The 220,194-nt window shown below is 54.3% G+C and overlaps 4 protein-coding genes across 8 annotated transcripts; all 4 read left to right on the top strand.

Annotated features, from left to right (window-relative positions):
• Positions 1-32,648: 32,648 nt before the first annotated feature.
• On the top strand, positions 32,649-34,790 carry C1QA (complement C1q A chain). Of its 2 annotated transcripts, XM_039564041.1 has the most exons (4): positions 32,656-32,760; positions 33,297-33,318; positions 33,531-33,701; positions 33,817-34,790. In XM_039564041.1, exons 1-4 carry the CDS (start codon positions 32,671-32,673, stop codon positions 34,383-34,385), a joined length of 852 nt encoding a protein of 283 aa, XP_039419975.1. In that variant the 5' UTR covers positions 32,656-32,670; the 3' UTR covers positions 34,386-34,790. The 2 variants fall into 2 exon arrangements, with proteins under 2 accessions (XP_039419974.1, XP_039419975.1); XM_039564040.1 differs by lacking the exon at positions 33,297-33,318 and having other exon boundaries at positions 32,649-32,781.
• Positions 34,791-35,884: 1,094 nt separating this feature from the next.
• Positions 35,885-38,037, top strand: C1QC (complement C1q C chain). The gene is made up of 3 exons (XM_010412468.4): positions 35,885-35,991; positions 36,657-36,846; positions 37,064-38,037. The coding sequence occupies exons 2-3, from the start codon at positions 36,666-36,668 to the stop codon at positions 37,618-37,620; spliced, it is 738 nt and encodes a 245-aa protein (XP_010410770.3). The 5' UTR covers positions 35,885-35,991; positions 36,657-36,665; the 3' UTR covers positions 37,621-38,037.
• A 940-nt stretch (positions 38,038-38,977) lies between these two features.
• Positions 38,978-41,403, top strand: C1QB (complement C1q B chain). Its single transcript, XM_039564042.1, has 3 exons — positions 38,978-39,086; positions 40,236-40,395; positions 40,697-41,403. The coding sequence occupies exons 2-3, from the start codon at positions 40,236-40,238 to the stop codon at positions 41,263-41,265; spliced, it is 729 nt and encodes a 242-aa protein (XP_039419976.1). The 5' UTR covers positions 38,978-39,086; the 3' UTR covers positions 41,266-41,403.
• Positions 41,404-66,752: 25,349 nt separating this feature from the next.
• On the top strand, positions 66,753-195,151 carry EPHB2 (EPH receptor B2). 4 transcript variants are annotated; one of them, XM_039563977.1, is made up of 16 exons: positions 66,753-66,921; positions 105,422-105,486; positions 109,651-110,335; positions 149,915-150,070; positions 150,870-151,205; positions 169,917-170,041; positions 177,605-177,767; positions 178,355-178,463; positions 178,621-178,685; positions 181,199-181,321; positions 181,679-181,926; positions 182,528-182,743; positions 185,314-185,463; positions 189,403-189,596; positions 190,425-190,580; positions 193,860-195,151. In XM_039563977.1, the coding sequence occupies exons 1-16, from the start codon at positions 66,837-66,839 to the stop codon at positions 193,966-193,968; spliced, it is 2,985 nt and encodes a 994-aa protein (XP_039419911.1). In that variant the 5' UTR covers positions 66,753-66,836; the 3' UTR covers positions 193,969-195,151. The 4 variants fall into 4 exon arrangements, with proteins under 4 accessions (XP_039419911.1, XP_039419908.1, XP_039419907.1 ...); XM_039563974.1 differs by having other exon boundaries at positions 178,621-178,733; XM_039563973.1 differs by having other exon boundaries at positions 178,618-178,733.
• The last annotated feature ends 25,043 nt before the right edge of the window (positions 195,152-220,194 follow it).

Raw genomic sequence — 220,194 nt, 5'->3', positions numbered from 1 at the left:
GAGAGCTCACCACAGGCATGGGAATGTCCCCATGTCCCGTCAGCTCCAGGCAGGGCCCCTCGCTTTGATACTGTAATTTAGCAACACGAAAACAGTTGCATTCTGAAATTAAACATACAAGGAGCTCTCCTTAAGCTGGGAGAATTATTTCCACATCATTTCAGATTTTCTGCTCTATTAATTTCCCTCTAGTCTGTCATTTTCTTCATTTGTCCCACAGCTCCTGGGGTTCAGCAGAGCCAGCACTAGGCATGATGCTTAGTCCCTTCTCCTCAGGCTAAATCATGGTGGCTGGCTGGGCTCTCTGGTTCCCTGGAAGCTCAGCTAAGTCCAGGATTTGCAGGCCAGTGCTGCCTTGGGATAATGGATGGTCCTCTAGCTCAGCATCAGCTCCAGTCCTTCAAAAGGCACAGGGCCATGGCACTGCCTCAGTGCCTCCCTGCCCCAGGAACCCCCAGCAGTGTGTCCCCTCACAGCGGCTTTGCTTCAGGCTGGAGGGTGCTGAGAGAGCCTGGACTGGGATGTTTGGCCTTCCCACAGGGATGCCGGCACTACTGAGAGCTGCTGCCACCTTTTGTCCTCCCTAATACTCGGTCTGGTGGCACAGAGAGCTGCTGGTGGCAGGGAGCAATTGTGTTCATAGGATCATGGAATTGTTAATGTTGGAAAAGCCCTCTAAGATCATCGACTGCAACCATTCCCCAGCACTGCCATGTTCTCCACTAAACCATATCCCCCAGTGCCACATCCACATGGTTTTTGAACTCTTCCAGAGATTGTGACACCACCACTGCCCTGGGCAGCCTGTGCCAATATCTGACCAACCTTTCAGTGAAGAAATTTTCCCAATATCCTGCCTAAACCTCCCCTGGTGCAACTTGAGGCTGTTTCCCCTTGTCCTGTCACTTGTCACCTGGATGTTCTTGGAATCCTGCATGTTCAGCTGGGCACAGGGCAGAGCACCCTGAAAACAAACTCCTTTGCCTCAGCCTGTCCCAGCTCTGGTCCCAGGGCAGCTCAGGAGCACAGCTCCACGTTTCACCTCTCTCCTCAGCCTTGGAGCTCACATACAACCATTGAACATCACATGTTTGCTTGACAGTGAAAGCCCTTAAAAACGGGAATCAGTCTGGAAGAGTTCGAGTTCAGCTCTTGCATTGCATCCAAGCTCCAGCCCCTGGTCTGATTTGCAAGATCTCCTTGACAATCAAAAGGTATCCTGTTTTCTCACCTCTGCCAGCACTCTGGCCTGGGATGGCAGCCTGCAACTGCCCAGGGCTGGCCCTGTCACCATCACTGTCTGCTCTGGCCATGTCCCAGCTACTTTCAAGGGCTTCTCTGGGGAGTGAGGAGGTCCCAGCTGCTCTGCAAAGGGCCATAGCACTGAGGTTTGGGGACCGAAAAAGTTCTGGAGGCATTGCAATCAGGGTGGTGCTGCAGGGATGTGTGTGTGGTGTCCCGCTGGCATGCAGCCCCAAATCCTCCTTTTGGGGCACCACTCAGGAAACACAAGGTAGGAAAGGTCCTGTGCTGCAGCAGGAGGGGTTTGCTGTCCTGTGTCCCTGACCTGGGTGTTGCAGGGAGCTCGTCAGTCATAGCCCATCTTCTTCCTGCAGGTGTTTATTTATCCAGCTACTGATTAGCCTGGAGGGGCTGAGCACTGAGGGGGTTTCCGGCTGTGTTTGGGTGCCGCTCTCTGCTCACACCCTACAGAGACCCTTTCATAGTGACCCCACAGAGTCAGAGACAATGGAAGTGCCCCACACATTGACATTTTCATCCTTCTGCCCCACTTCCAAGCTGCTCTGCCCAGGTGATCCCAAATGATAACTTCTGCTCTTCAGCAGCAATGTGCCTTTTACAGCCACTGCAGCACTGACACTGCGCTGCCTTTCCATCAACATCCAGCCCCTGAGGGACGGGCGCTGGCACGACTGGGCTTGGCTGCTTCAGCCTGCTAACGCTGTTGAATAGAAAGTAAAGGAATGTATTTCTGCTCATCTTCTTGTGAGATCAGAGAGTGACCAGTTTCAGCTCTTTTAATTTCAATGAGAGGCTGAATAATCCCACACCTGCCCTGCAGCCTCCGTGTTATTAGTGAATGGTGGGCACGGAGAGCCCTTGGCCTTCCATGGGGTGATACCTGTGTCAGAGCTGAGGGTGGTCATGGGGGATGTTCAGCACATGTAAACCTTCTTCAAAGTTGTTTCCAGGTGCTGCCCTGGAGCTGGACTCTTCCAAGTGTTGCTCAGAAGAATGTTTTTGGAGATCTCCCCTGAGTGCCCACACTCCCTGGGCACCCAGAGGAGAGCAGTGAGGCAGAGGCAGGACAGATGCCTATCCTCAAGTGGCTCTTGCCTCCTTGTCAAAGGGACATGACTCCAGAAGGTTGTTCCTGTAACCTGTCCTCAGACTGGGCCCAGGGCTGGAGTAGGGCTCCCACTGAGCACCCCCTGTGACTCACACTCTTAGGAGACATACCGAATTTCATATGCTGGTATGTGGAATAACAATTCCCACTCCCCAAGGTGTTTTCTGGGCACCGGGCAGCAGGGCTGTCACTACTCTTTGCCCCTCCACCCCATCTGGTGTGTCCTGTCAATGCAGGTGTTACACCTGGAGCTAAAGCTGGTGACAGCCAGACAGAGTGGCTGGAGCAGAGCTGGCGAGCAGGTGACCTGTGCTCCTGCTCAGCAGCAGCCTGCTCCTCACCTGCCCCAGGGGCTCAGTGGGGCTGGGGGTCTTTGATCCCAATACCAGGTGTTGCAAGTCCTACCTGCTGCCTGGGGCTGGGTGCCCAGCCCTGTTCCCTCTGTGTCCTTGCTCATTCCTGCCATCTCAGAGCTGCCCACGCTGGCTCCTGGCTCTAGTGCTCGGATCCTTCCTGCCCTCATGGTTTGAAGCGACTCTTGCAGACCTCTTGTTTCAGGATTAGGGCGGGGGCAGCCTGGGTTCTGCCCGGTGCTGCAGGTGAGCACTGGGTGCTCTTCAGCAGCAGGGGCTGCATTAATTCCCCTCCTCCCCAGCCTTTTTGCGTTTGCTTCCCTGTGGTGGTCCCTCATTAGCATCCCACTGCTGTCCTCCAGCTGCTCTCCCTGTTTACACCATTTCCAAGACCATGGTAGGACTTTATGAATCATTTATCTTAAGCAGCAATTATTGTACAAACAAGTCATAAATACTGTGTCGATCAGCCAGCTCTGAACACCCGAGACAAAGAGAGAGGCATAAACATCGCAGGAGATGGACTGAGAGAGGAATTGTCCCAATTACAGGAGCCCCCTCATCCTCTCCCCACTCCCACAAGCAATTTCAGGGATGCCTGGGATACCTGGGCTGAGAAGGATTCCAAGGATTTTAACCAAGGGCAGAAGGCAGGGACAGTCTGGATGGAATAGGGCAGCAATAAATAGGCAAAGTGTCCATCCCAGATCTTAGGAATTAGGATATTAGGTATTAGGATACACATGAGGATATTAGGACTAGATATTGGGAAGAAATTGTTCCCTGTGAGGGTGGGGAGGCCCTGGCACAGGGTGCCCAGAGCAGCTGTGGCTGCCCCTGGATCCCTGGCAGTGTCCAAGGCCAGGCTGGATGGGGCTTGGAGCAGCCTGGGACAGCAGAAGGAGCCCCTGCCCATGGCAGGGGTGGAATGAGATGAGCTTTAAGGTCCTTTCTAACACAAACCATTCTGGGATTCTGTGATTGGTTCTGTAGCCCAGGGCACGCAGCTGAGCATGATATCATGCCATATAAAAATATAATATATATGTTTACATATACTTTATTATATGTATTTTATATGTTTCTATATAATATAATTATAATATATAAATATATCTGGCATCTATATCTATATAGATATATCCTGGAGTTTTTGCTGGGCACCCCAGGAGAAAGGCCAGCAGTGGATGCTCCGGAGGGGTGTCAGGCAGCCTCCTCCTAAACATCCCCACCTGCCTTCTGCAGTGGTGACTGAGCCTCGGGAGGCTGCGAGACACCTTTGGCTGCCACAGATGAGCAGCTCCTGCTGCACCATCTCAGGGAGAGGATTCCTGTGCCTGGATGGGTCCCTGCAGGGGCAAGGGGCATTGGAGATTTCAGAAGTTTCTGGGCAGGATCTGAGGAGGGCAGTGCTCCAGCATGGTGTATTCCAGGGAATCTTGCAAGAAGCAGAAATGCCAAGCTGTGTGTGAAAGGAGGCTTTCATGCAGGAGGGTAAACAACACAAGCCTCAGCATCTGGTCAGTGGGGAAAACTTCAAAGCTGGAAACAAAGCCAATTCTGTCACAGCTGCAAGTCCTGCTGGGATGAATGGTGTTTGCACAACCTCAGTTACTGCGGGTACTTTGTGATATAATAGACAAGATTTCCTGGTGACAACTGCCATGGCATCATTGCTCTGCCCCACCCAGCACCTGCCAGGCACAACCCGATCCAAGCCCTGGGAGAGCACCTGCGTGCCCTAAACCATCTCTGGGAGCAGTGAGAGCCCTGTGGGGAGGGCACCCTAAGCCGGGCTGGCTTGGGCTTTGCTGGGAGTTGGACCAGTTCCCAGGAGATGGGCCAGCCCTTAGGACTGATCAGCCTTGTCCTGACCATGCTAAATGAACTAAAGAGTGCATGAAAATCATAGAATCATGGAGTTGCTAAGGTTGGAAAAAGCATTTAAGATCAAGTCCAGACATCAACCCAGAAGCTGGTTCACCATGGAACCTCAAGTCTCACATTCACACATTTTTTGAACTCTTGCAGGGATGATGAAACCACCGCTGCCCTGGGCAGCCTGTTCCAATGCTTTACGACCTTTTCTGTGAAAAAATGTCCCTTATATCCAATCTAAACCTCCCCTGGCAACAGCTTGAGGCCGTTTCCTTTCATCCTGTCCCTTGTTCCCTGGGAGCAGAGCCCAAGCCTGTCCTGGCCCCAGCCTCCTGACAGGGAGTTGTAGAGAACGAGAAGGTTCCCTCCTGCGCCTCCTTTTCTCCAGGCTGTGGTGCAGGGGCCGGGCTCCAACCGGTGAAGCAGCGCCGTGCAAGGCGTGGAGTGAGGAGCCTTGCCTCCCTTCCGAGGAACAGAGGGGGCTGGGAGCGTTGAAGCCCCGGAGAAAGGCTGGCTCCAGGCCCAGGGGAACCGAAGCCCCCAGGGATGACGGGCGTGGGTGCCTCTCGCCGAGCGCCGGTGCCGTGCGAGCTCAGCCGCGCTCAAAGCAGCCGCGTCCCCCAGCCCGGCCCCGGCACACGCTGGCCTCTCCCTGCAGCCCCCTCCGGGAGCGGCCCCCCTCGCAGGGACCTCGCTGGGGCTGAGGGTGTGGTTTGCAGCGGTGAGAGGCACTGAAAAGCTCCTTTAGTGACTCCTTCAAAGCCGGCGTGTGCGAGGCTGGGGTCACCGCGAGGCCGCTCCCCAGCGCTTCTCCCGAAAGCTCTTTCCCCAAACACACAGAGCTGTTTTCAAACGCATTGAAATGAATCACCTCTACTCCACACACAAACTTTTCTCCTCCTCATTCTCCTTTGAAGAGGCTCACAACATGTTAGACCTATCAAGACTAATTTTGGAGAAAAACAGGAAAAAAATATGCAAACTACAGACTCAGGCCCCTGAAGACTAAAGCACTAAGAGCTCTTCTGAGGAGTGCAGATGCAGCGAGGCTGCCTTATCTCGGAGTCAGCGCTGAAGTGGAGAGCCACGTAACGAGGGACTATTTCCCATCTGCTGCATAAATCTAAAGTTACTTCAGGCAGAATGAGGAATCAGAAGATACTTCAAAGGCATTTGAGCTCTGTATCTGTGTCAAACCGCAGCTCTAAGCACTCAGTGTTGCCCTCCTATTAAAGATGAACTTTTGTACTCTGTTAGACATCTTAAAAAGCATAAAACATAAGTTCATTTGCTTTTCAAGTACTCCCATCCCCACTCCCCACTCAGCTCCCTTGCAAAACAGGGTATTTGTGAACAAACAGCCCCGGTTTTGCTGCAGAGGTTTCATCTTTCGTGGCAGCACAGGAGGGGTCGGCTGGGTGAGCTGCAGTTTTCCAGCACCGAGGGGAACTGTCATCGTGCTGTCAGTGCACAATGGGACCAGGCACTGCTTCCCACAGACATGTCCTCAGCATCCTCTGGGCTGGAATTGTTGTGCCAGGGGAGATGCAGCTCTGCCCTGTCAGAGGTGGGGGGGTTGCTTGGGAGGAGAGCAAACAAGGCTGACTGTCAAGATAACCCTTTTCCTTGTGGAATTTTTGGCTTTATCAGCATTTTTTGCAGAATGAGATGAAATGTGAAGGGTTTTCAGCTGCGAAAATGAATTGCTTCATTCTAAGCTGGCACTAAGCCCCATGGCCTCGGGTCCTCAGGGGATGCCATGGCATTGCCACGCAGGTCAGCAACCACGTTGCTCCACAGTACTCCACAGTCACTATGGGAGGTGCTGGCTGGGAGACAGGGATGGGAGAAGAGCACAAAAGGCCCCTAAGTGGAATCAATTTATGGCACTGAAACAAAATAAAAGGGCTTTGCTGTTTCCACAATCCCCTGTGCCTTTGCCAGCAGCTCTGCTGCCAGGGTCCTGGCCTCTTCTTTACCGGGTATTTCCTGACAGGGCTGTGGGTCTGTTGCTTTAATGAGCCCCAGCCTTGTTACTGATGGGGCAGCAGGGAGGGAGGGTGGTCCCAAAGAGATGGGAAGGGTGGGAGAGGCAAGGCCAAGCAAAGCCTTCAGAACCTCCAGGATCTGAAGGGAATATTTGTCAGGGACAGTGGGGAGGAAGAGTATGAGAAGAGAAGGAGAAAGTGGTAGGAAGAAAGAGAAGAAGGCATGGGCAGGGCGTTGTACAGCGAGATCAGAGGAGGGCAGCACAGTGGGAGTAATTAGGGGTTTGTGATTCAGGTGCGAGGCAAAAGGAGGGGAACGTCCACAGGGGTTGGGGGAAGAGAGAACAAGGAGAATTCAGAGCCTGGCAGCAGGTGGGCAGGAGCGGGTGAGTGCAAAGGCAGGAAGGGAACAGCCAGAGGAGCAGCAAAGGAAGACACAGATGCAGCAGGCTTGAAAATGGCTGTGACAGTGAATTTCTGTCACAAAGAGAGAAGGTGAAGTGCCTGGCAAAGCCTGCAGAGATGAGATGGGGCATTGGATAAAGCAAACCAGCAGTCAGGGGCACAGCCAGACAGCAACATCCCTGTTTAGGAGAGCAGAGAGGCTGAGTGGGGATGGGGCCCAGCTGACAGAAGGGACGGGAACCAGGAACACAAAAGACACAGGATTTCAAATTAGGAATTAAAGTAACATTCACAACCATGTCTTAAAAGACATGGAGCTGCTGCTCACGTGAGTGCACCAAGTCAGAGATGGGGGCAGGACTAGGGCAGGTTTGTACAGGGCCATTGGGGATGCCAAAATTTGGGAGCACCTCCTGTGCCACTCTGGCACCTTGTCCTGGGCAGCTCAGGGTCTGTGGGCACGGCAGGGACAGGAAGAGTGTTTCTGGCCTTGGTTCCAGTGGGTGGGCCTTGGTTCCAAGGGAGATGGGGGTCCATGAGAAAGGTTCTTGAGGGATCTCTTGCAGCCTGTGAGAAGTTGTTCTGTGCCAGCAGCAGCTCAGATCAGATCGGACGCCTCTCATATGGAGTCCTGTAAATGTCTTTGCCAGTCTGGGATGGTGCCAGTGCACCCCAGTGTCACTCAGAGGGGAGTGGAGGCTTCGTGGGTTTGGCAAGCCCCATCAAACCCAAGGCAGAAGAAATCAGCCCTTCTCTCCTGTTAGCAGTTTACAACCCCTTCTCTAATTTTCATTATCTGCAGCAAAGGAGCAATTCAGGGAATCAATTTTCTAGCAAATTCAGCGGCTGGATTTGGCTGGACTGCTGCCTGCTCACGGTGTGTGTTTTCCCAGTCCCTTTCCAGCTCGTGGTGGGGCACTGAGGAGGCTGTGGCTCCCTGCCCAACCTGTCCCTCATGCAGCAGCTGAATCCAGGACCAGCACGGAGCCAACAGGCTCTTCCTGGGCTGGGCCTGGTGCTGCACACTGCAGGTGGCCACAGCAGGACAGCTCTTGGCAGGACAGGGACCCCCAGAGCAAGCACCCCACCTTTGGCAAATCCGTCCTCCAGAAACACATCCCTTCCCCATTCCAGCTGCCAGCCCTTCGTCGCCCCACACCTGGCAGGACTGCACAGATCTCCAAAGCATCCCTCTCCCTCAGCCTATCTTCCCATCCCTTCCATCTCTCTTCGTGTACCTGTTCTGCCTCTCCCACCATCCCACCTCTCTCCTTTGGGCCTGTTTCTGTTGTAAGAAATCAGTTTTTGGTGCCAAGGCCTGAACTGCCTGTGCTGTTCAGCTCACTGGAGCTGTAGCAAAGTATCCCTGTTGCTCCCAATATTTTACTTCATGAATTTCTCCTTCCCTTTGCTACTGGACAGTTTCAAGGTACGATCAGGGAGCTTCACGTAGCTGCAAGAGTCTTTCTGTGTGCCACTAGCTTGGAGCCCGTTATTGCATTCGGCTTGGGTTTCCTTTCCATCTGAATGACTTTGTGTCTGGGCATGGACTCAGGGCCATTTTATCTCCCTGCCAATCATTATTTTGCCTTTCTTTGCAGCTTTTCATGTTCTCTTTCAGATCCAAACATTCTCAATAGATTTGCATTGCTGCCTCAGCTTTCACCATCTCCTTTGGTTGTTACAAACATTCTACCAAGACTGGGACTCTGCCAGATTTCCTGGGCCTGATGGTGAGCTCTTCCATCATGAAACTGGACATCTCATCCCAGTTCTGGTTTTCTCTCCTTCGAGCTCGTTATCAGTCCACAGGGCTGGGCCATGGCCCCTTAGCACAGGAGCCTCTTCTGGGGTATCTTGGCACAGCCTTTGAGATCCAAGAACATGGTGCTGTCCATACAGTCCTCCTCCACATTCCTTTTCACCACTTCAAAGATCTCTCCAAGGTCTGAGAGACCTGACTCCCCTCTACAGAAAATCTCAGGCGCTTTCTTAATAAATTCTGTTTATCAAGATGTCTGTTCTATTCCTCAGTGCAGTTGCCCCAGTTGCCTGGTGTGACATTGAGACCTGCTGGCCACGTGCTGTCTAGGTGGCCACAGATTTTTGGATGGTTCAGTGTCACATGTGTCACCTTCCACACCCATTTGAGGTTACACATTGGAGCTTGTAGCTGATTTGATTCTTCTGGAATTCTTGTCCGAGTCCCACATAGTCCTGTCTGTCTGGGACTCTTCAGGCACATTTTGCTCCAACACCTCCTCTGACACCTCTCTGAGGCAGTTTCTCATGTTTATCCCCTGGAAAAGCCCTTGTGGTGCAGGAATCTCCTTGATCAGAGGTGTTCAGAACAGTTTAATTTTATTTTTCTGTGGAGCCATCGGCTCCCACTGTCCTCCTTTGATAGAATGTCACCAAGGAGAGGTGACACTCCTGACCACCTGACCTCCTGATGTGTGGGGGGAGTTGCATTCTTAGCCTTTAAGCTGCTAACCAGTTGCTCTTAAAAATATTTAATCCTATTCATAATGGTTTGACACTTAATTTGCCCAGGAGTGGGCACAATTTTCTCCTCTGCATTTGGACATTACTTTCTTTTAATTTCTGTGAAACTGGTTCACTTTGCAGTTTAACCATGGTAGATGTTTCAAACCCAGTAATGCTGTGGTACAGTGTTTAAAAGAGCATTTCTCCTCCTTAATGTACAGCAGTGCAGAAGTTTTACAGATTTTTAAACGCTCCTTCCATTTCTAGGTTTATAAAGTAGCCTGGTGCTGCCCTAAAAGTGTGGTTTATCATACTGAAAGATAGCAGAGGCAGTTATGGACTCACAAGCGTGACCAGGACCCCAAAATGGATTTACCTCATTTGAGAGGCTTTTCCATTAATTTGTTTCACTCCAGGCAAATTATATGTGCCTCTCAAATCAGGCTTAGTGAAGATCTTAGTCACAAACAATTGGTCTCAAACCTTGGAGATCAAGGGTAGTTGATATCTCTTTTTTCCTCTAATCTAATTTGATTCCCAATAGTCTGTGGCTAATGCGGGCACACAATGCACCAGACAGAGCGTTTGCAGCAGAGACAGGGACGTACAAGGCAGTGTTAAGATCTTACTCACATCATTATCTCCAGCTCCGGCGCTTGGCAGCAGTGCTGGGAGGATTTGGGGAGTGGAGGAGCACAGGGACCTTGGCCTGACGCAACCAGGGTCGAGAAAGGAGATCACCATCTTTTAAATATGGAAAGGGATTATCCCATGCCAGAGACAATTCTGTTAGCACATGAAATCTGCATAAACTGCCTGTGACCACGGTGACACGGAAAATTAAGAGATTCACAAACACACAAAGGGGAATGGGTTCCCAAGCAGGGAGAAGGGGACAAAGAGGTTTGGGATTTATTCCAAAGCAAAGGGTCAAGGAAGGAGTCAACCTGGTGCTGGAAATGCAGGTCTGCATCACACACAGAACAACAGCATCCCTGGAGAGGCTCAAAGGGAGGGTCCATCACTGCCTGCCAGCATCTCTTTGTCAGGTCCTGCTGGCCACCTGCAGGGCCAGAAACCATCTTTTCCTTTATATTATCTTTCTTTCCCCTAACACAGTCTCCTGGTTCTCTTCCCTGCTGAAGCCCTGAAACAGCTGGAATGATGCACAGGTTAAGATCAGTCAGGCCTGACATACCTGTCATCGTAACTGAGGTCTGGATGAAGCTCCCCCAGCCAGAGATGCTGTTATTTTCCCTCTGTACTATAGGTTTTGTCCACTTTCTCCTGGGATTAGCTGGAATTTTCCCCAGAGAAATTGCCTGCTGTCAGTTCTTTTCCATGATACCTGTCAGGCATTGCAAAAATATCTTCTTTGCCTTAATATTTTACAAGTCCATGTGCAGTGAATGTGCTTTTGGAGCAAACATCCATGAGGAGAAGCCTGGTCTAGTGGAAGGTGTCCCTGCCCATTGTAGGGGGGTGGAAGGAGATGATCTGTAAGGTCCCTTCCAGCCTAACCCATTCTGGTATTCTGTGATTGCCATGACTGCAGAGAGCTGGGCTTAGCTCAGGTGGTCCAGCCTCTCCTTAACCCCTGGTTTCTTGTGCCTTGACCCCTTGGTTTTTAGGCAGTTTTTGGTGGAGGAACCTCTGAGGACAAAGGATGACTTTGGGGGGCCTGGATGAAGCGACCAGGGATGAATAGGTGGACAACAAGAGGGGAGAAGTCACATCCACAGGTGGAATAGGGTGGAGCTGCAGCCAGTGTCCTTAGGGATAGATTCTGCAATCCAAAATGTGGAAGATGTTTAAGGCCTAAAGAAGAGGAAAGGTGCCACAGGAGAAGCTGGGGAAGTGCAGGACTTGGCTGGGCACACTGAAACTCCAGGCAGCTCCTCTCTGCACCCCACACCTTCATTAGACACCAAAATAAGCCCACAAGACGAGGAAGGATCCCCCTGATACTGCTGGGGAAACCTTACCAAAGGAACATTAAGAGATTAGGGTGACCCAAAGACCCACTTTGTCTAAAAGGGTCTCCACCAAGCGTGGGACAAGACCACAGATTGTCCCCTGGAGACTGATGGAAGCCGGGGAACTCCTGAACCTTTCTTCTCACCCATGGGAGTGGTCCAGACATGGAGCTGCTGTACTGGGAAGGCTCCCAGAGTGCAGTGGAGATGACCCAGAGCAGCTTTGTGCCTGCAAAGGCTCCTCTGATGGACGAGTGCCGGGAGGGGGCTGGGGTAGGTCCTTGGCACTGGTGGAAGGGGAAGGCTGTGTTGAAATTCAGTGCAGCACACCTGAGTGCTTCTTCTTAAATTCTCAGTTTAGCAGCACCCACATCCCAGGAAATGATATGAAAGCCACAGAGAGCAGTTCTGCAAGGGGAATATCGATGAGCTGTCAGGACACAGGGGTCTGTGCATCAGCCCTGCTGCAGGGATTCCCTCTACAGCCTGAAACACGGGCAATTCAAAGCATGGAGAAAGATAAAATCACAGAATCCCAGACAGGGTTGGGTCAGAAGGGACCTTAAAGATCATCTCACTCCAACCTCTTGCCATGGTCAGGAGCACTGCGAATGTGACAGCACCCACTAGTACACGGCGGGAGGAAATCCTCCAGCTTCCAAGGAGTGCCTGGCAGTGGAGCAGCAGGACTCGGCACCTGTGTTTGGGCCAGGAAGTCCCACCATCTGTTTGTGACTGATGGATGGTGGCCATGGCACAGCTCTTCTGGAGGTCTGCTGTGTTCACCTTCATGGGGAAGGCATTTTTTTCTCTGAGCACTGGAATAAATTAATATAAATCCAAGTGTCCATGCTCAGTAGCAGCTGTCTCCTGTGAGAGCCCCAAGGGACACAGGACACATGTCAGCACAGGCTGCAGAGGTGACTTGCTGCTGCCCTGGCTCACAGCAGGGCATGGCAGAGTATAAAATCATAAAGAATCACAGAGTCAGTAAGGTTGGAAAAGCCCCCTAAGATCGAGTCCAGGCAGTAACTCAGCATCGATGTGTTCACCACTAAACCACGTCCCCAGGTGCCACATCCACATGGTTTTTGAACACTTGCAGGGATGGTGACTCCACCACTGCCCAGGGCAGCCTGTGCCAGTGCCTGAACACCCTTTCTTAGATCCAACCTGAGCCTCCCCTGGCCCAGCCTGAGGCCGTTCCCTCTCCTCCTGTCCCTGTTCCCTGTCAGCAGAGCCCGACCCCCCCGGCTGCCCCCTCCTCTCAGGGAGTTGTGCAGAGCCACAAGGTCCCCCTGAGCCTCCTCTTCTCCAGGCTGAGCTCCCTCAGTGGCTCCTGGTGCTCCAGACCCTTCCCCAGCTCTGTTCCCATCTCTGGACGTGCTCCAGCAGACAGAGCTTTTGCTGGGAGAGCTGACAGCATCCCAGAGAAGCACTTTCCACAGGCAGTAGAGATAGGAGGAGTGGGAAAAATACTCCAGCCTCTAAAGAGGATCCAGAGATGAGCTTGCTCTGGCGACAGGTGGTTCAGTCCATGTGTCATAGAGCACGCCAAAGACTGCTACAGACTCTCAGAGGCCACATGAGAAACGCTCTGGCTCTTCTCAGCCTTGTTCACAGTCACAGGCAGTGATGTGCTTTGACAGAAGATGTGTCACACCGTTGCCTTCCAGGTGTTTCCTGGTGTTTGTGTCCCAGCACAAACTGCAGAGCCTGAGGGAATGACAAGCAGCCACCGTGCTGGGAGAAGTGGAGTGGTCTCTCATGGAATCCATCCTGGAGAGGCCAAACACCCGGGAGGAATGCAATGGCACAGTGAGAGCTGCCCCTTTGCCTTCCCTGCTCCAAGACACACTGCCCAGCCCACTGCAAAGTCCCCGCAGGCCTCCAGCAGTCATGGAGGGCCCAGGATCTGCGTGAGGACCAGCCCGTCTCGTTTGATTACCAGCAGATGGAAGATGCATGCAAGAGAGAGATAATTAATTAATTGCAACTTTCCCAGCCTCCAGACTTTGGTTTCTATTGATCTCAGTTTTATCTGGAGTAATAGAGACAATTAGGAGGGAACACAGCAGCAGAAGTTAATTACCAATGGAATGGAAACTGTGTCTTTCAATTTACCAAAGTTTTATCACAAAGCAGTGCTGCTGCAGGAGCACAGGCAGAGGCAGCCTGTCTCCCTGCGTCCTCCGTGTCCTGCAGAGCACTCCCCACTCCTGACAATCAATAATAAATTACAAACCCGTCCTGCCCTGTGCAGGGCCCCAGGGAGCCAAGCCCCGAGGAGAACACCGGGGCTGTCGGGGCTGCGCTGGCTCTTGTCCCTCTGCGGGGCCGGGGACAAGGCACGGCTGTTCCTGTCCCGAGGCTCCGTGGGAGGCAGCCCCGCCTGCAGGCACAGCCCTGCGTGCTGGAAGGGATGCTGAGGGCAGAGAGGCAGTACAGACAGCTGGGGAGGGACCGGCCACCTCCGAGAGTGTCGCTGCTCGCGGCAGGGTCGAGATGTGCTCTTGGTGTTTCAAGAGCCTCAGGGACACATCCCCCTTCTAGACTTACAGAATCACGGAATCCCAGAACGGTTTGCATTGGAAAGGGACCTTAAACCTCATCTCATTCCAACCCGCCTTGGCACAGGGACACCTTCCACCAGACCGGGCTACTCAGAGCCCTCAACAACAGGAGGCAGCCAGGAGAGGTCCTACCTCTGCCCCTTTGTGCCATCATTACTGACCTCCTTCCCTTGGCAGGAGGCTAGGATGTCAGTTAGGGATCAGGGATGGACCTCCCTTCCTTCTCTCCACCTGCCCACCTTCATCCCACCCTCCCCTCTGCTCCCTTCTTGGTGCTTGGACTCAGTGATCTCAGAGGTCTTGTCCAGCCTGAGTGATTCTGTGATTCTCCTGCACATCCTGGCCCAAGTCCAGCTCAGAAATGCCAGCCCACATTCCCTGAGAGACCCTCTGTACCTGTGCAGTTGAGATCACTGAGCACTGGGTCACTCAGAACCTTGGTGAGGGTTCTCAGAGAGCCCATAACTCACAGCCAGTTCCTGCTGCTGTGTGGCCATGGGCAGGGCAGGGCTGCTGTGACAGTCCTCTGTCACTCACTGTCCCATGGCACACAGCACTGAGCATCCCCCAGAGCTGGCCTGGGGATTGCAGAGCAGCACCTGGCTCAGAGGCTGAGTTCACTCTGCTCTCACCACAAAACACGGGAGGAAATGATTTGTGCAATATCACACAGGTCTCTGAAGGTGATGGCACAAGTGATGGGACACAACGGCTCTGGCTTGGGCCCATTTTTGGTAGTACCAGCCTACAAAAAACTGTGCCTCTCTCCTCATCTCCATGCCTGTCTCCTGCCTGCTGTCCCCACAATGTCCTGCCCTTGAGGTTTTGACTGGATGATCCTTGTGAGTCCCTTCCAGTTCAGGATATTCTGTGATTCTTTTAAATGAGTCTCTACTGCTGGTGCAGGAGCAGTAACTAGATTGCTGGTTTGCTCTTGTCTGTCTGTCCAACTATTCCAAAGACTATGTTTGCCTTGCACTCCCCCACAGAGCTGGAGGTAGCCTACCTAAGAACAGCCCTCACTGCTGGCTCAGTCCAACCCAACCTGACCCACACAGCCTTGCCCAAACTGGAGATTTCAGCAGAAAACTTTCTCTGGTCCTTTATGAACACATGGTTGCTCACACGCTGGAGTGGACCCAGTCAGTAACCTCTGACGAAAAATGACTACTTAATTGCATTTATTTAATTTGGTTCATTTTCTTTAAGATTCTTTTTTGAAGCATCATGTCAAAAGATTTTGACACGGCATCACTGACTGCTTCACTGGGGTCACAGGTTTAGGATTCATGGTCCCAGTCCTAATGTGAGGTGACACTGCACTGGACTGCAAAGGGAGAGGGCACTCTGGAATATCTCCTGTCTGACGGCTGAGTATGCAAGCTATTAGAAATTAGGCAGTTGTGAGTCTGACCAGTGCTTGAACAGGATACAGGTTTTAAATCCCTTGTATGGTAGGTACAAGCCACTTAGTCATGCTTAAATACTTGGGAGATTGCTGGAGCCCCGAGCCTCAGTGAGCTGTGAGGCTCAGCCCTGCCCTGCCAGTGAACTGATTCACAGGGAAGGAAGGAAGGAAGGAAGGAAGGAGATATTTTCCCAAGGTGAAATGGATGTTCTTGGAGGATATGTGGTTTTAGAGTTAGATGCTTGGCAGATTGACTCCCCAGCCTTGATTAGCCCTGCTCTGGCATTCCCAGGTGAAAAAAAACAATCTATGATCACAGAGATTTGCAAAATGTGACTTTCTGTGGCAGCTTAACCAGTTTGGATGCTCATAGAATCACAGAATCCTTCCATGGGCAGGGACACCTTCCACTGTCCCAGCTTGCTCCAAGCCCCGTCCAACCTGGCCTTGGACACTGCCAGAGAGGTGCAATGTGATGCTGCAATGCAGCCTGTAGGAAAGAGAGCCAAAGTGGAGGCAGGGCAGAGGTAAGGCCACCCAGGCCAAACCTGTGCCAGGCTTTGCACCAAATTCCTGTCATCCCCACTCCTGCCCAGTGTGGGGTCTGGCTGCGTGCCTCAGGTGGGCAGGTCCAGCCTGGATACCTGTCCCTTACATCCACTTTTGCCAGCCCTTTCCAGGGGAATCTGCTCAGCAGCCTTGTCCCTCCCAGCCCAGCCAGGCTGGGGCATCTCTCATTTCCATCACGGCACATCCTCCTGCTTACCCGCAAGTCCTAAATTCAATCTGATTTCAGTCTGATTACTTTCCCCTCCACTTGAGAGAATTAATTAATATCCGGCTCTGCTCCAGTTTTTTTTCCCAATCGATAAAAGGAGGAAGGAAAAGGTGGTGTACCTGTCATTAATCATCATTAAATTAGTGACTCCAGAATTAGCTCGCCATGAAAGCTTGTGCAGGAGCAGAGCTGTGCTGTATCCCCATGCACAGAGACCTGGAGCTCTGCACAGCTCAGGCAGCAAGAAACAGGAGAGAGAGGAGAGACCTGCACATGGGTGTCACATGAGGGAAGGGATGCAGATCCTCCTTGGTGGCACAGGAGGGACTCCACCTCTGTATGGACAGGTGCTTGCAGCTCCAGGTGCCTCAAGCCAACACTCAGGCCAAGCCAGAGCTTCCCAGTCACTGAGCAGTGTCACCCACATCTCCCCTGATCCTAAGTGCTGGCTCCAGGCCCAAAGAGCCACATCGATGGTTTCCCTGCACCCAGCACAGCACGGGGCCTCCAGCTGCACAGGCAAGATAAAGGGTTAGGAAGGAGGTTCCCTGCATGGCCTGCATCCCTGCATCCATCCAGCCATGGGGATCAAGTGATGCTGTCCCCTGCCCTTGCTCCTGCCTCTTTGGTTTCCCCTCACCCATCCTGTCCACTCTCTCTTCTGACCTGGAGCAGGAATCACAGAATCCCTGACTGGTTTGGGTTGAAAGGACCTTAAAGCTCATCCAGTCCCACCCCCTGCTGTGGGCAGGGACACCTTCCACTGTCCCAGGTTGCTCCAAGCCCCATCCAGCCTGGCCTTGGACACTGCCAGGGATCCAGGGGCAGCCACAGCTGCTCTGGGCACCCTGTGCCAGGGCCTGCCCATCCTCCGAGGGAGCAATTCCTTCCCAAAATCCCATCCATCCCTGCCCTCTGGCAGTGGGAAGCCATTCCCTGTGTCCTGTCCCTCCATGCCTTGTCCCCAGTCCCTCTCCAGCTCTCCTGGAGCCCCTTTAGGCCTTGCAAGGGGCTCTGAGCTCTCCCTGGAGCCTTCTCTTCTCCAGGTGAGCACCCCCAGCTCTCCCAGCCTGGCTCCAGAGCAGAGGGGCTCCAGGCCCCTGAACATCTTTGTGGCCTTTCTCTGGGCCTTTCTCTTTCTCCAACAGGTCGATAACCTCCTTTTACTGGGGGCCCCAGTACCCCCCGAACTGTTATGGTGGCAGCACGTGGAGCAGGAGTAGTGGGGTCAGAAGAAGAAGCTCACATCACCTGTGGTGGTGGGTGAGTAGCACACAGTGGTTTGTAGGAGTAAATGGATCTGAAGATAAGAATATCCATATTTACATGGTATGTTTTGTTCCCCTGGGCACATTTTAGTTCCAGGTCCTTGAGCCTCTTCCTGACCATGTTTCGATACCATATTATGAATGAGCACCTTCTTTGCTCTGGCTGTGCTGTGGATGAGGTGCTGGTGGTGGTGGGACAGCTGGGCAGTGGGTCTCAGATCACACCTCTGTGGACCTGGTGTCTAAGTGACACCTCAGGGAATATGCCCAGGTCTGGAGGGTCTGTCTTTACGACAAAGTCACTCATGCCTGACTTTCACCAGCCCATCTGCCTGCAGCGCCCAGCACAGCACCAGAAACATCCTCTGCTGGACACTGAGAAAGCCATCGGCCACATCACATCTTTCCAGGAGCGCCGTCAGACACGAGGACAGGGAGGTCACCCCCCTCTGTGGCACCTCTTGCTCACACCAGCTCCTCATTTGCCCTGGTGGCCACACCAAGAGCACCTTTGTGGTGGGTGCTGTGCCCTGCAGTCCTCTTCCACGGGCCCTGCTCTCCAGGACACAGCCCCTGTGACCTCCCCTGCCCACGTGTGACCTTGCCTTTGGCCCTGTTGAAATGCCGCTTGTGAAGCCGAGCGCACTCGGCTCTCTGCTGTAAATAATGGATCTCAACACTGAGCGTGCAGCACCAGCCCCCCCAACAGACACCGCCGTGCTGAGGAGACGCCTTCACTGCTGCTGTGCCTCAAAGCACTTCATTAGTACCTCAGCAAAGGCCAGAAAAACAAAGCAAATATTCCAATCAGCCTGTGCTGTCGGGTTTGTCATCCCCACAGCCTGGCTCTGCTGGGTCCAGAGCATCTCCTTGTGCCCAGTGCTGCCGCAGCTGCAGGTCTGAGCCTTTCTGACCAACTTCCCTCCTCTTTGAGACCCCTCTCACAGGGCCCATGCCCGTTCCCAAAGCCCTGTGTCTATGGGGCTGCAGGTTTAAGCCCCAGTGGAATGCAGGAGGTTTCCCACTCCCTCCTTCTTCTCCTCCCTTCCTCCTTAGCTGCATCACTCTGGTCTTGGCTGGGATCAGCTGTCCCTCCCCTGTGACAGCTCTGGTGTCACTCAACCAACCCTTGGGGAAATCTTCCAGAAGCTGCTCCCTTTTCCTGTGCAGTGCTGGTGTTGCTGCTGGCAGTGGGGGACCAGGCTGGATCATCCCCGCTGCTGCTGGGGTGATACTCCAGGCAAAGAGAACAAAGCATGGAGCACATGGGAGGTGCCATCCACGGTTGGCCTGGAGAGATTGGGCATGGACACCCTGCTGCTACTATCCAAAATCCTGCCCCTCTCCAAATTCCAGTGTTGGGAAGCCTGTGTCCCTGGGTTGCCATTAAATTTTCTCTCCAAGACTTGTCCATCAAGGCTTGCTGGCAGAGCAGTCTGGAATCAGGCAGGAAGACAAGCTGAGGGTCAACTGCCGAAATACCTGTGCCAAACACGCTCAGGGTCATGGGCACATTTCCCCTGGGCACATTTTGTGTTAAAAATACAAAAGCTCACTCTGTTTTGAGTTATAACCGTCAGTGACAAATCCAGAGAACAGTCAGTGGTGTATCTCTGCATGGGAGCGGGGGCCTGTCCGTGCTGTACCTGTATTTATACTGTTGGTGTGTCTGGGTGCCGCAGCTCCTCCCACGCCTCCTGCTCCCATCACACATGTGCAGCCTTCCTGCTGTGCCCTGCACTCGCCCCTTAGTCAAGGGACAAGGGATTGGGGTCAGCACAGGGCCAGGATCCATCCATGGTACCAGGATGCCCTACCTATGGAGTGGGAATCTCCATGCAGCCTCCACAGGATGGGGGGCAGGGCTGGGGGGCACGGGGGTGTTTAACAACCCTTTCTTATGTGCTGCAGTCCTTGAAATTAGAGCTGAAGGAGGCTGAAAAGGCTGGAGGAGATGATCTGAGATATTCTGTGAATATCCATGTCCGTGAGCCATCCCTGCCTACAGGGTCACAATGACTTCACCTCTGTGCCCAGTAACTGCTAACCGTGGGATGCAGAGGCCATCATCCCTGCCAGGGTCCCAATCAAACCAGTACCACTCCACTCTGGCTGTGTAGGCCAAGCGTGGAGCTGCACTCACAAAGCTCCTTCCCACAAGCCTCTGTCCCCTTGCACCAAGTGCCTAAAGCAGCCAAATTTGCCACAATTGAAGGTGTTCTTCCAATGAATGTGAGCAGGAATTAATAATGGCACTTTGAAGGCTCTCTCTGTGTTTGCTGCATCCCTCCTGCTGCATCCCCGGCTCAGAGCTGCTGAGGAGCCGCATCCACGCTGATTCATTTTGCACTAATAACAGCCTTCCCCTAAGAGGGATAAACAGCACGCTGAAGTTTCTGCTGGCAAAACACATCTCCAAATGAACTGCTAAAAATGGTTAACAAAAGGCTATTTCCAGCTCCTCCACCCAGCTGGAGCTGGCTCTCCTCCCTGGCTGGTGTTGTCTGCATCTGTCACAGGAGGTACTGTGTGGGGAAGGGAGGCAGGGAGGGGTGCAGGCAGCAGGTGAGGAGGTTTGGGAGAGACAGAAAGGGGCTGCAGGCAGGTGCCTCAGTGCCCACGCAGCAGGCACAGAGAGGGGACACAGCCCTGTCATGCACGTCACCAAACAGCATCGCCAGCACAGCCCAGCCAGGCTGGGAGCAGTGTGCAGGTGTCCTGGGCACCATCCTCATCCTCCAGCTGCTCCCTGGTGCTGCCAAGTCCTGGGGTCTGCAGGGAAAGCCAGTCCCAGCAGTGCCTTTCCCCACTGTGGCTGCTCACTCACACAGAGGTCCTTTACTTCTGGCTGACTCAGAGTAAGCACTTGTCAGGCACTTCTCTAATCTCAGGTATAATAAAGCCTCCCTGGCTCCCTGACTCCCGGATCTGTCATGTGAGCCAGCTGTGCACAAGGAAAGCACTTTGCATGCAGATGATTTATCTGTCCTCAATATGATCCAAAAGCAGCCCCTGAGCATGATCGGGCAGCAGCAGCTCCTCCTCCCAGAGCCGGGTTCCAGGACACTGAGGGGAAGAGTTTGCATTTGCAGGGATCACAGAATCCCAGACTGGTTTGGGCTTAAAGCTCATCCAGTCCCACCCCTGCCATGGGCAGGGACACCTTCCACTGTCCCAGGTTGCTCCAAGCCCCATCCAGCCTGGCCTTGGGCACTGCCAGGGATCCAGGGGCAGCCCCAGCTGCTCTGGGCACCCTGTGCCAGGGCCTCCCCACCCTCACAGGGAACAATTCCTTCCCAATATCCCATCCATCCCTGCCCTCTGGCAGTGGGAAGCCATTCCCTGTGTCCTGTCCCTCCATGTCTTGTCCCCAGTCCCTCTCCAGCTCTCCTGGAGCCCCTTTAGGCCCTGCAAGGGGCTCTGAGCTCTCCCTTCACTTCTTCAGACTGAACAGCCTGATCCATGATGATCCCATGTTCCGCTCATGGTTCCATCCCATGAAGGACCATTTAGGACAGCAGCTTTCCTGCAGGGCTCTGGGGGGTGCACACAGCGGGGCTGCCTGAGAGTACAGGGCAGTGAAAATCTGCCATGACCAGTAATGAAAAGGGAGATGTCTGGTGAAGGCAGATACCTCAGAGTGCTTCCCTGCAGCCTGCAGTCTGGCCAGCTTTCCCCTGCATGTTGCAGTCATGGTTCCCATCTGCTGCTACCCTGCAGACACCCTGTAGAGCTGGGTGAGAAAGCAGCAAGAGTGTAAATTTAGATTAAATACTGGGGAGGAATTGTTCCCTGCAAGGGTGGGCAGGCCCTGGCACAGGGTGCCCAGAGCAGCTGTGGCTGCCCCTGGATCCCTGGCAGTGTTCAAGGCCAGGTTGGACAGGGCTTGGAGCAGCCTGGGACAGTGGAAGGTGTCTCTGCCCATGGCAGGGGTGGAATGGGATGAGCTTTAAGTTTGCCTCCAACCCAAACCAGTCTGGGGTTCTGTGACTGTCTGATAGCTCTGCTGAGGGCACAGCTGAGGCACACGGGCACAGCAGATATGCCACCTCAGAGGTGTCAGGGACACAGGATCCTCAGCAGTGCAGCCCTGGGGGCTTGGAGATGGCCACTGGCAAACAGGTTTGATTAGAAATTAATCAGCATCCGAAGCAAAGTGTGATATTTAATAAAGGGTGAGGAGCTGCAGCAGAGCCCAGGGGCCAGGCTGTCAGAGTTCCCAGGCTGTGCCCTGAGGCACAGCATGAGGGAAAGGTCCCCATCCCCACCCAGCTGAAGGACAGGGCTGACAAAAGGTCACAGCTGCTGCTCAGGACACGTCTGGACCCCAGAGGCACCAGGGGAATGCTGCCACCCTACATGACATCCATAGTCTAGTCTAGTCCCTAAGTCTCCCAGAAATTTAGAAATGCTTCTCAGTGTCACCCTGGGGGTGATGGTAAACCATGTGCTCTGCCCCAAACCTATTCTAGCTTCAGATCAGGTCTGAATTAAAAACCCATTATTGATTTTGGATTGTCACTCCCAGCTTTTGATGTCTAAACTGGCAGTAGCCTTTTAATAATGTTTTTGAGGTTCTTCCTTCACCAGATGGGAAAAAAAAATATACCTCTTTTAGGCAGAAACTGAGTATTATGCTTAATGTCATCACTTAGGGAAGTGGAGCTTTAAAAAATACATTTTTATCAGAGCTCCTGAAAGCAAGGGAGCATCCCTTCCTGATTCTTGTCTGGCCAGAGAGGGAACAAGGACTTTGCTGCTGAGGAGCCAGGTGTCAGTGAAAACTCAGGCAGTTACCACTGCAGTTCTGCAGACAGTGGTGTCTCACCTCCAGCTCCAACCCACAGAGTAACTGGGATGCTGAGAGAGAGGCTTTGCGTGTCATGCACTGAGCTGGTGCCATCCCAGAGGAGCAGCAGGATGCTCATCTCCTGGAAGAACAACATCAGGGGCAGAATTTCTTGGTCTTCTCTCCAAAAAGGTTCTTCTTTCCTCCTCCTGTCTGCACACCCAGAGATGCAGCACTTCAGGGTCTGCAGCAGGGACACAGCAGAGACAAGCGTAGGTAGTTCCTTTGCTGATTCCCAATCCTTATTCACTAAATTGTTGGCTTCAGTGTTTTTTGTTAGTGGGAGCACATTGTGCTGGATCCAGCAGCTGAGGGACGTGAGGCTGCTGCAGCTGCCTGTCCCCACGTCTGTCAGTAATGAGGCTGAAGATGTGTGTTCCCAGCACACACCTGTGCTGCTGGGACAGCTCTGGAAGGGGCCATGGACAGGGTGGTTGTTCCTCGGGAGTCCTCAATCTGGGTTCCCACCCGGCACCCTGTGCCCCCCACGGCTTCTGGACATTTGATGGGCTGATGGTTCTCCTTTGGGGAGTCTCGGGGTAGCCCCAGGGTAGTGTTTGGGCTCCCCCTCCTGCCATTGTCTCTTCGCCCCTTTGTGGATGTGCAAACGAGCTTTTATCACATCCTCTGGTCTCTAAATTGATAGTTATCTCTACCCTAATTCCCCGGGAGCTGGATAGGGGGGGACACTTTGGCACAGCTCCTCCAGCAGGCAGAGAGCAGGCAGGGTGCAGGTCCAGGGTGCAGCGTCCACGTTCAGACTCAGCAGCAGCTTTTTGGCAATGCAGGAGGCTCCTTCCCCCCTTAATTCACATTTCCATGAGCAGCTGCACAGCTCCACGTGTGCATCTGATGGAAGGTCTTCCCTCAGCATCTCAGCACTGGGAAATGCTCCTGGTGCCACCTCAGGTGCGATGGCACTGAACACTCTTTGTGCCCCCCGGGCTGTCCAAGCCCTGCAGGGATGTGGATGGTGCTTTGCAGGGGCCTGAAGTGCAATTTCTTGCCCACTTAGCCCAGTTCTTCCCTCCAGTGGTCTGCAAAGCCTGTTTTCCACCAGCCCTGGCTTTTGGCACACCCAAACGCACAGAGTTTAAATTCAGGGGAGTTGTCCTGTCTAGCACAAGAATTGCCACTCGTTCACTTTCTGATAAAGCACCTAAAACCTTCCAGAATGGTGTCCAGCCTGGATCTGGAGGCAGCAGGCAAAGGGACAGGTCCTTGTCCCTGTCCCCACTGTACAGGCAGGGATGCCAAGAAGGGTGACAGAGCTGCCATCAATCACGGAGCCTGAGCAGAGGCTTCCAAGTATTTAAATCATTAATTAATATTAATGAAATGCACTTTTGCAGTTTATTTAAGTGCATGTTCTGAACCTGAAACCTGGTCGTTAATTAGTGAGGGAGACAATTTGAAAGGCTCAGTAAATCCCCTCTTAAGCCCCGGCGAGGCACATCCAGCTCCAAGAGCAAGGATGTGGCTCTGCCCAGGGGGTGCTACATCAGAGCAGTGTAGGAGACACTTGAGAAGAGACACAGATCCCAATAATATGGGCTTTTAGGGAATTAGGGAGATCCATCCAGCTCAGGACCAAGAATGGGAGGCACAAACTGTAATCTCCTTGCACCATTGTGGCAAATGAGAGGCTTCATTTGACTTCTCCTGATAAATTAAATTGAAAAAAATCAGGGATTACTGGAAGGATTAGAGCTCCTTAGAGATCCCACTGCCCATCCCAAGGCTCCTGAATCCTGCTCATGAAGGCTAATGCAAACAAATACGTCCCGTTACAGGATGAATCTGACCTGGCAATAAAAATGCACTCTTTTTGTCACGTGAAATGCCGCATGAAGCCCAGCTGTAGGGTCCTGCATATATCACCTCGTGCTTGGCCTCATGCTGGGACCTCTATGTCCACCAGATCAGATCGTGGAATCACGGAATCCCAGACTGGTTTGGGTTGGAAAGACCTTAAAGCCCATCCAGTGTCACCCCTGCCATGTGCAGGGACACCTTCCACTGTCCCAGGCTGCTCCAAGCCCCATCCGGCCCGGCCTTGGACACTGCCAGGGATCCAGGGGCAGCCACAGCTGCTCTGGGCACCCTGTGCCAGGGCCTGCCCACCCTCACAGGGAGCAATTCCTTCCCAATATCCAGAGGACCAGGACCCACTGTCCAGAGGCAGCCACCTTCCAGGATGCTCTGTGGTTCCCCACCCTGGTGAAATACACAGGGCACAGGATCTGTCATCTTCTGCCACCAGTGCAAATGTCCCTCAGGATCTGGAGTGTGGAGCTGTTTCAGGACTTTGGGCCACTCACTGGGGTGTTTGGAAAAACAGTGTTCAGAGTGACCTTCCCCACAGTGCAATAAACCAGACACACTGGCAGTAAATTGCATCAATTACGGGGAAGTCAGTAATTAATTAGAAGCTGGGATTCTTCTCATCCCTCATTGCAGCTCTGAAATTAAAAGTCCAGGTGAAGAATAACTCCAGGCCAAGGAGTCAGTGCTGGGGCTGCCACAAAATTGCCCCCACGCAAAGGGTCTGGAGTGGCCTCTGAGGTGTTGATTGATTTGCTTCTGAGTTGGCAGCAAGGACATGGGTTTGCCCTCTGCATATGGGAGAGGATGTGGACAGGAGTGAATCCTGAATGGCTCATGCCACTGCGAGTGGAAGTGTCTGTCCAAGCGGAGAAGGGGCCGTGTCCTGGTCGGAAGCAGTGGAGGTGGTGCGGGACAGTGAGCTCACAGCAGGAGCAGAGAGGTTGGGGTGTGTCCATGGAGGGCAGGGGGTTGTTGAGCTGATGGAAGTGCCTCAGAGGATGTTGGATGCGTGTGGACCACCCCAGGATTGAGGATACAGGTACTGCTGCCCTCTGCTTGGGGAACAGAGCCAGAGAGCTGCCAAAATCAGAGCTGATGAAGGTCTGCATTCATCTGACCAGGATTGTCAAATCCCAGAATGGCTTGGATTGGAAGCAACCTTAAAGACCACCGCATTCCAACCCCTGCCATGGGCAGGGACTCCTTCCACTCAAGGTGGCTCCTTCCACTCTCAGAGCACAGGAATGGGGAGGCATCGTGGCGTCCAGCCTAGTGCAGGCTGAACACCTCCCTGCCTTGGAAACGTCCGTCCCAGCTGTGCTCGGCCCTGCTACTGGGATATTCCCTGAGAAAGCTGAGTGCCAGCTTGGCCGATGGAGCCTGAGGCACATGCCGGGGCCCCGCTGGCCATGGGCAGAGGCAATCAGAGCCTCAGGAGCAGCAATCGGCCGCCCTCCAAATTGGGCAGCCGTGAGAAGTGAGCCTGGGAGCTCACATCGATCCGGCAGCCAAGGTCAGGTAGAGGGAAGCTGAGTTCCCAGAACAGCCACTGTGGAAAGTGAGTTTTAACAGAAATGAGGTGTAATCGGCTGCAGCCAGCACAGACCTCCAGCTGCCATGACCCAGTTAACACTGACGCTTGCCTGCAGGAAACTTCCACTCCATTTTCAAGGCCTGATGTCAGGGAAAGCAAGTTATGGCATGGAGATAAGTCTGGGAAGGGGGCACGATGCTCCAGTAGCTGTCAGGATCTGTCTGGGCACAGGGTGCAGGAAGAATCTGTGCTGGTCATCCCAGCCCAGTGGGGAAGCACAACATTGCTACAAACCAGTGCCTGATGGTTCCCAATCCATTGGGATGAGAACATCCCTTCCTGATGGTCTTGCCATGGCCTAATGGCCCCAAAGAGTGCAAACCCCACAGAACCAGAATTGAGGCACCAAAACACACAGCCCAGAGAGGGACACCCTGTGCCTCCCCTCCAGTGTGGCCATCACATGGGATTTGAAGGGAATCCCACCATGTCCAGGATGTCTCTCAGAGCCTCATCTCCTGAAGCTGTAGCATAAAGCTGAAAGGAATGAGGGACTTGTCTTTACGAACAAGCTGTGGGCCTGCTGGTAGATAAAACTAGCACTGAGACATAAAAGAAACAATGGGAAGGATTCCACTGATTGATGAATGGAAAGAAAGAGATTTCTCTTTACAGATAAACTACAGGTCTGCTGATAAATGAAATTGGATATTGAGAGATGAAAGAAACAATGGGAAGAACCATAAATTCCATTAAGAATTAAAATAAAGGGGGGGTTATACATTAGAAGGGAGTCTTAGGTATTAGGCATTTTGGGAAGTCTGTACCTCTCAAGTACCTCAGCCAATGGGGAAAGGGAGAGGGAAATGCGACTGGGAAATTAGGATAAAAAGGAGGCTGCGTCCTCTAACAATTTGAGAGATGCCAGGGGAATGTGCCATGGCCTCCCCCTTTATTCGATAAAGTAACGGGACTCCTCTGTCTCCTTTTTGGACATAAACCTCTGGTGTTTGTGGATTATTTTTCCTCACAAAGCCAAGAGGGAAAGGAAGGACAAGAACTGGGATTTTTTTGTTGTTGTTGTTGCCTTGTAAAAATGGCACTTCAAGATATTTTTAAGTCTTTAGGGGTGTTTAGGAGATACCATGGACTCTCCTCAAGGGGTGAATGTTGCATGAAGGCCTTGTTGCCTTTGTAAAATCATGGTTCAGGCCTGTTACTTCAGCTAAGTAGAAAAGGACTGTGGGAAAGAGACACAGCAGAATTAAGGGTAGAAAAACACGCTGCGTGACCATCGTGTGCTCACATCGTGGTGGTTGGTTGAGTTATGTTTGTTGTGCTTTAAAGCTATGTAAACAGATAACCGGCTAAGTGCTTAAAAAGGCCGGGTTTTTGCAATAAAGTGGCTCTCCTTTGCACCTGCCTGGGGAATCTGCTTCGCTCCTCATCGCAACAGGCGAACAGGCTCAGGACTCACTGCTGGAGTAGGGAAGGGGCTGGGGTGAACACCAGGCTGAATGTGAACAGAGCACAGATGAGCCAAACTGCTGCATCGGGGGGATTGTGGCCAAGGCAAGGGAAATTGTTCATCCTTATGATCAGCAGTGGGGAGGCCACCTCACTGTCAGCCAGGGGAAGGGGAGGGTGATCTCTGCTGCAGCTGCTTGGGAGCAATTGCAAGGAAAGAGAGCTAAACACATCTCAGTGATGCCAAATGACATAACTAGGGATGGTGGGCACACAGGGGACCTTCACAGATTTGGGATGGACATCAGGAAATGTTTCTTCACCTGAGTGTGGTCCAGCTCCAAGACAGGTCACTGGAGTGATGGGGATCTCTGTCCTTGGGAAGGACAGAATCTCATCCTGGATGCATCCACTGACTTTTGATGAGGGTGGGAAGACGCCAAACATGATCCATGGTGGCAATCAAATCGGTATCCTATGCAAGAGTCCAGAGGCTCCCTTCAGCCCGTAGTCCTGTGAACACTTTCTGGCTCTTCACAGACCAATGTGAGCAGCCCTTGGTTCCCAGCCAGGCCCTACCATTCCCAAAAGCCTTTTGCTTCCTTTGTTTGCCCTTCTCCCCTGTGGAATGAGCCAGCCCTGCCAGGACAGCTCGGATGTGCAGGGCAGGGACTCCTGCTGCTCGCCCTGGGGCTCCAGGCGTGTTGTCAGCACAGCTCGGGGCACCCTGCTCTGATACCATCTTATTTATGGCACATCCTTCCTGTCTTCTCCCTGCTATTATTGCCTGAAATGCTGTAATTTAGATTCCGGCTGTGTTTGATTGCAAACTCCCCCAATCTACAAATTTCAGTGACAAGCACTAGAGCAGCTCATTTACATGCCAAAGTGATCAATCTGGAACTGCTTGTTACACCAGAGAATAAATAAATAACGGATACATTAAAGAATGGGGAACAATCAGCCAAATTAACCAATAGATGTCGAATAATGACAAGCCCTGACATCCTTAACAGGGAACAAGAGAAAGAGGGATGGGACAAGCTTTCCCAGCATTGCCCAGGGCTGCTCAGCACTCATCTATCTCCTCTAGTCCCATGAGCCATCAGAGATGTGCATCAATGACAGGAGACAGCCAGCAAGGGCTGGAGCCTGAAATCCTGGCTCTTAAACCACATACCTGTGTTTATTCCTCACACCTGCTCTGTGCAAGCATCCGTCATAGGAACACATCCCCTGGGACAGCAATTAAAGCGTTTCAGGCGTGTGGCAGTGTGCCACCCAGTGTTACACAGTGTGGCAAGAAGCTTTGCAGCCCGGTTTTCACCTGACATCTCACTAAATCCTTCCAGGGCACCATCTTTCTCCACAAGACCCTGACAGGAGGATGGGTCCAGGTGGGGGTGAGTTTCTTTTCCCAGGGAACAAGTGACAGGACAAGAGGAAAAAGCCTCAAGTTGTGCCAGGGGAGGTTTAGGTTGGATATTAGGGAAAATTCTTTCACTGAAAGGGCTGTCAGGCACTGGCACAGGCTGCCCCGGGCAGCGGTGGTGTCACCTCCCTGGAGGGATTTAAGGGACCTGTGGATGTGGCACTTTGGGGGCGTGGTTCAGTGATGGACCTGGCAGTGGTGGGTTAATGTTTGGACTCCAGGACCTTAGAGGGCTTTTCCAAACTTTATGGTTCCGTGATTCCCTGATTCTATTTGGGACAGCCCAGCTCAACAGCTGCAACATCCATCTGGGTGGTTATTCAGGCACCATTAAGCCACCAGTGGCTGCAGAAGGGTGGATGCTGTGAGCTGTCCTCACCTCCCAGTGGGTGCAGGTGGCCGACTGGGATGCTGGTGACTGGCAGCAGAGGGGTGTGTGGTACCTGCCAGCACCGCCGATCTCCATCACTGCCTCCCGTTCAGTGACAGGTAAGTGCCAGCTGTCTGATTTATCCTCCTCTGGCAGCTCCTGCCTGTCAGGCTCGGCACCCCAGGGATCCCCAGCAGGGAAGGCAGTGCAGCAGCATCTCTCCCTGTTGTCTGCTGTCAGCAGCTCGTGTGTGCCTGCAGGCACTGGGGACGTGGGAGGCTGCGCAGGGGTTGCTTCCTTTCCATGAAGGGCTGCAGGGCTGGGAGGGCACTGTCCCGTCTCACCTGGCACCCCAAGCTGGGAGGGCAGCCAGAGGTGAAGGAGCTGCCCCATGGCCCATGCTGAAAGGAGGAGGGGTGCTTGGGGTAAAAGTCATCTGGAGCAGAGTTCCTGGGTGTGCAGCAGAGCCAAGAGGCCATAACAGGTGCCCTAAATCATGTGGATGCTCACCTGAGTGCTCGGGTTCCCCAAATACCAAGGCATCGTCCTCTTTGGGGATGATTTTGTGACACCTGGGGCTCCGCAGAGCATCTACATCCTCTGGCTATTCCAGGTAACCTCTGCATTGTGCCTGGCCCCACTCCATGCCATCTGGGGGTCCCCTGCATTGTCCCAGCTCCTGCTCCATGCTCAGCCTGCCCGCGGTGCTGCTGGAGGGCTTCTGGACCTGCGCCACAGGGAGAACCCGGCAGGGCTGTACGGCCTGGTCCTCGCCGAGCGAACCCCTCTTGTCCCGCAGTCTCAGGGAGGGCCGAACTGCCCCAGCCTGGGGAGGGGGTGTTTGGGGCCGCTGGGGAGATGGGCTGTCCCGGCTCTCACGTGCAGGGTGCCGGCACAAGGTGTCCGAGTGGGCAGCTGGACACGCCGCGGCCCCGGGGACGGCGGGGTCACCCCGAGCCCGCGCTCCCAGCGCAGAGCGGGGGGCACCGCGCTGCTGAGGCAGCAGCGCCATCTCGCGGCGCGGGCCCTCGCTCCGGGCCGGCCGCGTTCGCTGCCCGCTGCCGGCGCTGCCCGGGGCGGGACCGCCGGTGCCGGCTCGGGGACGTGTTTGTGCCGGCACGGGGACGTGTTGGTGCCGGCGCGGGGACGTGTTGGTGCCGGCGCGGGGATGTGTTGGTGCCGGCGCGGGACGTGTTTGTGCCGGCGCGGGGATGTGTTGGTGCCGGCTCGGGGACGTGTTTGTGCCGGCACGGGGACGTGTTTGTGCCGGCACGGGGACGTGTTTGTGCCGGCACGGGGACGTGTTTGTGCCGGCGCGGGGACGTGTTTGTGCCGGCACGGGGACGTGTTTGTGCCGGCGCGGGGACGTGTTGGTGCCGGCACGGGGACGTGTTGGTGCCGGCAGCTGCGGTCTGCAGAAGCCTCCGGGATGGCGCCGTGCGGTGCTCGTGCCTGGCTCCCTGCAGCCGGCACCTCTGGAGCCACGGCTGTCACTGGAAGTGGCTTCCCACTGCCGGAGGGCAGGGTCAGAGGGGATGGTGGGGACAAATCCTTCCCTGTGAGCGGGGAGGGCCCTGGCGCAGGTGGCCCAGAGAAGCTGTGTCTGCCCCATCCCTGGAAGTGTCCAAGGCCAGGCTGGGCGTGGAAAGTGTCCCTGCCCGTGGCAGGGGTGGAACAAGAAGAGCTTTAAGGTCCCTTCTAACCCAAACCAGTCTGGGATGTCCCAGCTGCAGATCCAGAGGAGGAGGACGTGCTCAGAGGATGGGAGAGGAAAGCTTGGCTTGACCACAGCAACTCTGGAAGTTAAGTGAGTGGGGATAAACACTTCTCAGAAATCTCACAGATCTGGAGGAGGGAACACCCAGGCCAACACCAGCTTCCAGGAGATGCTGGAAACCCCCAGCCAGCCCCTGTAATTCAGCATTTATAATGGGGTTAAGGGGACAGCAGAAGACAAAGGACACAGAGCATGAGGACACAGCCATCAGTCAATGCTGGATGAAATGATGGAGTGGTCTCGTTTGAGCTGTATATTAAGAAAGGGCAATAGGATAGAAATACAATTACTGTCCAGAAGCACCGTTTGGTGGAAGGTAGGTTCTTTAAGCTCACCTGTCATCTTGTCTTGACACGGTTACAGGTCAGGTTGATAGGGGTACTCTGCTGATAAAATAAAATCACATTTCTTCTGGGCATCTGATTTATTATGGGGTGACATTTTGATTAAAAATTTGTAATATATTGCATTAAGCGAGCATCTAGTCAATGAATTAAAGACCGAGTGACAGATCTCTGTTGGCAAAGGTCTCTGGACTGAGTTTTGGTCATCGCCTTTTTCAGCTGTTTTGGAAATGATGCAACACCTGCCTTGAGGATGCAACACCTGCCTTGGGAATGCAGGAAGCAGAAGGCAGGAGGGATAGGGGGTTTGCCAACCCCCCCTTGATTTTGGAGTCACCCTAATCTCAGGCCTGCTTACTGCCCTCTTTCCTTGGATATCCTCCCCTGAGCCCTAGCTCCAGCTCTGGGGCCTCTTCCTCATGAAGGTCAGGGCAGCTGTCACACGACTCCTGAAAGGACACTCCAGGGGATATGGATGAGAAGGCTCCTCCTCACTGCCCACTGTGTCCCCCATGGGGTGACCTGGCTGGTCCCCAGGGTCCCAAGGATGTCCACCTGCTGGAGTCACTGTGGCACCTCCCGTCCCTGATGTGATGGGGTTTGGGGACTGGTGGCGTTTTGGGGCTCTTTTTTAGCAGAGCTGAATGTGCACCCCTGGACCCACTCCATGCACTCAGCGATAGGAGGTGCTGGTGTTTCACTTGGCAGATCTCGAGGCCACACACAGCTCCTGGGTTTGCCCAGATCTGGCTGGTGCAAGGCACAGTCACCCAAAGGGGACTGAGAGCATCGTCAGTGCCAGACACCCTCATCTTTTCCCACTATACTACAGACACCAGGTCCCCAAAGCCCTGAAGCAGGGCAGCGGGAAGGAGATCATTGGACCATGGACTATCCTGAGTTGGAAGAAACCCCCAGGGATCATCCGTCCCACTCCTGGCCCTGCACAGACACCCCAGCAGTCCCATCCTGTGCCTCAGAGCATTGTCCAAACACTCCTGGAGCTCTGGCAGCCTCGGGGCTGTGCCCATTCCCTGGGGAGCCTAGGCAGTGCCCAGCACCCTCTGGAGGAAGAACTTTTCCCTGATATCCAACCTAAATAATCAAGGCCCAGCTGAACCACACAGGCACTGATGATCCCTTTGCTGGACCCTGCTCCATCAGAGTGCAGTGCCAAGGTGGGCACCTGGAGGGGTCAGCACCCAGCAGCACCATGACAAAGCTGGGTACCAGTGACAGACACACACCACCCATCACGCAGAGCAGAAACCTCCAAGGGTGATCCCTGGGCTGCCCCAAGTATCCCTTGGGTGGCTGTGACACCTGGTGCTCCCACCCCTGTCCCCTCCTGCCATCTCAGCAGCCTGTGGGTGTCCTGAAGTCATGTTGCTTTGTGCCCAGTCACCACCAGCTGTGGGGACTGTGCTGCTGGGCCAGGCTGGGCACCCAGCAGTCCTGCACTCTTGCTGACCAGGCTGTTTCCAGTAAAGCCAGAGTCAGGCGTGGAAAGGGGAACAAGTTTCTTTCCTGTAGAGAGAAAGTGAAACGCATTACATCCCTTCTCCAACCAGGCAAATCACAGCGCATGCAAGTTCATCCTTCCCACCCCTCTTCTCTTCCTCCCTACTCCCAGAGAAGAGCTTCCAGCAAACCGAGCTGCTGCTCACACTGCTCTGTCTTCAGCCCCTGCACCGAGGTAAGTCGCCACTAACAGCTGGGGACACTCTCCTCTCCTGCCACCACTTTCCAGTCCTTGCTCCCTGTCCTCCTTCTTTCTTCACTGCCCCCTCCACAAGGGTTCAAAGTAGGAAAACAGGGAGAAGATGATGGCAGGGGAGAAGAGAGGGAGCTGCAGTAATCTGTCCTTGCTCTATGTGGTTGTGGACATCACTGGGCTCTGCAGGCTTGTACCAGGCTGAGAACCTCAGGTTCTGGGATAGGTTGGTGTCCTCTCTCCCAGCTCTGCATGTTGGAGGTTCAGATCCCATTTGCTGTTTTGCCCTTTCCTGTTTATCCCTGTCGTGTGTCTTTGCATCCTTTCCTCCCTTGTGCTCTCTATCCCATGGGACCACTGCCCCCCACAGCAGTGCTTCTGCCCCAAGACGGGAATAAACTTCCTCTACAGGCATATCAGGTGCCCCCACCCATGCCCAGGACATGTAGCAAAGGGTTTGTGTCATGCTCCACATCCTGGGCTTTTCAATCCCACAGCTCTGCCATGGGCATGTCAGAGGTTTTTAGCGACATCAGTGATTTCAGATCACATGAGGAAACAGTCTCAAAACCCTTCCAGGAAGTTATTTCCACCACTGCATGAGGTGTCTGCTTACCCATACTGGACAATGCAGTAGATCTGTGCATGCATCTGATGAGGGCACCTGCACATCTGTGACTAAGGTTCATCTGTGTGTTTGCCTCCATCCCCAATTCATCCCTGTGCTGCAGGAGGCAGGATGCAACCCGGATTCTTGCTGGCAGCCAGCACCCTGGCAGCAGTGCTGGGCATGGCCCTGCTGGAGGATGGAGTGTGTAAGGCACCGGATGGCAAGAATGGCTCCCCTGGAGCCCCTGGCCGTGATGGGAGGCCAGGGCAGAAGGGTGATGTGGGAGAGCCAGGTAAGAGGAAGGGGGGGGGGCCTGGGAGCCTCTTACAGGAGCATCCTGGGCTGTGGGAGCAGCTCAGGAGATGCCAGATGTGCGTGAACTCCATCTCCTCCCCACTTGTCCCCAGGGAGACCAGCGTCAAGCACAGGCACCAAGGGACCCAAAGGGGATGCAGGCGAACCAGGGCCTCCTGGCCTCCCAGGCATGGTTGGCATACCTGGCCCACCCGGCCCTAGTGGAATGACAGGGCTGCCAGGGATGCCGGGACGAAAAGGGATAGCTGGTGATATTTTGGAGCACCCGCGTCCTGCCTTCTCCGCCTCCAGGTTGTCACCCCCGCGCGCAGGCACGACGGTGGTGTTTGACAGGATCATCACCAACCAGGAGAACTCCTACAGTCCCCAGACCGGGAAGTTCACCTGCAGCATTCCCGGGCTCTACTACTTCGCCTACCAGGTGGTGTCCAGCGGCGACCTGTGTCTGAGCATCACCAAGAACAGGCTGCGCGTGGTCAGCTTCTGCGACAACAACAGCCACGGCATCCTGCAGGTGAACTCGGGCAGCAGCGTGCTCAGCCTGGCCACGGGTGACCAGGTGTCCCTGACCACCGACCCTGCCCGGGGCAGCTCCATTTACAGCGGCTCTGAGGCCGACAGCGTCTTCAGCGGGTTCCTGGTGTCCCCAGAGACAGCCTGAGGGACTCCCACAGCATTGTGGGGTGTCTGCCTGCCTGGCTGCTCCCCTGTGGGTGTGTGGGATGCTTTAGTGCCACAGCACATGGGGATGGTCCCAAATTGATGTGTCCTGTGCTTCCGCCAATGTCACAACTGGCCAAGCTGTGGGTCACCACTGCAGCAGTCACCACCACGCTGAGCCTGCCCACACTGTCCTGGAGGCTGTGGACTCTCATCCCTTTCTCCTCCTGGGCACTCAAGCTCCACTCCCAGCTGTCATCAGCTGTGGGTCTTTGATCCTGAGTGGGAAAATCACTGCCTGCCACTGCTTCTGCCCCACTAACCACTGCAAAAGCCTTCCTGGCACCGGGACACGTCCTGTCACATCCTCCCCATCAGTATAAATAAACGCTTCTTCTACCACTGCTCCTTGGGTTTTCTTTTCTACTCATGCATTTTCCCCAAACCATCAATATCCTGGACCCCTTCCCAAGCTTCCCAGGGAGAGAAATGATTCCAGCTTGTCCTTCAAAGGCAGAAGGACAGGAGGGAATGGAGTGTCCAATCAGAGCTGACACTTCCAGGGAGGAATAAGAAACCTCTGGGACAGGGCTATGTGTGTCCTTCTCTGCCGAGCCCAGGGCAGCTGTCCTACAGGGGAAAACACAGGCAGCAGATGCTGCACCTCACCCACATGGTCCCGTGCTGGCACCCAAACTCTCCCGAGAAGACAAAAGGCAGCTGTGGTCCTCTGGCATTACAGCAAGGAGGGACAGGGACATTGGGGCACTGATGGGGTTGTGGCGTGATGGTGGTGGAGCTGTGAGGTTCCACCAGCTGTGAGCTGTTGGGGTGACATGAGAGGGAGGTACAGCAGGCTGGGCTGGTCAGGAAACATCAGATGCCATACCCTGAGACTGCTCCTCAGGAGAGCTGCTCCACAAACACTGGGCACTCAAATATCCCCGTTCCTGGAGCACTGAGGAGGAGGCTTGGTCACCTGTGAGGAGCAACACCCCAGTGAGGGACCTCGGGGCCTCACCGAGTCCAGCACCCAGCAGAGCTGGTGGGGCATGGGGAAAGGTGCAGATCAGAACCTCTCAAGGGGAAACATTCTCCAGTCCCATTTAGGGGTGCAGCATCTTCCATCAGAGCCAGGCAGTGACGTTGCAGCAGCCCATCCGTGCCACAGACATCTCCATCCCGCTGGAGTTGGCCTGAGGCTCTGCTCCCAAGCTGCCCTTCTGCTCAGAAACAAGGGAAGTTAGAGGCAAAGCAGGGGATTTGGAGGGGCTATTCCCTGCAGTGGCTTGGGGGGTTGTGCTGCATCTCTTTGAGCTGTGTCCCACCTCTCTCCTTCCAGCCCTTCCTGTTGCAGTGGCACCAGTACAGGTTTCGCTGGACAGCCAAGAAAGCGCTGGCTCAGCAGAAACCATCGGGCAGGAGGATGTGAAATTTGGGTGGGAACAGCTGGGGGTTCTGTGTTCCCAAGGGCCCTTTGCCCTTTCCTAACTCTGTGACTTCCTCTGCGAGGGTGTCAGGGAGCCGCCCCACCGCGCTGTGCTGGCAGTGACCACGCAGCCAGAGGGACCAGCAGCACGGATTCCCTGCCCTGGTCCCCAGCAGAGGTAAGAGGTGCTGCACGGCCTGTGTCTCGGGGGTGGGACTGGGGGTCCAGCAGCATGACACGGTGCTGGAGAGGGGGAGAGTGGGAGGAGGACGTGGATGGGAGAGGAGGAGGAGGAGGAGGAGGAGGAAAGGAAGGAGACAGAGGCACCATCAGGCTGCACACAGGCTCCATGTTATGGAGACAGAACGCACCAGCTGATGGAAGGGTTGCTCCTGATGGCCAGAGCCAGGACAGTCAGGCTGCTGCTGGAGGAGGAGGGAGATCAGCTGTGTGCCGGGAGCTCCAGCCTCGGTGCAGCGCGGGGTGACGGTCTGCAGTGGCGTGTGCATTGCCAGCGTTTGGGGACACTGGACTCGGAGGGCTTGGGGCTGACCATGGGCTTGGGGCTGGCCATGGGTACCACAGACCTCATGGCTCCATCCAGACTGAAAGTGCAACCACCCCGTGCCATCAGGGGCTGCCCGGGGGTTGGAGATGAGCCCTGGGCCCATCTCCACATATCCACCTCCCCACTGCCCTGCAGTGGGAATGGGTGGGACATTGAGGACACACCCATGGCAGCCAGGTGTTCCTGCTGCATCCAGTCTCCTTTTCTCCATGTCCTGGAAGCCGCCCTGCCCTGGCCCCTCACTCCAGAACTTTCTTTTTCTTTCTGTGCTACAGAACATCAAAATGGAGAAGAGATTCTGGGAGCAGCTCTGTCTGGCTCTCACCCTCCTCCTCCTGAATCTGGGCTCTGCTGTGACTGCAAAAGACCCTCACAGCTGCTATGGAGCTCCAGGACTGCCAGGCATGCCGGGTGTGCCAGGCAGGGATGGCCGGGATGGGCTGAAGGGAGCCAAAGGGGAGCCAGGTGAGTGAGCAAGAAGGGAAACCACACGGGCTGCTCCAGGGGGACACTGAGTCCTCCATGGCTGGTCTGCCTTGGTTTGCAGGCTGTGGAGAGCATCCTCTGTGGTCAGGTGGAGAGAGGCAACAGCACTCTCCTGCCCAAGGGAAGGGGCTAGAGAAGCCTCTCCCCACACCCTGCCATTGACACTGACTCCTTTTCACCCCTCACCACCCCACAGGTATCTCAGCTTCTTCTACACAGCTAGGGCCCAAGGGCATGAAAGGGGAACCAGGCTTCCCTGGACCTCCAGGCAAGCCTGGCCCCCCTGGGGCCCCTGGTCCAAGGGGAATCCCTGGGACTGTGGGCATAGCCGGGCCCCCGGGAATGCCAGGCAGCTCCAAGCAGAAGCACCAGTCAGCGTTCTCAGTGACGAGGCAGACCAGCCAGTACCCCTTGAAGAACGTCCCCGTGGTTTTCAACACCGTCATCACCAACACCAACCATGACTACGACACCACCACGGGCAAGTTCACCTGCAGGCTCCCCGGGGTCTACTACTTCGTCTTCCACAGCTCCCACACAGCCAACCTCTGCGTCATCCTGCACAAGAACCAGAGGAGGATGGCCAGCTTCTGCGACCACAAAACCAACACCATGCAGGTCAGCTCAGGGGGGACGCTGCTCCACCTGGCTGCTGCGGACGAGGTCTGGCTGGGAGTGAATGACTACAACGGCATGGTGGGCATCGCCAACTCCGACAGCATCTTCTCAGGGTTCCTGCTCTTCCCGGACTAGAGGATCAGCAGAGCCCACCCCAGCACCCCGACTGCTTCTACCTTCCCTGAACACACTGCTCACTGCTGGGCTCTTCCTGATGCTCCCAGTTTCTCTGCAGGGAGGGGGTCAATGCCAGCAGCCAGACCCACCCCCCGGGTCTGGGGGCTGAGCACTGGTAGCTGCTGCACAAGGGGAACAGGCACATCTGGATGCATCTGCGCCCAGAGTGATGGTGCCGAGCTCCTGGTCCTGCTGGCACTGCCACGTGCATCCCCCCTGATAATCCCACATTACCTCAGAGGTCTCTCTGTGTTTCTCCCCTCCCCACCTGGGCTGCCCCAGGTTCAGCCAGGTGTCCTGGCACAGGCTGCAGCAACCCCTATGCCATGACCTGGCTGTGGAAAGTGTCAATAAAACCTTCCCCAGTGCACCTGGTGCAGTGTGTTGTTTCCTCCATGTCCTACCTCTCTGTGGTGTGCACACGTGCATGTGACATCTGGCCTTCTGCGTGGCATCAGCGTGTCCCTGAGCCTCACCGGCTGGGCCGTGCTCAGCATCAGAGACCATCACACCCCACCCACAGCCAGCTTTGCACGGGGGGTGGGATCCCTGGCTGCTGCAGGAACTGGATGGTCCCCGTGCCCCCACACCACCCCTACCAGGAGGGCACCAAGACTCCTCCAAGCAGGGCCCTGATACTCCCCTTGCCTCCAAAGCAATCCAGCTCCACGGGGGCACAGACTGCAAAGGAGACCCCAGCACCATGGCTGGGATGTCCCCGGGGTTCTTACCAGGATGGGGCAGGGAAAGCACTCTGGCCTTCCTGAGCCAGACCAAAGAAGCTCATGGTTGTGGAGGCTGCAGAACCCACCAAAACCCAACAGGGATTTCTCCTGGTGTCACACACTGCAGGGTGGAACAGGAGGTCACCTCTCTGAACATCCTGTTCTTCGCCTCCACAAGGCAGTAGCCAGAGCAGGACTGGGAATGCTTTTCCCACAGGGTAAAATCATTTCCCATTCAGGAGAGTCAGGAGCAGGGACTCGAGGTGATGGATGCTGAGACCCTGCAGCAGCCCCTGGGCCTGCAGAGCTGGAAGCGTGTGGAGCAGCCTGAGGGGTGCTGGCTGAGTGCATGCACAATTCTGCAGCCCTGGTGGGTTACCCCAAACTCGTCTGGAGCTCCCAACAGCATTCCCCATAGCAAGCACCCCTGAGCAGGACCCTGCAGGGCAGAGCCATGGCTTGGAGGGGCTCGGGGTGCTATTTGGGGATGGCTTGTTCTGCTCAGCTGACAACAGCATCCGTGGAGGATATGAAACCGCCACAGAAAAAGGGCAGGAGCTAAAGATAAAAAGGGGATGTGTCCCAGATCCTTTCACAATAACCCTTGCAGAAAACTTCTGCTTCTCCTCGCGGGCATTTCCGAGCAGGACGCTGGTGTGTCCTGCTCCATCTCCCCACCCGAGCAACAAGGAGCCCAAGGTAAGAGCAAGACTGAGCCCAAGCTTCCCCCCGCAGGCAGGAGCACGTGGGGAACCCAGCTCCGGCAGGGTGACAGTCACCTGCATTGCTGGCATTTCCCTGTGGCCTGGGGCAGAAGAGAAACAGGGGGTGGAGGTGCTGGGCTGGGGGTGGTGGAGGTACCTGATGGGACCCTGACCCCTCCTGCTACACCTGGAAGAAGGAAAGCATAGAAGTAGAGATGGCAGAGTTCCAGAAGGGTGATCAGGGACTGAAAGGTGCATCAGTCTGAAAGGTGCCCTGGGGGTGCTCTCCTGCTCTGAGAAGCTCTTGTCTTCCGATGGCCCTGGGCTGGGAGCCTGTGGATCTGTCCTTATACCTGCTGCACCCAAATCAGAGCAGCTGTGGCTGGAGGATCCAACTCACCAACCTTTTGTCCTGCTGGCACCAGAGCTTCAGAGCTGGGAAAATCCACCTGAGGTGGGGGAGTTGTGGCTGGGTGATGTGATGTCCAGATACAGCCCCCAAATGCCCAGTGCTTGTCCACATGTACCCACACAAGGATCTGGGGGAAGGAGTTGGGCAGGGAGGGCAGGAAGAAGGTGAGTCCCCAGGGATGGAAGAAGCCCAGATGACTGTCCCAGTAAGGCTTGCTAGATACAGAAATGCCTCTGGGATGGAGCAGCTGTGGGACAGGACACAGGGGGAGCCTGTGGGATGGAGGAGGGAGGTTTGGGGGCTCATTGCCATTTTTAAGGACTAGTGCTGTCCCTCAGACATGCTGATGGAAGGCAAGAGCCATTCCCTTGCAGATGACGAAACTGCTCTGGTGGGGGAAAGATTTTACCGTGCAAGTGTGGTCCTGAGATGGGATGGGGAATTTCTCCCCCAGGGGAGCAGCACGGCCACGCTGGATATCAGATCTCTGAGATAACCCACCCCAAATACTCACATGGCTGAAGCTGTGGGCACTTGTAAACTGGGCATTTAAGAGTGACGAGACACTGACAAGCCCTGCCTTGCCCAAGGGTTCTGGTCCTTTGTTTTCCCTCCCTGATGGTACTACCCAGACGTGCTTGCAGTCACCATCTTTCAGAGCAGCACAGAGTGCCTTCCCCAGCCCTCCCACCACCCAGGAAAGCCCCCCGACACCATTCCGTGCTCCCACAGATGTGGACCATGTGGGCCATGCTGATCTGCCTGGCTGGAGGGCAGCTTGCCAGTGCCACGCTCTGCAGGACCTACGGCACCGTCCCAGGCATTCCAGGATTGCCAGGACAGCCTGGCAGCGATGGCAGGGATGGGGAGAATGGCCCAAAGGGTGAGCAAGGTAAGGAAGAGGCTGCAGGTGGGTAAAACATTGTCTTGTGAATGCCAAGAGCAGGGAAAGAGTGCCAGGCACATGGTCCTGGGAAAGCAACCCATTTGCACCCGTTCTTTGAGGTCAGGTGGGGGTGAAGGAGCATCCCAAGGAACCTGGGGAAGGAGGGGGATGACAGCAAGGTCTGTCACACATGTTCAGCAGGGGTGTCCACTGACCCACACCCAGCACAGGTTTCCTTGCCTGTGGTCCCTCTGCAGACAAGTGGGGCTTGGCTGTGACCACAACAACTCTTCCTTCTCCTTCCTAGGACCTCCTGGCCAGGGTGGAGCAGAGAGAGGGGAGAAGGGAGACCCGGGACCACCGGGGCATCCTGGGAAGTTCGGTCCCATGGGCCCCCCAGGTCAAACTGGCTTACCAGGTAGCAGGGGAGCGCCTGGCCCCATGGGGGAGCCTGGTGACTACAAGGTCACCTTCAAGTCTGCGTTCTCCGCTGCCAGGAGCATCAGCTCCTACCCCCGCCGGGAGCAGCCCGTCCGCTTCGACCGCATCATCACCAACGAGAACGGGCACTACGAGAACCGCTACGGCCGCTTCACCTGCAGCGTGCCCGGCATCTACTACTTCACCTACCACGTCACCTCCCGGGGCAACCTGTGCCTCAACATCAAAAAGGGCCGGGGTGGCAGCAGGGGCGACAAGGTGGTGACCTTCTGTGACTTCGTGCACAGCAGTTTCCAGGTGACCACGGGTGGTGTGGTCCTCAAGATGGCCATGAACGAGTCTGTCTGGCTGGAGCCAACAGAGAAGAACTCCCTGGTGGGGCTGGAAGGGTCCGACAGCATCTTCTCTGGCTTCCTCATCTTCCCGGAGGCTTAGCCCACTGAGCTGTGTCTGCAGCCCACCTCTGCAGACCCTGCAGAGCTGAGGACTCCCCTGGAAACTCTTTGCTCCCAAACTGGTGCTCGAAGCACATTGCTGCCATTCTTGCACAATAAATGACAGCTCTTCGCACTATTGGTCTCTTTCTGTCTTGGATTTACCTTTTTCCTCCCAAATAATGTTCACATACCCAGGGCACTGGTTCTTGCCCCCTTGGATGCAGCCCAGGATTATTAGCATGTCATTGCTGGTGAGCAGAGCCAGACAAGCCATGCAGTTCCTGCAGCAGACCAGGCCGAGGATCTCCCTCCAGAGCCACCCAAAGGGTCCCAGCCCAGGGTTAGGAAAGCATGGAGAAGCAGCTCAGCCTTTAGCAGGGGGCAGGACACATGACATAGTGGGAAAATGTGGGCCACTGGGTACTGGTGGTGTGTGGGGAGATGCTGGAGATGGTGCTGTACTGGAGAGTCCTGACAGTGGCAGGGTCTGGGGACACAAACCTCTCTTGGACATTTTTTTGGGGTGGTGGTGACAGAAATACCCACAGAAGATTGTCAAAGCTTGTGACAAGGTGGGGCGGGTGAGCGTGGGCAACCGGATGCCATGATGGGGTGTGGAGGACACCCCCATTACAGCCTCCAAACCCCAGCACAGAACCGACACGTCCCAGAGCACAGCCGAGCCCTCCCAGACTGCTCCTGATCAATGGCAGAGCTGTGGACCCAGGGATGTCCAGAGGAATTAAAGCTGAGGAGCCCAAGGACACCCCTGGCCCCGGGGCAGGTGACAACCCAGCATTGCACCCACGTGGGTGGGTTGCCTGCAGCCCCCAGCCCAGCCCGTGGGGGTGGACATGGGGCATTCAGGAATTTTTCGGGCAATCTGGGATTTGAAAGGATCTGGATGGAAAGGATGATGATAAGAGGTCTTGGGGAGGTGAGTGTGATATGGACAGAATTTTACGGAGCATCACCCCTGAGCTCTCCGGGTTTGCTCGTGCGTCCAGGCCCCCCAGCTCCGGGCTGCTCAGGTGTCCGTGCCCCAGCGCAGGACAGTGTCCGGGGCGCTTTGCCGGCAGGTGGCACTGGAGACTGGCTCAGCCCTCACCTGGCAGCGGCAGCAGCCTCGCTCCCCGGCCGGGCGGGCGCAGCTCCGGCGCCGGGCAGCGCGAGGGGCTCAGCTGTGCCCACAAGGTCTGGGAGGAGGCAGCGGGCAGGATTAGCCCGGTTCTATCTGCTGCTCCTCCTCCTCACCACCTCGGAGCTTTATCCTTCGTGCGGCACAATCTGTGGCTTCTGTCCCCCGGGGTGCAGCCGCCCGTGTCCCCAGCCTCTGCTGCTCTTGGAAGGACTGAGCAGAGGCGTTGGGTGTCGCATTCTGAAGTTCCCCCGCTGCCGGAGCACTGGATGGCCTTTACAGTGCAGCCACCAAACCCACGGTGTTTCACAGCTGGACATGCAGCATCACAAATAAAACTGAGTTGGGCAAGGCAGGTGGAGGAAAAGAGCAGGTGTTTGACCCGCAAAACAGGGCTGGTAACACACACTGGCTGAGCCTCCTGAACCCTCAGCAGGTAGGAGACGCTGTACCAAGGAGCAGGGATACACTGGAGGTCAGGGCTGCCATTCCAAGAGCTCTGAAGGGCTGGAAAATGAGTTGGCGGAAGCCCACTGATATTTGATGGAGACAAATGCAAAGTCCTTCTTCTGGCATGGGACAACCCCATGTGCGAGGCACTGGCAGCAGAAAGCTCTACAGGAAGGGACCTGGGATGTTGCTGGACACCAAGGGGAAGCTTTCTGCCTTTCCAGGTAATGGATATAATAATTTTTGATTTTTGAAAAGGTGTAAAGCTGGTGTTATTTTTAAAATGGATGTCTGACCTAACACCAGTACGAGCCGAAGGGGTTCTGGGGGCTTGGCTGTGCCTGGGGAAAGTCAGAGGGCAGTGCAGGTACCAGGGATTGTAAGTGCAGCTCACAGTGCTTACACAGCTGGGAAACAGAGGTGCAGAGGGAATTGCTTCCCAAAGACGCAGAGGGAATCGCCACCTACAGGTGCAGAGGTGCAGAAGGCACTGCTGCCTAAAAGAGAAGAGGGAATTGTTGCCCAGAGGTGCAGAGGGCATCGTTTCATGCCACGAGTCTCAGCCAGCACCCAGCAATGCCATCTCTGGTGGTGGCTCCGTGGGATGGCAGCTGCCTGCTCCCCCTCAGCTGCCACTAAGCACACCCGCTTGGGTATCCAAAATGGATGAGGAAAGGGGCCCAGAAGGTGCTGGGGCTGGTGTTGGTCCATGCAAGACGACCCTTCAGTTCTTCCCAGGCAGTTCGGGGTGGGCAGCACGTTCCTGACCCTGTAGGAAGCCCCAAAGCCCCAGCCTGCACCCCCTCAGCTGCAGGGGCCCCCTCCTCTCAAGCTGTTACAGCACTCACTGAGGCCAGAGCCAAAATGTCCCTTCCCGTGGGACCATGCACAGGAGCTGGAACTGCTTCCTCCTGTGCGCAGCAATCAGTCCCTCTGCCAGACCCCTGTGCTGCTCAGGGCCACGCTGGGGAAAATCAAAGCACCTGGGTGGTTGGGTGCTGTGCTGGCAGTCCCACCTGTCCTGCCTGGTGCTCCCAGGAGTAGCAGGACCAACCCAACCCAGTCCTGCTTCTGAACCTCCTGCCCTGCTCTTTGGTCCAGGATTCATTATTCCGTGGAAACAGAGCAATCTTGGAACAACACAACCATTAACAGGAGAGCTGGAGAGAAACCCAAGCACGGTCAAGTGCTGTGGGTGGTAAGGGTGGGTCAGGGCAGTGCCATGGTCACTGTCACTCAGGAAAGGGCCAATTTGTATATTTAATTAATTCCTTACACCTTCCCCATGGGTGCCTGAGCCCAGTGCTTCAACCTGGCATGGCTGCACCTGGGAATAAACCTGCGGGGTCTGTCCTCACCCAGGATGGACAGAGCTGGTCTGGGGCTCTGGGCACTCTCCTGCTTGTGCTGTGTGTGCACTCACCCCTCTGTGCACACTCACCCTGTCTGCACCCACCCTGTGCACATTCCCCCTGCCCTGTGCACGCTCCCCCTGCTCTGTGTGTGCTCCACAGCTGTCCCCTGACATGCACATTCTGCTCCTCGTCACTCCCTTTGGGGTTTCTTTTCAGGGCAGCTGCAGTCCCCCCCCAGGGCCCAGCCACGGCCCTTCCTTCACCAGGTGGTGCTGTGACCCTCACCTGTGGTGTCAGGCCACCACCGAGGGCTGGGCTGTGCCCAGGCCAAGGCCACCAGATGCTCAGCAGATGCTGAAGTTGGGGCAGGAGGTGTTTCTAGGTGACTTCAGCAGTTTTAGGGATGTCAGTATTTTGCTGAGAAGCCATGGGGTGCTTTGGTCTGTCGGTGCTGGAGGCCACTGAGGGGGACAGAGAGCAAACCAGGAGCACAGCTGTGGGCAGAGACACCAATAGAGCTGGTGGGTGGTTAAAATAAAATCTTCCTGCTCCCAGGCACAGAGCAATAGGGATCAGCAAGAAAATCACATGGAGCTTTCTCCTGTATTATCTAACTGAGGGTTTGGAGGTTTTCTCTGTGCCAAAGCTCCAGTCTCGGCATAAGCAGGACTCTGGCAGATCTGATATGGTGGAAAATGGGTGTGCCTGTCAGTATTTGTGGAAATTAAGCTGAGCTGGAGGAATGAAATCACAACCATGCTGTTTGTCAGTGAGGCAGAGCCAGGGATGTCAGTGCCACGGTCTGGTCTAACACCACCAGCACACACCACGGAGTTGCCGAGGTGTTGATCTGTTTGCACGGAGCCCAGGAGTTCCCAGTACCTGCTAACCAAGGAAGAACCCTTCCTAAACCATCCTTGCCTGGCCTTGGTCCTTGCTGGCAGCACCAGCCAGGCTGCCCAACAGGGCCTCCCAGATCAGCCTCCCATGCCAGCCCCTCCAAACAGCCCTTCTCCCATGTAGCTCATGATGCTGCTCCTCGATGCAGGGAGGCCTTTCCCTTGGCAGCAGCTCCCTCCTGAGCAGCCCTCGAGCATTTCCTTCCCTTCAGCCTCCCAGCTCTGAGCCACAGTTGCTGCTGCCAGGCTGGTGGCTGCTCTCCACAGTCACCTCTGCTCTTGGGCCAGGCTGTGCAGTGAAATACTGGGGGATTTTTTTGTGTTCTTCCTTCCCTCCCCTTCTCCAAACCATAATAACATGCAGGAGCCGCATGGGAATCCCTGCGTGGGTTCAGTGCTGTGCCAAGATGCTGGAATGCTTTGGGCAGGGGCATTACAGGGACAGGACACTGGGTTATGCTTGCTGGGACCAAGCACCAACGGGACACAGCAGCACCAACGCAGCTTTGGTGGATACTGAAGTCACACACGGTGGCTTCACCGTCAGCAGGGTGGGAGCTCCCTGCATGGATCCCCTGGGTGCACTGGTTCCACTGCAGGGCGATCCCAACCCCAGGGAGGCTCCTGTGGAGTTTAATACAACAGAAACCAGTCTGGGACGGGGAAGGGAGCTGAGACACCAGCTCCAAATCTCACTTCAGGGCTGCTGGTAAATTTGTTTCCCCCACCCTCACCCAGGCTTGCATTTGAATTTGAATGGGAAGGAGCAATTGCTTCTTTTGCCTGGAGCAACACAGCCTGGCTTGTCTCCCACTTAGAGCTGCGCAGGGAATTCCTTCTTTTCCTGGCCCTCTGCAGGGACCGGGAGCCGGGAGGCTCTGCGCTGGCTGGCCACCAAGGAGTTAAATCCCAGCCCTTTTTTTTCTGCTCTGCCTCCTTATGAGGAACAGCCTTCTCGGGGCTGCAGAAAGGCTCTTTCTTTCCCCAGCAGATCTCTGGGAATGAAAAGTCTGTGTTCCAGATATTAAATTACTCATAAAATAGTTGGCGTGTCCCCGAGGCGGCTCCGCACCCCCCCAGCCCCCGCCGCCGCTCTGACGGGCTGCTGATGTGCATCTGCATGTCACCTCCTGCTACAAGGTCAATCTCTCCAATTTAAAGCAGCAGCGTTGGAAAGCAAACCAGATTTCAGCCGGAATTAGCTTCAAATGGAGCATTCAGGGGACTCGTGCTGGGGGGGGGGGGTTGGGAGGGGGGGGGGCGCAGGAGAGGAAAGACCACAGAACCGGGGTGGGGTGGGGGCGATCCTGCGGCTGCAGCCCCCCGTGGTGGGGCACCCCACGCACTCCGGGCTCGATCGAGGGGCTGGGATGCTCCCAGGGCTGGACCAGGGGGGCAGAGATGCTCCCGGGGCTGGATCCGGGGGCGTGGGGATGCTGCCTGGGGATGATCCCCGGGAATGCAGCCAGGGGATGCTGCCGGGGATTCCTGATGCTGCGGAGAGGGGTGGGTGCGGGCGGAGGTGGGAGGAAGGGCTCAATCCCTCCTTTCGCAGCTTTGGCAGCCTGGGCAGGTGCCCCTGGGTGTCAGGGAGGCCCCCCCCCCCCCCCCCGGACAGTCCCCCTGGCTCCCCGGACCCGCGCGGCCACCGGTGACCTACAATCGGCGCGGTGCGAGGCGGGGCGGCGGGGCCGAGGTTTCCATGGGGATGTGCGGGATGAGAAGCCTGGCCTGGTTCAGCTCCAGGCACAGATCGCCTGGACGTCGGGGCTCGGCTCCTTCCGCTCCGCTTCCCGCTGCCTCCCGCCCTCCTGCGCCCGGCGCCGAGCGGCTTCTCCCCGGTGCCGCCCCGGCGCAGCGGCGGGAGGGGATGCGGGAGAGGATGCGCGAGAGGCTGCGGGAGGCACGGATGGGAGCACGGCCTGGGCCGGCCTGGCCCCGCGCATGTCCTTAACCCCTTGAGGGATGCACCGCAATGAACTCAGGTTTGTCCCTCACCCACTGAGACCAGGAGCCATGCGGGATTCTCTGCCGCGCTGAGGATCCTCTGTCACTCTGGGAACGCTGTGATGCGATTGGGATCCTCTGTCACTCTGGGAATGCTCTGCCGTGATGGGGATGCTTTGCCATGCTGGGGATCCTCTGCTGTGATGCAGGACCGGGCTCTTGGCAAAATCCCCAAAACAGCTGGAGCTGTGACAACGCAGGTCTGGGAGAGCCTCACAGAGCCCTGCTCTCCTCTCCAAAGGTTTTCTCCAAGAAAAAGGAAAGGCAAACGTTTTTTTCTTCCACTACTGGCTCCTGGCAGTATCCGGGGACAAATCAATGACTGGGGACAAATCAGTGACACACCCACACCCTCCCCCGAGTGCCTCAGTTTCCCCGCAGGGGGAACAGCCCAGCTCTGTTCCACACCCCGTCCTTTCCGCCCCGCTGGAGCCGTGTGTGGGTTTCAGCCCTCGGTTTGCTGTACAGGCTGAGAGGCTGAGATGAACCCCAGCCCCATCGGGTCACAAACGGACCCATGTGCCTCACACAAGGCGGGCTGGAGGCTCACAGGAATTGTCACACGGGACACAGGCACCAACACAAAACACACAGACACTGTCCAGAGCACGACACGCTTCCAGCAGGCAGGGCCCGAGCCATGCACAGGCTGGGCAGGCAGTGCCGGGGTGGAAGAGGCCGGGATTGCTCTTAACAGCCTCACTCTGCCCTAAAATGTTGCATTTACATACAGAGGGGAAAAAATCAAGTAAGGCAGCTTGAAGCCCACAGCACAGGAAGACATAGCCATGTGCGGAAGAAGGGTCCCTAGGGAAATGCGTGAAGCATGCATGGACACATACCTGGAATTCCCATCTGGTTTGTGAACAAGGAATATCTGTGAGCCTGCTGTCCTGGCTGCCTTGGAAAGCGCAGGGGCTGGAGCTCTGGGGTGAGGGCTTGGGTGGCAGCTCTGCAGGGGCTGTGTGGTACTGCCCAGTGCTCCCTTCTGTTCCCATCAAGTGCCAGGAGTGCTTTTGTTTGGGGTGTTGGCATGTGTAGTCACCGAGGTGACAGGAACAGCAACGGGTCATCGGTGGCATTTCCAGGGGAGCCAGGAGAGAGCTGGACAGCCCTGCACATCCCTGGGAGGGAGCTGGACAACCCTGCCCTTCTCTAAGTGACTCTCGGGGATGCACCCCTGCCATGGGCTGCATGGCCTGATGTCCTCTGCTGTGTGAGGTGACCCTGTGTCACACATCCAGTCCTGCAGCCTGGGGGTGTCCATGAGGGCTGGGCAGAGAGTCAGGCTCTGGGAACATGAGGGCTCATGCACAGTTTTGGCTCCTGGAGACCTCCAGGCTATACATGGCACCAGCAATGGGAAGGCCCCAGCAGCCACTGAGACTTGGGCTCTGCTCCTGTCGTGATACCTGAGCTCTGCAGAGCTCCAGGGGGGTCCTGCCACTGGTGTCACCAGCTGCCTGCAGAGGAGCATGGTCCCTCAGCATGTGGTGGAAGAGCATGGGTCACCCTGGGTACCTCCTCCCTGGAGAAAGACAAGCATCAGCTGGCCCTCCCTAGCACTGGATGGTTTCCTGGGGTGGGCTGGATGGCCAGGAGTAGATGGATTTCTCTTTTTGGCATCCATGCGGATCCACCACAGTTGCTCCAACTCTGCCCCAGGCTCAGGATGAGTCCTGGCAGTTCTGCCTCAGTCCTTCAGCCTCCCCCTCCATTGCATGGGTCACTCAAGCTGCTGGAGAGCAAGGAGCTGAAACTACTGGTGTTTGTTCAGACCCCACTGAGCAGGGAAAGGGAGGGAAGAAAAGCCTTTTTGAAGGAGAAACTAATGCCAGGAGAATTTGGGAAATGCTGTAGCAACTCTGCCTTCCCAGCTCTAACATGCAGCCACCAATGACTGTCCCAAAAGGCCATGGAGAGGGATACTCCTGGCATTTGCCAGGCTGTGACCTCAGAGGACAACAGAGAGCATGACTGAGAAGGAAGAGGTGACCTGAAGGTTATCCAGGAGGCTTGTCCTCCTCGTTTGGACAGGCTTCTTCATCATCCTATGGCCCCCAAAGGATGTGATCTCTCACGGTCTGTGCATTCTCCATTTTTTTCTGCCTTTTCCCTTGTTTTATTTTACCTCCCATAAAATTCAGTGCAGGAACATTGGATGTGCCTGAACATTATGCAGTGGTGACCCCAAGGACCTTTACCAGAGCACTCGAGCACCCTGAGCCCAGGCAGACAGAAGCATCACCAATTTATTATAAACACATTTTGGTCTCAGTGACTGTGGATTCAATGTATTTCATTTTTAAAGTTGTTTGTGTGCTGGGTTTTGCTCAGTTTTTCTCTCCCAGCATTAAAATGTGGGTGGGCTTTTCCTTGATCATGGTTTTGCTGTGGCTGGGCTCAGCTGCACGTCCGGCTGCTCACAGTGTGGCACAAGCTCTGGGCACAAGCTGTAAGATTCCATGAAGGTTACAGCTGCTCTGCCTCTGCACAGGACCACCAAAGCCACCTCCTGCATTTGTATTTCTGGTCTCTTCATCCTGCTGTCGGTGTGGTCCTGAAGCTCTCGCTCCCTGTTGCACCCTCAGGTGCATCCTTCATGCGTGCCCTGTGTGCCAAGTCACAGAATCACCAAATGGTTTGGGTTGGGGGAGAACTTGTTCCACCCCCTGCCGTGGGCAGGGACACCTTCCACTTGACCAGGTTGTTCCAAGCCCTGTCCAGCCTGGCCTTGGACACTCCCAGGAATGGGGCAGCCACAGCTTCTCTGAGCTCCCTGTGCCAGGGAAGCCAAGGTGATCTGCTGCAGAAGAGGCTGGGCGAGAGAGGATTCAGGCTCCATGGTCCCCTTTGGCTTGGGACAACATCCATCAGCAGTTCATGTCCAGCAGTGTGGGTGCTCTGGTGTGTAGTGAGCAGTAAGAAATGGCTCTGAAATGGTGTAGAGGGGACATTAATGACCAACCTCTCCAGTGTGTGCTCTCCAGAGTGGATTTTCCAGGGTCTGGTGAAGTACGGAAGCTCCTCCTAAATAAAAGCCAATGCTGTCATTTAGCTTTGGCCACCCCATCAGCCCCCTGCCAAGACCACCATAGGTCCTGGGAGCCACCTTAGCTGGGGTGAGATGCCCTGGGAGCATCCCTGGAGCCATATTCTGTGCCGCAGGGTCACTGCCTGTGGCTGCTGCTGCGAGCACCCTGCCTGCACTGGGAATATCCCCAGGCCTCCCACGTGTGTCACATACCTGCCTCTGAGCAGCTGGCGACCCAAGGAGGACAAGATCGGAGTGCTGCTGTGCACCTCCATTTCCAGCCCAGACATCTGCTCCAGGGCCCCTGAAAACCCGGGACGAGGCGCAGGGAGCAGCGCACGTTTCGGGGTGGGCTGGCTGACATCTCGGGGCTGCCGAGGCTGTTGTGCAGCTTGTTTGTGCTTCCCTCTTCACTGGGGGCTGTCTGCTGCCATACAAAGGGCAAAATGCCGCAGCGGGAGATGCCGTGCTTCAGCCAGGAAAACCCGGCCGACGTTTTCCTCCTTCCCTGGCTTTACCACTAGGTGTCATTGGAAAAGCAGCGTTGAACCCTGTTCAGCTCTCCGGCATGGGATTTTGGGGGGGGGCGGTGTAGCAGGTCCTTCACCCACTGCTGGACACGAAGCATCTTCCCAGCCTCCTCCTCCATGGCTTTGTCTGTCTGCAGAGCCACTGGAAAAACCATGGGCAGGGATTCAGGGTTCAATGGACATTGAAATGCAACTGAAACCCTTTTTCCCAGCGCCTGGCTAAGCCGCCCGCTCGGACCCTCCCAGGAGGGAGCCGCACGTCACCCGCTCTCAAAGGGGCGACGCTGTCACGCCGGGACCCGCGGCACCTACAGCAATATGGTCCTCTCAAACAAGTCGGACAAACAAGGCCTTTATAGGCACTTTCTTTTCTTCTGGAGTGGAAGAGAGAGGAGCCGGGGGAGAACTCGGGGGCGTCCCACCGCAGTGGAGCAGCACACAAAGGCTCGCAATGAAAGGGGCACCAGCAAATCCTCTTAGGGGCTTCACTGTGTGCACATTCATATCCCGGCCCCATCTGCCGGGGGGATCCCCGGGAGCGAGGGGGGAGAGGGGCTCTCCCTGCCCCGCGCCGCCAAAGCAAGCAAAGCGCATTCAGGGAGGGAGAAAGGGATGAAAAGGAAGAAAGGCCGAGCTATGCCCGTGCAGAGGCAGGCGGGAAGCGCAGCTCTGCCGGGGAGGGGGGCTGGCTTATGGGGGAGGGGGAGGCAGATTTGGTGGGGGCTGTGTGAGTCCTGAGCCCCCCTGGGTCCCCAGGGATGAGATGGGAGCAAGGTGGAGATAGCCTGGTGCCTCCGGGCAGGAGAGCCATGCTGGCACCCGGGGCACACCCTCCACGGAGGTTCCGTCACCAGCGCAGACCTGCTGGGAACTGGTGGGGCTGCAGGAGGATGGAGGTGACCTGGCCAGGTGGGCAGCCAGTGAGCTCATAATGGTGCTTGATCCCAGACAAGCTGAGTCAAGCCAACAGGACCAGAGTTTCTTCCCAAGACAGGGGAAAGCCAGGGATATTTTGGTCTGGTCTGGAGGAAACACCTGTCCCTTCCCGGCAGCAGGTGCTGACTCAGTAAATAACACACATTGATGCCCAGTTCTTGGTGCTGCAGGATAGCAATTGTCCTGTCTTCCATGGGTTTGCCTCTTCTTTTTCCTGCCCATCCTGCAGCCTTTGTGCATTGGTGAGCACAAGGATGTGTCTAACCCAGCTCAGTCTACACCAGGAATTCTCTCCTGCCTCCCCCAGGCTCAGGGCAGCCAGGCTGAGGTGCTCAGACATGGGTTAGCAGATCCAAAAGGTTAGGTCAGCATGGTGGGAGTTTTTGGACAGCTGACCCAGAGGAGCTGGGAGCCCCGCCTAGGCTCGGACACAGCAAGGACAGAGCCCAAGCAACTTAAGTCCAGCCTAACCCACCTGGGGGATGACTGATGTGCTTGCCTAGTGATGCCAGGGACTTGCACACTGCAGCACTGTGGGGGCAGTGGGGAGGATGGGATGTTCTCTCTCATTCGGGCGAAGGATTTAATTACTGCAGCCGAGGCAGCTTGTCTCTCCTTCCAGCCTGGAGCAGGTCCAGTACAGGGAGTGGTCTTTCCTCTCCAGTGGCCTGGCTCCAGGAGCCCTTCCAATTCTGCCGAGAGGTGGTTGGGTCATGCACTGGGAGAACATCTTTTTCCTGCAGCTGTGTGGGGGTGTCAGAGAAGGAGGACAAAATGCTGGAGAGGCAAAGACGATCAGGGTGTCCCAGGTCTCTACAGGAGTGGGGCTGAGGTTGGAATGTGGCTGCTTTGGGCGGTCCCATCAGGGTCCCTCAGGCTTCCAAGCATGTGGCTGAGGAAAACGTGCAAGAGTGAAGCAGTGGCAGCCAATTCCCACCTGGGGAGCTTCAAAGCAGCTCCCAAGCCCTGTGATCTGGGTGGATGGCAGCAGGTACATCCATTTTCTGGAGGCTGCTGCTCCCGGCTGCGTGCAGAGATGATTCAGGAGCAGGTCAGGTAACTCCTGGTGCCAAGCTGGTGATGAAGGTCAGACAGTCTGTGTGAGGCTCTGCAGGGTGAGACAGTGCGAGACACGAAACAGCAACAGACCGAGGGAGAGGAGGGTGCAGGGCACCGCCTCTCCAGAGGCCACCACGGGCCACCCACACCAGTCTGCTGAGTGACGCCATGGGAAGGGCTGCACAGCACCCCACCTGAGCTCCTGGTGGCATCTCAGGCTCTGAGGACTACCCACGCACCCAGCCAGGTGCCAGCTGGCTCCCCAGCACAGCCCAGGCCCTTCCAGTTGTGGCAGGAAAGGTCTGTGGGAAGGGCTCAGGGGCTTGGCTGCTGAGTGTGGCCATCAGATAACTCTGAGCTGTGGCTGGCCTGGCTGCATTTGGAAAAGCCAGCTGGAGCAGTTCTTGCACGGGCAGGGAACGAGCTGTGTTTGTCCCGCCTGGATAGTCCAAAAATTTTGTGAGGTGCGTGGGAGAAAGGAGGGGTGCAAGAACATCATCAATGACTCCACTGGGGATCCAGTATTAGTGCAGGGAGCAGGGAGGGAATGTTGAAAAAGCAAATGAGGAACATGTGGACATGGCACTACCTCACAGTCTCTGACTGACCACTTCTGCTCCAGTCGCCTTCACCCTTGTCCCAGCCACCACTTTCTCCTCAGCAAGGAGGGCTTGTGATGCCCCAAGGAACGCAACCAACATGCTCATGAAAAGTGCTGGCATGGACTTACTTTCCAATGCATGCAGGTGTCCACATGCATCATGGGCTCAGCTTCCAGGGAAGCCTCCTCACCGCAGAGTTGCAGGAGTGTGAGGACTCATGCCCTGGAGAAGGTGCTGGTCAGGCACAGGGGTGCCCAATGCACACTGAACAGTGCTCTATGCACCAGGAGATCCTCTCTGATGAGGGCAGTGTGAAGTGCTTCAGAGTGAGATACAGCTTTTGGCATAAAGCACTGCCACGGAGCTTTCATAGAATCACAGGATGGTTTGGGTTCAGTGGGACCTTAATGGTCATCTTGTTCCATTTCCCCTGCCATGGGCAGGGACATTTTCTACTAGACCAGGTTGCTCCAAGCCACATCCCACTCCTGCCCATCACCCAGCTAGGAGCCCTTGACACATGGGAAAAAAAGGGTTCAACACTCATTCAGGCTCTGGGATGGATTTTTTTGCCTCTGGCAGAAGGCAGCAGATATGATTTTTTAATTTCTATTATTCTGAAGAGAGCACTTTGAGTGTCTTCAGTCCCCACCAAACGCAGACACATTTTGTTGATCCCATGGAGCCCGTATCCTGTGGCAGGGAGCTTCCGGGCAATCACACGGTGTGTGAAAGTGTATCCCTAACAAAAAGGATCGGGGATTGCATCAGAAGACCTGAAACATCCCCTCCTGGAGGCCAGCAGAGCCTCTCTGAGCGCAATAAACGCTGCTGACATTTTGCCGTGTGTGATGCCAGCAGGATGTGGGAGGCTGAGCGGGGCCGGCGCGCCAGGTGCTGTGCTGGCTGACACACACGGCAGGATCCGCTTCCCCCGGGCGGGATCCGAGCAGGGCGCTCCGATCCACGCCAGGTGCCAAACGCAGAGTGCCTGATGCTTCCCGACAGCCCCCTTCTCCCCTCAGCCTCGCAGCAGCCCCTGGCTCACACTTCTCTCAGCAGATCGCGCACTGTCGTTGCACGTATTTCTCCTCTTGGCTCTCCTCCCCTTCCTCCGGCAGGCCTGGAGCTGCTGGGAGGAGCAGCTTCTTCCCGGAGCTCCTGGAGGTGGGTGGGATGGGCTCCTGCAGACAGCCACAGAGGTCTCTGGGCTGCCGAGTGGTTCTCGCCTTGCACGCCTGCATCCGTGCGGGGCTGGGGTGACAGGGACAGGATCCTGCAGGACGGGAGCCCGGAGCAGGGGATGGGAGAGCTCTAACTGCAATCCCAGTGGCTTCCACGCCGCCTCCGAGATGGACTTGCGGCAGCTCCTGGAGATTTCTGGCACTGGCCATGTCCCTGTTGGCAGCGCTCCTCCCGCTCCGGGGCCGCTGTTTGCTTATCTAGAGCCATGATTTAACACAGACGCAGGAACTCACACACTCTCTCCCAGTCTCTTTCAAATTACTTTATTGCTTCCTGTCAACCAGCCGAGCATATCCTGTTAATATACAATCCCCAACGAGCCGTTTTCTCAGCGTAATCCCCCTCGGGCAGATAACACGGCTCAGCTCCCGCAGGATGCCTGGCTCTGTCTGAGGATGCAGGATCCCAGCACTGGGCAGGTATTTTCCAGCAAAGTGGGGCTGCTGCCGTTGTTGTTGTTAAAGATAAACCCCAGTGCTGTGAGAGACGCTGGCTTGCTGCCAGTCCTGTGTTATTCCCTGTGTTATTCCATCCCCTGGTGACCTTGCTCAGCCGGCACCGAGTGCTGTCCCATGCTGGATGGCAGTGAGGGTCCTGGTGCTGGAACCTTTCTCCCAGCTCTCCTATCCCTACTTCTGAGATCTGTCCTGCTCCAGAGATATGCCTTTATCCACCTGCTGCAGTGGGACGGCAATAGAATCATAGAATCACAGAATCATTAAGATTGGAAAAGACCTCCAAGATCATCAAGTCCAACCTTTGACAGAATACCATGCCCACTAAACGATATCCATATCCATGTCCATATCCATATCCATGTCCATATCTATATATCCATATCCATATCCATGTCCGTATCCATATCCATTTCCATATCCATATTGCTTCAGGGACTGCAGGTTGTTCCTTTTGCTGCTGCACAACCTGTGTCCCAGAGAAGGTCAGTTCAGGAGATACCCACAAATCCTGGAGGTGGTGGTAGGAACCTATGTGGGGCCTCTGGTCCAACCCCCTGCAGTGTCATCAGCACTAGGTCAGGGTGGATGTGGCTGTGTCTGCCCAGGTCCTGGAAACCATCCAGGGGATTTCCTGCAACCCCAGGTTTCCTTACATTGAGTGAGTGTTGGAGTTGACAGTGTTCTACCATCTGCCCCGATGGGCACCACTTGGAATGTCCAAAGCAGGACATCTGCCACAGGTTGCTGTTTTAGGCAACCTGCTGTGTTTCTCCTACATGTGTTTCTGATCCTGCCTGCTCAGGTCCCTTGCTAAGACATCTATGTGTCCTGACACTGCATTTGTAGGACATTCACACTTCTCTGCCCCATCTGGTCTCCTCCAGCCTCCTCAAGGGCTTGGACCCTAACCCTGATGTCCATCTGATGTGCCAGCTGAGCCTGTGTCCACAGCAGAACACTAAGAAAGTCCCTTGCAGAGAATATCAATCACCATGATTTTTGATTCTGTGGTGTGGAAGTGTCCTGAAGACCAGGTCACTGTGGAGCCTGTGCATCCCCTCTGTCCTTGTGCCAGGTGGCCCTGCTGCTCCCGGGCTGCCTGTTCTGCACAGAGGCACGAGGACAGATGGAGGTGGCTGTGCTGTGGAGGGGCGGACACCAGGGCTATTGAATGTGAGAGCAGCTGGGCCTTCGGACTGCTCCAAAGGCAAACAAAGTGGACAGATGATAAATTTGGCTTCAAGGGTCACCCTGTTCCTCTCAGCACTGTGGACACTGCAAGGCACAGTAGCTCAGGCCCAGGCAGCATCCCTTCTCCCTGGGAGCAGAGACCTGTGCTAAACCTCCCCGACAGGATTCTCTGCATCTTCTGCGGACATTTCTTCAGCAAACTCTGGGATTTCAGGACTCTGGGGGCTGTTCCCACCTGGCCCCTTGTTGCTGGCTAAAAGCCACTGGTTCTGTCTCTGCCTTGTCATCCTCCATTGGCCCAAGGAAAGGGAACATGTGTAGCCACATGATGCAGCTGTAGCAGGACATATGGCTGTATTTTTGTGTTCTATTTCCCAGGTTTTCCCTCGCTCCTGCCCTCAGTACAGTTTTATTGTCTGAAGTTGTTCCTGGAAGTTGAGGACAATCTTGGTGCTGGTTGTTGGTTTTACTACCAGCTGGATCCTGCCCTCAAGTACTTGTGATTCTCTCTACACTTAACACCTCATTAGCTGGAACATCCACTTACGGAGCACAGCTTTGCTGTCTGAGAAGAAGGAAAATCCTGTTTGACTCAGATGTTACACAGATCACTTATCTCAGAGACATCTGAACAGCCGGGCTTGGAAATTGAGTCCAAATTAAAAACCAGTTGAGAAGAAGTATCTGTCCTCCCAGGTAAATCAGGGGCTGATTTATTTCCTCTCCAGAATTCCTGCTGAGCAATGCATTCAGCACAGCGTCAGCCCAACACAGGCTGGAAGGCTCTGTGCTTGCTGTGCTCCCAGGGCTGGAGCACCCATGAGCACCCACCAGCTCCCCTTAGAGCTGCCTTGCTCCCCTCCTTCTCCCTCTCACAGGGCCCTGTGCCAGCTCCCTCAGCTCCTGCTGAAGTCCCCACGCCAGCACCGGCATAGCAACTCTGGCTCTTGACATTCCCAGCTCTCCAGACAGAACAAAACACACCTCGAGAAAGGAAAAAGCAAAGTAAAGCCAAATTAAAGACCTCTTGGGTGCATGAATGTGACTGGCAGGGACGTGCTGGAGGTCCCCATCCATGCACTGGTGCCATGTTGATGGCAGCGAGCACCTGCAGTGGCTCAGTGCAGAGGTTGGTGTAGCCTGTGGACAAGTCTCCAGCATCCACAACATCTCCCGAGGGGCCAGGAAGGATTTTAACAGAAGAAAGGGGACAGACTGGGGGGCTGCAGGAGTCCAGGAAGATCTGTACTGAAGGCTTTCCAGCTATTTTGATTTCCATGGATTTCCCTGTGTGCTCTAAATTCCTGGATCTCCGTTCCAAGGACTTCTCCAGCCTGTACTTGAATCCCTGTGAGATTTGTGTGTCCACAGCTCTGCTGAAGAGGTCCACAGTTCACCTCCCATCTGTAGGAAGAACCACCTCCTTTGTTCCCAAACCCTCAGTCTTTTAGACCCTGGCCCTGGAGCTCACACAAGTGTCATTTGATGGCTTTGGTTTGTTCCTGGGAGAAGACGGAGAAGGAAGCAGCCTTGTCTCTGTGCAAGCGAAGCTATGGTTGTTTTCCCCATGGCATCACTTATCTTTCATCACCTCCCTGCTCACCCCTATTCCTGCCACTTCTGGGGCTGTTGGAGATGACAACTCAGACCGTGCAGGACCGGCTGGTGACCTCCCTCTGCTTACTCCTCTCTGCAACCATCTCTTACGCAATTAAAATGACAAGAAACTCCCTTGACTCCCCCTGGCTTCCTGCTTTCCTTAAAAAACTTTTGGCAAGGAACTTAAAGGAAAGCCTTTGGAACCCCCAGCAGATGCCAGGAACAGATGGCACTGACCGTGTGTGTTCGGCCACTCTGGAGGGCTCTGAAGGCTTGTGGAGCAGGATTCCCCTTTGGAGAAGCCCCATGGACTCTTTCCCAGCAGATAGCACTTAGCCAGGGGTCTTCAGCTGCCCTCTAATACATGGGGTTTATGTTTCCCAGGGACTTTTCATATGGCCTCCACAGCACCCCTCAAGGCACCCCATCCCCTCCTGGTGCCGGGACAGGATGGTGAGGGCTCAGCCTGGACGCCGTGCCCCTGATCCCTGCAGGAGCAGGGACACCTCGGTGAGTGCAGGAGGAATCAGCAGTCCCAGGCACTCATGAGAATCCCCAAAGGAGCACACAAAGAGAAGTCCCACAGGGAGCAGGCAGGATGCTGACGCCAATGGGCCAAGGGGATCCCAGCAGCTGCAAGGACCAAGTCTTGGAGGGTGTCTTGGGGTGACTTTATGATGTGTATCCCACTGCATTCCTATGCCCAGGAATTAATTTTTATGCCTTTCTATGCCTTTAAACTGAGCCTGAGAGGGGGAAGGAAAAACTGAGCAAAACTTTTTCAAAGCAGTTTGCAGCTTGTTCAAGGTCACACAGAGATAGCAACTTTTCTTTCCAGCTGCGGCAGGCGAGGGAGGCAGCACCCAGCTTGTGGCTCCCTGGGTCAGCTCTTGGCCAGTGGTTCAGTTTCTTTTTCTCTGGAGAGAGACTGAGAGTTGAACTTTTTTTACTTCCCTGGAATTTTGGATTTTCTCCCTTTTCTGCTGGACTGCTTCAGTATCAGAACACATCAGGAGGACTTTCCACCGGGCACAGAGGGCCTGGCCTGGGCCAAGCCCCAGCTCTGAGGAGACCAAAGGGAGGACTTTAACACTTTCCCAGGTTTCTTCTCCACAGCAAGAGATTTTATTATTTAGCATTATTATCCTTTTCCCGTGTGTTTGCTAAATAAATAGTTTTTATCTCTTTCACTTTCCTTTGAGGAAAATTTATTTTTCCCCGAACTTGATGGGGGAGGGGTGGTGACCTGCCTTCTCTCAGACTATATATTTTCAAATTTGGCCAAACCAGTATAGAGGGAAATCTGCAAAGAGCCTCCTCAATGGGTCACATTGCAGGGCTCGAGGAAAGGATGACTTCTGTGACCCTCGCTGTCTGCTGTGCCCCGTGTTCCTGGCAGGGATCTGTGCCACGGCCTCTTCACCAGCTCCATCCCAGCAGTGCTGTGTCAGGGTGCCAGGAGTCACCTGAGCACGTTTTTGCTGGCAGGTCCCAAGTGTTGCCAGGTCAGCAACCCAAAGGGCAGCTGGACAGGCTGTTCCAGAAGCAGCTGTGCTCCATCCACCTTGGTTAACTGGGCACTGCTTCCTCCCACTCCCTGCCAGAGCCATGGACAGACACGGAGCAGGTCCTGCTCCTGTGCCATGGCCAGCACTCCTCAAGCCACGAATGGATGTGTCCCCTGCCTCTGCCTAGCCCCAAAATGACCCTCCAAGCCTGCTCACATTTTGAGTGCAAGCCCCTGCCTCTCCCTCCTCGAAGATGTGCCCACCACCTCCACAGTGCTTGTGCATCGTAAGTGCTCCCTGTCCCCTCCCACCCTGCTCCTGCCCCTGCAGCCCCGTGCTTCTCCATCACACCCCGTCTTCATCCCCCAGATGTCCCTGGGCAGGAGAGCTGGGGGGTTCAGCCTGGAGAAGGGAAGGATCCAGGAAGACCACACCCATACAGTACCTGAAAGGGGATGGGGGGAAACCTGGAGAGGGACTTTGGACAAGGCATGGAGGGACAGGACAAGGAGGGATGGCTTCACACTGGAAGGGTTAGGTGGGATATTGGGAAGGAATTCTTCCCTGGGAGGGTGGTAAGGACCTGGCACAGGGTGCCCAGAGGAGCTGTGGCTGTCCCATCCCTGGGAATGTACAAAGCCAGTTTGGACAGGGCTTGGAGCAACCTGGGATAGTGGAAGGTGTCTCTGCCCATGGCAGGGGGTGGGATGGGATGTGGTTTAAGGACTCTTCCAATCCAACCTATTTTATAATTCCATGATTCTATGATACCTTGCTGCTAGAGATTATTATTCTCATGAATCTTCAATAAAATAAAAGGTAGGCCAGTTAATACCAGCATCAGGAGCCTGTGCATGCCTTTGCCATCACTCTGCAGGAATTGTTCCAGTTCAGTCACATTTCAGCCCAGACCTTAATGACATGGATATTCCTAGACCCAAAGGGAGAATGGGAAATGCTAATCATAGAGCACGAGCCCCGCTCCCGCTGACTCCTGACCTTTCATCTCCAGACCTCGGGGGGTTTTGCCTGCACTCAGCTCTGCTTTCTCTGTGCCACCACATCTCCCACAGTTTGCTTCCCTTTGGAAAGACCTGGATAGAGTCATAGAATGTTTGGGTTGGAAGGAATCCTAGAGATCACCCAGTTCCAACCCCCCTGCCGTGGACAGGGACATCTGCTACAGCAGCTTGCTCAGGGCTCCCCCATTCAGCCTGGCCGTGATAACCTGCGTGTTTTCCACCCTTCTGCTGTGGAAGGAGGTGTGGTTGCCTCCTTCAGGTCTGTCTTTCTGTAGCACCTCTGAGGAGCAAAGAGCAGTTTCACACCAGGCTGTTGCCTGTGATCCTGTATTTGCCTTCTCGTAAATCTGCCACTTCAGAGCACTGAAGGATTTTGCTCACGAGTGCCTTAAATGTAACACATAATGTTGCATTTTTTCATAGTGTCCATAAGCATTTGCAAAGCTCCTATATTTACCACCAGCATTGACAAAACCTGGGTAGTTTTCTCCCTGGTTTCCCTGGTTTCCTATTAAATGCCATTTCAGCATTCTCAATTTCAAGGATGCCACCCTGTCATTTTATAGTATTAAACACAGTCATGAGTTTGACTTTTCAGCTTTTCCACCTTCCTTTGAACAACTTCAAAACTATTTTCTGGAAGACTTCTGGACCTTGGGTTCCCTGCCACGAAACAGCTTGGGTTACATCCTTTTCTTTTACAAGCCTTTACAAATGACAGCAATTAAATCGAGCATCCTTTTATGTCGTTACCCCTGTCAGTAGGTAATGCCTGGCAGTTTTTCATCACAGGTTATCTCCTGGGCAGATTTATTCTCTAACATTGTTATTTCTGGCTATAACCAAGGACTAAAATGAAAATATTTTCCAGAATACAAACCCCATCTTCTGCTGGTCATGCCTCATGGCTGTAAAGTATTTTGGATTAAGTTTCTATATATAACATGATATTCTGGTGATGGTTCCACCTTTTCTTTGCTGTATATCTAAATACCCTTTTTTAATGTATTTTTAAAAAACACAGAGTAATAGTTTATATTCTTGATTGTTACATTTCTCTACATTCTGGAAAAGTGGTGGTACTCGGTTGAAGGTTGGACTCGATGATCTTGGAGGTCTTTTCCAACCTTAATGATTATATAAGTCTATAAATCAGGAAATCCTTGATTTTATTGAAAAAAAGATATGGTTTTATTTAAATTTGCCTTCTTTTTATGATTCTTCTTCTTTCTGCCTCTCAATGGTCCTGCTTATTTACCCAAACAAATTTTTCAAGAAGATCTGACATCTTTGCAGTCCCCAAGGAGATACTTTTATGAACTTTATTTTTCCAAAAGTTACTTTTAATTCTAAACCTGGGTTCAAATTAGCTGTTGAACAAAATATCCCAAATTTCCGGCTCAATTCTACAGTTCTAAATCTATTTTAAATGCTTCAAAAGTGCCTCTTCTCTTTAATTTGTTCCCATGGCTACCATTCAAAAGTTTCATTCATTTTCCGAGCGGAGAACTCTCCAAATCGTTACTGCAATCTACCAGTTGACTTTTCCTTCTTAATTTAGCTGAAGGCTCTAAACCCTCAGACTCCAGACATTGCAACAGCAGCACAAACAGCGTTACCTTCCACTCCTTGATCCTCCATCCTCACTGCAGCCCCTCCCCGGAGAGATTAAATCCTCACTTGGTGCTTTTCTGCGGCTCTGCCTCGTTCCCGGCGGTCCCAGAGCAGGACGATGCTCGGCTGCCCAGTGCCATCCTCTTACCTTCCTCCTCTCTGTTTCACCTGCCCTGGTACCAGGGAGCTCAGGGTTTGTGCACAGGAACCCCTCAGGCACAGAGCTCAGAAATGCCGGAGGAAGGAGCTGACGGGGAGAGGGAGCCTCTGGTTCCCCCTCCGCAGGTCCCTGCAACAGGATGAACAGGTTGAGTGAGGTGGGGCTGTCCAGTGTCACGTTTCAGCATGAGCCACCCAGGGCCAGGTACCCTCACCAAGCATAAAGGGATGTAAAAGCTTTATCTTTATTTAACTCTGCGCAGAGAAACCTCCCCAGAGTGTCCCCGGTGGGGTGGGGAGGGTAGGGGGCTACAGCCAACGCCTGCTTGAGTGGTGGCCGGTGACTGGTGTAACTGGTAAAGGTGCTGGTTTGCTCTGGAATGATGCAGGAGAGATCTGAGATCCCTGAAAATTGTGAGGATGTTGAGCTGAAAGGTGCTGGGCAGCACCTAGGGCTCAGCCTGGAGGTGGGGAGCCCCTGCTGCTCTCACCCTTCCTCCTGAAGGACCAGACCTGCCTGTCCCCAGCCTGCAGAGCACTTGGGGTGACTGGGAAAGGTAAGGAAGGACAGAGGGAGGCCCTTGGTGGTGACAGGCTGCAATCACAGATATCCATGGGGTTTCTGGCTGTTCACACACCCTTCACGGAGGTTAGAAAAACCCACTATTGGGAACAGTTCCTCCATCCCTGCTGAGCTGGGGAACATTAAGTAGGTGATAATAAGCGGTCCCTGAGTGGGAGGGCCTGCTCTCCTCTGGAAAGTGCTACTCCAGACAATTTATCATTCAAACAAAGGGGAAAAAGGGTTAAACACTGCCCGGCCTCCCCAGCCAGCGGTGGCTTTGGTTATCTGCAGCATGGCTGCAGGGCTACATGGTGCCTGTACATGTTCGGGGATCAGGAGTTAAGTGTTTAAATGATAAGTGATATCTTAAAAACATAAGTTTAGCAATGAATCTTTACTGACAATACTATACTATTAGTTAATAGGCAGAATTAACTCACTGGCCTGGGGCCAAGCCCGTCACAGCCAGAGCCAGAACAGCTGAAGCTGCTTTTCACTTGGGTTTTGCTTGTATGGGATTTTCTGCTGCAGGGAGACTCCAATTTCTGTAAAAATATGCTCGTGTTTTCTTCCTCCCAACCTGCCCCTGGAAGCTTGAGGCTCCTTGGAGCCCAAGGGATTCAGCCAGGAGCTGGAAAGCTTTCCTCTTGCATGCAGAGGTGTGACCAAGTGTGCTGATTCAAGACCAAGGGGGCCAATTCAGGACCAAGAATGCTGATTCTCTGCAGGGCATCTCTCAGTGGCCCTGGACCACCTCCCTGTCTGCTCTTGGAAATTTACAGGCAGATTTACTCTTGGTGCCAGCATGGGACTCACTCCCCATCCCTCCCACCCCAAAGAAACCTCCCTCTCCCTTAGCTGGGGCATTGAGATTGACCAAGTATCTTCCTTGGACCAAAGAAGCATCTCTTGAATCTTTCCGGTAGCTGAGGCTCCTTGGAATTACCAAAGACGACTGCGCTGACCCTCGAGTGTGTGCCTGATGGCTCCGTGTCACCCCTTGCTGCTTTCCTTTGTGCCTCCCTTGACTCCCAGCTGTCACCTGCTGCACCTCTGTAACCTCACAGAGAGTGAGAGGGAGCCACCTCCTCCAGGTGTGATGAGCCAAGGGCTTCACATGCAAATGGAACTTTTTCTTCCTGCATCAGGAACTGAAAAATGCAGCATTAAATGTGTCACCATCAAACTTGTTTTAATGTCTCCTAGATGTCATCTCTCCTGGCTCTGTCAGCCTGGGAACCACCTTTTGATGTAAACCAGCACGTGGGTGCAGCTGGAGGGGTGGTTGTCCCCTTTTTCGGACCCCATCAGGGCTGTACCTGATGTTCCTGATGTACCCTCTGCAGCAGGGTTTGAGTGTCCTGTGGCAGTGCTGCCCAAGGGCAGCAAGGACCAACAAAACCAGTATAACTTGACTTCCAAGGTGGCCACATCCAAGCTGCCTGATGGTGGCCATGTCCACGTGACACAGTCCCGCGACCACTTGTCACCAGATGGCAGCAAGGAGAGCATCAGCTCACAGTGTGGCTGAGAACACCAGTGAGGATGCACAATGCTCCCTGGTCCATGGCCATCCTCCACTGAAGCCACTAAACCTGGTGCAGAGTGAGTGGAAGGTGCAGGGAAGGACACTGGAGGAGGTCTGGAGTCACTTGCCATGGCCTGGTGCTTTGCAGCACTTGCTGGTCTGCTCAGATATTGTGGCATGGTGCCCAGAGGAGCTTGTGGGATTGAGGTCAGAAGGTGGATACTGGCGACACCGCCTGCACTGGGAACAGCAAGTTTGTGAGGGTGGCAGTGGAACCTTGGCAGGCCTTCCCAGGGATGCCAAAAAGATGCAGCAGCCATAGAAAGCCCTTCCTGGGAGCAGCGTGAAGGTGTGAGGTGGGACCAGTGCTCACAGTTTGTGACTGGCCCTGAAGAGCATCTTCAGGGCACAAACCAGACTCCAAAGAGCATGTAAGAACTTCAAAGACAGTGCAGCAGCCAGACAAGTCTGCATAATCCAAAGTCCATCTCCATCAGCAATAGCCTAAGGGGGAGCTCAAAAGAGAAGAGAGAAGGTCTCCAGTGACTGTTCCCTTGGGACAAAATTCCCATTGTACGTGGCAGTGCAGTCCTGGAGAACTTCAAGAAAATCTTGAGGGTCTGAGTGGGCACTGGCAAACACACAGAGCTGCTGCTCTTGGACTCCAGGCTCCCGTTTTGGAGAACTGATGGATCCTCAGGGACATGCCCGTCTAGGGCATGCAGGACACAAGAGCCCTGGGATCTGGGACGATTGAAATGAGGGTATGAGGAGTTTGGAAATGGTGAGTGCTTTCAGACATCTGAAGGGAAATGCTGGGTGCTCCAGAGCAGCGGGAGTGAGGGGAGGGCTGGGAGTGGGGGAGCTTGGGACAGTGCAGGAGTGGTGGGTAACTGCTGGGAATCCTTGGGGTTTTTCTTGCCCTGGAGAGGAACACATCTGGAGGAAGGAGCAGCAAGGCCGATGGCTGTCCTGGCCCTTCAGCCTCCTTCCTCAATGCAAGAGTGATGCCGAAAGAGGCACTAAAGATGGAAGCTTCTCCACACACGATGGAGCTGGGCCACAGGGTTCTCCAGGGATTCCATGTTGAATGTGGGACCAACCTGGATGACCAGCAACATCTGCAGTGACAGGAACTCCCAAAGCAGATCAGAGCCTGCGGCTGGCCACACTGAACTGGCTCATGCACACGGCCAACACCATCACAGAGCTGTGACCTCCTCTAACCACTCCTGTGGAATTGTTTCCTGTGGTGGGTCAAGGCAGGGAACCCAAGGTGCTCAAGCTGCTGATGCAACAAAGGGATAAGGACGAGCACAGTGGAGCCTAGACTGGTTTTTCCATGCCTTTCCATGGTGAGTTGAGGGACAGGAATCCATCCTCAAAGTCCAGTGGGTCTTCAGCTCCTGGCCTATGAACCTGGAACAACTTGTGTAGAGATCCATGCGCAGGGTATGACCTCCCTAGGAAGATCTTCCAGGACAAAAGTGCTTCCTGCAGGATGCACCTGAACCTTCTGCCCAGCCAGCAGAAATTGGGACACAGCTATGGGGGGTGAGCAGAGGGTACTGCTGGGTACAATGTGGATGCTAGAGGGGTGAGGAGGAGATGTCAGGGTGGTGGCAGAGGGACGTCCTGGGGCAAAGAGTCCCGGTAGCAGTCACAAGTCATAGATTCACTGACTGGTTTGGGTTGGAAGGGACCTTAAAGACCATCTGGTCCCAATCTCCCCACTATGTCCTGAAGAGGGTGTGGATCATGAGGTGCCCACAGGGCAGATGTGGTTCCCAGGCACCAGGGAAGTCGGGGCTGTTGCATGCTTCGATGCAGAATTGGAGCTGGGTCTCACCTTGCACCTTCTGGGAAGGTCCTGCTTGACCCCAGCAGTGTCAATGGGGCTTGTGACCAACTCACAACTGCTCCACGTGGGAAGTGGGGAGATTCCTGTTCTCCCTTCCCGGGGCTGGCTCCAGGGAGATGGGGGAGGAGAAGGGTGTGGGGGCTCAGGGCTGCCCACAGCAAGCCTCGGATTTACCAACTCCTTGGATTTTTGTTTCTTTTTTTTTTGTGCTGCTGTATGCGTCCCCTTCTCCGGACGGGAATCTGCTCACCGCCCCGGCCCCCCGGCTCCGGTGGGCAGCGGCGGGGGCTTAGCCCCGAGGGAGGGATGCCCGGCCCGTGGCCGCGGGCGGTGCGAAGGGCGGCGGCGGGGGCATCCCCCCGGGAACCCCCCGCCCCTCCGCCCCCTCGCCGGTGCCGGCGGCGCAGCGAGCCCCGGCGAGGCGGATTTGGGTTGAAATCACGGCTTTCTCTGGATGATCGACAGCTCCGGGAGAAACCATCGGCGGGCCGGGGGGAGCCGCCGCCCGCTCGCTGCCCGCCGCCCCCCGCCCGCCGCCGGCCCCCGCCGCCCCCCGCCCGCCGCCGGCCCCCCCTCGCCGCCCCCTCCGCCCCCGCGGGCAGCGCGGCCCCGGGGCGGGGCGGGGCGGGCGGCGCGGGGCGTCCCCCGCGCGGCGGCGGCGGTGGCTCGGCCCGGCCGCGGCGGCGGGGCCGGCGGAGCGCTCCGTGCCCGCGGCCGTGCCCGCGCCGGCGGCGGCCCCAGCGAGGGGCTCTGGGCTCTGCGCTCCGCCGCTCCGCCGCCTCCATGGAGCGCCGGCCGCGCCGCCTCTGATGCCCGGCCCGGCGCGCACCATGGGGCCGCTGTGGCTCTGCTGCCTGCCCCTCGCCCTCCTGCCCCTGCTCGCCGCCGTGGAAGGTAAGGGGGGAGCGCGGGGGGCGGGGGCCCTGCGGGTAGGGCGAGCCCCCCTCCGGGTTTTCCCCGCTTTTTGGGGGGTGGCACTTTGCCCCCTGCCCCCCTCCCCGCCGCACGCCCTTCGGAGGGGAGGCGAAGTTTGGGGAAGTGCTGCCCCAGCTGGAGGTGTCGCCGCCGGAGCCCGGTGTGTCGTGTGTGCCCCCCCCACGCCCCCAGACCCTCCCGATCGCTGGCCGCCCTTCTCTCCGCCATCCCTCCGCCAAGGTGGGCATCCCTGGGTACGGCGGACGGTCCCCCAGGGATGCCCGGGATTCACCGCCCCGTGCCCGCCGCTGCTCTCGGGAGAGTCTTTGGGGTGCCCCTCCACCAGGCCTTACCGGCGTTCTGGAGCTGGTGGCCGGCTCCCCGTTGCCGCCGTGGCGTTCCCGGCGTCCCCAGGAGGAGCCGAGCTCCCCGCCGAGGTCCCCGGTGCTCAGACAAAGCAGAGCGAGGCGGCAGGTGGGGAGCTCCAGGGCTGGGTGTGCGGGGACGGCGCTGGGTGGGAGCCCCACGGTGGGGTCTGGGCAAGGGGAGACTCGTTGTCGCGCTCCCCAACCATCCCAGCCGTTCCTGCCTGCTCCCACCCGCCCGCTGCATGGACACCCTGGGAAGTGCCGGAGAACTGGGTTGGGCAGGGGCGAGGGCCAGGTGTCAGGCCAAAAACCGGCGCGTCCTGGAGCGGCGTGGTCCAGGGATGCCTGTCCATTGTGGAAGAATCGTGTCTGAGCGGCTGGGTGGCTCCACTGTCCCTCCGGCTCCACTGGGCTGATGGGCAGGCTGGGTGGCCACTGCTGGCCCTGTGTGTGCTGGGCGGTGGGAGCCACTCGGACGGTGTTTGTCTGGAACATGGATGAGGCACCATTTATTAAGTTGGAGTTTTGAGAGATGACTCATGGGTTGGCCAGCTATACATCGTGATATTTACAATATGGGAGCTTGGCATAAATAGGACTATTTACGTTGCAGCGGAGAGTGCTCGCCAGCTCTGCTATTCAAATGAGCCCAGCATGGTTTTAATTATGGGGGGGAGGGTTGGGGTGATGAGCGTGTTTGTGAGAGCATACGTGTCCATGCAGGATGTCTGGCCCCATCCGCTGGTGGCCTTGACACTTCCAGCGGGGTCTGGGCTTGGCCAGTGGGGCCCACACGCACTTGGCCATGACGAGCGAACGCTGCCAAGTGTGGCCTGCCGGGTGCCTTGGGCAGGGACAGGGTGACACCTCCACCCCAGCCTGCTCCTCCTGCTGCCTGAGAGGTGCTGCCGGGCAGTGCTGTGGGTCAGTGGCCAGCTCCCGGGGCTCCTGTGCATGTTCTTGGAACGTGAGTGACTTTTCCACCATCATGGCAGGAGCAGCGGGCACTGGATGCATGTGTGCCAAGGGATGGGGAGTATATTTGGGAATAAGGGGCTGGCCAATGCTGGTGGGGTGTTTCACCCACCTGAGATGATCTCTCTGAGGTGTGCTCCTCCATGGATGGGGAGGCTCCCAGGGAGATGGTCAGTGGGCTTCCAGCGGCCATTCCCAGCCAGGGCTGACCGTGTTGGTTTAGGTTCGGTGTGGTCCCCCCATATCCTTGCTGTTGCCTCTTGCCCTGTGTGTGTGTGCGCGCGTTGTGGGGCTGTGATGGTCACTCTCAGTGTTGGTGTGGGCAGCCAGCTCCCATGTCCAGCCTCTCAGGAAAAGGCTTCTAGAGAGCTGGCAAGGTGAAAGCGTGTGGGATGCAGCTCCCTGGGCGTGCCTCTCCTCCTTCCTTTCTGGAGCTGCCTCTTCCCTCCGCTCCCGAAGTGCTTGGATGTGGTGTCCACTTGGACCTCAGAATGCTCTGGATCCCTTCGGTGTGGACAGACAGTAGCTGCTGGCCGTGGAGGTGGCGGCTGGACCCACCGTGTTCCCGTGGCTGCAGGGAACCTCCACGGTGGTGATGCCCTCCATCACCAGCTCCAGCATATTCCCAGGGCCAAAATGGGGGCAGAAAGGCTTGTTCAGGGAAAACCCAAAATTCTGGAGGATCCTGCCTCTTGAGTCCTGTTTTTGGCTCTGCCACAGAGCGTTTCTGTACTGCTGCTAATTTCACTTGTCTCCTCTGTGCCTCAGTTTTCCTAATTACAAGGCGTAAAATAATCCAAGCGTCTTTCCCAAGGGAGCCGCGAGGTTTTGTTAATGAACATGACAAAGTGCTTTGGGATCCGTGGTTGAAAGCGCAGCCTTAGTCAGTGCGGCTGTGTGTGGGGTGTTTATTTATCTACATGCTTTATATTTCTCTGCGCGCTATATATTCACTTGCATTTAACAAACCTTAATTAGAAACAAAGCCGATAGGGAAGGAAATATAAACAGGAGTGTGCATGAAAATTGGAAGTTGATTGCTCACTGGCCAGCAGAATGCATGGCTCGGGCTTGGGCGGGAAGGCTGTTTGGTTAAAACCGGCTCTGTTAAAAGGAAATGTGAAAAGAACGTAAAACATAAATCAATATGGAAAACAGGGAGGTGGATGACAACGTACATAAAGCAGAGGTTAGGAATTGCCTATAGTTGTGAAGGCGGTTGGAAGGTAACGTGTCTGCAGCTGAGAAAGTTCAGGCTTCTCAAAGGAAAGTTTTTTGTGTGTTTTTCAAAAAAAAAAAACAAAAACCCAAACCAGAAAGTCAAGAACAAAGGAGTCCTGGAAGGGTCTGGATCCCACACCGGTTGGTAACGCCGCTATCGCTAACGGCCCCGCTTTGTATTCCTGCTGCGTAGGCTGCGCGCCGATCGCAGGACTGACGCTCCCGAGGTATTTTGGGGGGAGCTGGGAAGGACACAGAGGTATTTTAAAATCAACAGCCTGGCTAACTCACGTGTGAGGAGGGAAAAGCAACCCGATGGTGCTCTTCACCCCGGTGGAGTTAACTTTTCACAAATCTTGCGGTGCTGGCAAGCTTCCCAAGGGCTGGAGGAGAGCCAGCCCTGTGCCAAAAATGTGAAAGGAGACACGAGATGGCCCTGCTATCAGTGAGGGTGTGGGCAGCACGGAGCCAGCAGCACGGAGGCAGTGATGGGCTCCAATGGGCACCGGAGAATCGCCCGGCATGAGTTTTGCTGGGAAGCAGGACCATGGGTGAGGGGACTCGATTCTGAGCATCAACTGTGCTGGGCAGTCCTAATCCTGAGCCCAGCCTTGGGCTTGGAGAGGGATGCTGGGGCACGAGGGCTGTACCCACTCCTGGGGTGGGTATTCCCAGGGCGTGCTGTGGCTGAGGTGCTGGATACGGACATCCCTGCCCATCCTCCAAGCAAACTGGAGACAGGACTTCGGTGCTTCTGTGTAGCTAATAGTTAATAATTATAATGTACATAATATTTATTGCACTCTCAGACACATGGTGGGATTGTTGGGGGGTCCTATGCAGGGCCAGGACTTCGACTGGATGATTCCTGTGGGTCCCTTCCAACTTGGGGTATTCTGTGATTCTGTAATATGCAGTATATTTAATTTCATTCGTGCTATAACATATTGCAGTGTTAAAACATAGTCCCTTCTCCTGTACCACACTGAGCACCCCCACAGCCTCCTCCAGGCCTCCAGGGGTGCAGGGAGATGCCAGGGACACAGGGTTGGTTTGGGCCTTTTTGTATTCATCTTTGTGGCCTCCGTGGAGGAAGTCTTGAGCCATCCCTTCAGGGTTATGGTCACACCAGGGCATTGCTTTGATCTTGGTGCTCCATGGAGGTGGATGTTCCAGGTGTGCCAAGACCAAGGGAGCTGCAGGAGCCTCCCAGCAAGCCTAGCATGCTGTGGAGGGATGCAGCAGAGCAGCAGGTCCAGGGAAAAACACAGGATCTGTCAAGAGCTGATCCCTCCTGTGTGCTTGAACTCGAGATCTGCGAACACTCTCCTGAGACCGGGAGGGGAGCAAATGTTGTGGGACAAGTGGAGCTGAGGAGCAGAGCAGAGACTGTGGTTTTGGCCTGGCCCCGTGCCACCCATCTCCCTCCTGCTGCTTTCCCCTCCCCTCCATTTCCTGGGTTAATTTTTGACAAGGCACATTCCTTGCACCCACCTGCCCTTTGCATTACAGGGGCAGGAAAAAGGGAAAGCTCCTTTTGGAAGCCAAATAAATTGGTGCCTCATTTAAACATCCATGCCGCTGCCCTTGCTGCTCTGTTCTGTGGCTTTTCCAGACAGGAGCAGCAGTCCTCTCAATCCCTGCTGACTTTCCAGCTTCTCTGGGTGACAAAAGCATAGGAAGGAGATGCTGTAGGGGACAGGGCTGTAGGGGACAAGGGTTCAGGGTTGGTGTGGCCACTGATGTCCCCCAGCTCCTGGGGTCACCCCACAGAGGGTGCGAAGGGGACGTGGCTGTGCCTTGCGGATGCTGCCGAGAGGTTTGGGGCTGTCCCCAGGGAGGGAGCAGCGATTCCCTTGGAGACGGGCTAAGGACCTGCCTGCACTAGTCAGAGCCCTTTGTGTGCACATACCTGAGCTGCTGGAAAGAGGGGTGGGCACCACGAAACTGCCCGAGGAGCTGGGTAAATACTGGAGGCTGTGACAGCTCCCGAGGCCTGAGCGAGGGATGAACAAGAGCCTGACCCTCCACTCCTGCTCCAAAACGCGCCTGCTCCCCACACACCGGCCCTGCTGGGATAGTGCTGAGGGTGTCTCTGGCTGGGAGCAGGAGCGGGGTTCCCGTCCTGCCAAAATCCCATTTTTACTGAGGAAGAGCCCCGTCAGCTCCCGCCCTGGTTTGCAATCCCTCCCAAACCTGGGTCTGGTTTACAGAGAGACCAGGGCGAAGTACAGCTGCCAGTTGGATCTCGTTGGGATGGGGGGAGCGGGGAGATCCTCAGAGGCAAAAGTTCAGCCGTTAGATAAGGGTAAGGATGGGGCCTCCTGTGATAAGGGGCTGACGTGCAGCGTGGGCCGGACGGGAGGGAGAGGCAGCACGGCAGGGTTCAGGAGGGGCTCTGCCCAGCCTGGTACCCAGGGATGCAGGGAGCATGGGGGATCACTGGGAATGCTGGAGGTGGGCAGGGACTCCTTGGAGTCCAGGTGACAGCCGGAGGGAGGGTGTGAGGAAGGAGAGGGGCCTGGAGATTTGCAGGGGTATATAGTTAATATCTTTATATCAATGTCAGATGTTTCAGGAACGTGCTGGATGGATGGCAAGTTGTGACAGGGTGCAGACACAGGGGTGCCTGTGCAGGGCATGCCAGCCCCCTGAGATAATCAGGATGAGGGGAAGGACTAAGTGAGGATCACACCATGCTGTTTGCCCCTCCCTGAATTTCCTTGCTTAGGATGAAGGGAGCAGCATCAGGTCTGACAGGACATGTGGCACCAATTGCTAAGCATTAAAGGAAGATGGAGCAGGCCACGAGGGCAGAAGACACAACTGTAATTGGGGCTGGTCTGTGCCTCCCTAAATGTCACATTCAGAAATGACAGTTTTAGTGGCTAGGAACGGTTGTGGTTCTTTGTAGAGCCCACAGGAGCTTCCTCTGGATTTAGACCAGAGCACCACACACAAGACATCAGACCTACCTCCATGGGAGCAGATTCAGTCCCCACTGGGCATGAGGAGGGGCTGGGGAGCTTCAAAAGTTGGTGCAGCTTTATCAGTTGATCCAATAAATGATGTTCTTTCCGCCTTACCTCTCTCAGAGTCAGACCATGGCATCCATAAAGCGACCAGCACGTAAAAACACCACATAGTAATGGTCTGTGAGTAAAGCAAAATGAAGGAGCTGGCCGAAGGGAAAAGCTAAAATAGGAAAATACTCGCCCACGATGTAGGAAATTAAATTAAAGCTCAGAATAAATTCATGCAGCCATTTAACATGAATTTTCTAAAAAAAAAAAAACAAAACCCAACCAAACTTGATTAAATGGCAAATTGAAGGAGGTCATTGGAGGTAAAAAGATGTTCTTCACAAAGTGGAAGTGGTATCTAAAAGGAGAAAATAAAAAAATCAGAAACTGTGGTCTGGTGAATGTGAAGCCATATAAGGCAGGTTGAGAGGAGTTTGAAAAATAACTTGGGAGAAGAAATTGTTTATCCCCCCAAGTATCCCCTCAGCAAATGAGTATTGGGAAGTTAAATGTGCAGGACGGAGCCCTGGGGGAGGAGGGGGATGACTTCAGTGTAACCCCAACTGGCCAAAGGGACTCCTGCCAAGGAGCTTTGCTTCCCAGGGCAGGGCTGGGAGACTGCCCTGAAGCGATGACAGGAGAACCCGTATTTTACAATAAGTCAATAAAATGAATATTTGAGCCAGAGTAAATGGGACGAGCATCCTTTAAGAAGATCTCCCTGGGTGATCCAGGAGACTCCAGAGCAGTAATTTTAGAGGAAGGGCTCTCTTATGGATTAAAATCTGCTTAAAGAAGGGGAAACAAAGAGTCAGTTTTCCCACTGGACGGGGTCAGTGTGAGGCTTGTGCTGGGTGATGTATTCATAAAGTAGAGAGGGGTGGGAATGGGAAGGCGAAGAGTGTTTGCAGATTATACAAAATTATTCAGGATGATAAAAACAACAGTTGTCTTGAAAATATTGCAAAAGGCTCTCATGACACTGGATAGCCGGGCTATAAAGTGGCAGATTAAATGTAGTCAGGGATGAATGAAAAGGGATTCACATGGAAAAAATTACCCTAAACCCATGCATGCACAGTGGCAGTCTTTAAATTACTTATTAGCATTTTGAGAAAGAGATCTTAAAGTCATTGTGGATGGCTCTTTGAAAGCATCAGCTCCGAACCGGGAGAGACTGGGAATGGGAGTGAAGATGCTTGTACAGGAGAAGTACAGGGGAGGGGGGCTCCGGGAAAGATGCAGCTTGGGGAGGGAGGGGGCACAGAGGTGCATTGGACTGTGGGAGGTGTAAAGAAGAGGCTGATGAAAGGGTGATGATCCTTTATTTTCTATTTTTTCCCTCGCTCTGGAGTTCTCAAGCAGAAGGTTTCACACCAGGAGCGATGGAGGGTGGAGGCAGGGCAGGGTGTAGCCCAGCCCTCCCCAATCCTGGGTACCAGGGGCCTCAGGTACCCTTAGTTCTGGTGTGCTCCCTGAGCATCCTGGCGTACTGCTGGAGGTGGGATGGAAACCGGGAATCCCTTTGGCTCAGCCTCCCGTGGCAGATGTGGTATTTGGAAGGGAACAGGGAAAGGCGCCTTCTGTGAGCTCCCACACTGAGTGCCCAGGCTCGGCGAGGTCCTGCTGGCCCCCGGCTCCCGGTTTGGCTTTCAAGGTCATCTGCAGCTTCCAAGGCAAAGTGCTGGGGAGCTCCACATCGCTCTGGGTGCTCATGGCCCTGGTGAACCATGAAGGTGAACCCTCTGTGTCTGGGGACACCTTTAGCCTTCCACAGGCTCTTGGTTTTGGCCAGATGGCCAGGCAAGGGGAAGGTCCCTTGGAAAATGCCTGCTGGTGCTTGCCTTCACCCTCCTCGGAGTTTCAGAGGCCAAGAGCATCTGGTTGGAACTGGGGAGGAGGGGAGCTTCCCTGAGCCCTGGGTTCACCTGGGGGGGCTGGTGGCTGGGTACGGGGATGTGCTTGGCCCCTCGCCCGACAGCTGAGTGGGTTGGGGGTGGCGAAGGTGGCTGAGCGTGTGAACCTCCCTGGGCAGAGGGGACGCCTCAAGCTGCGGGCTGGTGCTCCCAGGGCCAGACAAAGGGAACAATGGGCTCGGCTGCTGGGCTCCTGGGTAGCCTGCGGCTGGCTCCAAGCCCCCAGCCTGGGAGAGGAGGGGCAGGCAAGAGGCCTGGGATCCCCTCCACTCCCACCCAGGCTTTGGGGACATGGGGATACCCAGCCCACAGCAGGCTGAAGGACAAGCTGTGTCCCTGGTGATGCACAGGCTGGGCAGCTCCCTGGCCATGCCCAGCTGGGCTCTGTCTGTCCAGCAGCAGGCTGAGGTGAGTCCTGCTCCATGGAAGGTGTCATCCCAGCTCCCTAAATATGTCCCCAAAGTGTGTGGAGCCCTGCTGGAGTCTGGTGAGCTCTGGTTGCATGGCTTGGAGGGATCTGTGCTGGGAGGCTCCTGCAGCACTGCTCTGCTGAGAGGCAGAGGAGAGGGCAACCAGGGAGGGTGAGGAAGGTCAGAGAAGAGGCTGGACACTCCAGATCTCCTGTCAGGACCCTCTGTGAGCCTGAAAAAGTTCAGCAGAGGGATACAGGAGAGAGAAGGAGTCTCCATCCTGTGCAGTCCTGGTGCACAGGCTGTGGGTGAGAAGCACAGTGGCGAGACCATGCAGGTTCTGCCTATCCTGGAGTCTCTCGGGGCAAGGGAGGACTGATCGGAGCACTCTGCCTTGAAGCAGGGAACAGGGAGTCAGTCCATGGATGCTCCTTGGTGTCCAGAAGAGTTCCTGCTCTTTGAGCCTCCCAGGAGGCCACTAGTTCCTGCAAAGTGGCCACTGAACCCACGGTCTTTGGGCTGCTTGCTGAGGCTGGAGGGTGGGACAGGGTGTGTCTGAGGACAGACCAGGCAGGAATGGGCTGCTCAGGTGCCTCCAGGTGTGTGGTTGGTTTCACCCGAGACAGGTGTGTGTGTGTCCTACCAGGACCCATATCTGCCTGCTTCTGCTGCTCTCCACTCCTTCCAGGCACATGCTGGTGGCCATGGCGGGTGCTCCTGGATGGAGCTGGCATCATCATTCCCTGCTATTGGCTCCCATCACTTGCAGGTCATTGTCCCTGGATGAGTTTGGCTTCATGAGATCCATCTTTCTCGCAAGCTCTGCCTTTGTACAGCCAGCAGGAGGTTTTTGGGTGGGAGCGATGCCTCAGGATCGAGGCTTGGTCCTAGAATCATAGAATCATTGACTGCTTTGGGTTGGAAGGGACCTTAAAGCTCATCCAGTTCCACCCCTGCCATGGGCAGGGACACCTTCCTCTAGACCAGTTCTCTCCAAGCCCTGTCCAACCTGACCTTGGACACTTTCAGGGATGGAGTAGCCACAGCTTCTCTGGGCAGCCTGTGCCAGGGCCCCACCATCCTCTCAGAGAGGAATTTCCGCCTAATATTCAGTCTGTCCCTGCCCTCTGTCAGTGGGAAGCCATTCCTCATTGTCCTGTCACTCCATCCCTTGACCAAAGTCCTTCTTCAGCTCTCTTGGAGCCCCTTTAGGCACTGGAAGGCTGCAATAAAGTCACCATGGAATTATGAGGATGTGTCCAAAGCACATGTTTGTGGTCTTGAAGGAGATCTGGGAGCGCTCTGCTCTGACAAGTGCCTGTGCAGCTGGTTTGAGGCGAGGTGTGCAAAAAGTCTGCTGAGGATCAGGACTGTGCCACCCCAGTGAGCTGGGTGCCATGGAGGGGAGGTCAAGGAAGCCCTGGGCCATCACAAGGAGGTTTGTGCTGGCCAGGCAGCCCCCAGGCAGTGCACACCACATGCTGGGAGTGAGCTGGGCTGGAGCACGTGAGGGTCACGTCTCGCCGTGCCGAGGTTACGATCGCGTTTCATGATTTGCTTTGCTTGTAATCCTGTTTCCAGGCTCCACAACTGCGACTCGGAAGCCTTTACGGTGAGCCTCACTTCATAAATCTTGGCCTTGTTTTACTTTTAAGCCTGTCTGGTATCAGGGGACAAAGCAAGCAGGAGAAATGCGTGACCTGGGGGCAGCATGGATGGAGTGAAACAAGGTGTCCAGGCTGGATAGAGCCTGCAGGGATGGGGGCTGGCCAGGCTGCCGGGAGTTAACTGCAGCATGCCAGCCTTGGGAAAGCATTTCCTGTGGATCTCTTCCAAGGGATCTCTCCTGCAGGATCCCAACACCTCCAAGGCTGCTTGCAGAGTGCCCTTGCAGGTGTCTGAGCACTGGTTCTGTGCCTCCAGCCTTTGTATGCACATTGTGGCACCTTCGTGGTAAATGGGAGCAGGCCTGTGGCTCCCTGGGCATTGCTCTGGGAGGGAAAGGCAGCTGGGGGTGTTGTATTTTCACTGCCTGGGGAGCAGAGAGCAGCTGGTGCCTGGACACGGGGAATGGCTGGTGGCAGGGTATTGATCACCCAGTGCTGGAGCGTGCTGGGAGGTGGGATAGAGGCGTCAGCTCCCCCGAGCTGGCTGCCGGCATGGGGCACTGAGGGGTTGGATCAGGCAGGCAGAGCAGCCCCACCAGGGATAGTTGCCAGCCAGGGAAATAGCTGCAAATGCATGGATAGGCAAATGCGTTCCCCAGGCAGAGCCTGGATCTGCCCTGTCCGTGCCCTGTCCACTCCCTGGAAGTGTTCAAGGGCAGGCTGGACAGGGCTTGGAGCAATCTAATCTGGTGGAAGGTGTCCCTGCCATGGCAGGGGTTTGAAGGAGATGGTCTTTAAAATCCTTTCCAACCCAAACCATCCTGTGATTCGATGCAACTCGGACAAAGCCCCACTCCTGCTGCCTGCCTTGCAGGGGGGATGGATAGTCGCAGAGGCTCAGGAAGGATAAACTCAGGCGTGTGTGATGCTGTGTGGAAATCCCTTGGCAGCAGTCTCACAGCAGAGCAGCGGGGCTGCCGTGGGCCGGAGGGGACAGAGTGCCCAGCACCTCCAGGACTTGTCCCCCTCCCCTGTCACCTTTGGCGAACCTCGGAGCGTCTGGACAGCTGCAGAGCAGTCGGGAGCAGGGCGGGCACAGGGAAGGTGCTAATTAGGATGTTGGCAGCATTAGTAGGGGTCGGTGTCTGGCTGGAGGGAGGTGTTGAAGAGGCAGCGTGGGCTCTGCTCTGTGTCACACTCAGTGCAAAGCTCAGGGCAGCAGGAAGCTCGTGAGTCTGCGGGGGGGACAAGGCCAGATCAAGGCTGATGGAGCCATCCGGGGGTAGGCGGATGCTGCTTTGAGCCCACCTGTGGCAGCTGGGTGAGGGTCATGATGTGGCTTTGTCCTGGGGCTGCTCAGAGCATCCCCAGTGATGGGGAGCTGCCTGCTTTGTGTGGCAGTGCTGATGTTGCACAGAACCAGCCCTGATACACCTGCTTTTCTCCTCCTTTTGGCTCCTCACCTTTCTTTTCCATGGCTGTTGGTGAAACAGAGAGTAGAGGAGCTGCTCACATTGCTTTTGGGGTTTTTTTTGATCTGATGTCAAACTTATGCCATCACATTGAATAGCTGCCATGAGATTTTGGTGTGACTGACACCTGTTCTGGCTTCAGAGCAGCAGCTTTCGACACAAACAAATCCTCTGGAAATGCTGAGTTTACTGTCAGCTGCTCCCATGTGTCGCCTGGTCCCTGTTCCCAGGTTTGGCTAAACCTTGCACCACTCAGGAGGCTGCTGATGCTCTGAGCAGTGGCTGGGTGGGTCTCTTGAGCTCCACTGGTTTATGGTTTGTGTGACAGGCAGAAGGTGCAGACACGTGTAGGTGAGGCTTTGCCAGGCTGGTCCCTCTGGGCTGCTGAGGAAATGGCTGTCCCCGTCCGGTGGGACATGGCTCATGGGTGGCACATGGCAGGAAAATGGGCACAAGTCAAAAGCTGAGCGAGCCAACTCGACGGTTGCGGCGTTCCCTTTCATCCCTGGCTGTTCCAGGAACCTATCCTTCCTTATCTGGGGGGTTGGGGCTGAAGTTCAGTCTCTCCTGGCTGGGTCCCACGGTGCTGCTTTGCTTCTCCCGGTTTCTGTTGGTCCCTGCGTAAGAGAAGGTGGGGCTGCAGGGAGGGGAGCTGAATTTTGGACTGGAAAATAAGGGATGTGTAGGGGACACTGGCAAGGGCTGCGGTAGGTTTGGGAGTAGCACATTTGGGACCAACAGGAGGGACCAGTGGAACCCAGACATCCCTGTGGCATCTTGGATGGGATGGCAGGGGCTGCCCATGGGGTTTTGTGCTGGGGGAGGCCAAGCAGGTCACCCTCCAGCAGAAACCTTGCCCTGTAATTTGGGTGGCCTAAATATGACCTGAGCTCCTGCTTGTGGGTGCTGAGCCCTTGGAAAGCTGACCTGGCGTTTTACTGTGTGTTTGGGAGGTCCTCAGTGTGTGGGCTACAGAGGGAAAAGGGAGAAAAATGGGATTTGTGAGGTCAGCCCTGGGTGTGTCATCCACCAGCCCTGAACCGCTCGGTGGCCAGAGGGGCGGAGAAGGGCTCAGCCCTCCACAGGTCTCCCAGGGATGCCAACAGGTCGTGGAGCTGTGGGGATGTGCCCACCCTGTGTGTCACCATCAAGGTGCCCGTTTGCCTGGTGGCATGTCAGGGTCTGTGCTGAAGGAGGAGCCCTGTGAGTGCACAGGCTCAGGTGATGCACCTGAAAACACTCTGGAGTCTCCTTCCCTTTGGCAGCAGGAATGTGCCATTCACTCGCCCGGGACGAAAATAAAACTGCTGCCCAAGTCCCATCCCAGAGAAAAATCCTGGGGAGAACAGACTCCTCTCCTGGCTGCTGTGGTGGGGATGCTCAGTGAGGGGTTCTGAGGTGCTGGTGGTTTTTATTCAGTGTGGAAGAAGGGGTTGACGTCAATGGTCGGCTGTTGCGCTCGGCATGCTCCAGAGCTGGAACTCTTGAGAGGGCTGTGGGCTGACGTGGGTGGTGAGAGCCCACCTGGGGTGGACGTGTGGTGGCCATGAGGGAGATGATGCATCGTGTCAGGGAAGTGTCATGAGGGTGTACAGACAAACTGATGGATGAGTCAACAGAGCCAAAAAATAGAAATGAAAAAAAGGCAAACCTGGCTTCTGTTCCAATTCTATAAAAATAAAATGAAACAAACTTCATGCTCACACTGCCTGAAGAAATCCCACCCACCAGTGGTGCCGGGGAGACCCTGCTGGTCCAACACCGAGCGATCCCACTCCGAGGATGCACATCCCCTGTGCTGTCCCCATCAGTGTGTTACAGCCCTGCCCTTGCCCCAGCCCCCCAGTCTTTTCCCCTTTCCAGCTAGGAAGAGGGTCTGGAGCAAGGCCTGGCTTTGCTGCACCCGCTTGTCCTCCAGTGTGGGGTTGGTGTGACCCTGTGCCCAGCCTGGACTGGGATTTCCCACCCTTCCAATCTCTCTGCCTCCAAATGTTTGTTTCCCTCTCAGATAGTTAAATTTGCACACCCTGTGAGTGCTTTGGCCCAGGTGGGCTTGGCTCATGGGTCAGTGTCTGCTGGAACGTTTGGATGTCCTCTCCCAGGGAGGACTTTGCCCGTGCTGGGGACTGCAGTCTTAGCTACAGCCATGGAGCGTCAGCCTGGTAGAGACAGCGGGTGATCCACAACTTGGAACATCTCAGTTTAGTGAGGCTGGCTCAAAATCAAGTGTTTTAACCAAGCAGCAAATGTTGCTGTGGGATTTATCCATCCAGTGTTTTAGGAGGGTGGTGGAGGGCTCCATGCTCATCCTGGGGCTGCTTCTGGGAGAGGAGGACATTGAAGCCCACTGCTGAGAGCGTGGTTTTGTTGCATCTCCTGCACCCAGACCAAGTCCTGCAGGGGTGGTTACCCTTTGCCCTGCTCTGGGCTGCAGGAGTAAATATTCACTAGAGATGTTTTATTTTGATGTCTCAGGCTCACGAGGTCGGTGGAGGTGCGAGCAGGGATGCCCCACAGCGGGGCTTGCCAGCCTTTAATACTTGGAATACTTCTGCCGCCTGCATTTGCAGGACTCTGGTGGGGATGAGACATGCTGGTCTCCATGGTTTTATGTGCCATGGGACCGTGCCAACAGTTTAATCACAGCTGAACCCTCACAGAGCAGCATAAAAAATGTTGTAGTTGGGATTAGGTTACCCATCCTTCCTATAAAAGACTCTATAAACAGTCCATCAAGCCCCAGCATTCCTGTGTTGGCTGTGAGGTCCTTCGCACTTAATGGGTCTGGCATTTGCTTTGACTAAGCCTTTTTTGGGGGGAGGCAGTGATATAAAGCAGCCCCCAAAGAATGAGCTTTCTGCTTGCTTTAGTGGGGGAACCCAACTGGGCTGGCTTGGCAGAGGCGGTGTTGGATGTCAGAGGATCCGGCTGGGGAGGCAGCGGGTGAGAGGCAGCCGTGAGAAGCCCAGGGGGCAGTGGCAACAGCAGCTGCTCCCTCCCCATCACTGAGGGCTTTCTCCATAGGGATTTGCTGCTTGCTGGGGTGTCTGAGAATTTTCCCTAATCTTGGGGCAAGCAGGACCTGGGACTCCCTCTCCCATCTCCCAGCACACTTCAGACCTGTCCTGTCTCTGCCATAGCTGAGTAATGCTCGGGAGTTAAAGCTCCCCAAACATTTTGGAAAACCTGAAGCTCGGTCTGGGGACCAAGTGGTCCCTTTCTAGCAATGGGTGCGCTCCCACCTTCACCTTCACCTTCTTTACCATGCCCTTCATGTGTGATGCCAGCCATGGAAGAGCTCCTAGTTTAACACCATCCATGGGACTTTCTTGAGGTGCTTTGGGTTTTGTTCATCCTTTGGGGAGCCAGAGGGACAGGGGATGGATGGATACCCAGGTGGGAAACCTTGGTGGTGCCGAGGGTGTCCCTTATCCTGGTTGCTGCATCCTTGAGGCAGGTGTGCACACCTTGATCATACCTTGGGGCTGCTGATGTGTGGGACACTGCAGGCGCTCCTGCCTGGGACAGTCATCTCTCTCCTGGAAACCATAAAACTGTAGTTATGCTCCTGCTCTCCCAGCAGTGTAGGGAAGGAAGAGCTGCCAGGAGGTCCCAGCTGTGGTGGCAGTCCTGTGGGTGACACCTGCCTGCTTGGAAAGGGACTGAAGCCATCCTGTTGTTTCATGCACAGTGAACGTCTGTCGGGTGGGGACAGCCTCTGTGCTGTGGTGCCAGAGCTGGGCACGAGGGGCTGTCCCTGATCAGTGCCACCATGTCACTGGGACCATCTGGAGCTTTTCCTGGCTGCTGCTTACATCTGTTGAGCCACACCAGCTCCAGGAGTGGTTGCTGGAAGAGACTAGTCTTTCCAGTGCTTTTCACAACTGAGTTTAATTTATTTTAAGGTTTTTACCCCCCTAAATTTTCTTTGAAGATGATTTGAACAATTTAATCATTATCATAAAAGTGGGATTTCTAATGTAAGCTGGGAGCAACCTCCCCCTCAGTATCCTGCTGAGGGCAATTCAGCCCACCTGCCTGGCTGGCTGGTCTCGATCATCAGCCTGTCCTCAGAGGCCCTTTTCTCTCTGTCGTTACTATCTGGAGAAAATTAACAACTGCATTAAAGTGGGAGCATTATTTTTTCATACAGCGAACGCCAAGGGAGGTGAATCCCATATGCTTCACCTGAGAATGCTCTGCAAGGCTGCAAGGGCATTACCCACCTCAGCAGTGGTTTCCTTCATCCCTCTCCGTCGTGCTAAGGCAGAAGTGAACCCGGGGCTGGTTCCTGTGGAGCCCACCGAGGTCCAGCACTGGGAACTATTGCTTGGAACCTGCCACCTAATCAGTTCTTAACCCCTTTTTTAGCATGTTTTTTGGTGATCTGGTGTGCAGGCAGTGGCTGGCACAGTGGCTGTGTTCCCCAGGCTGCCCTCATATCTCCTGGTTCCAGCACTCAGACACTCCCCTGCCTTGTACACGGCTCCTCTCACCAATCAGACTTGTAATCTCAGTGAAGAATGAAATCAGATTTGTTTGACAAGACCTGTTTCTTGTAGAAGTATGTTGACTAGTGCTAATTATACTCCCGTTCTTTAATTCTTTATGATTGGAATTACATCAGCTTTTCCATTATTTCCCCAGAAGTGATTTCAAACCGAGCGAGACCTTGAGTGCCTGCCATTCCCTCACGTTGTAATCCTGGTGCATCCACTAGACGTAATCCTTCTGCTCTGAGATGCTCTGCATTAGCGCCTTCAAGGACTTCCCAGCTTTGTTCTTCTCCAGGCGTCCCCTCATGGGCTCTTGCTTGTTAATCCTTGGAGTCTGTTGGGTCTGTCACTGCGAAATGTGTTGGATTTTCTTAGTTCTTCCTCTCCCTTTTGTCGTGGTTTAACCCCAGCTGGCAGCTCTTCCCCACACAGATATAATACACAGGTAGCATTCCCTGGTGGAGTCACTGTCCCTGGAAGTGCTCGAAGGCGTGTGCGTGTGGCACTTGGGGACATGGGTTAGTGGTGGACTTGGCAGTACTGGGGTAGTGGTTGGAGTCAATGGTCTTGAAGGCCTTTTCCAGTCTTGGTCATTCTATGATCCCTTAGTCTGTGGGCCATCCCTGTAAAATGTCCAGAAAATGTCCATTGAGTTCGTTAGGTCCATTGAGCTCCGTCCATTGTGGTGGTCACTCAGACAGGAGAGGGGACAGAGGGAATGGTGATACTCTCTGGGAACAGTGCTGGAAAGAGCTACCCAGGTTTATTCCACTGCCCAGTTACTTACTCCTGCAAACCTTGACCAGTACAGGACCCAGGCTGTGAAGTTTTATTGTGGTTTTCTCCCAGTTTGATAGTGGCTTGTCCCAGAATTTGATTTTTCACGTCTGTTGTGGAGGTGTCACACAGGAATTTGATGTGGTCATGGTTCCATGGGCTTGTTTATGGAAGTGTCATCACTGAATGGCCAGAAATGAAGATAAACGATGCCTGGGGCTTCTCCCACCTCCACAAGGCCGTTGTCTGTGGAGAAAACAGCCGAGTTTGTTTGGGCACCATGCGGCCCCATCGCATCCGTTCCAGTCTCAGTTATTTGCTAAATGCTTGCAAACGTGTGTGATTTTTAAGGAATTACAGCCAGACGTTCCCTGGCTCGTTAGTTATGTATGAGCTAAGGAATCCTGGTTACTCGGGGGAGGAAGCAGCCCTGTCCTCTGGAGGGCTGTGGAATAACATCCCACTTTCCTAATAAAGACACAAACTGGCTGACCACGGCCACCCTTCACACACCAGGAACTGCAGTGAGGGAAGCTCTGACTGTGTGTAGAGTAAAAGAACCCTGTTAATCACCCTGGGAGTGGAGCAGGACTGAAGCAGGGCTCGAATCAGCGGCAGCACCTCCAGCCCTGGGCTGTCTCAGTGCTTTTCTCTATGTTTCTATGAATTTTAACGTTTTTACTTAGCATTTTTTCTATGTGCTGAAAAGAACATCATCATAACTTTTCCTTGTCTTCAGACGTGGCTTTTCCAGAGGTTTCTTTTATTCACTTCCTGCCAGTCAGGATAAAATATGGATTGTGCTTATTCTCCTTCCATTTCTCATGCATTGCCTTTGTGTGTGTGGTTGTCACGAACACTTTGTTCCTCCGAGGCTGGTTTTGGTTGAAGCTGTTGTTTTCCTAGATTGCCTTTATATATATATAATAGTTTAAACTTTTCTTACAGAATCATAGAATGGTTTGGCTTGGAAGGGACCTTAAAGATCTAGTCCCAAACCCCTCTGGTTTCCATTTGTACTTTTTGCTCCTGTTTCCTGGTTGACTCTGATTGTAAATTTGATGAGATTTTGGAAATCTATACGTTTGGATCAACAGGCAAAGCCATTTCAGGTTTGGCCCGCTTTCCCTTTGGCCCACACACGCTGTGGTCATCAGTGCTGGGGCAACTCCATGCTTCCAGTCCAGTGATTCAGCCCTCATTCTGTGTCATTACAAGGTCCAAAATTTGAGACCTCAGGGTCTTTAATGCACTTTGTGCATTAAAATTATATAATGAGCCTGTCCTCACGGCTGGCAGGGTGTGATACAGCGCAGCAGTGACAGATATTGACAGTGTCTCCAGGCGGGGGAGAGGCAGAGACCTGGTGGTGAGAGCTGGGTCCCGGGCACTGTGTTGGCTTTCCATCACGTGTGTCACTGCCCGTCATGACAGCCATGTCCTGAGCATGTTTATGATTTATGTTGGTGCAGTGGGGGCTCAGCTGAAACAGTGTGAACTGAGGGGTCTTCTCCAGCATCCTCTTCTGCTGAACTTCCCGATTCATAGAATCACAGAATCACTGAGGTTGGGAAAACCCTCCAGATCATCAAACTCAGTCCCTAACCCAGCTCTGCCATGCTCACCACTAACCCATGTCCTCCAGTGCCACATCCATGTGGTTTTTGAACACTTCGAGGGCTGGTGACTCTACCGCTGCCCTGGGCAGCCCGTGCCAATGTGTGATCACACATAAAAATCCATAAAGAAATTTTCCCAATATGCACCCTGAGCCTCCCCTGGCCCAGCCTGAGGCCATTCCCTCTCCTCCTGTCCCTGTTCCCTGGCAGCAGAGCCCGACCCCCCCGGCTGCCCCCTCCTGTCAGGGAGTTGTGCAGAGCCACAAGGTCCCCCCTGAGCCTCCTTTGCTCCAGGCTGAGCCCCTTTCCCAGCTCCCTCAGCTGCTGCTCACAGGACTTGTGCTCCAGGCCTGTAGAGCAGTCCCAGCTCTGATGGGTTGATGTGCCAGTGATGGCGTGGGTGGATCCCATCCTTTGCAGGGAGCTGGAGGAGATGTGGTGTGGGGAGGTGACAGCGCAGTCTGCTGTGGCAGCTCGGGCCAGGCATGCTGGTCACCCTGCACTCACCTCTCCTGGCTCTCACCATCCTCCTCCTCAGGAGCCCTGCCCAGATTTCCTGCTGAAATGGAGAGGGGAAATGGAGGACTTCCTCAGCCTTGGGTAAGGCACAGTATCAGGTGAGCTAACGGGATGTTTTAGGACTGAGGAAAGAGCACTGATGGTGGATCTGAGAGGACATGCAGTGACCTTTGTCAGCAGGAGTCATGTCCTGCTTGGCTGCTGCAGAAGGACCCCCTGTCCTGGCAAAACCAGCCGTCACCTGTGAAGGTGGCACCTGCCAGATACTTGCAGGTGTCACTTCGTTTTGGGATGTGTGAGCCCTGCTGTCTCAATGCATTGCTGCTGTTTAAGAAGGGAGAGTCCTTTTGGCACCACTGAAGGGTGGCTGAGCCTCTGGATTTTCGGGATGGAATGCCAGGGCACAGACCCACTCGCGTGCCTGAGCCTGGTGTTAGTCCAGGGAGCCCCTGCCTTCCTCCTTCCTTGCTGGCTTAATGTATCTGCTGGATTTTTGCTCCAAAACACAATAAAGAGGAAGCAATGCTATTTTTTCCCCCACAAAAGAGTTCTGATACTCAATGAACACCCTGGGTTAGACCGAGGAGAGGCGTTGTTAGTGGGTTGTGGGGACTCCCACATCCTCAGGTGGTTAATGTGGAGATGGGTAGGAGCCATGTTGTTCCCAGCCAGCCTTCCTGGGGGCAAAATGTAGAGCTGCAGTTGTAGTTCCACTTGCCAGAAAAAGGGAGCACTGGGTGTTTGAACGACATAGTGACTGGGATTTGGGATCCTGCTGTGTCTCACCTTCTAGATTTATCAGCTCCATCTGTGATCAGAGCAGATGTCCAGCTCTGCCTCCCTGTCCCCAAGGTCCCCCTGTCCCAGCTGTAGCAGTGATCAAGGTGACTGTGGATTGGGACAGCCAGCCAATGGAAACCTCCAGTGCTGGAGATCCTCCAGGTCCCTGGTGGCCAGACTCAGGGCTGGACAGCCCTCCTGGGGAAGCCATGTCCTAAATTATCTGTTAATATCCAACTTGAACACCCCAAGTCACGATTTATATTTTAAAACGGTCTCTTGTGGGTCAAGATGTCCACCCTGGAGTGACTTGCTGTTCTCATTTTATGGGATGAGTCACTGTTCTTGTTTTATGGGATGAGATCCCTTCTACGTAGCTGAGCGTGGGTGAGGGCTGTGTTTTCCCTTCATTACTTCCAGCTTTTTCTTTACGAAATTGCATCTCTCTGGGAATGGCCATGTTCAGGGTTTAAACCGTGGTTTTGGTTCTCATTCTGCCCCAAGTGTCAGTGGTACACAAATAACTTTGCCTGATGGTGCCGATCCCATTTGGCCGTGGATCCCCATTGCCGCAGAGATCCTGTCGCCAAAGGCTGGGGAAAGAAGCACCTGGGAGGAGATGGGAAAGGAGCTAATCCATGTTTATTTGTCTATAAGGCATGGCTCACAACCTTTCTGTGTGCACGAACTGGAAATGTCTGCACACATCCAGAATTCCTTGCCGGAGTGGTGCTGCACTAAACATGGGAAGCATCAGAGGGTCTGTTCACAAGGGTGTGGAGTGATAGGACAAGGGGGAATGGCTTCCCATTGCCAGAAGGAAGGATTAGGTTGGATATTGGGAAGAAATCCTTCCCTGTGAGGGTGGGCAGGCCCTGGCACAGGGTGCCCAGAGCAGCTGTGGCTGCCCCTGGATCCCTGGCAGTGTCCAAGGCCAGGCTGGATGGGGCTTGGAGCAGCCTGGGATAGTGGAAGGTGTCCCTGCCCGTGGCAGGGAGTGAAATGGGATGAGCTTTGAGGTTCCTCCCAACCCAAATGATTCTGGGATTCCATGATTCTTTTTCCTTGGAGCAGTGATTTACAATCCTATCCCAGCTTCCAAAATCTTCTGACTCAGATGGGGGTGATAATTTGCAGGTAGCACAGCTGCCTCCTCCCACATTCCAAAGTGGAGGATGTGACTGTGAATGATGACCAGGTGTGGGAGCAGGTCCATCCCTGATCTGGGAATGCTCCTCCCATCCCTGCTCCCACCTGGTCCCTCCCCGTTGGCTGCAGCAGGGTCTTTAACAGCCGTTTCCCTGTGAAATCAGAAGGATTGCAGGCTGTGAAATACAAATGATTCGTACTAAATGCTGTGTAATGGATTCCACTTGCAGCCTTTGGTGACTGTGTGTTTCTAATAAAAGCCTCTGGAGCGAGGCGGAGGCTCCCAGCTGGCAGGGGCCAGGGTGGTGGGGAGGGTGGGTCCAGCCTGCGTGGTCCCCACGAGGCTCTTGGGCATCTGGGCTGGCTCCTGCGAGGTGGAGCGGCTGGCTTGGGAACAGTGAGCTCTGGAACCCCACAGGGATGTGAACCAAGGGGAAAAATAAATTCACAGAAATGCTTTCCAAGGGGGATTGTGCTTTCTCTGCGCTGCCAGTGGAGATGTAGGGTTCACAAAACCATGGAATCGGGGAATTTCCTGAGCTGGAAGGGACCCACAAGGACATTGAGTCCAACTCCTGACCCTGCTCAGGACACCCCAACAATCCCAGCCTGTACCTGGCAGCGGTGTCCAAACACTCCTGGAGCTCTGGCAGCCTCGGGGCCGTGCCCATTCCCTGGGGAGCCTGGGCAGTGCCCAGCACCCTCTGGGGGAAGAACCTTTCCTGATATCCCGCCTAAACCCCCCTGACACAGCCTCAGGGTTCAGATGTGCGGTTTGGGGGAACAGGGCAGCAGCAGGACGTGTTCTGCATCATTGTGGGACACAAAGCTGCCCTGAGGATACAGCTGCAGCTCAGGCTGGCTGTAAGGATGGGGATTCCATGGAGATGTGGGATACACAGGGCGTCAGCCTGCAGAAAAGCACGTGGGCAGCATCTGGTGCTTTCAAACCAGGGAACAGATGAGTCACCCCAGAGCTGTTGCAGAGGTAAGCAGGGGGTTCACACCTTTTATGTGCAGTTCTGCAGTGTTAGGAGTCAGGAGGGGCTCCCACTGTGATCCAGCAAGAGATGGATTTACAGGTGTGCACTGGAGGGGCTTGAAATTGGCTGGTCAGAGGAAAATACTCCAAGTGGGAGATTCCCATCTGCAGCAAGTGCCAGTGTTAGGAGAGCAGTAAAGGCTGGAGGGGATGGTTTGGTTACACCTGAGGGAATTCGGCACATCAGGGAACAGAAGTGGGTCTGAGTATGGGCACACTGTGTCTGGGTGGTGCACAGCTGTGGGACATAACCAGGGCAACCAGGGAATCTCTGGCTCTGAAAAGACCTTGGAAACGGGATACTCCTGGAGTGAAAGAGCTGATCAGGTCCTTGATTGGTGAGCCAGGACATACCTGCATGTCCTGTCCTTGTGATCCCGAGGCCAGCCCTGGGGGCCTCTGGATCTGTTTCTGGTGTCCGAAGCCGAAGGAGAATCAAAATGAAAATAAACCAGTTTAATGGTCATGACTCAAGGTGTGGAATCCTGCCTGGTTTTGGCCTTACTCAGGAGATTGAGGAGTGTCTGGTGCCTTGTCTGGTGGTAGCGGCCTGGAGGAAGAACTGTTAATCGGGAAGGTCTGTTTAATTAGACAGGGCAGGACTCTGTGGCTTGGAAGCCGGACTAATTCAGCCTGGTAGAGGAGCATATTTTTAATAACGTGTCTAATTAACTGTACAGCAGATCACCCAGGGGTGGAGTTGATTCACTATTGCTCGAATCTGTAGATCAAAGGTGACTGATTTCTCATAAACTGGTTTTGACCTCTGGGGCTCTTCCCTCAGGCTATTGCTGCTCCATCTCCAGCTATCCCGGGCACGTTCTGGCCAGGCAGCCTGGGTGACACCCTCTGCCATGGGCAGGGACACCTTCTGCTATCCCAGGTTGCTCGAAGCCCTGTCCAACCTGGCCTTGGACACTTCAAGTGGAAGGCTGGAGATACCTGGACACAAGCTGCTGATCTGGGTTATCCTTCTGGCATCTTCCAACCACATGGATCTTGGCCACTACGGAATCACTGGCACTTACCCTGTGCTGCTCCTGGTCCCTCCCCATGGGCACAAACTGGGGCTGGGGCTTTCCGTGCTGGGAATTTTAACAGCAGTATTGGCTGCTTCCTTCTGAAAATTCACCCTTGCCTGAATAACCCCGAGGAAATCCTTGGGCCGGAGCTGGGCAGGGTCGGAGCAGATGTTCCCCCCTCACCCGTCTGACCTCGGGATCGATGGAGCCGGGAACTGGCCTTTGTTCCCTGGTCCTTGTGGCTGCCACTGGCCCGGACAGCCGGGCCTGCTGCCAACAGCTCCTGGCCACAGGGATTTGGGACCTGCTGCCCCTGACGGGGGGGTCAGTGCCTGGAGCTTCCCTGCCCCCTCCCATGTAGCACAAAGGGGGTAAAGCTGTTCTGTTCATGTGTGTTTGGGGGTGCTCAGGGTGGTGTTTTCCAGGGTCTGATGTTTCTCTGCTCTGCAGGGAGCAGAAACATCTTACTTTTGGGGGGGCTGGCCAAAGCAAGTGCTTCCCTCAGCACTGAGTGGGAATTTGCCAGCCTTGTGCCATCCCTGTAGGGAATGCTGGGGAGGGCTCTGCTCCTGGGCACCACCTACTCGGCTCCATCCCAGGTGCTACCTCACAGTACCCACCTGGTTGGAGGTGGCAGAGCTCTTTGGGTGTCCCCTCCTGTCACCAGTGTCTCTGTGATGCAACATTTTGCTTTGGTAGCTTTGTCACAAGAGTGACCTTGAGCAAATCTGTGATACCTGCAGGTAGAAAAGTTACCAGGGATGAAAGGCACCAGAGGTCTGATGGTCTTGTTTGACACCCTCCCAGCTGCTCCGTGCTGGAAGCCAGCTGGCTCTTACAGGCACCACAGCTGACTCCTGCAGGGATGCTCCCCCTGCCCCCCACGTCTCCCATCACGCCGTGGCTTCTTTCCCAGGCTCCCCAGTGCAGGGCTTTGCTCCTTGCACAGCATTGCTGGGATCAGTCCCGGCATGGGGACATCACGGCATGGGGACAGTGAGTGTGTGGAGCTGAGGCTGGGCGCTGCCGTGTTGGGATACAGGGAATATTGTAATGTGTGCCATGCTTGGAGTGGGACAGCTTTAAGGTTTCACCAAGTTTCTTAAATCACAGAATCCCTGAATGGTTTGGATTGGATGGAATATTGAAGCTCATCTCATTCTGCTCCCTTGCCATGGGAAGGGACACCAGAACTACGTTAAGAGTTCATTATTTTCTCTGAGCAAAGTAAACAAAGGCTCAGCCAAGGGGTTTTTTTCCATCTACAAATCCCGGGCAGCATGAGCGGGTGGATGGGGCCAGCAGCCCAGAGCATCCCACCGGCCCTGGCGCCTCTTCTCCAGGCAGGATAAATCAGGAGACACGGAGGAGTGCTGCATCCCCTGCAGGAGGGAGGGGTGCTGCTCGTGGATTAAGGAGGTGTTTTTCACCCCATGGACATGTTTTCCATTGCTCAGGCTGCTGCAGTGCCATGGGGTGCAGCCATAGAGTCCCAGCATGGTTTGGGTTGGAAGGGACCTTAAACTCATCCAGTGGCACCCCCTGCCATGTGCAGGGACACCTTCCACTGTCCCAGGCTGCTCCAAGCCCCAATGTCCAGCCTGGCCTTGGGCACTGCCAGGGATCCAGGGGCAGCCACAGCTGCTCTGGGCACCCTGTGCCAGGGCCTCCCCACCCTCACAGGGAACAGTTTCTCCCCAACATCTAATTAAATCAACCCTCCTGGCAGGGCTGGGACTGGCTGGTACCTCCTTCTCTGCCTGCCAAGCACATGGGGTTTGGGGAGCCCTGCCCTGTGCATTTGGGGTTTGTTATGGCATGAGGCACCTGCTGTAGGCCTGGCAGCATTGGCAGCCCCAGGCTGTGCTCACCTTGTCAGCACCCTGCCCTGGAGACAGGTAACCAGAGGGTCACATCTGAGCTGTGTGGCACTGCAGCTTCTGGGTTCTCCTTGGCACTGGTGGCTCGTCAATGTTTTTGGGGCGTGCTGTGGTGCCAGTGATGCCCACACAGGGAGCTGAGTGCAGCCTCCTGCTCTGCCTGGTCTTGAGGACATCAGTGTGGCCACTCAGCCCAAGCTACACATGTTCCTGCCACAAATTCCCTGTGCATCCCTGTGCTCCAGCATCACTGACAGCAGTGCAGTGTGCTGGGGGTTCCCATGGCTTGGCCACCATGGCTGGCTCAGGCCCTTGTACAGCAGCAGCAGGACCTGTGGGATGCTCCCAGGGGCTCCATGTCCTCGAAGCACAAGAGAGGAGAGGGGTGCAGAGGGCTGAGTGTGGTGCCGGGAAATGGGAGAAGAGCAGTGTCCTTTTATTGCTCCCTGAGATTTGAGTGCATCCCTGGGTGCTCAAGCACATCCCACAGGTCACAGTCTCTCCCTGAGCAGTGAATGGGGCATCAGTCCTGGAGAGATCCCTTCCCATCACACTTGTGGGGTGGTTCAGGGATCACCAGGAGTGCAGCAGCAAGGGGAGGATGAACTTGCTGCTCCCTCACGTGTTTTCCTCCTGCAGACATTGATTTATAAAGGCTGCTTCATGCCGAGTAGAGAATTTGGGGGATGGGGCATTCAGTGCACAGCACTTTTCGCCTGATTTCCCATGTCAAGGCTGATGTCAGGTAATGCCTCGGTCACTCTGTAAACTAAATTTTGGAAGTGTGGTACTTTTATGAGGCTCAGGCAGCAAACCCTAAATCCCACAAAGCTGTTAGAGGCTGGCTGTGAATCGTTTGCATCCTCAGAAGATGCAGGGATACTCTCTCTTGGCAGAGTGGGGAGGGAGCAGGGATGCAACTGGAGGATTCTTCCAGGGATGCATCCATGCAAAGAGTACTGGGGGTTTGGGGTGCCAGGGAGAGGGTGCCGACACAGCCTGACTCAAGGACATGTTGTCCCAGCAGGAGCTGCAGGTGCTGGGTGTCTCTGGGCACAGGCAGTGCCACCTCCTGTGGTGTCACTTCAGTGTCCTGTGCTGGCAGGCCCCAGTGGTGCTGAGGGTGGCAAGGGGACGGGGGGCTCTGTGCTCACTGATCCCCCAGCCTGACCCAGGGCAGGCAGTGCCGGGGGCTCCGTGCCTCAGTTCCACTGCCAGCCTCTGGAGAAGAGCAATCTCTCCTCCTGGCACAGATGTGGCTTTTACCCACAGTGAGAAAAGGCAGTGAAAGAGGGACCTTGCACAGTGGCTCCGGTCTGTCCTTCCCCCGCTTGGCTCATAGGACACTCCTGATGGCCTGTCCTTGCTATCCTGTGTCTGTGCTACTGGGGGTGGCCCCAGCCACACTGAGGGATGCCACAGGTTCATGGCTGCATCTGATACCTCTGCTGCTTTATCCTCAAAGCTTGTTCGGGGTGGGGGGCCCATTGCTGCACCTCCACAAAACGTTTGAGATGCAGAGCAGGGAGGTTTCAGTGCAGCCTGAAGGGTGTGAACCACCTGGATTTTGGCCTGCAGAGCTCTCAGCACTGGATCCGCCCTCCCTGATGCTCCTTCTGCTGTCCTGTATCCTGGCTAATACCCTGGTCATCTCTCTGGTTTGACCCCTGCCAGTGTGTTGGCTGAGTTGGCTGGGCGACTGTTGTGGCTTTCACGGAGCTGTCGGGCTGTTTCTCCTCCCAGGATTTGGTTGTCGTTCCTGGGATGGATTCTGCAGCAGTGCTTGTAGAGCCACCATGGCCTCTCTGCAGGCAGCACCTGGTGCTTTAGGATCCTCCTGGTCCTGGAAGGGTTTGCTGAGCAGCTGGATGTGTCCACATCACTTGGCAACAAGTCCTTGAGGCACTGGGACTTCATCCTGGAGCTCTCCCAGAGCCCATCTGCCCCAGTCTCGTGGTGGAGATGGGGTTGAACCAAGACCCCCAAGCTCCTTTCCACCAGCCCTGTGGGATGCTACAAGATCATTCCCCATCCTTGGAGTCCCCTGTCCCTGCTTGGCACACGGCACAAGGTGTTGGAAGGGGAGAGGGGAGCTCTTGGGCTGTCCTTGTCCCACGGGTCTGTAGGGCTCTGCTGACCACACCATGTTGCTGCTGGAGAGCAAATCGTTGTCTTGGGGCTGATATTGCCCTCAGGAAACAACTCCAGAATTGCTGTCCTGACCCCACCACCTCGCAGCCCTTGCTCCTGGATGGGGCAGGGTGAGCAGCTGCCCGAGGCAGTGGGATGCTGCCAGCCAGGGGTCTCAGGTGTGTCCGTGTGTCCAGGCATCTCCTGGGTACTGCAGGTCCCTGGAGCTGCCACGGCTGCTCGTCCTTCCTGGCTGTGCCCTTGTTTCAGTTGGGGTGTCTGTGTTTGCTGCCTTCACACTTGAGTATCCCCATGGACTCGCCTTTCCACAGCTCTGGTTGTGTTTGCTTTTGGTGTATTTAAAATTTCCTTTTTCCCCTCCTTTCTGTCTCCTGGCAGTCAGTTTTTTCATTGATACATCCTTTTGCAACTGTCTGCATCTTAGAGCTGCTAATTCGCTGCTGCCAACTTCCCCTGGGTTTAATTTATACAATATGTTTATTTTTACTGCAATTTTTTCCTTTTATTCCAAGCCAAGATAATTTTGAACTCAAGACGCCTTCTTTTATGATCGCAGATTTATGAGATTTTGGCAAAGCCGCCATAAGCCGTAATTACTCTTCATTGTTTTTGTTTACATTTCCCCCCCGATCAATTTTTGCTAATAATCCCTTTCAACTTGTGGAAATTGCCCTTTTTCCACCTCCGGGTGTGTTTCTTTTTGCTGCATGCAAAAATCCCTTCCCACAGCCGTGGAACCAGATTTGGGCTGTCTGTACCTGTGCGAGCGCTCACCCTCTGCTCACAGCTGAGCTTTGCTCTGCCGCTCCCCACATCCATTGTTCTGTGAAGGAAATGAGGCTCCACAAGCCTTGGGGTCTCCAGGACCCCATCCCAGTGGCAGCCTGGACCCCGGCGTGTTCTCTCCTCCAGCTCCAAGAGCCGCACAGCTGGTTCACAGGCTGCTGCCACCTTCTCCAGGCTGGCCTGCAGAGCTGTAGGTGCATCCGAGAGTGGACATTCCCCACTCCCATGCCGGTCCCTGATCCCCCAGCTCCTTGCTGCAGCCTCTGCGGGTGATGGCAGAGGGGCTTCTCTCTCCTTGTGGTCCCACAGCCCATCTGCTCCCTGCTCCAGGGTGCTTCTTCCAGTGCAAGGCAGCTGCTTGGTGGGCAACACTAGGATGGATGGATGGATGGATGGATGGAGGGATGGATGGATGGATGGATGGAAGGGTGGATGGATGGAGGGATGGATGGATGGATGGATGGATGGATGGAAGGGTGGATGGATGGATGGATGGATGGATGGATGGATGGATGGATGGAGGGATGGATGGAGGGATGGATGGAGGGATGGATGGACATAGGGATGGATGGATGGATGGATGGATGGAGATGGATGGAGGGATGGATGGATGGATGGATGGATGGATGAAGGGATGGAGGGATGGATGGATGGACACAGGGATGGAGGGATGGATGGAGGGATGGATGGAGGGATGGATGGATGGAGGGATGGACATAGGGATGGATGGATGGATGGACACAGGGATGGAGGGATGGATGGAGGGATGGATGGATGGATGGAAGGGAGGGAGGGATGCAACACATGCCTGGCCCAAGCAGGACCACCAGTGAGCAGGAGCACAGTGGCACCCACCAGCAGAGCCCCCCTCAGTTCAACCCACTGCCCTTGAGGGTGAACGAGTGTGTAAGGGGAGGAGGGAAGCCCTCTGCATGGTGAGGTGTTGAAGATGGGGTTTTCCCAAGGAAGGAAACCTTTGCCTCTCAGTAAAAATTCCCTCCACCCACAGCTGCTGGCTTCTCTGTGGCTTTATCTGCCATGGTGAGGCTGGAGGGGATCAGGGTTTACATTCCTGGCAAGCCCCTGGAGATAGAAAAGTGGCAGTGGGGAGATGCTTTGGCCTTGGGAGGGACTGGAGGGAAGCCAAGCTGCCTGAAGGGGTTTTGGGCTTTCCTGCATCTGGCCTGGGGAGAAGCTTCCTCTGGCCAGGAGCCTGAGCTGGAGTCCCTTGCTGCCCTCCCATGCTTGACAAAAACAAGGCAGCAGTTCCTCCCAAGCCATTCCTGCTTGGAACTGCCAACCAGAAGCACATTTCCAGCTTGTCAGTAACAACAGGCAAGCAAAGGAATGTCAGGTAGATCCACAGAGCAGAAGTGTGTGATAGAGGGCATCCTTGCTCACCCCATGCCCAGGTTTGGGAGGGTGCACAAGGGGGCCTGGCTCTGCATGGCACCAGCAGTGCCAGAGGAGCAGCAGCACCCACAGGCTCTGGTGTTTGGGTGCCCAGGCTAATGTGGCACAAGCCCAGAGCTGTTTGATGCTTGTTGTTTGCTGGGGGATCTAATCCTGGATCCCTGGTGCAGGTGTAGCCTGGTGCCTGTGGCACTGCCTGTCCCCGCCTGTCCCTGCGCTGCCATCACCTCCCCACCACTGTCCTGAGCTCTGCTGTGCACTTCTTGCAGGGGGTGGCTTGGAGCAGCTGGAGGGGCTGCAGGCAGGGGCTGGCTCTGGGTGGGGGGACAGCAGTGCTGGCAGCAGCTTTGGGCATCCCTCTGCTCTGGGCAGACACAGAGGAGGTTACCCAGGTCAATCTGAGATGCTTGGCTGCACCAGGGACCCATCCTGCTCTTTAATTCCCCCTGGTCCTGCCTCCCCCCGCTGGTGGCTCTGGGTGGGCTGGGCAGGGCTGTGGGGCACAGCTGTGTGTCACTGCAGGGCAGTGGGGCTTCTGCTGCAGCTTTGGCTGCTTGGAGATAACATCTTTCCCTGTAAATGTTATTATCCTGTGTATGTTCGGGCCAGGAGAGGGGGGGGTCACCATCTGTGTTTTCCAATAAAAGCAAATTAAAATTGAAGCCCATTAAGGATAGCTCAGTTGGGATTCTGAGCAGGGCTCTGGAGCCTGCTGGGAACGAGTTGCTTGCAGTCCATGCCACCAAGCAGGGTGACAAAACCTCATTTAGTGCCAGCGGTGCTGGGAGGTGGCCCTGGCTGCACACACTGTCCCCACTGCGGGTGGGGGTGGCCCCAAGGGGAGGAGGGACAGAGCTGGCCATAAAGCCATGCCCTGGGCTTGTGTCACCCCTCCTGGTCCCCTCCATGCTCTTCACATCAGATGATGGGCAGAGGTTAGTGAGGAAAGGGATGATGTTGTCCAAGAGCCAAGCGTGTGCTCCTTACCCAGTGATGCTCTGCAGCCTCCAGTCTTCCTGCTGCATCCCAAATCTCCTGAGGTCGCCTTGCCTCTGTGCCTGAGGACACAGACAGTGGGGCTGGGAATACAGGATGATGTGTCTAGGATACAGGAGAGTGGCTGTGGGTATCAAAGGGGACTGGGCAGTGCTGCCCTGCACCCTGGGCATTACACCCCATACCAGTGGCCCCAGGGCATGGTGGTGGGAGCAGGTTGTCATGTTTATACAGCAGCTTTTCGCAGGGATGCTGCAGCCAGGAGCTGCACATGGCATCTGCTCCTGCACACCAGTGGCAGTGGCTCTGTGTTTGGGCACCAGTGGTGACACCAGTGTCCCTCCCCCATGTGATGGCTGTGCCACGCTCAGCTGCACCAGGGCAGTGTGTGGTGGAGGCTGATGGTTCCTTTGGGGCTGGGGCACCTCTAGAAGGAGCTTCTGGGCATGGGACTCCAACCTCCCAGAGCACCTCTGTGTCCATCCCCAAGAGAGGAAGAGAGACCTGGAGGCACTTGGGAGGGACATGGCCCTGTTCCATCCTCTTGGAAAAAGGCTTGGTGGGGAATTTAGTCTTGCTGGGCCTGGATGAGACTGGATGCAACACTTTACCCTGGGACGCCGTCCCTCAGGGTATCTCAGAGCTGATGGGGTCAGTGCCATCACAGAGAGCCATCAGCAGTGCCAGTAGCAGTGGCTGCTAAACGCCTGCATCTGTGTCTCCTCTGTGTGGCTCCTGCATTCCCAGCAGCAGCAGGAGGGCCTCTGCTCGCTGGCATTTGGCATCTGCATTGTCTCTTCCCAGCAGCCTGCCCTCGCCTGAACTCAGACCACCTACAAGTCCCTGCTCCTTTCGGGACAGACGCTGCCGGTGGGTCCCTGGTGCTGCTGGAGCAGCTTCCCAGAGAGCTCTGGTGGGGTTATCCTGTTTCTGCTGACCTCTGGAGCAGCTGCTGTGGGGAAACTGGGACAGACAGGATGCATCTGCAGCCATGACTGGGATAGCGTGGCAGCCGGATGGAGAGTGGTCCTGCCTCACATCCAGCCTCACCTGCTTCTTCAGCAGGGGCTGAGAGGTCATAAAATCCGAATTCCCTCCTGTGACCTGGAGCTCGCATTCTCCTCTCAGCCGGGTAGGTGAGAGGGACTATCCTGGATGGGCTGAGGGTCAGCTGAGTGCTTGGAAAGCCGGACACGTGCTGGGGTGACCTGCAGGACCCCATGGGCTGTTGAGTTTGCCTTCTCCTTGTTTTGAGCTTTGCAGCAGTGGAGCAGTCAGCACGCCACAGGGCAGTGCTTGCACAGCCAGGGCCTTCACAGGGAGAGGAGGAGCTGGGAAGAGGAGCTGGAAGCTGCTGGATTTGGGCTGTGGCCGTGCTCAGCCCTGGCTTCTGGCTCACCCATTGGAGTTGCCGTGGTCCCCATGGCCAGGTGCAGCCCTGCTCCAAGCCCAGCTTTCCGTATTTCCTGGTCTAGCAAAGCTGGGAGCCAAAGGCCTCAGTGGTTTCTCACTGCACAGCACTATCAGCCCTGGGTTTGGTCCCCTCAGGATGGTCCAGACAAGATGTGGGCAATCAGAGTAAGGGAGGGATTTTGGTGGGAATGGGAAAGCATAGCCCAGCTCATGGCATTTCCCTCATGGAAATGCAGGGGGAGTTTCACCTGGCATTGCTGAAATGCTGTGCCAAGGGCATTGTCAAACATCCCCTTGTTTGACACCAGTCCGGACCCCCAGTGTCACAAGCAGCTGAGAACCACCCAGTAGCAGGTTCTGCTGAGCCCCAGCTTCCATTCCTGCTCCTCTGCTGGCTCTGGGGCTGGCTCCTGTCTCACAGGGCTTGCAGGAGCCATGACTGATGTCCTAGGGAAGTGAGGAGCCAGGAAGGCTCCATGACTCCCCCAAAGTGAGGATGTCTTTCCCTTGCCAGTGCTGTGGGGTGTCTCTGGGGTCAGCTCTCCCTGCTCCATGGACTATCAGCCTGGATTCTGCTTGGCAGGTCAGAGGCACTCTGTGATGGAGTGATGGAGATGATGGACATCATCCTACTTCTTAGGTCTCTGAGTCTGGCTGGACCTAATTTTTCAGGGAAAGGCATCGAATGACCAGGTACCTCAGTGCTGGGTCCACAGCACTGGGACCACCAGCACGACCTGCTGTGCCTGACCTCGGGGTGGCCTTTGGGGCTCTGGGAGCGGGGCGTGCCGGGATCCCTGTCCCAGCCCAGTCAACTGCCTCTTTTCGCTCCCTATCAATCACTCTCCCTCTTGGAGTTTAAGTGGATCCCTGAGTGAAGTATCCCAAGTATCCCGTAGCCGCCGGCTCACAATGCAGCGAGCTGTTCCCGCGCCAGCGGCTCGGCCGGGGGGGGGATTGGGTTTCAGCTTGTTCCGCTGGCCCCTGGCCAGGCAAAGCAAAGCTCGGGGCTGCAGGGAAGGGCCACTGGGTTTGCTCAGCCCCTCTCAGCTCGCACTGGCAAAAATATCATAATCAGGCTCCAGTAAAGCACAGGAGGCAGAGAGGGGCCTTTCAACTTGGGGAAGGGTAAAGAGATCTGCGGCGAGGGCTCCTCGGGCAGGGACAGACGGCTTTCTCATTAGCCACCCCCTGCCCCGGGATGTGGTGGCTGTGCCTGAGGCCAGCATGGGAACATGGTTCCAGGAGCATGTGGAGGAGTTCATCCCGACCTGTGGTGTCTCCAGTGCAGATCCTGATCTTGCTCCACCTGGCTGGGCTCTGACGCTGAGTGTCCCTCCAGCCTGGAGCTGATGTGGTGTTTTAGATGGGTTTCCAGGTCACGTAAGGGACATGGTGACAAGGAGCGATCTCCCACTGTTTCTGCCTTAGGATGACTTTGCTCCCAACCCATCACAGCGGGCTGGGAGCTTCTTGCCTGCTTTGCATATCCAGCACTGGCCACAGCTGATGTGGTTATGGGTCCACAAGAAGCTTGCTCCCTGTGTTGACAATATTGGACCAGGATTAAAATCCTGGCAAGTGTCCTACCCTGAGAGAGGAGCTGGCGTGAGGAGTGAAAGGGGAAGGGAAAAAGTTGTGGGTGGAAAAATGAGGGTGGAGGCTCCAGCTATCTGTGGGGCTATTTATTTGTCCAGCTGTTTCTTTATCTGGATGAGCTTGGAGCCTGTGAATGTGAAGGATTTGCCAGGACTTCTGAGAAACTCAGGTCCAGATGCTCTAAATTGGTCTGAATTGGCAAAACGCCATGGAAGTTATTTTTCCGGATGGAGAGAAGTGTGTCTGCAGTGTGCACAGCTCCTCTGTTAATCCCCTTCACCTCCAGCCTCCGCCACTGTCCCTTGGTCCTGCCACTCTCCATCCCCACTCCTGGCCAGCCCGTGCTGATGGCCTGGCACCACCAGCACCCAGCATGATCCCAGACTCGTCCTCCCCTCCCAGTTCTGTTCACCAGTCTCATTCCTGATCTGACCAGATGGGAAAAGCTGGTGCAGCTGCGAACCCCCACACTCATCTCACTTGTGGCTGAGCAGCAAGAAGACCATGTGGAAGCACAGGAACCCCCACCCTGGTCATTGTCACAGCAGATCCTCAGCGTGACGCTGTCTTAGCGTGGCTTTGAGCATCTGGAGGTGGTGGGCTGCTGGTGATGATGTGTCTGGAGATGCCAAGTGTCCCTCCAGAGCAATGGTGTGCCCTTGGAGCAGGCAGCAGTGCTGGGGACAGGCCCCAGTGCTGGCGGGAAGCTGCCCAGAGAAAACAGTTTCAAAGTGAAAAGGACAGGCACTGGTCTCCGGGTGTCCCGTGGGGAGCAGCGCGGTTCCCGGTGGGAAGCGGGCCAGAGTTGCGTCTGCTGGTTTGGAGCAGCTGCAGATTTATTTATAATGCCGTGGGCAGCATGTGAAGCGGCAGATAAACACGCGGGAGGGGAGAACAGAAACAACAACACTGAGAGGACGCTGCTGTGGAGGGAGCGCCACACTGAGCTGCAGCTATCCCAGCCACCAGAGGTGGGCCAGGGGCCAGGCTCCCACCCCTGCTGCTCCCACATGGCTTTGCTCCATGTCCTGGGTACCACGGGGATCTTCATGGGGCTGCCGAGGCATCAGCCTCTCGCCCTGTTACGTGGTGCTGCCAAACCAGCAGGATGGCACCGTGAAAGTGGCTGTGACAGTGAGTGAAGTTGCCGAGGTGGTTGTCAAGGCATTAACAGTTGGGCTCAGGGTTGCCCATCCAGGAATTGGTCTGTGTTTTTTGTCCCCAGCACAGGAGCTGGTCCTGTTGGGTGCCCACGTGCTTGTATGAGCATGGGGCAGCCCCAGGCAGGACCAGGGAAGCTTCTGGGGGAGATATGGCCGTGACAGCCCACCACAGGTCACCATGGGCACAGAAGTGGCTGCAGCAGAAGGCAGCCCGGTGGGAGCTGCAGGTGGAGGAGCTGCCTTAGGAGGGTGATGGGTTCCAGTGCCTTGGGGCTTATCACACCTTGTGTGGAGCTTGCACCTGTGGCAGAACTTTGTCCAGATGATGTCCCTGGGCCTGGAGTCACCTGTCACTCAGAAATGTCCATGAGCATCTGGAACAGGTTGCCCAGAGAGGTTGCCCAGACTCCCCATCCCTGGCAGTGTCCAAGGCCAGGCTGGACGGGGCTTGGAGCAAACTGGGACAGTGGAAGGTGTCCCTGCCCATGGCAGGGGGTTGAATAAGCTGAGTTTTAAGGTCCCTTTCAAACCAAACCGCTCTGGGATTCTGTGATTCATCCAAGATCCTCAGAGAGCTGCTGATGTCATTGCAAAGCCTCTCTTGGTGACTTTTGAGCAGTCTTGGGATTCCAGAGAGGTCCCAGCTGACTGGAAGTTGGTGAACATTGTCCTAATTTTCAGGAAGGGCAAGAAGGAGGACCCTGGAAACTACAGGCCTGTCCATCTCACTTCATTGCCTGGTAAAATCATGGAGAGCATTATTCTGAAAAGTATTGAAAAACACCTGGAGGACTACGTAGTCATTGGTCACAGCCAGCACGGCTTCATGAGGGGAACTCCTGCTTATTAAACCTGATTTCCTTCTATGACAGGGTAAACCCACCTGGCTGATCAAGGGAAGCCAGGAGATGGAATCTCTTTTGATTTCAGCAAAGCTCTTGATACTGTCTCTCACAGGATCCTTCTGGACAAACTGTCCAGCCCCCAGCTGGATAAACACGTCACGTGATGGGTGAGAAACTGGCTCACAGGTCAGGCAGAAAGGGTGACAGTGACTGGGGTGATACTAGACTGGTGACCTGTCACTGCAGGGCTTCATCACTGCCCCATGCTCTTCAGCATCCAATGACTTGGAGACAGGACTGGAAGGAATACGAGGCAAGTTCACAGAAGATGCAAAACTGGGAGGAGCTGTTGCCTCTCACAAAGGCAGGGAGACCCTGCAGAGAGACCTCGACAAAACAGAGGACTGGGCCACTTGTGCTGACCCTGCAGGGTCACTGTGATTCACGGGGACCAGTTATTCCCAATTTTCTGTAATTCAGGCACCCTCTGCTCAGTATAACTCCGTCTCCAAAAGGACTTCAGCCCGGGCACCAACTTGGTGCAAAAACTGCCCCAAAAGGGGCACACTGGAGTGTTGCAGCTGTGTGCGATGGGGACCACAGCCCTGGGACCCCCTGCACAATGAAGGGTGATAAACAGGAGCCTCAAAGACAGGAACCTGGTTTAGGGAGGAAGAAGAAGGAAGCTGAGCTAATTTAGCTGTCTTGGAGATGGATCGTTTGCCACCCGTGAGCACCACAAGAGGGAAAGGTTTTGGACTGCAGAGTCTTTGTAGAAGGAAGAGGAAATCCAACAGCTGGCAGCTGAACGGTGTAAATCCAGACTAAAATTAATGGAATATCTGGTGTTTTTTATGGGAAGATAATTTTTCATTGGAAAAACTTGCTTAAAACCTGCAAATTTCTTCTCCTCCTTGTCCCTGGCCAGCCGGAGTGGATGCAGAGCTCCAAGGGGATCCTTCAGCTGAGAATAAGGGGTTGGGGGCAGTGGCGTACCGAGCACGACATTTCCACTGCACCAAGTTTTCATTAAATAAAAGGCTTTTAAAAATGCAAAATGCTTCAAAATATGAAGTTTATTTGGGGAATTATTTGTAATGGCTTAGAATAGATCTTCTTTTCCATTTTAGTCACTGCTATTAATGTACTTACTATGCGCCACTGTCATTGATAGTTAAGATAAAGTAACAAATTCAGGGGGTTTTTAAAGCTTCTTGCTAGCACTGGGTGAAAAATGTTGTTTTCCTTTCAGATCAAACGCCACTGGTGTTTTAATGAAAAAGCCAGATCCTCTGATAAAATAAACACTATTATTGCCCTATGTAAACAAATATTCCGTTTAAAAAGAAATTTCGTAAATCTGACCCACAACATTTCGGGATTAACTGTTTTCCAGAACTCTTCCTAGTGGGAAAAATTGAAAAGAATTATTTTTTGCCTTTTACTCTTGGAATAAAACCAAATTTCGAAATCCTGGTTTCCTGTGAACTGGAAACTGCTGGCTCAAACCAGGAGTAATGAACAAGCCACAGTCTGAGGAGGATTTACTGCCAGGAGTAGGTGCAGGGAGCACAGCACTGCCGAGGCACTTTTTGGGGTGCCAGTGGGGAAGGGGAGGTCACATGCACTGAGCAGTTGTCACCTCTGCATCCAGGCCTGGCTCTTCTGTGATGGGTCTGCTCAAGGCTGAGCTTTTCTTCCATTGTTTTTGTTCAGTGGAGTGAAAGTGGAGAAGGTGGGGATGCTCTTGGGGGATTTGTGGCAGAATGCTTGGTTTTTTTGGTGGGGGAGGAGGACAGCAGAAGGACATGGTTACATCCAGTAACTCTCCATTCCCATTCTGGGACTACCCCTGGCAGTGTCCAAAGCCAGGCTGGACGGGGCTTGGAGCAACCTGGGATGGGGGAAGGTGTCCCTGCCCATGGCAGGAGGGTGGGACCAGATGTTCTTCAAGGTCCCTCCCAACCCCAGCCATTGTGGGACTCTAAGTGTGTGTGGGATGGACACTTTCCAGCATCCCTGCAAGCACAGTTGGCATCCCCGGCGCATGTGCTGAAGTCAGGGGCAGATTCACATTCTCCCTGCAGAGCAGAGGGACAGAATTTCCTCTCTGGGCATAACCCTGGTCTCAGCACAGAATCACTGGCCGTGTGCTGCCCTGTGCAGTCTGTCCCACCACGCTCTCCTCGTGTCCAGCCTCGGTGTGCTGAGGCCTTTGGGCAGCATTTCTAAACTGCATTTCCCAAACTCTGGAATATTGTCCTGTTCTCTTAAACTGTCAACCTTGTGGTGGTGCAGAAAAATCCCTGTATTGCAATGAGCATGTGGCTGCAGACCTGGAGGACGGAGAGTTACCCAGACTGTGGAAACCACTTGTGGAAGTGTCCAAAAAACACCTTTGAGCACTCCCTGGGAAGTGTTGAAGTGTGTAGATGTGGTACTTAGAGCCGTGGTTTAGTGCTGAACATGGCAGTGCTGCAGAAATGATTGGACTCGATGATATTCGATGGCTTTTCCAACCTTAACGATTCCATGATTCCAAGTGTCTGTCCCATTTATTTCCGATGGGGCTGGCTGGCCCACGTTCACCTGCTCATGTTGGGCCAGGTATTGGGGTGCCATAACCTGAGCACCCCTCCTTGTGCCATCAATGGAGTTAAACCAACCTACAGCTATTTGGGATGAAAAGAGTTCCAGTGCTGGAAGTACCATGAGCTGCAGAAAGGGCAAGGAGGCTTTGCTGTTGGGTGCCTTAGGAGGACTTGTCTGTGCTGGTCCGTGGTAGCATCACCTGACCTATTTCAACCCAAATCATCTGGAAAACCAGCTTTAACAGTGGTTTAATTTTTTAGTACTTTTAAGTCCTAAAAGTGCTGTTCCCACATCCTACTGCATCTCTGAGGATTCTCCCTACTGTGCAAAGTGCTGAGAAAAAAATATCGTGCTTTTGGGAAACTAGAAGGTGATGGAGGATCCCTGCTCAGGCTGCTCCTCATCTGCAGGGCTAGAACTGCTCTAGGCTGGAGGTACCTGGATTTGGGATTCAGAGGAGGAAAATCCAGCTGAGCTGATGGATGGAAGAATCCCCATTCACAGCAGGAGACATTGCCTGTGCTGGGCACCTCGAGGTCCCACCTCAAGTCCTGGGGTCAGTTTTGGGCCCCTCATGAAAATAAAGACATTGAGGGGCTGGAGCGTGTCCAGGAAAGGGAACGGAGCTGGGAAGGGACCGGAGGACCAGAAGCAGCTGAGGGAGCTGGGAAGGGGGCTCAGCCTGGAGCAAAGGAGGCTCAGGGGGGACCTTGTGGCTCTGCACAAGTCCCTGACAGGAGGGGGCAGCCGGGGGGGTCGGGCTCTGCTGCCAGGGAACAGGGACAGGAGGAGAGGGAACGGCCTCAGGCTGGGCCAGGGGAGGTTTAGGTTGGATATTAGGGAAAATTCCTTCGTGGAAAGGGTGGTCAGGCATTGGACCAGGGCAGTGGTGGAATCACCAATCCCTGGAGGTGTTCAAAGGGTGTGTGGACGTGGTACTTGTGGACATGGTTTAGTGATGAATATGGTTTTGGTGCTGGGCTAATGGTTGCACTTGATGATCCTGGAGGTCATTTCCAACCTTAACGTTCTGTGATTCCATGATTCTGCATGGGGGCCAGGGAGCAGTGGGCAGGGGGTGGGGAGCAGTTGGGTGGAGGGACCAGTACGTGGCCAGGAGTTTCAGTGTGGGATGGACTCCATCCCTGCAGCTCTGGGCTGGCTCCTCTCTGCCTTTTTCCCTGTCTCCATCTTCAGTCCTTTCATCAGCATCCAATGACTCCTTGTTTCACCTTCCTTCCACAGAGACCCTGATGGACTCCACAACAGCGACAGCAGAGCTGGGCTGGACGGTGCATCCTCCATCAGGGGTAAGGCATCACCTTATGGAGACCTGGAGCTGCTCTGGGGTCTCTGCTGCATGTGAACGTGGCAGGCTTGGCCCAGCAAAAGTCAGGCACTGAAGCAAAGTGCCTTGGCCATGTGGGAAGAGCACAGAAGAAGGTGACAGTTGAGGTTTCCAGTAGTTTTCTAGATGATACTCCAAAAAATACCCCAGTGTTGGAGGTATGTAATTCCCACCCTACAGAGTCAAACCAGTGTGGTGCTAGAGGAATCATACTCTCCATAGAGCTGGCCTGCAGCCACCTAAAAATCACGACAGGAAGAAACAACATGCCAAGACCACCATCACTTAACCCCGGTGTCTCACTTGTTATTCCATTGCCTGTCACTTGTAGCAGCGTGGGGGCATTAGGCTCAGGTCCTGAAAGGACCGTCCAGCATCCCTGGTGTCCCACAGAGAGACATTTGCTGGCTCAGCAGAACTATCTCTCTGCTGTACCAGGGCCAGGAGTACCCTGAGACACATCCGAAGACCACCCTGAAGAAGCTCCTTTAAAGAAGAGCTTGGACAAGGCAGTGCGTCAGGTTCATCCCCCAGAGGGTGCTGGGCACTGCCCAGGCTCCCCAGGGAATGGGCACGGCCCCAAGGCTGCCAGAGCTCCAGGAGCATTTGGACAGCACTTTCAGGCACAGGGTGGGATTGCTGGGGTGTCTGTGTAGGATCAGGTGTGGAACTGGATGATCCTTCTGGGTCCCTTCCAACTCAGAACATTCCATGATTCTGTGATCTCTGCACCCTTCTGCTCATGAGAGAAAACCAGAGTGGAGATAGCTCTGTGTCCCACATGAAGCATCAAGGTGCTTCAGAGCATCCTGCCCACCTCTGGCGCTGCTGACCAGCAGCAGCCCCAGTGCCCGACCCCCCCAGACCTGCTCCCTTGCACTTGGGTGGCCCAATCCAGCCTGGCCAAAGCCCGGAGATGCTTCCCATGCCCGTGCGTGGCAGTGGCTCAGGCTCCGTCCTGCTTTCCATCCACCCTCTGCAGGGGCTGGATGAAGACGTTTCTGTGGACCTCACCCCCCGGCTGACAGCATGCCCCCGATCTGAGCCGCCTTGGCAGAAGAAAAGAAACAGCCAAGAAAAGCCTCGTCTGAGGAGATTAAACCGAGCCGGGGCAGCGTGGCCGCGGTGTCGCCGGGCGCGGGCGCTGCTGGCCGGGCCCATCACCATGATAAAGGGCAGAGCTGCCCCAGCCCCGCCAGCGCCCGCCGAGGGGATGACGGGCACACAATGGGGGGGAGCAGAGGTCAAGTCTTTTTCTCTCCTGGCCCAGCCTTTCTTGTTTGCGGTGTTTCCATATGTAAAGCACGCCCTGCTCCTGCTCCCCAGCCCGGCCGTAATGAGGCCGGGGCCTGCTGGAAGCCGTCTCCCTGGGTTATTGTGCTGCTGCCTTCTTTTGAGCTCCCGGCATGTTAATTAGAGAGCCAGGAGAAAGGGAGAGGCTTCTAATTAAGCGTCGAGGAAGCACAGGGGCTGGTGCACAGGGGTGACTTTCTCTCCCATCTGGGAAAAGGGAAGTCGGGAGCCAGCCGCGCTGCGGCAGCGACGTGGGAGGATGCTGGGGTCCCAAGCCTGGCCCCCAGGGCGCTCCCAGGTCCCCCATCAGGATGGAGATGCCCATCTGGACAGTGCAGTGCAGTCCCAGTGGTTGGTGGGATCACCTCCTGTCTCCACCTCCGGGCAGGGCCCTCAGGGGGGATAGGGGCACATCATGCCCTGCTCTGTGCTTGTCATGGGTGACGATGCTGCGGTGTGTTCCCAGCCTCATGTCCACGAGCAGGACAAGGCAGTGCATCCCTCCCAGAGGTGACTGGCCAGGTTGGGTGCAGCCAGTATCACCTGGAAGACAGAAGCTACTGTGTGCTCCTTTTTGGGGATTATTAGAGACCCAAAAGCCCAAACGGTAGCTTTATGTCTGGCTTTGAAGCTCTTGTGCCATTCAGAGATGTCCCCGAGCCCTGCCTCCACCATCTCCTGTTCATCCCAAGCCCTGGAGACCCTCATTCCACCATGTGCTGCTCCTGCCTGTCCAAGGCTGAGCTCTCTGGGCTCATGTCCTTACCCTCCCTGGGGGCTGGGCAGGTGTGGATGGGGGGTCCCTGGGTCTTGGTGGCTGCCAAGGTGTGTGTCTGGAGTGGTCCAGGTGCCTTGATTCCCTCACTCCCCTCCCAACCAGTGCCCTGAAAAACAGGGAGATCCTGCAATTTTCCACTAGCACACCAAATTTATTTCTGGAATACAAAGCAAATGCTCCCGCTGTGTTTTGCGAGGATGCTCTTCTCGTCCCCCAGCCCTGGCAGCAGATTTACAGCCACTGCCAATCTGAAGTGGTTGGAGCTGTTGGGGATCTTCCCTGACAGCCTTCTGTTAGGCTGTGAGCCTTGATGTGTGAGGAGCAATCTGTCTCCCATCTCCTGAGCCTCTCTCCCCAGTCCTGGGTGCCCTTGTGCGGCCGTTTGCAACCCGAGGGGCTGGGGGTGCTCTTCTCCTGCAGGATTTCCCCTGGATTTGGTCATGGCACTGGTGCTGGATCTGGGCTGTGCTGCTGCCCTGCCCTGGGTGTTGTGCTCCTGCATCCAGGGCAGGGTTGTGCTTGGGGTGTCATGTGAAACAGCTTGGCTTCCACTTGAGCAGGTTTATGAACAAGTTCAGAAGGAGCAGTTCCAGCTGGCTGGGACTGTGTCACACTCCATCAGGACTCTGGTCCCTGCTGCCAGCATCACACGGGTGCCCTGGGTGGGGATGGGACTGCAGGGAGATGCTCTGCTCTCTGGCAGGGGCTGGGCTGGGGGAGATGCTCTGTGAGCTGAGGGTTCTCCTCTCACAAAGACCCTTCCCTGTTGGTGCTCCCCACAGAAGAGCAGTGGCCGGTTACCAGCTGCAGCTCATGCCCTGCATCCCCTGCCCTGAAGTGTCCCCATCTTACACAGGATGGAGACAACAAGCGCTGGAGGATTTGGGAAAAAAACAGCCTGGGAAAAGGGCAGAGAGATGGAGGCCAGGAGATGTCAAAGCAGCTGTGAGGTCTGTGAGGACCCAAGGGAACATCTGGAACTGTGTCAAGGGGGTTTAGACCGGGTATTTGGAAAAGGTTCTTCCCCCAGAGGGTGCTGGGTACTGCCCAGGCTCCCCAGGGAAGGGGCACGGCCCCGAGGCTGCCAGAGCTCCAGGAACATTTGGACACTACTCTCAAGCACGGGGGGGGATTGCTGGGGTGGTCTGTGCAGGGCCAGGAGGTTGACTTGATGATCCTTGTGGGTCCCTTCCAGCTCAGGATATTCTCTTCTGTAATTCTAAGGAGCTTCCTCCAGAGCTGGTAGTCAGTCAGCTGCGGGGAGCTGGGCAGAGCTTCCCATGGGGAAATCTGTCAGCTCCGAGCTGTCTTGCTGAGAAGGATGTTGCTGTCATGGCACGGCTCATAGGCATGTCTGCATCCCATAGATTCAGTTTAGGGGAGCTGGGGCTGGGACCTGAGCACACCTGCTGGAGGCACCCAAAGCATTTGACCCTCAAAGGGGCAGGGATGAGGGCTCATCCAGCATCTCCCTTTCTGGAACACAGCAGGATTGGCCATGGTCCCGTCCTGCTCCTGGGAAGAGGCACTGGCTGCAGCCAGCCAGGAGGTTTTATGGCTTGTGAGGGAGCGGGTCCTGCCTGCCATGTCTGTACCCATCGTGGGAATCCCTGTGCTAAGGGCACTGTGCTCGTGTGCCAGGGGCACAGCCATGCAGTGCGGCCATGGGCACTGCCCCTGCTAAAACCATTTCTGCAGAGCAGTGGCCTCGCTGTCCCACCAGCAGCAGAGAGGCTTCACCCTGAATCCAGGCATGGAGCGTGGTGCTGGTGGCAGTGAGGCAGCCCCAAGGGGCCACTTTGTCCCCACAGTGTGGAGCTTGCCTGGGGCATGGTGTAGGTCAAACCCTGCCCAGGCAGGTCCAGGGCACCTGCAGGGGGGTGCTGGGATGAGGTGCTGGGCACTCTGGGGCAGCCTGTGGGATGAGGTGGGCACAGAGTGGGGCAGCTGGTGCTGGCAGAACCTACTTGGCACATAGTGGGGATGGGAAGAGGCGAGGAGGGTGGGGAGCATCTGTTCAGTGCAGCCCCTTGACTGTGTGTGTCCTGCCCGCAGTGGGAAGAGGTGAGTGGGTACGATGAGAACATGAACACGATCCGCACCTACCAGGTGTGCAACGTCTTCGAATCCAGCCAGAACAACTGGCTGCGGACCAAGTACATCCGGAGGCGAGGAGCACACCGCATCCACGTGGAGATGAAATTTTCTGTCCGGGACTGCAGCAGCATCCCAAACGTCCCAGGCTCCTGTAAGGAGACTTTTAACCTGTACTATTTCGAGTCGGACTTTGACTCGGCCACCAAGACTTTTCCTAACTGGATGGAGAATCCTTGGATGAAGGTGGACACGATTGCTGCTGACGAGAGCTTCTCACAGGTGGACCTAGGTGGACGGGTGATGAAGATCAACACTGAGGTGCGCAGTTTTGGGCCTGTCTCCAAGAATGGTTTCTACCTGGCCTTCCAGGACTATGGGGGCTGCATGTCCCTGATCGCTGTCCGTGTCTTCTACCGCAAATGTCCCCGTGTGATCCAGAACGGGGCCGTCTTCCAAGAAACCCTGTCGGGAGCAGAGAGTACCTCGCTGGTGGCAGCCAGGGGGACGTGCATTGCCAACGCCGAGGAGGTGGACGTGCCCATCAAGCTGTACTGCAATGGCGATGGCGAGTGGCTGGTGCCCATCGGCCGCTGCATGTGCCGGGCCGGCTACGAGTCGGTGGAGAACGGGACCGTCTGCAGAGGTAACCATGGGCCCTGGGCTCACTCCTGCACTCACCTCACTGCTGGTGGGGGCACTCGGGATTTGCATCTGGGATCTGCATGAACCACCTGGGAGGGACCTCCTTGGGCGGGGTGGCAGAGGGGCGTGTGTGGAGGCTGACTCCTTCCCCAGCTCCTCACTACCTGCCCCAGGCTCATCCATCCGTTGCAGAGGCTGTGCATGACCTCCAGATCCCCAGAGCCACTGGGTTCAGGGCTGGCACCTGTTGCTGGTGCCATCTGTGCTCTCCAGGTTTTGGAGGTACACACGTGTGGTGCATGCCACCAATCTGCAGTTGCCTCCCCAAATACTGGGGCTGTTCTGCTGTTGGTTTGTGCTGTGTGCTTTGGCATGGGCTGAGTCGCTTCTGGGATGAGGGGAGTGGGAATGCAGGCTCCCAAAAGGGTGCAGTGGGAGGGAGCAAGTTTGTCGCTGTTGTACCAGGGATGGCGAGAATAACGACATAGACTTCAGGTCCAGGAAGAATGGAATCATTTAATAATTCACAGACTCATTTCTATAACTTGGTTCACTTGAATGGCATAAGGTTGTTGGTCCTTTGACCATCCACCTCCCAGGATGATTGATTCAGACCCTCCAACACCCATTTCAAAATATTTTCTCCAGTCAATATCAACAGACCGTGCATAACAAACAACAGGTGCAAGATAGAGAATTAGTTTACAAAAACCTCTTCACTGTTTTCAGCTAGCCTGCGTGAGAAAGGCAAGACTTTCACAGGATGCTGGCAGAAAGCTGGAGAATTTCTCTGCTTCAAGCTTTTTAGCATCCACACAAGTTGTCTACAGTGTTGTCCTGGTGAGGTGCAAATGGCCCAGGGTGGGACATGGTCCTGGGCTGTTCAGAGCTACCTGGCCCCTGGGCTCCTCAACAGCCTGAGGTTTCCTGCCCTGTAAATGTTCTGCCTCTGTAGATGTTCTCCTGCCCCTGTAGATGTTCAAAGCAGACTCCATGAGTGCCTGCTGAGCTCAGCTGAACACCATGGAGCCGGTGTGGTCCCTCCCAGGCCAGCAAGAGGCTCGGCACCCCCTCCCTGAACTGATGTCTGTGTTCTTGTCCAGTCACACATGGGCTTGGAAAGGTTGAGAAAGGCGCTCCTGGGGTTGCTGGGAGGGAGGTGGGACCCCAGAGCTGTGTGATGGGCACCTGCATCTGTGCCATGCATGGAGCAAACCACAGAGTTTGGCAAACAGGATCTTTTTCCCCCATTTGAGCATCCAAATCCCTCTGCGGTTCCGATAGCATCGGCACACTCCGAGCAGAGCCAGGGCTTCTCTGAGATCAATTATAGATACATCGGTGGCCACTGCAGAGCCAAGGAAGGAGCTGTGTCTCCTCTCTTTTGGCTGTGAAGGGGTGGCCAGGTGGAACCAAGCACAGGGAAGGTGCTGGTAGTGGGAGACAGACAGACTGGAGAGGGGGACGGACAGTCTGACTGCTCGGTAGGGACTGCAGGCTGTATGGTCCCTGTGGAGAGGGCTCCATGTCTGCTGCTGGTGGCTGGGCTGCTCATGCACCAAAATTCAGGTCCTGGTGTGCTGTGGGGATCATTTAATATCCCCGATTTCAGCTACTCCTCACTTAGCCGCTGAACGCCTCTTCCCACCGAGCTCGGGCAGATCAAGTGTCTTCCAGCCTTAGCAGGGATGGGGATGGGGACAGCAAGGAAGTACTGCTGGAAACTGAGCCCGGCTAATCCCTGCCTCGGAGGGCAGACGGGGGTTTTACAACTCCCAAGTGAAGCATCCGTAGCAGCACCAGAAAGCCCCAATGATTCATGGCAGCTTTTCCATCTCAGCCTGTGTTTTCCCCGAGCAGACCCAGCCCTGCACAGTGCTTTGCTCTGATGCGGCTGGGCTTTCTTGGGGAGCTCCCCGGTGCCCCTGCCAGCCCAGCCAAGGGACAGTCCCTCGCACGTCCCGGGGCTCCCAGGACCCCTCCTGCAGAGCCCTGTCCGTGTAGGGCCGGGGGGGAGCGGAGCAGGCAGGAGCGGGGCCGAGGTGGAGGGGGAGGCCGGTCCCCTCTTTGTCTGGGGCAGCAGCAGGATTTTGGGAGGTCCGGTACCTCGGCAGCTGTTTCTGCAGCCGGTGCTGGCGCGCGCCGGCCCCGCGCTCCCCGCCCTCATTAATCACGCGGTGGCCGGCAGCCCATCGTCTCCATGGGGCAGCTGGCTCCGGGGCTGCCTCCCTTCCCCTTTCCCTTCCCTTTTTCTTTTCCTTTTCCCTTCCTTTTCCCCTTTCCCCTTCCCATTACCCTTCCCGTTCTCTTTCCCCTTTCCTTCCCCTTCCGTTTCCCCTTCCCCTCCCTCTTCATCTTCTTATTCCCTTCACCTTCCTACTCCCTTCCCCTTCCCCTTCCTATTCCCTTCTTCCCCTCTTCTTTTCTTTCCCTTTCCCTTCCCTCTTTGCCTTTGCCTTCCCCTTTCCTCCTTCCCCTTCCCCCCCTTCCCATTCTCCTTCTCATGTGGGGTGGAATCAGGGCTGGATGGGACCCCAGGATTGTGCCAGACTGGGACAGCCTCTCCATTTTTCCCTGGCAGCCCCCAGAAGAGGAGCGGGGACTGGGAGGAGAGCCAGCCACAGAGTTGGCAGGACAGCCATGGCATCCCCATCCTCTCCCAGCCCTCGCAGTGAGCCCCACAAAGGGCTGGGAAGGGGCCGGTTACCCCAGCTCTGCTCGGGAAGGAGCGCGGGATGTATCCCTGCATCCCTGCCCTCCTCCCGCCGGGTCCCTGCCCCTGCTCCCTGTGGAGGCAGCGGCGGAGCTGCCTGGCTTGGGGGACTCACTCCTACATGTGGCTGGCAGGTTTGCTCTTGTTTCCAGGGGTGGGAGGGAATCTGGGCCCCTTTCCAGAAGCAAAACAAAAGCAAATCCGAGCTGGCTTTCGGGGTGAAGTTCTCTCGCACACTCAGGCGCCCAAACACGACGTGGCAGGGAGCGTGGGGGGCCGTGGTCCTGCCCCACCAAGGCGTTCAGGTGGAGAAGGGCATCCCAAGGAATGGACAACCCCTCTGTGCAGCTGGAAGGAGTTGCTCATTTTCTCCGCTGGGTTTTCATCTGGCTAATAGCGCGCCAGCCTGCTCGCGGCAGTGTGCACAAGGGATATTTATGGAGGAAGTTCATGCATCTAACAGCTTAAGCTCTTCTAAGCTCGCAGCCCCAGCACAAAAGGATTTGGGGGCAGTTAACAATTCTGTGTGGTTAAGAGATTTTCATTTCGCTGGGCCTGGCTTGCCGCTCCCGCAGGGCCCTGCGAGGGGCTGGCTGCCCACTCCTCTCCTCTCCGCTGCTCTCCACTCGCTCCCCAGCTCCTCGCTGGTGAGGGGCTCCACGCACGCGCCTCCCCCAGCCCCGTCCTCCCCGCTTCACCTTCTGCTCCCTGCCTGCGTCTTTTCTCTCCATCTCCCTGTTCTTTGTCTGCGCCTCCCCCCTTCCCTCCCCTCCCCGTCCCTCCCATGCAGCACATTAAGCGCATTTCTCCCTCTGCCTCCCGTATCCATTGGCTCTGCTCAGCCACAGCGGAGGCAGAGCCATTGTGCTGCCACTCTCGCCGGGCTGGCTGGACAGCGGATGGACGCTGCAGCACGGCCTGTGCCTGCTCAGGGACAGCAGCTGATGGCTGCTGCTCTCAGCAATTCGACCCTTCATCCCTTCTGCAGCTCCTCTCCATCACAGCAGAATATCTATGCTCCTGCATTCTTTGTTGTGCTCTTACAGCACCGAGCACCAGGAGTCCTGGTCGTGCTGGGGTGACAAGGGATAGTTTTGCCCTGCAGAAGCTGGTGGTGACACTCTCTGGCTGTCAGAGACATGTGGTGTCATCCTTTGGGGTCATAGGCCTGAGGAGGAGAGGAGCTGGTGACCTGAGGGGAAGAGGAGAAGCCAGGTCAGATTCAGGCTGGCAGCTATCTTCTCCTTGGCCCTCCTCTCTGTTCTCTGCCCCTCTACTCCACTTCTGTGAGACCCCCCTGCAGAGCTGCCTCCAGCTCTGGGGTCCCCAACATCAGAAGGACGTGGAGCTGCTGGAGCCAGTCCAGAGGAGGCCACGGAGCTGCTCCCAGGGCTGGAGCCCCTCTGCTCTGGAGCCAGGCTGGGAGAGCTGGGGGTGCTCACCTGGAGAAGAGAAGGTTCCAGGGAGAGCTCCGAGCCCCTTGCAGGGCCTGAAGGGGCTCCAGGAGAGCTGGAGAGGGACTGGGGACAAGGCATGGAGGGACAGGACACAGGGAATGGCTTCAAATGGACAGAGGGTAGGGTTAGGTGAGATATTAGGAAGGAATTCCTGGCTATGAGGTTGGGGAGGGCCTGGCACAGGGTGCCCAGAGCAGCTGTGGCTGCCCCTGGATCCCTGGCAGTGTCCAAGGCCAGGCTGGATGGGGCTTGGAGCAACCTGGAATAGTGGGAGGTGTCCCTGCCCATGGCAGGGGCTGGCACTGGATGAGCTTTAAGGTCCTTTCAACCCAAACCATTCTGGGATTCTCTGATTTTCCAGCTCAAGCTGGAGCTGGGTCTCCCCTGAGGGAAGCCCGAGGGCTCAGCAGTGTCCCCTTCCCTGCCATGATAGGCCTGCAGACCGGCCACCACCCCACTGTGTGTGGGGGACACGGGAACAGGCGTGACAAGCACGTGTGACAAGGACCCTGAGCCATCCCTCCGGCACAGAGGGTGGGAAGCAGCCAAGCTGTGCTTGGGATTTGGAGGGGGCCAAGTACGTGCTGAGGGCTCGGAGCAGCTTCCCAATGTGCCGGAGCAGGGCCTGTCCGAGCTGTCTCACAGTCACGGCCCACGAGGACGTGATGTTTTCATGATAAGAGGCTATTTATGGCTCCGTGCCTGTTTCGGGTCTGGGCCTCCACTGATAGTGCTGGACCCAGCCAATAAATTGTGCTCTAGGGGTAATCGAGTTCTTCCAGAAAGCATTCCTGGTTGAACTGGAGCAGATACAGCCAATTGTGCTGGAAATGTTTCCAGAGGCAGAGAACTGCCCATTAAATGCTTCCAGAGGTTGTCCCTGCCTTCTTACCCCGCTGTGCCTGGCGCTCCCACCTCAGAGAGCTTCATCAATCACCACACCTCTGTGCTCAGTGTGCCTGTTTAAGGGTAATCTTTGGCCCCTGGTCCTCTGGTAAGGTTTTCAGCCAACTTTTTTGGCTCTTCCCAGCCCTTGGCACTGCTTTAGCCTTTCCCTTGGCAGATCTAGCTCTGCACATACAGGCTGCTCATGGTGATCAGCTGCATGCCAGAGGGGATGCTGAGATTCCCTCTGCCTCCATCCCCCCTTTGTTTAACCACTTTGGCAATGGCATTTCTCTGGGTGCTTTTGAAGGATCCTTGTCCTTCCTTGTGGGACTGGGGGGACTGGGACCACATCCCTGTCCGTGTAGGTGTCATTTGACACGTTTGTACTGAAATGCACATTCCTTGCTTGTGCCCAGCTCCCCAAGGCGTTGGGATTGCTGTATCAGGAACCCATCATTCTCAGTATTTACCACACCACAGCTTCCATGTCAACAGCTAACTTTATTGGGAACGCTTTGGGCTTTCTCCTGGGTCATTGATAAAAATGTTAAACAGCCCAGAGGCACGAACCACATTTGTTGGCTGCAGCAGAAACAGCCCCGCTCAGATCTCCGGCCGCGCCGCCTCCGCCTGCCAAGTTTTAATTCATCGAGGATGTCCCACGGTGTCGGTGGAGCCACTGATTTCAGAATCAAAATATCCCGTGTGTTAGCCAGGAGAAGGCTCTGCAGAGGTTTGGGTGTGTGACATTAATGCCATCACCCCCCAGTCAATCTCGTACTTGCATCAAAAACCCGTACAAGGCTAGTTTGCCTTAATCTATTTTCCCTAAGTGCACACAGGTTGGTTGCACTATCCCTACCTTCCTTTAATCCCTCGCTGACCCAGTCCTGGAGCTGGCACAGCCTTGTTTGACTGGTACTGACATTGCAACCCTAAAATAGCCACAACTGCCTCATTTAGCAAGTAGCTTTTCCTCCATCTCTGAAACACCCTGTTGCCTCACGGTGTGTGGAAAGTGAATGCTGAGTGTGCCCTGCCCCATCAGCCCTCTCCCTACACCCCCTTAGGTAGGTGCTGCCCTGACAGGCTGATTTAGCAATGTTTAACTTTAGTGGCTGCTATTTAACATCTTGAGTTACTGCTGGAATGGAAAGTATTCCACCATCATCCTCGAAGATGATTACATCACCTGGCTCCTTCCCAAGTACAAAACAGGAATTTGTCTGCCTTTTCTACAGGCTTGTTGACAATTTGAATGCTCCCAGCCGGCCAAGGCTCAGTGGCATTGTTGGATACTGCTTTTGGGGCTTCTCCCTCTCCTCCCTCTCTGTCTGGGAAGCAAGAATACAGCGTCTTTCTTTCCATGGCTTTGATTCTTCTCGCTGACCTCTCCATGTTGTGAATCCAATTAGGGCTGTGGTGGAGACTGCAGCTGCTCACTGGGAGCCACTCCACACCTGCCTGGTGCTTGTCCTCTGCACGTTCCTGTTGGAGTTTGGGCTTTGGGAGGCTGGAATGGGACCCAGGGGAGCTTGACAGACCAAGGGGGTGTCAGACAGGGGGGTTGAGGTACTGATTTGCTGGAGCTGTGAAGCCCCAAGAGATGCTGATCTCACAGGGAGGGTCACAGATGGTCCAGGAGTGGGGCAAGAGGTGTGCTACCGGAGGAGGGAGATGGACCACTCACCTTGGAATAAGAAATGCAGCTTCTGAGGAAATACACCTTCTTGGGAAACAAAGGAAATGAGAGTTCCTTTCTCGTTTTGCTTTCAAGACAAGGAATGGACTGAGACCTTCCACAAAAGTATTTTCTGTACAGAGAAAGGGAGGAGATGAGGTTTCCCAGGACATGAGAGTGGGTTTCGAGCAGTAGGAGGTTGCAGAGCTCTCCCAGCCCTGCTGTGATGGTGTAGGAAAGACCTCAGCAGGATGCACAAGGCGACCCGAGAGCAGCCCACGGGAGCCCAGAGGGGAACAGCACCTTCTCCTTTATCAGTGCGGGCAGGTCACGATCCCTTGGCTTGGAGGGAGGGATGGAGATCTCAGGTCCAGCAAAACCCAGTGGTAGTTTCCTGATGGAAATGATGACCATTCCCAGGATTTCTCAGAGAAACATGGTGGAGTTTTGCATTGCCACTGTCTGCCACAGCTGCTGCTTCCCAGTCCCTTTGCCCCAGCCCCGTCATCCCTCTGCTCTAGGTCTCGCAATGGTTTGGGTTGGAAGGGACCTTGAAGATCACACAGAGCTGCAGGGATGGTCTCTGCCCCCCTTCCTACTCTGGGACAGGCTGCTCCCTCCACCCCATTGTGCTGGGATCGGCGAGGAGATGGGGGAGGTGGGTGAAAGCAGACCTGGGGGTGGTGTCCCCTCTGTCCCTCTGGGCACAGGGACACGCAGTAACACGGTGCTTTCCTGGAGCTGATGTGGACCAGGAGAAAATCTCCCCCTGACTTATTTTTACAGATGAAACAGCATTTTGGATCAAATACCACATTCCTGGTGTTACACCCATGTGAGCAGGGAATAGCAGCTCTGGCAGCATCCTGTGCCGACGCCGGTGGGAGAGCAGCATTTGTTCGTCTCTCTCCTTCCTTGGCCTCCCCTTCCCCCCCTCCCCCCCCTTTTTTTTTTTCTGAGAAAAGTGGTAAACATTAATAGGAACTGGAATGAATAGCTGGGATTCAGGCCCAGGATTCCAGGATTTTAACTCATTATTGCCTTAAAAAGAAGGGAATGTGTTTTTTGCCATTAGTTTTTTCCTTTGATTGAAAGCACTCAGAGATCTTGGCGGGGGGGAGAGGATTTTTCCTTGAATTCCTCACAGTACTGGATTTTTATAGGGCAACAGGAGAATATCCTTCATATGTCACTTGAGGAAAATTGGAGAAAATACTGCTTTTGAGGATTTTTTCTTTTTCATTTAAGATTTTTCAGCAAGTCTGGCCAAAGCCAAGAGATTGTGTTGAACATTTAATTTTGGGAAATACCCTCAGACATCCTCTGCACTGATTTAAAGTTTTTCTGATGTCAGATGACTCAGATGTGCTCAGTAAGAGCACAGCTCTTTGATTTTAGCCACACAAGGTAAAAACCTTACAGAGAATTTAATCTAGAAGCCATGATTAGCTTAATTAGCTCCAGGGAAACTCATTATTGTTCCCCATATGCCTTAGAAACATAATCTATCACTGGGAACTGTACAGAAAAGTCCTCATAAAGGTTGGGAAATGGAATCGAAGTGTTCATAGTTCATACAATGGCTTTGTTAACACAGGCCAAACTTCAAACAAGGTTTAATTAGGTTTGGCCAAGCAAAATACACAATATTATCGTGTTTTGAAGGAGACCTTAAGTTTGGTGACACTGATCTGTGATGCCCAGCCTTTGCGTGTGTGGTTGGAACTTAAACACCTCCTGCCTCCCCCTCCAGACCCTTCCCCATCCTCGTGGACCTTCTTTGGGTGCTCCCCAAAGAAGCTGGAGTCCAAGAAGTGGGGAAACTGGCTGTAGTACCAGAGACACTGGTGATTTGCAGGATGGCAGGTCTTGAAGACTGGGAAATGGGGAACAGGGAACAGCGTGAGGAAAGTAGAAGTCACTGGGTCTGGAAAGCAGCCTGGGAAGGGGAGGCAGGAAAAGGTCGTGGTCAGACCTGGAGCCACCAGCTCTGTGCCTTGGCACCCAGAAGGGGACCTGTGTGAACACATTGTGACAGCCTGTGAAGCCTTTCCAGGTTTCTGCAGCAAGATCTTCAAAGGTTGAGATCTCTTCTCCTCAGCATGTTGGAATGACACCTGCCGAGGTGTTGGCATCTTCACGGAGCCCTTGGAGGTAACCCAGGGATCTTGGCTTTGCTCCTTGTGTCAGAAACCAGAGAGACCTTTGCAGAAAGTGATGTTTTCAGCTGGCCAGTGGGAATCTTGATGCTTGAGTGTAGGGTTCTGCTCCCAAACACATCCCAGGCACCTGGGCTGGCCCCTACCACCGTGAAGGGCTGCGGGTACCACAGTGATGGTGCAGCAGCATCCCTGCACCAGCAAGGGAGGGTCTCCTTGGAGATCCACAGGCTGGAAATAACTCCTATGACCAGGAGCAAATTCAAATTCTGCATTTTGAGAGAATATCTTCAGGAGCTGGGCGCTGACAGTTTTCAGTGATGACAACCTCCTACTTTTAGAGTCTTTTGGCACTTTCAGGCTATTGGCACTTCTGGAGCTCACAGAGACCCTGTGCTCAGGACCATTTTTAAGGCTGAAACCACAGCCAGCAATTTCCTTCCAAACCATTATGATCCCAAGAGCCCTGTGGTTGTTACACCTGCAGCTGGACAGGAAGAGGAGCAGAGTGAACAATAAATGGCCACGTGAGAAAGGCTTTGTCATTCAAACTATCGAAGTGCCCAAACCCTCCCGAGCAGTCAGGATTACCGTGAAGTGGAGCCCATGGAGCAGAGTAGCACTCTTGCTTTGCTCCCCGAGGCATTTCTCCCAGCCTGGATGGCTTTAGAAAAGATCATCTTGACTTCTGCAGTGGCTGCAGGAGCAGCAGACAGCACACTCCATGGAACTCCCCAGATGTGCCTTTTTATGGCTCTTGGGCTCTCGGGAGGCTCCAGGGGGAGGCAGGAGGGGCTGTGCAGCGCCGGGGCCCTGTTGGCTGTCGGGCAGCAGGGAGTGGTTCCCATCACACTGTTCCTCTTTGTGCCTGCCCCTCAGGACAGCCCTTCCTGGGCAGGGTGTCTGCACCCCCCAGGACGTGCTGAATGGATGGATGGATGGGGGCTGCTGCTCCAGGCAGGGGCCTGAAGTGCCCACGTGTGTGGAACAGGCAGGATGCAGGACACTGTTGGGCATCAGACCCTTACCTGGGAATTTCTGAGGGGCTGATCTCTCTCCTGAGACATTTCAGTGGAACCAACTGTTTTTCCTGAGCCTTTCTCTGCCCCTTTCCTTCCTCTTCCTTTTTGCTTATCCCTCATCTCATGTGACAGTTCTCCAGTGTCTGTCCATATTGCTGTCACCACGATCCCAGAGGATTATTTTGGCAGATTCCCCATTCAACCCCAGCTAGATGGTTTGGGATCCTACAGAACCACCTTTGGCTCTCAGGGATCTCAAGGAAGGAAGAGGAGGAGGAGGTGATTCTTCAGGCTGCCCAGGCTGTGGATGCTGGAGCTGCTCCCTCGTGCCAGCCATCACCTAGAGGATTCCCAGAGATGGAGGCAGGAAGCTTAGGAGGGTTTATCCCAGTGGAAATGCTCCTGCTGCAGACCTTTCCTTGCAGCACAGAGAGCAAAATTAATTCTGAGCCTTTCAGTGCATCCATGCAGCCTCATTAATAAAACAGAATGAGGAAAAGCGGGGAAAACAGGAATAGAAGAAACATTTGGGGAATGACTCACACCCAGAGAAGCTTCTCATTCTCCTTTCCCTACAGTGCACCCCAATGATGGATTAAAACCTGCCTTCCTTTGCCCTTGCAGTGCTGTTTGTCCTGGTGTGGGGACAGCGAGCACTGCCATCCTGTCACCTTCACAGGCACCTGCCTCAGCTCCCACATGGATGCAGGCAGGAATGGTGGTGTTTTACTCTCAGTTTACACCCTGGGAGTGAACCTGTGGCACCAACTGAAGAATAAGAGACGAGGGAGCCATTGTAGGAAAAATAATCTCCAGGTTTTCTCCAGCTTGCTTTTCCATCCAGGCAAATCCCAGCCTGAGAACCTTCCTGGAGCATGTCCAGAGACAGGAATAGAGCTGGGGAAAGGTCTGGAGCATGAGGAGCGGCTGAGGGAGCTGGCGGGGCTCAGCCTGGAGCAAAGGAGGCTCCGGGGGGACCTTGTGGCTCTGCACAAGTCCCTGACAGGAGGGGGCAGCCGGGGGGGGTTGGGCTCTGCTCGCAGGGAACAGGGACAGGAGGAGAGGGAACGGCCTCAGGCTGGGCCAGGGGAGGTTTAGGTTGGATATTAGGGAAATTTCTTCATGGAAAGGGTGCTCAGGCATTGGCACAGGCTGCCCAGGGCAGCTGTGGAGACCCCATTCCTGGAGGTGTTCAAACAGCGACTGGATGTGGCACTTGGGGACATGTTCAGTGGTGGATCTGACAGTGCTGGGTTAATGGCTGGACTCGATGATCCCTGAGGGCTTCTCCTACCGTAGGGATTCTATAAAAGGAAATGGCAGGAGGCACTGGCTCACCCTTGGTGAGAGCTTACTCTGGTCCTGTTCCTGCTTTCCAGAGGAAAAGCAGGAGAGGAATGTCACTCTGCCCGGTGCTCACTCACTCATGTTGTCACCGTGTGTACGGCTAATCGGGAGCAGAGTGACAAATCTGAGCGTGTGTCTCTTCATGATACCCTATAATTAGAACTGGTCTTTTTTTTTTTTTTTTCTTTCTTCTTCTTGAAAGTTTTTTTGCTGTCTGGCACAGATGGAAGTGATCCCAGTTTGTTTTTGTTTCTCTTGAATTAGAGCGCGGCTGCTCTTTCCAGGATTTCCCAGGCAAAAATATTCGCGTGGGGACCTGCCCAGCACGCAGGGTGTGTCCTCTGGGATGTGATTTTGGGTGTTTCTGGCTCTCTGCACCTCTGCAGGAGCCATGGTGGGGATTTACCCTTGTCCAAGGGCTGGTTTTCCAGCACTGCCAGCTGCAAGGCAGACATGGAGCGGGTGAGAGCATGGGATGAGGGGGGACACGTGGGAAAACAGTTGGAGCAGAGTGTGCAGAGCTGAGCAGAGGGTTCAGACTGAAGCCAGGTGCAGGTTTGCTGCTCAGTCCTGCCTAAAGAATCCTGGAATGGTTTGGGTTGAAGAGACCTTAAACAACCTCACCCAGTCCCACCCCTGCCACGGGCAGGGACATCTTCCACTCTCCCAGGCTGCTCCAAGCCCCGTCCAGCCTGGTCTTGGACACTGCCAGGGATCCAGGGGCAGCCACAGCTGCTCTGGGCAAATGAGAAGAGAGGCAGTGATGTTTCTCTGGAAGCAGAATTCCTCCCTCCATCCCAGGTTTCCTGACCCCAGGGCTCAGAAGGGCTGTGGGTGAGCCCAGGAGGGACTTGCCAGGGGGTTGCCAGGCCAGGGGTGGGGGAGCAGGACACGTGGGACACCAAAGCTGTGCCAGAACGACTGTTTAATACATTTTGGGAGTGCCCCTCCCATGATGGGGTTTCCATGGAAACCAGCGTAGTGATTTCCTGCATGCTGATGTGCTGGAAGGCCAAAAGCAAAGGTGGGAGGGAGGAAGCAGAGGATGGCAGGCAACAGGCCCTCCCTGGGGAGCCTCAGCCCTGCAGGATGGAGGAGAGGTGGGAAGGAGGACATTTTGCTACCCTGAGCTGCAGTACCCCGAGCTTCAGGAGCACATTGTGATCTCGCTGGTGCTCAGAGCACAGCTGGGAGCAAAGCCCAGCCCTGGGAAGGGCTTTGTGGGGACAGCATCCATGCGGGTGGGGGTCTGGTGTGCCAGCTCAGGCTGTGGGCTGGGCTGTGGAACCCAACGCAAGCTTGCAAGGATGCAGCACCATGACAGAGCTCCACGCCAGCCCAGGTAGCTCACTAATAAGCAGGATTCATTAATTATCCTGGGAGGAGCTGCAGCAGCAGCGCTCTTGGTGTCTGGTCTGTGGGCCGGCTGTGTGCAGCACCTCCGGGTGCCACAGTAGGGGGGACCAGGGAGACCCCAGCAGGGCTGAGGTGACAGCCCTGGACACAGACACGTGCAGCCAGGTCCACCAGGAGGGTGGGATGCCTCAGGCAGCTGCTGGGTCCCCACACAAGCACATCTGGCCCGCATCTGGTGCCAGGCACGAGGTTTGTAGGAGTCGCAGGTATCACATCCTGCTGACTGCCTGCATCCCCCTTGGAGCGCGGGTGTGTCCTTCTCTCGTGCCCTGCGGGTGTGTGGCACTGCCCTGGCACTGCTGCATCTGCACCCCAGGACTGATGTCCCCATGTCCCCACCGTCACCCGCCGCCTTTGAACCCCCGGCCGGGTTGCGGCTGCAGAGGCACTGAGTGCTGGAGCTGCTAGCAGACTGGAAATGTCTTTTGTCAAAGCTTGAGATGCCTCCAACCTCCTTTAATTAAAGACAATTACTGCTTTCAGCCCCTCTTCACAGCTCAGCTGGGTTGTTTGCAAACACACAGCTGCGGGAGGCTTTGTGCCCCTCTCTAAGTCCCGCTTCCCTGGAGACGCACAGAGGTTTCTTTATGATCAGCATGAGGCTGGTGAGCAGCTGAGGGAGGGGAGGGGGTGTCCCGGCTCCTGGGGTGGTTCATGGTGCAGCCTGGAGCAGCCCTACCTGCTCCTGTCCAGCTTTTCCTGCCAAGCCTTCTGCCTGGCGAGGAGAGCGGCAGTTGCCAGAGGCGTGGAGGGGGCGCGGGGGAAGGTGGCAATGGACATGTTTGGGCTGTGGAGAAGGTGCCTCTTGCCCCGGCTGCAGAGCAGACCCGGGAGCTCTGAAGACATGCTTTTAAATGGCTCTGCTGACTTCGCCATGACTCTGCATCGCCTTCCTGCAGGAGCTGCGCGGGCAGCCCAAATCTGGGCTTCCTCACCCGAACCGCGCTCGGAAGAAAAAAAATCGGAGCCCCCCTGTAAGCAATAACCCCCTTTCTGTGCTTGAATAACTCCGAGGCAGCCAAACGGAGCTCAACCAAACTTTCCAAAACAGTCAGGGCTGGCAGGAGAACAAGCAGCATCCACTGCAGCCCTCTGGGATGCCGTTTCCAAAAATACGAGCCCCGGCGCGTGAGGCTGTCTCGCAGCCCTGGCTCTCGTGCAGCCCCCGCCTCGCTCGGCAGCACCGGGGCCAGCCCCGAGCGCTGCCAAGGCCGTGGCTTCTCCCTTTCCAGGTGCTAATGGTGTCCTCGGAGACAGGTCGGGCAGGGAGAGGTGAGCGGGGAGGCCTCTGCCTGCCTTGGAAGCGTTTGGTTGTTAAATGTGAATGGTAAGTGCTCAGCCTTGGGGCTCAGGGGAGCCAAGATCCTTTTTGAGCCTCTAACAGCCTGACACTGCTCTGTCTTCTCAAATTCATTTTGCAGCTCCGATTCCCTGGCGAGCACTAATCACTGGGCTGAGCATGAAGGGAAACATACCCCTCAAATGGGAAGCCCAGAAGCTCTTTCCCCTTAAACAGGCTCTCTGTGGACATCTTTGATCTGTTTGGGGGTGGTTTCTTATTCCACAGAAGGCTCTGGGAGGCCAGCAGAGGATTGGAGCAGCCTCCTAGGACAGGTTTAAATGCACGTGCAGGCGCTGTGATTTAGCACAGGGGGTGGGTGGGCAGGGTCAGGCACACAGTGCAGGGGCAGGGACCAGGGCTCCAGAGATCCTGCTCCTGTGGTCATGTCTGTGGTGACAGGTCATGTCAGAGGTGACAGGGACACAGTCCACACTCCATACTGGGACATCACAGGATGCTGAGGGCCACAGTCTGGTCCATAGTGTGACATCATGGGAAACTGGGGCTGCAGGGACAGAGTTCACGGTTCATGGTGGGACATCAGGGAATGCTGGGGGGTCTGGGGATACAGGCTGCTCTCCACAGTGTGACGTCATGGCATGCTGGGGTTCCAGGGACACAGTCCAGGTTCCTCAGTGCAACCTCCACAGTGCTGCTCTCGTGGGGAGGTGGCATCTGTCCCTTGCCCTGCAGTCTCTGTTTGGCAGCCCCTCCACATTCAGTTCCAGGTGTTGGCATTGTTGACGTGGTTCACCAGGAGCTGTGTGTGGGGCTGGAGCATGGACATCCCCCAGCTTGTGTCTCTTGGAAAGCTGTTGGCTGCAGCTGTTGGTAGCTGGAGGTACCAAGGGTGCCGAGCAGTTGGTCTGGGCAGACCCAGAAACATCCAGGAGGTGTCCAAGGTCCCCATGTGTTGGGCAGGACGATGTGTGAGGGGTAAACATGACCTTTCCAGGAACACCCTGGTGTTGGTTGGTCTGCGGAGCTCTGTACTGGCCAGACAGGAGAGAAATAAGGGGTGGATGAGTGATGATTCCTCCTGTCCCCTGCCGTGCTGTTCATATTTCCAGTGCCCAGGGTGCCCGTGGCAGTAAGTTATGCAATTTAATTATGCACCATGTTAAAAAATATGTCCTTGCACACTGTATGAAATTGCAAGCAATCTATTCCCATTCATGTCTCCCATATTCCTGATGGCTTTATTTCCCTCCCTGAGTGGCCTCTTTTCACGTGGAAGCTCTGAGTTGATTGACTCTCCATATGGAGGCTGCTCTGTGTCCCTAATCATTTTTATCAGCTCCCTCACGCCCTTGTCTTGGGGTGACCACCACCGCCAGCACGTTCGAGCCGTGGCTCCACGCATGGCTTAATGACATTCCTGCTCTGCACTGGGCTCCTTTCTTCATAATTCCTTACATTTTCTCTTTTTTTTTGATGATGGATGAGCTTTGAACTGATGTTTTCAGAGCATTATCTCTAGTGCTGCCGAGATCCCCTCCCCGCATGTTAATAGCTAATTTAGTGCCCATCATTGTGTTTGTATAATTAGGGCTCTTTTCCCCCAAGTGCATTCGTTTCCTTTTGTCACTGCTGAATTTCTTCTGCCGAGTTCTTGCCCAGTCATTCGGCACCTGGAGATCTTCTGTCACTCGCCGCCAGCGACTGCAGCTCTGGCAAACCCGGCTGATCTGGGGATGCTGGGACGTCCTGTGTCACTCGTCACCCCCTGCCCCAGCCCGTGGGGTGCTCAGGGCAGCTCCTTGTTCAGCATCATCAGGGTCGACATCCTCGGCATCCACCTCAGCCTGTGCCTGTCTGGGGATGTCACCCACGCTTTGTGCAGTGGGGGGTCACCCTTGGTGGGCCTGATGGATGCCACTGGGACAGGAGGGGACTGAGGGGACACTCAGCACAGTTTGCTCATGAGGGCAGAGGAGGGGCAGGCACTGATCTCTGCTCTGTGGTGGCCAGGGACAGGACTCAAGGCAATGGCTGAGGCTGTGTCAGGGGAGGTTTAGGTTGGATCTCAGGAAAGGCTCTTCCCCCAGAGGGTGCTGGGCACTGCCCAGGCTCCCCAGGGAATGGGCATGGCCCCGAGGCTGCCAGAGCTCCAGGAGCGTTTGGACAACGCTGCCAGGGATGCCCAGGGTGGGATTGTTGGAGTGTCTGTGCAGGGCCAGGAGCTGGACTGGATGATCATTGTGACTCCATTCCCGCTCAGCATATTCTGTGATTTTCAGGCTGGATGGGGATTTTTGGAGGGGTTGAGCTCTGCTGCAGATCTCAGTACTCTTGGGCTGCCAGAGGCGTTTATCTCATGTCTCAGGAGGCTCTTTCCCAACTCCTGAGCAGCAGGGTTGGATCATGTGCTGTATGGAATGGTGGAGGGATGTGGCTTGAACTGCTGCTGCTTTGGCTGGAGCTTGGCCCAAGCTGATTTCAGCGCAGTGCAGGGAACCTGGGGAAGGAAAGCCAAGAAGGGATCTCAGCACAGCCACAGCTCTGTGTGGGGCCATTAAAAAAGGAAGGAGCCAGGCCCCCACTGGTGGTGCCAGGTCCTGTAGGAAGGAATAGCAGCTACAAGCTGCGGCTTGGGAGGCTCAGGATGGGCTTTGGAAAAGCAGAGAAGTTCCCAAAGAGGTTGAGCATCACCATCCTCAGAGACTTCCAAGGCTTGGCTGCAGGCAGCTGCCCTGAGCCCTTAGGACTGAGCCCTTCTGTGAGCTGGAGAGTGGCCTGGACACCTCAAAGGTGCCTTCCCACCATCCCTGCTGGGATGCCATGGGTGCTCCTGTGCCAGGACCATGATGCCAGCTTGACCCAAGCACCACCTCTGCTCTGGAGACAGAGTGAGCCCTGGTAGGGTGCTGGGGCCATCTTGAGGTAATGGGATTGCTCCTCAAGTAACAAGGGGTGAAACGAGGGGAAAAAGCCTCAAGTTGAGCCAGGGGAGGTTTACAGTGGATATTAGGAAAGATTTAATCACCAAAAGGTGTCAAACAGGAAGAGGCTTCCCAGGGCAGTGATGGAGTCACTGTTGGTGTGGCACCTGGGGACATGGTTTACGTGGTGGGGCATGGCAGTGCTGGGTTGGACTCAATGATCCCGGAGGACTTTTCCAACCTGAACTATTCTGTGATTCTAAATATGATCTTCAGGTGCATGAGGGGACAGAGGACCCCGGCATGGGTCAGCAGCACCCAGACCTGCTGTAAGTGGTAGGGAGTGGAAAATCTCTGCTGATAAAACAGTGAGCAGCAAGTGAGGAAGTTTGGGAGGTTGTGCCAAGCCACATCTCAGATGAAGAATTTAAATGCAAAATTTGTCTGTCCTGTAGCCTGAGGTTATAAAAATGCCTCCAGGTGAGCAAAAATGCCTCCAGGTGAGCAGAGCACCCTGCTCTGCAAGGTTCAAGTGGGATACGAAAAATAAACCTGGAGGATGCTGCAGGGAAAGACAAATGTGGTCCCAAGAGCTGTGGAAAATGCCCTTCCATTGGGGACTGAAAAGCTCTGTGGCTCAGTGACTTCTCCTAATGAAGATTAGGTGAGATGATTACCAAGAGGAAAGCCCAGCCTCTAAAGGGCTTTTGATCTGCCAAAGGAAGGGATAACAAGAACTGGTAGGGTTAAACTGAAGCTAAACAAATTTAAAAAATTAGGCATGTGTTTCTAAGTGATTAACCACTAGAGCAAGCTAATGAGATGAGGGACTTCTCCACGTTTTGGAGCATGTCAAACAAGATGGTTCATTGCTGGGCGTTGGGCTTTAGCTGAGGACCGGCCACCAGGGTATCAAAGAGCAAAGGGATGAGGGGCAGGACCCTGAACCCCAAATCTGTGCATGGCTGGGGAGGGCCCAGCCCCAGGGGCGCTGAGAAGACCCAGCAGTGCCTGTGAGAGCGTGGGCAATGTCCTCTCTGCCCTGGTCCTGCTGGCAGCAGCCACTGAGGGGACCTTTGTGCGGACATTGCCAACAGCCCATCCCGTGCCTCCCATCCCCTGTTGGCACCACGGGCACTGGGCTGCCCAGCTGGGGATGCTGGTGGAAAAGGAGGGAGGTGTCCTTAGGGTGTGACCTGTGTGATGGCCTTGGCAGCAGTGGTTCCTCCCTCTGGTGCCAGGGTGGAGAGATGCCCCCCTCCACTGCCTCCTGGGCTGCAGGAGGGCCCGAGGACAGCAAGTCCCCGGCGCAGCATCCTTTGGATCGTGGACTGGTTTGGGATGGAAGGGACCTTAAAGCTCATCTCGTTCCTTGCTCTGGTGCCATCTGTAATGCATCCCAGGACAGCCCTTGCTTCCCCCCCAGCCCTGCTGCTGCATCCCTCCCCTGCCCAAGGACCTTTGCTCCGGCCAGCCCCACCACACCCACACCAATTCCCCGTGTCCTGTCCTGCACCCAGGGCCTGGCAGTGTCTCCTGGGTGGGATGGGGCAGAGGCCAAAGGCTCCTGCGAGCCCCAGGTGCCTCCTGCCACATGTGCTGCCCTTGCCTGCCCACCGGGGCGGTGACAGCCCAGCCTGGCCCCTCGGGACACTGCAGCACCAGCGGCTCAGCACTGGGAGCCCCGGGCTGCAGCAGGGCTGCAGAGCTCTGCTCTGTGACCCCCGCCCTGCTGCAGGGAAGAGCAGCAGCACTGGACTGATTTGCCTTCGTTAACCAGATTAGCTGCTTTAATCTGCTGAAAGTGAGAGGCGCTCGGTGCCGCCCGGGAGCGCCGCGCAGGGGATGGACGGATGGATGGATGGATGGATGGATGTCAGTGGGAGCGGGGTGGAGGCAGCAGGGAGCCTCTGCCTGCTTCTCTTGCTGTTTGCCCTTGCATGGACAGATTTACCCCTTCTCCTCCCACCCCTTCTCCACCCCTTTCCTTTGTGCGGATGGAGAAGCATGCGAGGGATTACGCTGTTCCCGTGCTGTCCTCCCATCAATCCCTCCATGGATAGATCCTGAGCCTGAGTGTTCGACCACCCTCAGCTTTTCTGCATCAGACAAGGAGGTGTGGGGTAAAGGGTCAAATCCCTCCATCGCTGGGTCAATTATTTCAATCTCCCAACCAAAAAAATGCCCTTTCTTGCCCAGCCGTGTGTGTCCAGCTCCAGTAAAGGGGTCTGTGGTCAGCAGGGTGGTGCCCTCAAGGCAGGAGGTCTGGCAGGGCATCATCTGCACCTGCACATGCAGGAAATGTCCCCTGGCTGGGCAGGACCCCATGCCACGACCAGGAGCTCTGTCCTTTAGGTCTGTCCCCAAGTGGGGTCAGGTGTGCTCATCTCCACTTTACAAACCACGGGTGGACCAAGCGTGTTCCATCCTGGAGGATGAAGGCTCCTCCCTACATCTATCTCCAGATAGAAATCACCTCTCCAGATAAAAATCACCTCTCCTATGTGTTTCATTGCTGTTACTCTGTTTCCTCCCCCACAGAAGGGGAGCAGGGTTGCCCAGGACTGACCCAATCCTCTTTGGGTCATGGAATGCCCTTGAAGGATATGAATTCCTGCCCACCAAAAGTGAAGGCTGTAGTTTCCAAACTGGGAGCGTGATTAAAAACAAAAGCCTGGGAGCAATGGGAATGTGTCTTGGGCTTGAGGATTTTTCTTTTTTCCCTTGTGCCGTCTGTGGTTTTTCTGGAGGAAGCCAGGGATGAGTGGAAGGTGTTCCTGCCCATGGCAGGGGAGTTGGAATGAAATGATCTTTAAGGTCCCTTCCAACCCAACCCATCCTGTGTTTCCTGTGGCTGTAAGGGACACAAGGAGTCTGGGGCAAAGCTGGGATGCAAAAGCCAAATCCCAGCCCTGAGCTCTAACCCTCCACTCTCTGCCTCCGCTCTGCATCACTGCTTTTCATTTCTTGGTGCACTCCAGCTCTTTTTTTGCCCAATGAGAAAAGGATCATGCAAATGATTTGCCCCAAGGGATTCCTGGAAGCTGTTTAAGCTAGCAAATGCCGCCTTCTCCCCAGCTGTGCCAGGCAACTCCGTGTGTTCATGAATTTCCCCTCCCCTAAGTGCAGGAAGGGGCTGACAGATGTTAACACACGATCAGTGTCTCAGGAGAGAGGAATTAAAGCCACACTGGACCCTTCGAAGACACACATTAGTGTCAGAAATTTCTAATCAATCAGCTGGGAGCCTCCTGGGGTCAGAAGCCTCTTTGAAATTCAAATGGAGAATGGCTCCTAATGGGTTTTATTTTGATTGCTATAAATTGATTAGCGTTAAGATAAACAAGTTTTGTTTCTTTCTGAAAGCTCTAAATATGCTCTGGGGGAGGAGGAGCAGTGGAGTCTGATTGCTTCCCATTAGGATGTCCCCTCTTGGCTCCCACCCATCACCCATTTGCACACCCACAGGAGACACCTTTTTCCTCCAGAGCTGGCTAAAACACAGAACCACAGCATGGTTTGGGTTGGAAGGGACCTTAAACCTCATCTGGTTCCACCCCCTGCCATGGGCAGGGGTGCCCTCCACTAGCCCAGGGTGGTGCTGTTGGAAGCATCATCCGCAGGGTTTCTTGCGGTGCTGGAGCAGGGTACGGGTTAGAGAAGGCCTGAGCACCTTCCTGTGTTTTCCACGGTGAGAAGTGAAGGTGCAGCTTGGTTCTGGGTGTGTGGGGGGAATGTGACCGTGTTGGAGGGATGTGCAAGGTTTGGGGGCTGGCACAGCCCAGCAGCTGGACTATCTTTGGGAGATGCTCCATCGCAGCTGCATTTCCTCTGGGTGACAACTCAGCACTCAACACTGTGACTGTCACCAGGCACAGGAGCACTCCCGTGTCCCAGGACCCTGCTAGGGGCTGTGTGGGGCAGGCAGGCCCTGTGGCTGGGGTGATACCAGGCAGCCAAAGAGCTCACGGGGGGCTGAAGTCAGCAGGCTGGGGGTGCAGTGGGGTGCATGGTGCCCATGGCTCATGCTGCACTATGAGTGGGCGCAGCCCAAGAGCCACTGGTGGCTCCCTCAGCTCCCTCTGTGCTCCTGCACCCTGTGTGAGCTCCCTTCAGCCTCCCTGTTATCCCTACAGCCCTGTGGGAGCTCCCTTCAGCCTCCCTGTTAGCCCTACAGCCCTGTGGGAGCTCCCTTCAGCCTCCCTGTTAGCCCTACAGCCCTGTGGGAGCTCCCTTCAGCCTCCCTCTTAGCCGTACAGCCCTGTGGGAGCTCCCTTCAGCCTCCCTGTTAGCCCTACAGCCCTGTGTGAGCTCCCTTCAGCCTCCCTGTTAGCCCTACAGCCCTGTGGGAGCTCCCTTCAGCCTCCCTGTTAGCCCTACAGCCCTGTGGGAGCTCCCTTCAGCCTCCCTGTTAGCCCTACAGCCCTGTGGGAGCTCCTTTCAGCCTGTGTGTGTGTCCCTACAACCTCTGCTCCCTACACCCTGTGTGTGCTCCCTGCAGTCTGTTGTGTGCTCCCTGTGGGCTGTTGGAGATCCCTACAGCCTGTCTGTGCTCTGTGCGGTGTGTGTGTGCTTCCCACAACTTGTTTGTGCTTCCTACAACCCCTGTGTGTGCCCCACACAATCCTGTGTGTGCCCCATACAACCCTGTGTGTGCCCCACACAGTTGCTGTGTGGGCTCTCTACAAGCACGTGTGGAGTTCCTACAACCGTGTGTGGAGTTCCTACAAGCACGTGTGGAGTTCCCGCAGCATGTGCTCTCTGCAGCACCTGTGTGCTCCCTGTAACCTTTGTGTCCCCCAGAACCCTCTGCCTGCCTCGAACACCCACGTTCTGATCCCTGCAGCCCTCGTGTGTTCTCCCAGCAGTTGCTGTGCATGTTCCTTATAACCAGGCTGTGCCCCCTGGAGTACCAGCTGTGCTCCCGACAGTCCTGAGTGCTCCCAGCCAAGGATCTCAGTGGTTTTTCAGTGTCCTCCAGCCTTATTCTTTGTGTCCCAACTCTGGCCACAATGGTGGGATGGGAGCGTGTCCAGGGAAGGAAAAGGACTGAGGAAGGGTCTGGAGCTCCAGAAGCAGCTGAGGGAGCTGGGAAAGGGGCTCAGCCTGGAGCAAAGGAGGCTCAGGGGGACCTTGTGGCTCTGCACAACTCCCTGAGAGGAGGGGGCAGCCGGGGGGGTCGGGCTCTGCTCACAGGGAACAGGGACAGGAGGAGAGGGAACGGCCTCAAACCCTCAAACTGTGCTGGGGAAGTTCAGGCTGGATACTGGAAAAATTTCTTCATGAAAAAGGTGATCATGCACTGAACCAGGCTGCCCAGGGCAGTGATGGAGTCACCATCCCTGGAAGCGTTCAAAAAACATGTGGGTGTGGCACTTGGGGACATGGGTTAGTGGTGAACACAGCAGAGCTGGGTTGACAGTTGGACTCAGTGATCTTAGAGGGCTTTTCCAACCCCAACAACTCCATAATTCTATCTCCTAGTACCTTTTCAAGGCTTAGGATGAGGAGAAACAAGGTCTGTCCATCTTGTGGGAGTCAGTGGGTGCCAGTTTTAGGAAGTGCTGTGGGTGGATGCTGGGCATTACTCAGCTTCCTGACAGTGACACGGGGCAAGGTGTCCATGAGGGACATGGCCAGCGCTCACAGGGGGTGCTGGGCTGTCCTGCTGTGCATGGTGCTGTGGGGGGGCCCTCCTGGCTACGGGGCACAGGGTGGGGACGGCGTATTTCTGTCAGTGGTGGCTGTGTCTCTGTGCTGGGTGGTGGTGAGGGTCTCTCTCTTGGTGGTGGTGAGGCTCTCAGTGTTGGTGGTGAGGGTCTCACTGGTGCTGGCGGTGAGGGCCCTGCTGGTGGTGGTGGTGAGGCTCTCACAGGTGGTGGGGAGTGTCTCGGTGGTGGTGAGGGTGACACCCTTGTTGGTGACAGTGTTTCTGCGGGGTGGTGACAAGGCGGGACACGCCCCCGGGGGAGGTGACCGAGTGATCCCGTGTGCTCTGCTGCACGTGAAGCCCAGGAGATCAGCAGTTCATATTTCTGTACTGAACAGGGAGCTGACATTAATGAACAGCTAATTAACATCACAGGGCTTGATGGTTGCAGTGTCAGCGTCCCTAATTAGTCTCGCACTAATCTGCTTTAATTAACTGTCCCTGTCGCGGTTTTAATTTAATTTTCAGCTCTAGACCAGCGAGAGCAGTCCTGGGAGTATCTGGGTTCCAGTTCCATGGCACTGCCTGTGCTGGGATGGACTGGAGGGCAGTGGTGGCCAGCACAGGGCCCTGCTGTGCTCTGTGTGCTGGTGCTTCCCAGGGATGAGCAGTCCCCAGGGCACAGCCCCAGCCCAGCGTGTGCCCCCAGGACAGCCTGTGTGGGCTGGACCAGGGCCCGTGGTCAGGCTGAGGGACACACCATGAGCTGCCTCCAGCCCTCTCCCGCTGCCGGATTGTGCGTGCAGCCTGGTCTGTGGTTTGGTGATCCCTGCTCTGGACACGGGGAGAGCCAGGGGTTCCCTGGGACAGCTGTGCCCGCTTGGATTTGCTGCTCACTGCCTGGAGGGACCAGTCAGACCCCATGGTTTGGGTTGGAAGGGACCTTAAAGCTCATCCAGTCCCACCTCTGCCACGGCAGGGACACCTCCCACTATCCCAGGCTGCTCCAAGCACTGTCCAACCTGGCCTTGGACACTGCCAGGGATCCAGGGGCAGCCACAGCTGCTCTGGGCACCCTGTGCCAGGGCCTCCCCACCCTCACAGGGAAGAATTTCTAATCTAAACCTCTTCTCTTTCACTTTAAAGCCAGAAGTCCTCGACTGGAGCTCCTGGTACAGAAATGCCCAAAGACAAATGAAGGTGCCCAGTGGCATGAGAGCCATGGGCCTTCCACAGCTGCCAGCCAAGCACGGAGCAGTGACAGCTCCTTGTGTCTCTGTCTCAAGGAGACCTCACATCACTGGTCCTGGGCTCCTCTATGAGGAAAGGCTGGGAGAGCTGGGGGTGCTCACCTGCACAAGAGAAGGCTCCAGGGAGAGCTCCGAGCCCCTTGCAGGGCCTGAAGGAGCTCCAGGAGAGTTGGAGAGGGACTGGGAACAGGGGATGGAGGGACACGACACAGGGAATGGACAGAAGGCAGGCTTAGATGGGATATTGGGAAGGAATTCTCCCCTGTGAGGGTGGGGAGGCCCTGGCACAGGGTGCCCAGAGAAGCTGTGGCTGCCCCTGGATCCCTGGCAGTGTCCAAGGCCAGGTTGGATGGGGCTTGGAGCAGCCTGGGACAGTGGAAGGGGTCCCTGCCCATGGCAGCGGGTGGAACATGATGATCTTTAACGTCCCTTCAACCCAAACCAGTCTGGGGTTCTGTGAGTTTTCTCATCACTTTTTTGGTACCTCCTCCCAGAGGTGCCATCCATCCATACCTCGTGTTGGACCAGCCAGAGAGCAAGAGCAGGGCCAGCAGCGCAGGAGGACAGCGTGAGGGACCAGCACGGGAGCAGAGCAGTCTCCACATTCCATCCTACCGTGATGATCACGAGGGTTGCTGAGGTCCCTGTGTGGAAGGATGGCAGGGCACCAGCTGGGGGCACACGTACCCATGGTTTGCCATGGGAGCAGGTGAAATCACAGGAGCAAAAGCAGTGGCCTGAGGTACCCCAGAGAGTGGGGGTAGGAGAAGTCACAAGGTAGGAAGAGTCAAAGCATCCTAAAGATGCTGGAGGAGCTTGTGTTTAGTCCTGGCAGAGTTGCTGATGGCAAAACAGGGTCTCTTGGTCCTTGTCCTGCCAAGCAGAGCTCTGCCTAGCAAGCTGCCTGCAGTCAGTCTGTGTGTCCTTGCCCGTGACATTGCCTTTCTGTGGAAACCCAGGCTCTGCAGCATTGCAGAGGGAGCCAAAAGAAGCAGGAGCAGATTGGAAGAGTCCTCTAAGACCATCGGGTCCAACTGTTCATGCAGCACTGCCAGGTCCACCACTAAATCCTGTCCCTGAGCACCACCTCTAAACCTGCTTTGAACACTTCCAGGGATGGTGAGCACTGCCCAGGGCAGCCTGGTCCAATACCCTTTCCATGAAGAAATTTTTCCTGATACCCAATCTAAACCTTCCTTGGCACGACTTGATGCCATTTCCTCTTGTCCCATCACTTGTTACTGGGAGAAGAGTCCAGCCCCTACCTTACAACCACCTCCTTACAAGCAGTTGTTGAGAGCAGTGAGGTCTTCCCCTACTAGTAAGGCAATTCCTTGTTAACATCCCTGCGCTGCAGCACGTTCCTGCTGGGATGAAGGATGGGGATGTGTCAGGTTGGGGAATTTCAGGGGTTTGCACTCTGCTGGTGAGGATTACAGCAGGAGAGGGCTGGGATGTGCACTCCATGCTCCAGCCTGGCTCTGCTCGCTTCTCTCTGCTCCAGTCCCACATCCTTCATCAATCAGAGCTCAAATCTTCCCAAACAGGAGTGTCTCCCCACGGGACCTTCTCGGGGCAGGGTTAATCTGTACGAGCCAGTGGGGCCTTGCAAGCGGGAGCTGGCGCTTGGCAGCGTCCCAGGGAGCTGCACAGTGCTGGGCTTGGCTTGCCCGTCTGGATTAGTGGGGCTCTGCCATCTGTCCTGCTCCCAGCTCTGCCTGGAACTGCTCCAGGAGTCTCGTGCTTTGAAGAAAACCCTTCTCCGACCGCAGCCCCTTTTCCAAATATCCCAGCTGCTTCTCACCGAGGCAGCGTGGCTGCCTTCCCCCTCTCCTCTGCAGACAGAGGAAATCCTGGTGTCAGCCCCAGCCATGCCATGGGCTTTGGGAGTGGCTAACCTTGGGGAAAGGCAGTGAAGGTCCCTGGAGAACGACTGGGACCCCTCTCAGCCAAGTGAGCTCAGCGCTCGGGCAGCCTGAGGATTAAGAAGCCCAAATCTCTGCATTTTCGCTGCAGAGGGAAATTGTTGTTTGTGCCACACTGCCTGTGCAAGTTCTCACATCACATCCAGGCCTGACCCAATGCGTTGGGCACTCTCTGTCTTCAAAGGATCCCGGAATGGTTTGGGTTGAAAGGACCTTCAAGCTTATCTCATTCAAACCCCTGCCATGGGCAGGGACACCTTCCACTGTCCCAGGCTGCTCCGAGCCCCATCCAGCTTGGCCTTGGACACTGCCAGGGATCCAGGAGCAGCCCCAGCTGCTCTGGGCACCCTGTGCCAGGGCCTGCCCACCCTCACAGGGAGGAATTCCTTCCCAATATCCCACCTAACCCTGCCCTCTGTCCATTTGAAGCCATTCCCTGTGTCCTGTCCCTCCATGCCTTGTCCCCAGTCCCTCTCCAGCTCTCCTGGAGCCCCTTTAGTCTCTGGAAGGGGCTCTGAGCTCTCCCTGGAGCCTTCTCTTCTCCAGGTGAACACCCCCAGCTCTCCCAGCCTGGCTCCAGAGCAGAGGCGCTCCAGCCCTTGGAGCAGCTCCGTGGCCTCCTCTGGACTTGTTCCAACACCTCCACGTCCTTCCCGTGCTGGGACCCCAGGGCTGGGGGCAGCTCTTCAGGGGCATCTCACCAGAGCTGAGAAGAGGGTCCTCTCCATCTGAGATCTTGTGGATCCATTGCTGCAGCTCCATGCTGGGCCCTCACACTCAGCCTGTTCTCTGCAGCCCCCTCGCTGTCTCCCATCCTGGTTTCTCTGTAGCACGTAATCCAAGAACCACGTTGTGCAGAACGGGGCTGGGAGGATGCTCCGAGTGTCTGAGCCCACTCTGCAGAGCCAAATAACACCAAGAAAAGGTATCAGGGGACTTTATTTCAAGTCGCTTGTTCCACTCTTCACCCCTGGCAGTGGTGCCATCACCTTGGCCAGGAGAGCTGAGCACCTCCTGCCCTTGGAGATCCTTTGGCATGGCATGATCCATGTGTCTGCTTCCCTGGAATGGCCTCACAGTGCGGGATTTCATAAACACCAGCAGCCGCATCACAGAGTTCCTTGGCTGAGCCTTAAAGCTCTTGGGTCCCAGTTATCTAATCCTGCTCGGGCAGCCCATAGCCGATGTTCCTCCTACACCAGGAGGAATGGAAAATTTTAGGGAAGTGTTGGTTATGAAACAATCCCTCTCCATGCACACACTATGTGATTAAATATCCCTTTCTTTCTGTGGCACAGTGGATGATTTTCCCATATTTTGGGGGCAGGCCCATCTCTTGACTATGGCTTCATTTTTCTTGTGTTCTTGATTCCCATCTTGTTGCTGTTAGTCTTAAGGACCCTGTTCTTTCCACTGCTTTTACCAACTGCTGTATTTCCTGCTGACTAATTTAAAGCCACTGCTGCCAGTTCATGACTTTTTAAGATGCATTTTTACTCCTTCACTGTCATTTTTGGTTCAGAATTAATTTTCATTATAAAAATATGAATTGCCTTTTCCTGGGGGCAGCAGCAACTTTATTTGAGGCTATTTTGGTTATTATTCACGGGGGTTCATTTGTACTCTCTGTCCTTGATGGCTTTGTTGGCATCTCTGGGTACCTGTTCCGTGCTCACGCCGGGGCTGGCAGCCAGCCCTCAAGCACAGGGGGAGAGCCCTGGAAATCTGGGAAGCAGGGAAGACCCTGATTTACAGAGAGTTACTTTAAATGCACAGAGCCAGGGGCTGGGTTCAACCTTCGCATGGCTGACACCAGCCAGCATCTCCCAACCTTCTCTTTGAGCGACCTCACATCTTTTCTGTCTCAAGTTCCTTGTGCTGCTTTCCAGTGGGAGTAGGAAGATCTTGGAGTTTGGACGTATGAAATCTGGTGGAAGAAAGCTTTCAGATGTGGAAGGTGCATTTTGATGGATGCAGGCAAAACCCACCCAAATAATGGGAATTATGAGCTGTTGAAAATTGCCTCTTCCCATCTGTTTTCCGGCATGCTCGGCTCTCAGATCCCTCCATTGAGCACTGCTCCTGATGGATTTAGAGAGATAATTATTTGCTGCTGGTTTTCCCTCATCAGAGCATCCTTTCAGAGAAAGTTATCAGTGGAATGGGGGCCTGGGGACTGAGGGCTCAGCTTCCTCCCTCTGATGTTGATCCCTCACAGCCCTCGATGCTGCACAAGCACTACAGCCCAATGACACATGGAGTGCACAGGGAATGTAGACAGTGGGAATTGCTCCTGGGTGTTTGTACAGCCATGAATTGTGGCAGTCGTTACACTCCTGCTACACAGGGAGGCTTTATAAAAGATTTCCTAGGAAATAATGTCTAAAATCCCTACTTTATCTTTCCTTACATGCACGTCCCTGGCACAGGGTGATCTTGACATGGCCATGCCGGTGGTTCTCATGTGTGGGATGGTTCAAGATGCTCTTTGGGAAGAGTTGGAGGTGACAGTGGTTTTCTTAGTCTTCATTGTACAGCCCCACATCGTATTTCCTGTTTTCTGTCAAAAATTCCTGTGTTGATTGCAGAGATGTGTCTTCCTTCCTTGGACTTCCTTGGTCAAGGGGCTGGAGCACAGGTCTCATGAGCAGTGGCTGAGGGAGCTGGGAAAGGGGCTCAGGCTGGAGCAAAGGAGGCTCAGGGGGGACCTTGTGGCTCTGCACAAGTCCCTGACAGGAGGGGGCAGCCGGGGGGGTCGGGCTCTGCTGCCAGGGAACAGGGACAGGAGGAGAGGGAACGGCCTCAGGCTGGGCCAGGGGAGGTTTAGATTGGATATTAGGGAAAATTCCTTCACGGAAAGGGTGCTCAGACATTGACACTGGTTGCCCAGGGCAGTGATGGAATCACCAATCCCTGGAATTGTTCAATGTGTCTGTGGGTGTGGTATTTGGTGGTGGCCCTGGCAGTGCTGTGTTGGCAGTTGGACTCAGAGGATCTCAGAAGGCTTTTCAACCTTAATGATCCCAGCCATGAGGGGCCTGTTTCAATGGAGCCCCAGCTTTTTGGCAGCTCAGGTGCCTGTGGGCACAGCGATTTTGGGTTATCCTTGCAGTTCACTCTGCAAGAACAAACACAGTGTCCCAATGTCAGCTCACTGCTGGCTGGAGCTGCTTCAGCTCAGGTTGCTGGGGAAGCCCTGAAAACGTCTGAGCACCAGAAGTGTGGCTGTTGGGATGTGAGGGAATCCGAGGTGGCAGGGACAGATGGAGTTGTGGAGCGGAGCTGGAGTCGCAGGCTGGCTCTGCAGTCCCTGAGCCATGGTGGTGACAGCACCGAGGGGCTCCACTGTGGGGAAGGGACCTCGCTTCCACTGGGATTGCTTTAACAAAGGGGAAAGTGAATTTTTTCCCAGTCTGCTCCTGAAGACTATTCCTGGACCTTGAGAAGTGGAAGCTCAGTTGGCTGTGGGCAGCTGGAGTGGCAGGAAAGCAGCTCAGTTCCCAGGGAGAGGCTGTGACTGTCTCCGAGGATGTGGATCCCTGTTCTGGTCCCTCCTCCCAGTACTTGACCTCCCTCGTGGTGAAAAATGTCCTTGTGTCAAGCTGGAATTTTCCATGTGCCAGCTTGAGTCTTGCCTTCCTTCTGAGGTCTGGCTCCATCTTCCTCACACCCCGCAGACAGCAGCAAGGCCTCTCCTTTGCCTTTTCTTCTCCAGGCTCACATCCATCCTCAGCCTCTCCTTGCCCACCATGTGCTCCAGCATCCTGGTGGCCTTCCCTGGAACAGCCCTCCATTGCCAGTGCACTTGGGAGCTCTTTTTGGAGGAAGGTTGGTTCTCCTGAGGTTTTGCCTTTCCTAAGCCTCCTTCGGGGCATTTTGGCAAGCACAGGTGGGCAATGTGAACCGTGCTGCCTCCCCGCAGCTTCTCTACTCACTGCAGGCCAGGAAGGAAAGGTTCTGTGCAGCTCCTCCAGTGACTTAACCCACCATAATGGCCCATTTTTAATCACCCTTCTGCCAGTTCCGCTCAGCACCCAGGGCTGACACAGAGCAGTGCTGTCATCTGGAAAGTGGCTGCTGGCGCCAAACCAACTGGCACTTTGAACCTGTCCCAACTGGGTGCTAAGCAGCATTAAAATGTGATGATTAAACATGCCTGCTCCCACTCCAAGGGTTCCTGGCCACCCCCAGCTCCACCTGGAAGAGCTGCTTGTGCCCTGGGAAGGACACCTGGAGGGGGTCTGCAGGGCTCTGCTGGAGATGGGGAAGGGAGCGTGGGGTGGGAGGGCTCGTGGTGCGGGGGAAGTCAAGGCAGAGCGATTTGGGAATAGTGCCATTGGCTGCGCACTGGACTGGGGCCTCTGGGTCAGGTGGGGGTTCCTTCAGAGACCCCATTGCAGGCTCTGAAACTGCTCCTCCAACATCTGGGACAAGGGAGTGGAGATGAGACAGGTGAAAACATTGGGCAGCCGCAGATGCACGTGGAGTACCTGGAGGGGGAGGCACAAATCCATCCCAGGTCTGATCCTGGCTCTGCTCAGACCTGGGGATGTGCAGACACTGCCTGGTCCATGCCTGCTCTGGTGCCCCCAGTCCATGTCTGGTCCTGGGGGGTCTGTGCCTGTCCCCAGCACCCCCACAGTGCCGGGGTGTGACTCCAGATTGGCACCAGGACCATGGGGGCTGGGGACACTTAAAGGGCTCTTGTCCAGGAAAAGATCCCTTTTTGCTTTCCTGTTTCCTTTAGGATTAAAGTTGTTCTCCTTGGGCTGGAAACACGGAATGTTTGTCAAGTTTACGAGGGCTTCTAGAGAGGCTTTTAGAAAGAACATCCTATCCCTTCTTTTATAGGGCTGAGATAAGATTATCTTTGTTTTAACACCAATTAAAGCGGGAAGGATTTATAGGATTAGGGGATTTCCATCAGTCCAACTTTGATGTCACCACTTGCCTGCTTGGTTTGTTCCTTTCCCTGTGTTAAACCCTTGGGAAGTGTTCCTGTAATGGTTAACATTGCCCCTCTCCCAAGGCAGAGCTTTCCCAGGCACAAGCTTGGGGAAACAATTAAACAAGACCAAACAAAGGAACAAAATGTGAAGGTCCTGAATTCTTCGGGAGACCTCTAGGAGAAAGCTGGCTCAGAATAGTCAGTGTGAGTCCACAGTGCTTCAGTGTTTGCATCAAGAGAAAAGAGACGTGCTGCTGGCCTGAGCAGCGTGTTTGAAATATGAAAATAAAATCGTAGACTACCAGAATAGTTTGGGTTGGAAGGACCTTAAAGCTCATCCCAATCCACTCCCTGCCGTGAGCAGGGACACCTTCCACTGTCCCAGGCTGCTCCAAGCCCTGTCCAGCCTGGCCTTGGACACTGCCAAGGATCCAGGGGCAGCCACAGCTGCTCTGGGCACCCTGTGCCAGGGCCTGCCCACCCTCACAGGGAAGAATTCCTTCCCAATATCCCACCTAACCCTGCCCTCTGTCCATTTGAAGCCATTCCCTGTGTCCTGTCCCTCCATGCCGTGTCCCCAGTCCCTCTCCAGCTCTCCTGGAGCCCCTTTAGGCCCTGCAAGGGGCTCGGAGCTCTCCCTGGAACCTTCTCTTCTCCAGGTGAGCACTCCCAGCTCTCCCAGCCTGGCTCCAGAGCAGAGGGGCTCCAGCCCTCAGAGCTTCTCTGTGGCTTTCTCTGGACTCACTCCAGCAGCTCCACGTCCTTCCTGTGCTGGGACCCCAGAGATGAAAGCAGTGCCCCAGTCCTCCCCCGCTCCATGCGAGTCACCCCAGGGCTCCCAGGCAATGCTGTTTTCCAGCCCCTGGAGCTCTGGTTCCTCCTGTGTGTGCCAAGCTGCCGAGACAAGGTTTGGAGGTTGACACTGTGCAGGCACTGGCAGCGTTCTGCTCCCCCCGTGCCTGGCACTGGGATTGCTCCTGGGCCAGCAGCACCTGGCATTCCTGGGGTGGGGAATGTCCTGCTTCAGGAGAGCACTGAGCTGCTGAGCTTGGCCTTGGAGCAGCTACATCCTGGGCTGCTCTTCAGGTGTCTGCAGGAGCCAGGAGTTTGAGGCATCTGCTGCCACCAGCACTGCGCTCCTGAGCTCTGAACTCACCCCCTGGTTTCAGCTTCCCACGGAGGCCTCTGGAAGTGTGCAGTGAGCTGAGCCTTTGGGCTGCATCCAGCCCTGGTCACAGCAGCATGATGGACACACAGATCCACATCTCCTTGGGACAGAACCAGAGAATCATGGAATCACTAAGGTTGGAAAAGCTCTCTAAGGTTGAGTCCAACCATTAACCCAGCACTGCCAGGGCCACCACTAACCCACGTCCCCAGGTGCCACATCCACATGTTTTTTGAGCGCTTCTGGGGATGGTGACTCCACCACTGCACGGGGCAGCCTGTGCAAGTACCTGACCATTCTTTCCATGACAAAATTTTCCTTAATATTCAATCTAAACCTCTCCTGGCACAATTTGAAGTTGTTTCCTCTTGTTCTTTTGCTTGATACCTGGGAGAGGAGACTGACCCCAAATAGGGACAGGGAAGTCCTCTCCCCTTGTGTATGGACAGCCCTGACAGGATAAAAATGTTGAATTATGGTCCTCTCCATCCGTACTCTGAGGATGTTGGTGACATCCCAGTCCCCCATGCTTAGGCAGGGACAGAAAACTTTCCATTTCTCTTTAAGAACCCGTGACAGGCTGGGGAGGCTGAACCAGGCTGACCGGGCAGGTAAGAAATTCCAGGCATTTCTCTCTGACAGCCAAATCCCATCAGCACTGATGGATGTGCCTCCCCCCAGCAGCACGGGGGGGACTCGCAGGTGTGTTGCCCACAGGTGTGCTGGGCTCACCAGATGCCTGAACTTGGGAGCAGTGCTGGAAGGGAGGTGACCTTGTGAACCCCGGGAACCTGCGGGGGGAGAATTTGCGGGGAAGCCTCTCCCAGGTGAGAGCTCAGCTCTGTGCTGGAGCACAGCACTGGGAGGGAGCTGCTGGGGCTGGGATGAGGCTGGTCCTGCCCAAGGCTGGGGATGCTCTCAGGAGAGCATGGAACTGTACCTGCGTGGATTTGGTGTGTGAGGAGCACCATCGGTTTGTCCCATGGTGTCCAAAGGATGGACCCTTGGCCCTTGGTCTGTGGAGCTTTGGGCTGAGGACAGCCTGGCCAGAGGTCAGGGTGTATTTATCCCTTGCAGGACCTTCCAGCGTGGTGTGTTTTGGGGAGCTCCCAGAGCAGGGCATCACTCTGCCCTGCCCTGTCCCCTCCAAACCTCTGTGACACCCCAGCACTAAGGTCCTGTCACAGCCCCACGCTCTCCCAGTACTGTCCCTCTTCCCGGGGACCAAGGGACACAGGAGATGATGCTGAGAATGAGATGTGAGCTCTTAAACCACTGCAAGCTGTGGACACATAGGGCACTTTTGAGGGAGTTGTGTCTGTGGGAGCCTGGGATGGAGCTGGGGCAGGTGAGGGGGCTGGTGGGGAGCACCATTGCAGGGAATGTGGAGTTTGGAGTGCTGGCACCTCCAGCTGTGAGGCTGGAGCAGCGGTGCCCGTGGGCAGGTGATGGGACCCAGGTGATGTCCTGGAGCTGCTGCTGAGGTGCAGGGTGTTGGCCCTGTCAGTGGGGACGTGTCTGTGAGCCAGGATGCTTTTGCAGCCTGTCCTGTCTTGCTTCCATTCCCATCCCATGGAGAATGATGGGGTTAAACAGGAACATTTGAGTTGGGACCTCTCCCGCTATTGACAATTCTGTAATCCACATCATGGAGGTTCCCCTCCAGTTAATCTCATTTAACCCTGTTTTCCCTCCTGTATTTCCCTCCCCTGCTCTCCAAATGCTGTCAGAGCTGTTGGCAGTGACAGCACCTGGCAGTGGCATTAATTGCTTATCTGAGGATGAGGTAACAGCGTAGGCTGCCAGTTAAATTTATCCCTAAGGAAACCGGAGGAGCCATGTGGCCCTGGGAGGGGACAGTGCAGAGAGCTGGCACCTACAGGTCCCACTCCTCGCTCTTTGCAAGCTGGCAGCCAGCTCCAGGACCCAGAGGGCTCAGGTGTCATCTCCTGCCTCCTCAAGGCCAGACCGAGTCCTCGTCCCTGCAGCACCCTCCAGGCTGGGGACACTGGGAAAGAGTTGGAAGTGGATCCAAAGGCAGTGTTGCTCCTTTGGGTTGTCCAAAGGCCACCCTTTCACTACGAGGACAAACACCATCAGGTGAGGGACAGGGGACAGGAACAAGCAGAGGATGGACAAATTTACAAGTGAGACAAAGTGAGACCTGTTTGGATGCAGAACTGAAAACAAGGGTCAAGGTGCGAGGGACAGAATGGAGCAGAATATGGGAAAAGTGACAATGTCATTGCAACACCCACCTCATCTTCCAAGCAGGGTATGGTTGATGAAAGGAAAAAGGAGGAAATTCAGAGCTGGTTGGACATAATAGTTCTGCATAGAACATCATAAATGGCTTTAAAGTGGAAGAGAGTAAATTTAGGTGGGAGATTGGGAAGGAATTCTCCCCTGTGAGGGTGGGGAGGCCCTGGCACAGGGTGCCCAGAGCAGCTGTGGCTGCCCCTGGATCCCTGGCAGTGTCCAAGGCCAGGTTGGATGGGGCTTGGAGCAGCCTGGGATAGTGGAAGGGAATTGAACCTGAGATGAGCTTTAAGGTCCCTTCAAGTCCAAACCATCCTGTCATTCCATGATTCCATGAAATACCCCACACCCCACAAACAGTAGAGAACCAGAAGTGCTGGTGAGGGAGGGTCTGGGGTCTCATGTCCAGCCCCCATTTGCACTGGGGCTGCCACCAGCATGAGCTCAAGGCAGCCGTGGAATTCTGCCCAAGGGTGGAACTCGACCACCCCTCTCCCAGGCCAGCACCATCTTTTGGAGAAGGGGATTTTCCTAATGTCCTGCCTGAACTTGTGGTCCTTGTCCTGTGTTGCAGGGTCTGGCACCCTGAGAAGTGTTTGGGTCTGTAGTCAGCAGGTGCAGTTAGATCCCCCCTTACCCCGGTATCCCCAGTTACGCCATCCAGCTCTTCCCACCTCCCCTATGTCCTGTGCCCCAGGGATGGCCGTCTTGGTGACCCTCCACTGGACTCTCCTGCTTCTCCATATCACCCTTGAACTGGGCAACCCTAGTCCAGCCATGGCAGCATCCCCATTGCCTGGCAAGGGAAAGGAAAATACCTTCCCCGATGTCCTGGCCATGCTCCTCCTGGCTTGGCCCAGGATATTGTTTTCATTATTCTCCATAAGAGCATATCTGTGGGACTCATTCCATGTGGGGTCAGAGTGGGAGCAGCACTGTGGGGTAGGGTTTGTGGGGTGATGAGGGTGCCTGTGGGACAGGGACCCCAAGGGCATGGAGGGGGGATCCCAAAAGCATGAAGAGGGACCCCGAACCCACAGAGGAGGGCGAGGGGCAGGATGTGGCCAGGGCGACTGGCCCTGGGTCCTGCAACAGCAGGGAAGCTGCAGAGCCAGCCCCCAGCCCCGGCCCCGCAGGGAGAAAGGAGCCAGTGGGGAGATAAGGCTGGGGATTTAAGGCTCCTGGCAGATCCTGACAGAGCCAGGACTGCCTGGTTTCCATCAGCCTTTAAAAATGCCTCGCTGGAGTGCAGGGATCCTTGCTGCCAGGAGAAACAGGGCCAGACAGAGGGGGCGAGGAGAATCCTTCCTTCCTCAGAGCCCTCAGCACAGGCTGAAGGTGCCATTTTAGGAACTTTATTGCAGGAGGGAGCTGTTTGCTCAGAGCTGTTTCCAGGAGGGGCCTGGGCTCTGAAGGCCAGGGCAGTTTGGGATGCAGAGGAGCCTGTTTGGAGCCTGCCCAGCTCACACTGGATTAATTAAACAGTTGGTTGGAGAGAGGCAGTGAGACACGAGGGAACAGGGAAACTCTCTGTGGCCCCTCCTGCACGTTTGGCCAAAGGCTTCTCCTGAGCCGTGGGTGCCTTTCCCTGCTGAGCTGCCCTGGGACAGGAGGGCTGGAAGCTTGGTGCCAGCAGCAGAGGTGGCCTTGCCTCCCACATCCTGGCGTGGTCCTCTGCAGGGAGGGCAGGATCCTCCGTGGGTTCTTCCCTTCAGGAGCTGGACTTGATGATCCTTGTGGGTCCGCTCCAGCTGAGTTTGTTCTGTGGTTCTGTGATTCCCAAAGCACGTGCCTTCCCAGGCACGACCACCTTTCCATGCCCTGGGAATGAGTGAATGGGAAGCAAGGACCCCCGGTGCTGCTCAGCATTCCCAGCCTTGCTGGAGAGAGCCACAGCCAGGACTGCAGGCTGCCTCCGAAGCCGTATCCCAGCGAGGCAGCCATCCAGGGATCTGTGCAGCAGCGAGGCAATTAAAGGTCCATCTGTCCCCTGTGAACCCCTGTTAGCGTCCCATTGGTGCTGGAGGTGTGGGAAACCGCTGCAGTGATGGGGCCAGAGACACCAGCACCGTAATTGCCCTCCAGGGATGAGAGATGCTCCGATAAAGTAAAAATTTCTGTGCTTTCGCTGGTTCCATTCCCTCTTTCCAAGCAGGAATTTCTAGGGATGTCCTTGCTGCAGGCCTAAGGAAAAGGAGCAATGTCCTAAAGCTGCTGTCACCTCCCAGGGCAGAAAGCTGGGGTGTCCTCATGTCTGTGTCAGGCTGGACATGAGGAAAAGGTTCATCCCCCAGAGGGTGCTGGGCACTGCCCAGGCTCCCCAGGGAATGGGCACGGCCCCGAGGCTGCCAGAGCTCCAGGAGCGTTTGGACAGCGCTGCCGGGGCTGCCCAGGGTGGGGTTGTTGGGGTGTCTGTGCAGGGCCAGGGGTGGGACTGATGATCCTTGTGGGCCCTTTCCAGCTGAGGATATTCTGTGATTCTGTGATGCTTCCAGCACATGGTGAGAACATTCCCATTGTTCAGGCAGAAGGGGGTTTAGCCCCTGTGTGAAGATTTCACTTTTGGTGTGCTGTTTACTCTGGAAACAAGAAATTGGGTGGATTCCAAAAGAAAAGCTGTTTTCTCACCCAGGGGACGACCTGGAGGGAGCAGAACAGTTTTGAACACAACGTTCATTTATTTTACTTCTGGAGGTTGTCATTACTTGAGAAAAATAAATCAGTAAAAAAAAGGGCTTTGCGTCAAATTTCAGTGATTTTCCTGTCTTTCCGCATGATTTCAGAACATTTAACTTTGGAGAAGTCCTGATTTTTCCAGGATTGTTTTATCCCATGCGGGACCTACTGGGGAGGAGGGGACTTGCCAAAACTCCTGGCTGTGTTTTGGTGGCTCATGCAAAGAGTTTCAGCGTCCCAGCTTGGTATTTTTGAGGAACAACCACCGAGCCCCAGTTTTTATCCCTCTCCAGCCAGTGACCTGTGCCAGGGCCAATGTGGGGAATGTTTTTATCCCTTGGAGTAGTCACTAAACTCCGCAGCCTGGGCACTTTTTGGATGTCTCTCTGTCTTGATGCAGAAGAAGCATTACAGGAAAGTAGCTATTTTTAAAATAAACCTCAGGAAGGTGAAAGAGGCCCCTGTCTGAAACCATCCTTGCAGCGATGACCCTGCATTTCGCCCAGGCTGCCAGACGAGAGCAATTTTATGTGTTGGTCTTTTTGTGTGTGTCAAATATTGGTATTAGTGCAGGAAGCCTGTTATCATGTCCCCATCGCTGCTGGGGAATGCAGAACTGCCCAGCCATCACCTCTCCCAACAGCTTAACACGCTCTGAGATGGGCTGGTCCCGAGGGAACTGGGTCAGGAATGGAATCGAACGGGTGAGGGATTGATGGAAACGTCCAGGAACATGAGGAGAATCCCGTTTTTCAACAGCTCCTTTGACCATTACAGGAAGGAAGGACTGTGCAAATGGGAAGGCTGATGGAATTTTTCTGTAGAGCTTTTCTCATTGGAAACTCAGGATAATTCCGGAGGAAGGGAGATGAAAAGTGAAAAAAAAAAACCCTTCTTTTTTTCCTTTTTTCCCAAATGAACAATAGCTACTTTTTAGCAATGGCTCTTGCTCACAGCAACCCCAGTGAATGCTTTTCCCAGGCTGTTTTCTGATCTGCCTCATTCCTGGGAGCCTTGGCAGGCGGCTGAAGGAGAAGTTTGTTAAACTTGTTTCAGCACAGGAACCACCTGGCTCCCCCCAGGCTCTTCAGGCTGTGTCAGAATTAACAGCAGCAGAAAGTCACAACAGGAGTAACCACAGAGGAATGCTCCGAGCCGAGCTTTTCCTTGGGCACTGGTGATCCCTGGGCTTGGAGGGGACTTTCTGGTGCTGAGAGCTTTGCAGGGCTGTTTTTATCCATGAGTGCTGGGTCTGGGAGTGCTGGATCACAGCGTGGTCCAGCCTTCACCACCACCAGCTGTAGGCACCACACACCCCCATGGCCCCCTCGCCCACCCTGTGGGGCTGGACACACGTGGGGTTGAGGGCCCGCTGCTACTGCTCAGCAGAGCCAGCAATTCATTTGTAATATTGAGTCATAAAATCATTAAGGTTGGAAATGCCCCCTAGGATCATCAACCCAGCACTGCCGTGTCCACCACTAAGCCATGTCCCACATCTACAAAGTCATGAAGACAAAACTCTGTGGGGAGTTGCAAAAGGACCCTATGAGACAGCGTGACCAGGGAGTGAGAAGGCAGTTGGAATTGAAAAGACTTGAGGTGATACAAATGGGAGAAAACAACCCCAGGTTCATGGAATGGTGGAATCACAGAATGGTTTGGGCTTGGAGGTGCCTTAAAGACCATCTGCCATGGGCAGGGGCATCTTCCAGTTGACCAGTTCACACACACCTGCACAGAGATGAGCTGGGAGTTGGCCCGGTGTCCCTCACGACAGATCTTGGGGCTTTCACAGTCGGTACCATCATGGTTAAAAAATAATGTGGGCACTGCTGAAGAAAGAAGAGAATAAAACAGTGAATGTTGTTATGCAGTGTGGAGCATGACAGTGGTTTGGACAACCCTAGAGGTCGTGGACAAGGTGGATGGTGATTGAGCGTCCATTGGCAACGGAGGTGTGGGATGGCATCAGGAATGGCAGCTTGGCTTCGAAGCAGAGAGCAGCAGTTTCTTCCTGCAGCAAGTGGTTACAGCACAGGGCTCTTTGGGGCTCAAACGGGTGCAGGACATTTGCAGGGAATACAAAAATGAGTGGGTAACTTAGTGGGAGAAACACCCACGTGGGGTGTTGAGTGCAAGGAGCTGCATCTTAGAAAGGAGTGGGGAAGTGTTGTGGGCAACACGTGCACCTGGTTCATGCCTTGCTCCTTGGGTGGTCATGGAATCATGGAATATCCTGGGCTGGAAGGAACCCACAGGGATCAAATCCAACCCTTGACCCTGCACAGACACCCCAGCAATCCCACCTTGTGCCTGGCAATGCTGTCAAATGTTCCTGGAGCTCTGGCAGCCTCGGGGCCGTGCCCATTCCCTGGGGAGCCTGGGCAGTGCCCAGCAGCCTCTGGGGGAAGAACCTTTCCCTGAAATCCAACCTAAACCCCCCTGACAGGTGCTGTTGAGGGGAGGATTCTGGTGTCCGTGGTCTGATCTGGTACAGCCACTCACATCTTCTTATGTGGCAGTGGCTAAAAATCTGCTCTGCATCCCTACAACCCCTGTTCTGCACTCATGGCTGGGGAGTGGGGACAGAGGTGTCTGCAGGGGGACCCATCTCTGCAGGTGCCTTCACAGGGCCTTCCAACCAGCTGCTCCTTCTCCACTGTGTTCACTTCCAGTTGTCAGGATTTCCTTTGGGCTCTGCAAAGCCCCAAGGGTTGTTTTGGCAGCAGTGTTGGGCTCCAGGCATCCCCCCAGCCCCCTTCTTGTTGCTCACACTGCTCTCCTTCTCTTCCAGGCTGCCCCTTGGGGACATTCAAGGCCAGCCAGGGGGATGAAGGGTGTGTCCACTGCCCCATCAACAGCCGGACAACCTCGGAAGGGGCCACAAACTGCGTGTGCCGAAATGGATATTACCGGGCCGACGCCGATCCCGTGGACATGCCGTGCACCAGTATGTGGGTCTGGGCAACTGGGAGGGGACCATGTGGTGGGGAAAGGAGATGATCATCAGTCAAAGCACCGAGAGATGCTTGACAAAGGTGCCTATCCCAGTGGGGTGTACTACACAACCTACTACACAAACTGACTGGTAAATTTTGCCAGGGCTGTCGTGATGCCTTGAGAGGCCACCTAAAAACAGAGACTAGACAGGACTAAGGGAATAAAGGTAATTATTTATTTGAAAGGCCTTCAAAGGTACACCCTGGGGAGGCAGAGGCTGTTGCCAAGACGGACCCCAAGATGGACAACAGGTCATGAGTTCTTCACACTTTTATAGGTTTGGTTCATTTGCATATCAGGGTTAATTCTCCAATTAAAGCTTCAGTTTAATGATGTGGTTTTAGTTTCCCCTCAGCTTGCCCTGCTCTCAGAGATTTTTGGTTTATACTTTTTGGGCCCAGGACAGTCTAAGTGTCCTTGAAGAGCAGGCCTGGAGAGGCTTTGTTATGTCTACCCAGCACGAGAGAGCAGAAGTTAACAGGCTCCAAGAAACTCCAGAGTTACACACCAGGCAGTGCAGGATTTGAAAAGTAAAAAAGTTAAAACCTAAGGCATCGGTCACACAATCCAATTAGCCTGGGATAAGAGGACTGGTTTTATTCCCACTCTTGCCTTTGGATGTCCAGCTTGCTGCACACATCCCTGACACCAAGAGAAGCACCCGGGTCAGCTCACGCAGAGTTCTGCCCAGGGATGGGGAGCAGGGCGGGTGCAGCTGTCTCACACCTTCCTGTCTGTTCCCTTTCCAGCCATCCCGTCCGCCCCCCAGGCCGTGATCTCCAGCGTGAACGAGACGTCCCTGATGCTGGAGTGGAGCCCTCCGCGGGACTCCGGGGGCCGGGAGGACCTGGTGTACAACATCATCTGCAAGAGCTGCGGCGCGGGGCGCGGGGCCTGCACGCGCTGCGGGGACAACGTGCAGTTCGCCCCGCGCCAGCTGGGCCTCACCGAGCCCCGCATCTACATCAGCGACCTGCTGGCACACACCCAGTACACCTTCGAGATCCAGGCCGTCAACGGCGTCACCGACCAGAGCCCCTTCTCCCCGCAGTTCGCCTCCGTCAACATCACCACCAACCAGGCCGGTAAGGCCCAGAGCGGTGCCCTCAGCAGAGCTCCCCACGCCGGGGTGGGGTGGGCAGCATCTCAGGGCTGTGCTGGCTGAGCCCCTGTGGGCTGGAAGGGGACAAGAGGTGGGGTGAGGTGTTGCTTATTCTGTAATGTTAGCGGCACTGAAGGTGCCTGGCAATTTTCGGGTGAATCCCAAGCCCTGGGTGTGAAAATATCCCTTATTTCAGTGAAAAGCTGGAGTGTGCCCCAAGGCAGAGCTGCCTCCCCATCACAGCAGCAGAACAGCTCGTGGCACTGTCCCCTGGTGTCACAGCATCACTCTCCAGTGCTGGGTGTGTGGCTGTTGCCTCAGAGCATCGTTGCAGGCACCGTCAAGAGCGTTGCAGACACACTCCCGGTTCCTGGGGAGGGAAGGTGAGGTGGCTCCAGCATTTCGATAGGAGCTGCAACCCCTGCTTGGACTGTAGAGAGAGCCAGGACAGACTGAGAAAGCCAAGGAGAGCTGCACAGAAGAGGGGCTGGGAGATGAATATTTGGGATAATGGTCTGGGAATCTGCTCCAGTTCCTGTGCCACTGCAGAGTCGCTTGGTGAAGCAGCTGGAGCACAGAGCTGGGAGGGTTTCATTCAGGATCTCCAGCTCTGTGCAGGGTGGCTTTGCTGTGGGAAGGGGTGGTCAGAGTGGCTGGCAGTGCTGCTCCCAGGAGGGTCACCAGCAGCCCCCTGGCAGCTGTGCTGGTGGCAGGGAGCCCCACCGAGCTGCTGGCCAGGGGCTGCCTTCCCAGCCCACCTGGAAGCCATCTGGAAGCTGGGCACGGCTGGGGCTGGGGCTTGGCTTAATGGGATTGAGGTGGAAGGATGCCAGTGAGGCACAGCCCTGCTTGGGAGTAGGAGAGACTCTGGTTCCTCTGAAGCTGCCCTGGACGCTACCTGACCCCCAGGGCTGAATTTGGCAGCTGTGGGTGAATTGCCTGGAGGCTGTGGTGTGTTCTGGCTGCAGGGGATGGTGGGTGGGGTAAAACAGCAGTGGGGCAGGTGGGCATCACCTGGGCATCACTTCCAGAGGGAACCTGCAAATGTGTCTGGGTGAACCATTACGGTGCCCTCTGATCTGGAGTTAGCTCAGGAGCAGGGTCAGGGTGTTTTTGAAGCCCTGAGAGCAGGTCTGACATGGGGTGAGCTGTGCTTTGGCTCCAAGCGGGGCCAGGTCTGCCCCCGGGGAGGAGAGGGGAGCAGGTCTGGGTGACCAGCTTCCTTTACCTGATGGAGATGGGGTGGCTGTAATGCTGCCTCGAGCTGGGAAGGGACTCTGCACCCTCCCACCGTGGTCCTGCACTATGGATTAATAATTGGATGCTCATATTTTGTACTTGCATTTCTCTGCTGTGCTTGAACCTTCATGTATCACCCGTGGCTGCTCCCACCTGAGCAAAACCAGTGAGCTGAAGCACAGGCGAATCCTTTTCAGTCCCCTGGATCCTCCTCCTTGTGTTTTCCTGGTTTGACACTCCTTTATTATCAGGGCTCACACTTCCCAGCCTGTGTGATGTCTCTCTTAATGTATCTATTCATTAGCACTAAACACTAACTGTCTGGTTGCTAATTCCTCTGTAATTAGAGGCTCTGAATTCTTCTGCTTACACTCGGCACTGCCTGGCAGCCTTGATGTAGATCATTAGCAGTTGGTAACAGAAGCTGCAGACACAAAGGCAGAGCTGGGACAGGAGAATGGAGGGTGTTGGGGGAGAGGAGAGGGAGCAGAGAGGGAGGATGAGCCTCCCTCTGCCGTGGCTCTGGGTGGAGCAGCCAGCTGGGGCTCCACCGTTCAACGTCTGATGGGGTTGTGCTCCTGCCACAGCTGGACAAAGCAAAGTGCCCACACCCCTCGGGGTCCTGCAGCCCTGCAGGAAGCAAGGAAAATCCTCCTGGTTCCCCCAGGGGCACACGGGGACTGCTGGGGACCCCGTGTGCTGTGGGACTGAGGAGAGATGCCTCGTCACCAGCAGCATCCAAAACCTTCAGGTGTCACCAGTTCTTCAGCACCCACATGTACAAGGGCCTGGAGTGCCAGGACACAGGGAATGGCTTCCCACTGCCAGAGAGCAGGAAGGAATTGTTCCCTGTGAGGTTGGGGAGGCCCTGGCACAGGGTGCCCAGAGAAGCTGTGGCTGCCCCTGGATCCCTGGCAGTGTCCAGGGCCAGGTTGGACGGGGCTTGGAGCAGCCTGGGAGAGTGGAAGGAGACCCTGCCCATGGCAGCGGGTGATGAGCTTTAAGATCCCTTCCAATCCAAACCATTTTGGGATCCCAGGAAAAATCTCCTGTGAGAGTAAGAAAACAACCCCTCTAGAGCAGCCGGAAGGAAGGTCCTGAGTGTGGCCAGGTGGGTGACACAGGGTGGGTGATGGTTTGGTGACCATCATCATCCCGAGGCTGTGACCCCTTCCAGCAAACTGGATCCCCATAAACATGATCCAGCTGCCTTCCTGAGCAATATCTTCTGTCACCTCTGAGCCCGGGCTGTGTTTTCTCTCTGCCCTTCTCAGCACCTCATCCTTGACCTCCAGCTCCACACTGCATCTCCAGCTCACCTGCATTCCTGCCTCTCACATCCTGCAGCTGAGCAGCACCTCATCCCCCAAAGCTCAGCATCACTCCAGGAGTGAAATCCAGGACTCTCCATGTGCCACAGTCCTGTCTGAAGGGACCGTGACAGAGCCTGGGTGCCACCAAAAGCCTTTTCCCAGCCAGTCCTCAACAAGGGATCTGTGCAAAGAGGGTGGCTGAGAGCCATGCCAGCATCCCAAGGGTCAAGGAGCTGAGCCTGGCCCGAGGCTCTGGATAACAACACTTGACTAATTGAGAGCCATGCCAGGCACCAGCTCTTGCTGGCAGCCCCTGACTACTAATTCGTGGCCTTTCTTTGGGGAGGGGTGGGGAGTGGGGAGAGTCTTGGTGCTGTGAGGATTTGCAGGCTCCATCCACACTGTGGCCAGGCTGAGTGCCCTGGGAGAGCTGAAGGGAAGGGCTCCGTGGGCAGGGCTGAGTTAATAGCAGTGGGAAGGGCACTTCTTGGTAACTGGCTTCTGTGACCTGAGGAGAGAGGAGGAAGCCTTGGGCTCTGAGTATCCAGAGAGAAATTCAAGACCTCCCAGTGGTGGGGGAAAGAGAGCATCCAGGCTGTTGGGAATGGGTCCCTTTTGTGAGCAACTCTTGTCACAGGGGATAAGGAGGGAGGATTAGTGCTGATGTCAGAGGCTCTTGGCTGCAAACAGAGCCACAGAGAGCCATAAATGGCCCTTACAGAGGGAATACCAGGAGTGTGCGGTGGAGGAAACCGATCCAAGGTCCCGATAAACCCATCAGGATGATTTCTCACTCTCCGTAGATCCAGAAAACTTGTTACGATTATTTGCATTGTTACTCTGGGTGGCATTTTACAGCAGTATGTCACGACATGGTGATAGGGGTTAGTGGCGAGGTGGCATTCAGTCAAAGGTTGGACTTGATGATCTTGGAGGTCTTTTCCAATCTTCCATGATTCTCTGGGTCCCTTGGGGAGGAAGATGTGCAGCCTGCACGTCTGCCCCAGGCTCACGCCAAGCATAGTAGGGTTTGAGTTTTGGTGGCTGTCACAGCCCAGGTTGTGTCCCAGCCACGCAGGGTCCTTTGGGCAGGGCTGTCCCAACAGGACTCGGAGGAGCCCATGAGCTCAAGGACAGGTGACCATGGTCCAAAGCAAGGACACAGGCCATGGCCCTGCTCTGCTGGGGGTCTCCTAGCACTGGACTGAGCCCAGCCTGGTCCTGTTGCAGACCTTGAGAAATTCAGCCATGAGCGATGAAGCACAGGTGAGACAGATCCCAGGATGTGCAGAGCACCAGAAAGGAGGATTTTTTCCCTCACCTTCAATCAAAACAATTCCCTTGCATCCACAGTCCCGGAGCTCTGCTGGCAAAGGCAGCAGGGGGCAACGGAGAGGTCAGGGGGCAGGTGAGGTGAAGGGATGAGGTGGGTAGGACCAGACCTTCTCACCAGCCATCCCAGCCTGCTGTTTGCTTGTCACATTAGTGATGCTGCCGGCTAGACAGGGACAGGAGAGTTGTACTGCCTGGGGCACGGGGAGTCTTGCTTTCATCTTCTCACTTTACTGTGCATCAGAGGATGTGTCTGGCTCCCTTCTTGTGAGGGAGGCACAGCAGAGCCCACGCTGCTCCGGACACGAGCAGGAGCTGTGGCTCCTCCTGTTCTCTCCCGTGCTGCTCAGCTGGGCCCTGTTGCAGCCAAGAGTGAAACCAGAACCTGGGAAAGTGCAGAAACTACCTCAAAGGGCTGGATTGAGCTTTCCAGAGCTTCAAAGCTCTGAGTGTTTGTTTATAATAGAATCCCAGAATGATTTGGGTTGGAAGGGACTTTAAAGATCACCCGGTCCCACCCCCTGCCATGGGCAGGGACACCTTCCACTGGCACAGGTTGCTCCAAGCCCCATCCAAGCTGGCCTTGAACTTCAACAAGATTTTGACACTCTGCTTTCTTGTTTCTTCCAGAATAAAAGGCAGGGGGTTGTAACATTTGAGCATCCTAGATGTCTCATGTGACTTCCACCTTTGGCAGGGCTGCTGCCAGCACTGCATAAGGGAAGTCATGGCTTTGGGTAGACAGTTGTTGCTTACCTCCAAAGGCAGAGCTTTCCCCATGGTCGCACTGACTTGTCCCAGATCTGCACCACCCTCCTGGGGAAGGAACTTCTTCTGATGTCCAACCTGACCCTCCCAAGTTATGATTTATGGCCACTGCTCCTTGTTCGACTAAGTTTCAAAGGTTCTAGCGCAGAGGTGTTTTACATCAGTCTGAATACCCGTTAGAATCCCAGAGTGGTTTGGGCTGGAAGGGGCCTTAAAGCTCAGCTCATTCCACCCCCTGCCAACCTTCCACTAGAGCAGGTTGCTCCAAGCCTTGTCCAGCCCAGCCTGGGACACTTCTAGGGATGGGAATTTTCCTCCATTTCTGTCCTGTCTTTAGCTAAAACACCTTTCTGGGAAGCCATCAAGGGACAGGCAGCCCATCGGGTCCTTGTACATGAGCCTGTGTAGCTCACTGCTTTTTTCCCTAATGAAATCACTGATTTTCTAAGGAAATACAGGAGACTCTGTCTGTCAGGACACCAGTGGAACATTTGATTTGGAGAACTGCTGGCTGGAAGTGGTTCTGTGAAGTCTGTCCAGGAACTGCATAAATGGGGGACCACAACAACCCGAGTGGGGAAGCATCAGCTGAACTGAGGTGACTGAGGTCTGTGAGAAGCAGTCTCATACTTCTTGATGTTTCAAGACCTGGTAGGGTACTTCTTGTGAAGAAAACTGACACAAAAGGGGGAAAAGCAGAAATTTCCTGAGCTTTGGAGCTATCTCACACAGGGAGGAGCCAGCACAAAGCCTGTTTGCCTGTGTGACAGAGCAAGCTGGGCTGCTGTCCTGAGGTCACTGAAATCCCAGGTTTCATCTTTCGGGGACTTCACTGGATGTGTTTCTTGATAATTTGGGCTGGTCCCAGGTTCCAAACCTCCTGAAACCTTGACATCCCCAGGGCTGCTTCTCCTGCCCCAGCTAACATCCAGACCTTGCCTTCCATGGACCCGTGTCACCATCCTGGTTCCATCATCTGTCTTCTCTTCCATTCACCCACAGCTCCATCTTCATCCTGACTGTCACCAAAATGTGATGTGGCTTGGCATTTGCTGCCCTCCTCCCCTCTCTTGTCCCAACCTGTTGCCTTCACTGCATCCCCCCAGCCTGCAGGAGCCGGCAGTGAATGCCCAGGAGGGATCCTGCCATGCCCAAATCCCTTCTCCTCTGCCACTGGAGACCGTCTGCAGCAGATGGAAGGAGCTTTGCCAGCTGCTGGCTCTTCAGGAGCCTCTTCCCGCTCCTGTGGTGGGCAGTTGGGGGTTTGTTGGCAGAGCAGGGGATGGGCTGCACTGCTGGAGCTTCCCGAGCAGATGCCCTTCCCTGCCCGCCACCATCTCTGTGGGCTCCTCCTCCTGCTGACTCCCAGGCTTCCCCGTTGCATAAATTACACCATGAGTTTGAGGATCATTTTTCCCACACCTGCCTGGGGCTTCAGAAACCTGTTCCTGTGCATCTGGAGCTGACTTTGGTCAGAAAACAACAGTCTGTCCATGATGGATGGGGTGGAAAGTCCCTTCTGCTGAAGCAGGGGCTCTCCCAGTGTGCCACCATCCCTGCTCTGTGCTGTGCTGGGAGCTGATGGGGAGGCTCCAGGACTCACCTTTTCCTCCTGTGTTGGTTTATCTCTCCTGCTGCCCTTGGCAAACACAGCCCTGGGGCACTGCCCTGGGGCAGGTGGGGAGGCTGGAGGTTGTAGCAGAGGGGTTACTGCAGCCTCCTGGCCGGGTGTCCCTCGTCCTTCTTGGGGTCCCTGGGGGTTAGTGGGGTCCCTGTGGGAAGGGATGAGTCTCTGTGTGACCCTGTGCAGGCAGGAGGATGCTCACTGTGCCTGGGCCTCCTCAGCCTGGTCCGTGGCCATCCCTGCCCTGGCAGGGATGCAGGAGGCAGCTGCATCGCTGGGGCTGGGCAGGAAATGCTCTTCCAAAGGCAAAAAAAGGGTATTTCCAAAATCTTCCCCTACACACAGGGAACTGGTGGAGTTTGCCGTGCAAGAGAGCAAGGGAAAAAGTTCAGTCACAAATTAGCAAGACTCAGTGATGCTCCAAGGGCTGGAGCCCCTCCACAGCCAGGCTGGGAGAGTGGGGGAGGTTCAGCCTGGAGAAGAGAAGGCTCCAGGGAGAGCTCAGAGCCCCTTGCAGGGCCTAAAGGGGCTCCAGGAGAGCCGCAGAGGGGCTGGGGACAAGGCATGGAGGGACAGGACACAGGGAATGGCTTCAAATGGACAGAGGGCAGGGTTAGGTTGGATATTGGGAAGAAATTCCTCCCTGTGAGGTTGGGGAGGCCCTGGCACAGGGTGCCCAGAGCAGCTGTGGCTGCCCCTGGATCCCTGGCAGTGCCGAAGGCCAGGCTGGACAGTGCTTGGAGCAGCCTGGGACAGTGGAAGGTGTCCCTGCCATGGCAGGGGGTGGAAAAGTCCCTTCCAACCAAACCATCCTGGGATTCTATGGATGCTCTGCAGCAGACATCACTCTTTCAAGGACTGTGGCTCTAAGCTTTCCGTGTTAGAAATTTTGAAGTCAGGTTGTTCCTAAGGACAGTTATCGTTGCAGTTAATTGGCACCTTTTGGGAAAGTATGATTTTATGGAAAATCTGGGGGGCAGGTTGGAGGTGTGGGGGTCTGGCTCCCACTGTGTTCCTGCTTCCCAACAGCCTTTGCTGGGGACATCCCGTGATCCAGAGCAGATGAGTTTTCCACGTGCAGAGGGGGCCAGGAGGTGGGGACACCCTTGGCATCGTGTGACCCCAAAGCTGCTCTGGCAGCGGCGTGGGGGGTGCCAGGATCCTCTGGAGCAGCTCCTCTGTGTGGGAACAAAGCCCTGCAGGCTGGGTGGCACATGCAAATGGGGACTGCAAACCCCACTGAACAAAGAGCTCAAACACAGCCAAACCCTCCGCTGCCCGGCCAAGTCGCTGGGCTTGTGGCATTAGCAGCTGCTTTAAAGGCTGTAATCTACACCAAAGCCTGCCTTGATTCAAGTGGGGCCACAGCCAGGACCAGCTTTGGGCTGCTTTGCCATGTTTTTAAGATTTTCCAGCGTTTGTAGTTACAGCCTCAAGGAGCTGCAGGCTGGGCCCACTGGGAAGTTTTCCAGACACTTGACACAGCGTGGGTACCAGCCTGATGAGGCCACCTTGCCAAGAACCTCGGAACAAAAACCTCACACACTGTGAAACACCAATTTTCCAGAGCTCCAGCAAGTCCAGGAGTATCCCAGACTTGAGAATTTTTACTCCTTTAAGGGCAAATGTTGTTTATTAAAGAGCCCCAGTGCTGCCATCCCTTGCTTTCCTCAGCTTCTGCTGGAGAGAATTCGTTCCAAAAGCATGTGGCTCCTGAACTTGCCATCACAGGGGCAGAACTGGGAAAGGAATTGGGGGAATAAATGTTCTAATAGTCCAAGGAATAGCAAACCCTTTTAGCAGGAAAGTCACACAAGTGTTGGTGGAGGGGCTTCTGGAGGTCTTCAGCCCAACCTGCCATGCAAAGCAGGGTCACCAGGGTCCCCATGGAGGGCAAGTCAGGAGAATCCTCCCTTCTTCCCTTCCTCATCCAGGTATTCCTCACTGTGGTGCGTTCAGAGCTCATGTTGGAGGAAGGCATCTGAATTCAAATCCATTCTCCAGGAGCGCCCGTGGTGAGCCTGTGATGTTTAAATGGCAGGAGAGAGTTTTACCCAGAAAAGCAAAAAACGAGGAAGGTTTTAACCAGAGAAACCGATTTTCAGATTGATACCTGGATGTGTTTGGACTCTGAGCCGAACAGGAGCACAAAAAACGGGGGCCTTGGGGTCAGTGGTGAGACCTGGAGTGGGGACAGTTGGACCATTGTACAGTGACAGTCACCTGCTGGGGACCATGTGGGACTGGGGAGCTGTGGGGCAAGGAGGGAAGGCTGGTCTGGATTAGGTGTCCTGTGGGGGAGACAGTGGTGTGAGACATCCAGGTCTCTGGGAGTGCGGGGGTCAGTTGTCCTGGCTGTCCCCTCTGCCCGTGCTGGAGAAACAGAGGTCACCCCCACCCCTGTGCCTACTGCACCTGCCTGAAGCCTTGCACAGGAGCTCTGTGTGCTCCTGCCACTTCAAACACAGCTTTCCAGACTGCTGGAGCCTGGATCCCAGCCTAGAGGTCTCCAAGCCCTGTGGATTGAAGGTCAGGACAGCCCTTGCTCCGTGACTGATCACAGCACCGTCCTGGCTGCTGCACAATGTCACCTCCAGCCTCACTGCAGGGTGTGGGAACCCTGTCTTGGGGGATGCCCTGCTCTGGACCCACAGGGAATCCTGCTCCCCACCTGCTGGAGCTGCCTGGGTTACCCAGGCAGACTGGGTCCCTGGGTGAAGGCAGTGAGAGGGAAGCTTGCCCCCTTCCCCCAAGGTTTTCCCAGTCTCCCCCTTCGCCGCAGTGGCAGGACAGTCACAGGCATCCCCTGCCAGATGCTCTGGCAGAACTTTCTGCTCTGACAGAACCTTCTCCCCACATCGCCCCATTCCCTGCCCTGTCCCGTGGCCTCTGGACTGGCTGGTGCCTCGCAGCATCATGGTGCATTTCCCTGCCACTCTGTCTTCAGCCGCGGGTCAGGCAGTTAATCCTGACCCCGATCACAGCCGCTGCTGCACGGGGTAATTGAAAATGCCAGAATTCCCTGCTGACTCTCCTATAATAAAAGCAGTTCCCCCCGTCCGGTAACCTGACACTCCAGGGACCGAGATCTGTCAGGAGGGCTCCGAGGAGATGCTGGAAAGCTCCCAGCTGTTCACCTCGCTTTTTCCCCTGGGTGATTTCAAAGTGTAGCCGGGGAGAGGCCACGGGCCGGGCTGGCTTTGCTCTCTCTGCACTGTGAGTGTTTTCCAGAGCAAATGTTGACTCTGTCTGACATGACACGGGTTAGTGGTATTAAAGTGATCAGAGATAGGGGGTTTGCTGCCTGTAACCTGACTCTCCCAGCTAAGCCAGCAGAGGAACGGGGCGCTTTGATTTTGCCGGGATCTCGACAGCGCTGCCCCACTGGCAAGGAGTAGGGCTGAGCCTTCGGACTGGCAGGTGAAGTGCGGCTGGCTGCAGAGTGGGGGGCACATTGCATGGCAGCCTTTCAAATGGCTCTAAAGATGATGAAAGAGAAGTTGTGGAAAGATCCTAGTGTCCCCCCTGCAGGCTGGAGCCATGCAGTCCCACCAGACACTCCCAGAAGATGCTGCCAGCAGAGTCCAAGCCCTGGGCTGCTCCCTGCAGTGCTGCCCTGGCTGATGGCAGTGTCTTTTCCAATTTTTTTCCTTTTACAGCAGCAGTCCAGCTTCCCAGCCTGCACAGTGTGACCTCCCACAGGTCACAGCAGCACCGAGGCTACAAAGGGGCCCTGGAGTGCCGTGGACATTGTCCAGTGTGTAGCTGGATGTGGCCTTGGTTCACTGGGAGCCAGACCTCCTAAAAACCACTGGCAGTGGTGGTGGCCCAAGAGTCAGGACCTGACACAGAAAATTGGCCTCTGCTATCACAGTCTGTTAGACAAGGATGCCCTGATGGGTCCCTCGGGATGGGATGAACCAGGATATACTGAATCATAAAATCACAGAATCCCAGACTGGGCTGGGTTGAAAGGGGCCTTAAAGATCATCTTACTCCACTCCCTCCCATGGGCAGGGACACCTTCCACTATCCCAGCTTGCTCTAAGCCCCATCCAACCTGGCCATGGACTCTTCCAGGGATGGGACAGGTAGAAGTGGGATAAGAGGGAGGTGACCTCAGGATGTTGAAAAAGCAGGGCTGGGAGAAAGGAACAGCTCCCAGATGGAAGCTCTTGTTGAATAAAAGAGGACTATGTCCTAAGAGATGTCCTGGGGCTCCTGGAACTGCTCAGAGTTGTGATATTGTGGGGATGGGCCGGAGAGAGAAACACATGAGCTGCCTAAGAACCCTCAAATCAACTCAGAGACATAAAAGCAAGGAGAAAAATGGGCCTATTTCTTTCTCATTGCCCCAAAACAATTCTTCATTGTGTCATGCCCCCCTGCTGCTTTTTGTCAGCTTTCTCCTAATGAATTTCCCTGGGCTTTAGAGAGAGTTCTACCAATTACATGAATTTTGGATGCATCAAGGATCTCTCACCCCGCTCCCAGCAGGACTGGGATGATAGGAAATGCACGAACAGCCTCATCCCCCTGTTCAGCAGGGAGGTGCAAGGAGTGAGGAGCCAGCAATCATCTCCTCCCTTCCCTGAGCCGGGGGGCACAGCCTAAAAAACCCAGTGGAAGTGCCCAGTGGAGAGCGAAGAGCAGCTCTGCAGGGCCAGGCTGAGGCAGGGCGGTGTCACCTTGGACACACTCAGAGGAATATCAGACCTCAGCGAGGAGGTGGCTGCTGTCTCTGCAGCTGAGAGATGGATCCTGGCTACTGAACTCAGTTTAGAGGTTTACGTTTGGAAAAGAGATTAACAAAAAATTGGGAAAGGTAGAGGAGAGAGTCATCAGGCTGATAAATGTGTGAAGTGCTCAGGAAACTACTTGGATAACAGAAAGGAATCACAGAATAATTGGCTGGTTTAGGTTGGAAGGGACCTTAAAGATCCTCCAGTTCCAACCCTCCATGGACAAAATTTAAATATTTTCATTATCTTTCAGTTCTTCCATGAGGACAAAATTCTTTTTCTAGACTGCTCCTTCATTTAGTTACAAAACCCAGAAAAGTTCCTGCAGTTGGAAACTGAAGTCCATAAATTTTAACCTGAAAATAAAAGGTGCATTTTCAAAGAGAGCTTGAGGGAAACCTCCCCAGAGGCATAGTGGGCTCAGCATCATCTGAAATCCTCAAAGGAAGCAGGGGTGTGTCTATGTGTAACATACTCAGGGGGTCAACCACAAGTGTTTCAGCTGTTTTTAGCTCTGCCTGGGTCTGTGCAGATGTTCAGGCCTGGGTGTTACGGAGCTTTTCCCAATTCTCTGCTAGACTGCTGTGCTCTTGCGCTGTCTCATCGCGCTGCCCTGGGTTTGCTGTGACCTTCTGCAAGTTTTCCCCGTGATTAAAATGTCATTGTTTCTCCTGGAAAACTCACATTTTGTTCCTTTTTGTTTTCTTCCATTTCCTTCTTTCCTTTAATCCTTTTCATCATTTCCAGCAAGTCCCAAAGAAGCAACTATTTGTATGAAAGTTGAATTCTGGCTATGCCAAGCCTGAGGCTTCGCAGTGTGGCCAACACCCGCTTTGTCCGCACAGGAGATCAGGCAAATCCTTACTTACAGAACCCAAAGCCGCTTGTGGAGGATCAGTGCTGGTTAAGCTGCCTGTGTGTGATGGATCTGTGCCACTTGGGGTTTGGTACAGGCTGCTGAAGTAGCCTCCAGGTGCTACTCTGGAGCCATGGAGCTCCCTGTTTCTGTGCCCAGGGAGGTCTTATCCTCATGTCACAGCATCCTCAGGGAGCAGCTCTGTCACAGGGAAACCTGGACATGCTTTCAGTCAAAGATGTGAAGCTGTAAAGAGAGATGTGCCTGGTTGGGATCTTTAGCAAAAGCTCTTTAAACAAAAAAAGGAAGCTCTTTCATAAAAGTGGCTTCAGCCTCATAATCAGAGCCCAGACCATCACTTGTGATCTCTTGTCCTTTTTTTTTCCTTCAGAAGACACGCTTTAAAATGCTGAATGTGCCTCAGCTACAGTGCCTGGGAGGCAGGACATGGTGGGGCTTGTTTACAGGGACGTGGCAGAGAAGGACTGTGCTTTGTGACCAGAAATTGGGATTTTCTATCTGGAGCTAATCAGAAAGACTAAAGGGTGCTGATACAGAGGGGCTGCTGAGGGAAGCCCCATCCTTTGGCGGTTTAAAGATTCATCTAACACAGCTTCCCTTCCCTGGTGTGGTGTTGGACCAGAGGCTCTGGGGGTCCCGTCCCAGCAGCGTTCCCAGGATTTGGTGCTCTAGGGAACTGAAGGGGGCAGTGGGAGAGGAGGGCTCAGTCCTGTCAGCCTTCACAGCTCTTCTCTGTGCTCCGTGTGGAGGCACCTGGGCCTCTTGGGTCATCCCTTTCCTCAGCACAGTCCGTGGAATGGAATGGAATAGAGCACAGAATATTGCAGTTGGAAAGACCTGCAGGGATCATCTAGTCCAGCTGCTTCACCTAGACATGGATAATGAACCTGGGAGAGGCCAGAGCAGCACAGCCTGGGCTGTGTCTGTCCTGCTGCTACTGACTCCACACCACAGCTCTGGGACCAAGCCCAGCCACAAGAGGACAGGATGCATTTCTGTGACTGTTACCCTTTTATTAGATTAGAGCATCAGGATGTATCAGGCCCACCCTGACACAGGCCAGACCCACCTCGTGGTACAAGAAGCATTGGCCTCTGTGAGGCTGAAGCAGCTACACTGATTTCCAGATACTCCTGAACAGCCTGGTGGCTTTGGTGCTTCCTTTGCCAAACCCCACTGGGACTGCATGTGTCCTCCCCAGTCAGTGTTTGAGCCTTCCTGGGAGACAGTCAGTCAAGAAGGACGTAAAATCCCACTTTTTCCATAAGGATGCCTTCATGGAAAATATGCTGTGTAGTGGGATCTGAGACCTGCCTGGCAATGTCCACCTTGTGACATTGAGCCAGCGTGGTTTGAGAGGACACTGTCTTGAGATGTCTTCAAATCCCAGACTCGTTTGGGTTGGAAGGCACCTTAAAGCTCAGCTCATTCTACCCCCTGCCATGGGCAGGGACACCTAACACCATCCCAGGCTGCTCCAAGCCCCATCCAATCTGGCCTTCGGCACTGCCAGGGATCCAGGGGCAGCCACAGCTGCTCTGGGCACCCTGTGCCAGGGCCTCCCCAACCTCACAGGGGAGAATTTCTTCCCAATATCCAACCTAACCCTGCCCTCTGGCACTGGGAAGCCATTCCCTGTGTCCTGTCCCTCCATGCCTTGTCCCCAGTCCCTCTCCAGCTCTCCTGGAGCCCCTTTAGGCCCTGGAAGGGGCTCGGAGCTCTCCCTGGAGCCTTCTCTTCTCCAGGTGAACACCCCCAGCTCTCCCAGCCTGGCTCCAGAGCAGAGGGGCTCCAGCCCTTGGAGCAGCTCCGTGGCCTCCTCTGGACTTGTTCCAACACCTCCACGTCCTTCCCGTGCTGGGACCCCAGGGCTGGGGGCAGCTCTGCAGGGGCATCTCACCAGAGCTGAGCAGAGGGGCAGAATCCCCTCCCTGGACCTGCTGCCCACACGGGGGGATCAGCCCAGGACACAGATGATTTTCTGCCATTCCAGCCTTGGTAAAGTTCAGCGGTGATCCCTTCAGGGAGGTGATGGCCGTGCAGCTCTGCTGGCAACATCTGAGGATGGGGGACCTCCTGAATCCCATCCTTCCGCACCAAGTGTTTCCAGTTCCTGAGCTCAGGCAGTGCCCTGTGTGTGCTGCAGCTGTCAGCACCCCCACTCTGACCCTGCCGAGCTGCCCCGAGCCACAGAAGTCTGCTCAGCTCCCTGGATTAAGATAAACTGCCAAGACACCAAGCCCAGCCTGGGCAGGGGTCTGGCTGTGATCGGTGTTGTGTGGCTGTGCAGGGCCTCGGGGTGGTGACCACGGAAGTGTCACTCGCATCCCTCCCGTGCCTCTGCCCCAGAGGGGTCACCGTGTGGGACACGTTGGCTTTGTACATTAGTGGATTTTCATTAAGCTTGTTTTACACTCCAGTGGTGGTTTTGGTGTGGTTTATTTCTCCAGCAATTCGGAGAAGCCACAGGGCTCCACTCTGAGGAATCTGAGGAATCTGAGGCCATCCCTGATCAAGAGGATGCAGAAAGTGCCTTTCAAGGACTGCAATGACTGGGTTTGCCTCAGTGCCCAGTGCTGATAATGCCAGGGGTGTGGGTTTGATCCCCATATGGACCATTCACTTCAGAGATGGACTCAATGATCTTTGTGGATCCTTTCCAACTCAGAATATTCTGTGAAATCTGTGAATTCCAATGACATTGAGGCTTAAGGGATTCAGTCAGGAGCAGTGTTTTTATTGGCTGTGGAATGAAGGTCTGTTTGTTTTTTGTGCTGGTGGGACACACCTACTCCTGGAGACCCCATCAGGATAAATCCACCTCTGTTCACACCTTCATGGTGACATCTTACGGTGATCACGGCTCTGAGAGAGGAGACTCTCCGTATCTGATCTCCTCTGTGTGTCACAGGGCACAGTCAGCTGCCTGGGCCTCATGTCAGGATCCAGCTGAAGCTTTTCCTCCTGACTGGACCTGGGAGAGTCACTCTGAGGTCTGGCTGGCTCCTCTGAACTGGTTTCAAACTCAGACATCCAGTGCCAGCCCATCCCTGATTCACAGGACTGGGAGCCTCTCTGCACCCCAGGCCCGCACCTGGGGTGAAGGGTGTGACAAGGACCATGTTCTTTGGCATTAGCAAAAAATCCAGGAGGGGGATTGTTTCCATCTGCTCGGCACTCTTCGGCCACACCTGGCATCCTGAGCCCTCCCTGGGGCTCCCAGTATCACAGTCATGGACAAACCGGAGCAGGTCCAGCAGGACAGTGAGGTTGGGCTGGGGCTGGGGCATGAGAGGTGAGGGCAGCTGAGAGCTGGGTCTGACCAGTCTGGAGAGGAGGAGGCTGAGGGGCATCGAGGGAGAAAATGGTGGAAACGTCCACAAGACACAACCAGCAAAATTCCAGTGGAATGTGAGGGAAAGTTTCTTCCCCACAAGAGCAAGGCAGCTGGGGGCTGCTGCTCAGAGAGCCCGTAGGATCTCCATCCATGGGGATCAGATTCATTAGGTCTCATCTGGACACAGTCCTGAGCAAAATGATCTGATTTTGAAATTACTCTGCCAGCCTGTGGGACCAGAAACATCCAGAGGTCACTTCTGACCTAGGCCTTGCTGTGATTTTATTCCTGTGCAGTCCCCTGGTGTTTGTGATAAGAGGAGCAATGACTGAGGCCATGCCATGGGGAGGTTCCTGCTCTTCCAGAGCCACCCCTTGCCCCAGGTGTAGGAAAAGTGCTGAGGTTGCTGTAGTCATTCATCTCACCTGCAGCACATTTGCCTCATTAAGCTCGTTAGATGAGCCCCACCTCATCCATGTGGGTCTTTTGCTGAGCCAGACAAGGGCAGGTTCACGAGGTACCAGCAGCAATGAGTCACCCACGTCTTGCTGTAGCTGTTGTCTTGTACAGCTCCCACAGGAGCTGCCTTGGAGAAGTCCTGTACTCCCAGGCTGGGGTCAGTGCATGGGACTGGAAGAACAACATCCTAGAGACCTCACTCCTACCAGGAGGAACCTGAAGCTGAGGAGCTTCTCCAGCTGCCAGGCCACTGAACCTGTGCCCAAATCAGGGGATGTTGCCACATCCCGGAGTCGTGGTGGGGCAGCTCTGGCTGTACGTGGCCCCTGCCCTGGAACAGCCCAGTGTGTGAGTGTGGGATCAGTTCCCAGAGCAGGTGGCAGAGACATCACGGGCTCTGTGCTCTGCTCAGTCCAGTGCCATCCCTGCCTCAGGGCATCCACAGCACGGTCACATCTTCCTCCTCAGGCTTGTCTCCAGAGACAGAGATGTTTGTCTTGAAAATCGCAGATGTCTTACGGAATCTGTGTCGACAAGGAAGCAGCGAGCTCTGGCAAGAGCTGACAGGCTCCAGAAATGTTACCTGTGTTTTGTCTTCACGCCAGCGTGAGAAACTATTCCCAGGAGTTTGGAAATATGTGGCCTGAAGCAGTGGGACTGGGATGTCAAGGCAGGAGGGGAGCGGTGCCACGGAGCAAGAGGAGGGCTGAGGTGACACTGAGGGTTTCAGGCTGTCGGTTAATGGGGCTTGGCTTAAGCAGAAGTGGATGGAAGGACTGGCCTCAGGATCTGTTAGAATCATGGAATGGTTGGGGTTGGAAAGGCCCTTAAAGATCTGGGCACGGACACCTTCCACCAGACCAGGCTGCTCCAAACCCTGTCCAGCCTGGCCTGGGACACTGCCAGGGATGGAAGCTCTCTGCTGCCCTTCTAGTTTTGTTCTCCTGGACAAAACTACAACACTGCTGAGGCTAATCCACATCACACCTTCCTTCAGGAGTGGAGAAACCCAGGCAGGTGAAGGGAAATGGTGCAGCAGTGTGGTGGCAGATCTTGCACTACCCAAACCCAGCCCCTTGGCACCCAGACATTGAACATCCTGGGAGCTGCAGTGCTCTGAGTCAGAAAAGCAGCCGTGAAGAGGCAGATGGTGGATCAGAAAAATGGCTTTTGTTGGTGTGTTGGAGAGGAGTTGCTCAGTGGTAATTCATTGTGATGTGCAGGAACATGCTGGGGCCATGCTTGTCCAAGCACTATGGTCCTGCCACTGCCATCCCAGCTGGCACAGCTCCTGTCACTGCCCCTGATGCCAAGGCGAGCCAGCCTGGAGCTGGGTGAGAGGTGCCTTCCTTTGGGTGCTGCTCCTCCAGGCTGTTTCCCAGAGCTGTCAGAGGAGTTGTTCTTCCATGAAATATTGCAAGGGTTGGACTTGGGAAAAGCCCATCTGAGTGCAAATGTCTCTGCATCCATTTGGCCTGGCATGCAAGTGATGGGGGAGCTTTCATGCTACCACTCTCCAGTCCTCTCCCACCCCTGAGGCTTCTGCTGTGCCCTGAAGCTGCTGCAGTGGTGAGCCTGTGCTGGCAGACGTGCCAGGGCTAACGCTCGGCTGCAGCTCGCGCTCTCCAGGGCTGGGCTGGGCTGGGCTGGGGGAGGCCTGGGATGGCCCCGCACTGACGTGGATGTGCTGGCAGTGCCAGCAGCAGGCTGGGCACGGGGAGGGCACGGACACGCGCTTGTCTCACCAGTCTGGGATGTGGAGAGAGGAGGCAGTGCTGGCACCCGTGGGCGTCAGCCCTGCAGCAAGGGTGGGTGGGCGTTGGCTGCTCTGCTGTCAGCACCTAGAATCAGAGAATATCCCAGCTTGGAAGGGACCCACAAGGATCATCCAGTCCAGCTCCTGGCCCTGCCCAGACACCCCAACAATCCCACCCTGGACATCCCTGGCAGCGCTGCCCAAACGCTTCTGGAGCTCTGGCAGCCTCGGGGCCGTGCCCATTCCCTGGGGAGCCTGGGCAGTGCCCAGCACCCTCTGGGGGAAGAACCTTTCCTGATATCCAACCTAAACCCCCCTGACACAGCTCCAGCCGTTCCCTGGATCCTGTCCTGGTCACAGAGCAGAGATGAGAGCTGCCCCTCCGGAGGAAGCCGCAGGCTCCCATGCGCTTCCTCATGCCGCAGGACTGAAGGCAGCTCCGCTGCCCCGCTCCCCAGCACGGCGGGACAGAGGCGGCCGCGCTTTCCCAGGGCGGTGGCACTCCCTGCCCCGCTCCCTGCCCCACTCCCTGCCCCGCTCCCTGCCCCACGGCCTTGTCAGCACAGGTCCCCGGGCGGCTTTCCCACGGCGTGGCACGGCCAGGCCCGCGTGGTGCCCACCTGGCCGAGTGTCCGGCCGCGGCCGTGGCAGCTGCCCGGGCTGTCTGCGGGCCTGGCAGGGCCCTTTGTGCTCGGTGGGACCCGTGCTGTGTGCGGGGGCCGGCGGGCGGGTGGCTCTCCATTGTCAGCGTGTCAGGTCAGCTTTGCGTTGGCTGCTCAGGCTGCTGGATGCACCTCCCGTGATTGGCATGTGCAACTTGCAGCCCCAGCCTGCCCGAGCCTTGGGAAGCTGCTCTGTGCGAATGGAAAAGCACAAACCCCTCCGATTTCCGCTCGGCAGGCAGGGAGGGGTGCATGGTACAGGGCTGGTGGGCCTTTTTCCAGTGGAACAATGCTGTGATTGCTCCAATCTTGGGCTGCTATTGCCTTGGAATTGCCCATTTTCCTGCTTGAGACACTGTCCTATGTGTTTTCTAACTACCAATTCAGTAGAACCATTTTTTTTTCCTCCCCTAACTGCTTTCTACAAACAGCAAAATCCAGGATCTCCTGACCCCTGGACAGCCCTCTCAGTGCAGGAAATGAATTCTGAAGCCTCAAACAGCAACCCACCTGCCCACCTCCTGCCAGGGTGAGGGCCCTACCTTTGCAGGTGTCTGACTGTCCCCCTCTTTCTCTCTCTTCCAGCCCCTTCTGCTGTGTCCATCATGCACCAGGTGAGCCGCACCGTGGACAGCATCACCCTGTCCTGGTCCCAGCCCGACCAGCCCAACGGAGTCATCCTGGACTATGAGCTGCAGTATTACGAGAAGGTACTGAGGGACCTTGGCAGGGGTCACCCACAGGTTTTGGGGAGAGGAGGGGGTGCACAGCTTCACTTAAGGGCACACAGTGGTTGGTTGGTCAGTAGGAGACTTCTCTTGCTGCATTTGGTCACATGGATGACAGTGGCTGTCAGCCCTTCGGGGTCCAGTGATGGTTCCAGTGGCCCAAGTACAGAAAATCCACTGGTCATTCAGGAGCTTCTCCTGCCACCTCCACAGCACTGGTGGCAAGTGGACCCATTGCAGGGAGAGCCAGATAGCCAAGGACCAGGGTCTAATTTTTCCTTTTCATGTATTGGGGCATCAGTAGGAAATGGGAATGACAGGGAACATCCAGTCCCAGGCTGGAGCACACGCAGTGGGTGTCCAGTCTTGGAAATTTATGAAGTGCTGTCCCTGGGTGCATTTACACCAAAGGTGAGTTTGGCATCTCTTTAGCATCCTGATGTACAGGGAGAAGGTGTCCCATGCTCCCGTGGAGGGCCCACACTGCGCCATGGAGTCAGTGTGATGGGGTCCCACAGCTCTGGCTTTCATCCCTGAGGAACCTGCTCCTTCCGTAACCTCCCTGTCCAGGCAAGCAGCTGGATTTCAGTCTGGACTGTGCCAGGGTGTCCATCCCACCAGTGGCTGCTCAGAGACCTGAGGACCACGTGAATGTTGGTCCCAGGACCTGCCAGGCCCTGCCTGGCTGAACTTCATCCGTGCAGCCCAGGGGAGATGGGGAGCAGGAGACTTCTCCTTCCAGGAATCTGCCCCCTTGCACAAGAGCTTATAAACTATACATTATAAACTGCAAACTAACTAATTAAAAAGCTTTATGATTAAATGGAACTGAAAATATTTTTCCCAGCAGTTGCCGGAAGAAATGATTAATCCCCCCCCACTGCCTGCCTGTGACCTATTTTCTCATCACCAAGAGCCAGAGGGAGAATGGGGAGGAGGGGGGGCTCCTTTGTAAGCTGTTAAATAGGTCCTGACCTATATTGCATAAATCACAGCCATTTATTTTGACCCTTGGAAATGATCCCAGAATACGTGGCAAGATGGATGAGTAGATAACAAGACAGACCTGGGAAGCCAGAGGGGTCCTTTCCCTGGGGACCCTCGATGTAGAGGCAGAACATCTCAGGGAGTTCATTCTCCTCCTCTTACTTTATCTTAGTCTCTCACCCTCTTTCTTTCTTCCCTCTCCTCTGTTTTCTGGGGGAGGCTGTAAATAAAGGGAAGTTTTGTCTGAAAAATGGTGCTGCTGTTGGTGGCCAGTCTTTGCAGGCAGCCACATCTGCCTGTCCCGTTGTCAGAGTTAGGGCACAGCACGCCCCTGATGGTGGGGACAAGTGGCCCCACTCTCAGGCAGTGCTGTTCATGGAGCACTGAGCCTGGCACGGAGGGCAGAGCTCGGCTGAGGTGCTCCCTGTCCTGGTATTTCGGAGAACCATGGAATCATCCCAGAATGGTTTGGGTTGGAAGGACCTTAAAGCTCATCCAGTCCCACCCCTGCCATGGCAGGGACACCTCCCACTGTCCCAGGCTGCTCCAATCCCTGTTCAGCCTGGCCTTGAACACTGCCAGGGATCCAGGGGCAGCCACAGCTGCTCTGGGCACCCTGTGCCAGGGCCTGCCCACCCTCCCAGGGAACAATTCCTTCCCGATATCCCATCCAGCCCTGCCCTCTGGCACTGGGAAGCCATTCCCTGTGTCAGGTCCCTCCATGCCTTGTCCCCAGTCCTTCTCCAGCTCTCCTGGAGCCCCTTTAGGCCCTGGAAGGGGCTCGGAGCTCTCCCTGGTGCCTTCTCTTGTGCAGGTGAGCACCCCCAGCTCTCCCAGCCTGGCTCCAGAGCAGAGGGGCTCCCGCCCTTGGAGCAGCTCCGTGGCCTCCTCTGGACTTGTTCCAACACCTCCACGTCCTTCCTGTGCTGGGACCCCAGGGCTGGGGGCAGCTCTGCAGGGGCATCTCACCAGAGCTGAGCAGAGGGGCAGAGTCATTTGAACCCCCTGGAACCTTTTTCTTTGCTGGTTCTTGGTTTGGAGAAGGCCCAGCTCTCTCTCCCAACCCCAATGTTTGTATGTGCGCAGGACACTGGATCCTGCTCTGGCTGCTGGGCACAGCTGAGTCCCAGGCTAGTCCAGCCACTGCGATGCTGAGTTTTGCAATGAAAAGCCATTTACTGGGTCCCTGGGAGCAATCCCAAAATGCAGGGCTTTGGCTATGCCTGCTCTTCCCCTGCTTCCCATCAATCCAGCAGTTGGATGTGGTGTGTGACACGTGCCAGGTGCATTCTCACTCCACTGCCAGTCTGTGCAGAGGTGATTTCCTTCCAAATATTTCATTACAAACTGTCCCATGTGCTTCTGAATGCTCAGCAAAGATCTCTGGAGCTGCTTACATTGTTTCTGGTGGACTTTTTTTTTTCCCCAGTAGAGAATTATATTTTATTTTCATGAAAACAGCTCAAATGAAGAACAGCAGCATACACATTGCGTATAAGAAGCACCTTGGCTCTTCGTTTTGAATACATTCTCTTCTATATAAAGACATAAATTAAATGAAAAAAAAAAGAAGAATTTATTTCAGCGTTGACAGAAAAGAGCTGTTCACAATACCTGAAACAAAGGTGTATTTTTGTTTCCCTTTCCCAGATTATTTATAACACTGCTATTCTTAGATGCCATTAAAAGTGCCTGTACAAAGGCAACATTATGCATTTCTTCCACATGGAGTTGGAGCAAATCCACGCAGATTGTTGCACAAACACTGCCTGACATGGCTGCTCTCTGCAGCCCTCACCTTAACGTGCTTTTTTTTCACTTCCAAGAGGCACCTGCCAACATTTGTTTTATTAAAAAGTCTCTTGTCTTCATTTAGAAAGGGCGTAGCAGTTTTTATCCAAAGTTGCCAAACTCATCCCGGAGTGTGGGAACTGGAGACTCACTGCAGTGTCAAGCACTGCAAAGAGTAATTAGCTCTCCTCATTATGCAAAATAATTGGGTTTGATGATGCTCAAAGTCACCCATTTGGTAATTGTTCTAAGACATCCAGCCCAGTTTGGTCACCAGTGCAAGATTTTAGGAGGCAAAGGAGCCCTTTGATGTCTCCAGCCAGTGCTGGATGGAGAAGGGGCATGGGCTGGCTGGGGGATGGAGGGTGGGGGAGAGGTGACCTGTGAAGGTGGCTGTGGAAGTGGAGGTGGAAGCAGAGCCTTCCTGGTGCCCAGGAGCTTCTGGCCAGAGCCCACAGCCCCAGGACAGGGTGTCCCCAGGGCTTGGACCAAGGATGATGGAGGTGCTGCTCCTGGGCTGAGTCAGGGGACATCCCTGCCCATGTCAGGGGGTTGGAACAAGATGGTCTTTAAGGTCCCTTCCAACCCAAACCATCCTGGGATTCCATGATTCTCGGATGTTTTGGACGCTGTCCTGCAGTGTTGGACACCAGAATCCCTGAGCCTGGAGCCAAAGCTGCTGCCTGTCCTGAGGTGGGGCTGCCCCTCCACCTGGTGCTGCCCCAATCCTTGGAGGGGGCTCTGTCCCGAGAAAGCTGTGAGTTCAAGGAGATGGAGAGGGAACCCTGCCAGGGAGCCCTGGGATAGCCCACCTGCACTGCCAGTCCCTGCCCTGGGCCTCGCTGGCACTGGGCACTGTCCAGGACTCAGCTGGTTTGGGAGAGGCATTCAAACACTCAGAGAATATTCAGAGAATAATGAAGGTTGGAAAAGCCCTCCAAGGTCAGTCAGTCCAACCTTCACCCAACAGCCCAATGCCCACCAAGCCACACTGCCAAGTGCAACATCTCATTTTTGAACACTTCCAGGGCTGGGGGCTCCACCACTGCCCTGGGCAGCCGGTGCCAATCCCTGACAACCCTTTTAATGAAGAAATGTTTCCTTTCATCGAGCTTGCACTTCCCTTTGCCCAACTTGAGGCCATTTCCCCTTGTCCTGCTTGTTGGGGTACCTGGCTGGGAGCACAAGTGTTCTTGAGCTGCCCCCACAAGTGGTGGATCCCTCTGAGAGCCCAGGTGCTGTGGATCCCCCAGATGCAGCCCCAGCGTGGCTGGCAGGACCCTGCTCCCCCACGTGGGCATCCCGAAGTGCAGCTGTGTGATGGTTTGGCAGCCGGCCCTGGCATGGCTGTGCCCTGCTGTGTTTGCCCCCAGGGCCATGGCAGATGCCACTGTGCAGGCTCACAGGAGCTCTGCCAAATTCACTCGGTTGGCATTTTTTCCTTGGCTTTTTTACTTTTAGGTTTTTTTTTTTTTAAATGCGACTTTTTAGAAGCAATTTTTGTAAATCCTTTGGGTCTCTCACAGCCTCCCCATGTTTCAAGTGACTCTTTCTTTGTGGATTGGACTTTGGTTTCAGCTTCAGTTTGACCCGTGGGAAGGGGAACCAGATGAGGACTCAAAATCAAACCCTTGTGTTGTTTTGAATCAGGATTTCCAAACTCAAACCAAAATCAGCAGGGGAAAAAAGCCCCAAACACCACAAACCTCTGATTGGACTTGGGCTTTAAACCACCTGGGATGCACTGGGCCTGCTGGAGGAGCCCAGGAGGTGAAAGGGGAGAAGTGTTTGAGGTGAATGTGCGGGTTCTGGAGAGGTGATGCCAAGGAGAAGGAACAGGTTGGATAAGGGAGGGTGGGGAGGTGTAAATGCTTTTTCCTTGTGGTCTGGGATTAAAGGAGAGCACCTCACAAGCACACCTTCCTCAGCCAGGCAGACATCAATTTCCCAGGCTGTCAGCCACCTTGTAGGCTTGGCCATTACATTCCATTTAAAGTCCTCCAGGAGCAGGGATGAGGTTCTCCAAAAGAATTGGACAAATTATTTTAAAACAACTGTGTTGTTAGTGCCCTCCAAGGGCCTGGGAGGATTCATGCGAGCCCTTGAGCTCTAAAAGTGTAAACATTTCCTGACCTGTTTCTCTCCTGGCCTGCCTGGGAAAGGTCCAAGGGAGTGCTGAGGCCTGATCAGACAAACAAGGCCGTGAGTTTGCTGTGTGCTCCGCTTTCCTTGGTCTGTGTGTCTCTGAACTTGAGCTTTTCACTGTCATCAGTCTCATTACCAGAGACCCCAGTGATAACCAGGAACCTTCAGCACCAGGTCCAGATGCATAAAACAGATACTGTAGCTTTTAGAAGAGAAAAGTGTTCCTGAACACTGTTAGTAGTGGAGGTCTTCCAGGTGTTTCATGGAATCATAGGATGGTTGGGCTGGAAGGGACCTCAAAGCCCATTTCATTCCACCCCCTGCCATGGGCAGGGACACCTTCCACTGTCCCAGGCTGCTCCAAGCCCCATCCAACCTGGCCTTGGGCACTGCCAGGGATCCAGGGACAGCCACAGCTGCTCTGGGCACCCTGTGCCAGGGCCTCCCCACCCTCACAGGGAGGAATTCCTTCCCAATATCCCATCTAACCCTACTCTCTTTCAGTCTAAAGCCATTCCCCCTTGTCCCATTCCTCCATGCCCCTACATGTAATGCAGAGCTCCCCTGCACTCCCTGCAGAAGGATTTGCCATCAGCATTTCCACCCCTTGGATTGGGCCACACACTGGAAGAAACACATTCCTGCCAGGCCCCTCTTTTACCGCCATCCACAGCAGAGCACTGCTCAACCAACGGCTTGAGGCAAGAAATTAACTCTGTTGAAGGCCAGGTTGGATGGTGTGGGGAGGCCCTGGCAGAGGGTGCCCAGAGCAGCTCTGGCTGCCTCATCCCTGGAAGTGTCCAAGGCCAAGTTGGTCTAGTGGAAGGTGTCCCTGCCCATGGCAGGGGGTGGAGCTGGGTGAGCTTTAAGGTCCCCTTCCAACTGAAACTGTTCCATGGTTCTATGACCACAAGATCCCTGACAGGAGGGTGCAGCCAGGTGGGTGTCAGTCTCTTCTTGCAGGAAAAAAGCAACAGGACAAGAGGACATAGCCTCAAGCTGTGCCAGGGGAGGCTCAGGTTGGACAGCAGGAATAATTTCTTTGTGGAAAGGGTGCCCAGGGAGGTTTGGAGTCCCCATCCCTGGAGGTGTTCAAGAAATGGCTGGACATGGCACTCAATGCTCTGGGCTGGGGACAAGGTGGGGATCGGTCAAAGGTTGGGCTTGATGGTTTTGAAGGACTTTTCTAACCTTAATGCTTCTGTGATTCTGTGGGACCTTCCTTCTGCCCGATTGCCCCTTCGTTACCCTCTGTCCATCAGCACCCCACTGCAGAAGTTGGTGAGGAGAAGTAGGTGCTTTCTCTTTCCTGGGAGTTTCACTCTGACCACTGTTCCCATGGGAAGAGCAGAAATGTCTCCATGCCACCCTTGTCATTTCAGAGCTGGGACAAAGGTCAGTCCCTTGGTAACACCCTCAGTCACACTTACGGGGTTCCCCAAACCTCATGTCTCACTTTCTGCCAGTCCCTGCCAGAGTCTCACGAGGTGGCCCCTCCTCACTGAGGGTGCAGTGACTCGAAGTCAGCAGATCTCAGGGACTCACTGGGAACTTGCCAGCTCAGATTTTGAGCTGCTGCTCCTCTGTTCCATCTGGTGATCTGCCAGGGCAGCCTGACCTGCCAGACCCAAGGAGCAGCCAGGAGGGATGAGCACCTTCAGTGTCACTACAGGCACTGGATTCCAAAATCTCTGCCTGCACCTCCTTTTCTCGGGCACTTGCTGACAGCTGGGCTTTCCCGAGAGCTCTCTGTTTCCCAGAAGCATTGTGCTGTTGACATTGCTGTTTTGCCCTGACTTTCGGGACTTCATGGCAGCCAGGCTCCCGGCCACCTTTCTCTGGCCACACTCAGGACCCTGTGTCATCCTCCTCTGTTGACTTCATGTCCCTGGGAGACAGGGACTGCCTGTTCTCTTATATGAGGAGACCTTGCCTGTCCCCCAGTGCCAGGGTTAAGGGCACAGTTCCTAAGGGCAGCGATGGATCCATCACCTACACAAGTGCAATGCCATCTGCACCAGTGTGTGACTGCTCCAGTCCTCAGCTACAAAACTGCAGACAGGGGGCAGAACAAAAGTTTGGAAATAGTCTTATTATCACTTTGAAATATGCTCTTGGGGTCTCCAGCCTTGGAAACTTGGCCGTGGCCCCTGGAGAAGGAGGCCCTGGGCAGTGGGGTGGGAGCAGAACTTCTCCTGAGGTCCAAAACCCAGTGTTCAGGTGGGCTTTACCTCTTGGCAAAGGGAGATGGGAGATGGGGAAGAGCAAATGGAGTGTGCTGAGGCTGGATAAGGCACAGCAGGAGGGGTGGGGGAGGAGGACAGTGCTAACAGAAGGCACAGAAGAGGGAAGTTCCCATCTCCATTGACCTCAAGGCTTAGAGAAGCAATGTGGGTTTTCTAGCTGCTGCCTTCTTTAGAGCCTTTCCTGAGAGGTGGTGAATAGCCCAGGGATATCCACCCTCACATCCCTGAGTCTGTGTCTCCCTGCCAGGAGGAAAGACCTGTTTGTTCAGACCTTGGTGGTCTCTCCACCCTGGTCTCCTGCCCTTCCTCTTTCCAGAAGTGCAGCGCCTGATTCTGGACTGATTTTTCTGATGACAGATCTGTGTTTTCTCGGCAGGATCTGAGCGAGTTGAACTCGACCACAGTGAAGAGCCCCACCAACACAGTGGCAGTGCAGAACCTCAAGGCTGGCACCATCTATGTGTTCCAGGTGCGGGCGCGCACCGTGGCCGGGTACGGCCGCTACAGTGGGAAGATGTATTTCCAGACCATGACTGAAGGTGAGTCTGCAGCTGCCTCTGTCAAGGTGGCTCAGGATCTAGAGAGACGTGGAGATGGACGTGCAGCAGTGCTGGTCCCCTTGCTGTCAGTCCCTTCAAGGGTGTGATGACAAATCGCATTCAGGACCCGGAGAGAGGCCTGGGTGCTTGGTCCATGCAGGGAATGCCCCAGTTTCTGCCCAGCGTTTGTGCTGTGGGGATGTGTCTGCTCAGCTGGATATAGAGGAAGCAAAATTTGTGTTTTCTACCTGCACAGCTGCTGATGACAAACACAGAGCCATGTCTTAATTTTCTAAATTTGTGCTGCTAAATAAAACAGGCCAAGCCAGTTTTCTGGCCCTGGGGCCAAGAACAAGGCACAGCACGCATCCACAGGACTAAACTTTTCTCCCAGAAGGAATAGCTCCATCCAACCTTCCTTCTGGGACACATCCCCCAACCAGAGGGGGTCCTGACTGTCCCAGACCAAAGCCATGCCAGGAAGCAAACGTGGCCCGTGCTCAGGGCCATCCTCTGCCTGTGATGACCTCGTGCATGATGGCCCATCCCGTGCCACAGTAACCTGTTCCCTTGTCCCCATGTGCCAGCCGAGTACCAGACCAGCGTGCAGGAGAAGCTGCCGCTCATCATCGGCTCCTCGGCGGCAGGGCTGGTGTTCCTCATCGCCGTCGTGGTCATTGGCATCGTGTGCAGCAGGTAGGGCAGGCTGAGACACAGCCAGGGCCGGGCAGGGCCGGGCACTGGGGACAGGGGAGGTGGGGGGAGCACGGTGAGGGGACAGAGGTGTCCCTGCAGCGCAGCCTCAGCCCCGAGGGGCCCATGCTGTGCTCAGGTCTCCCTTCCCTTCCAGAAGACGGGGCTTCGAGCGGGCCGACTCGGAGTACACAGACAAGCTGCAGCACTACACCAGTGGCCACAGTACGTACCGGGGGCCCCCCCCGGCCCCGGGGGGCCGCCCGCTGCTCGGTTCGTGCTCCTGTTCACTCAGGGCTTGCGGGGAGGGTCCGGGCAGGGTGTGCATGTGTGTGGGCAGGGCAGCTCCGGATCCCCCCAGCCCCTGGTCCCTGCGCTGCTCTCAGCCCTGCACGCTGTCAGGTGCCAGCCCCTGGGCACGTCCTCCAGACCTCTGTGACAACCAACATCCCCTGAAGCGTCACCCTCTTCTGTGCTGCAGCCTCTGCCACCACACCTTGTCTTGCTCCTCCAGCTCCTGAGCTTTGCCCATCTCCTGGGCAGCAGTGAGACCCCTTCCCTGACCTATCCCTGTCCTGCAGAGTGCTGTCCTCCTGCAGGAACCCACACACCTTTGCTAGAGCTCATCCCAGTGCTCCCAGATTCCCAGAAGATATGAGATATAGCTATATATAGGTATATAATACAATACCTAACATGCCCTCTCTTGCAGCCTCCCTCTTCCAGCATCCCTGTGCAAGGCACTCCCTCACATCCAGCATTCCTGCTCAGCCTCACTGCACACCCTGCCTCACCCTGATGCCTTTTCCTGTTCTTAAAATCAAGAGTCAGACACGGTTAGAAGGGAAAAAGGATTTTACTTTGGTATTTATTTTAAGGATCCTTAGGTGCACACATCCAGGTCATATGCACCAAAATGCACCCCGCAATGCCCACCCCCAAAAGATCTGGTATAACATTATAGGTGCTACTAATTAGCACATCTATCAAAGATTCCCCAATGAGAGGCTCAAGTGAGCCCCCCCTCCCCAAGGAACCTTCCCCTGGATGGTTCTGTCTTGGTTTACAGGATGTGTTCTGGAGAGGACCTTGGGGTCTGGGGCACACTGATCCCTGGCTACGAAGCTTCTAAAATGTTGAGTCTCCCAGCTGAACAAACAAGCCCGAGAATGTAGGCAAAAAGAAGTTGTAAAAAGGTATAACAGGGGTATAAAAGAAAAGGCAAAAAGTCTTCATGGCATCACCCCAGTGCATGCTCCTTCCCCCATCCCTGGAAGCATCCAAGGCCAGGTTGGACGGGGCTTGGAGAACCGTGGGATAGTGGCAGGTGTCCCTGCCCATGGCAGGGGTGGAATGAGATGAGGTCATTTAAGACTCCTTTCAACCCAAACCATTCCATGGTTCTATGATTAACCCCTGCCTGCATGTCCCTGAAGTTCCTTTCTCCCCCTGTCACTCTAATCCTGCTTTATTCCAATCTCAATTGTGATTTTCCTCATGTTCTACTTGCAGCTTCAGGATTTCCACCCTTTTAATACCTTGTTCCTGTACAAATCCAGGCCCTGCTCAGAGCATGGGAAACACCAGTAGTGTTTCCACTCAGGACTCACTGTTGCTCCTGCTTTTACCTGGGAAGCATGTCCCAAAAGGCAGAGCTGCAGCCCTGTGCCCCAGCAGCCTGTGCTGGCTGCCTCGAGATCACTTACCAGGAAAATGACACTTTTCAGGAGACATTATGTAAATGCAGCTCTGGGTTGTTTGTCAGCCTGGGCTGCAAACACACATTCACACGTTCTCCCAGGCCTGGTGTGGGACATGACAGCTCCAGGCTGGGGTGGGTTTAATCACTGTGCCTGCACCACTCGGAACAGGCCTGGTGCCGTGGGATGCAGCAGAGCTGGTACAGCCTGGGGTGCCTCTGAGCCCCTTCCGCACCCAGCACCCCATGCCCGGGCTCAGTCCCTGCTCAGCCCCCAGCAGTGATTGCTGTGCAGACACTGCAGTGAATTGCCAAGGCCCAGGGAGCCTGTGAGCACTGCAGAACCCCTGAATCCAGCCAGCATCCTGGAGCTGGCAGTCGTAGCCTGGTGCTGTGTGGGGCTCCTCATGTAGGGAGCTGTGATCTCTGCTCTCCAAATAGCCCATTTTGGAGTAAGCCAGGGGCCACAAAGTGAGTACAGAAAGGGGACAGCACAGGTAAGAGCTGTCCCACAGTGCAGGTGGCTGGGATGTGGCAGCAGCAGTCCAGCCTCACCAGGTCCATGGCCACTGCCTTTCCCATGTGGCCCCTGCTCTGCCTCGCAAGAGGAACCTGCCCTTTGTGATTTTCCTGGTGTGCCCCACTACTTGTCTTGGGGCTCCCAAGAGGGAGCCCAGCCTTGGGCCCGGGTACCAGTCAGGAGAACAGGGCAGACTGGACTGTCCCTCCTGCTTGCACAGCTCCTGGAAGGGTCACAGATCCCCCATGGAGGAGTCTGTCTGCAGTTTGTAGTCCAGGTTCACGATGTAGCTCCCCACTGCCCCAACAATGACTTGTGGGCCAATGTTCATGAAATCCAGCTTTAACCATCCTGTGAAACAGGTTCTTTCTCAGACTGTTTCTTTCTGTCTGCTTCATACCTTGACTATGCAACTTGCTGAGGTGAAAAGACTGTCACTCAAACAGTTTTCTCTTTTCCTTGGTGCCAACCATTCCAGTTGCATCCATCTGTCTGACTCTCTCCCTCACCTTTACGCAGTGACTCCAGGGATGAAGATTTATATCGATCCTTTCACCTACGAAGATCCCAATGAGGCTGTCAGGGAATTTGCAAAAGAAATCGATATCTCTTGTGTCAAAATCGAGCAGGTGATTGGGGCAGGTAGGTGACCTGGGAACAGCTGGCTGGCCCTCAGCAGCACGGGCTCCTTCGTGGTGCCAGGATTTGGGAGGATTTAGCCTTACCTGCACTGGGGAAACTGATGTCACTAAGATCTCACTAAGCCCCAGGCTGGATTAGAAGGAGCAGGGGTGTCCAGTGCGGGAGAAGCAGAACCATCAGCTCCCATGTGCACATAATGGCATGTGCAGTGCTCCGCACGGATGAGTGCGGCTGGAGGGGTGCAGAGGGGAGGGAACACGGATCAGGGATGGGCAGGGCAGGCACAGCTGGGACCGGGGGTCCCTCAGGGCACGGCAGAGGTGGGGGAGGCTGACGGGCCCTACCTTGCATTCACAGGGGAGTTTGGCGAGGTGTGCAGTGGGCATCTCAAGCTTCCTGGCAAAAGAGAGATCTTTGTGGCCATCAAGACCCTCAAGTCTGGCTACACGGAGAAGCAGAGGCGCGACTTCCTGAGTGAGGCCAGCATCATGGGGCAGTTCGACCACCCCAACGTCATCCACCTGGAGGGTGTGGTCACGAAAAGCTCTCCAGTCATGATCATCACTGAGTTCATGGAGAATGGCTCCCTGGACTCCTTCCTGCGGGTACGAGATCTGGGAGTGTGCAGCTCCAGAGGCTGTGCTAGCACAGAGGGGATTTTGGAAGGTGCCCTTCCCAGAGGCCTTCCCTGCCCGGCATGCCCTGCCACTGGGGCAGCTGCTGCGCAGTGCAGAGGTCTGTGTTTCAGAGCACAGGTGGGGGTGGCAGCACCAGGGCTGTCATCTCTTACATGCCTGTCCACTCATCCTAGCGAGAGGCTGTGCCTACCTGCCCACAGGTGCACATCCAGGCTGAGCCGTGGACACAGAGGGACGGTCTGACACAGCTTTAACCCAGCAGGACTCCACCTCCAGCCGCTCTGCCTAAATATTTCTGGTTCTGGGTTTGAAGGGGATAATTGACTCTGTCGAAGGGAAGTAACCTGGTCAATAGGAACAGATTGTCCCTTCTGAGCTCTCCTGTGCAGGGTGGGTGCATTTTGGGGTGACAGCAGCTGCCGTAGTGGTGCCCTCGGGATGTGTGAGGTGACTCCCAGCCCCTGTGAGCTCTGCGCTCCCCACCCTCCCTGGGAGGGAACGTACTCATGGCATATCCTGCCACGGGTGTGGAAAGAGGCTCCTATCACTCTGTCCCTGTGTCCCTCAGCAAAATGACGGGCAGTTCACGGTGATCCAGCTGGTGGGGATGCTGCGGGGCATCGCCGCGGGCATGAAGTACCTGGCGGACATGAACTACGTGCACCGGGACCTGGCCGCCCGCAACATCCTGGTCAACAGCAACCTGGTGTGCAAGGTGTCCGACTTCGGCCTCTCCCGCTTCCTGGAGGACGACACCTCTGACCCCACCTACACCAGTGCTCTGGTAATGCTGCTTTTCCAGCGAGGGAGGGACAGGGGTGAGGGAAGGAGTGGGAGAGGGAAAGGGGGGACCTCCCCCTGGACAGTGGGGAGCACTTTTTTAGGGTGTCAGCAGTGGAAAGGTCCCAGATGAGAATGTCCCTGAAAAGCCCGTGGTTGGGATCATGCGCTGCACCCTCCCCATGTGATTCAGCTGGGGTCTTTTGGGATGAGACCCCGTCCTGACAGATTTGGTGCCAGGGCAGCAAGTCTGGGTTTTTTACCATCACTGTCCAGTTGTGCTGCCCTGCTGTCCTTCCTCATGTTGTCTCACTGGCTCAGCCCCAGGAAGGACAGACTGAAGTGTAGGAAGTGTGGGTGGGTGCCAGATACTGGATACTGATCTTCCGGAGAGTATTCAAATTAACCAGAAAAAGACTCCTAGAAATGACTTCGTGATCATGTAACAACCTCCCAGGAACACCTCGGTGCCACAGACACAAGTGCCACCAAGAACTCGTGGCTCGTGTCAGGCTGCAGAAGGTGCACCAGGACCAGAGGATTATTTGGTTTTGCTCAGTGAGCTCTCAGCCAGGAGTCCTCATGCATACCACACAGCATCACTCTGCACAGTGCATCAGGATCAGTGCCCAGGACAGGAATTCTTGGAAATAAGTGCTGATAGAGCTGGGGCATGACCTGTAGGAAGTCACCTCTCCTGGGTCTTTTGAAGCTGGCAACGATGAGATGCCTGGCATAGCTCTTAGTGAGTTTTATGAGTAGCTGAATACCTAACAAACACCTACAAATGTGTGGGTTTATTCTCATCTGTGTAGCTTCAGACATCAACTCGTCCATCTCACGCAGCCATCGATGGCTTTTACGATCACTAATAACATTTATTTTTCACAACATGTTCCTTACAGCCAATTAACTTTCCCTTCGTTAACTAAATACATGGTGTTTACTGCTGTTCTCTATCCCTGGTTTTGTGCCTGTAGCTTTTCTCTCTAATAATAAACTCGTCATCCCTAATTTATTCTCCTTGAACTGTGGGCACTGTAGCAGGACATTTATCATCCGTAATGACAGATTATGTGCACCTGCTGTACCAGAAGTATCTTCCTCTGCAAAATGGTTTTTATCATCATTCTCCCAGTGACCTTGTGTCCATGGGTGGGCAGAAGCCACAAGCTCTGGCCTGGGAGGTTCATGCTGGACCTTAGGAAAGTCTTCAGAGTGGTGAAGCTCCAGGTCAGACCCGACAGAGATGGGAGGTCTCACTGAAGTGAGACCCCACAAGGATCCCCCAAAGTCTAATTTCTACTTTAGGGCTTTTTTTTAGCCATTTTTAAAATCCACTGCTTGCCAGGAGCTCTGTCAAGAGTCTGCCTGATGGGGAGGACATCCTGTTTGGTGTGGGTTGCTTCGTCTTCCCCTCTTGTGGAAAACATAATATTTTGTCTGAGGTTTGTGGCTGTGAGAAGATTAAGGAACATTATCTTTTTTCATTATTCTGGCATGTACTGGGGCTGAGTCCTGGGAGACCCTTAATAAGACATGGCAGTTGTTCATTGACAAAATATAATGTTCTTTAATCTTCTCACAGCCACAAAACACAGACACTTTTGCTTATTTTTTCAGCACGGGGGAAGATTTTCCCTCCAGAAGGTCCCTCGAGTGAATGGCTCAAGTCCAAAGTCCCTGGTAGAAAATCAGGAGGCAGGAAGGGCTTAAGCAGAGCCTTGCAATCCCTGTGTCCCCACTTGTGTGTGCCACTCCTGTGCTTAACTCCTCAGTGGGAGTGGAGAGTCCTGATTTCTCCAGAGCTGGGTGACAGAGACCCCAGTGCCCACCCAGTCCATCCCATTTCCCGCCAGTGACCCCCATCCCATGCTGAAGGATCAGAACCTGCTGGATCAGGTGTATATCCACAGACAGACTGGGACACCAGCACTCAGCCCAGGAACGGTGGTGTATTGCTGACTTCCAAGAGACGAAGCTGTAGAAGGCTGAGGAGGAACGTGTTCTCACTCCCTTTATTCTGCTCTGGAGGTAGCCAGGTGTCAGCAAAAGGACGGAGGGAGATCACTTTGGGTTTTTTGCATGCCTGGCCATTCCCTTTTCTACCAGAGACCCTCTTAGCACCGTGGGCATTTTGCCGTGCTGAGGATCACTGGAGCAGGAGGCAGGGGGAAGGAGCTGGCCTTGGTTAAGGTGATGACGAGGAGGCTGAGGGGACACGTCCAAGTGACCTGTGGAGCAGTAATGAAGAGACAGAGCCAAACTCTTTGCAGGGGCACCAGATGATACAAGAAGGGGCAATAAACAAAAACATGGCTGGGGAGGTTCAAGATGAACAACAGGAAAAGCTCCTTCCTCAGGTGGTGGGACAGGTCACCAAATGGGGAAAATCATCAGCTTTGAAGGCTTGCAGCGTGGCTGGACAATCCACATCCACCCTGAGGGATAGATAGTCCTGTGCTCCCTTCCTTCTGGCATTTGACCAGAATATCACAGGCAGATATTGTGGGCACTGCTGGTTTTCAGCTGCTCCTGCTCTCTGTGTCACCATGGCCTGTTTTTATCTTGCAGGGTGGGAAGATCCCGATCCGATGGACAGCACCTGAGGCCATTCAGTACCGGAAGTTCACCTCGGCCAGCGACGTGTGGAGCTATGGAATAGTCATGTGGGAGGTGATGTCGTACGGAGAGCGGCCCTACTGGGACATGACCAACCAGGACGTGAGTTCAACCAGGGCCAGAAACACTGGAACGGGGAGCACTGCAAGGCCAAAGCGTGGCCACAGCCTGTCCCAGCCTGTGGCATGTCCAGAGCCTTCTCTGTCGTGGCAGAGGTGTCCAAGGTCAACAGCTTTGGAAGCAGTAATGGGGATAATTTTGGGATTTGTTCTGGCCCCATGGTGCTGCTGTGGCAGAGGTTGGGCATGGCACAGTACCCACTGCACAGGGTTAAGGGGAGCCCCCCAGGAGTGTTGGCAGGTGCTGAGAAAGGGAAGGAGCAGGTGGGTGGAAAAGGAGATGTCCCTGAGCTGAGAGCCGGTGGAGCAGAGCTTCATCTGCAGGGATCACAGGCACTCCAGGAAAGTCTGTTACAAAGCCACAGAGTGGCTTGGGTTGGAAGAGACCTTTAAAGATCCTTTCCTTCCAACCCCCTGCCATGATCAGGGACAATTTCCATTAAATGGTCATTAAATCTCCCACGGGAAGCTCGGACTGGGGTCTGTAAGAGGCCAAGTAACTTAGACACAGCTAGAAACCAAAACCATGAGGTACTTCAGAACATGTTCAATTTTAAATATTTCATTCCTCTGCTCTAATTCAGGTCAAACAGTTACATGCACTCCTTGCTCCCCGGGATCCAGCAGTTTCCCTGCCTCCCTGCAAGGATGGCCCGTGGCTGCAGTCCCTGCCCTCAGCACAGCAAGGCCGTTCCTATTCCCCCTGCTCCTCTTGGCCTGGAACCTGGGGCTCAGAGCCCGCCTGGCCGGTGGCAGTGAGTGCTGTGAGGATGCTGCACCTGCATGTGTGTGTCAGAAGGGCTCTTTTAACACTGTCTCTCAGAAGTGCTGCCCTTCCTCCCCTCATGAGCACTCAGGATGTAACGCCAAGCTCCTGGGTGGACCCTTGGGACACAGAAAGCTCGTCCTGGCTCTTGCAGACCTGCTCATGGCAGTATCTGCCTGGCTTCCAGTGTGTCCCAGAGCAGCCTCTGGGCAGTCCCTTGGAAGCCTTCAGACATCCATCTCCACCATCCTGTGGGCTCCTAAGGCCTTGCCTTAGAGGGAGAGAGTGAGAGCCAAGCTTCCACCTGCCTCCTGTCCCTCTTCCTGTCCCTGTGAAAGATCAGACCTTTTCCATCTCAGTACATCTCCATCCATGCCACATCAGGTTTCTCCAGAGTGGGATGGTTTCCTCCCTAATGCCTGGTGGGAAATTTATGAGCATGAATTCCTAAGCCTGGAGCAGGTTGATGATGCCTTAGAACCTTTGGCTGATCACAGCCTTGCCCCAGCCCCTGCCACACCAGGAAAATGTTTCCATCAGTTCTTTGAGGCAGAGGGATGGGACTTAGGGGTCTGCCCTTCTCAGCAAGGACAATTCCCTTCCTGCTAAGCCTTCGTTGTCACCTCAGTTTCAAGCATGTCCTGCACCAGATGTCCCTGTACCTTCCCCTCCCTTGTCCTTCTCCTGGAGCTCTTCCCTCGCTGTTTCTCCTGGCACAGCGGTGGTGCAGCGGCAGCCGCGGTCGCTGTGCCGGGATGGCAGAGCTGGGCCTGTGCCCTGGCACCTCCCGCTGCGCGTCGCTGTCCCCAGCCCCTGCTGCCCCTTTCCCTGCCGCGGGACACGACGGCCCAGAAGCTGTCACCACTTAAGCACAGCTGGTCCTGCTGCGGAGGAGCGTGGCGGATATTGAGGGCAGATTACCCTCCTGACCCTGGGGTGTGAGCGCCTGGGGCGGCTGCTGGGAGAGGACACGGAGAGAGCTGGGGCTGGGGCTGCCTCTGGGATGCGGCTGATGGCAGCGGGACTGGCTGGGAACAGCTCAGCTCGGGCAGAGATGAGTGCTTGGCGCTTGTGTGGTGCTGGTCCCCACCTACACCTCCCCGCCGCTGTCCTGGGCAGACCTGACACCCCAGGAGCTGGGCTGGGGCTCAGCACCCCTTGGGAGGATCCCTGAGCTGCACAAAGCACATCAGGAGCCATGGAATCATTGAGGCTGGAAAAGCCTCTGAGATCGTTGAGTCCAACCATCAACCCAGCTCTGCCACGTTCACCCTAAACATGTCCCAGGGGCCACATCCACACACCTTTTGAAGCCTTCCAGGGATGGTGACTCCGCCACTTCCTTGCACAGCCTGTTTCAATGCTTGACAGCACTTTCCATGAAGAAATGTTCCCTACCATCCAATCTAAACCTTCCCTGGTGCAACTTGAGGCCGTTTACTCTAGTCCTGCCACTTGTTACCTGGAAGAAGAGACCAACCCTCCCCAGCTCCACCCTCCCATCAGTGATTTGTAGACGAGTTGCCTCTGGTCAGACCTTCACAGGCCCTGTGGGGCACCACCATGTCCAGCCAGCGCAGCAGAGCTGGGGAAGGACTTTTCCATCTGGCAGCTTCTGGCAGCAGCAGTGCCAGCCCCGTGTCTGAGGTCAGCCTGCCCAACACCTTGGCCACACATGACTGCAGCACCTCCCAGTCCATTCCCTGCCTGGAGCCACAGGCCATCTCAAACCCTGCCAGATGCCCCACCTCACACTCTGGGTTGTTTGGCATGGATCAGCCACCAGCCCTTCCCTGTTTCTCTCCTATTCCCATTCCCAGTAATTTTCTCTGTGTGGTCTCCCTGCTCAACAATATATCCACCACCACAAGTATGTCTAGTCCTTCTGCAGGATGCGGGCACAGCCCTGGGGAATCCCACCAGGAAGATCTCTGTCCTTGGAATTGTGCAAGACATGGCTGGACAAAGCCATGGCAGCCTCGATCCCATGGTGAGAATAGCCAGAGACATCGAGGTCCTTCCTTGGGATCCCTGAGGGAGGTCCTGTCACTCTTCCTCCCCTTTTCCATCATTCCCACGGAGAGTCGCTCATTTCGAGATCTGCTCCTGCTTTCTGCAGTGTCCTCAGTTCTGGTTTTTGTCCATCCTTCTGGGTTCCCTTGCCATGCACAAGCCCATCTCTGGTGTCCAAGGCTCCTTCTGCTCGTCCTTCAGTGCCTGTGCTGTGCACGGCCAAGGAGGCAGGAGAACCCTGCCTGCACATGCCTCTGTTGGAGGAACAGATGTTCCTGGAAGAAGTGGAGCAGCTCCATCCTCCTTTGTCACCCAGGAGAGGATGGAGGGCTGCAGAGTGGCAGGGAGGTGGAGTTCCCCTTGAAGAAGATCCTCCAGCCCTTGTTCCACTGGACACTGCAAGACCAGACATTTTCCCGGATTGTGTGGAGCAGTAAGGAGGGACCAGAGCCTTCTTGGATGAGCCTGGAGCTGCAATGGGGCTTAAGCAAGCTGTGCTGCAGCCCTACTGTGCACACTGCAGCCAAGTTCTCCTGGGCCTGGCTCTGCTGACTGGGGTCTGAGTCCTCCCCATGGTGTTCTGCACTTGCACAGCACTGCAGGAAGATCCAGCTGTTTCTGCTGACTGAGCACACCCAGCCCATGGCACAGCCCCGTCACCTGGACGAGCTGGTTTGTGTCAGGAGCAGAAAACACCACGGGAGGATGGAAAACACAGAGACAGGTTCCCTGTCTGTAACTCCCCCCTTCTCTGGATGGGGATGTTCTCCCAGCAAGCTGTTGTGCTGTGGCCTGTTGGGAAGTGCGATCCCTTCCCTCTGACTCCCCTGCCTGGAGCCGTGGGATCACACGTCCTGTCAGGGCAGCAGGGACACTCCTTTCCCCAGATCAGGAGGCTGGTCATGACAATCAGCCAGCCAGGCCGGATGGCTGAGCAAGGCTGGTGTCACCTCCCAGGACACCTCACCTGACCTGCTGAGGGCTGGAGGTTACCGTGTGAGGTGGGGGCGAGATGGGAAGGCAGTGGTGAGTACAGGCTGCAGGATCAGTCGTGTCAGTCACCCTCAGGATCCAAGAAAAGGCACATTATGAATGAAATAGGTTTTATCACAGCTGTATTGATGCTTCTTTCTCCTCCTGCAGGTGATAAATGCCATCGAGCAGGACTATCGACTGCCACCACCCATGGACTGCCCAAATGCCCTTCACCAGCTGATGCTTGACTGTTGGCAGAAGGATCGAAACCACAGGCCCAAATTTGGGCAGATTGTCAACACCTTGGATAAAATGATCCGAAATCCGAACAGCCTGAAAGCCATGGCACCTCTCTCCTCTGGGTATGTGTCTCTGTCCTCCTCTTGTCCTTTGGCTCCTCTGAACAGGTCTGGTGTCCTCTGGGTCCTGGTGGCCCCATCCCTGCACCTCTCAGGAGCTACTTTAGAGCTTGGCCCATGTTTGATCCCTTATAGGGAGGGCATTGAAAGATCACAGAATCACAGTGTGGGGTGGAAGAGACCTCAAAGCCCATCTCAGTCCACCCCCTGCCATGGGCAGGGACACCTTCCACTGTCCCAGGTTGCTCCAAGCCCCGTCCAGCCTGGCCTTGGGCACTGCCAGGGATCCAGGGACATCCACAGAGCAGGGATACAGATGTCAGGGTCCCTCTCCTTGGATAGCTCTGGTGAGCACAGGCAGCTCATGGACAGTGCACTCTGCACACAGAGGAGCACCTTGGCTTCATGGACATGGGGATGCTGGAGCAATGGGATTGTCCTGGTATTCCAGGCCCACTGCACTGGAAGCAGATAAAGCCCCGTGAGGCAGTGTGGAGTTTCCCTGGGCTGGCTGGGATGCACCAGCTTGTGGGAAGCACTGGTCTTGTTATGAGAACGAGCTTTCTCCCCTTGTGCAGCCAGGATTTAAAGCTGCATCCCATCATCTCTGATGGTTCCTTCCTCCCCTGCATGAACTGCTCCAGAAAGGCTTCCCTGCTGCTCTGCACAGTCCCTCCCTCGGCAGGACAGTGGTTTCTGGGTGGAATTCCACCATACAGTGCAGTGCCTGCACCGTGACTGATGCTGATCCAGGTCCTCCAGCTGCTGGAGGGCTCAGGAACAGTTGTGCTTGCAGCTCTTGGTCTGTCATTGCCCATTTCTGTGTTTCAGGATGAACCTCCCCCTCCTTGACCGCACAATCCCAGATTACACCAGCTTCAACACTGTGGATGAGTGGCTGGATGCCATCAAGATGAGCCAGTACAAGGAGAGCTTTGCCAGTGCTGGTTTCACCACCTTTGATGTAGTATCTCAGATGACTGTAGAGTAAGTGCCCAGGCTTTGAGTCCCAAAACACAAGGGAAAGTCCCAGCAGTTTTATAGCAATTGGTATTGAATTAGATTTTATTTTCATACGATGTAGTTTTACTTTTATAGAATTGTTGCTTTGTGGAGCCACTTCTAATCTATTCAGTCTCCAGACCATGTGTCTGTCACTCTGCACCTGCAGAATTCCTCTCCCCACTGCCACATTGTGAAAATGAACACCCCCCAAGGGTGTCCAAACCCCCACACAGAACAAATGGAGATTTCAGGCCAGCATCAGACAATTCTCCAGAGCACTTCTGAACTCTGCAGTCCTCTTGGATGGCTGATGTACTGATGGAGACAAGCATGGTGCAAAGTTCTGCCTAAGAAAGGCAGAATCACAGAGTGATCACAGAGTGGTCACAGTTGAAAGGCACCACTGGAGGTCATCCAGTCCAACCTTTCTGCTCAAGCAGGGTCTTCTAGAGCTCTTCACTCAGGGTTATGTCTGTGGGAAGAGATTTCACCCCCTCTCTGGGCACACAGTAAAGAAGTTCTTCCTCGTGTTCAGGTGGATCTTTCAGGTAGACTGCTGATTCTTTGTCTTTCACTGTGAGAGGACTATACCAGTAAGAATATAAACACTGATTGTTTAAATCCCGTTTGCATTAAACTAACATCAAAATGTTGCGACAACATTAAGGAAAAAGAGAAACAGCGATAGGAAACTTAAAATCTCCCCTCAGAATGCAATTAACCTGCTGGTCACCTTCTCCTCTATGGACTGTCAGAAGGAAACTTTCCAGTATTTATGTCATGGCAACATAAGCATTTTTTCTTTCTTCCTTGTCATATATCAAGATCCAAACAGATTTCTGGTGATACTGAGCTGTTGAGCTCATTCTTGTTTTAAAAAAGACCTTGACATCGATTTCTTCCCATTGCCTCTCATGCCATTGCACATCGAGCAGAGCCCGGCTCCCGCCTCAGGCACATCCCCTCACACACCTTGCTAAGATCCCCTTGTGGGGGGTGGTTTCCAGTTTGTGCTGCATCCACTAAAATCATACTGCAGTGACAAATTTTTAGCAAGTTCTTCAGAGAAAGCAGGCAGCTGAAATGCCACTTCTGGTGGGTTTTGAAATCCCTTGGGGCTGGCTGGGGCTTTGATGCCTCTGCTGAAAGATTTGTGGCTGGCTGCAGGTATCTGTAGAAACCCTCCATCTGCAAGGGCTACAATGCCTCTGAGCCTGGTGGCCAGAGAGGTTTTTGGATCATCCAGATCTTAAATGTACCAGTGAGTCAGAATCCATTCACTCAAACAGCCACTGTGACCTTCTCTGGCTTTTTGTTCTTATTTGCTGCTGGGAAGTTCCCATGGCAGTTCTGACTTTTTTGGGACATCTGTGGTACAATCCCAAGGCTCTGGGGAGGATTTTGGCACAGTATTTGCTGTGTTTATGCAGCAGAAAGAGAGAGAGTCCACAAAATCTGAGGGGCAGGGAAGAACTTCGACCACAGAGAGGTATCAGACCACAACCCAGCCCTGCCTGGATTCTGCTATATGCAATATCTGACAGCAAGCAGGATGCAGACAGTCCAGCTAATGCTGGCTGTTCTTTCACAGACATCCTCTGTGTCCCTTAAATGCCACTTCTCCCAGTCCCTTACCATGGCCCTCAAGTCCTCTGCAAGAGCCTTCACCACAATTCCAAAGGCATCCTCAGCTCATGTCCCACCAGTTTTGGCAAACTTCCATTCCGCATTCCTCACCTGCTTGGCTGGATGTAAAATAGAGAGGACAGTCCAAATCCTTTTTCCTTGGAAAATTGTGGTGTAACAGGACTTGACACCACCCCCTGATGTTCACTGGCCTTTGCAGAAGTTGAAAGGAATGTCAGTGCAGCTGCTGGTTTGTCCAGATTCGGAGAGCCAGCAAAGTGTGAATGTTTCCTGAAAACTGATTCAGTTCACCAAATCCACATGGTCTCAACAGTGACCTGCTGGGAGGGGCTCTCACTGCTTTGTCTGCAGCCTCAGACACCTGGCACACCAAATTGTCTTTCGAGAATCACAGAACCATTCGAGTTGGAAGGGACCTGAAAGCTCATCTTAAAGCCACGGGCAGGGACATCTTCCACTGTCCCAGGCTGCTCCAAGCCCCAATGTCCAGCCTGGCCTTGGGCACTGCCAGGGATCCAGGGGCAGCCACAGCTGCTCTGGACAACCTGTGCCAGGGCCTCCCCACCCTCTGAGCAAAGAATTCCTTCCCAATATCCAATCAAATATTTAATGTCCAGGGAAAAGCTTGGAATACCAGGCTCGTGCAGAGCCACAGTCTTATTCTGGTTTACAGACACGAGTGAAGAATTTTTAGCACCCTTTGGAGCTTCTCTTTACCCTTCTTTACCCAATAACCTCCACTCTACACATGGCAAAGGTTTTGCCACTCTTCCCCTTAAAAGTCTGCTCCTAACACTCGAGGACAAAAGGCACCTGAAATTCCTTCCAGTCAGGTATGGGTCATGTGGCCTCCCATCCCCTGATGGGAGGAGGAAAATCTGAAGATTTCGTGAGAGAGGTTTGTCCACCAAGGGGGAGATGAGAGCAAGCTCAGCTGGAGACACGGATAGGACCAGTTTAGAGCCACAGTCATGCTCTTGGCATGACCTTTATTTCTCTCAGATGTCTGAATCTATGAAAAATAGAAGCTGTCCAAAACTGAGATTGCCATGATTTAACAAAAGGGTAAGTGCAAAAATTGATCACTTCATGGTCTTAGCAGCAAAAAGAAAAAGCATCAAGAACAGCATCATCTGCATATGGAGGGTCAGATCCACGCTGAGGAGGTCTGGAAAAAATGGGTTAGTGTGTCACAAAGTGAAAGAGCATCCAAAATCCAAAACAGTACAAGGGTAAAAAATTTAAGACAAATTGACTCACAAGCAGAGAGCAGAGCCTGTGGCATTTGCTTTCACACTCTCTGTTGAGGCTCAGGACTCTGAGGGTGCTGCAGGTAGGTGGGAAGTGCAAACATTGGACCATAAGCAAGAAAAAGTGAAAGAGTAGAGGTTTCACAAACATCTGTTTGTTGCATTCATGGAAGAAATCTGTGGATGCTTCAGCTCCCTACTGTTCTCATGGACTCCTGGAATCAGGGAGTCATAGAATCACAGAATCGCAGAATGGTTTGGGTTGAAAGGGACTTTAAGGATAATTTTAAATACCATTTGTGATCTTGTTCTGCTGTGAGAAAGTATCTCCTGATATTTGTGTTTGTTTCCTTTCCTCCCCAAGGGACATTCTGCGAGTCGGGGTCACTTTAGCAGGACACCAGAAGAAAATTCTGAACAGTATCCAGGTGATGAGAGCACAGATGAACCAAATCCAGTCTGTGGAGGTTTGATAGCTGCCTGTCTTCCCACTCCTCCTCCTCGAGGCCCTGCTCCCCTTTGCCCCTGTATGTCCAAGCTCCAGTTCCTGAGTGTTCTGCATGGACCAGAGACAGGCAGCTGCTCTGAGGATCACAGCAGCAGGAGGGAACACCCTGTCCTCAACAATGAGAAGTCGCCAAGAGCTTCTAGAATTTAAGCAATGGAAAAAGGGAACAAAAAAAAAAAAAAAGACAACTATTTTGGAAAAAAAAAAAACAAAACGAACTACGAAATATTTTTAAATAATAATAAAGCAATTGCATTCTTGAAAAGGGCTCCAAGGCCAATGGGAGTCTCCAAAGGAAGAGAAAAGAGCAGCTTCATGTTTCCTCTTGCACAAGGCTGCTGCAGCTGGGCCCAGGCACCTCTGGAGCGGTGGGACTTCTCCAGGAGGAGGAATGCAAGGAAAGGCCCCGAGAAGCACATCTCTTCCTCCCGTGGGCTCTGGGAAAGCCGTGAGCTAGGCCCTTCCCCAGAGCCCCTGCGAGCAGATCAAACGGGGAGAGCTGAAGCTCTTTGGTGCTGTGGAACCAAGTGCATCTCAGAAACTGATGGACTTCTTCAAAAGCTGAAGACTTTTTTTTTTTTTAAAAAAAAACAAAAACAAAACCACAACAAATAAACTAAGACTAGAGGAGGCTGTTTCCGACAAATGAGAAGGAATCTGTAACGCCTGGGGGGGTGGGGATGGGGAAAACCAATCCTTTTTACATCTCTTATTTTCTCTTGTCATGGAACAGTTTTGTGAGTGACAGTTTCTTAAGGGTTCGTCCATCCACCCTCCAATGGCATCGTGTCTCATACATATCATTGCTCAAGACTTTTAGTGATGTCCTTTCTAGATGCCAATGATCTTTTCCCAGAAGACTTCCCAAGTACAGTATGTAGTAGTTTTTGATTACAAATGCTGACGTGTACCTTTATTTTTCGGTTGTCATTGTTGGGAGATTTGTCCTTTTACATTGTTTTGTTAACACCAGTTTGTGAGTTTGGGGTTGGAAATTTTCGGTTGTTTGGGGGTTTGGTTTTTTTAATGAAAAAGAAATGACATCTCCAAGCATCTTATCATCCAAGAACTTAGATCCCTTCCCTGGGGAAGGAAAAACTGCAGCTTATTGACCATATGCCAGGAGAAAAAGGTTTTTTATATGCACATTTCCTCCCGTTTGCTTATTTGTTCTTTCCAATTGGTCGTGGCACGACAGATGTTTGTGGCTCTTGGGGTTCCAGGTGTTGGCCAAGGCGAAATGGCCACCAGCTCAACTCGGGGGTGAGCAGCATCACGAGGGGTTTGGGAGGGAAGGAAGGGAGGGTGGATGGGTTTTGTGAGGGAATGATGACTCCACAGCTGGCTGTCAGAGCCCTTTGGAAATGTCTGGCTGCTGAGGAAGGCGTTGGATTGGTGCGGGGAGCATGGAGAGGCAGGGCAAGCCCAGTCCTCTCAGAGGAGCTCGTGGCGCAGCATTTTGGAGTGAGGGTTGTGTTATCTCCAGGTGGGGGTGGACCCCTGCAGGTGCCAGGCTGTGCAGGTGGGCTCTGTGCCTCAGGGACCCCGTCCCTTCGCTGGATGATGCGCTGGGGGCTCTGAGGCAGCTTCAGGCTCAGCCCCTCACCTCGAAGAGAGCCTGGGACAGCAAAAACTCCAATCCCAGCTGTCCAGAGGCAAAATGCTGTGGCTGCAGCTGAATGATCAATCAGCAGGTTTATAAATAACTGAAATAAATTCTTTAGTTACTGACCAGGTCTGTGGGATGTGTAAATGCCACCAGCCGAGCGCAGGGAGGTGCAGGTGGGAGTCAGGTTGTTCTCCCTGCCCAGCACCACCTCGCATCCTTTGAAACGTTCCACATGTGGCATTTTCCCACCCATGTCCTGGCCATGGCCTCAGGACTGGTGTTTACAAGCCCTTGTCTGCCACTGCCATGTCATTCCTGGGCTCCTTCTCTTGTTTTTGGCAGCAAGGAGTGTCGAAGGCACGTTCACTGCGAGTTGCCTGGCTGTATTTTCCAGGAGCTGAATCCAAGGTGAAGTGTGTCGGCTGTGGATGAAAATCCCGAGCTGTCTAGACCTCTGTGGCCAGACATCATCTCCCCAGACTGCTTGTAAAATATGAGGCCATTTATAAAATACTTTTAGCATTTTCTACTGCCAGACCAGATCCAGCAACAAAGCCCTTGCGAGTGGCATCAGAGCAGTCCCTACAAGCGAGACTTCCTTCTCTCCTGAGCTCTTGCCCGTCCCAGGGTTTGGTGCTCCAGCAACAGGGGCTTTCACTGGAGGAATTGTCCTCCAGCCCCTCTTCATCCAAAATCCCCCAGTGCAGTGTTGTGTTTGTGTGCAGCCCAGCCCTGGGTGGGCAGCCCTGGGCACGCCTGTAGTGATGGGAACACGGCAGGAGGTGTGTGCTGGGTGCCAGGGCTCAGTGCCCACAGGGCACGGTGCCCCTGTGGCAGCCCCAGCATCGCCCCGCATGGCTGGCAGGTGGCACAGAGTGGTGCAGAGAGAGGGGCAGTGGGCATGGAGTGTGCAGGTGGCCTGGATGGGTCAGCTCTCAGCCCTAAATCCAGCCTGGTTTAGCCTGTGTGTCCAAAGGGATACTGGGAATGCCTTTGCATCCAAAAAGCACCTGCTCCTGGTCAGGTGATGGGCTCAGCTGTGAAAGGACATCAAAAATCACTGGAGCTGACTAAACCACAGGAAGTGTTTGCAGAGGGCACACAGGGAAAGCAGGAGCTCCCAGGTGTGCCTGGTCCCTGTGTGGTGTGGGAGCCTCCCCAGGTGCATCTGTCCCACGTGGTGGCCGCTGTGCTCTGGCAAGGAGCGGTTGTCCTTGTGTCCCAAAGGCACGTGAAGCTGTCTGGCAGCAGCGCAGGGTGAGGGCAGGATGCTGCTGTGCCAACTGTCCAGCCACAGCCAGCAGTGGCCCTGTGCCCCAGAGCTCTGCCAGGAGAGCTCTGCCTACAAAACTCACCAGCAGATTCCCGTGGGGCAGCCATGTGGAAGGAGCACATGATGCCCCTCAGTTGTCCTCCCCAGACAATTCCTGACTGTTCTCTGCCGTCCCTTACATTCTTGCAGACACTAAGGAGAAGCAATGCCCAGGCAGCATCCCTTCAGAGCCACCCAGGCCTTGGAAGGGCACTTCAGGTCTTCTTCATTTGGAGACGTTTGGTCTCAATGCACTGAATCTCCTCGCTGGCTGCTTCAGACACATCTACCTGCCAGACCCAGCGCACTGTGAAGGACAGGTCCCAGTGCCACAGCCCCCAGAGCTGTGGCAGCCGTCTGCAGGACAGAGAAAGCACATCCTTGTCTCCTCTTCTGACCAAAAATCACATGGTGGTGGTACTAAAAGTAACACCTTCCCATCTGTTTATTCCAGACATGGCTGTGACATCTGCGTTTGCCTGAGTAGGACTAATGGAGAGCTGGACTAAAATAGACATGGTTCAGAAAACACTGCAGTTTTCTGCATCCCTCAGCTCTCCTGGGAGCACGAGGAACCGAGTTCCCGTCAAGTGCTTTGGTTGTAAACACCTCTGGCACACGCTGCAGAGCGAGGGCAGAGGCACTGCAATGACAATGACATATTTATTTCATGGGTCTCCAATGTACTGCTACGAGATGGGAGTCTAGTGGAAAACTCGGCATGTTCCAAGGGGAAAAGGCACTTGCTAACATTGACACTGTGAAATGCTGTTGTGCATGTGCATGTGTGCATGTGTGGGTACTTAACAAAAATCATCACATGGAGATTTTCAGGCAGCTCATTGCTATTTTCACATTTCCCCTCTGCCTTTCAAGCTACCTCCCAGCCCTTCCCTTCTCCAGTTCCCATCTCCTGCTGAGGGTTGGCGTTCTCCCTGTGGATGGCGTTCGGTGGGAATGCTGAGCAGGTTGGAAGTTCTCGGTTGGTTGGACAGTGATAAGTTCGAATCTTGCAGAGCATCACAGGGCAGAGCAGAGGAAGCAAAGCATACGTGGATAGTAAAGAGTTAAAATATACTTTGTGGGTCATTTCCAGCTGTTGCCACCAGCCCATTCGCTGGAATTGCAGCCCAGGGCTGTGAAGGAAAAAGGAAAACACAAACCTGTGAGATGCAGCACTGCCATGAGGAATCACTTGTCCTTGTGGCTGCGGGGACACAAAACAGGGCCCTGTAAGCTGCACGTCCCCTCCCTGAAGGATCTGCTCTGCTCCCCAGCGAACCCTCAGAACTGCCTTTCATGAATTAGTGGAGATTTGTGCTTTTCAGCAGCTGAGGAGCCTCTCCTCTCCGTAGTATCCTCACTGCCGAGCAGTAGCTTTCAAAGGCATCGATCCGTGCTTGGGGCTTCCATGTGATGCAGGTAAACGTGGCTGTCCCGGGGTTTCCCACTGCTGCAGTGCTCCTTCAGTGCTCTAATCCCAGTGTGGGCTGGGATCCATCCCATGGCTCCACTGCAGCTGTACCGCAGGGTCAGCTCGGGGCATCACACCAGGGTGAGGGAGAGCCGTGGGCAGGGCAGGGCAGGGCAGGGTAGGGCAGGGCAGGGAGGAGCAGGGGACACGGCAGAGCTTCATCCTTGTGAGCTCTGCCTGCCAGATCAGCCACACAGGGACTGTTGGCTCCTGTCATCCCCTTGCCCAGAGCAGGATCCTGCTCTCTTCACTGGCTGCTTGAGCACTACCTCGAGCAGCTCCCTCCTGGCCTGGCCTGAGCTGAGCTGAGGAGAGGGACCTTCATCAGTGTCAGCTGCTGGCTGGACTGCAGGGCTTTTCCCACACTCCCCAAAGCCGTTCCTGGAATTTGGGTTAAAGGAAAGGTTCTTTCCCAGGAATCATCACCCAGGCTGCAGATTAGCAGTGGCCTGTAGAGAGAACCTCTTGGAGGGTTTGAGCAGCTGAGGAAACTTCTTGTTATATTTTCCTGGCTGATTTATATGAATCCTGGAGTCAGGGCTTGAACTCTGCTGCATCATTAACAGTTGTATCCTCTGATGATGCAATAAATCTGGGACTGCCTTGGATGTACAAATCCAGAGTACTGGAAGTGTCACTGCTGTCTGGTTTGGTTTAGTGGAGTTCATTGTTTTAATGTAAATCATCTTCCTTCCTGCATGTCTAACTAGAGGCTGATTTAATGTAGGTCTTTTTCCATCCTCAAAAATGTTACATATTTGCAAGTTCTTCACGTACAGGATTCAACTTTTTTTTATCTACAGTCACGTTTTGGCCTTTTTTATTTAAACTTGTTCAGGATGGCTTTGCTTCTTTGAATTCTTTGCCCGTCACAAAGACAGGACGCAACCTTGGCCTGTTTTTGCTTCCATATGTGTTCCAATCTTCCACTGCTCTCCTAGAAAACTCGCTGCACTTTCCAAATATTTCCTGGAATTTTCCTCCTTGCTGTCCCTCTGTTATTCCTGCCAACTCCACTGACAAATGTTATTTGCAGAAATTTGGGACTGGAAGCAAGAAGTCCTCTCTCCCCACAAATCTTTTCCTGAATCTGCATTCCTGCTGTCTTACAACTGATTCAGCAGTATCTCTCCCTTTTTTCTTCTTTTTGAATTCTGCAAGAAATTCCTCTGTGAGCTCTGCAGGAATGCAGCAGCAGTGCCACTCTGTCTCGCTGTCTGATTCCCCTGGGACACCCCGGTGCCCCCCTTGCCATCCCTGCAAACAAACCACAAGGCTCTGCCTTGCGTGCCTCATTTTTTGTCAGGAGCCCCGTTTTGCCTTCATGAAAAAAAGAACAGCAAACACTTGGTTGATCCATTTCCAGCTCTTTCGTTCCAGTAAACTTCAGGAATTTTTCACTTGCCTCAACTGTAGCTTCTACCTCTGGGGTCAGTCTGGAGCTCTCGCACAGATTTCGGGCCATATCCTTTGGTTGTGCCAACCAAGTCTGGGAGGGAAGGATTAAATTTTGTCTTTAAGAGCCAAACAGCTGTGTTAGGATAAACTGATGGAAGGGGTTCAAGCAGGAGTCCTGTCCATGGCAGGAGGTTGGAACGAGATGATCTTTAAGGTCCTTTCCAACCCAAACCATCCCAGGATTCCATGAGGACTGGGGGAAGCACGTTACTCTGCCTGAGGATGAAGCTGATGGTCAGATCCCCCTTTCCCCAAATTGCCTTTGGTCTGCACTTCCAGCTCACTGACTCCAGGCCGAGTGGGCTGGGCTGGGAGATGGAGGTTGATAAAATCACCAGCCTGGGACAGATGGTGTGGCAAAGCCACAGCCTGGCTTGGCCTTTGCTGGTGGAGAATAAATGTGAAATCTCTGATTGCTATCAAATGTTGGCATTCAGGAGCCTTCGCACAAGGTCACGAGCCAGTGAATTTTTGATGTGCTGGCTCTGCAAATGCTGGCGATGCTTTTGTTCTCCTCCGCTCAAAAGGGATGCACAGAAATGAAGAAATAAATATACAGATAGGTGCAGCCAGATCGGGGCTTCTGGAACAGCCAGAAGTCTGTGGGAGGTATAAAAGATAAATAGGTTTTGATTCTTGGTTCTGGCAGAGGCAAACCACAACGATAAAAATTTCATGCCCTTAAATCAGGAAAGATGTGAGAAAGGTGAGAAGGCAGCAGTCACTGTTTCTGACAGTAATAGCTCGAAGGCAGGGGAAGCAGAGTATTCCTTGGCACAAAGCACAGTGATCAGAGGGTGGAACTCATGGCCGGAGCACAGATACCCAGCATTAGATGGATTGGTAAGAAAAGGAGGAATGACTTTAAGCTAAAGGAGGGTAAGTTTAGATTGGATTTTAGGAAGAAATTCTTCCCTGTGAGAGTAGGGAGGCACAGGTTGCCCAGAGCAGCTGTGATTGCCCCTGGATCCCTGGCAGTGTCCAAGGCCAGGTTGGACGGGGCTTGGAGCAGCCTGGGAGAGTGGAAGGTGTCCCTGCCCATGGCAGTGGGTGGAATGGGATGGGCTTTAAGGTTCTTTCCAACCCAAACCATTCTGGGATTCAAAAGGTGACCAGACAAACTTTTGAAACAATAATCTCCTTGACACAAAAATACCTCTTCCAGTTTTTCTGGGTCATGGATGCCCGCGGGCACAGGGTGTACAACAGGATTCCTGCAGAAATTCTTTTATACTGTCATATTCTTGAGACTGACACATTCTACATCTCTTGAAGGCCCAAACACTCCATCAAGCATCAATTGATTTTCCATTTTCACTCTTTCTGGGGAAGGATTTCAGTGTGGAGCCAGAGGGCTTCCCATGTCAGAGGCTTCCTCCTCCCAGTTCCTTGTGTATCCCAAGGCATCCCTGGGGCTCAGAGCTGCAGTGGGACACCAGTGCCTCAAACAGCTGGAAAAGCACAAAAAGGGAGATTGACTGGGTGATCTGTCGTGTGTTGGATGTGGAAGCTCTCTGTGGAAGCATTCTTACCTCAAACCTCCTTTCATGACCCAGAGGACCTTAGGAGGGCTGGGTGGGAGAGATCCCTGTCCTTCCCTTCCTCTGCTCTGGGGTGGTTTCTGACAGTGAGATTTGTCCCTCTGCGTTGGCTGGCTCAGCCCTGGGACCTGCTGGTTGTTTGGGAATCTGGCCAGGAGTCCAAATGAACCCGTCAGAGCTGCCTCAAGGGTGAAAATGCAGGAAAGGAGACTGGGACAAGCTTCTAAAATGGGCAGAAAGCTCTTGGTGCAATGGAGCAATTCAGGGCTGGACTGGGGGAGTGCAGGGAAATCCCAGAGGGGCCCCAGAGCAGGCATTGAGTGTTGGGGGCTCCAGGACAAGATCCAGGCAGGGATTAAGTGCAAGGTTTGGTTTTGAGTGCTGGCCCAGCTCTGAAGATGAATTTGTTGTTTATGTCCTGGGGACAGCTTAGATCCAGACATTAAAACCCTTCTGTTGTTCGGTCTGCCTTGATGGCACAAGTGAAAAGCTCTCTGGCGCAGGCAGGGATTTGTGTCCCTCTGCAGAGCAGCCCAGCAATGTGGGAGAAGGGCCAGGCTGGAGCTGAAGGATCCCTGACTGTGTATTCCTGGCCTGGTGAGCTGTAGGGGACCTGGGAAGGGACACTTTTGGTGGTCTCTGGTGGTTCTTTTTTCCTCTGAAAATCCTGGCTTCTGTGTCTAGGATCCCAGGAGCACTGGGATCATAGGAAAATCCCAGCTTTAGTGAAGGACAGTCCAACCCTCATGTGAGGCAGCCAAGTTTCAGGGCTGTGGGTTTCATGTTGGCCAGCCCAGCTCCCAGTGACCACTGTGTCCATTCCCACCCTACCTGAGCACCTCCCAGTCTGTCCTAGAGCCCAGCCCAGGCTTTCTACAGGACTGAGGTACAGGGAAATAAAGTTCAGATTGCAGGAGTTCCCAAAATCCTGCAGGGTTCTGGAGTGAGGACTTGCTTGGGGCAAGGCTGTCAGGTGTGGCTGGGTCCCTCAGGTCTGCAGAAGCACTGACCATCCATCCTTCAAGCTCCAGAGTTTTCTTTCAAGCTGTTCAACAGTGGAGGGAAGTGAGACAGCCCATGAGGGAAGGATCAGCCATGGGCAGAGGGACAGACACGTGTGGTCATCCATGTCTCATCCAACAGTGGGATCTGAGCAGTGAAAAGCCTGGTTTGAGCAGGGGGGGAAGGAAAGACTCCTTGGAGGGTGAGGGAGTTGGAGACACTAAGCAGGAGCTGCAGTCTGTGGATGCTCTGACAAGGAGAGCAGTCCCTGGAGCCCGGCTGTGGGCGTCACCCAGGTGCTCCTGCCCGAGTCCTGCCTTCGCTTCTCCCCTCCTCGTGATGGTCCTCCAACACCCCACATCACAGCACATCCCCTGCATCCTGCTGGAGCTGGAGGGGGAGAAATCAATGATCAGAGATGGGGGCTTGCATCTGCTTCTTCTTTTGTGGATCCATAGCCCCTGCACTGGAGGAGCTTTCTGTTGGGTGCCCCCCTGCAGTGACTTCTCCATCCCCTTTTCAGCCTGTGACTCTTGCACCCTTTTCTTTGTCATCGCTTGGCCTCCACCTTCAGCTCTCTCTCTCTCTCTGCTGTTTCTCTGCCCTCTGTCCCCTCCCCAGCACAGAAGGGCTGGATGGTTTGTTCAGGTTTGGGCCATCACCAGGAATTCCCTTCCTTGGAGCTGGCTCAGCACACCTCTGCAGGGAACCTGTGCTTAGCTACACCTCTTCCCGTGAAAAAAATCCCCCCTTTGCCTCCCTTTCTTTCTGGAAACATCCACCTCACGTCACAGATCTTCCTGGATGAAGCAGTAGGAAGTTGTGTGAAAGCAGGTCTGGCCTGTCAGGATCCCTGGCCAGTGTTCCCGTGGGATAGTTCAGGAAAAGGGTCCAACCCTGCCTCTTGCCACGGGTGAATGAGCACTTCCATCGGCGTGAGGGCACAATTTGTATTTCCAGGTTTGCTTTGGAAAGGCTTTGCTGACCTTGTGTCCCTCGCTGCCGTGCTCGTTGGATTGCGTGTGAACTCTACCCAGGGAGTGCTTTGAGGCCCCGGTTTAAGCTTGGGGAGCCTGGGGGTGCTCCAGCACCTGAAGCCAGAGCTGAGGTGTCACAGTTCTTGATGGATAAATGAGCCTGGTGCTTCCAAGCACATCCCAAATAAAGGCATGACCCCTCTCACTTCCCCAAGCCGTGGTCTGAGAGCATTGGGGAGCAGGACTCAGGAGTCTGGGAGCTCAGAGAGCCCCTGAGGTGCAGGACAGGTGAGCTTGGGAGCTCAGAGAGCCCCTGGGGTGCAGGACAGGTGAGCTTGGGAGCTCAGAGATCTCATCTCAGGATGAGCCAGGCACAGGTATCCAAACCTCCCTCCTGTGCCATCATCTACCCATGGGCTTCTGAGGAACTGAAGAGCCAACGTCCATGCTCCATCCCAAAAGACTCCTTGCAGGGAAGATCTTTTCCTAGCTCAGACACTAAGTCCCAGGAAGGTCCCAGAGGGAAGAGAGGGTGGCAGTGAGGTGGCAGGTTATAGTGAGGTAGGGGGGGAAGTGTGGCAGGGAATTCTCTTGTCCATCAGGGCACTGGTTCCTGTGACCTGCTCATGGGGTCCTCCCACAGGACGTGGTGTGGCAGCATCTGCTGGAAAATGTCCTTCCCTGGAAGATTTGTGGAGAAGCTGCCAATGTCACAGGGAAGGTTTGCAGGGACAGGAGGCTTTGCCGGGCTCTGACCTCGTGGTCACGGCTCTGGCAGGAGCTGGAGAATGGGATGGGGAAATGGGGTGAGTCCTTCAGCACCCAACGACAAGGGTGTCGAGTCAGCACTGTGTCCTGTCCTCCCCTGCCACCAGTCCCGGGATGCATCAGCTGGGCTCCAGGGTGTCCCCAGCCCTGGGTTCCTGCTCTTCCCGTGTGTTGGCCGTGACCCTGTGGACAACAGAACACTTTTCATGACAGTATTTGTATTTTTTTTAATTGTGAATGGGGAGATCGTGTGCAGGTCCTTGTTACACAGGGATGTGTCTTCCATTCAGCCCAGGGCTTCCCTGGCTTTGTCAGATGTCTTTCGATGTTACTGAGAAAAAAAGAATAAATAAATAAATCAGATGTATTTATAAAGGAAACAGAAACCTGCTGCTCCAATGCCTTTGTAGGAGTATTTTTAACAAAACATTTTTTCAAAATAAATGTGAATTGTAAAGTTTGAAGCATTTGCTTGTGGCTTTCCTTTCTAGGTGCTTTGTCCAACTTTTCTGCTTCCCAGTAATCCTGCTTGGGGGTAAATATGAAGGTGAAGAAACAAGAGGGATATTGATTTCTTAAAAAGGGGGAATGCCCAGAGCTTGTTTAGTGCCTGGTAAACAGATACCATTGTTACCCTCCTTAAACCGTTTAGTCTGAATAATTGACAAGTGTAGCAATAAATCATCCACTCTGTTTGCCACTAACTGGTTCTTTAGTTAAAATACTCTGCAAATTTATATGTGCACGTGTTTGAGTATTTTAGCTTAGATTTTCCTTTTCTTCATTATTCATGGAGGTGTCAATGCCCAATGGATTGACAAGCAGTTGTAAGGAGGAGAAGGAAATTCAAGGCATTTCAGTGTCTGAGCAACCACCCTCCAGCTTGAACCCCGTGTTGGGAGTAAATCACAGCTGTTCTCATGTTTTCATGGGAATCTTGTTCCCTTGACAATCCTGTGTGTAAAAACTAAAAAACAACAAAAAAACAACAAAAAAAAAAAAAAAAAAAAAAAAGGGAAATCACATATGTGAAGGATTATTGTCAATCAGTGAAAGGATCAAGTCCTATGGAAATGAATTTGATTTTATTTTAATTACTATCCACAAATTCTTCTCTGCAATGATCTTTCCACCCCAAAAGAGCCCCCATCGAGAGAACAAGGTGTAGCTCAGATGATTGGTATAAATAATGCAGTGAACAGTCTGCACAGACCATTGGCTGTCATAATCCAACATTCAGCTGCAATAAAGAGTTCGACTCATAAGAACAGAACATCAATAATTTAGTTCATAGTCACAGATCTGGTCTGGTTCTGTCACCCTCCTACTTCTTTTCCAAAGGAAAGAGGAAATTTTGCGTGGATTTGTCAGGAGAAGCTCGGGTTTGATGTTTGTAACCAAGGCAAATATTTCTGCAGCCGTAAGACACTTTAGTGCAGCTGGAGCTGGGGTGCAGGAGCTGAGAGTGCTCCTGGATCTTTGGGTCAGGGCCTGGACCTGCCAGCTCCGACCTCTGCTCAGGATCAGCCCACACAGCCCCGAAATGTCAGCAGGAAAGATGGATGGGAAGCCTTGGACAGAAACCAGTGAGCCCAGCGAGGTTTTTACTGGGCTGTGAAGCAGCCCCAGTCTTTCTGGCACCACACAGCGGGGCATAGGTTTTCCTTTTTCATAGGGTCCTGGAAAGGCCCTAAAGGTGCCTCAGGAGGGAGGGAGCCTTGTTTCCTTCAGGGACAGCTCTTCCCAAGAGCCCTTGGTGAGCAGCAAGGGGTACAAGTCACAGGAGCAGGAGGACTGGAAAAAAAGGATACCTGAGAGGGACCAGGTCATTCTGACCTGTAGGGAAGTGGGTGCAGCTGATGTTCACCCACCCCGACACTGGCCCTTGAGCCCATAAGCAGAACAAGCACAGAGGAGGGTCTAGGAAGGCAGCAAAGGCATTAATTGCCTTAAATTAGATTAAAGCTCCCCTCCCGCCCTATTGGTCACTTCAGACTATGAGGGAAGAGTGTTGTCTTCGTCTGGGGTGATGCCTTTTCCTGGTCTTAAAATCAAGAGTCAGACACGGTTAGAAGGGAAAAAGGGATTTTACTTTGGTATTTATTTTAAGGATCCTTAGGTGCACACGTCCAGGTCATATGCACTGAGATGCACCCTGCCCAGTCTGCCCCCCAAAGATCTGGTATAACATTATAGGTGCTACTAATTAGCACATCTATCACAGATTCCTCAATGAGAGGCTCGAGTGAGCCCTGCCTCCCCAAGGAACCTTCCCCTGGATGGTTCTATCTTAGTTTACAGAATGTGTTCTGGAGAGGACCTTGGGGTCTGGGGCACACTGATCCTTAGCTACGAAGCTTCTAAAATATTTAGTCTCTCAGCTTGACAAACAAGTTCAAGAATGTAGGGAAAAAGCACTGAGAATACAGAAGTTGTAAAAAGGTATAACAGGGGTATAAAAGAAAAGGCAAAAAATCTTCATGGCATCAGGGTAAGACCTGATCTCTGCTGGAAACCTATTGAACAGCTGATGGGGCAAGGATCAGCTCCCAGGGACTTCTTTGGGCACACCTGAAACCCTTCCCAAGGAAGCCAGATATTCAGCAATAGTGGTGCCAGGTTGGCCTGGGGCAGGCAACTCCCTCTGCCTCTCCTGTTGGACCATGAGCCCTCTCAGCTCCCCATTTCCCCTCTGGGCCCTGTGTGAGCCTCAGGTCACTCCCTCTCCCCAGGTGTCTTTGTAATGTCCAGTGCTGCGAGGCCCTGGGCACCTTCCTCTGTCTGCACCAAGTGTAGGAGGAACCTGAAAACAATTCAGGGAGGCTCCTGAGCCCAGAACCGTGTGACCAGCCTGAGAGAGGTGACACTTTGAAGGACATTCTGGGAGGGGGAACACTTGTACTCGAGGCTGGTTAATAAAAAAAGAGCAATGGGTCTCTCATTTAGCTGTAGGCAAAATGTGTGGCACAGAGATCAAGGAGGGTTTGGACAAAGTTCTCGGGCACAGGGTGGGATCACTGAGGTGTCCTGGGCAGGATCAGGAGTTGGGCTCCATGATCCTTGTGGGTCCGTTCCAGCTCGGAATATTCCATGGTTCCATGGTTCTGTGGCGCTGGGGAGGGGATTTGCTGCTGTGCAAACGTGAAGCTGGTCTTGCCTGGGCTGTTTCCAGACTGCTTCCTTGCTCTCAGAGCAAACCATTAAAAAGGAATCTCAGCTGGATGGGTCTGATGTAAAAACTTGAACTTCCCAGGCTGTAAACTTTTCCTTTCCTGATCCTGGAAGGGAAGGTGGCAGTACAGTGCTGTTCTGGCCCCTACCATCCCTGCTTTGAAAACCAGCTGGTGCCAACAGCAGCCCCAAATCCCCCCCAGGCTTCTCTGCTACACCCCAGGAAGATGCAGCAGTGAGTGCTGAGTAGTTGAGAATTCCCTCCCATCGCACTGATGCAAGTCAGGCAGAACTCAGTGAGAATCAATGGAAAAACACTGAGGGGAAACTGCTGTGTAATCAGAATCTATCCTGGGAGTGGAGGGCTGAAATTTCCAGAAGTTATAGAGACCTAAAGAGTGAATTTGAAGGAGATCCAGCTCAGCAATCCCTGAAACCCACCTGTGGGCTCAGGCCCCAGAAGGCTAAATCCTGACCCCCAAAACAGCACAGTCTTTTAAGCACCTGCACTTCTGCTCCAGGAGAGCCTTGATCTGCTGGACTTCAGCTCCACCCAGTACGAAGCCTGGTGGGCAGGGACTCATTGATGGGGTCAGTTTTACCTTTCATAATCAAGTCCACCCTGAGGGTCAGCCTTCAGCTTGGAATGGTTTCCCTGTACTCCTGACCGAGTTCATCTTCCCAGTCACAGGGACCTGGGGATGTCTTTGCTTTCACCTGCAACGCCAGCCCTGAGCCCTCGGTGTGTCTTGGTATTTGTGCTGAGATGTGGTTCACGGAATCACAGAATAATCACGGAATCAGAGAATCCCTGAATGGTTTGGGTAGGAGGGGACCTCAAAGGCCCCCTTGTTCTCACCCTCTGCCATGGGCAGGGGCTCCTTCCACTGTCCCAGGCTGCTCCAAGCTCCATCCAGCCTGGCCTTGGACACTGCCAGGGATCCAGGAGCAGCCACAGCTGCTCTGGGCACCTCTCTCAGTGTTTTACCACCTCTGTAGTTCCCTGAAAAGATCCCAGCAATGCTCCTGGTGGGTTTCCCAGGCCCCTGTGCCACAACTGCTGTGGCTGATGCTCTCTGTGATATCAGTTCCTGCCAGGTCAAGGTTTTCACAGCCTCGTTCAGGGTCTTCTCTGTGCATAAGGAAGTGTGGGAGGTCAGTTCCATTTTGGAACTGCTGGCTCTGAAGTTACACCAATATCTGCAGTTCTGGGTAGCAGAAACAATTTCTCCCTTGCTGGCAGACGCATCATCCTGACTGAATATTTTATGTTTGCTTACCCATTTCACTCCTGTGGGTTTGTATGGAATATTTCTCTCTGATTTCATGTCAGCATTTCTTTAATTTACTGCTGAAAGTAACAATTCCTGTGTTGTTTGGCTGATAAATATCCTTTCTGGTGTGTTTGTGTCTTACACTGCCTTAGACCTTGCATGAAATTTTAATTTCTCTTTGCTTAGCTCTGGGTTTGCTTTCTCCCTCGGCACAATGCAGAGAAGTCTTTGTAGCTCTGCTCGTTCACAGAGCATTGATGTCAACTTCCCATGCAATTTCCTGCTTGTTTGTGTGCCTCTGCCTGGTTTTTTCCCTTATCTGGTGCTAGTCAGAGCTGTAAAAAAAAAATGTCTGCCTTTTTGGAATGTGCTGGTGTCATAAATGTATAAAATCTGATATTTTGAGGCAGTGCTTCTATTGTGTTTCCTTTCCTTGGCTTTTTCTGGTCTGCAGACTCCTGTATAACAGTTGACTTTCCAATGATTATTAGATACAAGGCATTTTTCTTAAGGCATTTTATCCATTGTCTGCACTGCTCCTTCTTTGCATATTTATCTCCCCTCTTGTATATTTTCTCATTTGCTTTTCGCAGTTATGACACTTTTTTGCTGGCTCGAATCCCAGAATGGTTTGGGTTGGAAGGGACCTTAAAGATCACCCAGTCCCACCCCTGCCATGGGCAGGGACACCTTCCACTGTCCCAGGCTGCTCCCAGCCCCAATGTCCAACCTGGCCTTGGACACTGCCAGGGGTCCAGGGGCAGCCCCAGCTGCTCTGGGCACCCTGTGCCAGGGCCTCCCCACCCTCCCAGGGAGCAATTCCTTCCTAACACCCCATATTTTCATGTTTTCTCCAGTTCACTCTGGGTCTGCTCCACTTTATCTTGTGCTTACCAGCCTCGGTCATCCCTCCGCCACGAAGAGAAGTCAGTGAGAGCCTCGGTTCTTCTCATCAAGGCCTCGCTTGTTCTCATCAAGGCTTTTTTATCCTTTTTGCTTTGCTTTCAGGGCATTCAGCAGCCAAACCAAATACAAGGAGCCTCTTGGCTCATTGTTGGGCCAGTTCCACCAAGAGCTCACCCTTTTCATGATGTTCTTGCTCAGGGACAGACCAAGTGCACGTGAATTTCCTACAACCTCCAGCAGCTTTGGGAGCTGTAACTCCTTTCCAGTGCACTTTTAGTGGCAAAACACGATGAAAGCTTTGACTCTTCAGGTCTTCCCAGGCACATTTGCAAGGGACTCTGCCATTTCCCTGTGTTGAATGCGAATTCCCATGTGTTCCCAGGCATCCCAGTACTGTGAGACACACGGGAATGGGAATGGGGAGCAAGGACTGAGCTGCTGCTGCACCCACAGGACTTGTCCTCCATCCAGGATGCTCAGCCAAAGGCTGCCTCAGTGTGTTTCTGGTGGAATAGCAAAAGGACCCTGGAAGTGATAAATACGTCTTGCCAGCCATAAGTTCTCGGCCTCTTGGGCTGACAGAGAAGCAGAAGAAACCCTCAGGGAAAAGCCATCCCTCGTCCGTGTTATCCCATTGTTCAGAGAGCTCAGTGGGATGGTGGAAGGAGCCCCAGGTCCAACCCCCTCCCACAGCAGAGACCTGGGGCTTTGTGCAGGTCAGTCTGGGAACCCAAATGGGGTCATCCCCCCTCTTTGGGGCTGCAGCTCCCCCTCGGAAAAGACCCTTTCCCAACTCCAACTGGAGCCTCTGAGGCGTCATTCCTTGGCCACCAGCCTTCAGAAGGAGACAAATGTCTTTCTTTAGAGGGACTCAAATGAAGAATTGTAGTGTTCTATCAACCTTCTTCCTTCCACACTTCCACTGATCGTTAGCACTGAATTTGGACTTTTTTCCTTGGTTTTTTGGGTTTTGTTTTTTTTTTTTTTTAAATTCCTAGCCAAGCTGTTTCACAGTTCTGACTATTATTAATTTCATTTTTTGTTCTATCAAACTGCTTTTTGTCATTGTTGATATATATTTATTTTAGTAAGAGTTTTCATGGTGTTGCTTTGCATTCTCCTCTCTTACTCCTTTATGCCATGTTTTGTTTAACATTTTAATATCTAAATAAGGTTCTTTCTTATGATTTAATGGAAAATCCATCAAAGTATGAAATGCAGCTCAGCTTAAGGGAAGATCCAGGCTCGCTACACGCACAGTAAAATCAAACCACAGCTCTTTGGAATTGTTGATAAAAATCAATTAAAAGTGTATTTCAGGTCAATCTAATATATATAAACTGCCAGGATGAGATAACATAGATAATAGGATGTTGTGAAACTCGATTAATCAGATCAGGCCACATATATGAAAGTGTCACATTTATGCTGGTTAGTACATTATTCATGAGAATTTATGGAGCTGGGAATGCTCTCAATGGGAAGATTTGCAGAGAGGGAAATAAATGCAGTGTCAGTAGTCGTGCAGCAGAAAGGGAATAATCAATTGTTCATTTACCAAATCAAGGGGAGAGGGCAGGATGCTCAAATCAAAATGAAATAATTTTTTTTTGGCTGTGTTTTGTTGGTTTTGTTAAATAAAATAAAATAAAAAAATAAAACCACGCACGCAATCTCTGAGGAATTTCATGAGGCTGAAAATGACCCTTTTTGGTTCCACAAATTCATGTATTCCACAAATAAGAGTGAAATAAAATAAAAATTCCAAGTGTCATTTCTTCTTCTTGTTTTCCAAATGGAAATGTCGTACAGGTGTTATTCTGAACCAAAGGTAAGATCATTTCACGTGGAAATGTCACAAGTCAGTGGTCTGGCTGGTCAGGCAGATGATTCTCTGTGCAATGGTCAGAGGAGGATTGGTTGGACTTCAAAAAAATCCCATTTCTTCTGGTTGAAAAGATTTGCCACACAACACGATTTTTTTTGCTAATTTCCATCCCTCCTGAACTCTTCCTTTTTCCTTTGCAAACGTGTTATTAGCAGCAAATCTGGACACATAGGGATGTGTGTGCTGGGGGCGTGTCAATAATTGCATTTACTGAGTGCAGCCAGCCCCCATCCTGCACCCCCAGCCCGCGGTTCTGGGCAACGCTTTGGGGAAACAAAGGATGAAGTTGCCATTAGAAAAAAAAGCAACAGGAATTTATAGAGAATAAATAATGTCATAGATCCCAGGATGGTGTAGAAAATGGCAGTGGATTATTACAAAGAAAACATGCTCCGAACCCTGGTAACAGCCAGTGAGTCCCAGAGAGCTGGGGCGTGACAATAAATCCACATGGACAGCACAGCCTGCTGGAGTGACAATGGCAGGAGGGAGTAAATATGGGAAGCCCTTTTGTTCAGATTAAAATCTCCTTTTTATATCTATTTGTGGGGGAGGGGGGAAAGAGGAGGAAGATTAAACAATAAGTAATTTCTTTCACTGGAAAGACGTAAACTTAGTTCATTTTTCACTGATACATGGAAAGAAAGTTTGTGTTTGCACTTGGTTTTCAATAAACAAAAGATGTCTAAAATACCTGAAGATAGGAAATAATTATTTGTATATATTTCTGGGTTTTTTCTGCTGCCTTGGTGTCTGGAGGAGATGCTGCTCTGACTTCATTTCCTCCCTAACTTAAGTTCTGAAACTTTTCAAAACACCTAAAAAGGTGTGCCATTCTGTATCACTCAGAAAGAAGCTGGTTTTCCCTCTTGGAAATCTCCTGCTCACTTGTTTTGCCACTCCCAATCAGATATAATGCTTTAAGATGTCTTGCTTTTTATATGAAAATATTAAGTTTATTCCAAGCTCTGTGTCCCCTTTCCCACGCCTTGTGCTGTACATCTCTGACCAAGTTCAGCATCTCCATTTTGGTACTTTGTTTGCTGAATATCTGCCAGATAATTCTCTAATAATTTAGTTTTCCACACTGAGCCTCAGCTTTCTTTCTGCTGCATTGGTATGCTTTTATATTTCCCTTTTTTCCACTGCCTATCTTCATTATGGTGCTGTGAATGTCAGCTGGGTATCCCAGGCTGATTCCGTGAATGTGCTGGTGGCCCCTCTCCCACAGCAGATTCTTGTCAGAGCTGCCTGGTCTAGATTGGCACAAAGCTCAGGCTAGAGGGGAGTTTTAATGACCCCACACAATTTCTGATCACATCCTGAAGCCAGCACGTTGATACTCCCACAGGAAATATTGCCTGGAGCTGTTCCCTGCCCCTTTTACAGACGCTCTCCCTCTGAAAGCCGTGGAGCTGGTGGCTGACTCCCAGAGAGTGGAATATTCACACCTTGTGGGTAAGATTTCCATGTTGTCTTTTATGTTCCCCATCCAGATATATTTTGACAAGACATGGGAGCTGGGTCTGGCAACAAGGCAGCACTGTGGGGCTCTCTCCAGCTGGGACAGTTTCTTTCCTCTCTTCCCTCTCCCCCTGTATTCCCACACAGGTTCATGGGAGGGAAGTTGTACAAAGGCAAATGTGCATTTTCACCAGCAGGAGCAGGAGCTGTGGCTGGCAGTGAGTACATGGAAGCAGCGAAGGGGTCCCTCACCAAACAGTCCGAGCAGCGGTACAGAAATGGGGGGTGCAGTAATTTCAGCCTCCTCCAAGTTCCACGTGATGGTGCTTTACCCACATTATTTAACATGTGCGTGTTTGAAAGCAATAGAAGAGTTTCTCCAGGGATTGAAGACCAGGAAGCCTTTAGCTCTCTTCAAATTTACATCTCCCACAGTCTGTTTTAGACTTGAGGCTGTCAGAGTCATCTCATCCTTAGTGCCAGGGTCAACATCCTCCTGGGCTTCCCTCAGCCTCCCTGGTGCTGTGTCTGTGACTGGAATCTCTGCCCCGCTGGGATGTCTGTGATGGAGGGTCACAGAGGGGTTTGAGATGGAAGGGACCTTAAAGATCATCATTCCCATTCCATCCATGGCCCTGTGGGCAGCACTTTTGTCTGAGAGCCTCCAGAATCTCCCACCACAGACAACACTGGGCCTGTGTAGCCTGAGCTTCTCCCTTGCATGTGTTGTGGGTCATCCCTGACGGAAATCCTGGGATAGCACTGGAAGTGCTCTGGAGAATTTTCCTTGCACAGGTATTGGCAGCAGCAGTGGCTCGGCACCCTGGTCCCAGCATTGTCTGTGGTAGGAGACTTTGGAGACACTCAGACAAAATTGCTGCAGGGACGTGGCCCACAGGCCATGGATGGAATGGGAATGATGATCTTTAAGGTCCATTCCGAGTCAAACCACGCTGTGATCCCACACCACAGACACCCCAGCGCGGCAGAGATTCCAGACACAGCGCCAGGGAGGCTGAGGGAAGCACGGGAGGATGTTGACCATGGACTGGTCTTGCACTAAGGATGAGATGACCCTGACAGCCTCAAGTCAAGAATAGACAGTGGGAGGTGGTAATTTGAAGAGAGCTAAAGGTTTCCAAGTCTTTAATCGCTAGAGAGGGTTGGGGCTCCTCCCACCCATTTCCTCCTGCTGCTCCTACCGGGAAGCTTTTTCCATCAGCCTTTGCCTTACACAAAGAGTACACACCCACTGCTCCATACAAAGGGTAGGAAAACCCAATGTTTGGTGATTCCAGTGGATTTTTCCACCCAACTTGTGTTGGGAAAAACATTTCAGGAAAATAAAACCACAACAAATCAAGATCACAGGAGAGCTTGCCAATTCAAACTGCTCAGTGGCCTGGATTTGTGAATTTTTTTCTTTTCCAATTAACTTCACCTTCCCTAAGTGGGGATTTCACACCCCTCGTGTTAAGCAAATTGGTGTCTGGATTTTTATGAGCTTTGGCAGGAAAAAGTAGCCAGTGAACCAAGAAAAATCCTGAGCTTTTGGATGGGGGCACCCAGGATTTTCAGGCTCACATCTGAACCAAAGGAATGTTTGTGAGATGCCGTTTGATGAGTAAGGACAATCATTTTGATGTAATTTATAATTAAATATTGTTGTGTATCTCCGTTCTTCCAGAACCTCCCCCTGCCACTGGAGTTTCGTGGGGGTTATTTATGCATCGGTGATATATTCTGAATGCCTCACTAACATTGACGGATATTACACTTGATGTTTTTCCTTATGTCCCTTTGGTGGTGCAAATGTGAGAAAGGGCAATGAACTTTCGATGACTCTCTTGTAAAAAAAAAAAGATTTTTTCCATCGGGTTCAAAAGTTCAGCGCGTCAAGAGAAATCATCTTCTTGGCGCCATTGCGCGAGGGGCGGGCGAATTTTGGGGAGGTTTTTGTCTTACAATGAGAGACAATTCTTGTGGGGTGCAAGTTTGGTAATTGTCATGGCCATTGGCTTTCACACGACCATGTTGATAAATTATTTGTTGTGTTTTTATCGCCCTCCATGACCCACGGGGTGGGTTTGCCGTGCTCAGAGTCGCTTGCATTGAAGGACAAAGAGCTTGTGGTGCGCCATTCATCGCGGTAAGAGCGCCTCGGGGTCCCTCAGTCTGCGCTTTGCTGAGGTTGGTAGAGTCAAAAAAACAAGGTCTTTGCCTTGACAGCAGACGGCATGATGGGAAGGAAGCATGGAGAAAGAGCACAGCGAAAAATCCCACCAATTCTGTCCCTCTCTGCAAATTCTGGCTGAACTCGGGGCTTGGGCCTTTCCAAAGGCAGTGTTTCCTCAAAGCATGCTCATCAGGAGGAACTGAAGAGCAATTATGTCTAAAAATAGATATGTTGGCAGGAAAAGTCCATTCTGGAAAAAGGCCATCATTTTGGGTGGCCAAAAAAAAACCCCAACCAGTTTCTGTGTGTGAGGAGAAAAAAAAACAAGAAAAAACCCAAATGCCAACTTTAGTGCAGTTATTAGGATCAGCTTTTTATGGAAGGTGGCTTCTCTGGACAATGGGCCATGGACATAAACAGAATCATAGAATCCCAGACCAGTTTGGGTTGGAAAGGGACTTTAAAGCCTATCTTGTTCCACCCCCTGCCATGGGCAGGGACACCTTCCACTATCCCAGGTTGCTCCAAGCCCTGTCCAGCCTGGTGTTGGACACTTCCAGGGATGAGGCAAACCCCATCCTGCTGCTCAAATCTGGGCAAAGACCCCTTGGTGGTGCCTTTGATCATCATCCAGCCCCATTATAGGACCTCCGCAACAAACCCGAGGCTCCTCCCCAGCCCCTGGCATTTTCTCCAAGAACCAGTCCATGTTCAGAGTGTAGCAGGGTGGTTCTGTCCAGTGATATCTGTCCGAGCAATGCTGCCCCACCGCCCAACGCCTGTTGGACAAGGGGATGTGGAGAGCAGTATTGGGGCAGAAGTGTTCTTCTCACTCCATCCTATTCTCCTCCTGATCGATCCTCGCTTTGAGATCCTTGCCACTGACCTTTGATGAGCCCTGATGGAAATGGCTGCAGCAGGATTATTTGTGACAGGAGCATCCTGGAAAGCCTTTGGCAGCAGTTGCATTGTCCTGTGTGCACAACAGCTCCAAAGGCACTCTGCTTCCTGCTCAAATAAAACATGCAGCTGATGCCACATCTGAGGACCCTCAAAGCCTTGAAGTAACTGGCAGAGACAACCATCTGTCCCTGCACGAGGGGCTGGGAGTGAGGCTCATCCCACACCACCACAGACGTGTTTGCAGGCACACACATTAATTTTAAAGAGGAAGGTAAAGCCAGATGCACTTGAGCAGCCTTCTCCTCTTGGTCCAGTCTGTCCATGCACCGTAACATCCCAGAGTCTGGATCAGCCCAGCTCCCTCATCTGACAGCGCTGGATTTTCTCAGTCTTGCTGAAAAGTCACAGGTCCTGCTGAGGGACCTGTGGATATCAGGTGGGATGTCTGCCAAGAGCTCAATCCCACCGCAGACGAGGCAAACCATGGCCTGGGCAACATCAGAGGATTGTGCCCGGCAGATGAAGGGAAAGTAACTTCCTCTCTCATCAGTGCTGGGGAAGACAAATGGACTTGTTGTGGCCAGTTTTGGGGATGCTCTCCTGCTTCCGGAGGGATATGGAGAAAAAAGAGAGAGGCCAGAGGGTGATGAAAAGGGTCAGACCCAGGTTTCAGGCCCACAGGCCGGCACAGGGTTGGGTTGGGTCGGGTTAAGCCAGGGGGCTCCAAGGAGCAGCTGCAGTGACCCCAAGGCAGTGACAGAGAGGATGGAACCCAGTTCTCAGTGGTGTTAGCAGCACAACAAGGGGCAGTGGCCAAACATTGCTGATGAGGTGGTTCACTCTGGACATCAGGAGAAGGGCAGCTCATTCCACTGCACTGAAGGTGGGGCCTCACCCCCATGACAGGCAAAAACTCTGATCATCAAAACCTTCCTTTGGCTACTCACAGGTGTGAAAAAGCCTTGTCCTGGCACTCCCTTCCAACACTGTGACTCTCATTCTGATCCCCTCTTTCTCCCTGAAAAGTCCAGAATGTCACATTTGTGACAAATTTACCATTTCATCCCATCTCCAGTTTTGCACTTCTCTTTTTATCTTCCCCAATGCAATCCTGTGCAAATACCCAGACCTCGTACCTCTAACTTGGCTTTCTCTGCAGTCTGGGACACATTTTTCAGTCTGATCCTCTTTAACACACCAGCAGTATCCTCCAGACCCAGCTGAATGTGCCTTGGCCACTGTACTGGGATTTCTGTCAGGCTCTTTGCAGTATCATCCACACGTCACGGCGTTCCGACCGGGAGCTCAGCAGCTTCCTTGTGTTGATCTAAATCATTCTGCCTCTGTGAGTGTTCTTGGCTGCACGGAGAGAGACTGTGCCTTAGGGATAACACATTCCTACATTTCAACTTCCAGGTCATAATACCTGCAAACAAAGCCTCCTTCAGTGACAGCAGCAGGGACACCAACAGTAACGGGGATGTTGTGTGGGCAGCAGCTCAGCTCCTGTCAGCTCATCAGGAGCATCTCTGCAGCCAGGCAGACCCAGATCTTCCCCAGGACAAAGGGTGGCTCCTGCTCCCTTCTCTGTGTTTGTTCTCTTTGTGATGTGCCTCAGACAGCCCTCCCAGCCTTTTCTGAGCTCGAGGGGTTGCACTTGGATCTGGCACAGGTCATAGGCTCCAGCACGGGATCGTGTGACTCTTCAGGAGCCTTTACATCTCCCTTGATATGAATCCTTTTGCAACAATGCTCTGTGAAGGGTCTGCAGGTATCTGCTGGTACCCAAGTGTTTCAGGGAAAAGGGCATTGGTTGGATGTTGCTTCTGTGTTTCCTGGTGCTGCATTTCTTGAGAAGAGCTGGAACATTTGACTTCCACGGTGACCCTCCCTACATAAGTTGGTGTGGTCCTCCTTGACTCCATCGAGGGACGAGGCACCCTGAGACAGACTTTCAGACAGCCCAAATACACAGTGCTAGCGGGACTGTCCTTGCCACAGCTGGCCACGAAAACACAGATTGACGTTTAGGAGTGACTTTGGGAGACGTGCACCCCTTTGGACTCCTCCACCTGGTTTGGTTTGTGCAGAAGAATCCCACAATCCTATCACAGGATCATAAAATGGTTTGAGTTGGAAGGGACCTTAAAGGTCACTCTTAGCTGGCACTTCCACAGTGAAATTCCCTCCACCTGCACCATTCCAGGCGAGACAGCTCCTGTCCACAAATCCTCACAGCCCCCTGAGAGAACCCAGTGTCCCAGTTCTTTGCAGTGTAGGAAAAACTTGATCTTCTCCATCATCCCACCAGCCAAACCACTCATCTAGCACTGCATGAACCCTGTGGAAAAGCTTAGATGGGAAAGAGAAATCTTTGGATTCAGGAGACAGTATTTCTCTGGGATGTTCTCTGTTATGGCTGAGAAGACATTTCACGAGTGTATCAACAAGGGGTGTGTGGAGACAGCTGTCTGTTTGCATCCCTGGCACATTAGGGAAAGCTTTTCCTGGGAGATAGGTTCAGCTGCTGGTGGTACCGCACTGGCTCAGCAGAGCAGCAGATTGCCTCTGTTTGGAAAGTGGGAAAGTCACTCCCAACACTTGCTGAGACATTTGCAAAACGATTGTGCTCATCTTCATAAACAGAGCTTTGAAGGGTTTTTGGCTGGAATGAGCCAGTTGCAGGGGATGTGAGTGCCAGTGAGGGAGATGGAGTTTAAATTTTTGAGCAGCAGAGTGATTGGGCCAAAAAAGAAAACCAAAAAACCAAAAAGATTTTGAGGACTGCGTTTGCCGGCACCAAAGTTTAGCAGTTTCAGAGCAACCTTTGTTGGTTGCTGTTCAGGGGCCAGCTCTGTCCCTGGTCATTTTTTTTCTTCTTGGTTAGTGCTCCGTGACTGATGAGGATCTCAGTAAAACACAAATTGATTTGCTTGGCTTTCATGGTCACCTCTGGACTGTAATTACTCAGGCAGGAAAAATTAATTAGTCCAGTGTGGGCCGACTGCTGCTCTCCAAGCGCTGCTGAATCTTAATTGGAGAGCTCCTGAGAAAGGTGCTGATTCACACCATGGCACGATGGGGTCCGGATTTTTCCAGGGACAGAGGGTGGAGGGGTGAAGGGGGCTGAAGGTCAAGAGGAGATATGTTGTCTGTTCCAGCATCAGCAGCTGGACTTTCTTTCCTCTCCTCAGCTGTGATAATGAGCCTGTTAAAGCCAATTTGCCTCTTTCAAACAACAGCTGAAACAAGAGACTGTGGATTTGGTCATAAAATATCTGCACGGATCTTCCTGGAGAATGCAAAGCTCTCCAGAAAAAAACCAGGACAACTCGGTGGGAGTTGATCTCTGAGACACAGCAGTGATTAATCTCGTACCACTTTCCATGATGATGCCATCTGTGAGGATGGTGTGGCACTGACAACTCTTAGAATCACAGAATCTCAGAAGGGTTTGTGTTGGAAGGCACCTTAAAGTCCATCCCATTCTACCCCCTGCCATGGGCAGGGACACCTTCCACTATCCCAGGCTGCTCCAAGCACTGTCCAACCTGGCCTTGGACACTGCCAGGGATCCAGGGGCAGCCACAGCTTCTCTGGGCACCCTGTGCCAGGGCCTCCCCACTCTCACAGGGAGGAATTCCTTCCCAATATCCCATCTAAACCTGCCTTTTACCAGCATAAAGCCATTTCCCCTTGAACAGCTTTTGAGACTCACTCTGCTGTGGTTGGGACTGTGCAGACATGAGCTGCTGGCACAAATTCCCAATGGTTCATGACGAGCTCATGGCAATGGGATTGGCTTTGCTGCTGCTGAATTATTTCCATTTTAGCATCTGTCTGTTCCTCTCTGTTCCACAGTTATTTGGTGCAATCTGATGCAGCAAGGTGCCTTTAGCTGTGCAGTGAAAGAAATACTGAAGGAGCTGGTTTGTGGAGGATCGAACAGTGAAACATTTCTCAGCCCTCCCTTGAAAACTGGCGTGGGTGACTGTCTGAGAAAAAGATGGGGAAATGAAATTCATCAAAGACCATTTTCCAGACAGTTTTCAGTGATTACTGCAGCTTGGCTGTGGGCTTGCTTCACTTCCCTGGTGTTCCTACCCGACAGCAAACATCGGCACAGTGAGAGCCAAACAGGATTTTCTCATAGCAGATCAGCCTCGCTCACAGATTTGCTAATTAAATGAAGTCTTGTTAGCAAAAAATCCTTTACTGAGCTCTAAATATTTCCATTTTGGGTTTTTTTTAGGAGGATCTGAGGCTTG

The sequence above is a fragment of the Corvus cornix genome, chromosome 21, assembly GCF_000738735.6.
Source record: "Corvus cornix cornix isolate S_Up_H32 chromosome 21, ASM73873v5, whole genome shotgun sequence".
Lineage (NCBI taxonomy): Eukaryota > Metazoa > Chordata > Aves > Passeriformes > Corvidae > Corvus > Corvus cornix.
Note: the sequence above shows the minus strand (reverse complement) of the source record. Positions and strands in the feature narration are given on the sequence as shown.

Coding starts and splice junctions, on each gene's coding strand:
- EPHB2 (XM_039563973.1), top strand. CDS start 66,837: ATGCCCGGCCCGGCGCGCACCATGGGGCCGCTGTGGCTCTGCTGCCTG. Junction 170,042..177,604: donor AGCTGCAGTATTACGAGAAG/GTACTGAGGGAC, acceptor TTTTCTCGGCAG/GATCTGAGCGAGTTGAACTC. Junction 178,464..178,617: donor ATTGGCATCGTGTGCAGCAG/GTAGGGCAGGCT, acceptor CTTCCCTTCCAG/AAGACGGGGCTTCGAGCGGG.
- C1QB (XM_039564042.1), top strand. CDS start 40,236: ATGTGGACCATGTGGGCCATGCTGATCTGCCTGGCTGGAGGGCAGCTT. Junction 40,396..40,696: donor TGGCCCAAAGGGTGAGCAAG/GTAAGGAAGAGG, acceptor TCTCCTTCCTAG/GACCTCCTGGCCAGGGTGGA.
- C1QA (XM_039564041.1), top strand. CDS start 32,671: ATGCAAGTTCATCCTTCCCACCCCTCTTCTCTTCCTCCCTACTCCCAG. Junction 33,319..33,530: donor CTGCCATGGGCATGTCAGAG/GTTTTTAGCGAC, acceptor CCTGTGCTGCAG/GAGGCAGGATGCAACCCGGA. Junction 33,702..33,816: donor GGGTGATGTGGGAGAGCCAG/GTAAGAGGAAGG, acceptor ACTTGTCCCCAG/GGAGACCAGCGTCAAGCACA.
- C1QC (XM_010412468.4), top strand. CDS start 36,666: ATGGAGAAGAGATTCTGGGAGCAGCTCTGTCTGGCTCTCACCCTCCTC. Junction 36,847..37,063: donor GGGAGCCAAAGGGGAGCCAG/GTGAGTGAGCAA, acceptor ACCACCCCACAG/GTATCTCAGCTTCTTCTACA.